Source organism: Panthera leo, chromosome B2 (assembly GCF_018350215.1).
Source record: "Panthera leo isolate Ple1 chromosome B2, P.leo_Ple1_pat1.1, whole genome shotgun sequence".
NCBI classification, from domain to species: domain Eukaryota; kingdom Metazoa; phylum Chordata; class Mammalia; order Carnivora; family Felidae; genus Panthera; species Panthera leo.
The window spans coordinates 9,016,243-9,304,600 of NC_056683.1; the positions used below are offsets into that span (position 1 = coordinate 9,016,243).

The window sequence follows — 288,358 nt, forward strand, 5'->3', positions numbered from 1 at the left end:
AAGAACCAGTCCCAGAAGATTATATGCTATAAGATTTCATTTATTCGAGATACTGAAAAAAGCAAAGCTATAGAACAGAAACAGGTTGCCAGAGATTGGGTTGGGGAGAGGGTCTGCCCAAAGGGAGAACATGAGGGATTTTTTTAGGTATTGGAATGTTCTGTATCCTGTTTGTGGAGGTGGTTACAAGAATCTGTGCATGTGTTAAAACTCAGAATTGTACACCAATGTGAGTTCCATTGTACGCAGTTTTTAAAAAGACAAACCACACGGGCGCCTGGGCGGTTCAGTCAGTTAAGCATCTGACTTCACCTCAGGTCCTGATCTCACTTGTGAGTTGGAGCCCTGCATCCGGCTCTGTGCTGATAGCTCGATGCCTTCTTCAGATTCTGTCTCCTTCTCTCTGCCCCTGACCCTCTCTCTCTTTCTCTCCCTCTCAAAAATAAATAACATTAAAACATTAAAAAAAAAAAAAAAGACAAACTACAGACTAGGAGAAAATATTTGCAAAACATGTATTTGTTAGAAGACTTGTATCCAGAGTGACAATGATTTCTCGAAAGTAACAAGAAAACAAAGCAATTAAAAACAGAACAAAAGATTCGAATAGACATTTCACCAAATATACAGATGGCAAGCAAGCACATTGTCATTGGGGAAATGCAAATTAAAACCACTGTGAAATATACCTGTTAGACTTGATAAAATAATGATAAATAAAAAAACTGACAATACCAAGTGCTGATGAGAGTCTGGAACACCTAGAACCGTCCTGGAGTGCTAGTGGGAATGAAAAATGGTTACAGCCACTTTGGAAAACGGTTTGGTGTTTCTTTAAAAAGTAAGTGTACCCCACGCCGACGGTTTCGCTTCTGTGTATTTATCCAAGAAAAAAATGAACACAAATGTTCACACAAAAACCTGTACAATTACATCAACTTTATTCATAATTGCCCCAAGCTGGAAACGATCTAAATGTTCTTCAGCTGGTAAATGGATAAACAACCTGTGGTCCATCCATACCATGGAAAAAGGAACAAATTATTGATAGATGCAACGACATAACAACATACGACATAACAACATGGTGAATTTCAAATTACATGGTGAATTTCAAATTACATTATTCTAAGTGAAAGAAGCTGGATGAATCCATTTATGTGACATGCAGAAAAGGAGAGAAGTATAGGAACAAGAGAGAAACAGATCAATAATTTCCGGGGGCAGAGGGAAGGGTTGAACACAAAGGTGCAAGGGAATGTTTTAGAGTGCTCTCTAACCATTCTAGATCTTGACTGCAATGGTAGTTACACAACCACATGCATCTGTCAAAACTCAGAGAATTATACGCGTTAAGGAGTAAGTCTTTCTGTATGTAGATTATACCTCAAGGAACCTGATTAAAACACACACACACACACAGACACACACACACACACACACACACACACACACACACACATACTCGCACACACACGATATGGCCCTCAGAACTGAAAGAATTTGGCACTATGTAAACTTCGCTTTTTTTTTTTAATTAAAAAAAATTTTTTTTAACATTTTATTTATTTTTGAGACAGAGAGAGACAGAGCATGAACGGGGGAGGGGCAGAGAGAGATGGAGGCACAGAACCGGAAGCAGGCTCCAGGCTCTGAGCCATCAGCCCAGAGCCCGACGCGGGGCTCGAACTCGCGGACCACAAGATCGTGACCTGAGCCGAAGTCGGACGCTCAACCGACTGAGCCACCCAGGCGCCGCTAAACTTCGCTTTTTTATCTTTTCTTTCAATTTTCCCTTTCTTTTCAATAAATTCAGTAATGTGTCACTCGCCATGCTAAGCATTTCTTGGACTACAATAGAAGTTTAAAACTAAGTTTCTGATGTCAAGTTGTTTATAATTAGGAGGACAGGCATTGCAATTTAGACTTTATCTGGTAAGTAATAAATGGTCATTATGAGTCCTTAAGTATAGAGATGACTAATGAATGTAACATCTTAGGTCAATCAGAAAGTTTTGCTGTATAGATTATAGCTGGCAGATACTGAAGGGGGAGACTAGTTAAGAAGCTGAACTAACCTAGAAGTAAGGTGGGTGGTAAGCATTCAGACAGGTGCAAGGCAGTTGTGGATATGGCCAGGCAGCTTAAACACGTGCTGAGGGACAGAGCAGGGACCCCTAAAATCGAGAACCCCACCCCCCAGCTTCGTAACATTTCACAGACCTTTGCAACTTACAAAGAAGGGCACCATACATTTTTTAGTCTTAGGGCCAAGCTGTAACCTTTCTCTGTGTTAGGACAGCAAGAGATGGAAAGAAAAGGGTAAATCTAAAGACACCAAAATAAATAAATTAAAAAAAAAATAATAGCACGTAAGGAATGTAGGGGAGAAGGAATAAAAAAATGACTTCCAAGTTATGATCTTGGACGAATGGAAGAGTCTGAGTTTTGCTTTGGAACTCGTGTAGTTTGATGCGAGGAAAGGCCATTTGGGGTGCGGATGTTCCTCCTGCTCCAGCTAGCCCCGGGCTCCTTTGCTGTTCTGGAATACGCCAGGCGCGTATTTCTGCGGCAGAACCTTTGAACTGGCTGTTTCATTTGCCTGAACTCCTCCGCCCTGCCGCCCCTCCCCATCCCGCCCCCATAGTTCCAGGGTATCTGCCACACCCCCTCCAATTCTTTACTTAAGCCGCACCTCTAAATGAGGCCTACCTTGACCACCCTGTTTAAAACGGTAACTGGTTTTCTGCTTACTTCTTTTCTTTTTCTTAGCACGTATTAGCTCTTGCCTTCTAGCATCCGTTGTTTACTTGGGATGTCTGTTGTTTGCTGTCTGCCTTTCCTTGCTAGAATGCAAGCCCACAGCGGAAGGGATTATTTCCCGTTTTGCTCACGGATGCATCCCGAGCTTCTAGAATGGTACCTGGTACACCGTAGGTGTTCAGTAAATATCTGTGAATAAATAAAGTATAATAATGAACATGTACAGAGCACATGCTGGGACTAAGCGCTTTACCACCTGGTTTACGTTATTTATTTCACTGAAGACTTAACCCTCTGGGGTAGGTCCTATTATCATTCCCGTTTTACAGATAAGGAAACAGAGGCTCAGGCAGATTCCAAGACTAGCCCAAGGTTCCATACAGCCAGTAAGAGGTGGAGCCAGTGTCCAAACACCGAACTGCCTGCCCCCAAAGCCTGCATCTGGCCCATGAACACTCACACCGCCTCCTCACTGGTGAGTACCTGGCCGTGTTGCAGGTTCTTGGTAGACAGATCAGATCTGCGGGGCGGAGTTGACAGTTGAAGCCGTTTGAAGGAATGAGATATCTGAGCGACACCCTTTACCAGTGATACGGAGAGACCGGCTGAGACAGCTGCCGTGCATACTTTCGAAAGATAATAAAGCTGGAATTTGAACTCAAGGTTTTCACTCTTCCGTGGTTTATAAGCGATACAAGGTTTAAATCCTATACATTCCTTCCTTCCTTCCTTCCTTCCTTCCTTCCTTCCTTCCTTCCTTCCTTCCTTCCTTTATAAAGGGGAAGTGCAGGCTGAATCCTCTTTACCCGCCAGTTTTTGGCCAAGTCCGCCAAAAATGAGATTCACTTACTGCTGACACTTACTGGAACTGTTCTATGGGAACAATTCATTTGGTTTCTGTTTTACCATACAGACAGGCGCATTTACCATTCTTTATATAGAATTCATTATGGAAATGCAATTGACAACACAATGGTAGTATTGGAGGAAACTCCTAATTTGGATCCTTGCTTTATCAACTCTGGCAGCAGGCCCCGGTTATAAAAATATTCCTAACCCCTTTGGACAGGGATTTACTCTTCCGGTGCGGATTTAGGGCAGGATGACCTTTCACTCCCTTTGGACGCGCGCCCTCTTGCGGTGGACGGTGAGTTTGCACGTCTCCGTCCGTTCATGTGAGCCACGAACAGAGTTTTGTCGTGATCATTCTGTGATCTCTATCCCTGGTAATTGTCGGTTGGTCTCTGGTGTTCTTTAAACATAAGGGCAAACACGCCATTTTTATTTCTAGCCTTTATTTTTCACTGTGTGTTTGTATGCCAACTGCTGCTACTGTGACCGATTTTAGTTATAATTAGTTTCTCCATTTTATGGAGGGGAATTGGTGAATGAGAGTAGAAAAACATGTGAAATCGGTTTAAAAAGTCTCTACATTTTAAATTATTAGTTCGTCCTTTACCCAAACAATTCGCATTTTTGTGTTAAAAGCATGATATGAGTGTCATGCTGAGAAATTTCAGGATGTCTTGGGATCGCGAGTTCTGGTTTCAAAGATGTCCTAAGGTCAGGGAGAAAAGGGCAAGATTTGGGGAGAAGCAGGAGGATGAAGATTGTGCAAATCCTTGTGTCTCTCACGCATGGATGCTTGAGAATATGCCTCCTGGATAATGGTAACAGATAGTATGTAGAGTCCCTTGTCCCGATTTTAATTCTCCTATGTCATGGCTGCCGTTTTAACGCCAATAAATGAAGGGACAATGCCTCGTGCTTATTTCATGATACACTGAAAAGGTCCTGGGTCTTTGGAGTCCAGCAGAACTAAGTTTGACTCCAAACTCTGGTACTTAGCAATATGGCTTTGGGCAAATTCTTCCATCTCCCTTGTTGCCACAGGGAGACATCAAGCCCCATGTTGTAGGGTCAAAGGAGGTCATGAGCATACAGGGCCTCACTTAGCGCCTTTCAACGCAGAAGTCATTCCTCCATGAAAACACCCACTCAGTCCTGATTTATTGCAATCCGGTTGGGACAAGATACACACTAAAATACTGGATAGACAGGGTATAATAAATTGAGAATTATTTGAGGCGTACAACAAATCGCCCTTATTGTACCGCCCATTTGTCTTTATGTTTGGAGGCTGTCTCAACAAGTGTATATATATATAGGATTGTTATATCTTCCTGGTACACTGAAGCTTTAAAAAAGATCCTTGTTTGGTTACCCTAATAATGTTGTTTGCCCCTGGAACCTGTTTTGTTCAACATTGCCACAGGTATGATAGTTCTTCGGGCTAAAATTTGCTTGGTTTAAATCTGTAATTACGTATCTGCCGTTCTGAAAACCAAAGAGCTCCGAAAACAAGTTTTTCTTGTGATTCCTTTGACAGCAAAATCTGTTCTATGCTGATGTGAAGCTATTTATCGTCTTATTCTCTTAGTGTGAGCATTTATGTTTCCTTCGGAATACTACTGTGTGATTAAGAGGCGATACCTCAAACCCCAATGAGAGTGTAATGTAAAATATAAGCTATGACCTATATGGATTTCTTTTTTTTTTTTTCCCATGGGGTTTTATTTATTTATTTATTTATTTATTTTTCATGAAATTTATTGTCAAATTGGTTTCCATACAACACCGAGTGCTCACCCCAAAAGGTGCCCTCCTCAATACCCATCACCCACCCTCCTCTCCCTCCCACCCCCCATCAACCCTCAGTTTGTTCTCAGTTTTTAACAGTCTCTTATGCTTTGGCTCTCTCCCACTCTAACCTCTTTTTTTTTTTTTTTCCTTCCCCTCCCCCATGGGTTTCTGTTAAGTTTCTCAGGATCCACATAAGAGTGAAACCATATGGTATCTGTCTTTCTCTGTATGGCTTATTTCACTATATGGATTTCTGAAATTAAAACTAACCTGAATTTGGAAACACATTTGGTTTTAGGATTTTGAGGGTTTGGGTTAAAGGTGTGTGCATTTATATACATTTTTTTTTCTATATATACATCTTTAAGATGTGTATCTTTAAGTAGAGTTTAGCTGGGTTTGTTTCCAAACTGCTGTAATAATGTCTTTTAAATGGAAGATTTTGTCAGGGTGCCTGGGTGGCTCAGTCGGTTGTGTCCGACTTCAGCTCAGGTCATGATCTCGTGGCTCTTGAGTTCGTGCCCCGTGTCAGGCTCTGTGCTGACAGCTCAGAGCCTGGAGCCTCCTTCCGATTCTGTGTCTCCCTCTCTCTCTGCCCCTCCCCTGCTCATGCTCTATCTCTCTTTGTCTCAAAAATAAATAAACATTAAAAAATAGCTAAATGGAAGATTTAATCTATTTACATCTATTTCTGATGTATTTGGATTTTTTTTTCCTGTCGACTCATTTATTTTGCTTTCTAATTGTCGCGCATTCTATGTACTCGCCTCCTTTCCAGAATTCTACTGGATTAATTGACCATCCCTTTCTCTTTTTTCCCAAGTTTTTGCTCAATTAGCTAGGAGTTATACCCTCTTTATCTCTTAATTGTTCCTTTTGAAATAGTTTCATGCATATTTAATTTACAAAGTCCAAAATTAATGTCTTCAGCCTATGCCTGAAAAATTCCAGAACGTTTCATTGCTCTCTGAACACACTCTCAGCTTACATGTTTTTTTTACTCTATGTTTTGTCTTGTTTATTTGTTTTTTATAGAAGTGTAGTTAACGTATGTGTTATATTAGTTTCAAGGGTACGATATAATGAGTCAGCAATTCTGTGCCTTACTCTGGGCTCACCACAATAAGTGTACTCTTAATCCCCTTCCCGATTTCACCCACTGCCCCATGCCCTCTGGCGACTAACAGTCTATTCCAATCATTAAGAGTCTGATGTTTTGTTTGTCTCTTTTCTTCTTTGTTCTTCCATTTGTTTTGTTTCTTAAGTTCCACATGTGAGTGAAATCGTATGGTATTTGTCTTTCTCTGCCTTATTTCACTTAGCATTATACCTTCCAGCTCCATCCATGTCGTTGCAAATGGCAAGAGCCCATTCTTTTTTTTTTTTTTTTTGGCCGAGTAATGATATTCCATTGTATTTATACCCCACATTTTCTTTATCCAGCCGTCTATCGATGGACACGCGGGTCACTTAATTTGTTACATAACTTGGCTATTTTAAGTAATGCTGCAATAAATGTAGGAGTGCATAGATCGTTTTGCATTAGGGTTTTTGTATTCTTTGAGTAAACACCTGATGGTGGAATTACTGAATCATATGACAATTCTATTTTAAATTTTTTAAGGCATCTCCTGTTCTCCTCAGCAGCTGTACCAGTTTGTGTTCCCACCGATAGTACATGAGGTTCCTTTTTCTCTGTATCCTTGCCAGCACTTGTTGTGTCTTGCGTTTTTGATTTTAGCCATTCTGACGGGTATGAGGTGATATGTTGTTGTGGTTTTGACTTGCATCTCCCGGATGATGAGTGATGTTGAGCATCTTTCCATGTGTCTGTTGGCCATGTGTATGTCTTCTTTGGAGAAATGTCTCTTCATGTCTTCTGCCCCATTTTTAAATTGGATTGTTTGGTTTTTGGGTGTCGAGTTGTATCTGTTCCTTATATTTTTTGAATATTAACCCTTTATCAGAGATGTCATTTGCAAATATCTTTTCTCATTCAGTAGGTTGCCTTTTTGTTCTGTTGGTGATTTCCTTCACTGCACAGAAGCTTTTCATTTTTGTGTATTCCCAATAGTTTAATTGTGCTTTTGTTTCCCTTACCTGAGAAGACAGATCTAGAAAAATGTTTCTATAGCTGATGTAAAAGACATTACTACCTGTGCTTCCTTCCAGGAGTTTTATGGTTTCAGGCCTCACATGTAGGTCTTTAATTCATTTTGAGTTTATTTTTATGCGTGGTGTAAGAAAGTTGTCCAGTTTCATTCTTTCGCATGTTGCTGCCCTGTTTTCCCAGAGTCATTTATTGAAGAAACTGTCTTTCCCTTGTATGTTTTTGGCTCCTTTGCTATAGGTTAATTGACCATATATGCATGGGTTTATTTTGGGGCTCTCTATTCTGTTCTGTTGACCCGTGTGTCTGTATTTGTGCCGGTACCATACTGTTTTGATTACTACAGTTTGTAGTGTATTTTGAAATCTGCGGTTATGATACCTCCAGCTTTGTTTCTTCTCAAGATTGCCTTGGCTATTCAGGGTCTTTTGTGGTTCCACGCAAATCTTCAGGACTGTTTGTTCTAGCTCTGTGTAAAATGTTGGTGGTATTTTGATAGGGGTTGCATTAAATCTATAGATTGCTTTGGGTAGTATGGACATTTTAACTATATTTGTTCTTTCAATCCATGTGCATGGACTATATTTCCATTTGTTTGTGTCATTTTCAATTTCTTTCATCAATATTTAATAGTGTTTGGAGAACAGATCTTTCACCTCCTTGGTTAAGTTTCTTCCTAGGTATTTTCTTTTCTTTTTGGTGCAATTATAAATGAGATTGTTTTCTTAATTTCTCTTTCTGCTCCTTCATTATTGATGTATGGAAATGCAGCAGATTTCTGTACATTGACTTTGTATCCTGCAACTTTACTGAATTCGTTTATCAGTTCTAGCATTTTTTTTTGGTGGAATCTTTAGGGTTTTCTATATAAAACATCATGTCATCTGCAAGTTTTACTTCTTCCTCATGGATTTGGATGCCTTTTATTGCTTTTTTGTTGTCTGATTGCTGTGATAGGACTTTCAGTACCCTGTTAAATACAGGTGGTGAGAGTGGACGTCCTTGCTGATGATCTTCAAGGAAAAGCTCTGTTTTTCACCGTTGAGCATGATATTAGCTGTGGTTTTTTTCACGTGTGGCCTCTATCATGTTGAGATTCATTCCCTCCACACCTAGTTTGTTGAGAGTCTTTATCATGAATGGATGTTGTACTTTGTCAAGTACTTTTTCTGTATCTATTGATATGACAGTATGGTTTTTATCCTTTCTCTTGTTAATGTGATGTATCATGTTGATTGATTTGAGACTATTAAGCCATGCTTGCATCCTGGAAATAAATCCCACTTGATTGTGGTGGATGATTTTTTTAATGTATTGTTGAATTCAGTTTGCTCATGTTTTGTTGAGGATTTTTGCATCTGTATTCATCAGAGATATTGCTCTGTAGTGTCTTTATCTGGTGTTAGTGTGACAGTAATGCTGGCTTCAATGAATTTGGAAGCTTTCCTTCCTCTTCTATTTTTTGGAATAGTTTGAGAAGAATAGGTATTAACTCTTCTTTAAATGTTTGGTAGGATTCATTTGGTAGAATTCACTTGTGAAGCCATCTGGTCCTAGGCTTTTGTTGGTTGGGAGGTTGGTTTTTTTTTTTTTGTTACTGATTCAATTTCATTGCTGGTAATCGGTTTGTTCAAAATTTCAGTTTCTTCTTGGTTCATTTTTAGAAGATTATATATTTCTAGGAATTTATTCATTTTTTTCTAGGCTGTCCAATTTTTTGGCTTGTAATTTTTCATAATATTTTCTTAAGGGGAATCTGGGTGTCTCAGTCGGTTAAATGTCTGACTCTTGTTTTTGGCTCAGGTCATGATGTCCTGGTTCGTGGGATTGAGCTCCACATCAGGCTCTGCACTGACAGTGTGGATTCTACTTGGGATTGTTTCTGTCCCTATCTCTTTGCCCCTCTTCTGCTCATGCTGTCTCTCTAAATAAATGAATAAACATTTAAAAATATATTCTCTTAAAATTTTTTGTATTTCTGTGATGTTGGTAGTTATTTCTCCTTTTTCATTTCTGATTTTATTTGAGTCCTCTCTCTTTTTTTTCTTAGTGAGTCTGGCTAAAGGTTTATCAATTTTGTTGATCTTTTCAAAGAACAAGCTCCCGGTTTCATTGATCTGTCTTACTGTTTTTTCAGTTTCTATTTCATGTATTTCTGCTCTAATGTTTATCATTTTCTTCCTTCTACTATCTTTGGGTTTTGTTTTTTCTGCTTTTTCTAACTCCGTTAGGTGTATGGTTAGGTTGTTTATTTGAGATTTTCTTGCTTTTTGAGGTAGGCCTATATTGCTATAAACTTCCCTCTTAGAACTGCTTTTGCTGCATCCTGAAGATTTTGAACCATTGTGTTTTCTTTTCTTTATTTATTTACCTTTTTTTTTTTTTTTGAGAGAGAGAGAGAGAGAGAGAGTGCATGTGTGTACAAGTTGGGTGGGACAAAGGGAGAGGGAGAGAGAGAATCTCAAGCAGGTTCCACACCCAGCATCATGCCCAACCCGGGGCTCAATCTCACAACCATGAGATCATGATCTGAGCCTAACTCAAGAGTTGGATGCCTAGCCAACTGAGCCACCCAGGTGCCCCAGGTCCATTGTGTTTTCATTTTCATTTGTCTCCATGTATCTTTTTTTATTTCCTCTTTGATTTCTTGGTTGACTCATTCATTATTTATCAGAATGTTATTTGGCCTCCATGTATTTGTGATCTTTCCAGAATTTTTCCTGTGATTGATGTCTAGTTTCATACCATTGTGGTCAGAAAAGATGCGTGACCTGATTTCAGTCTTTTTGAATTCACAGAGGCTTGTTTTTTAGCCTAACATGTGATCTATTCTGGAGAATGTTCCATGTGCACTTGAAAAGAATGTGTATTCTGCTGTTTTTGGATGCAGTGTTCTGTATATATCTGTTAGGTCCATCTGGTCTAATGTGTCATTCAAACCTGTTCCCTTTCAATTTTCTGTCTGGATGATCCATCCATTGATGTAAGTGGGATGCCAAGTCCCCTACTATTATTGTATTACAATCAATTTCTTTCTTTTCATCTGTTAATAGTTGCTTTATATATTTAGGTGCTTCCATGCTGGGTGCATAAATACTTAACATTTGTTATATTCTCTTGTTGGATTGTTCCCTTTATCATTATGTAGAGTTCTACTTTGTTTCTTGTTATAGTCTTTGTTTTAAAGTCTATTTTCTCCAATATAAGTATTGCTACCCCAGCTTTATTTTTGCTTCCATTTGCATGGTAAATGCTTTTCCATTCCTTCACTTTCAATCTGCATGTGACTTTAGGTCTGGATTGTAGGTCTGGATTGTGTGGATTTAGGTTCCTCTTGTAGGAAGTATATAGATGGGTCTTGCTTTTTTTTTATCCATTTGGCCACCCTGTGTCTTTTGATTGGAGCATTTAGTTCATTTGCATTTAAAGCAATTATTGATAGGTATATACTTATTGCCATTTTGTTACAATAGTAAAAACTATTGTTTTTGTAATTTTTCTCTATTTCTTTCTCCTCTTGCTCATTTCCCTTGTGGTTTGATGGCTTTCTTTAGTGTTGTGACTAGATTCCTTTCTCTCTTTCTCTTTATTTTTTTAATCCATTATAGGTTTTTGATTTGTGGTTACCATTAGGTTCATATATAATGTCTTATGTGCATAGCAGTCTATATGAAGTTGATGGTTAAGTTTGAACCCATTGTAAAAGCACTGAATTTTTACTTCCTTCCTCACATTTTATGTACAGGATGTTGTACTTTATATCCCTTTATCTTGGAAATCTCTTGACTAAGGGAGATTTGTGTGTGTGTGTGTGTGTGTGTGTGTGTGTGTGTGAATGTAATTGATTTTCTTGCTTGTTTAAAACCTCCATACTGGTTTTATAGGTGCTTAATCAACTACTTTTATTATATGTTTGCATTTGCCTATGAATTTTTTTCCTTCATAATTTTCTTATTCCTGATTATGGCCTTTTCTTTCCACTCTAAGAATACCCTTTAACATTTCTTGAAAGGCTGAATTAGTGGTGATAAACTCCTTTAATTTTTGTTTGAGAAACTCTTTATCTCTCCTAGTCTGAATGATAACCTTGGTTGCAGGTTTTTCCCTTTCAGCACTTTGAATATATCATATCACTTCCTTCTGGCCTGCAAAGTGACTGCTGAAAAAGCAGCAGCCTTATGGGATTTCCCTTGCATATAACTGTTTTCTTTTCTCTTGCTACTTAAAAAATTCTCATAACTTTTTGCCATTTTAGTAATTATATGTCTTCGTGTGGGTCTCCTTGGGTTAATTTTGTTGGGGGAATCTATGTGCCTGCTAGATCAGGATGTCTGTTTCCTTCCCCAGATTAGGGAACTTTTCAGCTATTATTTCTTCAGATACATTTTCTGCTCTCTTCCTCTCTCTTCTCCTTTTGGGATCCTTATAATGCAAATGTTATTATGCTTGATTGTGTCCCTGAGTTCTCTTAACCTGTCCTTCATTTTTGTTGGTCTTTTTTTCTTTTTGTTCTTCAGCTTGATTGCTTTCCATTGTCCCATCTTCCAGATTGCAGACCTGTTCTTCTGTATCCTCTAATTTGCTGTGACTCCCTCTATTGTGTTGTTTATTTCAGTTTTTGAGTTCTTCATCTCTGACTGGTCCTTTTTTTTATATTTTATATCTTTGTTGAACATCTCACTGAGGACCTCTTCTCTTTTCAAGTCCAGTGAGCATCTTTATGATAATTACTTTGAATTCTTTACCAAGCATATTGCTTATCTCCATTTCAGTTAGCTCTGTTGCTGTGGTTTTGCCCTGTCCTTTCTTTTGGGACATAGTCCTCTGTCTCCTCATTTTGTCAAATTCTCTGTGTTTGTTTCTGTGTACTAGGAAAGTGAGCTACATCTCCTATTTATTAGGAAAGTCAGCTACATCTCAAGTAGTGGCCTTATGAAGAAGAGGTCTTGTGTTGCCTTATAGCACAATGATCCCTGTTCACCAGAACCCGGTGCTTCAGGGGTATCTCCTATGTGTGTTGTATGCGCCCTACTGTTGAGACTGTGTTTGCCTTTAGTTCACTCAGCTGTAATGGCTCACTTTGCCTGTTGTAGGAGCACTGGGTAGGGTTTGGTCCCTGTGCTGTTTAGGGACCTATCTGGGGCCATGGGCTTGTAGTTAGGTGGTGTTAACAGTCAGACCAGATGCCTGCTCTCAGCCCATCTGCCAGGACTGCAGTCACACGGGCCTGCCTTGTCCACCCAGAGGCTTTCACTGGTGAGCATGCCTGGCAGTCAGATCAGATGCCTGCCCCCAGTCTGTCTACCAGGGCTGCAGTCACACTGATCGGTAAGGCACCTTCTCTGTACTGGCATCTATAAGGTTAGCTGCTGGGACTGTGGGCACAGTGGGATGTGTGGCTATCTTCCCCTCTTGCCGGGGCAGGAGTCACATTGCAGTGGCACTGGTCCCTAGTGACATTGCTTAAAGCGTATGCTGCGCAGGAGTCGCTTTGGAGGGATACCTGCAGAGCGGGGTGGCTTGGATGGGGTGGATCCACGGGCGAGCACAGCAGTGGGGCATGTGAGGTTAGCAAGATAGGTGGAGAGTGTTTGTTCTGGTTCCTGCAAGTGTCTGGCTATCGAGGCTGGGGGTGGGGTTGGGGGAGAAATGGTACCTATGAGCTCTTTTGTTATGGGAGAAGTCTCCTAAAGATCCCTGTTCCTCCAGCACATGTTCTGAGATTAGTAAATAAATCCCCATCTTGTATACCCCAGGTGTTCTGCAAACTGCTGCTTCTATGCTGTATTAAAATTTTTTTTTAATGTTTATTTATTTTTGAGAGAGAGAGAGACAGAATGTGAGCGGGGGAGGGGCGGAGGGAAAGGGAGACACAGAATCTGAAGCAGGCTCCAGGCTCTGAGCTGTTAGCATAGAGCCCGACATGGGGCTCGAGTTCATGATCCATGAGATCATGACCTGAGCTGAAGTTAGATGCTTAACTGACTGAGCCACCCAGATGCCCCTCTATGCTGTATTTTTAAGGGCAGGGATTTAGTTTCCTACTGCCTTCAGCTCTCCTGAATGTAAGCCCACTGATTTTTAAAGTAGCTGGAGTTAAGCCCCACTGATTATAAAAATTTGTGAAGTTAAGGAGTGAAGCCCTGAAGGTTTTTAAAGTTGAAACGTGGGGACTCATCTTCCCACTACAGGTCCTCTGTTCCTGGGGTTCCTGATATGGGGTGTGATACTCTTACTTCTCTGTGCTTGTGGTGTTCCTCCCATTTGTGGTTAGTCTTGCCAGGGATTTGGTTCCTAACCACATCTCTGCCCCCTTTTCAATGTGGCCTCTCTGATTAACTGTAGAAAGTCTCTTCCACCAGTCTTTAGGTATTTCCAAAGTTAGTTGCCCTGATGTGGCTGTTATCTCATTGTGTCCACGAGAGGAGATGAGCTCAGGATCCTCCTACTCTGCCATCTTCCCAGAACTGGTGATTTGTTTTAATTATAAAAATTTGATGTTATTATTTAATGAAAATGTTTATTTTAATTTATGCCCCTGTTTACTAATTTGTTCGACAACCATTTATCTAACACATATTTTTAGCTCTAGGGAATATAGGGTCTACCATAAGTCTAGGGACTAAGGCAGTGAAGAAAATAAAGTCCTTGATCTTCAGGGACTTAACTTCCAGCTCAAGTTAACTGTCCCTTCTTACATCTCAGATCTTCCTTCTGGGATCACTTTCCTTTTTTCTGCACATCTTTTAGAAGTTTCTTTACTGAGGGGTGCCTGGGTAGATCAGTTGGTTGGGCATCCAACTTTGGCTCAGGTCATGATCTCACAGCTTGTGGGTTCAAGTCCTACGTTGGGCTCTGTGCTGACAGCTCAGAGCCTGGAGCCTACTTCAGATTCTGTGTCTCCCTCTCTCTCTGCCCCTCTCCCTCTCACGCTCTGTCTCTTTCTCTCAAAAATAAATAAACATTAACATTAAAAAAAAAGAAGTTCCTTTACTGAAAGTTTGGTGAATCAATTCTTTTTGCTTTTTAGATATACATTTTTTTGAGATATAATTCATGGGCCATATAGTTCTCCCATTTAAAGTATATAATTAAGTAGTTTTTGATATACTTACAAATATGTGCAGCCAACACTACGGTCAATTTTAGTGCATTTTCAAAAAGCAAACTTGTACCTGTTAGCAGTCACTCCCTATCATGGGTTGAATGGTGTTCCTTAAAATTCATGTCTACCTGGAACCTGAGCATGCAACCGTATTTGGAGATAAAATCTTTGCACATATAATTCGTTCAGATGAGGTCATACTGAGTTAGCATGGATCCTAGATCCAATACTAGTGACCTTCTAAGAAGAGGAGAAGGCACATAGGGATGAACACAGAGAAGAAAGCCATGTGGAGGTGGTGGCACCTTACAGGATGCAGCTACAAGCCAAGGAATGCCCCTGATTGCCTGCAGCCACCAGAAGCTAGAAACAGGCAAGGAGGGATCCTTCCCTAGAGTCTTTAGAGGGAGTATGGCTCCTTAGATTTCTGACTTCTAGCCTCTAGAACTGTGAGAGAATACATTTATGTGGCTTTTCAGCCAGCCAATTGGTGGTAATTTGTTATGAAATGGATACAATTCCCATTTTTCTTTTCTCTCAGCCCTTGGCAACCACTAATCTATTTTCCATCTCTGTGGATTTGCCTATTCTGGACACTTCATCTAAATAGAATCACACAATATGTGGCATCTTGTATTTGGCTTCTTTAACTTAACGTTTTCAAGGGTCATCCATATTATAGCATATATCGGCACATCATTCCACTTTATGACCAAACGATATTCCATTCTAAAGGTATACTGTATTCTGCTTATCCACTCATCAGTTGATTGACATTTGGGTTCTCTCTAATTTTGGGCCATTATGAATAATGCTGCTATGAACATTTGTGTACAAGTTTTCATGTGGCATGTTCTCATTTCTCTTGGGTATATACTTTGGAGTGGAATCGCTGGGTCACATGATACCTCTACATTTAAATACTTGAGAAATTGGCAGACTGTTTCCCAAAATAACTACACACTACTAGTAGTGAAAGAGGGTTCTAATTTCTTTACAACCTCACCAACATGTGTTACTGACTTTTTGATTCTAGTCCTCCTAGTGGTTGTGAGTGGTATCTCATTGTCATTTTGATTTGCATTTCCTTGATGAGTAATGATGTTGAGTGTCTCATCATGAACTTACTGGCCACGTGTATATCTTTGTTGGAGAAATGTCTATTTAGGTCCTTCACCCAATTTTTAAATTGGCTTGTTAACTATTCTTGATATATTATAGGTAAACAATCCTTGTCAGATATATGATTTTCAAATATTTTTTCTCATCTGTGGATTGTTTTGTCAGTTCCTTGATAGTGTCCTTCAAAACACAAATGTTTTTTACTTTTTTTGAACTCCAATTTACCCTATTATTTTCTTTGTTGCTCACGTTTTTTGTGTCCTATATAAGAATCCTTTGCCAAATCCAAGGTTATGAAGACTTACTCCTATATTTTCTTCTAAGAGTTTTACAGTCATAGCTCTTACATTTAGGTCTTTGATTCATTCTGAGTTAATCTTTATGTATATTGTGAGATAAAGGTCCAACTTCATTCCTTTGCATGTGGCTATCCAGTAGTCCCAGCATCATTTGCTAACAAGAATATTCTTTCCCCATTGAATGGTCTTGGTGCCCTTGTTGAAAATCATTTGGCAATAGTTGCATGGTTTCATTTCTGAATTCTCAGTTCTATTCTATCAATTTCTATGTCTATTCTTATGCTGTAAAAATGGTATCAATTATCATTGCTTTGATTAAGTTATGAAATCAGTAAGTGTGAGGCTTTGAACTTTATGGTTCGTTTTCAAGATTGTTTTGGCCATTCTGGGTGATGTATAGTCCCATACAAATTTTAGAATCAACTTATGAATTCAAATTTGGTGGAATTCTATTAGAAATTGCATTGACTCTATAGATCAACTTGGGGAGGGTTGCTGTCTTAGCAATATTATGTCTTCGGATCCATGAACATCAGGTGTTCTTCCGTTTATTTAGATCCTTAAAAATTTTTTTCAACAATGTTTTGTACTTTTCAGAATATAGTATTACACTTCTTCTATTAAATTTATTCCTAAGTATTTTATTCTTTTTGATGCCATTGTAAGTGGAATTGTTTCCTTAATTAAGTTTTCCAATTATTTATTGCAATGACATACAAATACAGTTGACTTTTTATATTAATCATGTATTATGCACGTTGCTGAACTCATTTATTAGTTCCAATATGGTTTCAGTGCAGTCATTAGAATTTTATATACAATATCATATCATCTTCCAAAAGAGATCATTTTACGTCTTCTTTTCAAATCTGGATGCCTTTTCTTTTTCTTACCTGGAACTAGGTAGACCTTCTAGCTAAAATTTCCAGTACAGGATACCTGGGTGGCTCAGTTGGCTAAGTGTCTGACTCTTGATTTTGGCTCAGGTCATGATTTCAGGGTCATGGGATTGAGCCCTGTGTCATGGGATTTCAGGGTCATGGGATTCTCTCCCTCCCTCTCTCTTTGCCTCTCCCCAACTCTCTCTCTCTCTCTCAAAAAATAAAAAAGTAAATAAAAGAATTTTTTTAAATGATGAATTTGGAGCGCTTGGGTGGCTCAGTTGGTTAAGCGTCTGACTCTTGATTTCGGCTCAGGTTATGATCTCATGATTTGTGAGATCAAGCCCTGCTTTGGGCTCTCGTGCTGACAGTGTGGAGCCTACTTGGGATTCTCTCTCTCCTTCCCTCCCTGCCCCTCTCCCCCGCTTCAAAATAGATAATAATACAGAACTTCCAGTACTATATTGAGTAGAGTGGTGAGGACAGACATCCTGGTCCTGTTCTTGATCTTAGAAGGAAAGCCTAGTTTTTCATTATTAAGTGTAATTTTAGCTGAATTTTTCATAGATGCCCTTTATTAGGTATAGAAAGTTCTCTTGTTTTCCTAATTTATTGAGTTTTTTCCCCTAATTCTGATATTGTGTTGAATTTTGTCATATGCTTTTTTTGCATCTATTAAGATGATCTTGTGTTTCTTTTTTTTTTCAATTGATATGATGTATCACATCAACTGATTTTTAGATGTTAAACCAACTTTACATTCTTAGGATAAATCCTACTTGACCATGGTGAATCACTCATTCTGTATATTGTTGGATCTGGTTTGCTAGTATTTTGTTGAGGATTTTTAAATTCAAAATCATGGCATCACAGTGGTCTTTAGTTTTCTTTCCTTTTGATATTTTGCCTCGTTTTGGTATCAGGTTAATAATGGATTCATACAATGAGTTGGGAAATCTTCCCTTCTTTTCTATTTTTTTTTTTTTGGAAAACAGTGAAGAATTGATATTAATTATTTAAATGTTTGATAGATTTCATTGGTGAAACCAGTTGGACATGGGTTTTTTTGTGTATGTTGGTAGTGTTTTGATTCAATATTTTATACGTTATGAAATGATCCCCACAATAAGTCTTGTTACCATCCTTGACCATACAAAGTTATTATGATATTATTGACTATATTTGCTATGTTATACTTTTCATCCCTATGACTTACTTATTTTATAACTGAAAGTATATACCTCTTAACCCCGTTAACCTATTTTGCCCATCCCTCAACACCTTCCCAGTCTGGTAACCAAAGGTTTGTTTCCTGTATCTATGAGTCTATTTCTGTTTTGTTTAGTTTTTTGATTTTGTTGTTTAGATTCCATATATACTATCTGTCTTTCTCTGCCTGACTTATGTCACTTAGCATAATACCTTCTAGGTCTATCCATGTTATTGCAAATGGCAAGATTTCATTCTATTTTAAGGCTGAGTAGTATTCCACAGTATGTATGTATGTATGTGTGTGTGTGTGTGTGTGTGTATCTTTTTACCTATTGATCATTTTTTTTAAGTTTATTTATTTATTTTGAGAAAGAGTAAGAGTAAGCAGAAGAGGGGCAGAGAGAGAGAAGAAGAGAGAGAGAAGCCTAAGCAGGCTCCACACTGTCAGCATGAAGCCCAGTGTGGGGCTTGAACCCACAAACTGAGAGATCATGACCCAAGCCGAAATCAAGAGTCAGACGCTCAACCGACTGAGCCACCTGGTGCCCCACTTAATGTCTTTCTGATAGCTCATTATTGGTGTATAGAAACACAGTCAATTTCTGTATATTAATTTTGTGTCCTGTAACTTTACTTAATTCATTTGTTAGTTCTAATAGTTTTGGTGAAGGAGCATAAGGCAGGCTGAGGACAAAGTACAAGCTAGCACAGCCCCTACCCCATGGGATATGTGTGATATTCCTCAGGCACTGCTGGCTGCCCAGAAACAAAGGAAAGGAAAGGAAACAAATGGTTAACTGATAGAGATCACAGTCATACAGGACAGGAGTCTCTATCAGTTTGCAAATATCTTAGTAAATTACAAGAAAAAGGTAATCTTATCGATAGCCTAATCTCCAGAAACCTGTAGACTCAGTTTCCTGGAACCCCAACATCACCCCTCCAGAGTGATATGGGGAACAAAAGCAAAAAGGAAATGGCAGGTAAAATTAAATTTCCTTATAACCTGCAGCCCCTGGACGGATACCTGAGGCAGGCAGAGCAAAATGTTTCTCTAGGAAGTCCCTACTGTCTTAATGTTAATGCCTTGCTAGAGGGAGAGACAACCTTAGGGTGACAACAGCAAGGCCTCAGGTATCTTTGGAGTCCTCTTTAGCAGATCAAAGTCCTTCTGGAGGCCTCCCATTTGACTTTACCTCCCCCACCTCCATAGTATATAACCAGTCACTCTGCACAACCCCAGTGCAGCCCTTTCTGCCCACGGGTCCTGTCCCTGTGCTTTAATAAAACCATCTTTTTGCAAAAAGGTGTCTTCAAGAATTCTTTCTTGGTCGTTGGCTCCAGACCACCCCCACCGTCACCCCCCGCAGTACCTTTAGGAAGAGATTAAGAGCTATCTGTTTTATGGCCTGCTTCTCTGCAAATCTCTGAGGCTGGCTCTGGATAAAAGGGTTGGCGGCAATGGCTTGCCTCTCTCGGAGTGACACTCCCATTTTGAGAACTGACTTCTTGGGGGGACGGTAGCCCCAAGTGTCGTTAGCTTGTCCTGGCATGGAATTGCTGCCGTAAGAGCTGAGTCAAAGGCAACCGGGGTCCCAGTATTCTCAGCAGCGCTACGCCCAGCGTGGGACCTCCACCCCGCAAACAGGTAGGGTAGGTTTGGATAGAAGAAGAGAGCCTCACTTCTCAGTCATTTTTGTCTAGAACTTTGCTTCAGTTACACATAGCTGGGGACAGCATGAGACACGCTGACATCCTGTTCCCCTGGGAGGGTAGCCCTCTGGCTGGGGGCTGGGGCAAGAGTGAGCTCCATGTGCTTGGTGGCACAGGTGTGGAGGGGAGTTCCCATCTTGCTGAGCTGGGATAGGTTAAGGAGGCTGTGTTCAAATACCATAGAATCTCACGGTTCTTTCTGAATTCTAGTAGCTTTTCTTGAGTATATGGGTTTGTTTTTTTTTTTTGTTTTTATTTGTTTGTTTGTTTGTTGCTGTACCTCTTTGGGTCCATTTCTAGAGATTTTAAATGGTTAGTTTAAAAAAAAACAACAACGAATTTTGCTGGCTGTTGGGGGGGGGGAGTCGGTCTGCAGAGTTGCTCACATGTATCTCTCAATTCCTTCTAGTACTTTTTATTTTTATTTATTTATTTTTATTTTATTTTAACATTTTATTATATTATTTTTAATTTTTAAACTTTATTTAAACCCAAGTTAGTTAACATAGAATGTAATAATGACTTCAGGAGTAGAATTTAGTAATTCAAAACTTACACATAACACCCAGTGCGCATCCCCACAAGTGCCCTCCTAAATGCCCATCACCCATCTAGCCCATCCCCCACCCACCTCTCCTCCAGCAACCCTCGCTTTGTTCTCTATATTTAAGAATCTCCCGGGGCGCCTGGGTGGCGCAGTCGGTTAAGCGTCCGACTTCAGCCAGGTCACGATCTCGCGGTCTGTGAGTTCGAGCCCCGCGTCAGGCTCTGGGCTGATGGCTCGGAGCCTGGAGCCTGTTTCCGATTCTGTGTCTCCCTCTCTCTCTGCCCCTCCCCCGTTCATGCTCTGTCTCTCTCTGTCCCAAAAATAAATAAAAAATGTTGAAAAAAAAAAAATTTAAAAAAAAAAAAAAAAAAAAAGAATCTCCCTCTGTCTTTTGTGCAGGGAATGTGTCATTTTTATCTTATTTTTCCTTCCCTCCTTCATGTTCATCTGTTTTGCTTCTTAAATTCCACATATGAATGAAATCATATGATATTTATCTTTCTCTGACTTCTTTCGTTTAGTATAATGCTCTCTAATTCCATCCACATTGTTGCAAATGGCAACATTTCATTCTTTTTGATCACTGAGTAATATCCTATTGTATATATATATATAACAAATCATGTGGTACTTTTTAAATCTGAAAATTATTTTACCTTCAGTTGTGAAACATTTTTTTAGGGGGTAATACATAATTCTAGCTGACAGTTATTTTCTCTCAGCATTTTTTTCCCCACAGTCTTCTGGATTTTCCTGTTGTTAAGAAGTCTGCCATCAGTATAATTTTAATTCCTTTACAATGATCTGTCTTTTATCTCTGGATGTTTTCTCCACCTTCTATAAACATTAAAAACAACACATACACAAAAGTCAGGTATAATATAATATAATATAATATAATATAATATAATATAATATATAAATGCAGTAAAACCCTTTTTATATTTAAAGATCTATGAATTTAGGTGGGGTGCCTGGGTGGCTCAGTTAAGTGCCTGACTCTTGATTTCAGCTCAGGTCATGATCTCACAGTCCATGGGTTCGAGCCCCGTGTCGGGCTTTGTGCTGACAGCTCAGAGCCTGGAACCCGCTTCGGATTCTGTGTCTCCCTCTCTCTCTGCTCCTCCCCTGCTCACACTCTGTCTCTCTCTGTTTCTCAAAAATAAATAAACATTAAAAAGAATTTTAAAAAATGAAGTTCTATGGGTTTTGGCAAATATGCATAATTCATCAGCCATCCACAATCTAGGTATAGAATGTTTTCATCATCCCCAAGAATTCCTTAGTCCTGTTTGTAATTAAATTTCTTCCCTTCATTCACATTGCCTGCAAACACTGATGTGTCCTTCTACTTTCGCTCTTTCCCGGATATTATATAAACGGAATCAAACTGTATGTAGTCCTTCAGTCTGGTTTATTTCATTTAGCACATTGTTTTACGATATATCCATGTTGTTGTTTATATTTTTTTTAATGTTTATTTACTTTTGAGAGAGAGACAGAATGTGAGCAGGGGAGGGGCTGAGAGAGAGGGAGACACAGAATCCAAAGCAGGTTCCAGGCTCTGAGCCATCAGCACAAAGCCCTACTTGGGGCTTGAACCCATGAACCGTGAGATCATGACCTGAGCCGAAGTTGGACGTTTAACCGACTGAGCCACCCAGGCGCCTTGATGTTGTTGTATTTTTAAATTGTTCCTTTTTATTGTTAAGTACTATTTCTGGTGGATGTACCACAAATTGTTTATCTCTTCACTTGTTGAAGGACATTTTGGACCATTTCCAGATTGGGTGGTTTTTACAAAGCGGCTCTACATATTTATATATAGGGCCTTTATAGATATGTATCTTAATTTCTTGAATAAATAGCTGGGAATGGGGTCGCTGGTCTTATGGTGAGTGTGTGTTGAACTCTGTAAGAGGATGCCAAACTGTTTGCTAAAGTAGTTGTACCAGTTTGCATTCCCTCTGGCAATGAGTGCTTTTTTGATGTTTCCTATCTTTGATTTTCTAAAGTCTTACTACACTGTGTCCAAGGGTCATTCCCCGCCCCCCCAAATTTAAGAATGTATACCTGTTATCATTAAAGGAAATTCTTAGCAATTACGTCTTCAAGACAAGACTATCATTTCTACTCTTTTCTGCAGAACTCTTGTTGCATGTATCGTAGGCTCTCTTACTCTAAAAGACATGTCTCTTAACCTTTCTTTCCCATTTCTCAACTGCTTTTTACTCTTTTTACTCTGAACTAAATCATGGGCAGTTGCTTCGGCTCTATTTACCAGTTAATCGTCTCTTTTGACTATACTTTATCTGCTATTTAAGTATCCACTGAGTTTCCCTTTTCAGTGATTAATCTTTTCTAGAATCTCTGTTAGGTTCTTTTTAAAATCTTCCTGGGCATGTTTAATTCTATTAGGTCACAGTGTTAAGTAGAGTTTCTATTCCAGTGTATAACTTAATATGTTAGCAAGATCTAGGCACAAATTCTATCATGGTTCTTCTGTGTGCTGTAAACCTCCTCCATAGTAATTATTATCTCACCAAAATAATGCATGCATGGTTCTCTCCTCCATTAGCCCATCCCATGGGCTCTACCTTCAAAATGTAACCAAAATCTGACTACTTCTCAAGATCTTCAGCATGATCTCCATCTTGTGCCTGGATTAGGTAGTGACCTCCCCCTGATCTCCTGGCTCCTGTCTTTGGGCGCTTCTGTCTCTCCTCAACACCACAGACCAGGTGATTCTGCTAAAGTGGATGTCACCTCCTGTCACTCTTCTGCTCAGAATCCTCAGGCAACTACCATCTCAAACAAAGAGAGCTGAAACTCTCCCTCCCTGCCATCAGGATCTGACCTGCACCTCCTCTCCCATCTCTCCCCCCGACCCGTGGGACCACAGCCACACTGATTCCCTGCTGTTTCCACAATATTCCAAGCACTCTCCTGCCTTACAGTCTTTGCTTCTGTGATTTCCTCTGGCCAAGACTTCCTACCCCAGGACCCCGTATCTACATGGCTTGCCCTCTCACTTCTGTTGTATCTCTGCCCAAATATCCCATTTTCAGTAGGACCTCCTTTAACCAAAAATGAAATTTAAGAATATAAATAATAAATAAGTCAAAATAAAGTTAAAAATAGCACACACAGACTTACCCGCTGTCGCTCTTAACCTAGTTATATTTCTCCACAGCACTAGTCAACATTTGATCTGTTATGTATTTGTCTTCCCATCTACCACCACTAGGATATAAGCTCCCTGAAGGCCAGGATCTAAGCTCCGTAAGGGTCAGGAACTGACCTATATTCACTGCTATATCATCACTGCCTAGAACAGCACCTAGTTCGTAGTGGGTACCCAAGATATGTGCTTATTGAGTGAATAAATATGAACATGTAGGAATGAATGAATGGCACGTCTAGGGGTGCCATAACTGGTGATATTAGAATAAAATAGGTGGAGTGGAGAAGAGACCATAAGGAAAAGAAGAGGGTAGATAAATCTCTCTCATTGTGCAATTTTACTTAAAGCTTTTCATGCAGCTAACCCTCATGACATTGGCCTCCTCTGTTGCCATTGGCATTAGTTTCCTTCCTGAAGGTCCTGAAGGTGGCTCTCACTAAAGACTTCTTGACTTAGAGCTTAACTAAGTTATTAGAAGAGGTTTTCTCCTGGATCACCCAGAAAATGGAATCACTTTCCAGACTGATGGGCAGGCTTGTCCTCAGAGCCCCCAGGAGAGGGAAGGACTGGGAGCTTGCTGTGTTCCTGTGGAGAACCCTGGACCTTGAGCTAAAGACACGGTCTCCATTACGAGAAGGCCACTGTGTTCAAAGCCATACAAGAAAGAGTCAAAACCGAATGAGATGGAACTTGGCTGACATCTAAGATTTAGCTCTTAGTTCAAAACTACAGTGAGAAATAATACTGGTAAGTTAAGCCTCAACTTTTCTTGGTTGTTGTCTTTGACTCACTAATTTATACTTTCGAGACCTTGATTTTTGGGTATATATTGAGAGATAGTGTTGTCTACTAGCACATAAACTGAGGGTAAGAAGACCTGCTTATATGCTAATCAACCGTGTGTTGTAGGTGAAATATTTATTCACACTGTGGCTCCCAAGTGGTGGAGACAGAAGAGTTAAAAAACAAAACTCTGAAGAAGGTAGCCAGTTTTTAACCCCAGCTATGACAATCAGAGACTATCAATCAGAGAGGGACACACTGCCAGGGAAACATTTTCCGTGCTGCCTTTTACTTGTAAGGTACTCATTTCCTGCTTAAAGACAAGGACTAAAGCTTTTCATCATTGGAAAGAAAAAGCACCCAAGTTTTGGAGCATGTCCTGCCCTTCCCCATTTCCTTGGCCTTGTGCGGTGGCAATTCAAATGGGGATATCTAGAGATAGGGCCATATGAATACAAAACATGTGTGCTGGAAAGGCCAAACTTTGAGAACAGCAGGTACAAGTGAGTGGAATCTCCTCTCCGATACAGGGATCAGAATGCAGATAGTGTGGTGTAGACAGATGAGAATCAGCACAGGATGTGGATTGGCATAGCCTGTGGTCTGTGTGGGGTTCAGAAGCACCTCAGTGGTTGACCAAGAACCCGGACGGAGGTGGATGGAGTTGGATAATGAGGACTGAGTGTTCAGGTAGGACACCTTCAGCAACAAGTGACAGAAAACAAACCCAAATAAGGTTGAACAGAGTGACCTATCTGAATAACCCAGTGCATTCTTCCTCTCTCTCTCTCTGTCTCTCTCTGATCTTCTCCACTTAAGCTTCCTTCTCTGCTGATGACAATGGACATTCTCTATTTAGTAGGAACAGTGGCCTTCAGCAGGTGCCAGAGTCACATCCTGAAAGATTGGTAACCAGAGATGTCTTTCATCACTGGATTTCAGTTGGAAAGATCCTAGGAAAGAGCTCAGACTGTCCAGATTGGATTCTGACTCCTACCTCCTAGACTGTCACTGTAGTTGGGAGGTGGGCTCTCTGTTGACCCAGCTTGGATCATGTTCTCTTGTTTGGGTGAGAGTGAATAGTTTCTGTACCAGATAGTGGCTTAGCACAGACGTGACCACTGATCTGTTTCCATTAGACAGCGCTTACGTCGAGTCTCTGACAGTCACACAACCTTTCAGGAGGGATGGTCATTTACCATGAGAACCCCACCCTGGAGTGTGTGAGTGTGCACGTGTAGTCAGACGACTAGGTTCAAATGGCTACTCCACGATTTACTGGCCAAACCATCTTTCTATGCATGAGGTTCCTTGTTTATAAAATGAAAAAAATAATAGGACCAACTCCATAGGTTTGTTGACAGGATTACATGACTGATATGTAAAACCCTTAACATAAGCCTGGAATGTGAATGCTTAGTTGTCACTATTACTAACATAATAAAACCATAAAGACAACTCACTAAACAAGGGCACCTTTCATAATATCTTCCATGCCCTTTATAGACCACAAGGTCTGTGAAGTCGTTTTCTGTTCATTATCTTGCTCACTAGTAGATGCTCAGTGGGGCTCTGAGGCTTCCCTGGGTCTTTCCAGGCTTCCAAATCTGAGTGTTTTCCTCACTTCCTTCTTTTATGATCCAATACCTCTTATCTCAAATAAATAAACTTACTTTAGAGTCCTTTATCAGAGATAAAGCTTCACTTGAAAGCCCACAGTGGGCAAAGCTGTATGACCTTTGCTTAGCTTACTTGACCTGGTTGGGTCCATAATTCTGAACAGCCTCCCTCCATGTTGAAACAATGGCTCTTCTTGCCCTTGGTGGCTTGGCTTCATGTTAATCAATTTGTCATCACTTTTTTACCCATCACAGAGTTCTCATTCCTAACAATACATTTCTAAAGCCTAATAGTGTGTTCACTTTTCCTTAACCTTTTCTTTCTTTCTTTCTTTCTTTCTTTCTTTCTTTCTTTCTTTCTTTTCTTTCCCTTTCTTTTTCTCTCTTTCTTCTTTCTTAATAAATGTTTTTCTTCATTTCATCACACAAATCTTTATGTCCAACAAATCTTGGTCCAACTCAGCAAACACTGTTTGCTGTTCTTCTCTATACCAGGTATTATGCTCGGTGTCACTCATTTTATTTCCTTTTTCTTTTCTCTGCCTTTAATTCTCTCTTTGTAAGCTTCCTTGATAGAGGGAATAATTTTTTTTTAAGATTTTTTTTTTTTTAAGTAATCTCTACACCTAGTGTGGTGCTCAAACTCACAACCCCGAGATCAAGAGTCACATGCTCCACTGATTGAGCCAGCTGGGCGCCCTAGGAATCACAACTTTTAATACACATTTTAACACTGGAGATAAAATTATCTTAGTTGTTGGAAATGTGTTCATAAATAAATAAATCTCCATGCATTAAAACTTTGTGTGGGAGCAAATTACAATTGGGAAGGGATTATATGTATTTGACTCTATCTATCTATCTATCTATCATCTATCTATCTATCTATCTATCTATATGTCTATAGTTAATAAATTCCATGGTATGGCTTCATTATTCTCAACTAATCTTTTTGTTGCATTTATAGTCACGAGTTTTGAAGTAATTCTTCATATACTTTTAAATGAGAGATATGAATCAGATAAACCTCTCAGCATTTAGGGTCTGTAATTAGTTGCTGAAGGCAGTTAAATCAGTCAAGAACAGAGTAATCCCTAAAGAGGGCCTATTGTTATGTGATGCTATGAAGGAAGACTTTTTTTAGTTTGCTGTAGTCCCACTTGTTTTTTTTTTTTTTGTTTGTTTGTTTGTTTGTTTTGTTTTTGCTTTTGTTGACTTTGCTTTTGGTGTCAAATCCAAAACAATCATCACCAAAACCTATGTCAGGGAGCTTATTGCCTATGCTTTTTTCTAAGAGTTTTGATTTCACCTCTTGTGGTTAAATCTTTATTCTGAGTTAATTTTTGTGTATGGTTTAAGTGGTCCGGTTTCATTCTTTCGCATGTAGCTGCCCAGTTTTCCCAACACCATTTGTGGGAGAGACTGTCCTTTCACCATTGAATATTCCTGTCTCCTTTGTCATAGATTAATTGACCATATGTATGTAGATTTTTTTTTCCTGGGCTCCTGATTCTATTCTATTGATTTATGTGTCTATTTTATGCCAATACCACACTGGTTTTTTTTTTGAAATCTCATAGAAATGTATTGTTATTCCTTTTTTCTCTAAAAAATTTTTAAAAATGTATATTTATTTTTGAGGGGGGAAGGCAAGCGTGAGCAGGGGAGGGGGGAGAGAGAAAGGGAGACAGAGAACCCTAAGCAGGCTCTGCACTGTCATCCCAACATGGGGCTCGAACCCACCAACCATGAGGTCATGACCTGAGCCGAAGTCAGATGCTCAATCAGCTGAGCCACCCAGGTGTCTCTGTTAATCCTTTTATTTCTGTTTTATTTTCTAATTTTTTTGGCTCACAATGTTATCAGTTTCCCATGTACAGCATATAAACATGCAGCAAATTTATACATCATGCTTTGCTCCCCACACGTGTAGCTACCATGTATCGACATACGGCTATTACAACATCACTGACTAGATTCCCTCTGCTGTGCCTTTTCATTCTAGTGATTATTCATTCCATTTCCGGAAGCCTGTATCTCCCCCTCCCCTTCACCCATTTTGCCCATACCCCTGCTCCCTTTCCTTCTGGCTACCATCAATTTTCTTTATATTCACAGGTCTGATTCTGCTTTTTGTTTGTTCATTCATTTTTTAGATTCTACACATGAGTGAAGTCATATAATGCCATACTACTGTGATTATTATAGTTTTATAATATAGTTTGAAGTCAGGAAGGATGATGTCTCCAGCTTTGCTTGTCTTCCTCAAGGTTGCTTTGGCTATTCAGGGCCTTTTGTGGCTCCATGCAAACTTTAACAGTGTTTTCTCTATTTCTGTGAAAAATGCCATTGGAATTTTGATAGGGATTGCATCAAGTCTGTCCATCGCTTTGTGTAGCATGCACATTTTAACACTATTCGTCCTTCTAGTCCATTAGCATGGAATATCTTTCCGTTTATTTGCCTCTTTAATTTCTTTCATCAATGTCTTAGAGTTTTCAGTGTACAGATCTTTCACCTCTTTGACTAAATATATTCCTAAGTATTTTATTCTTTTTGATGCAATTGTAAATGGGTTTTTTTCCTTAACTTCTCTTTCTGATAGTTCATTGTTAGCGTATAGAAATGCAACTGATTTTTGTATGTTGATTTTGTTTCCTGCGACTTTACTGAATTCATTTATTAGTCCTAATAGTTTTTTGACAGAGTCTTCAGGGTTTTCTATATAAAATATTTTGTCATCTACAAATAGAGACAGTTTTACTTCCTTCTTTCCAATTCTGACGCCTTTTATTTCTTTTCTTGACTAACTGCTGCTAAAGAACAAAATTCAAACAAGTAAATTTGAAGATCTAATTGGCTTTATTAAACGATTCATGAATCAAGTGGCACCCCATCTAGCAAGTAGAGAGGGACCCCAAGGTGTTGTACACAATGGAAGGTTCTTATAGACAGGGGGTGGGGACAAGAAAAGGATTGTTCCAGAGAAAGCTAATTGCTAGGGGAAAAGCAAGGTGTCTTATCATGCAGATGACTTCATCTTTCTTTGGGGGATGGAGAGGACCCAGGTGACAGACTCATGGGTGCTGATGGAAAGACAAGTTTCCTGCCTGACCAGTTAAGGACACATTTCTTGGGGGGGAGTGGGGGCGGTTGATACTGTAGTTACATTGAGTGTTAAGTCCACGTTTGGGACTCAGTCTAAGTGACACCAATTTGGTCCACAGCTTTCTTTTCTTTCTTTCTTTCTTTCTTTCTTTCTTTCTTTCTTTCTTTCTTTCTTAACAATTCCCTCCTTTTGATCAGACTCTCACCTTAACTGAGAGATGTGATCAAATTTTAAAGCATTAAGACCACTCTCAGATACCACTCTAGTTCAGGTTTGTTGCTCCTTTCTGTGGTATCTATAGGTTTTTACTTAGCTTCTGTGATATTCATAAGTCATGGCTTCTGGCTCACATTCTTTAAGTTGGCTATTATTATTATTATCATTATTATTTTTTCATTATTTTGATGTTCCAGTCTTAGGGAGATCACTTGCTTGGGGGTCAGTGACTGCAAAACTGCATTTAAAGCTTTTGAGAGAATACAATGCACCAGGGAGATTATTATGATTACTTTAAGCAGGATAACTTCAAATATTTCGAGCCATGGTCTCCAAGACTTAAACTTTTCAAAATCAGATAAGTCAAAGAAATGCCCCCGGAAGGAGTCACTTTTTAAAACCAAGCGGCTTGTTCTTATGTAATTGAATTTTAACTTCCCCAGAAGCATTAATCTAGGCATAGCACGTGGTGTCAGGCACAGAACAGACACCTCCTTGCTCAGTTAAAAGATAATCATGGGGCGCCCGGGTGGCTCAGTTGGTTAAGTGTCTGACTTCGGCTCAGGTCATGATCTCGTGGTTTGTGGGTGTGAGCCTTGCATTGGGCTCTGTGCTGATGGCTCAGAGCCTGGACCCTGCTTTGGATTCTGTCTCTCCCTCTCTCCCTGCCCCTCTCCTACTCGCACTCTGTCTCTCTCTCAAAAATAAATAAGCATTAAAACATTAAAAAAACAGATAATCAAGAGATATTCTATTACCAAGAACAACTTTGGCCAGAGAGTCTAAGGACTTTCATTGGGCTGCCATTGCTTTAGTTTGTAATGATTTTAAGAATTAACTGATCAGAGCTTCATTTATATTTATCCCTAACCAGGGAAACAGGGACCTGCCCAAAGAAGTGTCCCTTTTAACTCCACAATGGGAATTTAGGGGAGGGACCAATGAGATGTATTATTTTGCTTGTGAGAAGTTAAGAGACACAATTAGAATTTTTCCTAGCCTGAAATAAAAGAGGTTACCTCTGCTTAGCAGTGGCCGAGGAGATGAGGAAGCCATCCTTCTAGGCAAATGTCAGAGTAAAGAAAAGGAAAAGAAGGAGAAAGGATTTTATGGTGAGTTAAAGGATAAAGTCTTGATCTGGCATCTTGACAGAAGCAGGCTACCTCCATGTCAGTCACTTCTCTCCCTTGTCAGTTAAATTTGGAAGCTTCCAGCATCTTTTAGTTCTGCAGCCAGTGTCAGTGGTCAGGAGCATATGGTAAGCTCCCTTTTAATGCCATCTCTGATGATATTTTAGAATACCAGTCACCAGGCTCTAGACTGTGACCGACAGATTCCTTTGAATTAGGATCCGGGAAGGCTTCTTAACCTGTTGGTGACAACCTTGAGCATAAAACCTTAGAGACCTATAGTAGCTCATCATGCTAGCAGGGGACAATAACGGATCAGCAGAAGGTTGTATACCGGTAGAATTACAAGAGTTTTGCAAGGTTTTTGTTAAGACTCACATGATTTATCCAGTGGAGTGGGTGTGCTGCCTTGATCACTGGAGATGGTAGAAAGTACACCCCAACTGGGAAACAATATTTTCTAACTTTCTTTTCTTTTCTTTTTTCTTTTCTTTCTTTCTTTCTTTCTTTCTTTCTTTCTTTCTTTCTTTCTTTCTTTCTCTTTTTTTTTTTTTTCTATGAGGACATCAACCTACCTAATGACAAGGAAAGGCTTTAACCCATCCAGAAAATGCATGTACAATAACAGGAACATATTAACAACTCATACTAAATGGCAGTTTAATTAAGTTCAGATGCAGGTGTTAAAATTTCGTAGACGTCTCTACACCAATGTCTATTCGTAATTGGAGTCGTCTTAAGTGTACTCTGGTGAGGGAAGGAATGCAAAAACCAATAAATGAGGTTTGTCAGGGAGCCAAGAAGAACCAAGTGATGATCTTGGGCTTCTCACGGCTCTGTTTATTGAATTTACAACCAATATTTGTCTATATTATTTTTTTCCCCGAAACGGACTGTTGCCATGTCACAGTGGTTTTAGGATAACAAAAGTCTGCTAATGAGAAGCCAGTTTTTTGTAGAAGTGGAATAGACTTTATGTATATGTACCACGATTTTACAAATATAATCTGAAAAAGGTTTAATAGAAGGGCGCCTAGGTGGCTCAGTCAGTTAAGTGTCTGACTCTTGATTTCGGCTCAGGTCACGATCTCACAGCAGGCTCCCCCACTGATAGTCTAGAGTCTGCTTGGGATTCTCTCTCTCCCTCTCTCTCTGCTCCTCCCCTGCTCATGTGTATGCTCTCTCTCTTTCTCAAAATAAATAAACATTTTTAAAAATTAAAGAAAAACATTTAAAAGGCTTAATATTATTTCTTTGATAATATTTTCAATGTAATTTACACATCAAATAAGCCTAACTAGTTTAACAAATCTTTTGGAATATTCCAGATTCAAAAGACATTTTGTTGTTGTTGTTGTTGTTGTTAGGATTTGATTTTGGGAAGTTTGTCGAAAATATCAGAAAAGGTTTTAAATCACTTATCTAAATAGGATCATAGATCATTATAAAAATTAATATTTAAAAGGTAAAGAAACTTACATAACCTTAGTAAAAGCAGACCAAATGCCCAAGAAAACTTTGTCTTTTTAACAAAGAGAAGACCAAATTTGAATTTTGTCGATTGAACTCAAGGAATTGGCTGCTTAGGGTGCTTTAAATTGAACACAACCCAAGGAAATGTTGGAAGCAAAGAACTTTTTATTACTTATTACAAGTAAGAAGACGGGAGATGGCTCTCAAAGCACTGTCGTCCCACAAAGTTAGCCCTCGCAGCTTTTATTTGGTGTATCAGGGGTGGGGGCTCGCATCTATATTTAGGAAGTGACACGTATTCTATTACTTGGGCACTTCAGCTCAATTGGACATGCCTACGTGTCAACATGCCAGTGCGTACATCACCTGTTCAAACAATGGCAGAAAGCCCAGCCCAAAGGAGCAGAACTTAGTATTATACCGAGCTAAAGTAACTTCAGGACGACTCAGGGGGGTTTCTGCACGGGTCCTCAGCTCCAAACTGAGTCACACGGGCTCACCTAAGGGGCTGCCAGGCAAGACACACCTAGCGAGGCACTATCCGATGAACCAGCCTCACTGGGCATCTCCTTGATGGGAAATGCTGGTTTTGCCAAAGAAAGCACATTCTTTCCCTGCCTCTGTCTCTTCCTCCTCCTCCCTTCTGCTCATAATTTTCAGCCCTCTGATTTGAGTACACCCTAGCTAACATTTGCACCAGCTTCATCTGGATATTAAAACTTACTTTAATTTTAGCCAGCTTGACCAAACATTAAAATTTAAAGTATTTTTTATAAATCTCAATTTTTTTTTCTATATTCTGATTTTGTCCTCTGTTTTCACTTTTTTTTTTTTTTAAGAGAGGGCATGAACAAGTGAGAAGGGCAGAGGGAGAGATAGAGATAGAGAGAGAGAGAGAGAGAGAGAGAGAGAGAGAATCTCAAGCAGGCTCCATGCTGTCAGCACAAAGCCCGATGCGGGGCTTCATCCCATGAACTGTGAGATCATGACCTGAGCCAAAGTCAGACGCTTAACTGACTGAGCCATCCAGGTTCCCCTAGCTAGCATCATACTTAATGGTGAGAAACCAGGTGACCTCGGGCTCATGACCTTGGGCTCATGACCCACACTGAAATCAAGAGTTGGACGCTCAACTGACTGAACCACCCAGGTGCCCTGTTTTCACTTTAAGCCAGCTTTATTTGAAGGCAAAGTTGTTATTACTATTATTCTGCATCTATCATTTCTCATTTTCTTGGCATATGGAGATATTTCTCTTACTACTTTTAGTAGTTTTGATTACATATTAATTGGAATTTTTAACCCTTAGTAATCTTGATTTCTAGGGAAAACTAAGCAATTAGGAACAGTCTGTTATATCAACATGTTTTAAAATTGCAAATTTAAGAATGCATTTAAAAATATTTAGAAGCATATGTCTTTTTAATTTATTTTAATGTAACATTAGCATATCCCAATAGTTTTGGTTTCTCTGTAATAAGAAGCCAAAAGTAGATCAACCTATATTTAGTAATTAGTCTTCTAGTATTCTGTCTTATTTGGAAATGATTTCGATATTTAATGAATTTAACTCAACTCATTATTTAACTTAGCAAAACTAATAAGATTTTAAGTTACCAAAAAGATTTGGGAAAACTAGTGTTGGGGAGGAAGAAATTGTACCTTCCGTTTAAGGTCCTTCTAGCTGTACTCAGAATCAAATTGACATGAGACAGATTTACAGGAGACAATCAAATTTAGTTTCCTGCATGTGGAGACTCTACATAGATATGAAACATTAAAGTCAGGCAACATGAGGCTAATAGGACATCTTGGGCCAGAGAGAGGAGTAGGAGTCTGAGGATACACAGGGAAGGACCATGAGGAGGAAGGTGAAAAGAATTTGGAAAACAAACGTTGCGCTGCTATGCAGGTAAGTTTCTTAAAGAAGAGTCTCTGTTAATAGCTCTTTTTCTGGTACAGGCAGGCGGTTGATGGTGGAGATAAAGAACTCTTCCTGAATCTGCTGGGTTTTGACTGCTTTTAACTCAAAGTATTGTTCATGCCAAAGTGGCCCATCTTGAAGTGGTCTACCCTTGGCCTCTACACAATTTGGAAAATTTACCTAAAACTTTGTTTTTTAATGTACTTGTTTTTGACAGCTATTGGTAGGTTACTTAGGAAAACTTTATTAAACATGAAACAGAGTCATCATGCTAAGCTATTATTTTTTGTTGATAAATCTTATAAGAGATAACAGAAACTTATTTGGCTAGTAAACTCACGTAGAATGAAAGCTTTATATTTAGTGTCCATAACTCTAAAGGCATATTTATTTGTGTAGGGGCCAAGGGCAGGCAGCCCCAAGATGGACCACTTTGGCATAAAGAACACTTTGAGTTAGAAGCAGTCAAAACCTGTAAGTTCAGAAGGAGTTCTTACCTCTTCTTCAACTACCTGCTTTCCTAGGTAGAGAGCTATTAACAAAGATTCTTCTTTACCTAAGAAACTTATCTGTATAATATGGCACCTTTGTTTTCCAAACACCTCCTTTCACCTTCTTGCTAGTGGTCTTTCTCCCCTTTGTAGCCTCGGACCCCCTAATCCTCTCTTTATCTCGTATAAGCCTTGTTGCCTGTCTTCAGAATATCCATGTCTGTGTGGATTTCCTGGACATACACTATTAATTTTTATTTTCTCCTGTAGATCTGTCTCATGTCAATGTGATTTTAAGTTCAGCTAGAAGAGTCTTGAAGAACAGATGAGATTCTCCCCCCACCAACATTTTGATTAAACCGTCAATCTCAAGCTAGCTTTTGTATCAAATATTTTTCCAGATCACATGAATTTGACAAGCATTTGGGTTAGTTTGTATCTTTTTGAGTTTTAGAATGCCCAATCCTTACAAGCATTTGCCATGAAACCAACTAAATAGAATGCTTTTATAAATTAATTTTAGCAATACCATCCAGAGGTGAAAACACATTTACACACATAGACACACATACAGATAGGTGCAGAATTTATAGCTTCTATTTTATGTTTGTCTACTAAAAGATTTTATTTTTAAAGTAGTCTCTGTGCCCAACGTGGGACTTGAACTTACAACAACGAGATCAAGAGTTGCGTGCTTTACCAACTGCACCAGCCAGGTGTCCCTTATTTTAAAAATACTTCTATTTTACTTCTGTGCTTCTATTTTAAAATTACTGCCATGAAATAGGTACAGAATTTACTAGTTATGAATGCCAAATCTGAGTTTGTTTTTCTGGTAGATGGAATAAGTTAAGGTTATTGATCTAGATGGCTAATGCTTTTAAAAAAATGTGCAGAAAACACTTAAGATTTGTATTTTTTCTTGGCAGGTCAAGTTTTAAAAAGCCTTTCCCCCCTTTTTTTACTTGATAAGATTTATCTCCCGGGAATTTGAATTTTAAAAAGATGGGCTAGATAAAGAATTCCTGTAGATGACCAAACGCTGGCAAAACACTGTATGTATATTTACATTATAAAGGCATGGGGGGGGGAGGGGGGAGGAAAAGCAAGCACTTTCTAAAAAAATTTTTTTTTTAACGTTTATTTATTTTTGAGACAGAGAGAGACAGAGCATGAACAGGGGAGGGTCAGAGAGAGGGAGACACAGAATCTGAAACAGGCTCCAGGCTCTGAGCTGTCAGCACGGAGCCCGACGCGGGGCTCGAACTCACGGACCGTGAGATCATGACCTGAGCCGAAGTCAGACACTCAACCAACTGAGCCACCCAGGCACCCCAAGCAAGCACTTTCTAGAAGGACTTTTGTTCTCTTGACAGAATTTTTACAATGTTTATAAGCTTTTTGAGATAAGTAAGGGAGGTTTTGGAATTGGTAAAGAGGATTGGTCTTTGACTTATGTTTGTAACTACACCTCTGGTCCTGTAAAGACTAGATTTGTAAAACATGGATGGCTGTTTTTAGTTTCTCAAAAAATTGGGCCATTGCCTGAAACATATCAAATGACTCATATATCCATCTTCCAATGAGAAAGTCTTCTTTTTTTCTGGGTACACTTAGTTTGGGGGAAGAGGCCTAAATTTTTTTTATCAGGCTCTGAATGTCAGCTTTTAATTTGGCCAGATTTTTGATTACGGAGTTTTGAAATCTTTTAAAAATATCTTGTTAGGTTTTAGCTGGGACAAACAGTAAAGATTTCTGGCAGTATATAACAACCTCATGGACCCAAGAGGCATCCTCAAAGAGGGTGTAAAAGATACTATTTTTATAAGATCTAGAACCACTCCCAAAGAGAGCCAAAGAAAGAACCGAGGCAGGCACAAAGCCAAGCCATGTTCTCAGAATGTAAAACAAGATGAGCAATGAAGAAACAGCTATTCCCAAGAGAAAAAGATCAATAACCAATGGGTCTTGATTTGGAAAGGAAGGAATAATGTGAATTTTTTTAAAGTTTATTCTGAGAGAGTGAGTGAGTGGGGGAGGGGCAGAGAGCAAGGGAGAGAGAGAATCCCAAGCAGGCTCCAGGCTGACAGTGCAGAGCCTTATACTGGGCTTGATCCCATGAACCCTGAGATCATGACTTGAGCTGAATCAAGAGCCAGACGCTTAACCAACTGAGCCACCCAGATGCCCCAGCAATAACGTGAATTTTTATTTATCTTTCTCATTTGGGCTCAGGTAGTAATCTATCTTTAAAGAAACTTTTGAGGATTCTCCTTAGGTTAAAGGAATTAACTATGGCCCTTAGTTAGTTTTTGACTAGGGAGGGAAAGATATCTGAGGAGGGTCACCTGTAACCTCAAGTGATTTTATTTTAAAAGGTCAGTTGTCTCTTCCAAGTGGAAAGGCATTTCAGACAGAAAGTACGCCGAGTACTCAGGCAAGAAGGATGGAGGGGAGTTGGGACCCAGCAGTCTTAGAGCCTTTTGTCCTAGGTACCTCTTATGTTTTAATTCTTTCATTAGCCTTTTGTTATGAATCTTTCGATGAGACTATTTTGGAATCTGGAAGCTTTTTGGGAGTTTCTGCATACCAATGAAAGTAGGCATCTCATTCTGTTTATTTAAGAGCCTTCGCTTTCAAATGCACTTCTTAAATGAACAATCTTGTCTAATTGGAACATTCCCTATAATGGCCACTGTAATTCTAGGTTGTTTTTAATAATTTCTTTTCTATCGCTAAAGATATTTAACTTCAGGGATTTTGGTTCTTAGACATAAAATAAGTAGGTGTGCTGGAAAGCCGTGTGCTGACTGTTTAGAACTTAAAGATCCCATTAGCTAAGGCTTTGGGTTTCTCCAAGCTCAACGAATAACCTAAAAGGGCTATGCCTCGTGCTTGGGGATGTGCACATATTACAGTGTACCCTGTAAAGACGTTTTCTTGAGTTTGGCAGGTGAAGGAGTATCAATCTAACCTGGTATGTGACCAATTTACCCTATCACAGGAATCTTCTTGAGGTGGGGAGCACCATAACAGCCTTTAAATGCTTGATCTGTGCCTACAGATTTTGTGCTTTTTGGCTTCCGAGATCCTGCTAGCAATAGCCTGTTATTTACACAAAACAAGACACACAGGGTCGCCTGGGTGGCTCAGTCGGTTGGATGTCCAACTCTTGATCTCAGCTCAGGTCTTGATCTCAGGGTCGTGAGTTCAAGCCCCGCATTGGGCTCTGCACTGGGCGTGAAGCCTACCTTAAAAACACAAAGAAACGATGGGGCGCCTGGGTGGCTCTGTCGGTTAAGCGTCCGACTTCAGCTCAGGTCATGATTTCATGGCTCATGGGTTTGAGCCCCAATCCAGTTCTGTGCTGACAGCACAGAGCCTGGAGCCTGCTTCGGATTCTGTGTCTCCCTCTCTCTCTCTGTCTCTCCCCCGCTCATGCTCGGTCTCTCTCTGTCTCGAAAATAAATGCTACAAAAATTTTAAAAAACAAAGAAACAAAAACAAGACAAACAGTTATGCACCTTAATATATTAGCAGCACTGCATCCTGACCCAAGTAGGCCCTACATGCACCACCACCAATTCCCATGGGACTTTACTGAGGCTTAAGCTGACCCACTCTGTAAAGGAAAGCCAATGAGATTGGGAGCTCAAATGCCAAAAAGGAGAATTCAGACCGAGAGGAGCTTAAGCCTAGTCCCCAGAAAGTGTGAGAAAGACAGGGCACTCAGAGAGTGTGCAGGTACCATTTTCGTGTTTCTCATTGTCCCCAGTGCTGCTTGGAAGTTTGCTTCCAATGCTGTCACTGCCACTAAATCAGTTAAATAACAAAATTCAAACAAGTAAGTTTGATGATCTAACGGGCTTTATTAAATGATTCCTGAATCGGGCAGCACCCCATCTAGCAAGTAGAGAGGGACCCCAAGGAGTTGTACACAATGGAAGGTTCTTACAGACAGGCCACAGGCGCAAGAAGGTTATCAGTACAAGAAAAGGATTGTTCCAGAGAAGGCTGTTTGCTAGGCCAAAAGCAAGGTGTCTTATCATGCAGATGACCTCATCTTTCTTTGGGGGATGGAGAGGACCCAGGTGACAGACTCATTGGAGCTGGTGGCAAGAAACATTTCCTGACTGGCCAGCTAAGGTCATAATGCTGGCCTTGTAAAATGAATTCTGAAGTGTTCTGTCTTCCTCAGTTTTTGGAAAGAGTTTGAGAAGAGTTGGTTTTCATCCTCCTTAAATGTTTGGTAGAATTTACCAGTGGTCCTAGACTTTTGTTTGTTGGGCGTCTTTTGGATTACTGATTCAGTGTCCTTACTAGTTATTGCCTCTTCAGATTTTCTATTTTTTCATCGTTCAGTCTTGAAAGATTGTATATTTCTAAGAATTTATCCATTTCTTTTAGGTCATGCAATTTTTTGGTGTATAATTGTTTTATGGTAGTCTCTTATCCTTTGTGTTTCTGTGGTATCAGTTGTAATGTCCTCTTGTTCATTTCTCATTTTATTTATTTGCATTCTCTCTCTTTTTTTTCTTGGTGTGTCTGGCTAAAGGTTGGTCAATTTTGTTCATCTTTTAAAAAAGAAAAAAATTGTTTATCTTTAATGTCTCTTTCGTATTTTATTTACTTAAAAATATTTTTTTAGGGGCGCCTGGGTGGCGCAGTCGGTTAAGCCTCCGACTCCAGCCAGGTCACGATCTCGCGGTCCGTGAGTTCGAGCCCCGCGTCAGGCTCTGGGCCGATGGCTCGGAGCCTGGAGCCTGTTTCCGATTCTGTGTCTCCCTCTCTCTCTGCCCCTCCCCCGTTCATGCTCTGTCTCTCTCTGTCCCAAAAATAAATAAAAAACGTTGAAAAAAAAAATTTAAAAAAAAAAAAATATTTTTTTAATGCTTATTTATTATTGAGAGACAGAGACAGAGCGTGAGCAGGGGAGGAGCAGAAAGAGAGGGAGACACAGAATCTGAAGCAGGCTCCAGGTTCCGAGCTGTCAGCACAGAGCCCAACGTGGGGCTCGAACCCATGAACCGTGAGATCATGACCTGAGCCGAAGTCGAACATTTAACTGACTGAGCCACCCAGGCTCCCCTCTTTTCTATTTTAAATCATTTGTCTTCATTCATCAGTAACCATATGCTACTATAAACAAGTTATTCTTGTCATTGATAAAAATATATTCCCTTCCCAGTGATAGGATTTTTTTAATTAATTAATCTAATTATTCAACACACATGTGTTCAGTCTACCATGTACCAGAGGCACTGAGGAAACAGAAGTATACAAGGAGGATATGTTCTCTGTCCTCTTTGGCGTCTATAGTACAATGGGCAGCTTAATCCAATCTGCGATCCTCTAAACTGAGCTTAATCTACTTGTCCTTCATGGTCCAGTTTCAGACATGTCCTTAGCCCCACCTTCCACCATCCCCCAACCTGCCCATTTCTCTAGCCATATTTGCAGTTCTGAAGACATATCCAAGCATCTGTACCTCCGTGCCTTTGCATGTACAGGGGCCTCTCCCCAGAATGCCCTTGCTCTCTCCTTCCTCCCTCACTTTCTCCATATCATACTTGGCCTTCAAGATTCAGTTTAAGCATGAATCTTGGAAGTATTCCCTTTTTTAATATTGTTTTAATGTTTATTCATTTTCGAGAGAGAGAGAGAGACTGAGCAGGCACGAATAGGGGAGGGGCAGAGGGAGAGAGGGAGACACAGAATCCGAAGCAGGCTCCAGGCTCTGAGCCGTCAGCACAGAGCCCGATGCGGGGCTCGAACCCACGGACCGCGAGATCATGACCCGAGCCGAAGTCGGATGCTTAACCGACTGAGCCACCCAGGTGCCCCCCCTTTAAAAAAAATTTGTTTTTTATGTTGGAAGTATTTCCTGACACCACCTCCCCATCTGATTGGATGTCTTTTTTTGTGCTGCGACTATTCCTCTCTACCCAAATGTAGCTCTGTCAGAACATTTGCCAGATAAACTTGCTGTACTTGCCGGCTTCCTTGAGCCTTTCCCCCACATTGAACTATTAGCCACTGGAGACCAGGGTGCATGTCTTCTTACGATCTGTGTGATTTTATATTCTTACCACCTAGCATCAGGCCAGCCATATACTCTGGAAGTATTGGTTGAACTACAACCTGAGGGTCCCTGTCTTTCCATCTATCTCAGTAGAATCTCATCCATTTTCTCTGGCTTCATCACAATGCTGAATTATATCGAAATGAATTGTCAGTGAGGAAATATCATTAGTTTCCTTCTTGTGAACTATAGTACATCAAGTTGAATCGCAAAAGAAAAACTTGAAGTACCCTCTTACGAAATCTTTTAAATGGTGCAACTTGTTGGCTTCTAAGCCCCGTAGGCAAGGCTGAGCCTGAGGTTGTTAGGAGGGGGCAGCCTGACCCACAAAGGCTCTTTGTCAAAGAGGCTAATTTATAAACAGTCATGATGATTTGGCCAACGGCAGTTGTGGCCCCAAACAAGGACCTGTCTATATCTCCTTAGAGTGGCGGGATGGCTGGGCTTGCCTTGGTGGGTAGAGTCGTATCTTATGCCCAGATAAGAATTTTTCTGAGTAGTATTACCTATTAGCGCCAAATGTCGGAAGGAAAGTTAGAATTATCCTCTGTTAGAGGATAGTAAAGTTATAGCATAGTTAATTATGTCTTCATTGGAATAAGAGTTAAGAACGAGCGTGGAAGCATACTTCTCCTGTGTCTTGTTCTTCTCTACCATTTCCGTAGTAACCCTGTCTCTCCTGGTTCTGTTTTTACCGGCCAACCAAATCAGATGAGAAGATGCAGTGGGGCCGTAGTTTAAAGGCTGCAACCCTTACAATGGGAAGGCTGGCTTCCCCAGCAGGGAGGGTGTGCCTGTCCCTTGGGAATCCAAACAGAACATGCTTTCCTCTCCCCTCCTAGTCACACCCTGAGAGTAGCTGTTTTAAAATCTCAGGCACGAAGACTGAAATACAACCCAGCCCTCCCAGAACAAGCTGCATATGCCCTGGCAGGCTGAGCCTGAAGACCCGGGTGATAAGAGGTTTTCTTTGATCGTAACTTGCGGCGGTTGGGCTGGGAAGATGGCGGAAGCCTGGGGAAGACGGTCAGTAGGCAGGCACCGTAGTGTTGAAAGGTACCTGCACAGTTTTTGCTTTAAGCCTTTCAGGTTCGGTTTGGTTTAAGGAACATTTATAGGGTATGTATGATGTGGCAGGAACAGGTGCTAGAAACATAATAGTTGGCAAGAGAGAGATGATCCCCACCCTCATGGGTGGGCAAGTCCCTTGCCCTTGTGGACAAGAAATAAGGAGATACGGACAAGTCTCATGGTAAGGGACTTGAAGATGCTAAAAAAAATACCAACCCATATTGAAGGAGAGGATAATATGTAGCTTGCCGATCAGAGAAAGTGAATGGACGCGTCCAGCCCATCTGTGTAGAAGGGTAGATAGATAGCTGCCTTGACTCCTTCTGCTCCAGAGGAAGAGTCATGTCAAGGATCTGCACCGGGCAACAGGGAGTCTACAGCCCAGATATTCCTGCTTTTCCCAGCTTCTCCACATAACTAATATGGTGAGAGAACAAACAGAGGCAGTGGTGGTGGAATCAGTGATGGCCGGCAGGGTCAGGGTGAGAAATGTCATTGTCAGGGGAGCGTCTATTGTGCCAGCTGTGACAGTTGTGACTGTGTTCCATCAGTCAGGAAGTAAGCGCCAGCTCGCCATGACACTGGTGAGGCAAGGCAATTAGCAGCCAAGGGAGACTGCAGAGAGAATAAAAGCAACGTGGCACCTGAGGTCAAGGAAGAACAGCCTGAATGGAACGATTTACCGAGGGTACATGCACTCCTCTGGAAGGGGACAAGCGAGCGGGGATCTGTCCCCTCCGTCCGAAGACTTTGGATTGGGCTGTGGATGTTTGTTACTGGAAAGGAATTGTCCTTCAAGGATCTCCTCTGGGTAGTGAGTGAACTTGTGTTCTTTTTAGGATGTTCTTTTACCATCATACTTGGTATGACCAAACCAATAAGATGATGGAATTTAATATGTGTTTCAAATCATTAATGGAATGCACAAAGCCCAAATAATATGATGATGCAGCTAAGAAAAGTCAAATATATTCTACCCCCTTTTTACAAAGACTTTTGAAACATCTGTATTCATGGTTGCTGGCGTTTGACAAGGATGCCTTTGCCCAAGATTGCTGTTAGGATGGGAGCACAGGCAGGATCCTGTGATAACAAGGTTTCCTGGCAACTAAGCACCTTAAACAGTGTTAGAAACAGACTATAAACCAGAATTCTGTACTGTGTCAGGATGCATTTGACAAGACTTCAGCGTCTATTTGGTATTTTTATGATTCTCAAGGCAGCAAGGCAAGTGAGCCTGACAGCCCAACGTAGATCTACTAAACATTTTTTTAAATTAAAGATGTTTAAATATTTTGATAGGGCTCTCTCTAAAATAAATCAAAATACAGAAACTTAATTAATTTGCTAGACACTCAGATTTCATGAGTTCCTTTTATAAAGACTCTTAGGAAAAAAATGTTTAGAGATTTAAATAAAATGAGCAGCCGTCACTGGAGTAACTTCTTGAAACCATAATCCAACCTGACACCTTAATGTTCCTTTGCACTAAAAACTATAGCCCCAAATTCTGGTGTTGTCAAGATTTATTGACATGAGGCTAAAAATTACTCTAGGATATAGAACACAGCAATCTCTTTGACAGACTGAAAAATTGATATGTATCAAAAAAAAACCACACACACACACCAAAAAAACAACCCTCCACCAGTGACCAAAGTCATACTACTCTTGTTATCATAAAAGCAATAAGTAATCTACCTTGGATTGAAATACATGTTGTACTCACCCCACTTCCAACATTTGCAGGGCCCAGAAAAGAATACAAATAGAGGCCCACATGCCATAGGGCTGGAAGTGATAAGCCAGGCTAACAACTTGCTAAACAAAGTATGTTCTATCCTTCTATATCGACAAGTGTACTTTCATGATCAGAAGGCAAGGTCAAGTGTAGAATTCTTGGACCACTTAGTATTGTATGCCCACAACTCCCGGGCCAGGCCCTCTCCCAGGCCACCCCTCTTCTCTTCCCACCAGCAGCTCCATCCCGGACAGCAGGGCTTTGTGGAACATGGCACATGTGGACACCCTCGCCTTGCACTTACAAGCTCTGTCCACCCTCCGCCACCTCCCCAGTAGCTGCCATGGCCACCTGCAGGGCTAGGAGTGGGGTTTCCAGCTCTGCTATCCACCCTTGGGCCAGACCCAGAGAAGAGGCCAGTACAGGCCCTGGAAGGGGGCTCAGGGTCCTAAGGGAATTCCAGGATCTTGGGTACCTGGAGTGTTATCTAGATGAGAGGTCATGGGTGCCCGTTTGGTATATCCCTTTGGCTGTGAAGGGAGGGCATGTCTAGAGAAGAGCAAGAGTGGACGCTCTAAAGTATGGGATCCAGGATAGGAGCCTATCTGGCCCACATCATAGGGTGAGTACTAGGCTACTTCTTTGCACTTGACGAAGGCTGAGACCACCCCACTCCTATTTAACAGTGTTCTCTCCCAGAGTGTCTTGTCTACCTCCCTAGAATAATTGTATTTATAGGCTTCTGGACAAACAGGGGCTATGCCATCATCCACAGGAAAATAGCCAAAGTAGCTGCCAGATGTTACTGGAAGTTTGGGCTGCAGAGAGGATATTGGAAGCAGGGAACTGAAACCATCCTCTTACCTTTCAGGATATTTCTTCAACTTGGCAAACTTTCTGCAACAAGCAAACCCATCGACTCCTTATGTCAGGCCTCCCTCCTCGATATCGCCCATACATTGTGCTCCTCCTTGTGAAGGATGCCAGCAGGCCTGCTCGCCCCGTATCACCTTGACCTTCATCCGATGGTTCTCTTAGCTGTTGCCCTTGGTATCACCCTGTCTGACATCAGTGTTTCTTTGTGGGTCAAGACGTGGTCTGGATCTCCCCGAATCCTGGTATGTGCCTTTTTGCCCACAGAATGTCAACTCATCCCCCTTGGGCTTATCTCCTGTTGAATGACTCATCTGAGGGTGGAGTGGGGAGGCCAGCCATGCCTAAAAAAATGTGCCCCGTGGATCCTGGGGATTTAGTTACTCTGGACTTCGCATCCGATTTTACTGTTTCTACTAATGTAATCAGAGAGATGAGAATAAAGCTACTTGCTGGCATTTTCTCATTTGATCTTGGGAACTAGCAAGTGATAAGAAGAACTATCTTCTTTTCTTTTTTTTCTGGAGGGGGACATCTCCCTTCCATTTGTACTGTGCTCCTTACTTAGATCATTTCCTGCTGGGGCAATTTCAGGTTCAACCTGTTTTTTCAAGGTATGAATCATGTAAGTGACTCAAATCCAATTTGGGGAGAAAAAAAAAAGGCTAAGCTGGCTGTCTATAGCGCATCAAACCTAGTAGTGAATATGTATTATTATTCATGGAACTTTTGGCAAACACCCACTAAGGCATTACTCATCCATTCATTTTGAAGCAAAACTATGCTTAATGGATGGTGGTGTCGTATATAAAGACAATTAAGCACTGTTTTCTGAATGCGTAAGTTTGTTTTTGTTAAGTCAGATCCTTATTTTTCTCATGGGGAAACAAAACTTAGAAGTTGTAGTTACTATAAACTTGTCAACGATGCTGCTATTTTTCTTAAAAAAGGGAATTATGGAGTTCCTTAACTCAGATATAGCATGATAATGAGTTCATATGTCAAATATGTATTTTCTAAGTCTCAGAGCCGGGAGAGACCTCACAGATTATACATACAACTTTTCGATTTGACTAATGAGAAAAGGGAATCTCAGAGAGGGTGAATGACGTACTCAGCCCGTGGAGGAATCAGACCTGGAGTCTCAATCTCCCGTCTTTCCACGGGCAAGCGCCCTCCCCAGGAACAATCATGGTGGTTATTACTGATTGATTACGAGAGCAAGGCACTTTCCCTTATGCTATGCCGCTTGATACTCACACATCTTTGTGAGGTAGGTATTGTTATCTTTAGAGAAAGAGAGAACAAGGCTAAGAGAAAATGCCACTTAGCCAATGATTTCCTGACTAGGGTTTGGAAAAGCCAGACTCTGATCCCGAAGGTCACATTTGTCCCATGCTCCCGCCATACTTTCCACCACCCCTCTGTACCCCGTGCTGCCAGGGAGCATTTTCTTACGGTTGCCGTCTTTGCTTGTATAACCAAGACCCGAGGGGGATGAATGACAATCTGGCCCCAAGTTGATATGTTTGCCTCCGTGGTCATTTGTTTCTTCATTCATTCTTCTCTGTGTAAAAACACGAAGTGAGTGCTGTGAAAGATAAATGGGTGACAATCAGACCTGCCCCGTAAGATAGCCAGAGCCTAAAAGGGGGTATAGGACTTGCTCACAAGTAACTGTAGTAGAAGATAGAATGTAATAAGAAATGACCAGGAGTACAAAGTGTTACAGGCATTCCTGTATTGGAAGAAAGTAAGAGAATTTAGTACAGTTCAAGAGGTCTAAGAGTTCTGGGGAGAAAAAATATCTTGCAAAGATCATGAGTTGTTTCACTTTTTGGCCTGTAGGTGGGGGGAAAGAGCACATGCTCCTGGAGGTTTTCTTCTTTGAGAATGGGGGTAATGCTTTATCAAAGACTAATTTGAATTAATGAGCAGGAAAGATGAGGAAAATTGGATTTTCCGAATGGGCCCTTGGAAAATAACAAAAAAACTTTTGAATTTCTGGTCCAGGCTTCTCACCTGTACAAATTTTTATAAGCTAACTAAAATGTAATTAATAACTAAAAATATATAGTTATTACATTTGCTGAGCTTGCACCCTGAGTTATGTAAATCTGAATGAATTGGTACATAAGTAAACATTCAAATTTTTATGGAAATGAATAAAAAGTTAGTTGAATAGGAAGACATTCAATTGAGCAAGGGCCACCCTGTTTTTTTAAAAAAAATTTTTAATGTTTATTTATTTTTGAGAGAGAGAGAGAGCGCGCGAGCAGGGGAGGGGCAGAGTGAGAGAGGGAGACACAAAATCTGAAGCAGGGTCCAGGCTCTGAACTGTCAGCACAGAGCCCGATGCAGGGCTCGAACTCACCAACCATGAGATTGTGACCTGAGCCGAAGTCGCACGCTCAACTAACTGACTGAGCCACCCAGGTGCCCCAGGGCCACACTGTTTTTGCCGGGATATTTACAGCTCTAAATGGCTGTCCTATGGGAACATAAAATATAGAATCAAATATCTGGTGAAATTATACAAGATCTTCATGACGTCTTTGTGCGTTTTAAACGTAAATTACTTAGACTGAAGGCAGGTCAGAATTTCAAAGCAATTTTAGATCTTTTTTTGTTGTTGTTGTTCACAACCTAATACCCTGGAGAATTCTAATTCTGGTTTTGAGTTTCTTGAAACGATGAAAAAGAAATGCACTATGAGTGAGAAGGGAAATAGGCTCTAAGACCAACTAGGTTAAAGCCGGTAGCAACATGAGAAGAAAATTGTTACTTTTGAATGCCGTCTTCCGATGTATTACCACTGTGCTCACAGCCTAGTGTCTAAGTTAAAAGAATAATCATAATAACCACAGCTTCAAGAAAAGGCATACAGAGGACTTCAACTGCATCTGCGATATTATATTGCTTCCGAAACATCCGAAGTAAACGTGGGGGAGGTGAGAACAATCAGGATCGTGGTGACTAAGAGCCCGGTATTTTGCTCTCCCTCTTTTATTGTCTGTTGGGAACGTCTCCGGATAAAACCCCTGCCCACGGGCTTTAGGAAGACGTGATCATTTTTATAAGTCATCAGATCGTTCCGCACACCCACTCTGATAGGGGCGTTTTGATTCACCGCTGGGGGTACCACACCACAGAAGTGACACTGGAGAGTGACTAGAACTTCCCACCACTTAGTGGAGGTAGGGAAAGCGGCCAGGGCGAGTGGCAAATTTGGAGAGGCAGGAAGGCCTCTGCTGCTGGTGGCAGTGCTGTGGGCAGGCATGTGGCGGGGGCGGGGCAGAGAAAGATGGGGGTGCTCCCCGGCCCTCAGAGTGGGTTTCCTCACTGCTGGGAGTTGCTGGGCCCCTTCTGAGGGAACCAAAGAATGCCTTTCCAAGGGTCTCGGAAAGGTGTCCCACCCGCCAGACCTCGCAATTACTGTGTGAAATTTCACGTCGAGTTTAGATTTTCAGAGATACAGGGAAGGATGCCCTGTAGGATCCTAAACTAGGATCCCTGACCCTCTTTCGCTTATAACTGCCTTCTTCTGTCTCATAGTGTGGTTTAGGTGTGAGGGCAGGAGACTGAGCTGAAGACGGTCTTACCTAAAAACATGGTGGTGGAGGGAAAGCACTTCAGAAAGTGTCCAAATCTTCCAGGGTGTTCTCAGCCCAACACTAGTATTCTGTGAGTTGATTCTGCTGAATACGATTTATTGTGGGCCAGGCTTGGGTGTCCTCATAGCTGTCAGGTATAGTTTCAGGGAAATTTGTAATCTAGGTGAGGAGTGTTCTTGATATCCGAACACTGGGTGCTTCTAATGAGATAGTTACTGTGCTAAGCATTTCCTTCCTTGTGTGCATTATTTTATTTAACTCACACCACTCTTTAAGATACCAAGTTTCTTCCGTGTTTTGATTATGAGGAAATAGGCGAAGAGGTTCAAGTAACCTGACAACAGTCACTTGGTCCACAGTAGAGACAGGATTTGAACCCCGATCTGTCTGCTGTCACAGGTTATGATCTCTTAAAATAGCCCAGACTGCCTCCCCTTTTTTCATGCTCATCTTTGGAGACTTTAATCTTACTTTATGTACTTTCTTAAAATTTTTTTTAATGTTTATTTATTTTTGAGAGAGAGAGAGAGAGAGAGAGAGAGAATAGAGTACAAGCAGGGGAGGGACAGGGAGAGAGGGAGACACAAAATCTGAAGCAGGCTCTAGGCTCTGAGCTGTCAGCACAGAGCCTGACATGGGGCTCGAACTCATGAACTATGAGCCGAAGTCAGATGCTTAACCGACTGAGCCACCCAGGTGCCCTAAGGACTTTCTTTAGAGATGGGAGTGGGGTATATGGAAACGTAGCAGAAGACCATAGTGGCAGCTTTAGGGCTGGAGTAAGATGTCCCTCCTCTTCTCCAAGTTGGTCCCTCTGGATCCTATGTCCTCATATCTCCTTGGGGACATTTGGGGACACTGTGCATCATTGTGTAGAACCCACTCTCCATCCACATCAGGTGTACAAGCATCGCCTCAGGTGTGCAGGTCTCCCTTATCTTTTGAGAAGCCCCCCTTTACCTGCCACCCGATACGGCATCTACTAGCTGGTGTGAACTTGGCATAAGGTCAGTGTAATGGAGGAAGTGTATTTGTCGTCTTTTTTTTTTTTTTTTTGAGTTTTATTTATTTAAGTAATCCCTACACCCAATGTACAGGCTCAAACTCATGATCCTGAGATCAAGAATCTCATGTTCTTCTGACTGAGCCAGCCAGAATGAAATTTTTTTAATTTTTAAATCTTATTTATTTTTGAGAGAGAGAGAGAGAGAATGAGAGAGAGAGAGAGAGAGAGAGAGAGAGAGAGAGAATCTGAAGCAGGCTCCAGGCTCTGAGCTGTCAGCACAAAGCCCAATGTGGGACTCAAACCCACAAACGGTGAGATCATGACCTGAGCCAAAGTCGGATGCTTAACTGACTAAGCCACTCAGGCGACCTAAGCCAGAATGAATTTTAATTAAGTTTCATTTTAACGTAAAAAACTGAAGCAGTATAAACTATTTTCCTATTAAATGCAAGCCTAGCATTTTTGGCAGATCTATATTTCACTTTAAACATTGCATTACGTAGGTTACCGTTGTGTTGTTGTGCATGCATTGTGTGAGTATGTATCATCTAATATTAACATAAGTACATCACCTATCTAATTGGTCAGTGGATGGATTCAAGCTGAATTCCTTTTTACCTGTACAGTGTAACACTGCAATGTGTTTATTTGAATATTTTATGCAGAAAGCCCAAGTTACAGTGATGCTTAAGTGAATCATAATTGGTCAGTACCTTCAAATATTATTATTTTAATTACAATATCTTTAAATCATTTTTTCTCGCAGTCTATGTTATAGTTACTTGTGTATAAATCTTATACCCTCTATTAAACATTGAGAATCTTAAGAAGCAGATCTTTAAGTATGGAGAACTTTTAAGTGTAAAATGAAGGCATTGGGGCACCTGGGTGGCTCAGTCCGTTAAGCGTCTGACTCTGATTTTTGGCTCAGGTCATGATCTCAGGGTTGTGGGATCGAACCTGGCCTGGGGCTCCATGTTGCTAGAGAAGAGAATCTGCTTAAGATTCTCTCCCTCTCCCCCTCCCCCTCCCCCCCCAAATAAATGAATAAACTTAAAAAAATAAAATGAAATAAAATGAAGACATACTACTGATGCAAAATGGAGTAGAGCCATAGGAGCTAGTGTTAAAACTGGAACAGGGCTGAAAAGCATATTGCAAAGAGGTAGATCACAAATTTCACAGCGAACGGTCATTGCAGTTTGCTGAGGCAGAGAAAAATGAAAAAGCGGTTACGTGAAACAAAATGCACGTGTGTTGTCTCCATCGTATGACTATTGAGAAGTACTTCCAAAAATGAGTTCCAGAGAATATGAATCAGGTGTTTGTAAAAGAAAAAAAAAGCGTTTGTGGTCCAGTAAGTTTTGGAAGTGATGAGTATTTTATCTCTTTATTGGAGATTCACAATGTAACTTAGCATATTGAAAGCATTTCAGGGGCACCCAGGTGGCTCAGTTGGTTAAGCATCTGATTCTTGATTTCTGCCTGGGTCATCATCTCACGGTCCATGAGTTCGAGCCCCATGTCAGGCCCTGTGCTGACAGCGTGGAGCCTGCTTGGGGTTCTCTCTCTGCCCCTCCCCTGCTTGCATGCGCTCACTCCCTCTCTCAAAATAAATAAACTTAAAAAAATTAAAAAAATAAAAGCATTGCAATATGTGGTAAGAAAAAATTTTTTTTTTTAATTTTTATTTATTTTGAGAGAGAGAGAGAGACAGAGTGCAAGTTGGGGAGGGGCAGAGAGAGAGGGAGTCACAGAATCCAAAGCAGGCTCCAGGCTCTGAGCCATCAGCACAGGGCCTGATGCAGGGCTTGAACCCACGAGCTATGAGATCATGACCTCAGCCAAATTCAGAGGTCTAACTGACTGAGCCATCCAGGCTCCCTGAAAAAAAATTTTTTTTTAACTTGATTTAACCCAGTGTCTCCTGAACCTACATTACCATTTAAAATTATGTTCTATTTTGTTTTATCTATTCGGATCACCTGCTGAAGAACGATACTGTTATTGCAGCCAAGTTTGGTGACTCTTATTCTCATGCAGTAAAGCTCTGGGCCAGGGGTTCTTGGCTGGTGCACTGGCAGAAACTGGGCTTGCCCCCTTCTAAATAATGCAGGCAGATTGTCTGGCCTTTGATGTGATGTGAACCGAAGAATGAATACAATTCAAACTAAACAAATAAGGCTCCAGGAAGTTGAGACTATGTGGGTTGCTTTTGGCTGAGTCACTTGGAGGTGACAGTGATTCTGGAGGATAACCAACAATTTAAAAACGTGCCCTCAGATGCTGTAAGCCTGGGGATTTTCTTTTTGAGGTGTGCAAACTCCTTCTGGAATCATCTTCCTGGTTTGGGTGGTGCTTGGTATGAAACAATGGAATTTCTATGTTCGGCTCTGATAAGGAGAGAGGTGCCAGCATGCATTAGGGCTGGTAAGTTACCTTCTTAAATTGAAGAAGTGCTTAGACACAGCTTAAGAGCTGTAGAATGATCTGGAACGTTTTACACAGAACGTCAATAAAAGTAACTGCAAAATGTGCACATCACGTGTTTTTAAAGACACTTCTCTGCTGCTCACATTCCCTTACATGTTATTCCCAGGCGTGTTCGGCCCAGACCCCAGCTGGGATCTCTGAGGAGGGCGGCACAGACAATTTGGGACCAGAGGCAGAGGAGAAGAAAGCAGCCTTCCAGGTAAAGGTCAGCCCTCGCTTGAAAGAGCAGTGTTGGGCGTGTAGGCTCAGGGGAAGTCTGCAGAGGGCAGCTGAGTGCTGGAAGGAGGTCGGGTTAAGTCTGGCCCGGCATTCTGCATTTAGACACGACTCTGTGGTGCATTTCAGCTCGGCTTCTGAATCAGTTGTCTTTTCCAGCGTGACTGTCAGCCTCTCAGTGAGCTCAGCCCTAGTCTCTGCCAATTTGGATTTAATCTATCTTGTCCTCGTGTTTGCCTTCTCCTGAGAGGGCTGTTTTCTAGCATGCGTGGACACCTCAGGCTGTGGTCCATTCGTCTGACCTGCTTGTCCGTCTCTCAGTGAGGGTACTTCGTCACCCCAAGCCACCACCATACAAATCCCCTCCCCTGCTTCTGAATGCCTCTCTGATGGGCTTCGTGTCTGTGGTTAGATCTCTCAGAGCTCTGTTTCCTTCTCTTTATTCTCAAGCCCCAGTTTGTAATAACCTTCAGACCTCCCTGTCTCCTCCAAAGCTTTCTGAGCCTCATCCGGTTTTTGCAAGGTGGTGGCTGGGCACTTGTGAGCTTTCAAGATAGGGTTTTCAGACTACGCGTGCGTGGTGTGTAATAAATGCATCCCTGTTTTAATTTTGTGACACTTTACCCTGAGGGTCTACACCGATATTCCAGGGACGCTTCCCCTTGTTCAAACTGTTTGGGATTCTCCTTTTGAGTCTCCGGCATATTCTTTGGAAATCTTTCCATGGTAAAAGACCACTGTTTGTGGGCAGGCGTAATTTTTAGAGTAAAAATTACTTTGAGCCCAGAACGGTAACTAAGGTTGGTAATCATATGGGTCACGCGCACAATTGGGATAAAAACAATAAAGTGAGATTTATATTATGCGATGAGTACCATACTGCCCTTAGTCCCGGGTAAGGGAGTGTCCCGATATGGGCCCATGACTTAGAGGGCCCTGCATAGATGACACACGCATTAAAAAAGAAAAGAGCAGGTGGACCGTCGATCACTTGGGGTCTAGACCAAGCACAGTGCAGTACAACTCACATCCTTAAAGCATCTGCCCTCACGAGTTATTCTGTTCTGGCCCCAGGGAAGTACTTCTGGACAATTTCTGTGCAATACCCTTGATGTCTTTGAAACCAAAGGCAAACGCCAATGCTGTGGGTTTATACTGCTGCCTGCACTGCTCTGGAGACAGCGGGTTTGGAGCAGTGGATGTGCTCAATACAAGAAAACAGATCAATAAGCGAGTCCAATGCTTTGTCTTGGAGAGCTGAATGCAATGGTTTCTTACTCCAGGAAGTATCATCTCCCAGTTAGCGTCTGTCTATTTCACCCATGTCTTCATGTTACTACTTGTGATCGAGGAGGCAGTTCATGGTGCCTGAGAATGATTTTGCAATATTAAGTATTTAGCGATTCATGTTACTTTTATTTTTTTATTTTTCTTTCTTTGTTTTTATAGAGAGAGTGCATGCACGCAAGCAGGGCAGGGGTAGAGGGAGAGAGAGAATCGTAAGCAGGCTCCACACCTGGTGCAGAGCCCAGTGTGGGGCTTGATCCCGCAACCCTGAGATTATGACTTGAGCCAAAATCGAGAGTCGGATGCTTGACCGACTGTGCCACCCAGGTGCCCCGTGTTACTTTTAAATATATGTGTAGGTCTCGATGTAACGTGTGTGAAGTATGATTCTAATGTTTTATAGTAGCTACAAATGGACATTGAAGACTCACACTGTGAGTAGCTGTATTTTTAGAAATATTTAATAACGTTTAATGAAAATCTCAAAAAAAATTGCAACTTCAAATATTTGCTTTAAATTTTAGTATTCGCTAATTATAATTTATAATCTGCCGTTTATATCAAAAGATGATTTTAAAAGTTTGGGGAAAAAATGACTTCTTTGGAAAGTATATATATAAATAACTTTAGTTTTTAAATTTGTTACTTTACATTTTTATGAAAATGCATTTAAATTACATATACCTCGATTACAAATTCACTTCGTTTTTTAATCTTTTAAGTTGTTACCATCAATACAACATGAATGATGTGCAAATCTTGATTAGTACAACATAACCAGTGATTTTTACTGATAGGAAGACAAAGAAATGTTCTGAAATAAATAATTTATAAATTATATGTTTTAATGGTTTTACCCATCCAAGTTTGCCAACCCATCAGCAAAATATCCAAGCTTATGAAATAATAATTAAACTCAGTTGCCTTTGATATTTTGCTGACTTCCAGCCATACAAAATCCAAAACTTTCACATAGTGTTCCCCCCCCCCCCGCCTTTTATTATGAAGGTATATTTGTCAAGTGAGAAGGATGGGACATACTTTATTCAACCGTAAGTTTGATTTATAAGTTTTAATTATTTAGCCATACGATATGTGCGTCTCAACTTAAACTCTTGCCCCAGGCTCTGCAAATGGTAGGCATGGTCTGGGGCTTTAGAGCAAACGGATTCTAATCCTGTTTGGAGTACTGCCATCATAATGGTGATGCTTCCAAAGATGACCACTAAGGACAACACTCACTTGCAGAGACATACCTATTTAAAACTACTCATTTGTCTTTATGGCAGTATTTCCTTATCGCCGGTCACATGTTCAGCCTGAACAATAGATAGATGTGTTTCTAAAAGGTAATGTGCAAATTGGACTTCCTGAGTGATTTACAGGACTCACGGTTGGTCAGTTTTGTTTTTTACTTTATTTGTATCTTTTATTTTTTTAATTGATTAAAAAATTTTTATTTTAGAGAGAGAGATGGGAGAGAGAGAGCACGAGAAAGGGAGGGTCATAAAGAGAAGGAGAGGGAGACGGAGTCTTAAGCAGCCTCCACACTCAGCACAGAGCTGAGACATGGGGCTCGATCCCATGACCTGAGCTGAAATCATGAGTTGGACGCTCAACTGACTGAGCCACCCAGGTGTCCCCAGTTTTGTATTTTAGAGCAAATATTCTTAATAAAGCAAGTTATCACCTTCTAATTTACATATTTTTTGAAATCTGTGCTTGCTTTAAGTGATGGTTCAGCCCTGAACACCCATTAGAATCATCTGGAGTGGGTTTAAAAATTTTGATGTACTGTCCCACCCCAGGAGATTTTTTATCTAATTGGTCTGGGACAGGGCCCAGGCATCAGTATTTTATTAGTGTGCTTTTATGTATTTTTTGCTTCCAAGCTTCACTTTGAAATAATTATGAAGTCACAAGAAATTGCAAAACAAAAATAAAAGAAAAAAGTACAGGGAAGCCCCAGGCGCCCTTCACCCGGTGTCCCCCAGTGATTATCTTGCATCACCATAGAACAATACCAATTCCGAGAAAATGTCACTCTGCAGAGTATATTCAGATTTCAGGTTTACACACGCTCGTGTGTGTGTGTGTGTGTGTGTGTGTGTATTTATGCAGTTTACCACAGGTGTAGATTCATGTGACCACCGCCACAATCAACATACAGAACTGCGCTGTCCCTACAAGCCTCACTCCCCGCCCCCCCCCCCCACAACATCTGGCAACCACTGATCTGTTTCTCTATTCCTATAATTTGGTATTTCAAGAATGTTATGTAAATGGGATCATACAGTACGTAACATCTTGAGATTAGCATAATTCCCTTGAGAATCATATAAACTGTTGCACGTATCAACATTTGTTCCCTAGCGGTCCATGGAATGGATGTACCCCAGTTTATTTAACCGCTCACCCATGGAGGGTGTATTTGGGTAGTTTCCAGTTTGGGCCTGTTACGAATAAAGCTGCTGTAAACATTCATGTAACAGGTTTTTGTGTGGAGCTTGATTTTCATTTCTCTGGCACAAATGACCAAATGTGGCGTTGCTGGGTCATTTGACAAGTGTGTGTTTAGTTTTATAAGAAGCTGCCAACGCTCTTCCAGAGTGGCTGTACATTTCCACCAGCAATGTGTGAGTAATCCAGATTCTCCCCATCCTTGCCAGCATTTGGTGGTGTCGCTATTTTTTTTTTTTTTTTTTTTTAGCCATTCTGATAGGTGTGTAGCACAATTTTATGGTTTTAAGTTGCAGTTCCCTAATCGCTACTGATACTGAACATCCTTTCATGTGCTTATTCACTACCTTTATATCTTCCTGGGTGAAATGTCCCTTCATGGCTTTTGCCCACTTTTTAATGTGGATTGTTAAATTCAAATTTAAATTTTATCATGAATTTTTGAGAGTTCTTTGTACCTTCTAGAAACAACTCCTTTGTCAGATCTATGGTTTGCAAGTATTTTCCCTCACTCTGTAGCTTGTCTTTTTATTCTCCTATGTGTGTCTTTCACAGAGTAAAAGTTTTAGATTTCAATGAGACCCAATTTTTCCTTTATGGTTCATGCTTTTGGCATCAACTCTAAGAATTCTTCACTGAGACCTAGGTCCTAAAGAGATTCTGGTCTTTTTTTTTTTTTTTTTTGCTAAAAGTTTTATAGTTTTGTATTTTATATATACATCTGTGATGAATCTCAAGTTAGTTTGTGTATTAGGTATGAGATGTAGCCTGAGATTTGTTTTCTGCCTATGCACGTCCAGCTGCTACAACACCGTTTCTTGAAAAGGCTGTCCTTTCTCAACTGAATGGTTCTAACATCTTTGTCAAAAACCAGTTGGGCATGTTTATGTGGGCCTATTTTCTAGGTTTTCTTTTCTGTTCCCCATCCCTGCATCAGGACCACACTGATTGATTACTGTAGCTATGGAAGCGTTAATATCAGGTAGAGTGAGTCCTACCATTTTATTCTTCTTTTACAAAATTGTCTTATTCTAGGGCCTTTGCCTTTCCCGTGTAAATTTTATTTTTAAGGTTCATTTTTATTTATTTTTTGAGAGAGAGATAGAGAGTGAGCAGGGGAGGTACAGAGAGAGAGAGAGAGAGGGAGACAGAGTCCCAAGCAGGCTCTGCACTGTCAGGGCAGAGCCAGATGTGGAGCTCGAACTCACAAACCAACCATGAGCTGACATCACGAGTTGGATGATAAAGCTGCTGAGCCACCCAGGCACCCCTCCATATAAATTTTAGAATAAGCTTGTTTATGTCTTCCTAGAGATCACCTCAGGAAATTTTGATTCACTTCGTCTTTAATAGAGCCCTGGCCTCAGTAATTTATAAAAGCAACACCCACGCCACACCCCCCCCCCCCCCCCCCCCGGCACTGGCCAGGTGATTCTGAAGCATAGCCAAGATTGTGAACTTTGGTTTAAAGCTAGACACATCTAAACAAAAATTATTCTTGGACAGTGTGTAACTCAAGCAAGCATTGGCTTAAAAGTTTGAAGAATAGGTGGGATCTTCGAAGGAAATGGATCATGAAATGAAATGTACAGCAGTGAAATGAGAAATAGGAATCACTTAGTGGCCTGGTACAGTAGTCTCTATTAAATGCCCATCCTTGGGGCGCCTGGGTGGCTCAGTCGGTTAAGCATCTGACTCTGATTTTTGGCTCAGGTCATGATCTCGTGGTCGTGGGATGGAGCCCCGTGTCAGACTAGCGTCAGCCTCTGCCTTGAATGTGGAGCCTGCTCAAGATTCTCTCTCTCTCTCTCTCTCTCTCTCTCTCTCTCTCTCCCTCTGCCCCTCCTCCACTCAGGCTCTCTTTCTCTCTCTCTGTCTCAAAATAAATAAATAAATTATATGAATAAACACTCATCCAAGGAGGTGGAAGCCTTGGTTTGAAAAAGTATCTCAACTAATCTTGATGAAGCTCCAAAGAATGGAAAGAATTGCTCTCCGGCCACAGCATTCTCACTTGGTTTCAACACACACACACACACACACACACACACACACACACACACAAGACTTCAGTGCTGCTGTGGCTATACCTGCTTGAGGCAAATACTCGAGACAGGCGTGGTGCAGTGTAAGAATGTGAAAGTATTCCTTCCATGCGGGTGGTGATGAGAAGACGTGTTGAAGGTTTAAAGGTTTTTATTTATTTATTTTAACGTTTATTCAGTTTTTGAGAGACAGAGCATGAGTGGGGGAAGGGCAGAGAGAGGGAGACAGAGAATCTGAGCAGGCTTCAGGCTCTGAGCTGTCAGCACAGAGCCCGATGTGGGGCCTGAACCCACAAACCGTGAGATCATGACCTGAGCCAAAGTTGGCCACTTAACCAACTGAGCCACCCAGGCGCCCTGAAAGTATAAAGGATCTTAAAAGGTGGGTCAACTCAATGAGACAGTTTGAATCCTGAGCTGCATTCAGAAGCTTATCTGAAATAAAATCAATAATGGCAGATGTGGTAAAAGATTTGTTGTTGTTTTCTTTTCTTCATTTGTTTTTAAGTTTTACTTATTTTGAGAGAGAGAGAGGGGGAACAGGGGAGGGGCAGAGGGAGAGAGAGAAGGAGAGAGAAAATCCCAAGCAGGCTCTGTGCTGTCAGCATAGAGCCCGACGCAGGGCTCAAACTCACGATCCGTGAGATCATGACCTGAGCTGAAATCAAGAGTGGGAGGCTTAACCGACTGAGCCACCGTGTTTTTGTTATTTTAACCGAAAAACGTTTTAGCTGTGTCCAGTGAGCATCACCGTTATTACATTTCTTACAATCTCCCTATTATAATTTAGAGCAGCCACTGGTGACTAGTGAATATATGCTTGAGGGGATAGCTGCTGTCTTTAATGAGAGCACCCCTACAATGAATACATATTCGTACCGATAGAAATGACAGAAATATTAAAATAATACCATTTCAGAGCACATTACAGTCCTTTGTCTACCTCCAACAGCTTACCGTGTAGCTGGCACCACCAGAGTTTGGGTCTGAAAACAGTTGGGGAAAGTTGATGTTTGTGACAACACATCCATTTCTCAAGGCTGCTTTCTGCAGTGGCCCCAGGAGGGGAAACAGAAGTCTTTTTCTTCACGGTTCCTTCCTCTTGCCCCAGTTCATTACCTTCCCCTGCTGGTGAATCTCTCTCGCGGCGAAGCAAACGAGGCCACCTGCCAGCACAGGCCTCACTTTCACGCCCGCAGAGAACCTTGTTCAAGACCAAGATGCCTGGTCCCCAATTCCAGCCTTTCTGACACAAAGACCTCAAGTCCGCGTTGTTGCTCTTTTTTTTTTTTTTTAAAGAAATGTAATAATTTATCAGGTAGCTGGTAGTGTAGGCCCAAATGTTTACCTGGAAAACAAAACTTCTTTGAAGTTTTATTTAAAAGTGCTTCTGCAGTTTATATCATCTTAAGTCACAACATATTCGTATTGGTTCGGTTCACAGCACCTTTCTCCCGAATCTTCCATTGAAGTAGCCCCGGTCTGATCACGTGTCCTGCACGTCCTGTGGCTTTGAGACCTCTACCATATGTCACCACATGTCCTTTAACGGAAGACAGTGGTGAGAGTCTCTCCTGGCTGCCCATTCTCTCTCCAGCTGCTTGTCCTATGGAAACTTCTCTGTTCTCTCAGCTGCCCTAACAATCCTCCTTTCTCACTTCTCCCGACTTCACTGAGAGTGTGATGGACCGCTTCGGTGCCCATGGATGTGCCCCCTCTTCTGGACTTGCCACCCTCAGAACGAATGAGACGGAAGCCGGCTTCTCGTCTGAAATGTCACGAGAGGGGCTCCAGGTTCTGGCCGGCCCAGGAGGCGTCCCCACTAAGAGATGGTTCTTCCCCCGACACATGTGTTGTTCTGCCTCTTCTGCTCCTCCTCTTCTGCCGCCCCCTCCACCTGCCTCTGTGGCTCCCCCCTGCCACTTCCTCAGCAGTGATGGGGCATCCCTTTCTCTGTGCTGCCCAGCCCCAGGATCAGTTCCATGCCCTCGCCATTTGCCTTCGAGACGTTTAGAGAGTTGTTTTTATGAGCACAGCCGTGACAGGACTAAACAGCAGCACAGGGACTTCCACGGCCGGAGATTTGGGAAACTGAGTTACAGCTGTGGGCTTTGTCACTCACGGGCCCAAACTGGCTGTTGCACTTTATGCAAGTTGGTCTTGTCCCAACTTCACCGGAAGCTCCTGAAGAGCAGGGACTGTGTCTTCTATTTTTTTTTTTTTTTACCCTATTTTCCATAAGCTTCGTTGAGATTTGAGAAGGATGGGGGCGCCTGGCTGGCTGAGTCCGTGGAGCACACGACTCTTGATCTCGGGATGGTGAGTTTGAGCCCCACGTTGGGGGTAGAGTTGATTTAAAAAAGAGAGAATGGAGAAGGATGTTACAGATAACAGCAAGAAGAGGTGTAATGTAAAGAAAAGAGCATGGGCTTGGGAGTCTGTACAGATAGAATAATGGCCTCCCCAAAGAGGTGCACATCCTAACTCCCAGAACCTGTGAATTAAGATTGCAGCTGGAATTAAGGTTATTAATCGGGTGTGCTGAAACGTAGGTATGTTATCCGGGTGGGCTTGATATACTCACAAGGATCCCTCGACACACAGAGGCAAAAGCGTCAGTGTCAGAGCGACCAGATGTCAAAAAGACCTGACCGGCCATTGCTTACTTTGAAGACAGAGGGGACCCACGGATCATGGCCAATGTGAGAAGCTTCTAGAAGATGCAAAAGGCAAGCAGGTAGATGTTCTAGGGTCTCCAGAAAGGAGGGCCGCCCTGCTGACATTCTCATTTTAGCTGGGTGAAACTCACTTTGGACTTCTGAACTCCAGAATTGTGAGATAAAAATATCTGTTGCTCAAAGCCACAAAGCTTAGGGTAATTTGTTACAGCCGCGATAGAAAACTAATAGAAGCTGACAGTTTCTTTATCGCCACTTAGGAGTTTTATGGGAATTTCGGCAAGCTACATGACCTCCTCATCTTCAAAACAGGCATAATGACACAAACTTTGAAGGACTCTCATCAGGAGTTAGCGAGACAACAGTATGTGTACTTGGGGCACAGTAGCCACACATAGCTGATGCTTAGTGAACGTTAATTCTCTTTCCTATAGAAATGCTCGTTCCTAGCTTGTACTTGATCTAAGGATTTCTGGTAGATCATTCATGGTGAGTCAGCCTTTTCCTGAATACCCTGAGTGACAGAGAGCTCACTCCACTCATGTCGTTTTCCAAATGATTGTCGTTACAGTCGTCTTCCCCGGTTTCTATGTACTAGTTTTAGTCTGTCTTTGGAGTTAATTGGAGTAAATAGCCACACGAACCCTGCTAGCCTAAAAAGTGCTTTTGTGCAAATGGGAAAAACGACTACGTCTTTTCAAGGTTTGTACTTGACTTTCCTCGGTTGGAAAATCGTCACGACAATGTGCCAGTTTGGTAGCACTAGGCACTTTGTTGCCACGGTTCACAAAATTGTTCACCATGTCTGAAGGATCCGGGATGTCTCCCAAGTGAAGGGCGCCCCCTTCAATGCAGCCGTAGGTGGAGTTCACCACTTGCACATCTAATCATGGCAGCCTTGAGTGACCACTGGTTTATACAATGTTTTACAAGTGGGGAAACAGATTCAAATGCTTAACAAATGCCACAGATCACATAGCAAGGTAGTGAGAAACCTTTCTGGCCTCCGACTTTCATCCAGTTCCTATTCTTTTCATTTCACGTCCTTTGTGATATCAAGTGAACGTCTCCGTGAATTCAGACAAGCGATTGGTAAAACTGTTCTTAAGGTCAGGCCTGTTGGACAAAGAAGGGAAATCTACTGAGAGATTCTTGGTGCCAGCAGCTTTATTTGATATAATCCCATTCTCTTGAGAAAAAGATCATTATATCCATTTTACAGATAAGGAAATAGATAGGTCAGCAAGTTGCTCAAATGCCCGAAACCAGCAAATAGTAAGTACAAAGCTGGTCTTTGCCTCCAGTTCTGTCTGAATCCAAGGGCCCATGTTTTCCTTCTCTGCCCCACGCCATGTCTCACAGGGCAGGCCTCAAATGATTCTGGATTTTGGACTTCCTGTTACCTCTTATAGGTCAATGTCAGATTTTGTTTGTGTTTGGTTGCTTCCTTCATTCACCTTTCCTGAATATCGTTTTAAAAATTCGAGTTAAATAGAGCCTGCAATTGAAACCATTTCTTTAGACCAACCCCCCCCCCCCCCCCCCCCACCGCACCCGCCACCTCCCATCTCTACCTATTTTGGCAATCATTTGCAATTATGAAATCAGAATTCCTCTCTTGAATGTATCCCAAGAGCCTTTTTGCATTCAGAGGAGTACTTGCTGATTAATTGATAGTAGACAGTTGATGAAGATTTTTGGAATTTAATTTAGGGATTCCTAGGGAGCCAGCATATTTGACAAACCGTATAGCCGCAGGAATTTTAATTTTATCATTGCTTTCATTTGACAATATATTTTATTTATTAAAAAAAATTTTTTAATGTTTATTTACTTTTGGGGGGAAGGGGCAGAGAGAGAGGGAGACACAGAATCCAAAGCAGGCTCCAGGCTCTGAGCTGTCAGCACAGAGCCCGACGCCGGGCTCGAACTCACAAACCACGAGATCATGACCTGAGCTGATCCTGGACACTTAATCCACTGAGCCACCCAGACATCCTGACAGTACATTTTATTTTATTTATTTATTTTTTAAAATGTCTTTAATGTTTATTTATTTTTGAGAGAGAGAAAGACAGAGACAGAGAGAGACAGAGCACGAGCGGGGAGGGGTAGAGAGAGAGGGAGACACAGAATCCGAAGCAGGCTCCAGGCTCCGAGCTGTCAGCACAGAGCCCGATGTGGGGCTCAAACTCATGAACTGCAAGATCATGACCCGAGTCAAAGTTGGACGCTCAACCGGCTGAGTCACCCAGGTGCCCCCTCTCCCCACAATACATTTTAAAGTGTTATTTTCCTCCAGTCCCTTAACATAGGTCTCAGGAAATGAGGGAATTAGCTTTAGTGATTTTTGTCACTTCCTCCTCTCCCTCATTTTACAATTAACAAATTAACTCAAAGGGGTTGAGTAATTAAACCAAACCTGGGCAGCTAGTTGGTGAAGAGACATGAATATGAGAATGAAAAAGATGACTTCAACTTAACAGGGATAAATACATCTGAAATTTAGAGCTAAAGTGGGCATTTGTTTTTATTAAGAGTCTGATATCCATTGTCCCTTCTTTTGGTAAGAGAACCCTAATTTTTTTTCTCGGAAAATTACTCTCCCCACTTTTTTTTTCTCCACCCACCCCCTAACCTCCACTTTCAGTCTGTGTTGAGTGGAGTGAATGCGGTCTCAACGCCACGGATGTGCACGTGGTACAGGCCTGGCCAATCAGAGTGGTGCATTCCTTGCTGGGCGCAGGGGAGACCAAGTGACTCTTCCGGAGCCGGTGAGACTCAGTCCTGGGATTACTGTTAAGAGGACAGAATCACTCGGGTTACCGAGAGGATGTCCATCTTGCCATCTTAAGGGAACTTTGCACAGCAATTGGAGCCGTCCTAGAGAAAAGCAAAGCTTAGACAATGCAGAAGACCAGTCCTGAAAACACGGAGACCCTAGATCTAGATGTGTCTGCCGGGCGACTACTGTTAGATTTTTCTCAGTTATCTGACTAATTAGTTATGTGAGACAATAAATCTCTGACCTGTTTTTTGTTTGTGTGTTTTCATTGAGAAAGGATACTTGAAATGAGATTTCTGGCCTTTGCAACTAAAAGAAACAAATGAAAATATGATTTAAAAAAGCCAGTTGATCGGTATAGGATTGGGACACAGGGCCTACAGCTATTTTCATGGAAAAGGATCTTAGTGGACATTCTTACTCATATTTAGTTGAGATCTGGTTTCCTGAAATACATAATATTAAGTCTTAGTTCTACACTGAGGAACCAAATGAAATCATGTAAATTTACTTCTATACGGCAGGGATATTATTAACCCCTAGAAAAAGCTGATGATAGGTCCCATCTACACTGCACTGGCCATGTCTCACTTGGAAGATTATTTTCAGTTTTGTGAAATGGGTTTTAAATAACATAGGGACAAAGAACACGGTCTCAGGAGGAAGGGGGCTAGGATAGGTTGAGATCTTAAAATCACAACATTATTGAAGGAATGGAAGTTTAGTCAAGGAAGTAAAGGCTTAGAGGAGAGGGGGAGGGGGCAGAGGGGAACTTTACACAGACCTTAACTGAGGTCAGTTGGAAGAAAATATATTTTATCATTTTCTTTCCTTTGGCAGAACTAGGAAGAGTGGTTAAGAGTTTCAGAAAGGCAGGTTTTAACTCAACATGAGCAACATTTTTAGACAATGTGTTTTTTCCACTTTGTCTATTGTGGGCTACGTGTGAACCCCATATGTTGGTTATTTTCTTAGAAGAATCAGTTGACACAGTGGTTTTGCTGGTTTTTTTTTTAAGTTCATTTATTTATTTTGAGAGAGAGAGCACGTGCACATGTGAGTGGGGGTGGGGCAGAGATAGAGAGAGGGAGAAAGAGAAGCCCAAGCAGGTTCCTTGCTGTCAGCGCAGAGCCCAACACAGGGCTTGATCCTTGGAACCTTGCGATCACGACCTGAGCCAAAACCAAGAATCGGATGCTCAACCGACTGAGCCACCCAGGCGTGCCCCATGTTTTCACTGTTTAAGCACAGTTCCTCTCCCTCCTCCAGTTGATGACTGAGAGTAGACTGTGTTGATCTGTGCTTCATTATATCTGCATGATCTGAGACAATGTTGGGTAAGAGTGTTATGATATACATTGAATAAATGTATGAGTAAAATGGTTGTTGGTTTTTTTAAAGCTCTCACATCAAAAACAATGTTCTACCTGCCTTAAGACTTTGTGAATTTATATAATTGACTTAAGTCAGCAGAATATAATTTACACTTTTCTTCTGCAATGGTATGCGCTTAGCAGGACCTAGACTCTGTCTACTAAGAAGGAATTAAATGTGGCCTCGTGTAGTTTCCGTATACTTTATACGAACTATCCCATCATATGTCATATGTCCTGTCCTACTGTGTCATCTTGATGTGTTAACTACCCCCCAAAGGCACTTCATGGAGGACTTTGTCTTATCAAACCCCATATGCAGGTACCGGGATGTTCTAGCCTGCTCAATAGGATAATAAAAAATAGAAATAGCACACTAAGAAAGGAGGAAATACACTGTAACTTTTTTAGGAAGATGATGTGATTATCTATATAGAAAACTCAAAAGAATCTTCATACAAATAAATCAAATTAATAATAAAAATTTAAAAGGTTGCCATTTGTCAGATGATGAATCAATTCCAAGAGTAAATTGCAGCAAACAGGGCAGGTAATGTAAAAAAGGAAAATTTGCAGGGCACCTGGGTGGCTCAGTGGGTTAAGCATCCGACTCTTGATCTCAGCTCAGGTCTTGATCTCAGGGTCGTGAGTGCAAGCCCTGCATTGGGCTCTGTGCTGAGTGAGGAGCCTACTTAAAAGAGAGAAGGAAGGAAGGAAGGAAGGAAGGAAGATTTACAAGTGCAGCAGAAAACATATAGAATTGTGGAATCACCTGTTTTACCCCTGGAACTAAGTGTGTGTCAACTATACTCAAATTAAAAAATAATAATCATAAAGCTATAGGGGCGCCTGGATGGCTCAGTCGGTTGAGCGTCCAACTTCTGCTCAGGTCATGATCTCGCAGTCTGTGAGTTCAGGCCCTGCATCAGGCTCTGGGCTGACAGCTCAGAGCCTGGAACCTGCTTCGGATTCTGTGTCCCCCTCTCTCTCTGCCCCTTCCCTGCTTGTGCTCTGTCTCTCTCTCTCTCAAAAATAAACTTAAAAATTTTTTTTTTAAAAAGATAAAGCTATAAAACTAAAATAAAATTCAAATAATTGTTACCTTTGTGAGGTGGTGATGCACTGAGAAGGGGGCACATGGGGCTTCTTAAGGCATTGGCTTTCAAATATTTTGTTCACTTTTTTCCTAAAAGAATTTTGAAAAACCATGCATTTACTCCTACATTTTAAAGTGAACATCAAAAATTTTCCATTGTAAGTTGAGAGAGTTGCAAAGAGCATGTGGTAAACATTGACATTTTAAAATAAAACTGCTATATCTTGCTTTTAAAAGTACTCAGTGGAACATAAAATGGTAATAATTGGATATTGTCACCAACCAACGGTTTCAAACACAAGTGAACAAGCTCTTAACATTAAAAAAAAGGTGTAAATCTTCCTTTTTGTCTCTTTGAATCCTATTTCTCCTCTATTTCTTTCACAAACATTTGTCCTGATACATTTGTATGCTTGAAAGTCCTCTACTGATCGATTACCTTTCAGATTTTCCCAAACAAAACGCATATAAAGGTAATTCTTGACATTCATCTAATTTCCTGACATTATAAGGCTCTAAGATAAAAAATTCTTCTAGATGGAGTTATGTTTTACAATTGTTACTATACACTTGATCAAACTTAAGTGCGTTATAAATATTGATAATCATTTAATATAAAAAGCAAAATTTACTAGAAATACATCTGTTTATAAGAATCATGATCTTATTTCTATGCTTTTAGTGAAGACAAGGGTTTATACTGGTAAGAGCTGGTAGGACTACCAGTTCATTTATTTAAAAATTTTTATTAATTGGGGCGTCTGAGTGGCTCAGTCGGTTAAACGTCCGACTTCGGCTCAGGTCATGATCTCGCAGTCTGTGAGTTCGAGCCCCGCGTCAGGCTCTGTGCTGACAGCTCAGAGCCTGGAGCCTGCTTCGGATTCTGGGTCTCCCTCTCTCTCTGCTCCTCCCCTGCTCACACTCTGTCTCTCTCTCAAAAATAAATAAATATTTTAAAAAATTTAAAAAATTTTTATGAATAGAAGTTAGAGGAACACCTGCCGGGCTCAGTCAGTGGATTACGTGACCCTTGATCTCAGGGTGGTGAGTTTGAGCCCTATGTTGGCTGTAAAGGTTGCTACAAAAAAAAAAAAAACAGGAGATAAACAATTATAGGCATTTTATGGGATGAAATAAGAGGAGGAAATTCATAATATAATCATGAAAATAGATTTTAATTACTACATTCAGTACCACATACCAAAATGGAACAACATTATATAAAAGTTTTATCTTTGGATCTTTCCCAGAGTTATCCTGAAAATTTTGGCAGTCCTAGAAAACATTCCAGTTACATTGAGAAGAATCAGAATCATTCTACTTCTTCAGCTGATCAACATGTTTTTATTTCCAACAAATGACACAGCCTAGGAGAGAATATTGAGAATAGCTGAAAATAAATGCTTATTTTTTAAATATGAAAAAAAAAGCCCAAGGTTTTAGTGTTGAATGTTTCTCGTCCACGTTCTCTTTGTTTTGGCCTCCTGGGACCTTTCCCCATTCTTTGAAAATGGGTCGGGGAAGAAAGAGGTAAAAATCACCATTGTTTCTTCCCCTTCCTTATTACCGTCATAGATCTGGTTTCAGCACATCTCCACAGGAGCTAAAATACTCATTTCTAAAATGTATGCTTTACTCTTAACAGAAATACGTACAAAATGGGAAACAACACAAGCTCTGTGGGTTTACAGTACCTTGCTTAATCCTTCAGGAGACCTGGCTATCTGGAATGAGAGGGTTCACACCCCTGGACGGTGGTCCACTGTGAGATTTGCCACGGCTGCTCTGGTCACGTGGAAGGATTGTTATGAACTCAAGAGTTCTCAGGCAAATTGGCTTTAGGAGGAGTATATATGGGATTTGGGTATCGAGAAATAGACTTCCTGAAACTGGTAGGTGCTTAAGTACCCCCAGAAACTCCTTATGTACCTGAGTGGGGGTGGAGGGGTAAGGCGAAGGGTGGGGGGGGGCGCGTCTCCATTTGAAGAGCAGTGTTGATGGTATTCCTGATGTTCTGTTTCTTAAAATGGGTTGAGGGAACGTGCATACCTGCTTTACTTGACTATTTTTATTTAAATTATATATATATATATATATATATATATATATATATAATTACATTTAAATTATATATATATATATATATATATATAATTACATTTACACATTTGATATATGTTTCTATAAATGTAGTTTTGGAAATCTGCCATGTTTGCAGGCAGTTTTATTTCTCTCCTCCCCCCTCCTCCCCCCGCCCCCCCAAACACAGGGAAACTGCAGCCCAGGAAGATTGGGTTCGTAGTGACACAAGGAAGCTGAAGGACTCCATAAAAATCTGCTTTTGGCTCCTTTTTCTGCTTCCATTTTTGCTAGGACCTGCACCCCTACCCCACTTTAAATATGCCTCATAATGCAAATAGTGTATGTCCTCCTTATAAGGGGCAAGGAGTTAATGATTTCTTCAAAACAGATAACATCTAAAGAAGGATCAGGTGAGAATGACTGGATGAAGCCATCATATGCATATTCTAGACCACTGACACTGGACATCTTCACTCCAAGGTACCCTGGCTCCAAGGACAAAGGCCCCCTGGGCCTCTGGTTCCTGGATGCCTGAGGTGATACAGACACCAGATCACTGTCCTCAGGAAAAACACCTAGACCCCAAAGATGAGACTCCCTTCTTTCTTTTATGAGTCTCCCACTCTGTTTGTACCTGTATTCTCTCTATTCCTTCAACAAACTCTTTTGCCTCCTTCTGGCTCGTGCTTGATTTCCATCCTGTGCGAAGCCAAGGACCCTCTTGGTTGGTCCTATGGGACCCCCCCGCCCCCGGGTCCTCAGACTTGGCCTGCCTGCCATCAATAGGCGTGTGTTCCCTGAAAGGGAGATATGTGCAAAACGACCTCCAAAGGAGCTGGAAGACTGAAGGACAAAGCCAATAAGTCCAGCTTTATGAGAAATGGTTTTTTTTAAGGGGACTTGTGGACAGAAGTATGTCTTGGGCTGTGCAACAGGAGTAGATCTTCGCAAGACCACCCCCTGCTAGACCTACTTTTATAGCCCTAGAGGCTGGAAATACATGCGGGGAGCATCCAGGAGGAGAATGTTTGAGAACAGGTGCATGCCATAGTGTATCTCCGAGGTGGATGAAGAACATTTTGCCCCTAGGGAGCGCTTAAGGATGTGGTTAAACAAAAGGGAAGAATGTGGGGTGAGGGGGGCTGCGCTCAAGAAGTTCTCAGGTCACAGAAAGGCCATCATGGTAGATTTGTCCAAGATGATGGTAGTGTGGTTCACACAGTGTGACAGTGGGAAAGAACATAAAATTTTCATAGCTGGCAGGAGAATTCATCTCAGAGAGAGAACTATCTTTATGTAGGAAAATAATTAAGCCCCTTTATGGTCTAGATTTTAAAGAACTTGGTAAGCAAAGAGAAAATTCAGTATTTTACATTCAAAATAAAGGGATTTGGATAAACCCTTGCATATATGATCAAATGATCTTCCACATGGGTGTCAAGACCACTCAGTGGGGAAATGGCAGGAAGGGGTTAATATCCAGAGTTGATAAAGAACACCTATAATTCAACAATGAGAAAAGCAAATAACCTGACTTAAAAATGGGCAGAGGACTTGAACAGCCATTTCTGTAAAGATGATACACAGATGGCCAACAACCACATGAAAAGATGCTCAACATCACTCATCATCAGAGAAATGCAAATCAAGGCCACAATGAGCTATCATCTTATACCCATTAGGATGACTACTATTAAAAAAAAAACAACTACAGGGGTGCCTGGGTGGCTCAGTCGGTTGGGCGGCCGACCTCGGCTCAGGTCATGATCTCGCGGTCCGTGGGTTCGGGCCCCGCGTCGGGCTCTGTGCTGACAGCTCAGAGCCTGGAGCCTGTCGGATTCTGTGTCTCCCTCTCTCTGGCCCTCCCCCGTTCATGCTCTGTCTCTCTCTGTCTCAAAAATAAATAAACGTTAAAAAAAAAAACAACAACAACTACAGGGGCACCTGGGTGGCTCAGTCGGTTAAGCATCTGACTTCAGCCTTAGGTTATGATCTCGTGGTTCATGAATTCAAGCCCCACATCAGGCTCACCGTTGTTGGCACAGAGCCTGGTTCAGATCCTCTGTCCACACCCCCCCCCCCCCCCCCGTGCCCTTCCCGAACTTGCATTCTCTCAAAAGTAAATAAAAACATTAAAAAAAAAAACCCTACAGAAAGTAACAAGTGTTGGCGAGGACGTGTAGAAACTGGAAGCCTTGTGCATTGTTGGTGGGAATGTAAGATGGCCCAACTACTATGGAATACAGTATGATGGTTCCTCAAAAAATTAAGCATAGAATTATTACATGATCCAGCAACTCTACTTCTGGGTATATACACTAAAGAATTGAAAGTAGGATCTCAAAGAGTATTTGCATGCCCACTTCCACGGCAGCGCTATTCACGATAGCAAAGGAAACAAATGTCCACTGATGGATGAAAAGAAAAATGTGGTCTTTACATACAATAGAATATTGTTCAGCCTTAAGAAGGAAGGAAATCTTGTCACACGCTATTACATGCATGAGTGTGAAATAAGCCAGTAACCAAAAGACAAACATGGTGTGATTGCACTCGTATGAGATACCTAAAGCAGTCAAATTCACAGAAATAGAAAGTAGGGTGGTTACCAAGGGCTAGAGGGAGGGGGAAAAGGGAATGGTTATTTAAATTTTTTTTTTTTAAATGAGTAGGGTTCACTTATTTTTTGAGAGACAGAGAGCGAACTGGGGAGCAGCAGAGAGAGAGAGGGAGGGAGACACAGAATCCAAAACAGGCTCCAGGCTCTGAGCTGTCAGCACAGGGCCCGACGCGGGGCTCCCACTCACGAATCGTGAGATCATGACCTGAGACAAAGTTGGATGCTCAATTGACTGAGCCACCCAGGCACCCCAGGAATAGTTATTTAAAGAGTATAGACACTCCTCTGCTCAAATCCCTGCAATGGCTCCCCATTGCAACAAAGAAACAGCAGAAGTTGTGATAATGGCCTCCAAGGTCCCCATAGCCTGTTCCCCACACTGTGCTGGCCCATCTCCTTTCTCTCTCTCCTTTCACTCACTCTGCTCCAGAGTTCCTGGCCAGCCTGATGTTTCTCCACCCTGCAAGGCCTATTCATATCTTAGTGTCTTTGCTCTAGACAGTTCCTCTTTCTGGAATGTTCTGTGCCCAGAAATCCTTAGATTCCTTCAAATCTTTGTTCAAATGTGACTTTCTCAACGTGGCCTACCTTGACCACCCCATTAAATACGTCAATGTGTAGACTCTGTTTACCCTGCTGTACTCTTATTCTATGTACTCATCATCTTCTGGCATATTCATATTATTTTTTAAATATGTTTTATGTCTTCCCCTGCTAGAATGTAAGCTCTATTGGGGAGAGTGATTTTTGTCTGTGTGTAGTTGATGTATATTCCAAGCACCTAGAATAGTGCTTTATAAATAATGGCTCCTTAATAAATAGTTGCTGAATGTTGAATCAGTCTTCACAAGAGAAAACACTGTTTCCCACGTGAACCTGGGAGTACTAATATGGAAGGTTGCATCTTGTACACAAAAGATATCCTGTGGTCAACTAAGCTTGGTGTCCCTTTCTTGGAGACTGACAATTGACTTGATGGCCTACTGGTATATTTTTGCGAAAATCTAAGCTTGTTTTACAGGCTATTCTGTGAGAAGTGACCATAATGATGGGAAAATGTTTAGAAATAAATAAAGTTGCAGAAATGGCACATTAGGAGTACAGGAATAGAACTAGGGGGATAGGGGCAAATACCTACTTTGGTTCTATAAATAACAGACTTCACTGTACTGTCAGCATTTAGGGCTGGCCAGCCTAATGTGCTGACCGAAGGCTTCAGAGGCTCCAAACAACAAGCTGGGTCATGAGGACTTCAACTGGAAGAAAAGAGATAGTCATGAGTCCCGCTGGCTGCATTGACTGCCAGGGAACCATCTATCCACTCATTCCAAAATATGGTTACGCTTGGCACTATCATTGGGTCAGGCACAGAACAGAAAGGGGAAGAGGAAGGTGAAAAATTCAAGAGTTGAGAGAGATTCCAAATGGTCTCCAAGATGAACACAAGGGTTCATGGTTAACACATGGGTTAATGCTGTGGAGTTCGCTGAGGCCTGAGATGGCAGTAGCCTTAGCAGTGACACCCACAGTGAGGCTGAGGTGGAGGATGGAGAGAGTGGGAGCCAAGCATCTCAGCACACCCAAGGGCTCCAGCCATTGGGCTAGGTCCTACCTGGCATTTATTTATTTATTTATTTATTCATTCATTCATTTATGTATTTATGTATGTATGTATGTATTTATTTATTTATTACTGCAGCCGACCAGAGAATCCTGACAGCATTACCATAACCAGATAGCCTCAAGTATTGTCTTCAATCACACTTTATTATTCTTAGAACACTTCTTTGGCAGGAGTATTTGGAACATAGCCAAAGAAGCAGGAAATAAGGGGAGGGGGAAGACTTTGAATATCTAAGATAGACAGTATGGGTTTACTTAAAATTGAAATACTTCACTTCTTCAAGAACTCCTTTGGCACTCAGCCAAAGCCTCGTGAAGGCAATCTATGGAGTTCACAAGATCACAGGAGAATCAAAATGGCAGGTGAGGCAGCGACAACCGGAATATGAGAGCAGAAGAGAAGACTGAAAAACTAGAAAGTAGACACAATAATTGAGAAAGTTTACTTCTTTGGGTATAATGTAGGACAAGGACAAACTCTTGATGTATCAGTGGACTCAGAGACATTGCTGCATTGTGGAATGGGTTCTCATTCACCGTAATGCCCGACTCACCAATAAAAATTCAGTTGTGATCACTAAGTCCACTTAAGTATGCAGGGATGCATTTGAGGAAGCTCTCATTCCCAAAAGACTAAAGTTAAAAATAAAATGTCAGCTCGTAAAAGGGAAGCTTCAGCTAAGAAGAGTTAATTAGTTTGTTAATTAATCTGTGCCTCCTCTAGGTTTTAGGCTCCAGTCCTGACATTTAGAAGTTGTACAAAATCATGTTTATAAATATCGTTCTGAGTATTTTTAGCTGATGGAGTTTTGTCAGCAGGCTTTATTTCTGCATTCAGTTATCAGTGACTAATTTCTTTTTTTTTAAGTTTTATTTATTTATTTTGAGGGAGAGAGAGAGAGAGAGAGCAGGGGGAGGGGCAGAGAGAGAGAGGGAGAGAGAGAATCCCAAGCAGGCTCTGTGCTGTCAGTGCAGAGCCTGATGTGGAGCTTGAACTCATGAACCATGAGATCATGACCCTAGCTGAAATCAAGAGTGGATGCTTAACCGACTGAGCCACCCAGGTGCCCCATGAGGACTGTTTGAATTCAGTTTTGTTGTTTGAGAAGCATTGGTTGGTTCTGGCCGCTCATGTGACTGGTCTTGAGTTTCTATCAGTCCATAGTATCATGCTGCCTTCCTGAAACATGCCAGAAAAATTTCCAGGTCTTTTTGTCTGGCCTTCACAATTTGAGCATGGCTCTGTATGGGAGATTAAACAAGTGATCTCGACATCAAGACTCATTCTTCTGCAGACAGAAAACAGGCAAGGCTGACTGCCTGTAGCACCACCCCTGCCATCAGGAATGACAGGCCCATGTCACATGTGTGGGCAGGCCTCTTTTTTTTTTTTTTTAATTTTTTTTAACGTTTATTTATTTTTGAGACAGAGAGAGACAGAGCATGAACGGGGGAGGGTCAGAGAGAGGGAGACACAGAATCTGAAACAAGCTCCAGGCTCTGAGCCATCAGCCCAGAGCCCGACGCTGGGCTCGAACTCACGGACCGCGAGATCGTGACCTGAGCTGAAGTCGGACGCTTAACTTGAGCTGAAGTCGGACGCTTAACCAACTGAGCCACTCAGGCGCCCCTGGGCAGGCCTCTTGATAGAGAAATGCTTTGTTTTAGAGAAGGCAATGTGGATAATGACTGAAAGCCCAGGTTCTGGATCAGATAGACATTTTTTTTTTTTTTTTTTTGGCTTAACCTCCCTTAACACAACTATGATGCTTAACTTTCTAAACTCCAGTTTTCTCGGGGCACCTGGGTGGCTCTGTCAGTTAAGCGTCTGACGCTGACTCAGGTCATGATCTCGCAGCCCATGAATTCAAGCCCCACATTGGGCTCTGTGCTGACAGCTCGGAGCCTGGAGCCTGCTTTGGATTCTGGGTCTCCCTCTCTCTCTCTGCCCCTCCCCTGCTCAGACTCTCTCTCTCTCTCTCCCAAAAAATAAATAGTAAAGAAAAATAAACTCCAGTTTTCTCCTCTGTAAAATATTGATTATAGTAACTGCCACATGGGCTATTGTCACTGATAAATGAAACAACTTTTGTAAAGTTGTAGCTAATATATCAAATAATAATTATTACAAATCTACAGTTGACAGAGGATGTGAACAGAGATAAATGGGAAGGAAAGGGGAGTGATGTGTCTATGGTGAATCTCTCATATGTCTTAGAATTATAGTCCATTCTTTAGTAGCCTGTTTGATTAATCAATCATGGAGCTATTCCATTCTCTTGATATTGTGCCTGATAGTTCTTTTAGCATTAATTGTACTACAATATCACTAGAATAGAACTGTTAAGATTTAAGTCCTGTAACATTTTGTTTTCAAGATCTGAGCATAGTTACTGCATTTTTAAGGGAAAATTTTAGACTAGATTATAACCTGTGTTTTGCTGAGCAGAAGAAAATCTGTAGATGGCTACTCTTGTCATTTTAGTTTAATTTTTTATTAAAATTTTTAAATTTTATTTATTTTTGAGAGAGACAGAGTATGAGCGGGGGAGGGGCAGAGAGAGGGAGACACAGAATCTGAAGCAGGCTCCAGGCTCTGAGCTGTCAGCACAGAGCCCAACGTGGGGCTCGAACTCACGGAGTGTGAGATCATGACCTGAGCCAAAGTCGGCTGCTTAACCGACTGAGCCACCCCGGTGCCCCTACTCTTTTCTTTTTAAATCTATGCCAATGCAAAGACCCATTTTCTGAACTTGAGGAGCATGGATTTGTTTGTAGAAGATTATGAGTGGTCTGAGTACTTGCTTCATAAATACCACCCAAACTGGCCTCCTCTTCCTTCCTGGGAGTTCGCATCTAAGTATTGATTTTATTGATTTTACTTTATTTTTATTTTTATTTTTTAAACAGGCTTCCACGCCCCTTCTGCCCTCAACCACCTCCCTTAGGCTGTCATGCTGCTCAGGGTAAGAGGAACACAGCTTCAGTTCTGGTCAGTTTCCAGAACCGTGTGATATCTGTTGAACCTGTCTAGCCTCGTGCCTCTGTGAGTGTGAATGTGGGTGTGGTGTGAATAAAGCAGAGATTGTCATCTGCTGTTAGTGACCTCCTATAACATCTCCGTCGGGCAGGGGAGTGGAGGTAGAGACTTTTTTTTTTTTTTTTTTTCCCACCCCTGGATGGAGGATCATAGGTTGAGAAACTCTGGCCTGAAATTACAAAGTTTGGGGCGGCTCTTTGGTGATTAAACCCCTGGAGAACGCAAGCATGAGGGCTGAGCTGGGGAGAAGTTGTTACCAGTGTCTGTCAGGCAGGCCTGCGGGTGGATTTGAAGATGGAGGCCACGTTGACAACAATATTACGTCTGCCTGAACGTCCCTGCCCGCCCGTTTGGATTCTCCTTGGCTCAGTAACAACTCCCAGGTAAACTGCTGATGCAAAAGTTTGGGCTTGGTTTCCCCGTGTATCCTGGGAGTCCGCATCAGCTCCCTTTTCCCTGGATTTATTGTGCCCATCAGCTCAGAGCGCTGCTTTCCTGTAAAGCTTGCTTCATCAGCTGGCATACAGCAGTTCAAGGCTTTCCGGACTCTCCAAACCGATTAATCAACTGAAACCATTCTCTGAGTGCCCGTGATACGTTTGGCTCCCTCTGGGGACAGAGACGAAGTGTCTCCCTTTTGAGAACACGTGCGTGAAAACGTGTTATCAGAATGCACTAACGTAACAGAAGCACCGCTTCTTACAGAGGTAAAAGAATTCCCAAGCCAAAGGGATGGGGGGAAAGGATCCCTCCATTTGCTGATGTGACACAGCTCAGGGTCTCGCGCAGGGGAACGCGAAGAGAGGGAGCCTGGGTTCCGGGGCGCTGGTTTGCAGCCCGGTGGGGGGGGGGGCGGGGGTGGTGTCTCCTTGGGCCTCCAGCCCCTAGCAGATTAACCCTTGGCAGCAAGGACTGCGAGCGAGAAGGCTCCAAAGGAAAGCGCAGGAAATGTTAGCCAGCGCGCGGACTGGGAGGGGGGCGGGGAGGAAGCCGAGACTGCAGCGAGACCAAAACAGGGTGGGGCGCGGGGTGCTCCCCGGGGAGAGGCGCCCGCCCGGGTGGCCGGGATGGAGACCTCTGCGGGGCGCGGGGAGGCAGGCCGGCGAGCTCGGGAGAAGGAAGCGGACGGGCGCCTCCCGCCCCCGGGGCTGCCCGCCAGCGGCCGCAGGGCAGGGCGGCGGCGCCCGCCGGCGTCGCTCTCCCTCGCCCGGGTCGGCCCGGGCTCTGGCCCGGTGGGCGGGCCGGGCGGCGCTCGGGGCCGGGCTCCGCTTCCCCACTTTCCCTCCGTCCCTCCCTCCTCCCGGGGCCGTCCCGGGCGGCCGGGCCAATGAGCGCCGAGAGGAGGGCAGCGGGAAGCGGAGCGCGCCCGGCGCGGCCCTCCCACCGCGCCCCGGGGCCGCCGCGCCAACGCCGAGGTTGCGCCCCGGGAGTTCGCGCGGCCCCCGGCCTGGTGGCTCGGTCCCCGCGGGCGAGGCGGCCGTGCGCGCGCGCGCGCCTGGGGCAGCGGCCCGCGAGCGCTCGGGCTGCGGGACGGGGAGCGGGGTGGCGCGGGCTGGGGCCGGGGCAGCCGCCTCCCGAAGATGCAGGATGGCAGCGGAGCCGCCGTCCAGCCTCTCGTACCGCACCACGGGCTCCACCTGCCTGCACCCGCTCAGCGAGCTCCTGGGCATCCCGCTGGACCAGGTAACGGGCGGCCGGGGCGTGGGCGCAGCGAGGGACCCTCCTCCCGGGCCACCGCGGGGGGTGCGGGCTGCGGGCACGCGTTAGCCACCGACGGTCCTCTCCCCCACCCCCCAGCCCCTATAGCAGATTTCACAGCCACAGACTCGACAGGTGGGCTTTTTTACTGACAACGTTTTTGTCCTCGAAGTGTGAAAAAAATCGGTATACCCTGAAAGACGGGTTCAAATGATACATATATTTTTTCTTCTTGAGGTTTTGGGTTGCCTCGTTTCCTGTCACGAAGTTCTAAGGTATTCTGACAAATGAATCAGGTGTTTGTTTTGTTTTGTTTTGTTTTGTTTTTTCCATCCGTGTAGTCGAGTCTTGATTATTTTTAATTTAGATTTCTGTCCTTAAAAGATAAGCCGGCTTGGTCTGTTTCTGCAGCCCGTTGCTTGAACAGACACCTGGGTTTTAGACTTGGGTGGTGAGACTTGCCTGATCAGAGGGACAGTTATTTTGTGCCAGGTGTGATGTCCATCGGAAAGGGAGGAGTTACACAAGATTGCCATGGTTTCCCAAGGGGCTCCAGTTTATCCAGTGGGTTCATTCTTGAGGTTCTAGGCTCCCGAGTGAGTTAGGATAGTGGGAGAAGAGAGGCTCAGAGAAGTTACTTGGACTGTCCAGGAACTGTCTGCTACCGTTAAAACTGAAAATGGCTATAAAAAACAGTATAATTCCTGGTAGGAAATCTGCCTGAGGGTTGAGGCTGCCTTACTCATTTTCTTGTGTCTGCAGGTGCTGCAGGCTACATCTGCCATGTCTTTCGTGGAGAGTCAGTAAATATATGTTGATTTAAGTGGAATGAAGTGTGTTGGGGGACCGCCCATTCACCTCGGTTTAGTTTCATACCCAGGTTTGCCCCAGGTTTCTTCCTCTGCTTTTCACTACTGATCTTTTTTTTTTTTCCCTTCTTCTTTTTTTTTTTTTTCTTCTTCAAACGGGAGTATACCTGCTGCCCTCTCCACTCACATTCCTTCTGCAATGAGGAAGTGAGACCTGGACATTTGCCTTATTCACATACTGTTTACTGAGCCACCCTTCTACCTGGCTGCCTCCAAAGATCTGACTCAGAGCTCCACCTCCTGTGGCCATTTGCCTTCGCATCAGTTGCAAAATCCAGAAAGTTAACAAATGGGGGGAGGTATTAGATGCTAACTTGTGCTTTTGTAAATCAGTCTTCGATTTGTAATGAAGATGGGAGAGTCCCAGGGACTTAGGCAAAGGCAGAGATACTAACAGATTCTTTTGCCCTGAAACTGCTATATAACTCATAGCTGACTTTCCTTAAGCGGAATGTGTTTTGTACTTACCCTTCAGCCCCAGCCCCAACCCCCATCAGAATTTATTTTAGTTGCATTTTCTGTTTTAAGTTATTTGGCATTGCTAGAGAGAGGAATCTGGGGAGCATTTTCGTATGGAAAGGGATAGTTAAGGAACCCTGACAAGTTACAACTGAGAGGTGCTGGTACGATATTATCAGGTGCTTTTTAACTCATCTACCCCCATCCCCAGTCTCCTGGGTTTGTCAGAGGAACCCTGTTTTTAATTTATAAACAAGAATAAAAGAGGCTTAAGGATGTTTAAGGCTGGGAGAAGGGATTTCTGGGATAAACTGAAAAAGAAAAGTGGGCCATGGGCAAGGAAGGACCCCTCCCCTCCTTCCCACCCCCCCCCCCCCCCCCCCACCGCCCCATGATGTCTTTGATCTTTGGATGACCCCACCACCTTCCAGCAGGGTCACATCTGAGTGATTCTTGCTGGAAGAAGTACATATAGGGCAATGCCCCAGCTCACTTATTTAAGGCCTGATGAAAGTCGCAAACCATAAATAATGTGGTTTGAGGCTAAGTTGTGGCTTGAGAATTTGGAAGCTTCGTGTGTTTTTCTCCCTCACACTTTCTAATGTTTATTTTTTATTTATTTTTAAGAGAGAGCGCACGAGAGAGAGGGAGTGGGGGAGGGGCAGAGAGTGAGACACACACACAGAACCCGAAGCAGGCTCCAGGCCCTGAGCTGTCAGCACTGAGCCCGATGCGGGGCTCGAACTCACGGACTGTGAGATCATGACCTGAGCTGAAGTCCGGGCCTTAACCGACTGAGCCACCCGGGCACCCCTCTCCCTCACCCTTTCAAGGCCTTTTTAAGGTCTTAGATGTCAGACTTGACCTACTCTGCCAGCAGACTTCTTTTGTGAGTGCTTCTGTGACCGCTGGCTGGCATTCAGCCTCCTAGAGCTCCAAATGCCCCCATGGGTAAAAGGGGAAATGGCAATATGTTCTGCATTCTGGGGGCACCCGGGGGGGCTCAGTCAGTTGACTGTGTGGCTCTTGAGATCAGCTCAGGTCATGTCAGGCCCGTGGGATTGAGCCCCACGTGTTGGGCTCTCTGCTGAGAATGGAGCCTGTTTAGGATTCTCTCTCTTTCTTTCTCTCTCTCTCTGCCCTTCTCTCCTGCTTGTGCTCTCTCTCTCTCTTTAAAAAAAAAAAATCTGCATTTTAGAGTGGAGAAAGTTTATGCAGATAAAAAATGCTCTACATCAGGAAGGTCCTTCATTCACACAGGGTCCTGGCAGGAAACTCAACTCAGTGGGTTGCAGTGGAGACACTTTAATGAACTACATGGAGGGATGTGGGCAGCATTAAGGGACCCACCGGAGGAGGTTCAGGTACTAAGACCTGGATGCAGAAGGGGAAGGGGAAGGGGAGGATGTGTTGTTACTGTTGCCCAGTGAGAGCTGTATCCACCCCTGCAGGCGGAAGCAGAGAGAGAGAGAGCCTCAGCCTTCCTTCCCTCCACCCACAGTCCTTCCGTCTCTTGCCCATCTCCGCAGTAGTCAGATCACATCTAAGGGTGACGGCCTGGGGTGCCTGGGTGATGCGGTCTTCAGGGGCTCCACTCTGGGCCCAGAACTTGGAAGAGAGAGGTAGAGCCAGAGGTGGAGGACAATCCAGGAATAAGAGAATAGTCCTCAATAAATGTTTGCTTCTGTCCCACCGAAGAGTGGCTTTTTATTGGCCTGCAATATGCTAGAGGTGACAAAACATGTCCCTTGTGTTACTTAAATAGCTCCTTATAGGCCACCTGAAGACGTTGACTCTTCCCCCCTCCCCATGTTCGCATTTCATAGCATTTCATGCTTGTATTTGTAATTTCTGCATTGAACGTACATCTGAGAATGTCTTTGGCTTCTGGGTGTCCCTGTGTCAAGTATTTTATTACTTGCAAAAAACCTAAAATATCTGTTGAGCATTCTACTGTGCGAGTGAAGAACTCATTTTTCATTTGATTCTTTCATTTATCTGTTCTGTTAACTCCCCAGGGAAGCTTGCGGGCGATCGATCGTGAGGAAACGTCTATTATTTTAATTTCCAGGGACTTTACTAGTCTGACATCTTCCTAGAGATGTTAAATGTAAAATCATCTTACTTGATTAGAAACAAGTAGAGTACAGAAGAATTCAGATGCAGAGGGTAGGAAATGGATGATGATGTAGGACCCTCCACAGGTGTGTCACAGGTGAGTGTGTGAAAATTGGATTTCTAAAACAGTGGGTCGCTGTGTATAGCAAGTATGGAGTGCCGACAACTAGTAGGGTTATTTAGATATAAAGCTTCACTTGCCTGGGATAAATTAGGTAAGAACTTTTCTTTCTCATTTAGAGTGAATCAGGGAACAAAGGATGAGTATTTGTCTTATTTTTTAAGTCATCTGCTCGTTTCCTTTTCACTTGGTTTTGGTTGTGGAATGTGACCTGATCTGCCTTTAAACTAAGGATGGCTTTCCTTCCTTCCTTCCTTCCTTCCTTCCTTCCTTCCTTCCTTCCTTCCTTCCTTTCTTTCTTTCTCCTTTTCTTTTGTTTTTAAATATTTAATGTTTATTTATTTTTGAGAGAGAGAGAGAGAGAGAGAGACAGAACGTAAGCAGGGGAGCGGCAGAGAGAGAGGGAGACAAAGAATCCGAAGCAGGTTCCAGGCTCTGAGCTGTCAGCACAGAGCCCGATGCGGGGCTCAAACTCACAAACTGCAAGATCATGACCTGAGCCAAAGTCGGACACTTAACCAACTGAACCATTCAGGCGCCCCTCTCTCTTTCTTTCTTTCTTTCTTTCTTTCTTTCTTTCTTTCTTTCTTTCTTTCTTTCTTTCTTTCTTTCTGCTTATTTATTTATTTTTGAGAGAGAGAAAGAGAGAGAGAGAGAAGATTCCAAGCAGGCTCAATGCTGTCACTGTAACCTCCCCCCTCCCCCTGATGTGGGGCTTGAACTCAAGAACCAGAGATCATGACCTGAGCCAAAATCAAGAGTCGGATGCTTAACCAACTGAGACACCCAGGTACCCCTAAACTAAACATAACTGTCACAGTTTGTAAGACTGATTTAACCACCATGATGGATGGATATCAATGTTGTTAATTGCGTGATGCATTGGATATCAATGTTGTTAATTGTTAAAACGCCTGTTTTGAAAGGAGTTTTGAAAGCTGAGCAAGAAATGGTTTCCTGACTATGAGGAATTTCCATTCTGGTGGTGGGGAGCTCTGGGGGCCAAGGCTGTTTTTATCGATTGTCCTACCAGACTTTGTATACTTTTGCATAAAGTAGCAATTCTTTGTTGAATTAGAAGTCCTTGCCTGGGTTTCATTCCCCTCCCAAACCCCAACCTAATCAGAAAAAGGGTCAAGGGAAAAATAGACCAGGACATAAGAATCCAGGAAATGATTTTGAGATTAAAGCGGCAAAGGTTTAGGACAATTAACATAAGCTTGTGTTGTAGTTTAAAAGGCTGGGTGAATGAAGACCAGCTCTAAAGACCTGACATTCTTGATGAATGGTGAGTCCAGTAGTGAGTTTCGATTATTCCACCGAGGCCTCTGACCACGAGGTTTCTTTACTTGCCTGGAGCTTTTAGTCACCGGTTGTTTCCCTTGTCCAATCTTGGAAAGCCCAACCTGCAAGTCTCTTCTTATCTAGATCTTGCCCTTGGTTAAAAGCTCAGCTCACATTCCATAGTCATTATTAAATCAATTAAATATTTATTTAATGCTGTTAGTGCCTGGTACCTGGCCAGGTGGTACAAATACAAGGCTAAAAAGCATCAAGGCCCCTGTCCTGGAAGGGCTTGCACACCAGTAGAGGAGACAAAGGACCCATGTAAGTATACAAGTACTGTGTACTCACTGACTTGTGCAGGTGCTGACAGAAGTTTGTAGATGGTGCCCTGGTGGAACAGAGAAGGCAAAGCCATAGCACATGTTGGATTCCTGTAGAAGTTACTATTTACCTTTAACATGGTTTACAACCAAGTGGACAGCAGATCAGCCTTTGTTGGGAGAAGGGTCCTTTGCTTGGCCCACCCCCTCCACACCCCCCACTGATGCCGCCTCAAGGCTGTACCCTTGGGTTTCTGACTTGAACAATCTGCTCTTCACCTTGGGACTTTCCAGTTCATCCCAGCTCAGGATGGGTGTGGGCATATGGCAGGCCAGAGAACATCAGCCCTGCAGAGCGCTACTTTAGTTTTCTTTTTTGGCCTCAGTAGTTCCTGCAAAGTCAGATCTGCAATCCCCTTGATGCCCCCTTCTTCTGATGTCGAAAATGATTGGCAAACAGGAGGAAAATAATTTGGTTAGACTGCAGACAACAAGTTTTGAGTTTCTCCCGTGTTCCCCAAGAATTCCTTGGGGTTTGTTGGGCTGCGATGATTCAAACAGCAATAAAATAGGGTCCATCCTCAAAAATCTTGTTGGGTGAGGCAGGGACACGTACGTCAACTGGTGTTGCTCATGTGCAGTGACCTGGACCAACGGTATCAGCCTGGAAACTGGTGAGAAATGTACATTCTCAGGAGCGCCTGGGTGGCTCAGTCCATTGAGCGTCCGACTTTGGCTCGGGTCGTGATCTCCCGGTTCGTGAGTTGGAGCCCCAGGCTTGCTGCTGTCAGTGCAGAGCCTGCTTCGGACCCTCTGTCCGCCTCTCTCTCTCTCTGCCCTTCCCCCACTCATGCTGTCTCTGTCTCAAAAATAAACGAGAAAATAAAAAGTAATGTCCATTCTCTGCCTAGTGTCCCCATCTGCTGCTCGGGGGACAGGCACAGCCCTGGGTGGTTTAATGAGCCCCCTGGGGCGCTGAGGCACCCCGAAGTCTGAGAACCACTGCTCCGCACGGCACCCTGGGATCCCAATTAATCAAGCAGAGTGGAGGGAAAGATCTATTCTTTGCGAGGGGACAAGGCATGGTTGTCAGAGAGCCTCTGGCAGGTGAGGAGTAGCACGTGTTGGGTCTTGCAGGATGAGGAGGAGTTTAGCAGGCAAAGTGGGTAGAAAGAACACACGCATAGGTGTGGACGACTGAAACCGCTCAGTTCTGGGAGCTGAGAACACGCTGAAGTGGGTTGTGGGCTGCAGTGAGTGGACTGCGGGGTCCAGGCTGGGGAAGAGAGCAGGGGTCACGTCACGAGGCAGCCGATGGGCTCTGGCGTGTCTGTACCTCATCCTACAGACTGGAGCTCTGCGGACGTTTTCTATAAAGGGCCACACGGTCAGTATCTTCGGCCTCAGGCCCTGCAGCCCATCACATCTACTCAGCTCTGCCATTGCATGAGAGTAGAATAAATAACATAATACATAGTGAATCCATAATTGGGTGTGGCTGCATTCTCAGGAAACTTCACTCACGGATACTTGTAAACTGGAGTTTCGAGGGCACCTGGGTGGCTCAGTCGGTTAAGTGTCCAACTTCGGCTCAGGTCACGATGTCCTAGCTCATGAGCCTGAGCCCCATGTCGGGCTCCGTGCTGACAAGTCAGAGCCTGGAGCCTGCTTTGGATTCATTCTCCCTCTTGCTGTCTCTCTCTCTCCCCCCTGCTCTGTCCCTGTCTCTCAAAAATTAATAAACTTTAAAAAAAAAAAAAATTAATAAACTTTAAAAAAAGTTTTAAATTGGAGTTTTGTATAATTTTTCATGTGTCAGGAAATTTTCTTCTTTTGATTATTTTCAATCCTTAAAAAAGAGAAAAAACATTTTTTTTTTTGCCGGCAGGCCACACAGGAAACGGGCAGTGGGCTGGGATTGGCCAAGGATTGGATTTTGTAGACCCTTGCTAGAGACGAGTTTTCCATAAAATTTGATGCATGGACATTCTTCAGAATCTACTGACATGTGTGTTTCAGGAATCCGGCCCCAACTGGTGAATCAAATGTTGGGGTGGAGGGGCTCCCCAGGTGATTTCTCTGGCCAGCGGAAGCTGGGCACCAGTGCTACCATCAAAGGGAAGACAGTGACGGACATAAGGTGTGGGAAGATTTTAATTTTGTGGAGCAGGGCAGGAGTCATACGGCTGCAGGTTGCAGGGACAGGAGGAGGGCGGGCGTTTGAGGATGGGAGAAGGCGTAGCGTTGTCTTTCTGGGATGTGGAGAAGGGGGTGTGCACGGTCCATTTAACGGGCTGCTGAGTGTAATCGACGGGCTGAAAACCACAAATTTTGCAAGGCATGAGTTTGTGCCAATATGCGATTTTTCTCTTTGAGCAGCTCCTTCTAGGAGCAAAAGCAAAACCGTTGGGCGTTTGCAGAGAGGGTTGCTAGGCAGTTAAGAAGGGGTGTTGAAAGATGCCGACAAGTACTTGGAAGTGATGGGAGAGAGAAGGGACACATCCAGAGTTTTGGAGGGACTGAGGAGTAGGTGCAGAGGAAAGGAGGCGGGTGGGGGCTGGCCTAGTGAGTGGAAGATTCCTAGTGAAGCTGTTCGGGGCAGTGATGACAGTCCGGGTGTTGTATGGTAGGGGTGACAGTTGGGTTTAGCCAGCCACCCCCGTGGACTGGGGGGGGGATCTGGCAGACTTCCTCCCAAAGTTTGAAGCAGGTGGACTTGGGACGTGAGCCGGAGGCAGAGGAAAAGGCTGGGCGGTAACTGAGCTCTCTAGGTTGGTAGGTTCTGAGAGCATATGGCTGGACCGGAGAGGGTAGACCCACCCTCCTGTCAGGCACTAAGTCAGCTGCTCTGCGTGCATAACCTCCCTTCATTTTTTTGTTTGTTTATTTTGAGAGAGAGAGAGAGAGAGCATGCACGCATGTGCGAGCAGGGGAGGGGCAGACAGAGGAGAGAGGATCCCAAGCAGGCTCTGTGCTGCCAGTGCAGAGCCTGACATGGGGCTCAATCCCACCAACGTGAGATCGTGACCTGAGTCGAAATCAGGAGTCAGACACTTAACCGACTGAGCCTCCCTCCTCCCCATCCCACCCCCCCCCCCGCCCGCCCCCGCACCATCTCACTTCATAAAAGGAGGAGTTTGGGCTGAGTCTGGAGGGAGCACAGATTTTCTAGAAGGATGGTGGAAGAGAGGTGGGCTGAGGCAGCAAAGGGGAGGGGAATTTGGAAAAGCAGTGACGCTCCTGTCTCTGCTCATCTGTTGGCACATAGTTCTCCACCAAGGCTGGGAGGGAAGGGAGAGAGCTGGGACGGCAGTGCGGGGTTTTGGGTAGAGCAGAGGGAGGGCTTTGAGGAGGTCGGCAGAGGGAAGGAGGTCTGCATGGGACGATGAGTCACGGAGGAGGAGGAAGTCCGAGAGGCACATGGCTGCAAGTTGACAAAGGGGAGCTTGGTGGCTGGGCATGGGAATCAGAATGAATGGCAGGGTTCTGGGCAGTGGGTGCGGGCCCCTGGGGCCCCGGAGTCCTGATAAGCCTGTGGCCAGTGACCGACCTTGAACATGGAGTGCAGTGTTTCCTGGGGCTGCACAGAAACGTGGTGGAAAGTTCCTTTGTGGTTCCGAAGAGATTGCTCAACTTGCAGAAACAGTGTGCGAATACCAAGCGATAAGATGTGTTGAGGGCAAGGCTGTGAATTCCATAGAGTCGAGAGGGCAGGGCTGGTGGAGTTGGGGACTGCCGCATGGCGTGGCCCTGCGGGAGCCTGTGCACACAGAGCAGGAGAATGAGCCGTCTCCATCTGGGGGGACTCTGGGTGAGTCCAGGAGGTAGGCTGGCCCGTCTGGAAAATGCTGACTGGTGTCGCAATCTGCTGGCTTAACTTGACAATAATTGAAGAGAGGACAGAGAATTTGCAGGCGTGACCACATACTTCCTGCCATTTTAAGCAGAGGCCCAGTGGGTTCTGGAGCTTTAACCTTCCTGTCATGGAACAAGAGTGGATTCTTCCCAGCTTGGCCTCGGTTTACCTTTCTGGCTTAATGACACCGGCGGCTCTCTATATTGAATGCATGTGCTCTCAGGCCTTCAGTCAGCTGCTCTGCGTACATTATCTCATTTAACGGGTGTGACAACATTGAAATTTATGCCGCAAATTTCAATGTAAGCAGTGGGCCTACGGGGCTTTAGTGCCTTGCCGGCAGCCCAGAGGCTGGAAAGGGGCAGAGGCAGGACTTCAGCCCAGGACTGTCTGATTGTTGTGCTTCCAGGAAGTATGGCAGCCACGACTTGCTTCCCTGTGCACCGTGCTGTCATCCCAGGGGACTGTTTATTTCCTATGCCTCAAATGCCGTGTGCCTTTCGCACCTGCCAGCTTCCGCCTACACTCTTCCTTCTCTCTCTGAGCCTCGTCCTCTTCTCAGTTCTCATTTCCTGTTTCATCTCCGCTGTCTCTCTGTAACCTTGGCCTTGCTGTCTCCCTCCGCTCCAGGGGCAAACAGGTCCCTTCATTTTTTCTGTTTCTCCCTGGGACTTTGCATACCATATTGCAGGGCTTACCTTACGTCTTAGATATTAATTGGTCTTTCTGCCTTGCCTGACTCTGGGAGGCCAAATAACTGGGTTGGAATGGGGCTGCGGAGATTGGTTAGGGTGTACCTTAATCAAGCGACAAACCCATACACGCTTGTTCAACCACTGTATTGCATGTGAACCCTTGTAATACAACATGCTGCATGCTTCAGGGAGTGCCTGCACGTGCCACTGCCCGGGGGCCACCAGGCCTCTGCAGCCGCCCTGCGAACTGCCACCTTAGGACGAGAAGGGGAATGTGCTGGGGCCAGATGGGCCCTGCAGAATCTTCCAGGAAGAGGAAGCTGTTTGAGCAAAGCTACTGAGACTCGATTGGAGAAAAGACCAGCATTCTTCGTGGGCAGTGACTGAGGGTGAACCTTCGTCATCTCGGTGTGCTGAGTACAATGCAGGAACTTCATAAATGTTTGTTGAACAGGAATTTTATTTACGTTCTTGCATTAGAACGAATGAGTAAATTCAGTGAGACTTGGGAGCCAGCTCTTTTTACCAACTGGTTAGGTCTGTTTGTTATTTGGAACCTGCATTTCAGATTCGTAGGCCTGATATCTGATTGGAAAGTTAATGAAGGACCCGGTTGCTGATAGTTTGAAATTAGCCTTGGCTTGTTTAAATTCTCCATTCCCAGTTGTATTATGTGGGGTTGAGGTATGCATTCCTTGGGATTATTAATATCAGTTTTGGGCCTGTTTTCTCAGATTTGTGTGGGCAAAATGTGGACGTTTCCCGCAGCAGCCTACAATCAGGTGTCGTGTGTAAAAGATGCCCTATACCCAAGTGTTTTGCAGCATGGCCTCCGAATTACATTTATAAAGAAAGGTTTCTGAAAAAGATTCTAAGGAGAGACAATCTGGAATTATGTTTTGTAGTAGCAACTTGTAAAAGGAATTCTGTATGTGTAATTTAATAACAGAACTTGGTTGTGTGCCTTCCAGAAGCTTTCTATTTTAAGTAAGTCAACCCTTTCAGTAAACAAGATAAAGGAGAAACTTGCTGTGGCCGTATTAATGGCTATTTCTAGCAATTTCGCCAAGGATCAGTGTAATACTCGGTGGGAAAAGTTAACTTCAGGTAGTTTGTACAGCTGAAAAATGTGCTTTATGAAAAGACCTCTGTCCCTTTGGGCTTAAGAAATGTGACCATCTCCCCCGCGATGAACTCTTTAACCTCTTTGTAATGTGCTTTCTGGTTCTCCCGAAGACGTGCCCTTGGTGAATCAGATATCCAGTTCCTTGTAACAGTGGGGCTGTGGTTACAACTTCCTCAAGTTGTCAGCGGTTCATCTTTTATGCGTTAGTAATCAATCGGGCTCCAAATTGGTTTTCAAAGCCCATAACAGCACGAAAGCGGTTTTAAGTGTTGAAATCAGATTTCTGGGCTGATAGTGCTGGGGGTTTCCCAACCATCTTATTATTACAAAGAGTCCATTCGCAGGCTTGTTTACCAAACACCAGCACAGAACTCAGGTCCTCGTCTAACGTGAGAAAGATCGAGGGAGGGGGTAACCTTTGAACAGTTTTTGTCCCCGTGGTTCTAAATTCTGAGGTCAAACAAGTAATTAAAATCACAAAGACTGTAGTTCATCTCCTCCCAGCCCCTGATTTGTCGCATTCATCATTCTGTAGCTTTAATTTGTCAGCAAAGGTAGACACCAGAAGGTTGCTAAGGCCTAGAGGAACTAGGTCTAGAGGAACTTTGGCTAAATTCAGAAGTCCTTCTGTGAAATTTCATGAAGTGGTTTCATTATGAATGTCATAGAGTTAAAACTTCTTTTTTTTTTGTTTTTTTCTGGCATTATATTTTACCCTGTCTTTGTTTTTATTTAGTTTTATTTATTTGTTTAAATTTTAAAAGTTAATTTGAAATTAATTTTGTGGCTTTTATGTTACTTCATTTTTAAATCTTTTTAAATGTTGATTTTTAGAGACAGAGGGAGACAGAGCATGAGCGGGGGAGGGGCAGAGGGAGACCCAGAATCCGAAGCAGGCTCCAGGCTCTGAGCTGTCAGCAACAGAACGCGACGATCATGACCTGAGCCGAAGTCGGACGCTTAACCAGTTGAGCCACCTAGGCGCCCCTGTGGTTTTTACATTGTAAAAGTACAGTAAAAAAAAATTCGTTTTCTGCCTAGGTAGCTTATATGCTTAGTATCAAAAGCACAAGGCAGAAAAGAGGATATAATGAAGGGTCCCTTCCCACACTCCCCCTGCCCCTTACTTTGCAGCTGCCCAGATCGCCTCCCCACTGGCAGCCAGTGACGTCCTTTCCGAGATGGGCTGTGCATACGTGTGTGCAGAATCTCTTTGCCTGTTTTTCTGAGAGTAGACAGTTCTTCCACTCCTTGCCTTTTTTTTTTTTTTTTTTTAGACTTAGTGTCTCCTAGGAGTGATTTGTATCTGTATATACAGAGCTCCTGTGACATTTGACTTGCTTTCCGCCTTTTCTGAGAGTTCTGTTTCTGTTTCCAGGAACTGCCTTGCCCCTTAGCAAGAGCATGGAGTGCCAGTCATGGTGGGAGAGGAGGTCGGGGACGGGGCTTCCCACGCTGGCGCCCCCTCCTATGTTCTCATTCCCGAGGACTGTGGTATTAAACAGCACACATTCAACTGGGTAAACTTAAAGATCAAATTGGCTTTATGCAGCCTTTCATGAGTTGGGCAGCACCCCATTTAAGCGATTGGAAGGAGCTCCGACAAGCCGTAGAAAAGGAGAAAAATTTTAAATGTTTACGTATTTATTTTGAGAGAGAGAGAGGAGAGGGAGAGGGAGGGAGAGAAAGAATCCCAAGCAGGCTGTGCACCTGCTTGGGATTGACAGGGGGCTTGACACCGTGAACGGTGAGATTATGACCTGAGCTGATATCAAGAGTCACGCAACTGGCTACCCAGGGGAAGACTTTTAAATGCAAAAAGGGTGCGGAAAAAGGAAATTATTAGCAAAGAATGCATTGTTCCAGGCAAGGTCCCCTTCCTAAGGGGACTTGAACGGTCTCTCTGGTGGGATTATTGCATTGGTGCTGACCAGGTAATTCTGAGCTGATTAGTTAAAGCTTATATCCTGGGGGCGGGGGGGCGGGGCACTTGGGTGGCTCAGTCGGCTAAGTACCTGACTGAATTTCAGCTCAGGTCACGATCTCATGGTTCATGAGTTCAAGCCCCATGAGTTCGAGCCTCGCGTTGGGGTCTGTGCTGATAGTGCAGAACCTGCTTGGGATTCTCCCTCTCCCTCTCTCTCTGCTCCTCCCCTGCTTGCTCGCTTTCTCTCTTTCTTGAAGTAAATAAATAAATAATTTTTTTACATTCCTGGGTAATCAAAACTACAGCTAGGCTAGGTATTAAGTCTTTGCCGATTGGGGCTTAGCATAAGTGACTCCCAATTTGGGTCTGCTCTCTCCTGCTTAACAATGGGGAGCACCAAGGTCGCCTTCCAGTAGCACACATGGTGGGGAGAGAAATTGGGGTTTGTTTCCAGTTTCTCCTCACATGGAGAGAAGTCCACTCTGGACTGAGGTATAAGAATATTAAAGACCCCTGCAATCCTCAAGTCCCAGGGATGAAAATGGCTCTGTCTCTAACTGGTGTCGGCTGTACCTCGTCAGAACTCTTGGTATGCCCATCTGCTGAAAACCTGTTCAGCCCTAAAATTCTGTTCTTCCAGAATCTTCAATAATAGCAAGGAAGGCTTGTTTTTGGTTTTTTAAAATTTTTTATTAAAAAAAATTTTTTTAAATGTTTATTTATTTTTGAAAGAGAGACAGACAGAGTGCAAATGGGGGAGGGGTAGGGAGAGAGAGCGACACGGAATCTGAAGCCGGCCCCAGGCTCTGAGCTGTCGGTACAGGGCCCGACACGGGGCTCGAACTCATGAACGGTGATGAGATCGTGACCTGAGCCGAAGTCAGACACTCAGCTGAGTGAGCCACCCAGGTGCCCTGTAAAGAAACACTTTTTTGAAGGTAAAGCCCGCAAACCAAGACTCTTTATTTTCCACTTTTTGGTGGCTGTAGGTAATAGGATTCTACATGTATATTTTACTTTTTTTTTTCTGCAAATGTAATGTGTGCCTTTTGGTGAATGTTGGCTGAATTGAGTTAGCCTTTGGGGTTCTGGAATCATCTCTCTTCTTTCATCTGTTGAGGTGGAGGAAATTTTCTATGACTTTCAGAGTCCTTCTAGCTGGACTAAGAATGAAATTTACATGAGACAGATTAACGGGAGAAAATCAAATCTAATAGCATATGTATGAGGAATCTGCACAGACATGAAAATTCCGAAGACACTCAGGCCACATAAAGCTTATTTTGTGACCTCCTGAGCTAAGGAGAGGGGTAAGGTCTGGAGATACAAAGGGGAGGATGACCATTAGCAGGAAGGTGAGGAGATGTTGAGAAAACAAAGGTTGTCCTGCTATGCAAATAAATTTCTTCAGTAAAGAGGAATCTCTGTTCATAGCTCTCTTTCTGGTACTAGCTGTCTTTTCCAATGTAAATTTACACAGTGGAGGGGGAGGGAAGGAGATTTTTCTGCATCTGCAGTTTGGATTGCTTTTAAGTCAAAACAATCTTTATGCCAAAGTGGCCCCATCTCGGGGTGGCCTGACCCTGACCACTGCACCCCTTTTTTAGTGTAAAATCAGAATTTAGGAATTGGGGTGCTTTACTCTAGAAAAAAGATCATGTAAAGCAGCGTGGCTGTTTCTTGTCTGCTAGGGCTTGTTGAGCTGTTTTTCTTCCCTTCTCCATTCTTCTCCAAACAATACATGTTCATTTGCCTGCAGATTATTTAACGGAAGGGGAGAAAACCAGCATTTCTATGAAATTATATTCCGAGAGTCAGTTTATGTGGAGGAAAGGACAAAATGATTTTTAATTTTTTGTTTTTCATGTAATGGTGGAGTTTACAAAAGAGTATAGTGGTAGACTATTTTACATTTATTTTTGTAATCTCAGCCTCATTGAGCTAACATTTACCTCAGTTTTATAGTTAGCTTTACTAAGCTGCAAAACTGAAGTTGACTTACGTGGTGTTTATCTTTCTACTGAAGCATTTAGAGCATCTTTAGACATATCTTTATCTGATTGCCAGTTCTGCTATCTTAGGTTAAAGGAAGGGCAGAATGTGGCTGTAAACTAAAAATCATTTCCTCAGGATTTAGGTTGGGGCTCAATTTCTTCATACCAACGAATGAGGAATTATGAGTGTGCCCCTTTGAGAGCTGAAACCGGGGAGAGAATTTTAAGGCAGGTAGTAGGCTATGAAACTGTTTCAAAACTGACCACTTATAAGTTTGTATGAGAGCTGGAAAGCCAGATCTTGTGTACTTGGCAGCCTTGAAACTTTTATTAGACTAATGCGTGTCTAGCTTTGGTCCTCTGTTGCAGTTTCCAGAAGAATTGGAGAAGGTAGAAAAGAGCAGCGAAAATGGTTCTAAGAACAATTGAACTTGACAGTTACGTGAAGTTTGCTACACAGAAGGAAATAACCTCAGGTGAAAAAGTGACTAAGGATAGCCAAAGCCACAGATCATGGAGAGCCATCAGTGAAGACCTTAAAATGCAGGGTAGGTGACCATAAGTGGGGTGTACCACTAACGCACCTCGTTTCCCCACAAAGGCCTTGAATGTGGTGGCCTTTGTTGTATTATTTTGTAATCAGCCCTCATAAACTCAAGTGAAAGGTACCAAGGTCTTAGCAGTATTTTAAGAAAAGACTTGCACATCTTTTAAAGATGGCCCTTTGCTTCGTAATAGATGGGTCACATTCTTTGGTAATTAAAAAAAAAAACTTACCATTTTGGAATAATTTTAGATTTATAGAAAAGTTGTAACGATAGCACAGGGAGTTTTTATGTATGCCTCACCCAGTTTTCCCCAGCGTCAACATCGTACGTGGTACATCTGTCAAAATGACAAAAAGCCAACGCGAATATATAACTATTAAATAAATTCCAGAGTTTTTGAATTTCACCAAATTTTCCATTCATGCGCTCTTTTTATTCCAGGGTCCTGTACCTTACAGTTCACTCATTTAAAGTATACGGTTCAAGGGGCGCCTGGGTGGCGCAGTCGGTTAAGCGTCCGACTTCAGCCAGGTCACGATCTCGCAGTCCGTGAGTTCGAGCCCCGCGTCAGGCTCTGGGCTGATGGCTCGGAGCCTGGAGCCTGTTTCCGATTCTGTGTCTCCCTCTCTCTCTGCCCCTCCCCCATTCATGCTCTGTCTCTCTCTGTCCCAAAGATAAATAAAAAAAAAAAAAAAAAGTTGAAAAAAAAAATAAAGTATACGGTTCAAAATGTTTTTTAGTATAGTCACAGAGTTGTGTAACCATTGTCACAAGCTAATTTTGGAACATTTCTGTCCCCCACCCCAGAGAAAGGCCCATGTCATTAGCAGTTCCTGTTTCTTCCTAAATCCTGCCTCTCCGTGTCTGCCCCTCCCAGTCCCTGGCAACCCCTAACCTACATTCTCTCTCTATAGATTGACCTATCCTGGCTGTTTCCTGTAAGTGCAGTCATATAATATGTGTCTTTGTGATTGGCTTCTTCACTTTTCAAGGGTCTTTGGTGATTTTTGATTGGGTGCTCATGCGTCGTTGCTCTGTTGTACTTCAACTGTGGGGATGTTTTGAGACCTGGCTTTAAAGCGCAGCCCTTTTAAAAAACATTTGGGTTCCCCTTCTGCCGGGACACCTGGGAGTATTCCCAATCCAGGCTCACTTAAATTGTACTTTCTGCTTTGGACTTTTTTTTTTTTTTTTTTGGGCCATACAGGGCATGTAAATTTAGGCCTCCAAACTCTCATTCTCAGAGGAGTCTTTGCACGTTTCGGCTGTCCACCGAGAGTCGCGCCCCTGTGAACACACATCCCACTGTCTTGGCTGTGGGGAGGGCGGTTTTCCCTAGTTAGCCGTTGCCTTTCAGGACTTACGGAGCAGTCCTGACTTCAAGACGCGTCTTCACTTTTTGCCGAGTCTCCAGTTCTTGCTCCCGTCTGTCCGTTCTCAGCCTGCCTGCCTGGTCTCTGGTGCCCAAGCTCTGGACTGTCTGGAGCACATGGCAGATATCCTACACGTCTGATTTCTGCTTTCTTGCATTTCTGGCTTCTGAGGAATTTTCCCACCAGTTCAGCTGTGCATGAAAATGATCAAGCGTGGCAATATGAGCTCATGTTTAGCTTAACAAATATAGATGGCAGCACGTAGGAGTATTTATAGATGTGTGTATGTTCCAGAGTTAGTGTGTACACATAGTTCCTTGCGCTTTCAGCTGAAAGGGTCTGCAGGCAGTGACACTCCGTTAGTGGTGAGGACGCCTGTCCCCACATGTTGGTTTCTGATACTTTTCTCCAAAACCAGAACAAAAGCTCATGGTGAGAAGGTCCGAATGACTAGAGGTAGAAAGATTTGAGCAACAAAGTAAAGAAGGCTTAAATTGTAGGAGTATCAAGAAGTAGAAATTATAGGTCTATCATCTACCGATGATAAGCCAAAGTATAGAATGAACATCACTGAGTTCCTACTGGTATAAAATAATTGAATAAGTGAATACATGGGGCAAAATAGACAAATCTCCTTGCAGAAGAATTCTTCCTTGCGGAAGAATTCCAAATGATACTGGTGGTGTAACTTTCCACTCTGCAAGTGTGGGCTGTGCGTTGTGACTTCCTTCCAAAAGGATGGTGTAGAAAGGGAAGGTGGGGCAGAGTGAATGTACAGTGCAGGAACCTAACAAACATGACCTCAGCCATGTGACAAAGGTCAGTAGTAGCCACAGTGATAATTATACTGGTAGTATGTTCCCCTTAATACGGTGTGGGGAAAGCGACACTTTATTTCTGCGATCGTCCTTTCCAAAACCCATAACCCTCTTCTAATTATGAGAAAAACCTCAGACAAACATGAGTTGAGGGAGTTCACAAAATACCAGACTAGTACTCCTCAAAGTGTCAAGGTCATCAAAAACAAGGAAAGTTTGAGAAACTGTCATAACCAAGAGGAGCCTAAGGAGACGTGACAATGAAATGTCGTGTGGTTTCCTGGATGGGATCCTGGGACAGAAAACGAGCATTACGTAAAAACTAAAGGAATCTGAATGAAGTATGTATTTTAGTTAATACTAGTGTATCAACATTGATTCGTTAACTGTGGCAAATTGCCATACGATGTAAGATGTAAGGGGAAACTGCAGGGTGTGTGGAATTTCTCTGCAATGTCTTTGTAATTTTGTGTAAATCTAAAACTGTTCTAAAAAAATAAGGTCTATTTAAAAACTGATGCTTTTTTTCGGGGTGCCTGGGTAGCTCAGTCAGTCGGGCATCCAGCTTCAGCTCAGGTCACGATTTCGTGATTTGTGGGTTCAAGCCCCGCGTTGGGCTCACTACTATCAGCCTTGAAGCTGTCAGCGTAGAGCCCGCTTCAGATCCTCTGTCCCCCGCTCTCTGTGCCCCTCCCCTGCTTGCTCACGCTCTCTATCAAAAATAAATAAATAAACATAAAAAAAATCAGGTTTTTTTAAAGTTTTTATTTATTTTGAGAGTTAGGAAGAAACAGAGAGGGAGGGAGGGAGAGAGGGAGAAGGAGGGAGAGAGGGAGAGAGAGAGAGAGAGAGAGAGAGAGAGAGAAAGTGTGGGGGAGGGGCAGAGAGAGAAGGAAAGAGAGAATCTGCTGTCAGCACAGAGCCCTATTCGGGACTCCATCCCATGAACTGTGAGATCATGACCTGAGCTGAAATCAAGAGTTGGGGGCTTAACCAACTGAGCCACCCGGGTACCCCAGCTTTTCATTTTTTTTACTTACTAATATACAGTGTTGTATTCGTTTCAGGTGTGCAGTATAGTGATTCACCAGTTCTGTACATTTCTCAGTGCTCATCACAAGTGTACCCTTAATCCCCTTCACCTTTTTTTACCCATCCCCCCACCCGGATGCTTTTTGTATTTAAAGTAGGATTGTTAGTTGTGCTGTCACTGTGAACGTTGAACTCCTCATATTGTCAGAAATGGAAGTTGGGACCTGTATGTTTTTAGAAAATTTCCTAGTCAGAAACATGGAAAGAAAATGTGCAGTTCTGCTGGTCCATGTTCGTGCTTTAGAATTACTTTTTACTGTAAGGTTCGATTTATGAAAATCTTTGCATGTGTCTAAGTTACTTTCAGTAAAGGTGGGAGGGATTTTTGGTTCATCCTGACTCCTCAGGCTCCAAATCAGGTGACTTTAGCGAATGAATGGTTGTTTCATAAGGTAAATATTTCTCTTGTAACATCAGACAACAGAACCACCCCAAACCAAGCTCTCCATGCACTCACCATCGCTCACTGAGATAGTTCCTCCTTGGAAATGCTCTTCTGCTACTCACTTCTCCATGCAAACAGCACATATTGATGAAGCCACAAGAATCCATGCAAAAATCTTATAAGGAACAATGGAATACTAGCTGTATAAAAGGAGACTAGAGTTTAGACACACGCTGCGCAATTGATGTTTGGGGTTCCCTCTGAGATCTGTCCTGTGAACTCACCTGGCTCTAGGGGAGTAGGAAGAAAGGTGGAATAGCATGTGGGGGAGCTGGGTTCTAAGCTGAGAGCCAGTATTTATTAGATACGTATTGGACAAGCTATTTAGACGTTCTGAGCTTGATTCCTGATTTGTAAAACAAGCCAATAATATCTACAGTGAGGGGTTGTTGTGAATATCAGGTGAGGTAGGTGATCCCCTGGGAACGGGTGTGCAGACCAGTCAGGAAACAGGTCGGTGTCATTTGCTGTCATTTCCCCATCGCCAGCTCCATCACACTTCTGAATCTAATAGGGATGCCAGTGTCACAGCACAGAACTTCAGCGAGATGGGTGTGGGTGGTGTTCGGCTAATATCCGGTGAATGGAAGAAAAGACCTGCCGTTGCAGGCGCTGGGGAGGAAGGAATTTAGGGTACTTCAAGGCAGAAAAGATGGGGCAGAGGGAGGAGTGAGTAAAGATATGGTGACAGGTGGAAGGAAAGCTTTTTTTTTTTTTTTTTTTGACCGTGAGATCTAAGCTGATATGTGAGTAGGTTTCGTGTACCTAGGAAGTGTGAAAGAACTTCTTATCAGGTAAACATTACTTATCATCTGAAAATGCTGGGGTTGTTAGTTGGGGTGTGTTCACAGCCACCAGCATGGCTTTGCATGTGGGAATATTAAGAAAATCAGCTGTCTTCTAAAGCAGATGGTGAGACACAGTTTTTTTTTGCTTATTTATCAGACAGTTGGGTATATAAAAGATACAAGTTCTCTTCGGATAGAAAGTTAAATGCAGCTTGATTCCCGAGGGAGTATGGGCCATAGGTATACTTATTCCACCTTATGGCATTATTTCTCCTTTCAGCTTCTGGTCGTCATGCTTATCTAGCTATAAATAAAACTTTTTACAGTGAGTGCTTCCTATATGCTGTGCTAAACACTCGGCACGGATGATCTCGTGTAAGCCACACCACAACCCTATGTGGTAAATAATATTTTCCCGGAAAAAAACAGAAGGGTATGTGACTTGTGTAAGATCCCATGGATTTTGACCCAGGAATTTAGGGTTCCAACCCTGGACTCTTATCCACTCTTGTATTTTATGTCTAAGGGTATGGAGCACAGCCTCAAAACAGGAATCATTAGGGGAATATTTGGTAAATCTGGGAATGAACTAGATAGAATACAAAGCAATTTTGCAGCTGCCCCATTTGGCTTGTGCAGTGGGGTACAGTGACCCAGGAGACATGTCTTGCTCTCCTGTGCAAGAGCAGGTGGTCACAGCAGATCACGCTGTGTGGTGTAGTCACAGCTCCCCAAAGCTGTTAGCTTTTAAGAAGGACACTGGAAAACTGAGGCATGGCTGACGGAAGGTGAGCAGGAAGCTAATTCATATGAGGATTGTTGAGGAAGAAGGGGTGTTTAAGTTAAAAGCCTTAGGAATGATAGGATAGCAGTTTTCAGATATTTGAAGAATATAGTTATTCTGTGTCCTTAGCAGAGTTAAACTCATTGGACAGAAGCTTTAGGGAGGTAGGTCATAAAATTCGTCATAAAATTCCTTATTGCTGTGCGTTGCATAGATAAAAGAATTGATGACCAGTGGAGTTCACGAGTCCCCATCCCCGGCAGGATTCAAGCAGAGACTGTATGATGATGGTGCCTGTCTTCAGGAACTACACCCTTCCTTTCCTGACGTCCCTACACGCATGTCCTGGGTTCTGTTTCGTGTCCAGCTGCCACTCCATGTGATTCTTGTTTTAGTATTAATTGCCAAATAAGTCAGTGGTTTGAGGAGCAAAGTTTCTCAGTAGGCACTTAAAGATCATGAGAGCCCAGGATGTCTGGGGCTCAGTTGGTTGAGCATCTGGACCTTGATTTTGGCTCAAGGTCATGATCACAGGGTCGTGGGTAGAGCTCCGTGTCAGGCTCTGTGCTGAGTGTGGAGCCTGCCCGAGACTCTCTTTCTCTCTCTCTCTTCCTTTCTCCAGCTCTTACCCTCTCTCCCACTTGTGTTCTCTCTCTTTTTAAAATAAAATAAAAAAAAAAAAAGATCGTAAGATCTCTAAATGTTAAGCAGTAGAGGAACAGATTAAATTATGCTATTTAATGGAACATATACAAATATTAGAAGGAAGGCAGATTGAAAGATATCTATCACACTGAGTAAAAGCAAGTTGCTGAACAGCATGTATATTATGATCCCATCTCCCATTTAAATTAAAAAAAAAAATCAATATGCTCTTTCTTTCTCTCTCTCTCTTTAGTTCTGGAATGATAGTTACCAAAATGTAGCTAGTGGTCTCATCCCAGTGGCCTTGACCCTCGCAATAATCATCCAGATTATTGGGAAGGGTGAAGGAAACTTTAAAATTTTACATCTGTGTGTGTGTGTTTAACAGCCATAGTATTTTGGCATTTAAAATCTATAAAAAGAAAGAGCTTCAAGACCCAAAGGGATGACGTAGTTGTGCAAGATGACGGGTGATGTGGCGGTTACTTTGTGGCTCACCCAGTTGTGAACCCAATAGGGTTGCAGAGGAAGATGTCAGAAGAGGAAGAAGACGGGGCTGTTATGCACTTGGGGTTTTGAGTATCTAGGCAAATGGGACTACTTTTGACAGGAATGAGGAAACTGGAAATAGAGGTTGATTTACAAAGTGACTTCTGCTTGGGCCACGTTGAGATGAGAGCAGGATTTCAAAATGGACATGTCCCGAAGGGAAAGCGAGCTGTGAGCCATCAGAGCTGAGAAGTTGGAGGTTTGGAGATCACTGGCATCTGGGGGCAGATGAAGCCAGAAAAGGTGTGAAGTTGGGGGAGGGCAGAGGGGGTGACCTGAGACCACAGAGACTCAGTTTGCCCTGGCGACTGATCCTGCTGAGCACCGTGCACACTGGGGAGCCAGGAAAAGGTAATTGAGCCGAGTAGCTTGGAGATGGGGGAGGGGCGGGGGAGGGTGTTACAGGGGCCCGAGGTGGGAGGAAATGGATGTCTGTGTAGACCACTCAAGAGAGAAATCTGGGGACTTTGAAGAAGAGAGACAAGAAACAATGGCGGGAAGGATCAAGGGGAGTTTGGTTTTGTTTTTTAAGACAGAGGGGAGTTGTCCTTGTTTGAAGACAGCAGTGAAGTCGAAACCTGGGGAGAAGAAGCTGACCGACGTGGTGGTGCAGAGTGGACTGAATGTCAGGAGGGATGAGGTCAAACCCCTGGTCAGCTGAGGACCCCGAGAGAAGGTCCGCTCTCCACCCAGGAGGTAGGGATGGACTTGACTCGCTTCAGCGTGGAGATGGGAAGAAGGTGGGGTGCTCCTGCTGAACAGCCTTGGCTTTGGATTTTGGGTGAAAATGTGGAAACTAATTTATCGGTGTTTATTGTTCGGAAAGAGTGAAGTGGATGGGAGCTTCAAAAGGTTGGGATTGGGCTCAGTGTGTCCGAAAGGCACATCCAACGGGCCTAAGGCATCCGCGGTGGTTCAGAGTGTCCGTGGTCTACGGCACTCGTTCCTAACCAGCAGTCACCATCAGAACCGTCTGGGTGGCTTTGGAAACCCAGGGATGCCCGGGTCCCACCCTTGATCTTTCAGAGTCAGAATTTCCTACGAAGTCCTCGTCTGGGACTCTTAGGAATTTAAAGATTCCATGTACCGTTCAGGAGCTGCTGGGGATATGCTGGCTGCCTTGAGGAGGAAGCGTGACTTTCCAGAGCATAAATAGCCTTGAGTACTGTGTGAAGGCTCGTGTGAGCATTGGCTCCTTGAGGGACTTGTGAAGTTTTGCGCACTTGGGAATTCCAGTCTCCGCTGGTGATCGGGCAACTTACTATTTCTCAGGCAGAGCCAGCCTTCGTATGTGCGGGTATGCGTGTGTTTACTGTTCTTAGCCTGCCGTGTCTCCTTCCAACTCAACTCCAAGGCGTGTGTGAATACCCCCCGAGTCCTTTTTCTCTGGGTGTTCTTCAGGTTCTCAGGGTGGCCTCTTATGCTCCATATGGTGTTCCCATTTCACTTTTAAATGTAGGAAGAAAACCAGTGTTCTGTTAAGTTTCTTCCTTTCTTGCCCTGACCGACGGGAATGATTCTGTTTCTGCTTACTGCTTTGTATGAATTAATCCAGGAGTCTCCCTCTTAGTGATGTGACTCTCTTTTCTCTCTTCTCGTCTGTGTTGGAGATGGAGGTTGCTGAATCTCTTCTGGTTTTGGACGTTATTTTAAATTCGTAAAAATAGGAATCTGGAACTGTTTTCACAGGAGAAGTGAGAAGGAGCGGGGTGCTCTGCAGGACCCCAGCGCAGAGACTCAACCCGGAGAACAGTCCCCATGAAGTGTGCGTGGAGGAGCCATTTGGCCGTGTGCAAAAAATATGTCACATAGAATTTTGTCATGGGATTTTCAGAAGTATCCTAATGACAGTCTCATGCCCGTCCTCATTTGGTAGACAAGAGCTAGGCTCATTGAGATTACATCACTCGCCCAAGGACACCCAGCTGGCTAGTGGCAGAACTGGCTGTCTCATCCCAATGTCTGTGCGCTTTCCCCTGTGGCTGCTCACTACCTCGTTCGTGTCTTCAGAATCAATAAGATGTGCCCACGATAAGAAGGCTAGGCCTTTGAATTAAATGGTTATTGCAAATGGAGTTGCTGGTGTTGAAACATTCCAGACGCCCCAGGAATCCTGTCTTATGTCCTGGGGAGGACTTTATGGTTGATATCTGAAATGAGCAAATCGTGATGGCCAGAGATGTTTCAGAGGAATAAACATAGGTTATTTTTATCCCCAAGATGTTTAAGTTTGAAGTCAGTGTTTCCAAACAACTTGGTAAATAGTTTTATAACCATGTTTACACGTCGCAAGGTTTTGCTTAAAGCTGAATGGCTTCTCCTTTTCTTGCCACATTTCCACAGGTGGAACTCGTTCATTAACTAGAAATCGATCATTGGGAATGACTCTAGTCTCTGTGGTTTTCTTCTCAATTTCTGGTTAGTTTATTTACTTTCAGAAGTCAGTGACTTTTTTCTCATGTGGTTTTCTTAAGTCCCAGACCCGGTTAGAGCTTAAACCCGTTTACATTGTCTGAGATGTGCCTTTGATAGAATATTCTTGTTTGTGCTCCTTCTTCAAGGGCTGCCCCAGGGCCCTGCCTCAAAGCCATGGGAGTTTAGGCTGGTGTCTATGAGTCCTGATTCAGGCCAGTGGCCAGCCGGGGAAGAGCTTGTGCAGTCAACTTATTCCAAACATCAAGCTCTTATGTTTCCACATAGTCCCACTACAGCCTGCCTCCCTCCCTCTCTGTCTTCCCTCCTCCTTTACTTCCCCCTCCCCTCCCCTCCCCTTCCCTCCCCTTCCCTCCCCTTCCCTCCCCTTCCCTCCTCTCCCCTCCTCTTCCCTCCTCTTCCCTCCTCTCCCCTCCCCTTCCCTCCTCTCCCCTCCCCTTCCCTCCTCTCCCCTCCCCTCCCCTCCTTAGCCTCTCTTTCTGTTTCTCATTCCCTCACCCTGGGTTTTAGGAATGGTGACGAAAATCAGGGCACATGGGTTTTTAAGTGCTTGGGACTGGAGAGTGAGGACAGTCGGAATGGTAGACCGGAAGCACCACTGAAAATGGACTTCCTGCTTGTGCAGCCACTATGGAAAGCAGTATGGAGATGTCTCAGAATCCTAAAAATAGAACTACTCTGTGATCCAGCAATCCCTTTTCCAAGTATATACACAGAGGAAATCAAATCACTATCTGGAAGAGATAACTGCACCCCCATGTTCATTGTGGCATTATTCATAATAGCCAAGACATGGAAACAACCGAGGTGTCCATTGATGGATGAATGGATAATGATTATGTATATACACACATATATATATATATATATATATATATATATATATATATATATATTCCACTGTAAAGATACATACAGTGGAATATTATCCCCCCAAAAGAGAAGGAAATCCTGCCATTTGTGACAACATGGATGAATGTTGAGGACACTCTGCTAGGGGAGATGAGTCGGACAAAGACGAATACTGTATGGTCTCACTTATATGCAAATCAAGAAAAGCTGATTTTGTCTTCAATCACATGGAAAAGCTTTTGACTCTTGTTCTGGGGGCAGGGAGGGGTGTGGTGAAGATAGAGTACCTGTGGGTGCCGAAGCTTCCAGCAAATTCCAGCCCTCTCACCCCCATTTCCTTCCTCCCAATCACTTACTGATGTGAAGCAGCAGGTGAAGGCAGGGAGCCAGGACTGAGCTGGGATGAACTGCCTGGGACGCCTTGGGCAGGTTACCGATCTTTCTCTGTTGGGCACTGTCCTAGGTGCTAGGCTTACAAAGATGAGTAAAACTTCCTCTTTGCCTGTAGAGAACTCAAACTTAGCCAGAATATGGGCCCACAAACAAATAATTACAGACACGTGGGGGCTGCTTACCATCTAGCGATTGAGGCCCGGCCATCAGCCTTGGCTAAGTGACGAGGGTCCTGCTTTCCAGGGGGGCGTTGCCTTGTCTGCCTTTCTGCCAGGATGGGCTTCTAACCCTGGGTTGCTGCTAGCTAGTCTCTGTCCACTTCTTGTGGATGGCTTCACTGCAGACAGTGTCCCATCCTCCTCCTGTCCCTGCAAGATGACCGTCTGCAGGATGACCGGGGATGCTGTGATCATCAGACCCGGCTTTTGCCGGCCAGGCTGGACTTCCTGTCAGTGCCAGCACCTGAACAGCCCCCTAGCATGCCCTCACCGGTGGCCCTCTTCCTGCACATCTTGCTGTGAGGTACTGGCTGGAGACCCCCGGCGTTCCTAAAGTACCTTTCAATTTTAGGGCAAGTAATGGCAAAGGTTTTGGAGCCGGGTGGCAACCCTTTCGGGGAACAGCAATAACTTGGTGGAGTCACAGCTCTTCAGGGTCCTGTTCTTAACTTTGCTAGTTAGTCTAGAGTCTTGATTTTTGTTGGGGTACTTAGACTTGATGGGACTCAGGGATGGACACCAACCAAACAGAATACCTTTTTATCCGTTCACTGTGGCTAATACAATTGACATGCAGGGCAGAAATCCTGATGTTGGGTAGTCATTCCATTCACATCCCATGTAGGAAACTTTTCCTACAAATTGCAAGTATAATCAGAAGTAAAGGGAGTCAGTTGGGTGGGCATCGTGGTCATGGTGATCGAGCCATGTTAGTCAGATGGACCCCGTTGCATCACATTTGGTACCTGGGCCACCTAGTTGTGGTACCTGTTCACCCATAGCGTATTCACGTACTCAAAATTTTTTTTCTTTTTCTTTTGTTGTTTAATAGAATCCTTGCAGACCTCCCCTTTCTGTAAACACATTATCTTTTCCGGGTAGGTCATAGTACCGTGGATTAAATTATCGTTTATTTTAGTTACATTCCAGCCTCAAGGACAGGGCTGCCTGCCAGATACCTTGAGTGAGAGAGTAATGAAGGGGAGCAGAGGACAGGGAATTCTCTTTGGCTGTAGTCATAGCCTCACCTCTCTGGAGAGGAGCGAATGATAAGGCCAGGGGACTTTCAACGACTGAAGAGTGCTGTATGTCAACTTGTTTTGGTAAATATCACACCAGTCCTTTCCATTGTGTTTTCCGAGGTTTTCCTCCATCAATGATAACTTATTCATTATGTTCCAGGGTTACAATAACGGTTGGGATGTGAGGGTTCGTTCCATTTTCACCCCTTCCTATGGGCTGTGAATCAATTGAGAAATACTCATAGGTCTCAGGCTGCTGGATATCAGCTTTGATACTGGGAAAGCTAAACTGGAGATGTCAGTATGGCTCTGGGGCTAACGAGAAGCTCCCACAAACCTGGATTGAGCTGATCTATCCCAGTGGCAGGTTGAGCAGCTGCCTGGGGGGCTTGCCCCTTGGTGGGAAGAGGAGTGGAAGACTGAGCAGCCTTCGGGAAGGCATCTCAGGAGAGAGTCCAGACTCTGAAGGCACTGCTCCCTCCCTTCTAGGAAGCAAGGGTCCCCCTAGTGTCAATCATACCCTCCCTTGGGCAGACTGAGTGAGGGGAGGAGAAAATGGAGAGGGTTTCTGCCCAGTGTTCTAGCAAGGAAAAGTCTTTGATTATGTGTGGGCCCAGGGGGAAAGCTTACTGGCCTGGAAAGGTTTGAATAACCTTTGGTTTGAGTAAATACTCAAATTCTTGTAGCAACCCTAAAAGTAGGTCGATACTACCGTCTTATGACTGAGGAATTGGAGTAATTTGTTCAGGGTCACCCAGGGCTGTGGAAGAGAGCAGGGACTTAAATCCACGTCCCCCTGACTTAAAATCTAGGCTATATCCTATCACACCAACTTGTTTATGAGAAGTTGTGTGTGCTGCTATCCCTTCCTTAAATTCACTGTGGCTGTAAAATAATCTCCTAGTAATCCAAGGCACGAGATGGTAAATATATGTACCTGTGCCCTTTAATTGTGCTCTACATGCACAGTGTCCTCTTAGCATGACTGCTTCTTTAACTTCTCATTCCCATGCAGATATGAGCTCTCTCTGATGCTCGTAAGGTTTGTGTCTCCCATGTGTGAGGATCAGCGATGCCTCTTGCTTGAGTTGTCTGTTGGCCTCGCTTCACCCCTTTCTCAAGAAGGCGGGGGCCAAGGCACTTGCTGTTTTCCTACCAAGTGTAGCATGTAGCACAATGCCTGGACCCACACAAGCTCTGTGGGATTGTTTGTTCAATTGAATAAATGTCTGGATCCACTTTAGCGTGCAAGAGAGGAGGACTAGATGGAGAGAGAAGGCCAGAAAGAGAAAGTAGAATTAAGTGGGGCGGGAAGAAGGAGAGGACAGAAGGGAGGCGATAAGAAATACATTTTATTTAGTTATTTATTATTGGTTTTTTTTTAGAGAGAGAGAACACAAGCAGGGGAGAGGGGTGGAGAGAGGAGAGAGAGAGGAGGAGGAGGAGGAGGAGGAGGAGGAGGAGGAGGAGAGAGAGAGAGAGAGAGAGAGAGAGAGAGAGAGAGAATCTCAAGCAGGTTCCATACTCAGCACAGAGCCAGATGTGGGGCTTGATCCCATGACCCTGGGATTATGATCTGAGCCAAAATCAAGAGTTGGATGCCCAACCGACTGAGCCAGCCGGGTGCCCCAGGAAAATACAGTTTAAAAAGAAGAGGAAAGGAGAGGTTGCATGGTGGGCATTTGACATGGGCCAGGATATTATGCCTCCTCTAGCTGAGACCTCTAGTCCTCTCCCTTTTTGGAGGCTCTGACAACACTTGTCTTTGGCGGAACTTGAGGAAGGCGTCACCACAGCAGTGGCCAGGGAGGCCTTGTCGCCAGAGTGTCACTCATAATTCATCTGAAGCAGCCACCCAGGTGGGAAATGCCCTCAACAGGCAAGTACTTTGGCAGCTGACAAGTAGGTAAGAGGCAAGGTTAATAAATCCACCTGGTTTCTATTTTTAGCATGCTGTTAGCACTGCCTAAAGCTGATTGGCCCAAGGTAATCATTTGCTACTTTATTCTCTTTTAATTATAGGTCTTATTAAACTCAGTTTTGACTACATTAAACTTTAATTCTTAAATTTTAAGTTCCAGATATTTTATCGTTTTTGGTGTACCTGTAAGTGGGATTGTTTTCGTAATTTCTCTTTCTGCTGTTTCATTATTAGCGTGTAGGAGTGTGACAGATTTCTGTACATTGATTTCATATCTTGTGATCTTACTAAGTTCATTTATCAATTCTAATAGTTTTTTGGTGGAGTCTTTAGGGTTTTCTATATATAATAGTATGTCTTTTGCAAATAGTGACCGTTTTACATCTTCCTTACCAGTCTAGATGCCTTTTATTTCTTTCTGTTGTCTGATTGCTATGGTTAGGACTTCCAACACCATGTTGAGTAAAAGTGGTGAGAGTAGACATCCTTGTCTTGTTCCTGATGTCAGAGGAAAGACTCGGTTTTTCACCATTGAGTAGGATGTTTGCTGTGGGTTTTTCATGTATGGCTTTTATTATGTTGAGATAAGTTCTCTCTAAACCTACTTTGCTCAGGAGCTTTGTCAAATGCTGTTTCTGAATCTATTGGAGTGATTGATAAATGGCTTTTATCCCTTCTCTTATTGATGTGATGTATCACGTTGATTGTTTTGCAAATATTAAACCATCCTTGTATCCCAGGAACAAATTCCACTTGATTGTGGTGTATGGTTTTTTAAAATGCATTGTTGGATTTGGTTTCCTGATATCTTATTGAGGATTTTTGTATCTATATTTATGAGAGATACTGTCCTGTAGTTCTCTTTTTTTGTGTGGCGTCTTTGTCTAGTTTTGGTATTAGGGTAATGTTGGCCTCATAAAATCAATTTGGGAGTTTTCTTTCCTCTTTTATTTTTTGGAACAGTTTGAGAAGAATAAGTATTTACTCTTTAAATGTTTAGTAAAATTTACCTGTGAAGCCATTTGGTCCTGGACTTTTGTATTTTGGGAGTTTTTTGATAACTGACTCAATTTCATTACTGGCAATTGGTATGTTAGAATTTTCTATTCTTCCTGCTTTAGTTTTGGTAGGTTATATGTTTCTAGGAATTTATCCATTTCTTCTAAGTTGTCCAATTTGTTGGTATATAGGTTTTCATAGTATTCTGTTACATTTGTTTGTATTTCTGTGGTGTTGGTTGTTATTTCTTCTCTTTCATTAGCAGTTTTGTTTATTTGGGTCCTCTGTTGTGCGCAGTCTCTCTCTCTCTCTTTTGATGAGTCTGGATAGAGATTTATCAATTTTGTTGATCTTTTCCAAGAACCATCTCCTGGTTTCATCGATCTACTCTGTTATTTTTTTAGTTTCTGTATCATTTCTTTCTGTTCTGATCTTTACTTTTTCCTTCCTTTTGCCGGGCTTGGTTTTGTTTATTCTTTTTGTAGCTCCTTTAGATGTAAGGTTGTTTATTTGAGATTTTTCTTGCTTCTTGAGGTAGGCCTGTATTGCTATAAACTTCCCTCTTAGAACCACTTTTGCTGCATCCCAAAGATTTTGGACTGGTGTGTTTTGATTTTCATTTGTGTCCATGTAATTTTTTATTTCTTCTGTGATTTCTTGGTTGACCCATCCATTGTTTAGTAACATATTATTTAACCTCCGTGTATTTGTGCTCTTTCCAGAATTTTTCTTGGGGTTGATTTCTAGTTTTATAGCATTATGGTCAGAAAAGATACATAGGAATAAGCCAAAGAGGTGAAAGATGTCTACTCTGAAAACTATAAAACACTGATGTAAAAAATTCAAGATGATGCAAAGAAATGGAAAGACATTCCATGCTCATGGGTTGGAAGAACAAATATTGTTAAAATGTCTATACTACTCAAAGCAGCCTACACATTTAATGGAATCCCTATCAAAATACCAACAGCATTCTTCACAGAACTAGAACAAGCAATCTGAAACTTTGTGTGGAATTAAAAAAGACCTTGAAAGACCTTCAAGCAATCTTGAAAAAGAAAAATACAACTGGAGGTATCACAATTCCAGATTTCAAGTTGTATTACAAAATGGTAGTAATTAAAACAGTGTGGTACTGTCATAAAAATGGACACATAAATTAATGGAATAATTAATTTATGTGCCTGGGTGGCTCAGTCAGTTGAGCATCTGACTCTTGATTTCAGCTCAGGTCATGATCCCAGGGTCGTGGGATGGTGCGCTGGGCTCCGCACTAAGTGTGTAGCCTGCTTCAGATTCTCTCTCTCCCTCTGCCCTTCTTCTCTGCTTGCTGTCTCTAAAAAAACAAAAAAACAAAAAACAAGTGACATATATATAATGGAATGTTACGTAGCCATAAAAAAGAATGAAATCTTGCCATTTGCAACAACATGTATGGAGCTAGAGAGTATTCTGCTCAGTGAAATAAGTCAGTCAGAGAAAGACAAATACCCTATGATTTCACTCTTAGGTAGAATTTAAGAAACAAAACAAATGAGCAAAGGAAAAAAAAAAGAGACAAACCAAGAAACAGACTCTTAACTCTAGAGAACAAACTGATGGTTACCAGAGGGGAGGTGGGTAGGGGGATGGATGAAATAGGGGATGGGGAGTAAAGAGTACACTTATCATGATGAGAGACAACAACCACCACAACCACAAAAAAACAAAACCAAAAAAAAAAAAAAAAAAACCCTCACTTGCAAGCCACCAGGGATTCTGGGACTTTTGAGCATTAGCTCCCCATTCTCCTGGGTGGTGCCATACCAATAAATTACCTTTCTTCACTGCAAAAAAAAAAAAAAAAAAAAAGTTCTAATGAAGCCTTTCTATACCTCTAATTTGAAAACCTTTTACAAGTTTACATAAGAGATGCCATTTATTAAGTGAAGTTTTCATTAAATTCACTTGTCCATGGATATACTCTATGTTTTGAAATGGAAAAAAAAAACAACCCAAATAATTGGTATTTGTTAAATGGTAGGAGGGAGAGTGGGTGCCATATTTACAGGCCAGAAATTCACACCGTGTTTAAGGCAATTCAGGGTGGAATTTTGTTGGCAGATACACCAAGTACAGACAACTCTTGAGTTTAGTTAGCAAAAAAAACTGGAGAAGCCGATTCTGTGACGGTGGGAGAGTGGGGTGTACACAATCCACAGCCAGTGGTGTTCATTGGAGCAGGAAGAGGTTAGGGAGCCGCCCCTGAGGGTGTGTCTGAGAGTGTGTGCTGGGGTGTCTCAGAGAGATGGTGGGAGTGAACAAAGATGGAATATTGCAGGGCCGTGTGGGGAATGATGGACAGGTCATCTGGGGAGACCAAAGGTAGTGGGATGTGGTTGGGAGAGGACTATGGGGGAAAACTGAAGTGGGTTGGAGGACATCAGTTTACCTTGGAGGTTTGTTGAAACAGCCCAAGGAGTGTGTTTTCTGGGCAACGCAGAGGTCAACTGGGTAAGGCTCCTTTGTTCAAGGAGGACACAGTCTACTAGCAGAGATGACCTGTCCACAGATACTTTGGCCACAACACACGCCGTGGTGGGTGCAGTTGGCCAGCATGAGCCGATTGCCGTGGGTGCCAGAGGGAGGGTGAGATCCTATATCTATCTATGTCTATATCTGTATCTCTATCTGTATCTCTATCTGTATCTATATCTATATATCTATAATAATTTTTTTTTAATCCAACTCTTGGCAGGTGCCTTTTACCAACTGGACACCCAGTGTATGTTTGGTGAGCTGAACTTGGAGGAAGAGTGGCTGGTGGGATAACCTTGCACCACCCAGTACCATTTGTGAATTTCCCATGCTGTCTTGTGTGGTTACCAGTGAGTTCACATGAAGTAAATCAGTTAATCATTAGCTGGCAGGTGCCAATCTGCCTGCTCTCTTTGGCTAAGTCATTTGGTCACAGCCAAGGCATTATTAATGTTTATAAGAATTTCTGAGTTAGATCCTAAAAAAAAAAAAAAAAGAATTTCTGAGTTAGAAGGGAACTCATGGATCATTGATATGACTTCCCGATGGCACCAGTTAGAAACCTTATTAGGTCCTCAGTGATGACAGGAGTTGCCTGATGTTCCACAGGTACCAGATGTTGCTGTATCCCACGTTGAACCTGTCACAGAGCTAGGCAGCGTTCAGCCCAGGGTTGGGGAATGGACAGCCTGACTCTGATGCCAGGTGCACTTCGAAGGGCCATCACATCTAAAATGACTATTAAGTTTTAAATACTTACTTCCCAGAATTCTGTGATGCTTTTCTAACCCTGGCGTGTTTTTGTGGCATTAGCTACTTGCTAAAGATTGCACCGATGGACTCTTCATAGTAGTAGGTAGCCAGAGCAAGACCAGCTTTTTCTCTAGAGGCAGATGGTGTCATTTGCGGTGGCCTAGAAGTCGATTCATCGAATAAGCAAGTCATGACTGTGTGCACGTTATGTACAGATTTTAGGAACTTCCCTGTTTCATTATGCGTGGGTACCCTTCAGCCTCCTCTTCCCCATAGAATTTATACCCTCGAGAACTGGTGGCAACAGGCAGTAACTTCTGCCTTGTAGTGTGGAATGGTGCAATTCACATGGGAAACAGAACAGAAAAACCACAACAGGTGAAAGGAAGTGGCATCTTGGCTTAATGGGGTTGCAAAGTGAGTAGATTGCCTTTTGAAAGTTTACACCATTGCAAAAACTAAAGTATATACTCTATAGGACTGGGAGGCTATACATAAAACCCAAAGGACATTTCCCTCCATATTGACATAGAATCCCTTTAATCCTTAACTGTGCGCTCGCAGGACATGAGTCTCCTGAGTGGCACTCCATGCCAGCTAATCTGCCCAGCTGTCATTCCTGCCATCAGGGACTTAGAGAATCTGGTATCAGAGGGAAGGGAAGGAGGGAAGTGAGGTGGCATGGTAGAGGTGGGGGGAGGTCAGTTGCACTTGGAGGGAACAAAACAAAAATAAGAAAGTGTGAAGTTTTAGCGATAGCAGGCATTTTAGGGTAATTAGAAACATTTGCCAAGTTTTGTGAAAAACCATTGTGGTTCCTTTATTGTCCATATCTACATAGCGTGGTGGATTTTTTTAAATAGATGTATTTGGGAGCTTCTGGGTGGCTCAGTCTCTTAAGCATCCGACTTCAGCTCAGGTCATGGTTGGTGAGTTCAAGCCCTGCGTCTGGCTCTGTGCTGACAGCTCGGAGCCTGGAGCCTGCTTGGGATTCTGTGTCTCCCTCTCTCTCTTCCCCTCCCCCGCTCATGCTCTGTCTCTTTCTCCTCAAAATAAACAAACATTAACAAATTCAAATAGATGTATTGGTTATTAGAGTATCCCAAGGCAGGGATACTTTTTGCCACTTAAAATAATGAAGCAGGGGGTGCGCCTGGGTGGCTCAGTCGGTTGAGCGGCCGACTTCGGCTCAGGTCATGATCTCACAGTCCGTGAGTTCGAGCCCCGCGTCGGGCTCTGTACTGACAGCTCGGAGCCTGGAGCCTATTTCAGATTCTGTGTCTCCCTCTCTCTGACCCTCCCCCGTTCATGCTCTGTCTCTCTCTGTCTCAAAAATAAAAAATACACGTTAAAAAAAAAAATAATGAAGCAGGAGAAAATATTTACGTTCCTGAAGTTCAGAGGCCAGCCGCCCTGGAGAAAGGTGACTTTTTAATTGTTGAAACACCAGCTGTTAGGGTCTTTATTAGTGTTTTCATCTGGATGGTGACTGTGGGCAGGTAATTCTTGATGGCAGGTTAGACGGTTAAAAACCGTCTTTTTTAGTGTTTCTAATATGTATGAAATAACTTGGTTAAACTGTCCAGTTCAGCCCGTCTTTAAAATTAGTAATTATGAGGCCAGGCCTCCTTATCATCTTTGAAATGGAGTAAAAGCTCTCATGTCCTTCGGGTTGTATTTTCTGTTTAAATCCTCACCTTTGAAAAAATTACCTGTTTCTAAAAAAATAAATAAACAAAGCTATTTCTGAAGTAAAAATAATTAATAATAAGCCCTTAGTCCTTAGATAGCTTTTGTCAGAGCTATTCTAAATATTGATTTTTACATATATTAATTCATTAAAACCTCACAATTACCCTAAGTGGTAGGGTTATGTCTATTACGTAGATGAATATGGTGTGTGAGTCCAAAATTTGGATCTGAACAGACCCTTGGCTGTGCTTTCTACCACAGTACTGCAGCGTATTTTTGAAAAAAATTTTTACTTAACAGCAATTTTTTTAATGTTTATTTATACTTGAGAGAGAGAGAGAGAGAGCGCGAGTGTGATTGGGGGAGGGTCAGAGAGAGGGAGACACAGAATCTAAAGCAGGCTCCAGGCCCCGAGGAGTCAGCACAGAGCCCGAGGCGGGGCTTGAGCCCATGAACCGTGAGATGATGACCTGAGCCGAAGGTGGACGTTGAACCAGCTGAGCCACCCAGGTGCCCCAACACTGCAGCGTATTAATCCTAAAACAAAACCAAAAACTCACATGCCCTCACAACCCAGTTCCAAAGAACTCTTTGCAGACAACCCTTACAGGGCTGTAGGGCTGCTTAAAATGTGTTGCAAGTGAATATGTATTTTCCAGCAGGTAGTATTTTTTTCTAGACTTTCTTTTGTAAAGGAAAATAAAAATTTCATGGAAGAGCCTAAACTTAAAATTCTCCACTTAAGAGGAACCAAACAGTGTCTTGTGCTAAAGATAGTTTCTCGCCTTGGGCCTTTCTCACTGTATTACTTTCATTAATTAAGGAAAAGTGTTTTGGGGCCTCTTAAAGGGGACCGGCTGTTAGGGGAGGGGACGGTGTTTTGATACTCTGTTTCCCCTGCTTGCCTATGGAAGTCTTCATTCTGTGTTTCAGAACTTAAGGACAGTGGTTTTGCTATAGCTCTCTCGACTGTCTTAGTAAATAATCTATCCAGGGTGAATTAATTTGCCTCTCTTGGATGTTACCACCTCTTTTCTGCCATGCACCCATCATGTCAGACAGGAAAATGGAAATTCAAGGACTTTTATTTTATTTTAATTTTTTAAAGTGTATTTATTTGGAGAGAGAGAGTACGTGCAAGCAGGGGGAGGGACAGAGAGACAGGGAGAGACAGGATCCCAAGCAGGCTCTACACTGTCAGCAAGGAGCCTGACGCGGGGCTTGATCCCACCAACTGTGAGATCGTGACCTGAGCCGAGATCAAGAGTCAGATGTTTAACTGACTGAGCCACCCCGGCGCCCTCGATCTTATTTTTATTCTGTGTGGGTCCTGTGAGTGGAACTGTTTGCAGGTACCCGTGATTTCTTGAAGCTACTCACGAGAAAGAGCTCTTCCTTTCCTGAGCCCGATTCACCCGGCTGCCCACAGCAGTGTAGCTGTGCTGTGCGTGAGTCCAGCCACAGCAGTGGCTGTCTGGAGTGTCTATAGATCGGTGGCCTGGGCACCGGGCGCCTGATACTTTATTTTCCCCACTTCCCCCTCTGGTGTCTTCGTTTGTCTCCACGCATACCCACCAGCTTTGCACTGTGTCCTGAAGGTCACCTTTTATCTGCGACAAGAGCAAGTGTAACCCCACCACCTGGAGGACGTGGTCCCCTGACATCCAGGTGTGCTGCACATACGTATACGTATTCCTTGGACCACGATGGATCTGGAATGTACCGTAAGAGTTGCAGTTAGTGCCATCACAGATTTGTTCAGTTAGTGTGCTAGCATTTTTAAAAATGTATCTTTTTAACATTTATTGTTGAGAGAGAGAGAGAGAGAGAGACAGAGCTCAAGTGGGAGAGGGGCAGAGAGAGAGGGAGACACAGAATCCGAAGCGGGCTCCAGGCTCTGAGCTGTCAGCACAGAGCTTGACGCAGGGCTCGAACCCATGAACCACGAGATCATGACCTGAGCCGAAGTCGGACGCTTAACTGACTGAGCCACCCACACGCCCCAGTGTGTTATCATTTTTAAAGGTTCCTTCAAACCCCGTATTTTATGTAAAACATATAAACCTTTACAGAAAACCCAACAGTTACTATTAGTCGTGCTTTTCATCAGAGTTCATAGAGGCCCCGGTAATGCCTGGCTCAAGGTCATCGGGGTCAGCCAGGCAGCCTCTGGAGCTTGGCCCACGGGATGAGGAAGGCAGCGGCTTCACCTCTGTCTTGTCCACACTGTGTTTGCGGAGGGCTGTCCCTTGGGCATTGAGAAGAGGTGGGTGGAATGGTAAGAGCACCAGCGTAGAATTGTCTTGGCTTTTCAACTCTAGAGAAAAAAAAAAAAAAAAAGAAATCAAACAGTCTTCCAGTCAGTAAAGCCTGGATATAATTTTGCCGTTACCCAAATAGCACATGACCTACCGTAAAGCAACAGGAACTAGCTGGGATCGTTCTTTGGAGCCCCCAGTTGTGGGTGCCACTGAGCGATGCCTGTTGCAGCTGAGCAGTCCCCCTTTCTCCCTTAGATTTATTTCAGTTTTCTTCTTTATGTATTTTTCCATTCACGTATTCTACAGAGATTAAATACTTACGTGCCAGGCACTGTACTGGGTGCCAGGATCCAAGGGGTAACAAGGCAGTAGATTTCTGTCCACGAGACCCTCACATTCTATTGGAAGAACAATTAGAGATTTTGGTCAAGAGTCTCAATTGTTCCGTCGATTCTGATATCTCATCTGAGTTCTGTAGTGGCATCGTAAGAAGCGACTGTTACGGTATCCCTTGTGTCTTTTCCCTTCTTATTTATTTCCCTTCCCCAACATTTTTGTCTTTATCATTTCTCTGTATTTTAAACCCAGGATTTCCAAAATATTTACTGGCACTGCCTAGCTCTGTGCAGAGTACTCAGACTTCAACAGTTGTCTGATCTCTGGTCTGTCTCTTTCTAAGTCAAGCAGAGTTTTAAATCTCCTTCGTGTCCTCCTGTTTGTGAACAGCCAAATGTATTTTGACTCTATTTCAGATATTTTCCAAAATCAGTCATTAATCATTTCAGGTGACATGTTTCCATTAAGTCGTAGTATGTTGTAAAAACCTGTTTCGATCTCTGTGATTATTTTATGGAATTTTAAGATTTAAATTTTAGATTAACTTTCAGAAGTATTTTGCTTCTGTGGGAGCCGAGGTCTAGAAAATACTAGCTTTCTAAACTCAGAGACTCTAAAGTTCCAATTCTGTGTGACATGGGGAGGAACGTGCCTTTTCTTCAGAGTCCCTCTGAGGAAGCTAAACCGTGTTCATATATTCCTGCCCTTTTTGCCTGCCCCCTCCTATGTTTTTATGTATCTTTTTATGTTGAAATGTTTGTTTAATACACTACTGATGATCTGTATGCATATATCAAGGTCATATATGCATATGTGTATTTTACACTTAGGTGTTTACAGGACTTTTTGTTGTCATTTGCCTTTGACTTTTTTTGGAACTGAAACTTAGGCGCAGAGGGCACTTGCTAACTAAGATTTAGAAAGGTGAAAAGGCTGACTTCACCTTCGGTTTGGTAGTAAGAGCAAAAGTTGAGAAGGCAAGGCCATAGACATTTCTTCGATTTTCGTAGGTAGAACAGCCATCTTTAGGAATCAGTTTTTCGTAGTAGTTGAGACCACAGCATATTTATTATCTTCTCTTTTGTTTTTCTTGTGTTAAAGAATGTAAAAGAGTTTCCTGCTGTCAGTGATGCTGCTGGGTTTGGATTAAGAGGTTTAACTGCATTGTTTCCCATTGCAGTTGGGGGTGAAGGTTAGATTTGGGAGAGACCATCGGGTGTGGATTGTATCAATCACATCTAAATCGTTGTACATGAAATAACTTCGATTATTTAAAGAAGTAACACTTGGAACTCTTGAAGGCTCCAAAACAGTCTGTTCTTGCATCTGAAAATGTCTTTCAGTAAACATTTTCTGAATGCCTAGCAGAGGTCTGAAACTATGTTCCTTAAAAGAGTAAACATAGTCTCCAGAGCCTTCTCTTACCTCTTCTCTGCCCTGTGTTTCTTTATCCACCTTTTCTTATTCTCCTGACATGCTGACCACTTAACTCCTTGCCCTTAGCATGCCATTCATTCGTTCATTCATTGCACTATAGAGAACCTAATATATAGCAGGCGCTGTGTGTACATTGATCAAAAGGATAGATGTGGCCTTCTCGAAGCTATTTGTCCAGTAATAACAGAGCACGAGGAGTGATGTGATTGCAGAAGCTGAAGGTGCCGTGGGAGCAGCAGAAGGGAAGGCTTTCTGGAGGAGGTGACCTCTAAGCTGAGATCCGAAGGACTGAGGAGGAGGGGAGGGAGAGTTGGGCAAGGTCAGAGGCAGGGAGATTAGTAAATGGCTGTTGAAGTTGTCCAGGTGAAATGAATGGTAGTCTGAATTAAGGTGGATGTGGAGAGGGGAACGAATGGATTAAAGATAGATTTAGGAGGTAGAATTAATAGAGTGAGGAGATTGATTCTATTTGGAGGGTATGTAAGAGAGAGGTAGAGTTCTCTGGTTTCTGGCCTGAACAGTTGGGTGGTTGAAGGGTCCCACCCTTAGATCGGAGACCTAGCAAGAGGAATTGATGGAGGGGGCAGGTGATGAACTCTGTTGGGAGCTTATGGAAATTTAGGTGTTTGTGGCTTATCTAAGCGTTGATTCCAGTAGGCGTGGGGTGTCTGTGATTTCAGGGGGGCACATCTGGGCTGGAGGAAAAGATTTGGAAGTCATCAGCTGGTGTTGGAGGCACAGGAATGAGAGCGGCCCCTTGGCATATAATGTGGCGTGAGAAGAAAAGCTGGCCTGGGATGGCCCCCCGAAGGGCACCATTTTAGCAGGAATGGGCAACAGGGGAGCAGCTCTCAGGAAGGAGGTAAGGAGTGATCAGAAAGGTACAGACAACCAAGAGAATGTGGTGGTAGGGAGTCAAAAAGAAAGAGCATAGAGGGGCGTGTGGGTGGCTCAGTTCAGCTCAGGTCATGACTTCAGCTCAGGTCATAATCTTGTGGTTTGTGGGTTCGAGCCCCATGTCATGCTCTGTGCTGACAGCTCAGAGCCTGGAGCCTACTGCAGATTCTGTGTCTCCCTCTCTCTCTGCCCCTCCCCAGCTTGCACTCTGTCTCTCCGTCTCTCAAAAATAAATAAACATTGAAAAAAATCAAAAATAAATAAAAAAAGAAGAAAGGCCATAAAGTACAAGTGCCAAATGTACTCCAGGTAGACAAAGACTGGATGTGGTTCCTTGGCTTTGACAAACAAGGACATGGTGGTGACTTGGGCAAGCAGTTGTGGAGTGTTAGGGATATGGCATGGTTTATGGCATGATGGGGAGGTTACAATTGGAGGGTGATTTTAGGGATTCTTTGGAGTTTAATTTTTAAAATAAATTCCCTTTCCTCTCCTTTACTTCTATGAATGTATAGGTGGAAGAATTAATAGGCACCAAAGAAAAGCTTGCTGACTAGTTGAAAAACATTTTTTAACCTACAGCTGGCGATTTGTTTCCTGCCTTTGAAAACTGTGTATAGTTTGCTGTTGAGTAGGCTAAGGTATTACTGTTGTTTTTTAAATAGGATGCATGGTTTCTTTGACTCTCAGTCCACATTGGAGTTTCCCTTTTGTTACAAACACATATTCTAGAGAAGATGATTACATAATAGGAGCTGAAAATAGCTTCATTCCTAGGGGCCAGGCAAAATCACAGATTTTCCTCTTATCATGGTCCCCCGTTATACAAGGGCCAGCAGCCCTTGCGGCTCTCCACTCTTGGAATTGTGATATCTGTGTTGTATCCCCTGTGGCCCCACAAGGTCTCTGTTTTGTAAAAGGCAAATGGTGATGTCTTCTATTTTCGGTGTAAACTAAATGAAAAAAATTAATTCTGTCGTGTGACTTTGGAGAATTGCATAACACGCTCAGATAATTGGTCACACCCTAGGGTATTGCATAAGAAAATACATACAGTCCTGGTTCTGCATTTTCCATTGTCCCCATAGATCTCGCTCAGAGTAGCATCTTAAATAGCCAGTAGTATTATGGGTGACAGCAAAGTGTCCATGTCTATGGAGGGTATCGTCTTTAGAGTGGTAAAGTTGTTACTTAAAGTCCACCAGGAAAGAAGTTGTTCAAGTCAGATTTTTTTGTGTGTGTGTAGGAGGCAACATAGGTTGTTGGGGGAGAGGCAAGTTGGGAATCTGTTTCCTTCTCTCGCGTTAAATAACCTTATTTAACCTCCCCACTTTGCCCACTGGGAAAACACTGATGCTATTTGTACTTACTGCCTCCTTAGTGACGTGAAACAACCAAATGCAACATGTGCGTGTACGCGTGCATGCGTGTGGGTACAGTTACTGGTTTCTAAGAGAGGTGACACGATGGTATCCTATGATTGACTCATGCTCCATGCTGATTGGGCTTATGTCTCTTAATTCTATTTTAAATGTATGCCTAAGAATTTTAAAATAAATAATGAGATTTGAAAAAAATGTAAATTTGATTCTTTATTTTTGAGAGAGAGAGAGATTGAGAGAGAGAGAGAGAGAGAGAGAGAGAGACAGAGCATGAGCAGGGGTGGGGCAGAGAGAGAGGGAGACACAGAATCTGAAGCAGGCTCCAGGCTCCAAGCTGTCAGCACAGGGCCCGATGCGGGGCTGCAACCCACGAACTGTGAGATAGTGACCTGAGCCCAAGTTGGATGTTTAACTGACTGAACCACCCAGGTGCCCCAAAAGAATGGGCTAATTGTGTTTTTCATCTGGGAAAGGTCTTTGACTATATAGGAGCATATTATGTATTTCATAGGCCATCAGTGATTTTTTGGTTAGGGGTGTTTTATCATTTATATGCTTTCTACTAAAGGATGTGTAGAGAAATTGGTCAGCTATAATTAGTACATTTGAGCTTTTCTCCTTGCTACTGTGTTTGGAAACAGCTTGATGGGAAAAAAAAGAGATGATTAGTACGCACTGAGCATTTCATGCTGGACAGGCATTGTGCTAAATCACTTTACATGTATTAACTCACTTAATTGTATGAGGGTATCTGTATTATAATCCTCAGTTTTTGGAAGAATTTAAGACACAGGTTAAGTAACTTGGCTAAGGTGGTCCAGGTAGAGGTTAGAGTTAGGGTGGGATCTGTCTCCAGCAGTCTGACTTCCCAGCTTGTGCTCTTTATAACTCTGTTCTGGGTCTCGTCACTATTGATTAAATCTGTGTGCTTAATTCATCTGTATAACTCTCCCTTTTTATAGCAAATAACTTAAAAATGTTAATCTGTTGGCCAATAAAGTCATTGGCCAAAGATCAATAATAAATGAAAAGGTGCTGAACTAGTAGTCAGGAAAGTGTAAATTGAATTACTACGATACCAGTGTTTTTCCATCTGATTGAAAAAATTAAACAGATTGACAGCATTCAGTGCTGGCTGGCAAGGGTGAGGGGTGAAGGACACATACACATATATATATGATGGTGGGAGTAAAACATGGCTTCAACTTTTAGAGAAAATCTCTGGTCATATTTGTTAAAATTTTACATAAATATGCCACTTGACTGAACTCCTGGGAATTTATCTTACAAACATAAAATACCCAGTACATAAAGTATATGTACAAGGACTTTTTTTTTATGGTGCTATTTGCAGTGCCTCCCTCCCCCCGCCCCCCAAAAAACCCAAAAAAAACCCCTGGAAACCACTTGGAAGTTGGAAAATGCTTGAGGAAATTATGTCACGTACATAATATTGAAGTTTTGGAAAGCTTAAGACCCTTTGCTTCCCTCCTGGATGTGGACCAACTTGGAAAGAAAACCCAAGAGACAGCCAGAGGGAGATCCAAATATTAATCTTTATTAATGATAAAGCTGATTAACCACAACAGATTCCCTATCTCTTTACCCTTGACTGACTTACCCCCCCAATCACTGGGAGCGGGGCAACCGTACAAGACCCCCGGGGAAGGACAAGGCAGGGAGCATAGAGCAGGAAAGGCTCTTTCTAAATGCGGACCTGCCCCCACAGAGAGATCCCAGAAGGCCTGACTAGCCATGCTCAGTGTCTCTTCTCAAATTCAGCAGGTGGCTAAGTCATTCCTTCTTCCCAGGGGAGGAGGGACTGAGCCGGTCAGGGTGGAGACCTTTCATATTTTCCCTCTGAGGAAATGGAGTGGAAATTATCTTACTTCTGTGGAAATCATTCCGTGGAAATCATCTTATTTCTATGGAAATCATTCTATGGAAAATAGAAAACATTCTCACCCCGACTCATGTTATAGAATATCATGCAGCTTTGAAAAGTACATACTAGCTCAACGTGAATGGACTTGGAAAGATGTTGATGGTATTTTGTGAAATGAAACATTGAGTTACAGGGTAATTTTTATGCCACGATTGTATTAAACAAAAGGAGAAACCAATGTGTATGAGTATGTTTTATAAATATAGAAAAAAGTGTTAAAAAATGGAGAATGGTGGGTGTTGTGTGTAGAAGCTTGGGGACGGGGGGACCATGAACTTTTCTCACTGTATATTTCTGTATCTTTCAGTTGTTAAAGTGAGCATTTGTTAATTTTTATAGGAATATAAAATTGGATGAAAAAGAACCACCATGACTTCTTTCAGTTGACTTCATTCAGGTGTAGTTTTGCTGGATGCCTGGAAGAAGGATCTAAAGCTCTTTTGATGTGTTTCATTGAGTCTTCACAACGGAGGATAGTAGTTTGATTCGTTTGGATGCCTTTTATTCCTTTTGTATGAACCAGTTGGTTTTTCTGTTCATTTTTAAACCTTCCGAGAAGAGTGAGGTATACAGTGCGCTGGACCTTTTGAGTAGTTCTTTTGCCAGTTGAGAAAGCTCTTCTGTGATGGGGTGGTGAGTGCCAGGAGCCAAAACATAGCCAGAGTTAGCCAGCCAGCGCATATGTCAATGACGTATCAATAAGGATGTCATAAGTCGCACAGGGCATGGGGTTCTGAATCCATTTATAAGGTGGAAGGAGATCTGCCTATAGAGTTAGGAACCTCCAGCCATAGTCCCCCCGTTTCTTCCCCCCATGAGCCAGTTTCCTTATCTACAAAATGAGAGGCTTGCACCAGATAATTGTTAATAGCCTAAAATTTTCTTGTCTATTTTATGCCTGATTTAAAATCTTTGGTTACTCTAAAATACACTTATTTTTATTTAAAAAAACTTTTGAAAATGTTTATTTATTTTTGAGAGAGACAGAGTGCGAGCTGGGGAGGGGTAGAGAGAGAGAGGGAGACACAGAATCTGAAGCGGGCTTCAGGCTGCACCGACCTGTCAGCACAGAGCCAGACGCGAGGCTCCAACTCACGAGCTGTGAGATCATGACCTGAGCTGAAGTCAGATGCTTAACGGACAGAGTCAGCCAGGTGCCCCTAAAGTACACTTATTAAACTGCTTGTTCCCTCCCTGTGAGCAATATGATAAGTTGAAGCTGTGATTCATTCTCAGACCTGGGCGACACATTAGAATCAGCCAGGAACCTTAAAAAAACTAAAATGACTGGCCTTCCCCCACACCTGTCGCCCCAGAGTCAGAGCGGGGCCTTAGCATCAGTCCTTTTTATTTTTTGTTTTTTAAAAAATCGCTCCCTGGTTGATTCCAGTGTTTGGTGTTGAGAGTCACTGACTGAAGAGGGGTCTTGTGCGGTAGTTGAGTCGTGGGCGGCACAGCAGCAAGTGGTCTGTGTGGCAGTTCGTTAGCTGGCTGGACAGTTTGTAGCTCACCTAATACACAAGGTTCTTTCCCCTCTTATTTAGTGCCCGTTACAATCTTGTGAAGCAGATGTTGTTACTGTGTCCTGTAACCTTGTAGGTGGTGGGAGACTCTTAGTGGAGGTTGCTTTTCACTCTGGAACCCAGTTGAGAGAAGGCAGCTGCAGACCCAGCTGGGTGGATTGGGGTCACGTGAAGAATTACACACACACACACACACACACACACACACACACACACACGTGCACATATAAACACATTTACGTAGATTATATATTGAATGTATGTTATACATGTACACCCCCCCACCCCAATACCTGCTTCTGGTGGTGATCTCTGTCTATACCCAGGCCCTGGTCGAGATTATAAAGCCATAACCAAAATCAGTAACCAAAAACCTTCCCACAAATAAAAGTCCCGGACCAGATGGTTTCACTGGTGAATTCTACTGAACATTGAAAAGGAGAATTAATAACAGTTTTTCTTAAGTTCTTCCAAAAAAAAAAGAAAGGAGAGAACACTTCCAAACTCATGTCATGAGGCCGGCGTTACCCTGAAACCAAAACCAGACAAGGACACCACAAGAAAAGAAAATTATAGGCCAGTATTCTTGGTGAACAGAGATGCAAACGTCTTCAACAAATATTAGCAAACCCAATTCAACAATATGACAAAAATCAGACACCGTGATCATGTAAGATTCATCCCAGGGATGCAGGGACGGTTCACCATCTGCAAACCAATCAACATGTTAACGAAATGAAGGATAAAAATCATATGGTCATCTTGATCGATGCAGAAGAAGCATTTGACAAAATTCAATATCCATTTATGATAAAATTGACAAAGTAGGTATAGAGAGAACATTCCTCAGAATAATAAAGGCTATATATAATAACACCACAGTTAATATCATATTCAATGACAAAGAGGTAAAAGCTTTTCCTCTTAAGTCCGGAAAAAGCAAGGGGTACCCACTCTCACTACTTTTATTCGACATAGTACTGGAAGTCCTAGCTAAAGCAATTAGGCAAGAAAAAGATACAAAGGCATTAGAATTGGAAAGAACAAAGTAATACTGTCTCTGTTTGCAGATGACATGGTATATATAGGAAACCCTAAAGACTGAACCAAAAAACTTAGAACTAGTACACAAATTCAGTAAGTTGCAAGATATGAAATCAATGTACAAAAATCTGTTATATTACTGTACACTAAAAATGAGCTAGCAGAAAGATATATTAAAATAATTCATTTACAATTCCATAATTATATAGTTTACAATACTTAGGAATAAATTTAACCAAAGAAGTTAAAGACCTGTACATTGAAAACTGTAAGACACTGATGAGAAAGACTGAAGAGGACATAAGTAAATGGAAAGATATTCTATGTTCATGGATTAGAAAAATGAATATTGTGAAAATGCCCATACTACCCAAAGCAGCCTGCAAATTTAGTACCATCCCTATCAAAATGTCAATGGCATTTTCCACAGAAATCGAACAGTCTTAAAATTTGTACGGAGCGGCAAAAGACCCTGAATAGTGAAAGCAATCTTGAGTAAGAAAAACAAAGCTTGAGGCATCATGCTTCCTGATTTCAAAGCATATTACAAAGCTGTAGTAATCAGAAATACTGTTGTATTGGCATAAAACAAAATAATGGGACAGACTACAGAGCCCAGAAATAAACACTTGCGTATATGGTCAATTAACGTATAACAAAGGAGTCAAAAGTATGTAATGGGTAAGGACAGTGTTTTCAATAGATGGTGGGGGAAAACTGGACAGCCACATGCAAAAGAATGAAACTTGACCACTATCTTTCACCATACACAAAAATTAACTCAAAATGGATTAAAGACTTGACTATAAGACCTGAAACCATAGAACTCCTGGAAGAAAACATAGGCAGTTAGCTCCTTGACATAGGTCTGGCAATGATCTTTTGGATTTGAGACCCAAAGCAAAGGCAACAAAAGCAAAAATAAATAAGTAGGACTATAACAAACTAAAAAGCTGCACAACAAAATGAAAGGCAGCCTGTGGAATAGAAGATATTTACAAATCGCAAATCTCATGAGGGGTTAGTATCCCAAATATATAAAGAACACATACAACCCAATAGCAAAAAACAGTCTGATTAAAATTTGGGCAGAGGAGCTGAAATAAACATTTTTCCAAAGAAGACCTACAGGTGGCCAACAGACACATGAAAAGGTGTTTGACATCATTGATTATCAGGGAAATGCAAATCAGAAGCACAATGAGATACTACCTCACACCTGTCATAATGGCTAGAATCAAAAGGACAAGTGTTGGCGAGGCTGTGGAGACAAGGGAACCCTTGTGCCTTACTGGTGGGAATGTAAATTGGTGCAGACACTGGGGAAAACAGTATGCACCTTCCTCAAAAAATTAGAAATAGAACTAACAATTCCACTTCTGGGTATTTATCCAAAAGAAATGAAAACTCTTAACTTGAAAAGATACGTGCCCCCCTATATTCGTTGTAGCAGCATTTTCTGTAGCCAGTACGTAGAAGGAGCCTCAATGTCCACTGGTGGTTGAATAGATAAAGTGTGTGTGGGGGCGCCTGGGTGGCTCAGTTGGTTAAGCATTTGACTCTTGGTTTTGGCTCAGGTCATGATTTCATGGTTTGTGATTTCAAGCCCTGCACTGGGCTCTGTGCTGACAGTGTGGAGTCTGCTTGGGATTCTCTCTCTTCTTCTCTCTCTGCTCTCTGTGTGGAGTCTGCTTGTGCTCTCTCTTAAAAATAAATAAATAAACTAAAAAAAATGTGTGTGTGTGTGTGTGTGTGTGTGTGTGTGCGTGTGTGTGCACGCAGTGGAATATTATTCAGCCATAAAAAAGGAAAATAGGGGCACCTGGGTGGCTTATTCAGTTGGGCATCGGACTTTGGTTCAGGTCACGATCTCACATTTCATGGGGTTGAGCCCCATGCTGGGCTCTGTGCTGACATTGTGGAGCCTGCTTGGGATTCTTTCTCTCACCCTCTCTCTCTGCCCCTCTCTCCCTCACGCTTTCTCTCTCTCTCAAAATAAATCAGTAAACTTCAGAAAAAAAAGGAAACTTGCCATTTGTGACAATATGAATGGACTTTGAGGGTTTTATGCTAAATGAAATAAGATGAAGGACAAGTACCATGTGATGTCACTTATACGCAGAATCTAAAAAAACCCCAGAACTCATAGAAACAGAGAACAGATTGGTGGTTGCCAGAAGTGGGGGCTGGGGCTTGGGCATAATGGGTGTAGGGTGTTAAAAGGTACATACTTCCAGTTATAAAATAAGTAAGTCATGGGAATGTAATACCCAGCGTGGTGACTGTAGTTAACAGTACTGTATTGTGTATTTGAAAGTTGCTAAGAGGTAGATCTTAAAAGCTCTTATCGCCAAAAGTGGTGCCTGGGTGGCTCGGTCGGTTCAGTGCTCACTCTTGATTTCGGTTTGGGTCATGATCTCACAGTTCGTGAGTTCAAGCTCCACGTTAGGCTCTGTGTTGCCATGCAGTGCCTGCTTGAGATTCTCTCTCCCTCTCTCTCTGCCCCTCCCCTGCTCTCTCTCTCTCTCTCTCTCAAAACAAACTTAGAAAAAAGTTATCACCAAAAAAAAGTGTGTAATTATGTGTGGTGATAGGTATTAACTGGACTTATTGTAATCATTTCATAACATATACAGATGTCATTCTTTTGTACACATATGTTACATGTCAATTATATCTTAATAAGAAGAAAACCAAAGGTGATAAAGTCGCCCCAAACCTTGCACTTCCTTGTGTGGTGGTGCTTTCTCCTGCCGTGTGTGTCCCTTCCTCCCGCTGGCTGTCTGGGACTCCTCCCTCAGACCTCACCCTGGCATGGTCCTCTCTGACCTGCATCCTGTCTTACTTCCATCCCGCATCCATGGCTGGTAAAGGATTGCAGGCAGGTATACTGGACCAGGGTCAGGACACCTTAGTTCTCGTCCCAGCTCTGACATTCCGTGGCTGTGTGACCCAAGCCAAGTCACTGACAATCTCTGGTCTCCACCTTTCCTTGCCTGGAGAATGAGATGTTGGAATTACAGGTGAAGATTTAGATGAATCATGCATGGTTGGCTAAGCAGATGGGCTCTGGAAGCAGGATCCGGGAGGTATGTGACGTTTGGGAAAATTTCTTAACCTCTCTGTGACTTAATTTCCTCTTTTCTAAAATGAATGCCTCGAAGAGCCTCAGAGAGTTGTGAATGTTGAAGAAGTTACTCAGAAGGACCTAGAGCAGTGCCTGTGATGTGGTACACGTCCTGCTGTTAGTTATTATTATCGTGTTATTATTGTCACTTTCTTTTATTTTAATAAATACTTATTTTTGAGAGAGAGAGAGAGCGAGCAAGCAGGGGAAGAAGGGCAGAGAGAGAGGGGACGCAGAGGATTTGAAGTGGGTTCTGTGCTGACAGCAGAGAGCCCAATGTGGGGCTTGAACCCATAAAACGCAAGACCCTGACCTGAGCCAAAGTTGGACGCTTTGTGGCGAGCCACCCGGGAACCCCTTTGCTGTCACTTTCAAGTGGCTAACGACGGAGGTGGTTTTCGTGGGGAGATCACATCTCCAGAGGACATGGGTGGGTGTTTGTGGACAGTGTTTTCAGCACTCCTCAAATGGTCCCAGATTCTATTCAGTCTTCCCTGCCTCCTTGGCCGAGGATTAGAAGGAAATGATTTGTGGGCTGGGAGGCAAGCTGGAGGCAGATCCTTATAAAACATGTCACCCACATATTTTAAGGTTTCAGTCTGCCATGGCTAAACAGCATAAACATTTTTTTGCCCTTGTATCTTCTGGAATTCATTTCTAAAGCGTTTTCATTCTAAATCATAACTAATACATGACATGATATTTACAGCATAGGGTAGCCACAAGTCTAAACTAACCAAAATACAGGATTTTTTCCCCTGAGAATTAATAGAGGGATTATCTCACTCCAGAGGAACTGGATGACATACTCTGAACTGAGGGAAGGAAGCTTCTGATGTGAGTATACAAACTCCAGAGAAAAGGTCTGGGTGAGCCTCAGAGAAGAGTTGTTGGACAGGATGTTGAGCCTGGCAGCCTGATTCAGGTCCGCCCCTACCCCCAGCCCCGCCACCCTACAAGAAAGATCGAGATCTTGAGAGACAATCGTAGGCAATGGCTGAGCATCTCTAAATATTTTTTTTAATGTTTTATTCATTTTTGAGAGAGAGAGAGAGAGTGAGTGAGAGAGAGAGAGACAGAGCGTGAGCGGGGGAGGGGCAGAGAGAGAGGGAGACCCAGAATCCGAAGCAGGTTCCAGGCTCTGAGCTGTCAGCACAGAGCCCGACGCGGGGCTCTAACTCACACACGCAAGATCATGACCTGAGCCGAAGCTGGATGCTTAATGGACTGAGCCATGTAGGCGCTCCCGGCTGAGTGTCTCTAAACCAGTGTCAAACCAGCGGTTGACGGCTCTGGGGCCCTTCGCCTTGTGTCTGAAGTTCCTCAGTGGGACAGTGAGGCTCTTTGAGAAGACTAAATGCGGTAATGGATGTGAAGCATGTAGAGTAACAGCCAAGGTTTTGTTGAGCTCAGTAAATATACATGCACAATACATCCCTATTGTTATTACTTAAAACCTGTATGTTATGGGGCGCCTGGGTGGCTCAGTCAGTTAAGCGTCCCACTTGGACTCAGGTCATGGTCTCTTGGTCTGTGGGTTCGAGCCCCGCGTCGGGCTCTGTGCTGACAGCTCAGAGCCTGGATGGAGCCTGCTTCCGATTCTGTGTCTCCCTCTCTCTCTGCCCCTCTCCTGCTCACGCTCTGTCTCTCTCTCTCAAAAATAAATAAACATTAAAAAACAAGTAAGAAAAAAAAAAAGCATTTCTTGTTGACATTCCAAGGAGGTTGGAACAGAAGTGTAACAAGGCTCTCTTTGAAAGCGCAAAGTAGCTGAAGACTGTGGCACAAACACTTTTTGTTCCGTGGTGCAGAAGGGAATAGCATTTCTTATAGTCTCCCCCAGCCACATTTATTCGTAGGAGGCAATGCAAAAGAGCACTGTTTGTGGAGGAGGGAATGGCTTGCCTTTAAATAAGGAATTGTTTAATTAGATCGGTTTTGTCTGGGAACATATAAGGCACTGTTGCTGAGAGAAACATTCCAGGCCTGGACAGTCGCCTGCACCTCATTGCTGAGCCACTGTCATGGAGGAAATAATTTTGGACCGTTAATATTTGCTGTTTGTTAAAAATAGACTGCTTGCATCTCTTCATTAGGAGGAAGGCAGTGCTTTCTCGCCCTCGGCAGAGTTCGTTTCTCGTTGCAAGAATATGAAGGCCGAGGCACAGAAATCCCCAAATAAACCCCCTCTCCAGCAGCGCGTTACAGCAGAAAGATTGAAGACGTGCGCTTGAACATTGCAGTAGGGTTTCACTGTGCTTGGGTGAAATAGGGAATCACGGCCTCGGGCATGTGTTTTATTTGCTTGTCGTGACTTTGAAATCTTGCAAGAGCCGTGGAAACCGAGCTCTTGTTAACGTGAGGTACGCCAGGCTTGCGTTTTGAGAGTCTGATCAAAACCGCTGTGCTCTGCTGTTTCCTTAGGCATAGGACCCACACAATACTCTAATTGTGCACAGCATATTGTTGTGTATCACAGATGAAAGCACAGCTTTCTTTTCTGCTCGGGAGGGGGTACGCCAGCCCCAAAGTCAAGACATCTGCACATGTTCCTTCTAAATGTGAAGGGTTTATTCAAGAGCATCATGGGACATATTTCTATTCTCTTTGGCTCTCCACACTGTTACCCTTGACATTTTACCGCCTGTAAAACATGTTTTTCTTTAAGAGGAAACTTTTTACAGGTTAATTTTTTTTTTTATTTATGCCTAACTCCTTCCTAAAAGTTAGCTGTGGTAGGTGCTAATAAATGCAGCCTTGAGGCTAGCATAAGTAGAATTAAATACAGATTTTTTAGAGTTTCTTAGATTGCCTTGATTGTGTGTGCTCACGCGCGCACGTGTGTGTGTGTGTGTGTGTGTGTGTGTGTGTGTGGTGTGTGTGAGAAATTCCACATGGAATTTACAACTATAAATTGTAAAAGAATTTTTGCAAAAAATTTGCTCAGATTCCCGTCACCCTGACAAAACCTCCGAATTCCATCTCACGTGTTACGTTTGCCTTTTTCCTAATGCCACTGTTTTTTTTTTTTTTTTTAACACAGGTGTAGGCATACATCCACTTTTATTTATTTTTTATTTTATTATTATTTTTTAAATGTTTATTTCTTTTTGAGAGAAAGAGAGAGAGAGAGAGAGAGAGAGGGATTGAGTGTGCACATGAACCGGGGAGGGGCAGAGAGAGAGGGAGACACAGAATCCGAAGCAGGCTCCAGGCTCTGAGCCATCAGTACAGGCCCTGATGTAAGTCTTAACCTCATGACCTGCGAGATCATGCCTTGAGCCTAAGTCATGATGTGGCTTAACCGACCGGGGCACCCCTGGAATACTGTTCTGTTGCATAGGTTTACCATTAATTACTATCCTCTTGTCCTAGGATTAGGTAAATCTTATGTCATTCTGTCTTGTAAATAATGCCTTAATATTTTTTTTTTAGCATTCTGCTTTTTTGTCATCCAACGAATAGATTTCCATTCGGTTGGAAGTGTGGCTTACGGCAAATAGTACCACGGTCGTTTCAAAAAGGATTATAATTCAGGGTGCGTCCTTGAGTTGTTCATGTGTTAACCAATGTCTTTACTAATTTTGTTGAACTTTTAGGTCCCTTCTTGCTTCGAGAAGTTAACACGGAGTTAAATATTTTTTGTGGAGATTTTTTGTGCACATCTCTAATCGTGGTGATAATGACGGGCTGAAAATTTTCAGCCAGAGATAGATGTGCAAAAACTGTAACTTTTAAGTTTGTTCCTACTAAACTTAATTTAGCTTTCGCGCTACATTGCCAGTTATAAGCGGCTTCCTTCTGTTTGGGGCCGGTTGTGGTAGAGGTTTGTCTCCCTCTGTGGCTGGGAATCAGGTAAGCCCCGAGGGGTCTACAGACCTCTGTAGCCTGGGTGAGGGTCTCGGGTCCCTGTGCCGTTGGGGTCTTGCTGGCTTCTGCTTGAGTGGAGCCCCTCCCTGTGGTCTTGGGCATTAGGCTCTTGCTGCTGGTTTCTCTGCTGTTCGCTGCAGCATCTTCCGTGGCTCCTGGTGGCAGGTTCACACTCAACATTCTCCTGAATCCAACCACAAGACCTTCTCGGGCCTCTCCGCTGTTCTAGAGCCTGGGAGAGGGGCCTGAGAGATGCCCTGGGCCCATGTATTTCATCACCCTCTTGGCCTTCTGGAAGCAATGCTGGCCCATCTCCCAGGGCTGCATCCTGGGAAGCCAGACAGCCAATCTCCAACAGTGATAACCTGTGTCGTTCCTCCGGACTTCTCCAGGATCCCATCAAGTTTTGAGGTCCCACCGCCTCTGCTGTCACCCCCCCCCCCCCCCGCCCCGCCATCTCCCACCCCATGTCAAGTTGCTAGTCCTACTCCACTGAATCCCTCCTTCAACGCACTGGCCAAACTCTATCTCCTTTTTTTGGGCAGAAAAATAACCCTTTCATCATTAAGAACTTTTCTTCCCTCCACGATTGTAGTAGAAACTTCGTGCTTTAAATTCCTCCATTTTGCTCTTGATCTATATAAAGACAATTTTTAGAATTTTAAAAAGAAAAAAAAAACCTATCTTTTCAACATTGGTAGACTGCTTTGATTTATTCAGATTGATCTCTGCTTTTAGTTTATAAAACCCCACTTGGGAGCTGGAAAACCCAGAGATTGGCTCTTTGTCAGAAGCTGCATTGCCTCTCCCTGTGGAAGAAAGGACACGTGGAAAATTCTGGCGGCTGCCTGAACGTTGGGTGGGAAAGGGAATCGGTACAAAGGCAGCAGGGAGGAGACTGGGGAGGCCGGCTCTTAATAGCTCAACAGTAGTGACGGTGTATGGAGTTATTCTACCCACAATCTGCTTGTTAACTTAGTAGATGTAGAATGATATTAATAGTAAGTGCTTATCAGTGCCAGGCACTGTTTCAAATAGTCTTATATATTCTTTTGTCCCAACAATCCTGTCAAATGGTACCACTGTTCGTACCCCCGTCACATGAGCTAAGAGCCAAAATGCAGCAAGCTGGTGTAACTCTTCAACCAGTAGGTGGTGGATCCTGGTCGTGCAGCAGGGTATTCTGGCTCTGTGTTGACTCTTGGAACCACAAAGTCTATTCTTGGTTGTGGGATGGGGTCAAATACTTCATTTGATTATTATTATTGAAGGTAGGTCTTTTGTTCTCTTGTAATTGTAATTTGATTCTCTTCTTAACGGGGGTTCGATCATTTCCAAAAGGCTTTATTCCCCCCCCCCCCCATTTAGGAAGATGCGATCCCTTTATTGTTTTAGTTTGTTTCTGTACTTATGTATATTACTTTATTAGTGTTTCTCCAGTTTGGATAAAGAGGCCTTCTCAGTTTCAGCTGCTTGTAGTCACCAAAGTTTAATATCTGTATCATCCCAGGCCAGTGATTTGCTTTCCAGAGTTGTATAATTTTTAAAACCGGTTTATTATGGAAAAGTTCAAACATACACACAAGTGGAGAGGTTAGTAGGATGACCTCTGTCATGTGCCCAGCACTCAGTTTTCAACTCATGGCCAATCTTGTTTCGTCTATACCATGATTTGTTCATAGCGGCTCTACCGACATTTTGGGCCGGGAAATTCTTTGTTGTGGGAGGCTGTCCTCTGCCTTTTAGGATGTTTTGCGGTATTCCTGGCCTCTACCCACTAGATAGCAGGAGCATTCCCCCACCACCATTTCTGGTTATAACAACCAAAAATGTCTCCCGGGAGGGGGGCAAGTCGTCCCCAGTTGAGAACCACTCATTTATACTCACTCCACTCTAGCCATCCCTTCAAGGTTATTTGGAAGCAGATCCTATACATCAAATACAATCCACTTTGGGATGCATTTCTGAAGAACAATGCCTCCAATTTTGTTGGCCCTATAGAGGGGAAAGGAGCCAAGATCTCATTCTGTTCCTGTAAGAACTGTTGTCACGGCAGCCTGTCACCGTTGGCCGCAGAAGTAGCAAATGCAAAGAAATTGGTGTCATGCTTCAGCCTATACTTAAAAAAAAATTGTGATACAATACACAAAATATGAAAATTTCCATTTTAACCATTAAAAACATTTCTTTTTACGTGTATTTATTTTTGAGAGACAGAGTGAGACAAAGTGAGAGTTGGGGAGGGGCAGAGAGAGAGGGAGACACAACCATTTTAACCATTTTTAAGCATGTAGGATAGTTCAGTGGCATTAAGAACGTTCACGGTGTTGTTCAACCATGCCACCACCCGTCTCCAGAACTCTTTTCATCTTGCAAAACTGAAACTCTGTATCCACTAAATAATAAGCCGGTTCCCTCTACCCCTCAGTCTCTGGAAATCACTGTCCTACTTTCAGTCTCTATGAATTTAACTGCTGTATTCTAGGTACCTCATTTAAGTGGAATCAGAATAGTTGTCCTTTTGTGACTGACTTATTCACTTAGCATAATGCCCTTGAAGTTCATCCATGTTGTAGCATATGTCAGAATTTCCCCCATTTTAAGGCTGAATAATATTCCACTGTATTAACTGTGGTTCAGCTTGTGCCTTTTAAGATGTACATCTGGCGGTTGAAAAGCAATCCTGCTAGGAGCCTCCTGCGAGAACTGAGCGGTGTTGCTGTGTGTGTGTGTGTGTGTGTGTGTGTGTGTGTGTGTGTGTTTCCACTTTTGCCTTGGAACAGTTTGCCAGGGAACATTCATCCAGCCATCCATGACTCACTCCCGGGAAGAGGATGGGGGTGTGGGTTGTGTCTGTGTGTAGGAGGAAGCTTTTAGTCCCAAGGGTCTTGCGTTTAGGCATTAACCACTACCAGTTAAGGGAAAGGATTTGAGTTAGATTAGAATCAGAGACCGTTACAGACTAGGTCTCCCAAAGCACATGTTTTGGAAACCCCCTCTGCCCCCCGAAAAAAGCAATTGAAACCCAGAGCATGTAAGTCTTCTTTTCTTGACTTGCTGGTAGTGAGAGTATCTTGCCTGCTGTACCCAGTATCTGGCATGTAGCATCAGCCAGTCAGTGTTTGTAGAATTAATCAATGAATTACCAAAGCTCACCCAGCTGACATCCGAGAGTCAGAACTAGGATATTCAGTTGGTTACACATGAGATCATGGTGGCTGAAAAATGGCAGATTGCTTCAGTGGCCCAGTGAGTCTTTGTTTCCTCCTTATCGATCACGAGGGTGACAAGATCAGAGGTAGTTTCCCCACAGTGAGCCTTATTCTTCCTTGGAGGTGGGTTAGAAGGACCCACCTTCCTTAAGACGAGCCAAGCTGATGAGACTGTCAGGAGGCTGAGGATGCCTGGGCCGGCTGAGTGACGACCATTGAGCTTAAATCTGTTCTGTCTCATCCCTGCCGCACGATGTTCACCAATCTCCTTCTCCTTTATTTGTGCTTTTCTTCTTTATGAGAAAGTCTAGTTCCTCCTGGATGCCTCTGAGGGTCCCTCTTATTATACTTCTAAACCAGGTGCTTTCCATCTTGCCTGAATATCAGAACCACCTGAACGCCTTGGAAAGTCCTGATGTCAGGCCAGTTATGTCAGAATGGTTGGGGATAGGGTCCAGGCAGCAGTATTTTTTTTTTAACGTTTTTTAATTTATTTTGAGAGAAAGAGAGGAAGGAGAGAGAGAATCCTAAGCAGGCTCCACACTGTCAGTACAGAGCCCGACGCGGGGCTCAATCAGACTCACGAACCGCGAGATCATGACCTGAGCCGAAGTCTGACACTTAACTGAGCCACCCAGGTGCCCCAGGCAGCAGTATTTTTCATGTCCTTAACTGCTCCCGCGCCTCAGTTTTTACCTATTTCAACAGTTTTTTTCCTAGTTGTCAGCCTGAGTCTGTCTCATCCCTCCTTAACCGTGAAACTTCTCATTATTTACTTCGGATCTAAAGGGGGTGTAATGTAAGAGAATAATAATCATGTACTAACTTCGAGCCATGTTAATGTTACTTTACAATTACTTGTGGGTTCTTGTGTTCCTTTCTCAGAGTATAAGGTCTGCTAGGCAGGCAGCGTGCCTCCTTTCTCCTGTATCCCAGGGCTTCTCAAAGTGACTGTGCACCCCCATTTCTTGGGGGGCTGTTAAAGCACAGATTGCTGGACCCACCTTGGGAAGGTCTAATTTAGTTAAGTCTCAGGTGGGGCACGAGAGTTTGCATTTCTTTTCTAAAAAATGTTTCCGAGATCATGACCTAAGCGTCAAGTTGGACGCTTAATCGGCTGAGCCACCCAGGTGCCCCGAGAATTTGCATTTCTGATGGTTTTCCAGCTGCGGCTGCCGGTCCCGGGACTGCACGTGAGAACACGATCTACCCTTTGGATCATTCCTCACGTGCAGGGGTGCTCAGTAATTACCTGTAAACCTCAAGGAATGGAACCAATTTCCCCTGAGCTGCTCTGCTGCCTGGGGGACCGTATTCTGCTGTGGCTAAGAGAATGAAAGAACGTGTGATTGATCACCTACAGATGATCATAACTTTGACTTTCCAGTTGCCAATTCTTTTCCATTTGGACCCTCACTAAGATGATTATTTTTCTCTCCATTGTGTGTGTGTGAGAGAGAGAGGGTTGGCGGTGGCATGTTTAGCCTACACGGAATGATAGGACCGCATCATGCAGACCAGAATCATGGTTCACGTCCTCTCTGTCTTCCAGGGTAGAAAGCCAGGGCAGGCAGTAGCGGGGATCAGTGTTTGGAAAGGTCCGCGAAGAGTGGTCTCCAAACAGAGGGGAAACTCAGCACAGTTTTCAAAAACGAAACAGAAGATTCTCTGGAAAGCCTTCCTGTGAATTACCAGGGGCCCCAAGTCGTCTTGGTTTTTATCGGGAAAACAAAGTGAGCTCAGGAGGATCTAATGTTGCTGCCTCCGCCCCCGCCGGGAGACAGCCCTAGTGAATTTCACCAGCAGCTACAGTTTTTTGTCGTGTGAGAAACTGTGGAGGCTGAATTTGAGGCTCTATTCAGGTATTTATATCCTCGATCCCTTTTCCGTTAAGTGTCTTCTGGAAGCTGAGTTTTCCCTCCGAACACTCTGAAAAGTTTGAACCGCTCTTCCTGTTGTAATTAATGGTTACATCACTTGATGCATTTGGGTTTTGTGTTACATCAGCCGGTCTTTCCCCGGGGTATCAGGGAGTTATTTTATATTTTCTTGTACGTACAATATTTTTGAGAGATAGATGAATGAGACTTTCCTAAGGAAATTTGTTGCCTATTTTAAATAATTGGATAGGGTGGCGTTGGAAGTGTAAGGTGGGGGTGTTTCTTTTTTGTGTGTGGCTTTTCAGTGCCACTCCTTGAACTTGAGCTGTCCTCTTGTTCATTTGGTGTACATGTGTTTCTATTTTATTTTTTTCATCTGGTGTTAAGTTAAAATGAGAAAAATTAGAGTCAAACAGTTGATGATGACTTTGGAGAGAAGCCTCTAGTTTCTCAGGTATTTCATGAGGGACGCGTCACGGATTTGGTTCAGTTGTGCCTCTTACAGAACACGTGCTTTATCTTAGGATAGCGCTGGGGATGCGGTGGAAAGAGACCCAGCAAAATGACCTCACAGTCACTGAGGCCCTCTACATTGAAAAGCCCTCTGTGTTGTGGGTGAGAGAGCAACCTTGGCTAGTCTTGAAAAATTAGACGTGAAATCTACCCCCAGAATCAAGAGCCTACTGTATACACTATATGGTGGCTAACTTGACAAATTATATGTATCTAAAAAATGAAAAAAAATTTGAGAACGAAACTCAGGTTCCTCACTTCTCACATCAGATGAGGGCCTGGCTACCCGGTCAGTCTCCTGAACCTTTTCCAAACAAACACTCTGCTGAGGAAAAAGTCCAAGTCGCCGATGCACCCAGATGCGGAAATCCGAAAAGACCGGAGAGAATTCGCACACAGGCAGAAGGATAAATAAAGGTTTTGAGTCTCTCTCTCTCTCTCTCTCTCTTCCCCCCCAACAGGTGAATTTTGTAGCATGTCAGCTCTTTGCCTTGTTCGCTGCTTTCTGGTTCCGCATCTACTTAAGTCCTGGTAAAACCAGTCCCGATGTCCGGCACGCGTTTGCCACCATTTTTGGCATCTATTTTGTCATCTTTTGTTTTGGCTGGTGAGTATGAGCCTCAGAAACTCTAGTATTTATCATTTGGGTGTGTTGGGGCAACATTCTTGGCATTTCCCAGGCAGGAAGTGAAATATATACTCCTATTGTAAAAAATATATATATACTCCTATTGTTTTATATATACATATATACACACACATATATATGTACACATACACATATATATATACACATATATATACACATACATATATATATACACACACACATATATATATGTGTATATATATATATATATATGTATATATATATATATACACACACATACACACTCCTATTGTATGTTCTAGGAATATCATTTATTGTAAGAACCTAGAACCAATAAACTGACTATCCACTAGAAGTCAATTCAGTGAATTTTTCTAGAAATTGTGCTTCCATTGATGTTACTCTGGGTCAAGTAAGTGGAATGCTATAAGGTTTCATTTTCCAGATGAGGAACCTTTCTTACCTGTTGTAGATATTGGTGTTTTTCTTGCATGACAATAATAATTGATGTTAGTCCTGTGCATAATGTAGAAGAGTTTTAGTGCTGGTCTTAGGAAGTGTGAGTCATTCCTCAACAGCGAGAGCCTGCGGATGACTCTTTTCTCTACCAGATAAGCTGGCCAAATACCCTGGGAGTGGCACTTCTCGGGGAAAGAGTTTTAGGAACCAACATTTCTAGAAATACAACTTAAGGATTTTTGTGAATTCATTCAGGATACTATAATACTGCTGTTCTTCCTTCAGTAAAAATTTGAGAAAAGATGATGAGTATGTTGAATCAACTACCAGGTAAATGTCTTGGTATCTGGTGAAGATCAGTTTTGGTCCTGGTGCTTTAAAATTAAAAAAAAAAAAAAAGGTTCTAAAGAAAGAAAGAACTCTTCTGGACTCTCAGTTGTATGTGTGCCAAAGTGCAAGCCTTCCATTTATGGATCCTGCCGTTATTGGCACCACAGGTGACAGACTGTGTCATGACTTCCTCCTGCTGCTTCAAGATCTAGTCTAGTACCTTAATTACACAGAGCAAAACTCTTCGATGTATTTTCTGTTGCATAAACATGACTTAGCAGATCATGTGCTTTCTGGTGGGGGCATAGGCGGAGCACAGTGTGCGTCCCCAGTAGGCATGTTCATTTGGAATATACTCAACACTCCTCCTTCTCTCTCCCTGATGTCTTAAAGGTACTCTGTGCATCTTTTTGTGCTGGTGTTAATGTGCTACGGGATCATGGTCACAGCAAGCGTATCCAGTATTCACAGGTAAGATTCTGGGAGTGAGCCGTGCAAGGTGAGGTTTTCTTCCATGACCGGTGAAATGTGTTTCTAGGGTCAAGGGGCACTTTCCCCACGTGCCCGTCACAAGTGGCGTATCCTAAGTTCTCTGGGATATCAGAAGGAGACATGGGGGCCCTAAGTGCTGGGAGCAGTCAGAGGAAGCTTTGTGAAAAGGGTGGCAAGCCCCTCGTGTCGGAAGAGAAGCAGCTGTATGGTAGCCACAAATTGGAAACCGCCCAGATGGTCACCGCAGTGGAATACTACTCAGCAGGAAAAGGGAACGAAGGATGAATAGCACACAATGATATGGATGAATCTTCAAAGTAAATGTGCTGAAGGAAGGAAGCCACACACATTTCTATTCTTGAAAATGCAGACTAATCTGAAGTGACAGAGAACAGATCAGAGGCTCCCTGGGGTGGGGCGGCACAGGGAGATGTGACAGGGATCGGAGAGGCAGGAAGACACTTGGGGGGGTGACGGATATGTCTGTTATCTTGAATTTGGCTGTGGCTTTCCAGGCATGGACCTGTGTCAAAACTTTGTGTACTTCAAATATGTATACTAAAACGGTCAAAAGAGGAAGAAATATTCTTACTGTGATATTTTGATTTGAAAGTAGAGGGGCGCCTGGGTGGCTCAGTCGGTTAAGCGTCCGACTTCGGCTCAGGTCATGATCTCACGGTCCGTGAGTTCGAGCCCCGCGTTGGGCTCTGTGCTGACAGCTCAGAGCCTGGAGCCCGTTTCAGATTCTGTGCCTCCCTCTCTCTCTGACCCTCCCCCATTCATGCTCTGTCTCTCTCTGTCTCAAAAATAAATAAACGTTAAAAAAATTAAAAAAAAAAAAAAAAAAAAAAAAGAAAGTAGAGAAGTAACTTAATTCTGCCTTGAAGGCAACGTGCTTGGATAATCGATTCAGACACCTGGGTATCTGTTTAGCATTGTCTGTGTTTCCTGTGGTCTTTGTGAAACCCCAGCATTCGTTCTGTCTTTCTGTAACACTGAAACGTGAAAACACCGTCCACTCTTGTCTCCACAGAGCCTAGAACAGTATCTGTCACAAGTAAAGTCTCAATAAATATTTATGGAATGAATGAATACCTTTGAAAAGACATTTGTCCTGTTGTAAGTTCTTTTCTGATGGCTTCCCTGAAAAAGCAGATGCCTTATTTTAGTTTCAGAAAGCTCTTTGATTTTTTTTTTTTTAGAGAGAGAGAGAGAGAGAGAGAGAGAGTTCATGTGCAAGTGGGAGTGGGACAGAGGGAGAGGGAGAGAGAATCTTAAGCAAGTTCCATGCCCAGCATAGATCCCAGTGTAGAGCCCAACACAGGGCTCGATCTCATGAGTCTGATATTGTGATCTGAGCTGAAATCAAGAGTCTCTGAGCCCTAGAGGCACAACCAAGTGAGCCACCCAGGCTCCCTGAAAACTCTGATTAATAAGACTATTAGCACAATAGTTTTCCTTCTGCAAATCATTGAAATTTCACTTTTTAATGTATAATCTTGTAAATTACTTACAGTAAATTTCCTGTTTCCAAGGGAAAAAATTTTTAAGGGAAAATATTTTTGTATGCTTTAAAATTTTATTTTCACCCAACTTAGTGTCTGGATGAGTTCTGAAAAATTGAATTGCCATCCTCTTCCTTCTGAATGCCCTCCTTGAAAGGGATAGTGTCACTCCTTCAGAAGGGAAATAGGAAATCTATATTTCTGATTTGGTAAGAATGGGCTTTGGGAATGCTCCATATTATGACAAAATGCCGTTGTTAGTGGGAGGTGAAAATGTCTGGCTTTCCCCAAACTTGAGTTTGGAAGCCATTCAACAGTTAGTAAAAATTGGGTATATCTCTGTAGCATATTTTTAACTACCTTACAAGTTGTGATTTGTCAGCTCTCTCCACACTCGTGTGATCCCGATCGGTGTGGACCATTTTTCAGAGTCAAGAACCTGCACGCACATGCTTGTTCCGTGCGGGGCCCAGTGTCAGCCTCTGGCCAGGAATGGAACACTCCAGCCTTGGCTGAGCCGAGCAGTTTACGGACAGGCTGTGTCTGTCCCACCACAGTAATATTGTGGTAGCAGAGGCCCAGGTCATAAGACCAAAAAGGACTCCAGCGCAAGCTCTTTCTTTGCCAGGACTGCGGAAGTAGGGAGTGGTTCATGGTTCCTGACGGAGGGAAATTGCTTCCTATTGATGCAGGGAAAGAACATGAGACTGGAAATCTGGCTCTCTCTGGCAGTGTGAGTTCAGAAGGGTCATGCAGCCTCTCTGTACAGCAGATTTCCCACCTATAAAATGTGGCGTGTGTGATAGTTTGAACTTAAGGTTTCTTCAGGATCAGGATTTCGTGATTCTTTGGGAATCGTTTTCTTCCCCTTGCCGAGCCAGTTACAAGAGTTCCGTCACATGGCTGGGGAGAGTCGGGGAAGGTCAGGCTTTGCCGCTATGGGGAGTTAACTGATTTCTAGACATACTGTTTTCTCTTTGTCTATAGATTTCTTGGGGTGCCAACTGTTTCCTTCCTAAGCCACTATGTTGGGCAGAAATCACAGGTGTTAATTGATCATATCCAGACCGACTGGAGCAGAATATAGTTTATATCTCCTAGGATAGACCGCCTCTGTGAGAACATGATGATAAGTTGCCAATTTTGGGGTACCTGCTTTGTGCCAAGTGCTAAGCCATGCTCTTTTAAAAAGATATGTTTCAGAGTGTCTGGGTGGCTCAGTCGGTTGAGCGTCCGACTTTGGCTCAGGTCATGATCTCACAGTTTGTGAGTTCGAGCCCCGCGTCGGGTTCCCTGCTATCAGTGCACAGCCTGCTTCTGATCCTCTGTCCGTGCTCCCCCCTTTGCCCCTCCCCTGCTCATGCGCTCAATCACTCTCTCTGTCTCTCTCTCGTAAATAAGAACAAAAACATTACAAAAAATAGTTCTGTTTCATTATTTTGAATCTATAAACTCTTACTTAGTATATCATGTAATATATTTAATACTTTACGTCATAATTACAAATATATTCTCTCTAGGACAATTAATTGGGATACAGATTCCCCCCCCCTCCCCACAGGTTGAAGAAATGAATGCTCAGAGAGGTAAATAGGTATACAGATAGGGAATTTTCGTAAATGAATACATCCATGTTACCACCACCCAGGTCAGCAGGGGAATGTTACCATCACTCATGCCCCAGTCTCTGCCACATCCTTCCTTCATAAAATAGCTAGTATTTAAACTTCCCACATTAGCTTTGCCATTGCTGGGCTTTGAAGTCCTGTTGGTCTGTCTCCAGAACATAATGCGTAGTCTCTCTACCACTCCTGGATTCCTTAGATTTTTCAGGTGCGTCCAGAGCATGAATGCATTGTGCTGTTGTCTCGGGACACAGTGCTTGTTATAACTACTGAGTTGAAGTCTCTTTCTTTGCTCGGCTGGGGGGCAGGGGAAGGTATGGGTCTAGCTCTTGTGAAGGAGAAAGAGGAAGCAGGTATGGTTGCATTCAAGAGGGCCGTGGGAGAATTTGTCTTTTGTATCTGCCTCGTGCTTTTGCCTTGACCTTCACGAACTGGCTGGAGAGAGAAAACAGAGGCTGGAGGCAGAAGGGCCTAACTAGCACCATTCTGCTTCTGCTCAGCCCTTCAGGGAGTTGTTTTCTCTCAGTCCTGCTTTGTTCACCGTCTTTCTGTTTGGGAAAGGGTTAAGGATGAACCCAAGGCAGGGAAAGTGTTATTTTGTGTCAGGACGTCTTTGTTTGCAAAGAGAACGTAAAGTTATGTAGTGCTTTAGAGTTTACAGAACTGCTTCACGCCCACTAGCTGGTTCTCCCTTGCTACCAAGTGCATTTTTATTATTCTTACCTCACCATTTGGTCTCCATGAGTTATTTTAACATGAACTCGTGAATTTCAATATAATTTGAGAATATGCTTCATCTCTGTTTTATGACCCATGTTTCAGTGTTACACCTTCTAAATTTATGCCTGTTTCTGATGGGCTCTTGCACCATTTAAAATGTTGAATGTGCTCCTTTCAGTGCCTTTCAGCTAACCATACACGAACCCCCTCTATGGCCAAGGGTTGGGGTGCTCAAGGTCATGGTGAGTTGGTGTAACAGACACATGCATATAATTTCAGCATCATAATGATGAGGTTGGCATGGAGCACTGGAGATATACCAGGAGCGGAACAGTGAATTGTGCTGGGGGTAGGAGGGAAGGGGTGGAGCAAGCCGGTGCGGGGGGGACTGACCCGGAGCCCGGCCTTACCTGGTAATTAGACAGTTCCTAGGTAGGCTGGAGGACGGAGGAGGGAGTTGCAGGCAGAGGAAGGGGTGTGCGGAAGACATCTGGCCTGGAAATGCAAGCTGTAATTGTGGAGAGAGAGCGGCCGGTGTCGTCTGAGCATAAGTGGACGTGGGGTGTGAGCAGAGAGGAGTCCACGAGGGAAAGGTAGAGCTCCGTGCAGGAGCACGTCGCCTGCTGCGTTTAGGAGTTTTGATGTGACTGGACAGTGGGAGCCATTGGAGACTTTTAAGACAAGTAACATTTATTTGGTTTTTGTTCACTTAGCACCCAGGAGGCCACTCTTGTGAGTGAAACACACAAGACGTTCTTGCCTTCATGGTCCAGTAAGGGAGACAACAGTTAATTTGATGATCATTATGAAAAAGAAGACCACAGACCCAAAATGGAGTCACGTAGGCCAACTCACCAAACTAGGGCTTAGGGCAGTTTCAAACTCCCCCAGAAATGTAAGTCTTAACTGGTCAGCCAGGAATTTTCTGGTCAGCACTAATGGCCTCTGGAGTCTATCCCATGGGCCCTCTCCATCCCCCAAAGGGAACATGAGGTCATCTGAGTGAGGAGACCCTTCCTCCTAAGGGAAAGTGGCCTTGCCTGAAACAATCCCTTCATTTCCTAGTCACTTCCCTGTGCCACCCTCCTTCCTGTAAAAACCTTCCATTTTGTGCAACTCCTCAGAGCTCCCCTCTATTTGCTAAGTGGGGTACAGCCAGGTCAACAAATCGCTAAATAAAGATAATTCGATCTTCAAAGTTTACTCAGTTGAATTTTTGTTCTTTAATGTCACATATGTGTGATTACAAATTGATGAATGTTCTGAATGATGTACATGAGTGTGTGTGTGTGTGTGTGTGTGTGTGTGTGTGTGTGTGTCTGTCTTTGTGTTGCTGGTTCGTACCCCGGTGGTCATGGCAGGTGTTGGAAGGAAGCCAGGACGTGATCTTGGTGTGTGGTAACTGAAGCCTCAGGTTTGGGCAGGGGTGTGCCCAGCAGGGCACTGGGAATGCTCACACCTAAGGAGTAAGTGGAGGAAGATAAGCTGAGCAAGAACCTGGGAAGCATTAACCAGAGAGGCGGGAGGCAATCACGGAGAAGAGAAGCCAAGAGAACAAAGTATGTCAGGAAGGGAGAGGTCGGCGGCATAATGCTGGTTTGGTTTGTATTTTACAAAGATCGTTGTGTAGACACGATGGTTTCTGAGGAGGAGAATCTGAGCGCAAGATCTTGCAGGTTCTTGCTTCGCAGCTCTGGCTGCACGATGAAATTACACCTGCTGGGTGTATCCTGTACCAGTTAAGCCAGAATAGCAGGGGTGAGGCCCAGGCATCGGCACCGGGGTGAATCCATTGTGCTGTGTGCAGGTGAGAAAAGATGAAGGGTCCCAGGCAGTGAATGCAAAAGTGAGCGGAGGGGATCAGCTGGGTTACAGACCAAGCAGAGAGGACTTTGTGACTGACTATATGTGGGGAGGGAGGGAGAGGAAGAGGAGAAAGTCGATCGTGTTACTGCCACGCATAATCATCCGATCTTCTCTCTTCTGCTTTCAGATACTCCTTCTTTGTAGCAATGGGATACCTTACAATATGCCACATCAGCCGGATATACATCTTCCACTATGGAATTCTCACTACAGATTTTTCTGGGTGAGTGTATTAATTTGGGGGGGAGGGCCCGACTGCAGACTTGCACTCCGTCTCTCGGGGTCTGTAAAGATCAAGGCTGCACAGGAGACTCCTTGGTGGCTGGTTCAATCGGTTGGTAAGACTGTGCTAATGAGGTTGGGGCTGAAGGTTTGATTGCCCTGCAGGACTGTTGGCCCTGCTGTGTTGTAAGGTTGGGGTGGCAGCCGATGGCCCGTGGGCCATGTCTGTCCTGCCGCTTGTTTCTGTAGAGTTCCAATGGAACACAACTGGGCACCGGGTCATTACGTGTTGTCTCTGGCCTCTCTTGCACTACAGCGGTGGAGTTGCATAGTCATGACAAAACCATGTCGCCTGCAAAGCCTACAGTATTTACTGTCTTCCTCTTTAAAGGAAACGTTTCCAGTCCTCTGTTACAATGCTCTTAACATGGACCTGGTGTTTATCTCCTACTAATTAATAATACAGAAATTTTTCGCTCCCAGCTGATAAATGGTTCCCGTCCTGACCCTTCCCCCAGATTCCCTAGGCTTCTAGTGACTTGAAGGTAATACCCAGCACAGCAAGGGTCTCCATGCTGGGCTGCAAAAGTTTTTTCTTGGCCCTAACCTGCTGGGCCACCCCTCTCCTGATGGTCACCTGGTGATGACTGTGGGCAGATAAGTGAACATTCTATACTCTGTCGCTGTTTGTTTAGGAACAGCTGTTTATGAATCTTGAGGAATGGACACTGAAGCAGGGTGATTCCTCCTAACACATTGTATATTCACCGTGTTCCTTCCTGGGGAATTTGGGTCTGTTCTCTGCAGCAGCGCGAGGTCAGGCAGAGCCTGAGGTCTCCTTCCCGGTTGAATTGCACTTCCTTTCATGAGTTATTGGAGGGGAGGTAGTGAAATAAAGGTGTTGCAACTCACAGCTCAGTTCTGCGAACTTTGCAAATTTTGCGACTTAACTGTCCCACCTTGAAGAGGCTTGGGAAGCCAGAAGTGTTGGTTTTGGCCACAAAGACTGATGTCCTGAAGTTTCTGTGACTGTGGTTTGGTCTTTCATGCATTGGTTCTTCTTATCCTTGGGTTCCTGGGATTTTACGTTTCTCTCTGACTCGTCTCCTTTCTGCATTTCCCTCCCTGTATGTTGTGGAGCACGGTTGTTGTTGAGTTTTTCTGAAACAAGTTCACAACTTTTTACTTTTTAATGACACGTTAGCAACATGTGGAAAATATGGGAGCAACAAAGATAACAATACAGCCAGGAAGTTACAGCATTAAATGTAATTTTTAATTTATTTTAATGTTTATTTATTTTTGAGAGAGAGGGAGAGATCGAGAGAGAGCACATGAGCGGGGAACGGGCAGAGAGAGGGAGACACAGAAGCCGAAGCAGGCTCCGGGCTCCGAGCTGTCAGCACAGAGCCCGATGCGGGGCCTGAACTCACGAACGATGAGATCATGACCTGAGCCGAAGTCGGATGCTCAGCCGACTGAGCCGCCCCGGCCTGCCTGTACTGCTATATAAACTGATTGTATATGGACATGAAAGGGGAGAGAGTGATCCTTTGGAAAGAGACGAAGGCAAGTTCATCATGCCACAAGTAATGGCTGTTGAATGAGAAGAGGGTAGGGAGTTTGGAAGGGGACGGGGAGGACTGGAGTCCTGCAGCAGTCGGCTGTCAGGTCGCTCGGCAGGCTGGGCATCTTGACTTGCTTCTACTGCCTCAGTCCCCGTTAGAGGAATGACTGTGGAGGTGGCAGATGGGGCTTATGGAAGAGCAATGCCATCACTCTGCAGATCCCCACTCCGAGGAAGGGCTTTGGTGCTGAATCAGAAGGCTCATTCATTCCTCACTCAGCAGGCACTGGCTGAGAACCCCGAACATGCCAGGCCCGGTTACAGGAGACAGGGGTGAGCAAAGACTGGCATGTACATAGGGTTACTGACTTCAGGTTGGTTTGGGAAGTTCTCTTGAGAGCATATTTATCGTCGTGTACTGGGTTGATTAATGTTCCTCCAACCTCAATCTCTGAATGTATTCTTATTTGGAAATGGGGTCTTTGTAGGTGTAATTAGTTTCTGGTTTTAAGCCACCTAATTTGTGATACTCGGTTACGGCCATTCTCAGACAGCAGCACACGGTGTTCTGTGATAGTGTGCCTTTTGATGGGCCAACAGCTGTCCCTCGCCCCCGATCATGCAGGTGAGAACACCTGCAGCGTCCCCACTTCTCCCCACTCTTGTCACACCTCCTTCCTTATCGGTTCTGTCCGTAAAACCGGGGACTTTGACAGAAGGGGACAATGGAAATCAGTCACTGTCAGCTTGACTTCCAGCAGCATGGTCGTGACATCTTTCCTCAAGTGATGTTGGTGCTTGGAAATTTTTTTTTAAATGTTTATTTATTTATTTAGAGAGAGAACATGGCGGGGGGGGGGGGTGTGCAGACACAGAAGGGGAGAGAAAATCCAGGCAGGTTCCGCGCTGTCAGTGCTTAATCGACTGAGCCACTCAGGGGCCCCTCGGGCATTTTTTAGATCTCCTTGTATTAAGAAGTTACACACTAGATTACACATTAGATCATAGAATGTTTGACCTATAAAGAACACTGTGGATTGAGGAAGGATACAGAGAAGATGTGTCTGTTCCCTGTAGTTGTGTGAGACTTCCTTCTCTAACTGCTGGATGGCCGTGCTATTCGGTTCTTCAGCATATGTCTTTTTTTAAATTATAGGACATTATTGGGGCACTTGGGTGGCTCAGTCGGTTTAGCGTCCGACTTTGGCTCAGGTCATGATCTCATAGTTCGTGGGTTTGAGCCCCGCATCGGGCTCTGTGCTGACCACTCAGAGCCTGGAACCTGCTTCGGATTCTGTGTCTCCCTCTCTGTGCCCCTCCCCTGCTCATGCTTTCCCTCTGTCCCTGTCTCTGTCTCTGTCTCTCTGTCAAAGAATAAATAAAACATTAAAAAAATTAAATTATAGAACATTATTAAGCAGCATTATTTTTTCCCTGCCACCAGAAATGCACTGTGCCTCACTGACACATAAATCTGCCTTCTTGGATAAACAGAGAGGCACCTACCAACCTGAAATTGACAAGAGGTTTTAAATCCCAGATTGTCAGTTACAGAGATTCTTTAATGATGTCTGTTTTGATGATGAACATGCAGAAAACCCCAGTTCCCCTTCAGAATGGACTTTGTCTGACACTTCCATTTGTTTCAGCTTAAAATTTTTGTTTTGTGGAGGAATAAAGTAGAGTTTTTAAAAATTTTTTAAATTTATTTGTGACAGAGAGAGAGAGACAGAGCATGAGCAGTGGAGGGGCAGAGAGAGAGGGAGACACAGAATCTGAAGCAGGCTCCAGGCTCCGAGCTGTCAGCACAGAGCCCAATGCGGGGCTCGAACCCATGAACCGTGAGATCATGACCTGAGCTGAAGTCGGATGCTCAACTGACTGAGCCACCCAGGTGCTCCTAAAGTTCTGTCTTGAAGTTGAACCTGGTGTTTTAAAACAGCCTAACGAGATAGCTGTTCCCTTTGTAGCATGCTTCCAAACTGAAGAGCTTAACATACTTTATTACGTCTTTATTTGTTTATTTAATTTTTTTTTTTTTTTTTTTTGGGAGAGAGAGAGAGTGAGTGTAAGTGCATGGCCATGAGTAGGAGAGGGGCAGAGAGAGAGGAAGACAGAGAATCCCAAACAGGCTCCACACCATCAGAGCCCGACCCGGGGCTTGAACCCAGGGACTGTGAGATCCTGACCTGAGCTGACACTTTAACTGAGCCACTCAGGCACCCCTATAAACGTCTTTAGGATAAGAGCACAGACAGGAATTGAGTGGGATTAGAGGAGATCAGCATTTGTGCCAAACAACATATATATGTTTTTAATTTGAGAGTAACGGCTAAACTCATACTTTAAATTATTCTGGGGCTTGGCATTTTATTTGTCTTTCTGAAAGTAATCAGGTTTTTATGGGCTGGACTGTTGTTAATGGCGAGGATACCACAGACGACACACTTTTATTAGTGGCGAATATCCTTTGTGTTTTCTCTGTGAATGTGGGCTGTTAAAAATACCAGAACATTTACTGTTCCCCTGCAGGACGCTCAACAGTTGCTGGTAATAAAGCGGGTACTTGATTCCTTTGAAGTGTGTGGAAGTGAGCTCATTCTTCTCTCTTGCTCCCAGAAGGGTACAAATTGATATTTCTGAGGGAAGCAGAAAGAAGAACCCTCATTTCCTCTTTGCAGGCTCGGCCGATTCAGGCAGCTAATTGCTCTCCCATCATGTTGGCAATTTGAGTTGCCCGTGTGTTTTTGAGAACAGTCTGAAACAAGAACACTTACACACTGATAGTGGGAGTACAAATTGGTACCGTCCCCTTCTGGAAGGCAACTTAGCCATAAAATTTCAAACAGGAATTTTTTTTTTTAAGCTCATATTCTATGATAGGAGAAATTCCTAGGAATTGAATTACCTTAAGGAAATCAAATGTATTCATAAGGGTGTTCAGCTGTTGTCAATAGTGAAAAGCTGTTAGCATCCTAAATGGTCCAAAAGAGGTAAATGATTAAATCATGGTACTAATACGTGTCCACTGAAAATGTTGTCTTCAAAGAATGTTTAAGGACACTGGAAAATGCTTACAATACAATGGAAAATCAAATCCACAAAACTAATACATGACTTAAGACTCCCACTTTTAGGAGCGCTCAGTCCCTGACTGGGTGGCTCAGTCAGTTAAGCATCTGACTCTTGGTTTTGGCTCAGGTCATGGTCTCACAGTTCATGGGATCAAGCCCCACCTCGGGTTCTGTGCTAACAGCATGGAGCCTGCTTGGGATTCTGTCTCCCCCTCTCTGCCCCTCCCCTGCTGGTGCTCTTTCTCAAAATAAAAATAAACATTCAAAAATAAAAGAAAAAAAAAATTCCCATTTTTATGAACGTGGACATGCGTAGTAAGCCCTGGAAGGAAATAATCAAAATGCTGAGACAGTAGTTCTGTTGGGAGGTCTTTATTGGTGATTTTAATAATTGTTTTATTCTTTTATATTATTATAATGAGAAATCATTATTATATTTGCAAGTGTGCATATTATGAATGCATATGCATGCATATTATGGTGAAATGGTCTAGAGGAGTAGAACAATAGCCTTTGTGTTCCCTTTTACCTTACTAGGGCATAATAGAAATATCACTTGTCTGCACCCCTTGCTGCTAGAGATGATCATTTGTCTGGGAAATGTTTTCTTCTCTTGGTTTATGACATCCTGGCCCCTCCACCTGACCAACTCAGTATGTGCAAATAATTGGGTTTTATAATATGGGCAAAGAAGTGATGTCTGCAGGGAGATTTGCTTATTTCGTGCTTCTTCAGGCTTCTGTCAGCTCTTTGATAACTAGTATAGTCACTTGGAATTTAATTCCCAGACATGAGTATAAGTTCTACCAAGTAAGTATATTTGGTGGGTGCCTATTAGAATGGAGAACTGATGATTCTGTTATTGTTGAGTGCGAGAGTGTGGAGATTACAACTTTGGAAAGATTAATGTGAAGGGTAAGCCTATTTTACTCTGATTGACCACTGGATGGTTCCCAACAGATACTCGGTGAACTTTGAACTAAGTGGAGAAGAGTTCCCGCTACCCTTAGTTGTAGTCCTGGGGAGCTCATGGAACCATCTGTTTTGTTTGCTGTGACTTCTGGAGCCCTCCATATTCTTCCTGATGCTGGAAGAGTTGATAGGAGTTTGGTAACATTCTACTGAAGTTGTCATACCATCACCTCCTTCTTTGGTAATCCAGGGAGTGGGGGTTACCAGTGGGGCAGAAGCAACAGAGATGAGGGAGTACTGTCCAAGCCTCCTGTGCTCCTCAGCTGCTGAGTTAAGGCTACTAGTTGCACAGTTCACGTTGCATTTGGAGCCCCTGGTTGTGCAAGATGGCAGTCCCAGCCTAGGTTGCCGTTGATTGAAAGTTTGTCATATTCCTATTCTCCCACCCTAACTTAGGCTTGCCTGACTCTTTGCTTTCCTAATATATTAGTATTACAAGAGGACTTTTATTATAAAGAAAAGAGTAATGAAAATGCAAAATATACTCTTTTGGATCTTGAATGTCAGATCTGGCGTGATGCTGGCCAGCCAACTTTATATCATTGCCCCATCTCAGTTTTACCGGGACAGAGAACTTAACCACGCTAGCTCCAAAGAGTAAGGTAAACTAGGTAGGTTTTATTGGAATGTTGTTCAAAATTGAGTTTCTGTTTAATGTTTTAAAAGACAGGTTATTTTTTGGTGGGAGTTGATACGGAAAATAGACATGGACGAATGGGTACCACTTCTGGTAAATTGCCCGGAGTTTGTAGGAAGGCACTGATTTTCTGTGTGTGTGTGTGTGTGTGTGTGTGTGTGTGTTGGAGGGAGTGGCATTGTTCTTTCTACCCTAATCACATCTCCATCTGCCTGTTTTCCCTTATTCATTTTTCCCTATATGTCTTTATCCAAATTGGAAGCATAATCTTAGGTTCAGAAAAAAAAAGTGATTTTCTTTCCTTATATATGTATAAATTTTTCCTTCTGTTGACTTTTAAAATTTCAGTATAATTAACATAGAGTGTCATATTAGTTTCAGGTGTACAGTATACTGAATCAATAATTTTATACATTACTCTGGGCTCATCATGATTAGTATAGTCTTAATTTCCTTCACCTATTTTACCCATCCCCACACCCACCTCCCTCTGATAACCATCAGCTTGTTCTTTGTACTAAAGAGTCTGTTTTTTGTTTGTCTCTTTTTACGTTTTTGTTCATTTGTTTTCTTTCTTAAAGTCCAAATAGGAGTGAGGTCATACGGTATTTGTCTTTTTCTGACTGACTTATTTCACTTAGCATTATACTCCCTAGATCCGTCCATGTTGTTACAAATGGCAAGATTTCATTCGTTCTTCTAGCTGAGCAATATTCCATTGCATGTATATGTACATACTACATCTTCTTTATTCATTCATCTATTGATGGACGCTGGGCTGCTTTAATAGTTTGGCCATGGTAAATAATTCTGAAATAAATAGGGGTGCATATATTGTTTTGAATTAGTGTTTTTATATTCCTTGGTTAAATACCTAGTAGTTGAATTCCTGGATCATATGGTAATTTTACTTTTAACTTTTTGAGGAACCTCCATAGGATTTTCCACAGTGGCTGCACCAGTTTGCATTCCCACCGATAGTGCACTAGGGTTCCTTTTTTTTTCACGTCCTCGGGAGCACTTGTTATTTCTTGTGTTTTGGATTTTAGCCGTGTTCATAAGTGTGAAGTGATATTTCATTGTGGTTTTGATTTGCATTTCCCTGATGATGAGTGATTTTGAGCATCGTTTTATGTGTCTGTTGGCCATCTGCACGTCTTCTGTGGAGAAATGTCTGTTCGTGTCTTTTGCCCATTTTTAATTGGGTTATTTGTTTTTTGGGTGTGGCGTTGTATCCGTTCTTTTTACGTTTTGGATATTAACCCTTTATTGGATATGTCATTTGAAAATATTCTCTGCCATTCTGTAGGTTGTCTTTTAGTTTTGGTGATTGTTTCCTTCGCTGTGAAGAAGCTTTTTATTTTGATATAGTCCCACTAGCTTATTTTTGCTTTTGTTTCCCTTGCCTCAGGAGACCTATCTAGAAAAATGTCACAGCCAATGTCAGAGAAATTACTGCCTGTACTCTCTTCTAGGATTTTGATGGTTTTGGGTCTCATATTTAGGTCTTTAATCCATTTTGAGTTTATTTTTGTGTATGATGTGAGAAAATGGTCCAGTGTCATTCTTCTGGATGTAGCTTTCCAGTTTTCCCAACACCAGTTGCTGAAGAGACTTTTTCCCATTGCATATTCTTTCTTCTTTTGTCAAAGATTAATTGAACATAAAGTTGCGGGTTTCTTCTGGGCTCCTTTGTGTTCTATTGAAATATGTGTCTATTTTTGTGGCAGTACCATACTATTTTGATTACTACAGCTTAGTAATATAACTTGAAGTCTAGAATAGTGATACCTCCAGCTTTTTCTTTTTTCAAGATTTCTTTTTGAAATTTAGGTCCTTTGTGGTTCCATACAAATTTTAGGATTCTTTATTCTAGTTTTGTGAAAAATGTTGGTATTTTGATAGGGAGTACAGTAAATCTCTGGATTGCTTTGGATAGTATAGACATTTTACCAATATTTGTTCTTCCAGTCTGTGAGCATGGAATATTTTTCCATGTGTTTCTGTTGTCTTCAATTTCTTCCATTCATATTTTATAGTTTACAGAGTACAGGTCTTTCACCTCCTTGGTTAATTTCTTCCTAGGTATTCTGTTATTTTTGGTGCAGTTGTAAATGGGATTGTATTTTTAAATTTTCTTTCTGCTGCTTCATTATTAGTGTATAGAAATGCAACGGATTTCTGTACATTGATTTTGGATCCTGCGATCTTCCTGAATTTCCTTATCAGTTCAGATAGTTTTTTGGTAGACTCTTTCAAGTTTTCTATATATGGTATCATGTCATATGCAAATAGTGGAAGTTTTACATCTTCATTACTGGTTTATATGCCTTTTATTCCTTTTTTTTTTTTTTTTTTTGTCTGATTGCTGTGGCTGGGACCTTCTGTATTATGTTGAATAAAAGTGGTAGGACACTTTTGTGGACATCCATGTCTTGTTCCTGATCTTAGGGGGAAAACTTGATGTTAGTTATGGGTTTTTTATATATGGCCTTTATTATGTTGAGGTACGTTCCCTCCTAGCCTACTTTGTTTAAGAGTTTTTATCATGAATGGATATAGTACTTTGTGAAATGTTTTTTCTGCATCTTGAAATGATCACATGATTTTTATCCTCTTATTGATCTGATGGATTTGTGAGTATTGAACTATCCTTGCATTCTGGGAATAAATGTCACTTGATTGTGGTAAATGATTTTTTTAACATGTTGTTGGATGTAGTTTGCTAATATTTTGTTGAGGCTTTTTGCATCTATGTTTATCAGAGATATTGGCCTGTAGTTCTCTTTTTTTTTGTAGTGTCTTTTTTTTTTTTCTTTGTTTGTAGTGACTTTATCTGATTTTGCTATCAAGGTAGTGCAGGCCTCATAGAAGAAATTTGGAAGTTTTCTTTCCTCTTGTATTTTTTTGGATTATTTGAGGATAATAGGTATTAACTCTTCTTTAAATCTTTGGTGGAATTAACCTATGAAGGTGTCTGGTCCTGGACTTGAGATTCAATTTTATTGTTGATAATTGGTCTGTTCAAAATTCCTATTTCTTCCTGATTCATTTTTGGGAGGTTATATGTTTCTAGTAATTTATCCATTTCTTCTAAGTTGTCCATTTTGTTGACATATGATTTTTCATAATAATCTCTTATAGTCCTTTGTATTTCTGTGGTGTTGGTTGTTATTCTCTTTCAATTCTGATTTTGTTTATTTGAATTCTCTTTCTTTTTTGATGAGTCTGGCTAATGGTTTATCAATTTTATTGATGTTATCTGTGGAATTATTTATCTCTCCTTCTATTATGAATGATAACCTTGCTGGATGGAGTATTTTTAACCGCAGATTTTTTCCTTGCAGCATTTGAATATATTGTACTACTCCCTTCTGGCCTGCAAAGTTTCTGCTGAAAAATCTGTTGATAGACTTGTGGGGTTTCTGTGTATGTAATAATTTTCTTTTGCTGTTGTAAAATGTTTCTCTTTACCACTATGTTTTGCCATTTTAATTTTTAATGTCTTGGTGTGGACCTCCTTGGGTTGATTTTTGGGTGGTGCTCTCTGGCCTCCTGGATTTGGAGTTCTGTTTCCTTTCCCAGATTAGGAAAGTTTTCACCTAGTATTTCTTGACATAAATTTTCTTCCCCCTCTTATCTTTCTTCTCCTTCCAGGACCCCTATAATGTGAGTGTTTTTATGTTTTATGGTGTCACTGAGTTCCCTTAGTCTATTCTTATTTTTTATTATTCTTTTTTCTCTCTCCTGTTCAGCTTGATTGCTTCCATTACTCTGTCCTCCAGTTCACTGACCCATTCTTCTGCTTTCTCTAGTCTAGTCTACTATTTATTCCTTCCTGTATAAATTTTAGTTACTGAGTTCTTTATCTCTGATTGGCTCATTTTTATGGTTTCTCTTTGTTGAACATATCACTGAGATCCTCCACTCTTTTCTCCAGTCCCATGAGTATCTTTATGAACATTACTTTAAGTTCTCTCTCAGGCATATCACTTACCTCTGTTTCATTTGGCTCTCTTGCTGTGATTTTTGTCCTGTTCTTTCATTTGGAACATAGTCCTCTGTCTCATTTTGTCTAACTCTCTGTGTCTGTTTCTCTGTGTTAGGAAAGTCAGCAGTGTCTCCTGCTGTTGAAAGCAGTGGCATTATGAAGAAGGGGTCCCTTAGTGCCCTACAGTGCAATGTCCCATGTTCACCAGAACCTGGTGCTTTATGGTTTTGCTTCCTCTGTGTGTTGAGCACACCCTATTGTTGTGACTGAGCTGCATTTGCCTTCAGACCAGTTGTCTGCAATGGCTCTCTTTGCCCGTTGTGGGCAGGATTTGGTCCCTATGTGTCTAATGGGCCAGTTGGGCTACCTCAGGCTTGAGTCAGGTCAGACCAAGAATTTTTCAGAGCTGTGGTCACACTGAACTGCAGGGTGCTCTTCCTGTTTTGTCCCCTGACAGGCTCTAGTTGGTGTGTGGGGTCTGCAGTCAGACCCGATATCTGCCCCAGCCCACTGCTGGGGCCAGAGTCTAACTGGTGTGTGTGGTTATCTTCTACCTGCCTCCCCAAGGCAGGAGTCACTTAGAGTGGCGCTGGCCCCTGTGGCAGTTGCTTGCACAATGCCAGCTTGTGGTGCTGCTTTGGATGGACTCCTGCCAAGGGCAGATTAGATGGGGCAGGAGAGTGGGGGTTGTGCGGTATTATCAAGCTAATTGGAGAGTATTTGAGCCGGTTCCCACAGGTGTCCTATTTAGGCAGGGATGTAGGGGAGAGAAATGGCGCCCACCAGCTGTTTTGTGTCTGGAGAAGACTCCTAAAGATCCCTGTCTCTCAAGCACACGCTCTGAGATTAGTAAATCTCCTTCCTGTATACCACAGTATACCCCAGGTATTTTTCAAATTGCTGCTTCTGTGCTGTATCTCAGCAGGCCTGTTTGTCATGCTGTCTCTTTAGGGTCCAGGACTCCATTTCCTATCAAGCTCCAGCTGTCCCAGAGCTGAGCCTGCCGGTTTTTAAGGTTCTAGGTGTTATGTGCCGCTGGTTTTAAGGACTGGTGGCGTTAAGCCTCTGTGGTTTTCAAAGCAAACTGTGAGGGGGATTTATTTTCCCGGTGTCTGGTGTGGGGTCTGCTCTTCTCCATGCTTGCAGTGACCCTCCTTCCCACAGACAGTCCCATGGGTCAGTTTGGTTCCCAGCCGTGTTTGCACACTTCCTAGTCTTTTCGGTGGGCCCTCTTCTCTCGTTTAGCTGTGGTGACCCTGTTCTGTCAGTCTTCAGGTCCTTGTTTGGGTCCTCTACACCGATGTGGCTGTTGTCTGGCTGTATCCATGGGATGAGGCAAGCTTAGGATCCTCCTATTTTACCATCTTCCCCAGAAGTTGGCCTGTTTATCTTTTTTATTTCTTAATCATGAAGAATGTTATCGGACAAAAGAGAAATGGCCCTACCTCCACCACGCTGGACTCAAACCTTGATTTCAGATTGACCGGATGGTTCCCATGGATGCAAGTGCAGCGCCTGCTACTGGTGAGTGCGTGCAAACCCCAGCACAAGGCGCACTTCTCAGCGGTGGAAAATCCGAGTACAACTCAACTTTTAAGGCCTCGTTGTTCTGCGGAAGTTCGTTGGCTGCATCAAGGAGCCTTTTTGCGTCCTTCCTGTACTTGTGGTTGCTCGTGTGTGCCGCGTTTTGCATTTTTGCAAAAAGTCAGCATGAGTTCCAATCATCATCGACATGTCTTGGACTATTTTAGGTTTTGACTGAAATATACAACATGGATGGTATTTGAGTTTCATCTTTTAAGTCAGTAACTTTACGGATTTGACTCTCAAATCTCATAACTTGGGCATTCTGAATTTGGCATCTCATCTACTCGTAAGTTTAAATAAATGGATCAATGAAAAATGTTGAGACAGGAAGGCTTCTGAGCAAGAGCATATGGCACTCCTCTTTACATGCATAGAAGAGTGAGTATGAGGGAGGATTCTAACTCCACTTCCTCTTGGTGAGATCTAATTCACATATCCTACAGTTCGCTCATTTCAAGAGTACGATTCAGGGATGCCTGCCTGGCTCGGTCAGTTAAGCGTCCGACTCTTGATTTCAGCTCAGGTCATGATCTCACCATTTGGGCCTGAGCCCAGCGCTGACGGTGTGGAGCCTGCTTGGGATTCTCTCTTTCTGCCTCTCTCTCTCTCTCTGCCCCTCCCATGCACACCTTCTCCAAAATAAATAAATAAACTTTAGAAAATTAAAGATTAAAAAAAAATAAAACATTTGAAGAATACAATTGAGTGGTTTTGAATGTATTCACAGAGTGGATGTACAGAGTGCAACCATTACCATAATTAATTATATGACATTTTCTTTTTTTTTTTTTTTTAATTTTTTTTTTCTCACGTTTATTTGTTTTTGAGACAGAGAGAGACAGAGCATGAACGGGGGAGGGTCAGAGAGAGGGAGACACAGAATCCGAAATAGGCTCCAGGCTCTGAGCTGTCAGCACAGAGCCCGACGCGGGGCTCGAACTCACGGACCGCGAGATCGTGACCTGAGCCAAAGTCAGAAGCTTAGCCGACTGAGCCACCCAGGCGCCCCAATTATATGACATTTTCATCACCCTCCCAGAGAAACCGGTATGCATTAGCCCTCAGTCCTCATTTCCTCCCAACTGCCCCAGCCTTGGGCAACACTTCCTTTCTCTATGGGTTTGCCTGTCCTAGGTATTTCATGTCAGTGGAACCGTGCAATATATGACTTTTGTGTTTGGCTTCTTTCATTTAGCATAATGTTTTTAAGGACCATTTGTATTATAGCATGTGTCACGACTTCATTGTTTTTATTGCTGAATAATACTCTATTGTGTAGACATACCACATTTCACTTACTCATTCATCAGTTGGTAGACATTTAGGTTATTTCCCTTTGGGCTATTACGAATAATGTCGCTCTGAACACGTGTGCCCAAGTTTTTGTGTAAGTGTATTTTTATTTTTCATGGGTATGTTCCTAGGAGTGGGATTGCTTGGTTATACGGTGATTCTATGTTTAACCTTTTGAGAAACTGCCAGACTCTCTCAAGTAGCTTATACCAGGGCGCCTGGGTGGCTCAGTCAGTTAAGCGTCCAACCTTGGTTCAGGCCATGATCTCATGGTTTGTGAGTTCGAGCCCCGCATCAGGCTCTGTGCTGACAGCTCAGAGCCTGGAGCCTGCTTCAGAGTCTGTCTCCCTTTCACTCGGCCCCTCCCCTGCTCACACTCTGTCTCTGTCTCAAAAATAAATAAACATTAAAAAATAAAAAGTAAAATAGCAGGTACCATTTAATATTCCCACTGGCAGTGTTTGAGGGTTCTCCAACTCCTGGCCAATACTTGTTATCTGTCTTGTTGATTCTAGTCATCCTGGTGGTTGAGAAGGGGTACGTGATTTGATTTGCATTTCTTGGATGGCTGATCATTGTTGAGCATCTTTTCATCTGCTTATACCTCGGCCAGAGCAACTTCTTACCATTTGTATATCCTTTCTAGAGAAATGTCCATGCAGATCCTCTGGCCATTTTTAAATGATATTACTGTCTTATTCTTATTGAGTTGTAAGAGTTCTTTATATATTCTAGTGCCAAGTCCCTTACCAGATGTGTGATTTACACATGTATTCAGCACATTCTGTGAACTATCTTCTCACTTTCTTGATGCTGTGTGTCATTTGAAGCACAGAATTTTAAGTTTTAATGATATCCATTTAATCTATAATTTTCTTTTGTTACCTGTGAAGTTACAGGTTATAGGCGTTGCATTTAAGAAACCATCACCAAGGGGCACCTGGGTGGCCCAGTCGGTTAAGCATCTGACTTCGGCTCAGGTCATGATTTCCTGGTTCATGAGTTTGAGCCTCATGCCAGGCTCTGTGCTGACAGCTGGAGCCTGGCAACTGTTTTGGATTCTGTCCCCCTCTCTCTCTGCCCGTCCCCTGCTCACGCTCTGTCTCTCTCTCTCTCTCTCTCTCTCTGTCTCAAAAAATTATTAAAAAAAAGAAACCGTCACCCAATCTAAGGTCATAAAGATTTATGCCTGTGTTTTCTTCTAAGAGATTTATAGTTTTAGCCTGCATTTAGGTATTCGATGCAGTTTTAATTACTTTTGTATCTTTTTTTATGTGACTATCTAGTTGTGCCATCACTATTTAAGAAAATTGTTCTTGCCTCTGTTGAATTATCTTGGCATCCTTGTTGACACGATGCCACTTCTTAGGCAAGTTTTTATTTGAGGTCTTTTTTCAGATTAGGATTGGTGTTATTTTTGGTCACTAAACGGTTTATGGACAGGTGGCTGCGTTTTACAAATGAATCTTTTACTACGGAAAAAGTACGTGCAAGAATTGCCTTTACTAGAACAACACATGGTAGAAGATACTAGAATGAAGAAGCCAGAATATGTACCTCATCCAGGCGGAAGCAGGGCACTGGATTTAGGTATCCCCCAAACTGATGCTGCTCATATGTTACTGTGCATCTGAGTTCCCTGGAGATCTTGGTAAGATGCAGGTTTCCATTCTCTGGTTCCGGAACGAAGTGTACGAGTCTGCGTTTTTAACGAGTTCCAGACAATGTAGTCGGTGCCGGTACTGAAACTCAAGGCTTTGAGTAACAGTGCAAGAGAGGCTTTCTGGTGTGATCTCGTTCCGTGTTGTTGTATCTACTTACTTAAAGTGATTTGGAAAGGAAATAAAAATGTGTTTTTCAAATCCAGTGTGTTCGTATTTTATTGAATAACCTTCGGGATAAAACACCACCATTCAGGGAAATAGAATGAAAGTTTCTTCTCGTGGCCCTTCTGCCAATGGATTATCTTCTGTCTTCCTTTTAGGCCTCTGATGATTGTCACACAGAAGATCACAACCTTGGCATTCCAAGTTCATGATGGTGAGAAGAACTCTCCTTTTGGTTCTGAGAGTGAGCCTGACAGAGACCTTCGTTTAGACTATATCCACAGTCCAGATCTTATTATAACTTGTCAGAAATTTGCAAGCTTCTTTAATCAAAGCTTTTTACTTTCTCAGCTATTATTTACCACTTTTCCTGCTGAATCTGCCGTCTACATTTGCTGACGTCTTTATACTGAGAAGGGTTTTTTTTGTTTGTTTATACCACATTTTAAATGTATGGTGCGCTCTGCCCTTCATTTCTAAATCTGTTGATTTTTTCTTTGGTTTAATCTGAGATGCTCATAAGGTAATAAAAAATAGTATTGGCTGATTAATCTTTTTTTTTTTAAATGTTTATTTACTTTTTGAGAGAGAGAGAGAGAGAGCGAGAGTGAGTGGGGGGGGGGGGGGCGGGCAGAGAGAGGGGGAGACACAGAACCCGAAACAGGCTCCAGGTTCCGAGCTGTCAGCACAGAGCCTGATGCAGAGCTCGAACTCAAAAACCCGTAAGATCATGAGCTGAACCAAAGTCGGACGCTCAACCAACTGAGCCACCCAGGTGCCCTTGGCTAATCGTTTTTCATGCTGGATTTGTTTTGTTAGCTTAGTGTTTTTGTTTTTGCTTGGCTTGGAAAATTATCTAATGAGATTAGCGTGACCCTTGTCCTAGAAGAAGGAAGAACCTTCTGTTTGTATAAAACAACATTTTCTTTGCTCATGCCCTTCCTGCAAATGGCCAAGAAAGTGTGATTTACATGATTAAAACCTGGTTCCAGGGGATGAGCGCTTTCAGCTGGGTGGAAGATTTTAATATGGGCTTAAGAGGTGTCGGGTACAATTAGTAAAAGTATATTCTACGGATTTGTACTGCTCTGGCGAACGCTTTCAGACGGTTGAAGCTTCTTTATGTGCCAACAGGTTGAGTAGATTTACAGTCTCTGTCAGCTAGTCTTATTTTTCGTTAAAGCTTGGGAACCGATTTAATTTCATTTTGACCCTGGGTATTCCGAGTTCATACTTGGCAATTTAATCACTGTGTAGAGAACTGGGTAATTTCATACCAAGGATGGGGTCTTTCTAGGGAGACCATCTGTCCTGGTTTGCCCAGGACTGAGTCTTTCCCAGGACATGAGACTTTTAGGACCCAAACTGGGTAAGTCCTGGGCAAACGGGGGTGAGTTGCTGAATGTTTTTATACCTAAAAGTCTACTTGGTAGTGGTTATAGACTAATATTAGCACCATAAACCAATAACTAAAATCAATTTAATTTCTAGGATTGCCAGAGATGTATGTTGAGATCTTAGAAGAAAGTGTGATTTTTTTTTTTTTAAATACTGCCTTTTTTTTTTTTTTTAATAGGCCTTTTGCCTATATTTACTACTTAAAGCATTCTCAGTATACCCGATTTTCTGGAACAACCCTTATATGCAGCAAGATGTTTGTTTGCCGTTTCTTTTTTTCTTGTGCATGGGAGGAACAAGTAAAATTCAGAAACACTCTGCCTGCCTTTAGACATGTTTCTGAATTGCCTCTGTGATCGGTGATCATAATCAGTCTTAGCTGAATATACAGTTTTAAAGTCAACTTATGACACTTCAGTTTGAGTATAAGTTAACATCTAAATTTTATGAGAAGCACTAAGGTGATTTTCTGGCATGGATGAATTTTATTTTATTAAAAATTCTTCTTAATGTTTATTTTTGAGAGAGAGACAGAACACGAGCAGGGGAAGGGCAAAGAGAGAGGGAGGCACAGAATCTAAAGCAGCCTCCAGGCTCTGAGCTGTCAGCGCAGAGCCCGACGTGGGGCTCGAACCCATGAACCGTGAGACCGTGACCTGAGCCGCGAAGTTGGATGCTTAACCGACTTGACTCACCCAGGCGCCCCTGGATGAGTTTTAAAAGAATAATCACCTGATAATTCTTCTGTGTTTTCCCCGCATTCAGGCTTCCATTTCCTGTTTTTTGGAAGAGGAAAGTCCCCTGTTCCTTTCCCCATTCCACACCTATGTTCTCAGCCAATACTGGGTGTTTGCACCCAGTGCACTCAGGGAGGTACTTAAGCTGGTGCAGGCAGCAAAGGCCGGCTTCTCTCTCTCATGGAGCAGTGAAACCAGAGGCACTTGGGCAAGGAGTGGAGGAGATGTGGGGGCTTCTCTGGGATCCATGACAGACTGCAGATTCAATAGTAGTCCCTGAATCCTCCCCTCTTCACAAGAACATATAGAGACTTTCCTCCTCACACACATATTTGTGGGTAGCTCTTAAATCCAGGACATTAAAAAAAAAAAAAAAAAAGGAAAAGGAGGACACTTTTATGATTTCTGAAGCAAAGTTAATGAAATATGAGATAAATCACTTTCTTCAAATGAATTTTGTAAGCCTCTTTTAGAATGAGTTATCTGCTTCACACATCTCCTTTCTAACTTTTTTCTTTTTTATAGGATTAGGTCGAAGAGCTGAAGACCTCTCTGCTGAGCAACATCGACTTGCTGTGAAGTAAGTTTTCACAGTATGTTCTCTAGGCGTTGGTGTATCAGTGTCCAGAAATCCCCCTCTTTTCAGTATCTGCATATTCACTGCATTATATGGAGGTAATATTGTCTGTTTAATGAATCTGCTGTTGATGGATACTTGGGGTTGTCTGTCAGTCTGTGGTTTTACAAGTCAGTGATGCATGACCCTGTTCCTTGGTCATTTTAAACAAGTTTGGGTATAATGGTGGGACAGACTCCCGGAAGCGGGGTTGCTGGGCCAGAGAGTAAATGGATCTGTAGTTTTGTTTGTTTTGCAAGATTCTCCTTCACTGAGGTTGTTATGTCCGTTATTACCGAGTTATTTTTATGGGGCCTGTGTCAGAGGGTCCTCAAGAAAGAGTTGTCAGTGCCTGTCAGTAGGATTAAATGCTGGTACGAAACGGACTCAAAGGGCTGGACAGAGGACTGGGGGCCGGGGGATGGGAGGCAGGTGGCAGGAAGCAGGCTGAAGACAGATTGTGGCTGGTGTGGGTGTTGGAGAGGAAGGGAGACTAACAGAGGAGAGTAGCATTGATGGGGAGTGGAAAGAGCCCGTGGGTAGCACATCGGGGAAGGTGGTGCAGCCATGGCGGTGGAGGGTTCCTGCCAGAGACTTGTAGGAGGCAGGGTAAGGAAGAGAGGGTCCTGAGTGGTCGGGAGACGGAGTGCCCCATTTCCACACGAAGGGATCGGGACTTGGAAGAAATGGAGACCCATTGCAAGAGACTAATGAATCCAACTCTTTGGTCAGTATTATGAGGGCATAAGTGCTGTAGGGTATATTCCAGTGACGGGTTACCAGTGGCATTTTAGGGAGCCTTGTCCCCACGATACCATCCTGCCCTTTTTTTTTTTATTTTTTTTTAACGTTTTTTTATCTATTTTTTTGAGACAGAGAGAGACAGAGCATGAATGGGGGAGGGGCAGAGAGAGAGGGAGACACAGAATCGGAAGCAGGCTCCAGGCTCTGAGCCATCAGCCCAGAGCCCAACGCGGGGCTCGAACTCACGGACCGCGAGATCGTGACCTGAGCTGAAGTCGGACGCTTAACCGACTGAGCCACCCAGGCGCCCCTCATCCTGCCCTTTTAAATGCCATTAAAACACTACCCAGAACTGGTCTCTACAGAATTGTTTCCTGCCGCTACTTCTGTCTGTTGTTCAGGACCTCGTGCCTGGATGCCAGAGCAGACAAGAGGCTGCACAGGGGTGGTTTTGTGTGTCCTCTTCTAGTGGAAACTGGTTCCACCCATCATTTGTTTTGTATTTATTTTGGCAGTCGGGAGGGAGTTTTCCCATTTCAGTGCATCTCGAGCAGCTAACATTAGGTCAGGTTCCCACCCTGCCTTATGTTTACTACCTTCCTTTTTCTCTTGTTAGGCGACCAACGGTGATGAGAAAGCGCATTTCCCAGCCTCAGAGCCTCCTTTACCCTGCACCTCACCCTCCATGTCCATAGCTGCAGCCGGCCAGCAGAGGGCGCCACGGAGCGCTGCGCCTTCCCCGGGCCACTCCCCGATTTAACCTGCCCTTTCAAACCAGGTTTCTAGCTTGGGTGGATTTTTAGAGAAACGGAACCCAGAAAGACCAGCTCACGTCTGGTAATCTACAAAGACAACCCCTGTGTTTAGGATTGGCCTACTTGCGGATCTAAAAGAAAAATCCAAAGACTGAAGACTTCAACTTGTTGTTTATTTTCACAGGGTAAAGCCCTCCTTTTTGCAATACTTAAGCTATCTTCTCAACTTCATGAGTGTCATAGCTGGCCCTTGCAACAATTTCAAGGATTACGTAGCCTTTATTGAGGGGAGACATACGCACATGAAGTTGCTGGAAGTGAACTGGAAGCAGAGAGGTTTCCAGAGCCTGCCAGAGCCTTCTCCCACTGTAAGTTTTTAGTGCCGAGAGTGTTTACGCAGAGCTCCAGAAAAATAGAGCTCTGCTTCCAGGGCTGACTCTCACTGGTAATTGTTCTAATTAAAAAGCCAAACAGTTCACCAAAAAGCGTGGCCAATAACCCCCACCACCACCCCTATGCACTGAAAATACTGGTATTGGTATTTATTTACAGCAGTTTTCCATGTTGGAACACCACATGTTTATTTCACAGAGGAGCTCATTGGCTGGAAATATTAAGGCGATTCGTCCATTAGTCAGTCAGCCAATATTTAATGCTTACAGTGTGCTCGGCCCTATGCTAGTTAACACGTTCGGATTTATGAGTGTTTTGTCTTTAGGGATAGAAATTCATATCCAGCCCAAAGATAATATCGGGAAAGGGGGGATGGGAAGGGGTGGGAACCAGAATAAATGCGATTTTTATTTCAGAGCCCACTTCTTATGTGGGAAACCAGTTTTACGTGGGCACGCTTAAAGCTTGGTTTTATTGACTTCGAGAGTTTAAGATGGCTTTTTAAAAAATACTTTCATTTTAATTTGCATTTTGCTCATTTCAAAGTGGTCAGCAATAGGATCGCTTCTTGAACTTTACAAAAACGCTGCATTTATTCAGATCACATGGCCTGTATTTACAGGACGTTTGTAATTAGCTGAAAGAATAGGGGACATTGGAAAGAGGAGAAAACCGGGAGATTGGAGTTAAATATTTTGTAAATGCTACAACCCAGGCAAAGTTAATTATTTGAAAATTTAAGTGACTTCTGGAGCATGCGTTTTCAGAGAGTTTCGGTGCTGTCGGGTCTTTGACAGTTTATGGTCCATCCACTGTCTCCGCTCTCGCTGCGGCATCGAAACAACATAGCAGTGAGGTCACCGTGGCCACGAGACATGAGGGTGCCCGCGGGTGTTTCTTGGCAGGGTCTGGCACAGTAGTGCTCTTATGTTGCACGCGCTCGTAGAGAATATTCTCAGAGAGTCTTAACATCACTCTCCAGGGAGCCTCTTGCCTGTTTGTGCACGGAGAGCATGAAGCAGGGAGGTGGTACTTTGGCTGAAGACACATCGGTGGGAGAGGGTGGCCCTCACGAGCTGGTGCTTCCCCAGTGTGTTGGCATCATCGTGGCTAAGCGTGGCGTGCACTCGACTGGGAGCCAGGCGCCGTTGGATGCCTTGCAGACACTCACTCACCTAACCCTCAAGCTGAGGGAGGTGCTGTTGCCGTCCTGCTGTCCCGTATTACAAAGAGAAAGTGGCCCCCTTTTGTTTTTTTTTTAAAGTCGGGAACCAGAATCCTGTTGATGTTCATTGACATTGCCTGGAATGTCAGGGAAACTGAGCAGAAATCACTTGGTCCAGAGGCATTTAAAACACTAGCACATCATGGGGCGCCTGGATGGCTCAGTCGGTTAAGCGACCGACTTCGTCTCAGGTCATGATCTCACGGTTTTTGAGTTTGAGCCCCGCATCGGGCTCTGGGCTGACAGCCCAGAGCCTGGAACCCGCTTCGGATTCTGGGTCTCCCTCTCTCTCTGCCCCTCCCCCCGCTCATGCTCTCCGTCTCTCAAAAATAAATAAACGTCAAAAAAGCCAAAAAACCACTAGCACATCTCAAGGCCAGAGCAGACCACATGTAAACCATCCTGGAAGGCTTCCTAAAGCTTTCCATTACCTGCTCACGTCCTGGCTCAGGCCCTTGAAAACTGGCACAGAATCCTTCCTGACTAAGCCTCTGTCCTTGTGGTGACTGAAACCCATTTCCTCGGCTCTGCGGGTGACAGAAGTGGAAGACAAGCGAAATGGTTCTTTCTGATGGAAGATTGCCACCCTATAATGTTATTTCCCTTATGTTTTGGGTAATAAGACGCCTACCTTTTATTGGTAGAATGTGCTGGTAATCATTGTCTTCCGTTTTAGATACATTCAATCCTCAAGGGTCAGAGGTATGTTCTTTCTTCACTTGTAGCCCATATGCCCAGCATCCAATTTGTGTCCTAGGCGTGCCTCTCCTTCTAGGGCCTATTGCCAAAGCGGCTCTTGGAACAGCTTTGTTCTTAATGTGCCCTTGCTCAAATTGTTTTTCTTCATACTGGAATCTTGAATGGTTACACCGATTCTTTTCCACATTTTCAGGGAGCAGTGATCCGCAAGTTGTACATGACCTTGGTGTCTCTCCTTCTGTTTTTGACACTCACGAAGACCTTCCCTGTCACCTGCCTGGTTGATGACTGGTTTGTTCATAAAGCGAACTTTCTGACTCGACTGTGCTACTTGTATATCGTCATGCAAGCCTCGAAGCCCAAGTATTACTTTGCCTGGACGTTAGGTACGTTCGATGGAATGGCCCTGCATGACAGAACCGCATTTGGGATCGCCTAATCAAAACAGAGTTCAATACGTAATGGGGGTGGCTGAGCCAGTATCGTTTTGTATTTTATCGCACAGCACTTCTGTCTCCTGCCATCCGTAAAGTCAATCACCCATGATAAGAGAAAAGCAATCCTGCCTCTCGTTTAAACTCAATGCTATTAACAGATGTCCAAATCTGGAAGCTTCCTCCACCAGTCAGAACTGGCCTTCAGTACAGCGGAAAGTTAGGGAAAAATTCCAGAATGAGCTGGTCATCGGGCCATTTTTCTGGGTTGTACATAATGCAGGATACATGCTTGAATAATTTACCAATGCACGTGCTGATTGAGGTTATGCTGCTTCAATTGTTGGTTAAGATTTTTTCAAGTGATTTTTTTTTTTTTTAAGGTAGAAAATTCGACTCACTTTGATTTTTCTCTCTTTCCTTTCAAACAATTTTAGACTGGAAAAGTTTAAAGCTTTGCTGGAGTGAGCCGTGAGTCCTTCTATTTACTTACCAGGCGTGGTAAGGGATTTTGATAAGGCACGGCAGCTGTGTCTAGTTCACATTTGGAACCCTTTCAGGAATGGAAATTTGACTTCTTGGCTGAGGGTGACCTGGGGCTTGATGTCAGGGAGCGGTGATTTGGTTTATTAAGCGAAACAGATGATTAAACTCAGTGCCTGGTGCTTCGCCCATATTCCGTGAGTGAAGGCATAGCACTTAATTGAGTTCCTTTTTTCTCATTTCATGCTCCCAAGTTTTTATCTCCAAATTAAAGCTGGTAGCTACTGAATTTTTATTTTTTGTGGTAAAATAGACATAACGTAGAATTTATCATTTTAACCATCTCTATGCGTACAACAGACGGGCATTAAGTAAATACACGGTGTTGGGCGACCATCACCACCATCCGTCTCCAGGACGTTTTCCGTCACCCCAAACAGGAATGCTGTACCCGTTAGAAAAAGTAATATTCTCCTCATTCCTCCCTCTCCCCGGCCCCTGGTCTACATGATTTTCATAGGTCGAGATGTTCAGGGATAAGTTCAGTCCGGTGCGGTATTGATGTAATGCTTGGCCAGAAAGATCTGACTTAAGGCTCTTAAACAAGTTTGCAGCATGGGAAATTGTGTCTGTCCTATTTGGTTACTGCAGGGAGTTTTTGTCGAGGACCGGGTGCTGTGCTCGGGGGAACGCAAAGGGGGAACAAGAGCTCTGGTCTGTGGTCAAGATGGTTATGTTGTGTGGGCACAGAATTGTGCACCCCATCCAGGCAGGACACAGAGAGAGCTGTCCCCAGGCGAGGAGTACAGAGGGGACGAGGAATATGGGCTGGGGCTTCAAAAGTCCTATTCCTCTTTCTGTAGTTGTTTGCTTACTTGAGAAGGAGAATTTCTTGTAGGCAGGCGTGACACATACTATGGTGAACCCTGCTCGGAGTACCAGGCTTAGTTTTCTACGTGAATTACTTAATGTCTTCACTCTGCTCTAACCTGCGGGTGCGTCTGTGTGTGTGTGCACGTGGGCGTGTAAGAGAATGAGCGAGAGAGGAAGAGCTAATACTCTTTCACGCCCTCTTCTGCCTTCTGCTTGTTCACTTACTTTCCTTTTCTCTCTCCTCTCCCTACTTTTCCCTCTCCCGTATTCTGTATCCTAGGGCTTACGGGCTGGCTTCTGGACTAAATGAGCTCCTGCTTTAGGAGGAAAGAAAGGCCAGTCCGTGGCCTCATAGGGAAAGTCTAACACGAGGTGGGTTGTGCTGGTGGGGCTGTGGGTGGGGAGGGGGTTCTAGGGAACGGGGTGTCTGGTGTCATTCTGCCCTTTCGGGAGTGCCCCAGATACTGGGAGTATAGAAGTACTCTTTCCCGTGGGTAGCTTTTTTGGACTTGGCTCTTTTCTATACCCTCTTCCCTTTATCTGGTTTTGATAGCTTCAGTAGAAACACTTCATTAATTTGTATGGCCTCAATTTGAACCTTGTTAGTTTAGATTGCTTGGGCTGGTCTGAAATTAACCTTTGTGTTACGAATAAAGAAGCAATGAAGAGTGTAACAGGGAATGCTTAAACTGCTTTACCAAATAATTGTTTTATCCAGCTCCTTAAAACATCATTTACATATAATTGATGCACTAATTATACGTGATTATAAATTTAATCCTTAAAGCTGGCCTCTTGATGGATCTCAGCTGAGCTGCACCGTGTTAGCCTCGTTTTCTCGTTACTGTTTACAGTGAAATAATTAAAGCTGTTTTCTTTGGACTTCATGTACGATCCTGGTTGTTTTTCCCTTGCTAATTAGTACTAATTAGCGAGACTCAACTTCAGCCCAGGCTGTGTTCCAAGGAACACGACCTCCAAAATATGGGTATCCAACTTATCTGCGATCATACAGTAGGCAATACAAGTAAAGCCAGTTTGGGGCTGGTGAATGTAGCACCCACCTCCGCTTGGAGACAAAAACAAGTCTTCGGTTAAGAGGAGGCGGAATGCACTAGGGGGACCCGGTAGGTCCCCCCATCCTCTATAGAGACGTAGCATCCGAGAGTCGCTATTTCTGGTCCTTCATTTATCTTGGCGGGGTGGCTCGTAGCCGCTCAGGCTGTGGGATCAGAATTCCTTCTAGCATTCGGAGTCTGGCATTGTTGACCACCTGCGTGATGAGAATGTTAGCATCACTAAGCCTGGGCAAGACGGACACTGTGATAACAGCTAACATTTCTTGAGCGCCCACAGGCAAGGCACCGTGCTTTGTGCTCACTCATATCTCGTTTAAGTCTTTCCACATGGCTTTAAATTCGATACCATTCTTCTGTCCAATTTCCTCTCAAGGGAATGGGTGTCTAGATGTCAGACAACTCTCCCGAGGCCATACGCTCAGGGTGTTGCTCGATGGGGGGCAGGAAGCCAGGGGCTCTGCCTCCGGAGCTCACCCTTGCCACTGTCTTCGCACCGCTGGGAACACTGACTGAGAACACCTGTAGAGAGAGAGCTTTCTACAATCCTGGAAAGGTAGCAAGAACCAGAAAGAGAAGAAGTTGTTAATCTGCGTTTTAGATGAGGCCGGAGGGGGCGGAAGGAACTGAGTGAGGGGCTGCCTTGCGGGTCCCGGCCCTTGTTTCAGTCTCCAACACCGACCCCAACTGCCCCTCTTCTCTTTGTCTTGTTGTTCAGTGTCTTCCCGCACGTTTAAACTGGCACACCCAGTCGTTTCTTAACTGGCACACCCTTGCTTTGTTGTTCTTCTCCTTGTCCGCTGAGTATCCATCCAGTCAGCTTGGGAGAATGACCTATCAGCCCTCAGTACTTCTCTTCCCTCCTTCTAAAAGAAGCCAGATCGTTTCCCAGTGAAGCCAAACACAGTCACCCGGCTAGAGGACCAACCTGGAGGTGGTAAAGCAGTCATCAGCCCTGCCAAAAGGAAAGGAGACGAACATAGAACGGGCTGTGTTTCTTTAGAGTAACCCTTCAGAAGTCATTCTGGAGCTGGCCCTGAACTCCTATAGAAAAGAATGAGTAGAGCTACAAGAAAGATTTTTCTAAGATCTCCCCAGATCTTAAGACGGCGCTGTGATTTATTTTTTATTTTAACTTCAGTAAACATACAGCGTTGTGTTTGGTTTCAGGTGTGTGATACAGTGATTCCACACTTCCATACATCAGCAAGTGCCCTCCTTAATCTCCAGACCCTTTTTCACCCATCCCCCTATGCACCTCCCTTCTGGTAACCATCAGTTTGTCCTCTAGAGTTAAGTAAGAGTACGTTTCTTGGTTTGTGTTTTTCCCCCCTTTGCTCATTTGTTTTGTTTTTTAAACACATATGAGCGAAGTCATATGGTACTTGTCTTTCTCTGACTTATTTCACTTAGCACGATACTCTCTAGTTCTATCCATATTGTTACAAATGGCAAGGTTTCATTTTTATGGATAAATCATATTCCATTGTGTGTATGTGTGTATACATATACACACACATATCACATCTTTATCCATTCATCAATGATGAATACTGGGACTGTGTCCATAGTTTGGCTATGGTAAATAATGCTGTATCTCTTTGAAGCAGTATTCTTGTATTTTTTGGGTAAATACTCAGTAGTGAAATTACTGGATCATAGGGTAGGCCTTTTTTTAAACTTTTTAAGGAACCTTCATACTGTTTTCCACAGTGGCTGCACCAGTTTGCATTCCCACCAGGAGTCTATGAGGATTCCTTTTTCTCCACATCCTTGCCAACTCTTGGTGTTTGTTGTATTTTTTAACCGCTCTGACAAGTAATAAGGTGATAGATATCTCATTATAGTGTTGATTTGCATTTCCCTGATGAGTGATGTTGAGCATCTTTCCGTGTGTCTGTTGGCCATCTAGATGTTGTCTTTGGAGAAATGTCTGTGTCTTCTGCCCATTTTTTATCTGGACTATTATTTTGGGGGGGCGGGGTGTTGAAGTTTCTTTTTTTAAAGAAAATAGTCTGACAGAATTGAAGTGAAAAGAGAAAATCAGCCTCTTGGTCGGCATCTACGTCGATTTCATCAGGTCTCTATCTGATTACAAAATCGCATAATTAAGGAGTCAGAAATGTTGCACTCACCGCAGGGGGACATCTTCTTACACTTCAGTGAAGTGAAATAAAGATGGAAACGGGCGTTTTCTCAGACTGACTTTGTGGGTAGGATGCTTTGGTAATGGGGTCCACGTGTGGTCTCCGTGGCTGCTGGCCCCAGATTCATGTCTCTCTGTCTCAGCTCTTTGTCTTGTGTTCTGAGCTTTTCTAACTGTATCTCAGCAGCTCTGGCTGAAACCTACTGGCATGTCACCCTGAATGTGTCCAGAATGAGCTCCGGTTTCTCTTTCAGAACTAACGCTATCAGTTCACGTTGTGCCATCTTGAATGACAACTCTCGGGCCTGAGTCCCCTGGGTCCTCGGTTTCTTCTGGCCTCTGCTTCTGAGCTTAGATGTGTGTTTACCTTCTTCCCTGTCTCCCCTTCTATCAAGTTGGTCACTAAATCCTTGCTGCTTTGTTCTGATTCATTTCTCTTTTACTTCCATTTTGTGTTCTGTGAGCGTCTAGTGCCTTATTATTCGCAGGTGTTCACTAAATGCTAGCGAATGAATAAAAATGAGTCCGTGAACGTTAAGGCCACCAAAGAACCACTGATGTTTCTGTGATTTATGATGGTACCAGGTCCTTAAAATTGTGTTGGTTTCTTTCCCAAAGGAGAGACCACTGCCTCTCTCTCAATCTTAAAGTTAGACAGACATTTAATATCTTATAAAGCAGCAACGTGACTTTTGTTCCATATCCTAATGTGTTGTTTTAAAAACCATAGCTGATGCAGTGAATAATGCAGCGGGCTTTGGGTTCAGCGGAGTGGATAAGAATGGAAATTTCTGTTGGGATCTGCTTTCTAACCTAAACATCTGGAAAATTGAGGTGAGTCTATTATGCTTTTGCATCAAGCTTCCGTCGCAAATAGAGCAAATGATTTGCTTTGAGTGTGGTGTCCCTGGAAGTTCTTCCTCAGAGTGTCCGAGGGATCAGGGAATTCTAAGTCGAGCAGCCCCTTGGACTTTTTTTTTTTTAAGATAACCTACTTTCTTGACAGTTTGCATGGCTCAAGGAATGACGTGTAGAAATCTGAAAAGGAACCAGGAAAATCGTTTTGTTGTTTACAGTCCTGTTCTTTCTACCAGAAAGTACAGATGTCATCTTCTCTCATTTCACATTCTGCTTTCTTCAGTCAAGAATACAGACTGGAAGTTCCTGCGTTTAGGTTGTTGTATGGCAGGCATTCTCTGTGGTTCCTTCTGAAACATTTCTAATCCATTTGCTTTTAAGAAGCGTTGTCATGGCACATGGCTTTTAGGCCACTCGAATCAGCGTGGGTTTTTTGTTGTTGTTTGTTTGTTTGTTTTTGGTCTTTCCCTGGCTCTGTTCTTGGATCACGGTTCGGTTCTCGACATGTCCTTATCTTCAGAGGTGGTCTTGTTGGGGCCATGAGATTCCCAGTTTTCCTGGCATTGTGTGAGCGGTCAGAGCAGCCTTTCCTTCTGGCTGCTGAGTGGGAGTAAGGACTCGGTTCTCGACCTACAGAAGGGTTGGTCCTCTAGCCGGGTGACTCATATTTGCTGTCGGTTCTGGTTTCCCACCCACCACAGGGCAGGCAGGGTGCCACGGGAGAGTCTGAGCAGAAGAGGATGTGCGTGTAGAGCAAGAAACCAGGGATGTGGAGACTGACCGCCTGCTCCCTGTTAGGTGGACACCAGGCCAAAAGGGGACATGGCCGATGTTCTCCACCTTCTTAATGCCCGAGGCTTCTCTTCTTCTTAATGGACAAGCAGCAGCCTCCAGTACGACCTTTGTCATGCTTGGAAAAGCAGTGTAGATCACTTACAAGCTTCCCATTTCTATACAGATGACGTCCGAGAGAGTCGCATTGGGACTTCATTCGCTTTTCCCACTCAAGTTCTTGGCTTCCTCAAAAATCTCGGATCACTGCTGGTTGCCTTGGGGTGCTACGGGTACACGTCCTTTACAGCATCGCCCTTTGGCCTGCTCACCAGTCTCCTCAGCTGTGTGCCCAAAACACAGCCCTCCTGTTGTGGGTGTGTGGTCAGGGTGAAGCGCTAAGCTGTTAAGTCACATCTTTATTAGAAGAGAAAACCAGAAAGCAGAAGTTTGCATTCTCAGTAGAGTTGATCTAGAGCAAAGAGCTGAAGAAACCCAAGGAAGTCTGATTTAGTTAAGGTACTTCGAAGCTGTACATATAGCGTTGTATTAGCCAAAGACAACATAAATAAAACCCCTTAGGGCTTTGAATTAAAAAGTTATAATATCTACTTATGTATTTAATTTTCTGTCTGATCTATCTACCTACCTACCATCTCTCACCTTCCCTCCAAACATACTACATTAGGCCAATGTATGGCCCAAGATGTCCTTAGGGCTGGCATAGAAAAAAGTGCCACTTATACTCTGCCTTTGTTAGGAATTCTGGTTTTTTGTTTTGTTTTAAAGTAGGCATCATGATGTGGGGCTTGAACTCACAACTCTGAGATCAAGACCTAAACTGAGATCAAGAGACACTTACCCAACTGAGCTACCCAGGCACCCCAAGAGTTCTGGTTCTTGAAAGTTTGCTTCATGCTTTCTACTGCCAGCCTTTGATATGACTTTTGTCTTTCTTTCTTTTTTTTTTTAATGAGAAAACCCAATTGATGGATTATTTTGGAATCTCTCTCCTTGGCACCTGTGTCATTGCCAGTTGGGTGATGTTTGTTTTCTTTTTTTGTATGGAGACTCCTTCATGCGTGAAATCTCTCCCTATTCTAAATCCAACTGGAAGCCCTTGAACCTGTGCAGCTCTTGGCCGAATCACTTCACAAGACTGACCTAGTGTATAGATGGCCACATAGGGAAAGATGACAGTTAAATTTAGGTTGTCTCCAGAAAAGCCTAAATCGACATGATGAAACTTTTCCTATGGCAAATCCCCCTTTAGAGTGTTTAGTTTTTAAACTCAGACGACTTAAAAAAAATTTTTTTTAACCAGAGTGGGAGAAAAACCTGTAAGACATTCCTTCAATTTTCCTATAATTTGAAAATAAGTTTTGAGGGAAATGAAGACTTTGCAAGCCAAGTTTTAGTGCAAAGCGAACTGTCTAAACACCGGGAAATTGTACTGTGTAGGATGGAACCACTGATCTTCTCTGGATGGAGTCGTCTCTATGCACATCTAATCTGCCGCCAGGGAAATTCTGGGGAGGACTTTCCATTACTTGGGGAATTTTTGAAGCTAATGATAGGTGTTATTTTCTTCTTTCTAGACTGCCACAAGTTTCAAAATGTACTTAGAAAACTGGAATATTCAGACAGCTACTTGGCTAAAGCGGTAAGAAAAATAAAAAAAATGACCTCATTGCTCGTGGCACTGGGATATGTTTAGATGGGCGTCGCTAGATGAGCAGTAGTCTGCCAGGAGTAACGTGTCATCTGACACTTTTGTTTTGTATTAACATCTCTGCCCTATAATGGAAAAGTAGAAATAATGTGAGAGGGTCGCAGCATAGCATAGTTATTTTAGTGTATCAAACACCTAATAGTGCCCTTCTTGTCTAGCAGCCACTCGTGCAGTTCTCAGGTCAGTTCCATAGGAGATGGTGGTTATCCCCATTTTACAGATGTGGAAAGTGAGACAGAGAGGTTATGACACTTGCTTAAAGTCACACAGCTAATGAGTACTTGATAAGAGCCCAAAGAGACTCTCTCCAGAGCCAGGCTCTTAGTTTACTCTGTGTTTTGCTGCCTCTTACCTATAGGAGATTAGGTCAAGGAAGGTCATTGTCAGCATCAAATCACTGAAGATCTCCATTTATCCCTAGCATTAACAGCTTGATGGCACCTTGAAGATTTAGGTTTTTTTTAACCTCACATTTTTGTTCGTATTTCTCTGTCGTTTATTTCCCTACACGTTCCAAGACTGGAAACGTTACTTAATATGGAATTAATAATGTGCTATCCTTGAAGCAAAAAACTCTAGCTAGCGAATACTCCGATCATATGAGTGCAAGAAGAGTGTGAAACTATCAAGCTGTAGATTCTGTTTCTGATACGTAGCATTTTTCATAGGTCCCAACATCGGGGTAAGAGACAATATACGGTAACACTCCAAAGTAAACTCAAGCAGCGCCATCTGAGAATTGACCTGAACATGCAAATTTTGGGAAGTTGTAGTTACTGGTGCTATTAATTTTACCAGAAAATTTAGCATAAACCTCTATTTCTTTTTTTGTTTGTTTGTTTTAATGTTTATTTATTTTGAGAGAGAGAGTACGAGTTGGGGAGGGGGAGAGTACGAGTTGGGGAGGGGGAGAGTACGAGTTGGGGAGGGACAGAGAGAGAGGGAAAGAGAGTCCCAAGCAGGCTCCACACTGTCAGCACAGAACGTGACACAGGGCTTGATCCCATGAACCGTGAGATCATGACCTGAGCCGAAATCAAGAGTCGGATGCTCAACCAACTGAGCCACCCAGGTGCCCCTAAACCTCTATTTCTGTATGTCAGGTAATCCCAATATCTCCATTGGGAATTTATGTTCTAAGATGACTGAACATAAAAAATGTAACAAATATTAAAAAATCATTTTGGAAAACAAAGCATCTTATTCATACAAAAAGATACAGAGGGTAAGAAACAAATACCTGTGAAGACTAGCCCATTTCAAAGAAACATTCCAAGTGGCATCCAGGTTCTGTGTCTCTTTCCCCAAATGCATTCTCTTTCTTTGTGTGACAAGGAAGCCATAGTCCTTAGTTTGGGTTCACTTCCATTGCGTTTGACAATCCATACAGAGCTGGATTGGTGTTAACTGTTTGAATTTCTATTTTATTTTATTTTTGGGGGTTCGATTGTTTAGTAAAGCACGTCGTGGTTTCCTTATGCTGCCACTGGCGATTTATAGATCGGATTTGGGAGAAAGTCCCCATCACTTCGTTTTAATCAACCAAGAAGTCAGAGATCTCCAGGGTATTTGCTGACAGTTTCTAGGTCCTCACAGTGTCACTCTTTAAAGCGAATTCGTGGATTGAAATCCAAAGGGACACCGGAAGCGCTGAAAAGTCATGTAACCGACACCGTGATTTTGTGCTGGAGTCCTTGCCAAGAGAGATGAAACGGTTTGCAGCGTTGGCTGGGTAGATGGCACGGAGGCCAGGTTGGGATTCATTTTGACCGAAGGAAGATACCCACTTCGAAAGACGCTATCCTGATCTGAAAAGTTCTAGTGCCAGTGGCCCTGATCCATAAGTGTTCCCGGTAGATCAGGGCACTGGAGGAGTGCGCTTCTATGAGGCAGGAGCTCTTGCTGGGTGGAGTGACCGCTTGGACTTTTATTAGATCTCGTATGACGGGGCCCAGATCATTTAGTTCCATGCAGTTTAAAACTTCCTATTCTACTCCCCAGACGATTGGACTACGAATTCCCTGTCTGGTAGCATTCAGGAAACGGAGCTCAGGCAGCTGGCATTGCATTGAAAAGCCCTGGTAGGGGTAGGCTTGTTCGCCATCCATAATGGGTCAGATGATTTCTGTGTGGTCTGAAGGCACAAGTGTAGTTAAGACGTTTCTGCTCCTCGGACTGATGGCTTGTTGTACCTTCCTCTCTTCATAGAGTGTGCTATGAGCGGGTTCCCTGGTACCCCACGGTGCTAACCTTTGTCCTGTCTGCCTTGTGGCATGGTGTCTACCCTGGATACTATTTTACCTTCTTAACTGGAACCCTTGTCACAGTAGCAGCCAGAACGGTAAGCTTCCTTTGGTTGTAAGATCTTTTCCCTAATAATCTGATGCCTGTATGTGTGTTACCTTCTGGTCTCAGAAGTAGGTGGTGGAGATGGGAGTGATACTTTGAAAAATCACCACACAACAGAAGTCTTCCTCTTAGAGAAATACTTCAATATATAGGAATTTTTGGCCACCAAGTGATTAACTGCTTTTCTGTTATTTACAGATGGTATTTGCAAAACAAGGAATTTTAGGAGTAACGAATGTTTCGTACCTTAAGAGATGAAACCATTTTTAATCATTAAGCGGTCTACCAATTACGATGCCTTTGTAATTGAGGCTCCACAGGCTTCATTCTGCTTGTACCCAACTCATTTTCTCATTTCATTATCATAAGCTGAGAAACAATCCACCACGTCTGTGCAGCCAGTAAAATTGTGTTGTTAGAGATCACTCTAACTTGTCACATGCTCATGCCTGATCCGATTAAGTTAGTTTGTGTGAAATTCTTTGTGAATTTGTTTGGGTAGCCTCCAGTTCGTCCTGGACTGTTCCTACTCTGTGCTGGTTGTAGAGTAGGATGCTAAAGAAACACAAACCCTGCCTGCCCTTAAAGAACGAAATGAACATGTATGTGAGTAATTGTAAATCAGGGTATGCTGATTGTGCAGTAGAGTTTTGTATTTGATTTAATCACAACCTTTGATAATGATTGTGGCCTTCCATATTTAGGTGCCAGGGATTAAAAAGAAAATTTTTTTAATGTTTATTTATTCTTGAGACGGAGACAGAGCATGAACAGGGGAGGGGCAGAGAGAGAGGGAGACACAGAATCCGAAGCAGGCTCCAGGCACCGAGCTGTTGGCACAGAGCCTGACGTGGGGCTCGAACCCATGAACCGTGAGATCGTGACCTGAGCTGAAGTCAGATGCTCAACCGACTGAGCCACCCAGGTGCCCCTGGTGCCATGGATTTGCCATGTTAAACTGTATTTTGGATGTGAATTCAGGAGCCCCAGCAGAGCTATTCACGCTTTAATTCATGTATCCTGTGAGTGTTTCAGGCACTGGAATCCCACAGCAAGAGTCCCTTCCCTGCAGAATACCTGTTTTAGTTCGATGAATGTGGGTTGGAATATACGTGTGAACAAGAATAATTGATTATTTTAAAAGTGCACTAATCAGCATGAGTAGTAACGTCTATATTCCACATATCTGTAAGTGGAAAACAAGGAACGCCGTGTCTTTTCTCCCATTCACATACCCCTTACATTATAAAAGCACAGAACAGATGGCCAGGACAAGCTAAAACAAAGACCGGAATTGTGCTCGTTTATATATCCGAAGTATTATTCCTGAAAATGCCTTTAGCTCTGTGATTTCAACTGGTATCAAAGCATTGATTTATGGAAAGCCTTTCTTTTGGGTGGCCCGGACATATTTTTCACAAATGAGTTAGATAGGGGGTAGAGAGGGTTGGTAGAACAGTATTCCCAGGAGAATGAACTCAGGAGTTTGCTGATACTGCTTACGCTCCCCAGGGGGTGGAGCTCTGACTGTCTTGAACTCGCCAAGAAGGAGTCTTTAGCTTACCCAGAGGCCCCCAGGAAGCCTCTCCTGCGTTGGGGCTAAGCTACCTGTAAGCCAGTCACTGTCCCAGCTGCGCCTTTGGTTCTTGGATCTGGGAATTACATGTCTTTCTGGAGGCAAATCTAGTCCCATTTATTAAAAGACCTACAAATAATTATGGAAAAGTTAGCTTTTCCATATTATATCACAGATTAATATTTTCGGCATGAAATATGGTTTCCGATAGAATACTAAAAAAAAAAAGCCTAGAAAATAAATCTGTGCCATCAGTGAAAATATAAATGTGGATGTGTATGCATAGCGAGAGGCTTGGGAGGATATGTGCCAAGGTTATAAACAGTGCTTTTCGCTGGCAGATATCAAAAGATAAAATTCTTTTTTGCTTAGTTCTTTGAACACTTGTCAACAGTGGACATAAATATATGTTTTTACGATAATAAAAATCATAATGGCATTTTTGATCACCTGTGTTCCCAAGGTATACTGCCCCCATGCATGGAATAAAAACTGTTTTTATTTTTTTATCCCTGGCTCTGCCTTCCTTGGCTTGCAGATGAGGAACAACTACAGACATTACTTCCTTTCCTCAAAAGCCCTCAAGGTTGCGTATGACGTGGTCACCTGGGCGGTCACTCAGCTGGCCGTGTCCTACACCGTTGCTCCCTTCGTTATGTTAGCAGTTGAACCAACCATCAGCTTATACAAGTAAGTTTCCGTCGTTCTCCATTGCTGTTTCATAAACTTGTCTTCTCTGCGTTTGGCTTGGAAGTTGGCAAATTGAATCCATCAGTATTAAGAATTTCTAAATATGGCTTCCACGTATCTTAAGTGGAGGAAACTGCCAAAATGTGAAATATGTGTCAACTTACAGCAGGAATGTTTGCGTTCAGCTCAAAACCATTTAATACCTTCTGGTTGCTGGGCACTGTCCTAGAAGTTAGGGATAAAATGGTGAGAAAAATAAAAGAAATCCTTCCTGGTCCCATGGAGGGGATAGCTTGATAGAGGCATTAAGTACATTAAGAGTACATTAAGATTGTACTCAGAGTGAATGATGCTGATGAGGTTTTGGAGTGGTGGGGGTTGGTATCTGATGGCCAAGAAAGAATTGTTGAAGATGTCTTTGCTGCAAGATGTGATTTTATCAAAGCACATGGACAGGACCGGTGGGCAGGAACAGCTCTACTGGGGTTGTGAAGAGTGACTAGTTATATACCCCGGAGTTGGGGGAGGTAGAGTCAAAAGGAGGCCTCCAGAAGGCCTTTGGTCTGCTAAAGAGGACTCCTAGGATACCTGAGGCCTTGCTATTGTGAAGCTAAGGTTGTTTTTCCTCTAGTAAGGCATTTACGCTAGGATGGTGGGGGGGTTCCTGGAGGAAATGTTCTACTCCGAATTTGCCTGAAGTACTTATCAATGGGCTGCAGGTTGTAAAGAAATTTAATTTTACCTGCTCTTTCTTTCTTGCCTTTGTTCCCCATATCCCTATGGAGAGGAAGGTGATACCAGGGGCTCCAGGAAACGGAGTCTAGAGATAACTGGAGAGGAGTCTGTTGATAATAAATTACCAAAAAAAGGCCATCATAAGATATTTGTGAACTGAGGGAGACTCCCGTCCCGCATGACTTTGATCTCTATTAACTGCTTGTTTCCTTTCCTTGGTCCTTGGGCGGCCAGGAGTGTCTGAGGAATATGGCACATATCCCACCTGGGGGCGGGGCGGGGGCGGGGGTGCTGGCTTGCACTTTGCCCTCAGCTTGCCTTAATGCTCCCTCATCGGTATTGAGACTTAGGAGGGCACGTAACAGGAATCGGACTCAGACCGGACATCAAGGGTAGCTTTTGGGTGACAACGGCATTCGAGCTAAGACCTGGAGGCTGCATGGGGGGGGGGGGGGGGGGGGAGCGAAACATAGTGTGTGTGGGGATGTGAGGGTGATGGTCCAGGTGGAGCACCCTAGGGACTGTGCTCCAGACACAGGGAACAGCACTGAAAAGGCCCCCTGTGCTAGGAGGAGGTTCTGGGCACTGAAGCCCCAAGTGACCTGAGTGTTGGCAGAACCGAGAATCCATGGTAGATAGCGGTGAGCTGAGGGGAGAGAGTAGCTCTCAGTATCCCTGTTTGTCGTAAGAGGAAGTGGAAGCTCAGAGAGGGTGATTGAACAAAACTCACACACCTCGACCTGAGTTTCAGACCTGGAGTTCCTTTATAGCAAGAACAGTAATGCAGTCACGAAAAATGTCTTTACAAGCTATTTGGGCAGAATGTTACTGGTTGGAGATCATGCTAAATAGCGATTTGTTGGAGATAACGTGCGTTTAACCGACTGAAGTATGCGGATTCCTACACTCAGGGGCTCTAGAGGAAGAGAAGCAAATAGCTACCAAGCCAGATCACCCAAGTAGATTTCCATGTATTTACAAAAACAATAATTCCCTGCCCAGATCAGCTCTGTCCAGAAGTTTCTACAGTCTAGAAATGCTATCCGGTGTGTTAGTCATCGGCACGTGTGGCCGTTGAGCGTCTGCAATGTGGCTGCGGCGACTGAGGAACTGAATGGTCAATTTTATCTAATTTTAATTAATTTGAATTGTAACAGCCACGTGTTGCCAACGGCTATCATAGATTGCATCTCACAAAGTGTTTTCAGCATCTCTTAAGAGAATCACTGAATCTGATGAAAGAAATGAAAATTGAATGTGCGTTTTTTTTTTTTTTTTAGCGGAGGTGGGTCTGGTTGCATTCCAGATCTGTTCCTCACTTGGGGCTAATTTCGGTGACTGGCAATGAATGGCAGTTGTATGCAAATCACTTCTCCGCACATCCATCACTGCTTAACATTTAAATTTCAGATGTGCTTTATTTTTAGGTCTAGTCGGTTTTCAATCTATGGTGACTTCCCATCTCAGCTTTAAATTCCTGTCTAATCTTTAAGTTGTGAATCCCAAGTAAACACTTAAATGTATTATGAAAGAACCTGTCTGAGCTCAGGATACTATGACTAAATATAGCCCGAGTGAGTTCTGCCACAAACATTTCCCTCGTTGCGGAGGCCGGGAAGTCCCAAGATCAAGGTGCTGGCAGATTGGGTTTCTGGGGAGTGCTGTCTTCCTAGTTTACGGAAGCTGCCTTCTCTCCGTGTCCTCACAGGGTGGCAGAGCCACACAGGGAGAGGCAGCTCACACTCTGGTTTCACTTTATCTTCCTATAAAGGTACTAATCCCATCACGGGGCCCACCCCCAACCAGATTACCTCCCAAAGTTCCGCTTCTCCAATACCATCCCTTGGGAAGTTAGGGCTTCAATACATGAATTGGAAGGTTGGGGCACCTTTGGGGTCCATGGCTGGACCTTTTTGGGAACTCATTTTGAAAGGCAAATCCTTATCCACGAACTTGTCTTTAAGTAGAAGACCCTTAAAAAATATTTTTTAACATTTACTTATTGAGAGAGAGACACAGAGCAAGCAGTGGAGGGGCAGAGAAGGAGACACAGAATCTGAAGCAGGCTCCAAGCTGTCAGCACAGGGGCTCGAACCCATGAACTGCAAGATCATGACCTGAGCCGAAGTCTGACGCTTGACTGACTGAGCTGCCCCGGTGCCCTAGTAGTGACACTTTCTTAAATTCAGTGTGTAAGGATGCCAGGTAGAGACATCTTTTGCAGATAGCATCTCCTTGAGAGTGAGGACTATGCCTCATTCATCGGTGTATCTGGGGTACCTGGTTCAGAACTAGGGTGCTCAACAAATGTTGAGTTTTTCCATAATAAAGAGATGAAGTGTTTCTTAAAATTTTAGAAAAATATGGAATGGCAGAATAGGTTACTAAACTTTGGGAGGGGATTGAAATATTTTCCTTCTGACTTCCAAAATAATTGGCTTTAATCTAACATAACTGTTCCAGTGTAGATGAAAGATTAAGGAAAATGCAAGAACAAAGCGTGGCTGGAGTGCCTGTTGAGCCAGTGTGTCTATCTATAGAACTCTTTTTCACTCTCAGTGTCCTGGTTTAGACAATAAATTAATTGTTTACTTGCCTGGGGCTGGTTAAATTATAGGAGCCTCCTTATCCCCGGTTTTGCTTTACATGGTTTCAGTTACCCGCAATTACTCTCTGGGAGCAAATGATCCGCCTCCTGATGTGTGATCAAAAGGTCAGTAGTAGCCTAATGTTACTAATTTTATCACCTCCCATCATCACAAGGGTGAGTACAGTACTATTGTACTGTATTTTGAGAGAGGAGAGACCATATTCTTATAACTTTTATTAAAGTACATGGTTGTAGTTCTATTAATTTCTTACTTTGCCTAATTTATGAATTAAACTGTATCATAGGTCTGTAGAGGGAGAAACAGTATATATAGGTTTCAGTACTGTCCACAGTTTCAGACCTCTACTTGGGGCTCTTGGACCGTGTCCTCCAGCTAAGGTGGGAGGGAGGTATCTGTGGTACCCTCACTCCTATATTCCTGTTGTTCCCCATTCCCCTGAAGGAAGGAAGGGCTTTGCCTTTTTTTTAGGTCCTGGTTTAATGCTTTGTACATCCTAAGCAGTAAATGCTTATTGAAAGAATAAGTGAAGATGTATTTGCTTCTGTTAGAACTCTTCACTATTCTGTAGATGCTTTCAGGGAAATTTATTTAGGGGATATGTGAATTAACCTGATTCCAATGTGTCTGAGAAGGACACATGAATCTGTTCTGGGTTTCTTGACATTATTTTCCTTTGATCTTCCAGAAGCATTGGAGAACGTTTAAGTTCAGCCTTTCCAAAAGGCTATAGAACAGTTGTACAAATGTGAGCTGTTTCTAATTACTTGCATTTACAGATATTTATTGTCTACATTGTGCTCAGTGTGCTGAATGCCACGTTTACACAATAGAAATGCACAGACTGAAAAAGCAGCACTTGTTTCTTATTAGTTTGGGTGAAAGCGATATTCAGAGTCATAGAGCAGGTTTTGAAAATCTGGATTCTTCTGGCTCCTCACACACACAAGAACAACTCTTCACACTTGAGCATATCAGTTAAAGTGTAAGGTGCGTTTGTGTCTAGGGAACAGAGTATAGGGTTTGAATTGGGTCCTGTGTGTTCTTAGATTTCAAATCATTAGGGGTTTCTGGCTGTTATGGGATTCATGCTCTTGGTCTGATCAGGGCAGGGGGACAGTACTGTGTATCTATCTGTAGATGGGCTGATGGGTTTGCTGTGTTCAGTTCTATGCTTTTGGTCCATCCCTGGCCTGCTCACCTACCGAAGGAGCCCCCCGCCTTGGGGTGGATCAAGGCAAACTGGAATACAGACGGGTTGGCTACTGCCCAAAATTGTGCCTTCACTTGCTGGCCTGCTGATGATGTAATCACACCCATGTGACTTTTCCCATTTGCATCCTTGTGCGAAATACAATTTTTGTGTTTTATTTTAGGTCCATGTACTTTTATTTACACATCATAAGTCTTCTGATAATACTATTTCTGCCGGTCAAACCCCATGCTCATATTCAGAGGCAGCCTCAGACTCTGAACTCCATTAATAAGAAGAAAAAAGATTGATACCTCCAAGAAAAAGCTGAGCGTGTAAAACTGCAAAACATCGGAAAGTTGAGACCAAAAGGCTCAAGGGTTCTCCAGTGACTTAGAAGCAATGTTTACGTGCATTTTTTTTTAAGTGCAGGGAGAATTTTTATCAAGCCTTTTTAAGTCAGCCATGTCCGGTTGGCTTAATATTTCCTAGGACACTTGAGTGGTGTGGAGGTATGTGCAGAATGTGCCAGAGACCGTGCAGTCTGGGCTGCTGGGTCTTTGCTTCTCTGGCACCATTTCCAGCCACGGGAGCCCATACATCTGCTCCGGAAGGCAGAAGGTGTGGTCGCTGACAGAGCTGATCTTCCAGAATATACCCAGATATGGTTGTTCCTTGGGAAGCCCCAGACCCTTTGACCACAGTGACGACACTCAGAAGACCACGGAGGAGAAGGAGCCGGCACGAAAGAACCAGGAGGACTTGCCGTGAACACTTGCGTGGATGGAAAATCAGGCATGCCCGAAAGTAGACTGCATTTTTTTCCCCAAGAGATAGAACTCTTCCCTTTTTTCCTTCTGAACTGAGCCAAGATTGGAAATCAGTCTCCTGTACTCCAGGAGTCTAGGAAGGGCTACTGTTTTCCATTTCACACACGCCATCTCTTTGCCCAGGGATGGCCCTGAGAAAACACCCAAATGTTTGTACCATCAAAGGCAGAATAAATAAGCCTTCTAAATAAGTAATTTGTTTTAAAAAAGTAAAGTTCCATAGAAGCTTGTTAAGAAGCAGCATTTTTCTCTTTGCTCACCTCATTTCGTGGAGGTGTTCATGATCTTGGTTATGATACACACACCAGCTGATTTTCACTTTTCTGGTTTTGCAGTTGATTAAATTTGACTATTTTAGTTGAATCATTGTATCGGAGAGCAGAAATGGAGGACCGTTTTCTATCCTTGTTATGAATGTGCTGTGGTTCCTTTCGGGGACTTCTATTGGATAATATTCTATGTGGGAGAAAGAAACATGGTATTAAATGTGCAAAATGATGAAACTGATAATAATAAATTATATGTTACAACAGTGTACCCTAAAGTAATGGTGAGAGAATTTGTTCCAATCAGATGGCTCCCGATTGGTTTTTTACCAAATGAATGCTGTGTTTCTATATAAAGGAAGCATTCCTGAATGGAATGATTGCTTTTTGTTTCTGTGAGGGGTGACTCAGCATTCTGAAGCACGTGCCTTATATTTGTGTGTTTCTCCAAGTTTTAACAAATGCACATAGTTCAGGTTTTTCTCTTAAGTTTTAACAAATGCACAAAGTTCCAGTTTTTACTTGTTTAAAATTTGACCTTTTATGACCTGTTCAATTTGTCCTCTATGTCAGGTACTTGGAAGGTTTTGGTTTTTTTGGTTTAATTTCCTATCTTCATTCCCAACTTTGCAGGTAGGATTAACCCCTCAGTGCCCCCACAGTCACAGAGACTGTGCCCCTACAGTCACAGAGTTAGTGAAGGAGCAGAGATTTAAATCCAAATTCCAAAGCTATGGACAGTTTGTAATTTCCAGGAGGTACCCTGTTGCTGCTTAGGGCGATGAAATATGAAGTGATGTGCTTGTCCCTTGAAGAGTTTGTATGGTGTTCATGGAGAATACTAGAACCTAAACTCTAGGCCTTATATGTAAGATAATGGAAGTTAAGAAATAGCACATTTTGGCCGGTGTTTGAGGCTCACCCCAATTTAACCAGGTAACCTTGGGGCAATACCACCTTGCTGGTCCACGAGGAATGTTAGGGGAGAGGGGATATGGGTACTTACCATCTATCAGGGGCTTTTTCCAACAGGAACACGTAGAGGTGCAAGACCAAGAAAAATGCACACCAGTAAAAATGATATAGATCACCGTGGGCCCAAAGTCTTTGGAGTAATCCATATTACAGTAAAGTCTTTGAACTTGGCAATATGATTTATATTCAGGCTTCACTGTATCTAAATAACTTCATTTCTGAGAGAAAAATTTTGGTAACAAGAGGAGGGGTGATCACCAGGGTGACCATCCTGTTGTACCAGTGACTTTACTGACCCCTCAGTCGTGGGGAAACTTGGACCATTTGGTCCCTCCCGTGTTTGCCGAGAATCAAGTATTACAGAATGGAGTCAAAGTCAGGCCTTTGGAATCTGGGCTCATAGAGGCCTTATGTCAGACAGCGCTGGGCTCTTAGGCACATTTTTCTTATTGTGGGACTTTATTCAGTGCAGGCACTTTATTGTGCTTTGCAGATACTGCGTTTTTTGTTGTTGTTTTTACGATTTGAAGATTAATGGCAACTCTGTGTTGAGCAAGTCTGTTGGCAACATTTCTCCAACACCATTTGCTTACTTCGTGTCTGTCTCAGCTTGGTGATTCTCACAATATTCCAAACATCTTTGTTATTTTATATTTCTTATGGTGATCTTTGATGTTACTATTGTGACTGTTTTAGGGTGCCATGAAGCACACCCATAGAAGATAACAAACTTAATTGAGAACTGTGTGTGTTCGGACCTCTCCACCAACCAGTTGTTCCCCCAACTCCCCCTCTCCTCAGCCTCCCTATTCCTGAGACACAATATTGAAACTAGGCCCATTAATCACCCCACAATGGCCTCTGAGTGTTCAAGTGGGAGCAGTAATCACACATCTATCACTTTAAATCAAAAACTAGAAACGATTAGACATGGTGAGAAAGGCATGTTGAAAACAGGCTAAAAGCTAGGCCCCTTGCGTCAAACAGCCAAGCTGTGTTTCAAAGAAAAAAGTTCTTGCAGGAAATTCAAAGCGTTACTCCAGTGAAACAGGAATGATAAGAAAGCAAAAGAGCCCGGTTGCCAGTTTGGAGACAGTTTTAGTGGTCTGGATAAACCAAACCAGCCACAGCATCCCTTACGTCAAAGCTGCATCCAGAGCAAGGCCCTAACTCTCTTCAGTTCTATGAAGGCTGAAAGAGGTGAGGAGCTACAGAAGGAAAGTTTGAAGCTAGGAGAGGTTGGTTCGTGAGGTTTAAGGGAAGAAACCGTCTCCATGACATCAAAGTTCACAGTGAAGCAGCAGGTGCTGATGTAGAAGCTTCGGCAAGTTCTCCAGAAGTTCTAGCTGAGGTAGTTAATGAAGGTGGCTATGCTAAACAGTCTTTTACTGGAAGAAGATGCCATGTAAGGCTTTCAGAGCTGGAGAGAAGTCAATGCATGGCTTCAAAGCACGTCTGGCTCTTGTTAGGGGCTAATGCAGTGGGTGACTTCAAGCTGAAGCCAATGCTAGGTCCCTTAAGAATGACGCTAGGTCTACTCTGCCTGCCCTCTATAAATGGAAGAACAGAGTCTGAATGACAGCACAGAACAGAGTCTGAATGACAGATGCCATGTAAGGCTTTCAGAGCTGGAGAGAAGTCAATGCATGGCTTCAAAGCACGGCTGGCTCTTGTTAGGGGCTAATGCAGTGGGTGACTTCAAGCTGAAGCCAATGCTAGGTCCCTTAAGACTGACGCTAGATCTACTCTGCCTGCCCTCTATAAATGGAAGAACAGAGTCTGAATGACAGAGTCTGAATTACAACATGGTTTCCTGAATCTTTTAGGCCCACAGTTGAGACCTAGTGCTTGGGGAAAAAAACGATCCCTTTAAATATATTACTGCTCATTGATAGTGTCCCTGGTCACCCAAGAGTTCTGATAGAGATGGACAGAGATGAATGGTGTTTTCATGCCTGCTGATGCAATATCCACTCTGTAGCCCATGGATTAAAGGGTAATTTTGATTTTTACGTCTTATTAATACATCTCCTAAGGTATAGCTGCTATAGATAATGATTCTTCTGAAGGATCCAGGCAAAGTAAACTGAAAACTTTCTGGGGTTCTCGTCCAAGATGGTGACCTAGGAAGACCCCCTTTCTCCCCTCCTCCATGGATACAGCAAATCTACACCTATTTACAGAGTAGTTCCTCCTGAAGAAGAACTGGGGGCTAAGCAGGTTTTGCACAGGTAAAGATAAGCCATGTAGAGAACAGCAAGAGAGATGGGAGACATGGCAATGAAGGGAACCCCCCATCCCCAATGCTGCAGACGGCAGTGGGGAGGAATAGTATTGAGGGATCGTGAGCAGATTCATCTGATGTGATGTGGGGCACAGAAAAAAAAGCCATGGTTTACAAGGGCAACTAGAATAAGAATATAAAGGAACTGCTCTAGAACCCTGCAAATGGCTGGTGAATTTCTGGAACTTTCTCTGGGTTGCAGGGGCTGACGAGTACCATGGTTTATGTTCACCTTCCTTTTTTTCTTTTTTTAAAGTTTTTTTAATAAGTTTGTTTATTTTTGAGAGCAAGTGAGCAAACAAGCATGAGCAAGAGAGAGGCAGAGAGAGAGAATCCCAAACAAGCTCTGCACTGCCAATGAGGGGCCCGACGCGGGGCTCAAACTCATGAACCGTGAGATCAGGACCTGAGCCAAAATCGAGAGTCAGATGCTTAACTGAGAGAGCCACCCAGCACTACTGTTTTCCTTCCTTCTTGACAGTGAAGATGACAACAGGGTTCTGGTACCATAGCTGGCCCGCCGACTCAAAGCCTTGGGACCCTAGCCCACACCAGCCAAAGATGCTCTGGGGCACAGAAAAAAAGTGGTTTCAAAGAGCAACTAGAATGGAAGAGATCCAGCCCTAGACCTCTTCCAAATAGCAGATCTTCTGGAACTCTATCCAGGTTAGAGGGGCTGGGGAGCACCATGGTTTATGTTTACCATGTACCATGATAGTGTAGATGGAGGGAAGGTTCTGGGTACCACAACTGGCCAGCCACCTCAGTGAGCCCTGGGTGCCTAGTTCATACCAGCCACAGATACCCCTGGGCACAGAAAAAAAGCCATGGCTTAACCTTGGTTAACTTTCCTTCTCCACCCTGATAGCATGGGTAGGAGCAGCGTTCAGGTCCACCCTAGCCAGCCTACTACCTCAGTGAGCCCCAGGCACCAGCCCCAGCCATCCCACCAAGGTGGCCCCAGCATGGTACATACCAGGACGCCCCTAGTAAACACAAACTACAGCTTTAGCCATCTCACCAAGGTAACACAGTCACAAAGCATCCCAGAACAATCCAAGCCTATCTGAAAGGGAAAAAAAAAAACAACCCTACCTACAACCAAGAATACTCTACCTGGCAAAGTTATTCAGAATTGAAGGAGAGGTAGAGTTTCTGAGACAGCAATTTTAAATGTTCATCACCACTCAATTGGCCTTAGGAGAAATGTTAAAGGTACTTCTTTAAATGGAAAATAAAAGGACATAATTAGGAGAAAATTATAAATTAAAAGATGTAAAATGGAACAACATATACATAAAATGTAGAGTGGGGAGTGAAAAAGGGACTATCAACTTAATATAGATTGCTGTGTACTTAGGATGTTACATGTGAACCACATGGTACCCTAGAATATATGTACAAAAAATACAGAGAAAGTAGTAAAAGCATAACACCTACAGAAAGTCACCAGTCATAAGGAGAGAGCAAGAAACTTAAAAAAACTACAAAAAAATGAAAGAGCGAACAAAATGTAGCAAGTACATATCTATCAATAATTACTTTAAATGTAAATGGCCTAAATGGTCCACTTAAAAGACATTACTTTAAATGTAAATGGCCTAAATGGTCCACTTAAAAGACACAGGGTGACTAAATGGATAGAAAAACAAGACATTCTATATGTTGCCTAGAAGAGACTCACTTCAGTTTTAAAGACACAAAGTAAAAAACCAATGTAGCAATATTTATATCAGAAAAAATGGACTTTAAAACAAAGTCTGTAATGAGGCACCATGAAGGACATTACGTAATGATAAAGGGATCAGTCCAACAAGAGGATATAACAATTGTGAATATCTGTGTACAAAACATTGGAACACCTAAATACATAAAGCAAATATTAATAGACGAAAAGGGAGAAACTGACAGGGACTTTAACACCTCACTTAAATCAGTGGATAGATCATCCAGGCAGAAAATAAAAAAAAAAACAATAGTATCTTTGAATGAAACAGACCACATGGACTTAACACATCTGTATGAATGTTCCATCCCCAAAATACCAACAGAATACACGTTCTTTTCAAGTGCACATGCAACATTCTCCAGGACAGATCACATGTTATGCCACAAAACAAGCCTTAATAAATTTTGAAAGATTGACATCATATTCATCTTTTCTGACCACAATGGGATTGGACTAGAAATCAATCATGGGGAAAAAACTGGAAAAAATACAAACGTAGAGTCTAAACAACATGCTACTGAACCAATGGGTCAATGAAAACACAATGGCCAAAATCTGAGACACAGCAAACGCCATTTTAAAAAGGAAATTTATAGTGATACAGGCCTACCTCAAGGAACAAGAAAAGGGGTGCCTGGGCTTCTCAGTTGGTTAAGTGTCTTGATTTGAGCTCAGGTCATGCTTTTACGGGTTCATGAGTTTGAGCCCCATGTTGGGCTCTGTGCTGACAGTGCACAGCCTGCTTGTAATTCTCTGTCTCCTCTCTGTGCCCCTCTCCTGCTTGTGCTCTCTCTCTCTCAAAAATAAATAAGCTTAAAATAGATAAACCTTTAGCCAGATTCATCAAGAAAAAAAAAGAGAGAGGACCCAAATAAATTCAGATACAAAAGAAATGACAGCTGACACTACAGAAATACAAAGGATTTTAAGAAACTGGTAAGGAAAATGATATGCCAACAAATTGAACAATGTAGAAGAAACAGATAAATTTCTAGAAATATACAATCTTCCAAAACTGAATCAGGAAGAAATGGAAAATTGGAACAGACCAGTTAGTCATAACCATATTAAATCAGTAACCTGAAAACTCCCAACAAACAAATGTCCAGGACCAGATGGCATCACAGGTGAGTTCTACCAAGTATTTAAAGAAGATTTAGGGGCCCCTGGATGGCTCAGTCGGTTGAGCGTCCGACTTCAGCTCAGGTCATGATCTCATGGTCTGTGAGTTCAAGCCCTGCATTGGGCTCTGTGCTGACAGCTCAGAGCCTGGAGCCTGCTTTGGATTCTGTGTCTCCCTCACTCTCTTCCCCTCCCCCGCTCATGCTCTGTCTCTCTGTCAAACATAAATAAAACATTAAAAAAAATTTTTTTAATAAAGAAGATGTAATACTTATTCTCCTCAAACTATTCCAAAAAAATAGAAGATGGAAGAAAGTTTCCAAATACATTCTGTGAGGCCAGCATTACCCCAATATCAAAACTAGACAAAGACACAACCAAAAAAAAGAACTATAGACCAATATCCCTTATGAACATAGATGCAAAAATTCTCAACAGAATATTAGCAAGCCACATTCAATGGATTATTCACCTCTTATCAAGTGGGATTTATTCTTGTGATGCAAGCGTGATTAAATATTTGCAAAACAACATGATACACAATATTAACAAAATGAAGGATAAAAATATAATCATCTCAATGAAAAAGCATTTAACTAAATACAACAACCATTCATGTTAGAAACTCTCACTAAAGTGGGTTTAGAGGGAACATACCTCAACATAATAAAGGCCATATATAAAAACCCACAGCTAACATCGTAGTGGTGAAAAACTGAGAGTCTTTCACCGAAGATCAGAAACAATGGAAAAAGGTCTACTTTCACTATTTTTATTCAACACAGTACTGGAAGTTACATTCACAGCAATCAGAGATGAAAAGGAAATGTAAGTCATACCAGTTAGTAAGAAAAATGTTACTAATGGTCACTATTTGCAGATGACATGATACTACACTTAGAAAACCCCAAAGACTCCATCTGAAGACTATTGGAATAAATGAATTCAGTAAAGTTGCAGGATATAAAATTAACATAAAGAAATCTGTTGCATCTCATTACACTAATAATGAAGTAGGAGAAAGGGAAATTAAGAAAACAATTCCATTTGTAATTGCACCAAAAAGAATAAAATATCTAGGAAGAAACTTAATGAAGGAGGTGAAAGACCTATACTCTAAAAACTATAAAACACTGATTAAGTAAATGAAAGTTGATACAAGCAAATAAAAGTATATACCATGTTCATGGATTAGAAGAACTAGTATTGTTAAAATGTCTATACTGCCCAAAGCAATCTATGGAGTCACTATAATCCCTATCAAAATATCAACAGCATTTCTCATAGAACTAGGAAAAACAATACTAAAACTTGTATGGAACCACAAAAGACTCCAAATAGTCAAAGCAATCTTGAGAAAGAAGAAAAAAAGCTGGAAGCATCATAGTCCAGATTTTACTGGCAAAAAAACAAATATACAGATCTATGAAACAGAATAGACAGCCAGAAATAAATTCATGCTTATATTATCAATAACAAAGGAGGCAAAAATATACAATAGGGAAAGGACAGTCTCTTCAGTAAATTGTGGTGGGAAAAATGAACAGCTACCTGCAAAAGAATGAAAACTGGACCACTTTTTTTTTTCTTTTTTTAACGTTTTATTTATTTTTGAGACAGGGAGAGACAGAGCATGAACAGGGGAGGGTCAGAGAGAGGGAGACACAGAATCCGAAACCGGCTCCAGGCTCTGAGCTGTCAGCACAGAGCCCGATGCGGGGCTCGAACTCACGGACCGCGAGATCATGACCTGAGCCGAAGTCGGCCGCCCAACCGACTGAACCACCCAGGCGCCCCTGGACCACTTTCTTATACACAAAAATGAACTCAAAATGATTAAAGACCTAGTGTGAAACCTGAAAACCTAAAACTCTTAGAAGAAAACATAGGCAGTAATTTCTTTGATTTCAGCCTTAGCACCATTTTTCTAGCTATGTCTTCTCAGGAAAGCAAAACAAAAACAAAAATAAACTATTGGAACTACATGAAAACAAAAAGCTTTTGCACAGCAAAGGAACCATCAAAAACCCAAAAAGACAACCAACGGAATGGGAGAAGATATTTGCAAATGATATATTTGATGAGGTTAATATCCAAATTATATTAAAACATTATACAAATCAATACCCCAAACCCCAAATAATCTGATTTAAAAATGGGCAGAGGACCCAAGTAGACTTTTCTCCAAAGAATTTTTATAGCTGGCCTGCAGACATATGAAAAGATGCTCAACATCACTAGTCACCAGGGAAATGCAAATCAAAACAACAATGAGATAGCATCTTACACCAGTTAGAATGACTAGAATAAAAAAAAAGCAAGAAATAACAAGTGTTGGCAAGAATGAGGAGAGAAAAGAACCCTTGTACACTGTTGGTAGGAATGTAAATTGCTGAAGCCATCGGGATTCCTCAAAAAATTAAAAATAAAAATACCATATGATCTAGTAATTCCACTTTTGGGTATTTACCCAAGGAAAATGAAAACACTAACGTAAAAAAAAGGATGTACACCCCTATTATTTACAAAAGCCAAGATATGGGAGCAACCCAAATGCCCATCAATAGATGAATGGATAAAATATGGCTATATACACTGAATGGATGATATATACAATGGAATCTGACTTGGTCATAAAAATGAGTGAACTCTTGCCATTTACAACAACATGGATGGCTATGTATACAGGGTATATGTTGTGTGAAATAAGTCAGAAAAAAACAAATGCTATATGATTTTACTTATGTGGGAATCTAAAAAGCAAAACAAAATCAGAAAAGAACCCATAAGTACAGAGAATAAACTTAAGGTTTTAGGAATGGAACAGGTGGGGGGATAAGCAAAATGAGTGATGGTAAGTGGGAGACACAGGTTTCCAGTTATGGAATGAATAAATCATGGAGATAAGAAAGACACAGCACAGGGAATATAGTCAATGGTATTGTAATAACATTGTATGGTGACAGAGGGTAGCTACACTGGTGGTGAGCATTGTATACTGTATACACTTGTTGAATCACTATGTTACATTTGTGAAAACTAATGTAACATTTTATGTCACCTATACTTCAACAAAAAATTAATCAGTTAAAAAAAAAAAAAAACCCACCTGGAAAGGACTCACCATGAAGAACCCTTGTGATTCATGAGATGTGATCAAAACAATCAGTATGAACAGGAGTTCAGAAGCAGTTGATCCCAACCCTCATGGATGACCTTGAGGGGTTTGAGACTTCTGTAGAGGAGGTAACTGCAGATGTGGTGGAAACATGAAGAGAACTAGAGTTAGAAGCGGAGCCTGAAGATGTGGTAAACTTGCTGCGATCTCATGATAAAACTTGAATGAACAGAGAGTTGGCTTCTTGGGATGGAGCGACGAATTTGATTTCTTGAAATGAAATCTACGCCTGGTGAAGATGCTGTGAAGATTGTTGAAATGACACCAAAGGCTTTTGAATATTATATAAACTTGGTTGATTAAGTAACAGCAGGTTCTGAGAGGATTGACCCTGATTTTGAAAGAAGTTCTACTGTGGGTGAGATGCCATGAGGCAGCATCTCAAGCTACAGAGAAATTGTTCATGAAAAAGCAATCTATGTAGCAGTCTTAACTGATGACTAATTTTAAGAAATTGCCACAGCCACTCCTACCTCAGCAACCACCTTGATCGGTCCAGAGCCAAAGGTGCCACAACCACCTACCTCAGATCACCACCTTGATCGGTCCAGAGCCAAAGACATTGAGGCAAGACCCTCCACCAGCAAAAAGATTAAGACTTGCTGAAATGTCAGATGATGGTTAGCATTTTTAAGCAATAAAATATTTTTAATTAAGGGGTATGCATTCCTTTTTTTGACATAATGATATTGCACACTTAATAGATGACAGCATAATGTAGATGTAACTTTTATATGCACTGGGAAACCAAAAAAATTCATTTGACTCACTTTATTGCAATATTTGCAATAGATACTAGAGTATTTATTGCAGTGGTCTAGAACTAAATCTGAAATATCTCTGAGGTGTTCTTGTACTAAAAAGACAACTCCTAGAAGGGTGAATAGCAGCATTTTCTCCATGAGAATGATTCATACATAGAAAAAGTTTCAATTTAGGACCAAAGTTTAGATGGAAAGTTGGAACTATTTCTATTGCCTTATAGATCCAAGTTGTCCTAAAAATACATTAAACAGTTTTGGATCAATGAGCTTTCAGTTTAAAAGACATACATTTTAAGTATTTTTTTAATTTTATTTTTTAAAATTTATATCCAAATTAGTTAGTATATAGTGCAACAATGATTTCAGGAGTAGATTCCTTAGTGCCCCTTATCCATTTAGCCCATCCCCCCTCCCACAACCCCTCCAGCAACCCTCAGTTTGTTCTCTATATTTATGAGTCTCTTCTGCTTTGTCCCCCTTCCTGTTTTTATATTATTTTTGTTTCCCTTCCCTTATGTTCATCTGTTTTTTCTCTTAAAGTCCTCATATGAGTGAAGTCATATGATTTTTGTCTTTTTCTGACTAATTTCACTTAGCATAATACCCTCCAGTTCCATCCACATAGTTGCAAATGGGAAGATTTCATTCTTTTTGATTGCCGAGTAATTCAGGTTTATTTTTGTATATGGTGTAAGAAAGTAGTCAGGTTTGATTCTATTTCATGTTGCTATACAGTTTCCCAGCACCATTTCTTGAAGATACTGTCTTTCTTCCCATTGCGTATTCTTGCCTCCTTTGTCAAAGATTAATTGACCGTATATTTGTGGGGTTATTTCTGGACTTTTGATTCTGTTCCATTACACATTGTGTGTCTATTTCTGTGTCAGTACCATATTGTTTTGGTTACTACAGCTTTGTAATATAACCTGAAATTTGGGATTGTGATACTTCCAGGTTTTGTGTGTGTGTGTGTGTGTGTGTGTGTGAGACCTGAAACCATAAAAATCCTAGAAGAGAACACGGGCAATGATTTCTCTGATGCTGGCTGTATCAACATCTTTCTAGCTATATCTCCTGAGGGAAGAGAAACAAAAGCAAAAACAATCTATTGGCAGGCGAGAATTCTACCACTGAACCACCAATGCAAAAACAATCTATTGGGACTACATCAAAATAAAAATCTTTTGCATAGCAAAGGGAACAATCAACAAAACTAAGAGGCAACCTACTGAATGGAAGATCTTTTCAAATGACATATCCAACAACGAGTTAATATCCAACATATATAAAAAACTGATACAACTCAACACCCAAAAAGCAAATAATCCAATTTAAAATGGGAAGAACACATGAACGGACATTTCTCCAAAGAAGACCTCCAGATAGCTAACAGACATACAAAAATATGCTCAACATCGTTCATCAGGGAAAAGCAAATCAAAGCCACAATAAAATATCACTTCACGCCTATCAGAATGGCTAAAATCTGACAGATTTTAGTCCTGATGAAACACAGGAAATAAGAGTTGATGAGGATATGGAGATAAAGGAACCCTCATGAACTGTTGGTGGGAATGCAAACTGGTACAGCTACTGTGGAAAACAGTATGGCGGTTCTTCAAAAAATTAAAAATAGAACTACCTTAAAATCCAGCAATGGCATTACTGGGTATTTACTCAAAGAATACAGGGACACTAATTCAAAGGGATACATGCTCCCCTATGTTTATAGCAGCATTATTTACAATAACCAAATTATGGAAGCAGCCCAAGTGTACATCAATTGATGAATGGATAAAGAAGATGTAGTATGTTTATACAATGGAATATTATCCAGCTATAAAAATAGTAAAATCTTGCCATTTGCAATACCATGGACGGATCTAGAGTGTATAATGCTAAGTGAAATAGGTCAGAGAAAGACAAATACTGTATGATTTCATTCGTATGTGGAATTTAAGAAACAAATGAACAAAGGAAAGAGATAACCCAGGGAACAGACTCTTCACTAGAGAGAATAAACTGATGGTTGCCAGACGGGAGGTGAGTGGAGAGATGGGTGAAATAGGTGAAGGGAATTAAAAAAGACACTGATCATGATGAGCACTAAGTAATGTATGGAATTGTTGAATCACTATACTATACACCTGAAACTGATATAACACTGTATGTTAACTACACTGGAATTAAAATTAAAAAAAAAAATCCATTTCATAGTTTGTTTTTCAAAAAGCCAAGTCTAAAATGTTTTTTTTTTGGGGGGGGGGGTTCTTTTTCTCTTTAAGGTAACCATTATTCAATAGTTGCAAAAAGCAATAAATAATTCAGTGAGATTTTTACAGTTTAAGGGAGAAAAAGATGGAAATTGGGAAGACTGGGAAATGGAGAGGAGAAAGAGGGGTTGGCAGGTAGTCTGAGAACTGGTGTGGGTGCCCCCTCCATTATTGTGCAGGCTCTGGGAAGACAGCCATCCCAGGCAACATTTGTCCACCCTGGCTGCAGAGTAGAACCACATAGGAAGTAAAAAAAAAAAAATTGACCAGTGCTCAGCCCCTTCAAGGTACCACATTTTATTTCTCTTTTTGCCTTCAGCACTTGGCATAATGCCTGCTATGTAAGGATTTAGTAAGTTTGTTGAATGAATGAAGTATCGAATGAATTAGTTTAATGCATCATTGCACTTGACAGTTCTGATGGAGTCCCTTTTACACTGGGAAACATATTTTCTGGTTTTCAGAACGAGTTTTTTTTTTTTTTTTTTTTTTTTTTTTTTGGAAAAGTCATTTATTTTTATTTATTTATTTATTTTTTTAACGTTTATTTATTTATTTTTTATTTTTTTATTTTTTAATATATGAAATTTACTGTCAAATTGGTTTCCATACAACACCCAGTGCTCATCCCAAAAGGTGCCCTCCTCAATACCCATCACCCACCCTGCCCTCCCTCCCACCCTGCCCTCCCTCCCACCCCCCATCAACCCTCAGTTTGTTCTCAGTTTTTAACAGTCTCTAATGCTTTGGCTCTCTCCCACTCTAGCCTCTTTTTTTTTTTTTTTCCTTCCCCTCCCCCATGGGTTTCTGTTACGTTTCTCAGGATCCACATAAGAGTGAAACCATATGGTATCTGTCTTTCTCTGTATGGCTTATTTCACTTAGCATCACACTCTCCAGTTCCATCCATGTTGCTACAAAAGGCCATATTTCATTTTTTCTCATTGCCACGTAGTATTCCATTGTGTATATAAACCACAATTTCTTTATCCATTCATCAGTTGATGGACATTTAGGCTCTTTCCATAATTTGGCTATTGTTGAGAGTGCCGCTATAAACATTGGGGTACAGGTGCCCCTATGCATCAGTACTCCTGTATCCCTTGGATAAATTCCTAGCAGTGCTATTGCTGGGTCATAGGGTAGGTCTATTTTTAATTTTCTGAGGAACCTCCACACTGCTTTCCAGAGCGGCTGCACCAATTTGCATTCCCACCAACAGTGCAAGAGGGTTCCTGTTTCTCCACATCCTCTCCAGCATCTATAGTCTCCTGATTTCTTCATTTTGGCCACTCTGACTGGCGTGAGGTGGTATCTGAGTGTGGTTTTGATTTGTATTTCCCTGATAAGGAGCGACATTGAACATCTTTTCATGTGCCTGTTGGCCATCCGGATGTCTTCTTTAGAGAAGTGTCTATTCATGTTTTCTGCCCATTTCTTCACTGGGTTATTTGTTTTTCGGGTGTGGAGTTTGATGAGCTCTTTATAGATTTTGGATACTAGCCCTTTGTCCGATGTGTCATTTGCAAATATCTTTTCCCATTCCGTTGGTTGCCTTTTAGTTTTGTTGGTTGTTTCCTTTGCTGTGCAGAAGCTTTTTATCTTCATAAGGTCCCAGTAATTCACTTTTGCTTTTAATTCCCTTGCCTTTGGGGATGTGCCGAGTAAGAGATTGCTACGGCTGAGGTCAGAGAGGTCTTTTCCTGCTTTCTCCTCTAAGGTTTTGATGGTTTCCTGTCTCACATTCAGGTCCTTTATCCATTTTGAGTTTATTTTTGTGAATGGTGTGAGAAAGTGGTCTAGTTTCAACCTTCTGCATGTTGCTGTCCAGTTCTCCCAGCACCATTTGTTAAAGAGACTGTCTTTTTTCCATTGGATGTTCTTTCCTGCTTTGTCAAAGATGAGTTGGCCATACGTTTGTGGGTCTAGTTCTGGGGTTTCTATTCTATTCCATTGGTCTATGTGTCTGTTTTTATGCCAATACCATGCTGACTTGATGATGACAGCTTTGTAGTAGAGGCTAAAGTCTGGGATTGTGATGCCTCCTGCTTTGGTCTTCTTCTTCAAAATTACTTTGGCTATTCGGGGCCTTTTGTGGTTCCATATGAATTTTAGGATTGCTTGTTCTAGTTTCGAGAAGAATGCTGGTGCAATTTTGATTGGGATTGCATTGAATGTGTAGATAGCTTTGGGTAGTATTGACATTTTGACAATATTTATTCTTCCAATCCATGAGCAGGGAATGTCTTTCCATTTCTTTATATCTTCTTCAATTACCTGCATAAGCTTTCTATAGTTTTCAGCATACAGATCTTTTACATCTTTGGTTAGATTTATTCCTAGGTATTTTATGCTTCTTGGTGCAATTGTGAATGGGATCAGTTTCTTCATTTGTCTTTCTGTTGCTTCATTGTTAGTGTATAAGAATGCAACTGATTTCTGCACATTGATTTTGTATCCTGCAACTTTGCTGAATTCATGTATCAGTTCTAGCAGACTTTTGGTGGAGTCTATCGGATTTTCCATGTATAATATCATGTCATCTGCAAAAAGCGAAAGCTTGACTTCATCTTTGCCAATTTTGATGCCTTTGATTTCCTTTTGTTGTCTGATTGCTGATGCTAGAACTTCCAGCACTATATTAAACAGCAGCGGTGACAGTGGGCATCCCTGTCGTGTTCCTGATCTCAGAGAAAAAGCTCTCAGTTTTTCCCCGTTGAGGATGATGTTAGCTGTGGGCTTTTCATAAATGGCCTTTATGATCTTTAAGTATGTTCCTTCTATCCCGACTTTCTCAAGGGTTTTTATTAAGAAAGCGTGCTGGATTTTGTCAAAGGCCTTTTCTGCATCGATTGACAGGATCATATGGTTCTTCTCTTTTTTTTTGTTAATGTGATGTATCACGTTGATCGATTTGCGAATGTTGAACCAGCCCTGCATCCCAGGAATGAATCCCACTTGATCATGGTGAATAATTCTTTTTATATGCTGTTGAATTCGATTTGCTAGTATCTTATTAAGAATTTTTGCATCCATATTCATCAGGGATATTGGCCTGTAGTTCTCTTTTTTTGCTGGGTCTCTGTCTGGTTTAGGAATCAAAGTAATACTGGCTTCATAGAATGAGTCTGGAAGTTTTCCTTCCCTTTCTATTTCTTGGAATAGCTTGAGAAGGATAGGTATTATCTCTGCTTTAAATGTCTGGTAGAACTCCCCTGGGAAGCCATCTGGTCCTGGACTCTTATTTGTTGGGAGATTTTTGATAACCAATTCAATTTCTTCGCTGGTTATGGGTCTGTTCAAGCTTTCTATTTCCTCCTGATTGAGTTTTGGAAGAGTGTGGGTGTTTAGAAATTTGTCCATTTCTTCCAGGTTGTCCAATTTGCTGGCATATAATTTTTCATAGTATTCCCTGATAATTGTTTGTATCTCTGAGGGATTGGTTGTAATCATTCCATTTTCATTCATGATTTTATCTATTTGGGTCATCTCCCTTTTCTTTTTGAGAAGCCTGGCTAGAGGTTTGTCAATTTTGTTTATTTTTTCAAAAAACCAACTCTTGGTTTCGTTGATCTGCTCTACAGTTTTTTTAGATTCTATATTGTTTATTTCTGCTCTGATCTTTATTATTTCTCTTCTTCTGCTGGGTTTAGGCTGCCTTTGCTGTTCTGCTTCTATTTCCTTTAGGTGTGCTGTTAGATTTTGTATTTGGGATTTTTCTTGTTTCTTGAGATAGGCCTGGATTGCAATGTATTTTCCTCTCAGGACTGCCTTCGCTGCATCCCAAAGCGTTTGGATTGTTGTATTTTCATTTTCGTTTGTTTCCATATATGTTTTAATTTCTTCTCTAATTGTCTGGTTGACCCACTCATTCGTTAGTAGGGTGTTCTTTAACCTCCATGCTTTTGGAGGTTTTCCAGACTTTTTCCTGTGGTTGATTTCAAGCTTCATAGCATTGTGGTCTGAAAGTATGCATGGTATAATTTCAATTCTTGTGTACTTATGAAGGGCTGTTTTGTGAACCAGTATATGATCTATCTTGGAGAATGTTCCATGTGCACTCGAGAAGAAAGTATATTCTGTTGCTTTGGGATGCAGAGTTCTAAATATATCTGTCAAGTCCATCTGATCCAATGTATCATTCAGGGCCCTTGTTTCTTTATTGACTGTGTGTCTAGATGATCTATCCATTTCTGTAAGTGGGGTGTTAAAGTCCCCTGCAATGACCACATTCTTATCAATAAGGTTGCTTATGTTTATGAGTAATTGTTTTATATATCTGGGGGCTCGGGTATTTGGCGCATAGACATTTATAATAGTTAGCTCTTCCTGTTGGATAGACCCTGTGATTATTATATAATGCCCTTCTTCATCTCTTGTTACAGCCTTTAATTTAAAGTCTAGTTTGTCTGATATAAGTATGGCTACTCCAGCTTTCTTTTGGCTTCCAGGAGCATGATAAATAGTTCTCCATCCCCTCACTCTCAATCTAAAGGTGTCCTCAGATCTAAAATGAGTCTCTTGTAGACAGCAAATAGATGGGTCTTGTTTTTTTATCCATTCTGATACCCTATGTCTTTTAGTTGGCGCATTTAATCCATTTACATTCAGTGTTATTATAGAAAGATATGGGTTTAGAGTCATCGTGATGTCTGTATGTTTTATGCTTGTAGTGATGTCTCTGGTACTTTGTCTCACAGGATCCCCCTTAGGATCTCTTGTAGGGCTGGTTTCGTGGTGACAAATTCCTTCAGTTTTTGTTTGTTTGGGAAGACCTTTATCTCTCCTTCTATTCTAAATGACAGACTTGCTGGATAAAGGATTCTCGGCTGCATATTTTTTCTGTTTAGCACACTGTAGATATCGTGCCAAGCCTTTCTGGCCTGCCAAGTTTCAAAGGAGAGATCAGTCACGAGTCTTATAGGTCTCCCTTTATATGTGAGGGCACGTTTATCCCTTGCTGCTTTCAGAATTTTCTCTTTATCCTTGTATTTTGCCAGTTTCACTATGATATGTCGTGCAGAAGATAGATTCAAGTTTCGTCTGAAGGGAGTTCTCTGTGCCTCTTGGATTTCAATGCCTTTTTCCTTCCCCAGTTCAGGGAAGTTCTCAGCTATAATTTGTTCAAGTACCCCTTCAGCACCCTTCCCTCTCTCTTCCTCCTCTGGGATACCAATTATGCGTATATTATTTTTTTTTAGTGTATCACTTAGTTCTCTAATTTTCCCCTCATACTCCTGGATTTTTTTATCTCTCTTTCTTTCAGCTTCCTCTTTCTCCATAACTTTATCTTCTAGTTCACCTATTCTCTCCTCTGCCTCTTCAAGCCGAGCCATCGTGGATTCCATTTTGTTTTGCAATTCGTTTAAAGCGTTTTTCAACTCCTCGTGACTGTTCCTTAGTCCCTCGATCTTTGTGGCAAGAGATTCTCTGCTGTCCTGTATACTGTTTTCAAGCCCAGCGATTAATTTTATGACTATTATTCTAAATTCACTTTCTGTTATATTATTTAAATCCTTTTTGATCAGTTCATTAGCTGTTGTTATTTCCTGGAGATTCTTCTGAGGGGAATTCTTCCGTTTGGTCATTTTGGAGAGTCCCTGGCGTGGTGAGGACCTGCAGTGCACTTCCCCTGTGCTGTGGTGTATAACTGGAGTTAGTGGGCGGGGCCGCAGTCCGACCCGATGTCTGCCCCCAGCCCACTGCTGGGGCCACAGTCAGACTGGTGTGTGCCTTCTCTTCCCCTCTCCTAGGGGCGGGATTCACTGTGGGGTGGCGTGTCCCGTCTGGGCTACTCGCACACTGCCAGGCTTGTGTTGCTGGGGATCTGGCGTATTAGCTGGGGTGGGTAGGCAAGGTGCACGGGGGCTAGAGGGGCAGGCTTAGCTCGCTTCTCCTTAGGTGATCCACTTCCGGAGGAGCCCTGTGGCAGCGGGAGGGAGTCAGATCCGCTGCCGGAGGTTTGGCTCCGCAGAAGCACAGAGTTGGGTGTTTGCGCGGAGCGAGCAAGTTCTCTGGCAGGAACTGGTTCCCTTTGGGATTTTGGCTGGGGGATGGGCGGGGGAGATGGCGCTGGCGCCTTTGTTCCCCGCCAAGCTGAGCTCTGCCGTCCGGGGGCTCAGCAGCTCTCCCTCCCTTTGTCCTCCAGCCTTCCCGCTTTCCGAGCAGAGCTGTTAACTTATGACCTCCCAGACGCTAAGTCGCGCTTGCTGTCGGAACACAGTCCGTCCGGCCCCTCCGCTTTTGCCAGCCAGACTCGGGGGCTCTGCTTGGCCGGCGAGCCGCCCCTCCGCCCCGGCTCCCTCCCGCCAGTCCGTGGAGCGCGCACCGCCTCGCCGCCCTTCCTACCCTCTTCCGTGGGCCTCTAGTCTGCGCTTGACTCCGGAGACTCCCTTCTGCTAATCCTCTGGCGGTTTTCTGGGTTCTTTAGGCATGTGTAGGTGGAATCTAAGTGATCGGCAGGACGCACTGTGAGCCCCGCGTCCTCCTACGCCGCCATCTTCCGGAACCCCCCCCAGAACGAGTTTTTGAAATAAAGGTTTGTGTTTTCAGGGGATTCAGAAAGTCTGTTATGTGAAATAACCACTCAGGCAGTTTCCATAGCCTAAAACTCCCTCATCCATCCATCTATCTGATCCATTAATGAACACATTCACTTCTTTCCTTTTTCTTTTTTTTTTTTTTACGAGGGAGTGAGAGAGAGTGTGAGCAGGGGAGAGGGGCTGAGGGAGAGAGAGAAAGAGAGAGAATCTTAAGTAGGCTCCATCCTGAGCATGGAACCCGACATGGGTTTCGATCCCATGATTCTGGGATCATGACCTGAGCCAAAATCAAGAGTCAGAAGTTCAATAAACTGAGCCACCCAGGTGTCCTAGCATTCACTTAATTTCTTAACTATTATTATGTCTGCTATGGGCTTGGTACTCTGTTAGGTATGGCAGATAAAAAAGACTGCAGGTAAGAGTGTCCAGGAAAACCCCAGCATCCACAATTATTCAGTGATTGGTTGCCTTCCACCCTTGTTTTCCTGTAAGTTTGGAGCACATCATTTCATGGTGCCTGATGGCCTCCCAGCACAGCAACATTGCTGTTTTCCAGCCTCATGTCCAGGAGTCCTGTCCTGTCTGTCGTAATCGAGCTTGCCCTTGTCCTGAAATTAGATGTTGACCTTGCAGCATATCAGTACTTGTTAATGCAGTGACCACCCAGGGCAGCAGGCTGTACTTTCACAGTTGTCCAGAGCAGTAGTGCGGTATCTAGTCCCCGTCTGGAAGGGTATTTGGTAAAGGTCCCACACTCAGTAAATGACCTCATGAGGTCGGGGAGAAGATGTATTGACAAAGAGAAAGCTCATCCCACCTAAGCTTTTGTCTAAATCCTAAATTTCTGCAAGTTTGCCTACCAGATGCTAGGAAGATGAAAGCTAGCAGTACTGTGGGTTCCCGTCCCATCTAATGTCACCTCCTACAGTTCCATGAACTTGGTATTCTCATTCTCTTTTCTGCAAATGTGGAAGCCAAAGCTCAGAGACTTGAAGTAACTTGCCCAAGATCGCCCAGCTAGTTAGTGGATCACCCAAATCCATCTCACAAGTGCAGAAGCACTTCTGTTTTCAGAGAGACCAGGAATTTTAAAGTTGAAGATAACTGTATCATTCACCTGGTCCAGTGGTTTCCAAATACAGAATGGCTGTATTGGACACTTAGGGAGTTAGTAAACATGCAAGGAGTGGGGAGATAGACTGATTTGCTGTTGAAGAGAAAGTGCCATCTGCCACTATTCCCATCTTCTAAGGGAAGCAGCAGAATTAATATCCATGGAAGGTAATGGTTACCTTGCCATTACTCTCTGCTGCTTAGGGGAAGGAACAAACCCATGAGGTGAGAGTCAAAGTAAATCATTTGATTCTGTTCAAGAGAAGGTGTTTTGAAACTTCTGTCAGTGCTCGTGCTCCTCAAAGACCTTTTGTTTAACGCAATCTTTAGTGCATTTTGAAATAAGCAAAGGTTGGCCGAGATTTTCAGCATTTGATGCAGGTTGTGTGGGGCAAACTGCCTCATGGGGGAAATGGACAGGACTTGGGGGGAATTAGGTACACACTGCTCAGGAGAAGAGTGACAAGAGACAACTTTGGGACCTGAGGGGAAAGGGAAATCCCCATGGGTGGACTGGTCAGCTGAAGTGTTATGGACTTTTTGTCTCTTACCACCATGGCTGGAGACACTCTTAATCTTAATGACGGTGGGCTCAGTTCAAGTTTGACTGGCATTGGAAAAGAGAAAGGAACAGACCCAGCGAGATAGAGAATACAGTAAGTGCTAGAGATTGGAGCAGGTATGTCCAGGAGTCACCTACGCCTCCTGTGAGAACTGCCTGGAATTCTGGCCAAAATATTGGCCATAGGGTTAGGGGTGGTGCTATGCTTCCTATAATTTGAATTTGTAAGTACAAGGATATCTTATAAAGTGAGGGACCTTGGGGATAGGCAGGTAACAGACGCCTTAACAAATATTTGGTCATGAACAGTCTCCAGAGTTCCCCTCCCCACATACCTTGATTCCATTGGTCTAGAGTTATGCCTCGGAATCATTAGTCTTAACTGACTCCCCTTGTAATTCCGATGTGCGGCCATGTTTGGTAACAATTGGCTTCATCTCCTATTTTCACATCTGAGGAAACGGAGGCCCCACGTATCACAGAGCTCTTCTGTAGGAGAGTTGAGGGTAGAAACAAATTCTTTGACCCACCAGAGTGCACCTCATGGACACACGGGTCTATGATGTGCCTCCTAAATCTTAATGACACCTTCTCAGATGAGCATGCCCTTCTAAGGCCTGAGAATGGGAGCACAGGTGAGTGGTTGGGTGTTCCAGTGGACTGGACACCTGCGTTACCTGGGTACCAGCTGGTTTCTACATGCTGCAGCATCATGTCAACCTCTCAGTTTTTTCAGAACTGCTGACCCAACCAGTGGAGGCAGATGGGGAACACTTTTCTGGATAGCACAGCACTTTTCTCTATGCCTTTCTGGATCCACATAGCCCCGAGGATCAAATGGCCCTTTTGTTCTCAAAGAAAATTCATACGGAATAAGCACTTTTGACATTAAAATATACACGGTCTAAGCAATTGCCAGCGACACTCATCCATTCATTCTGGGCCCTCTGTCTATTGTCTTGTGTTTCACGGGCAAAATAACCTTTCAGCGATTCCAGCTGCAGTCCTGAGTCACAACTATCTCTGTGTGCACCAGCCTGAAAAAGCCCCAGATGCCGGGACAGGTTTTCTGCCTGGCCACCAGTCCCTTCTCCCTCCAGTCCTTCCGCAAACTACTGCCAGAGAATCTTCCTGGACAGCCCATCAGGCCAGGCTTCTTCAGAAAAAATTTGTCTAACGCCTACTATCTATAGCTTAAAACCCACCTCCTTCTCCTCTTACCCTGACCAGCCTGGTTCCTATGCCGCATGCCAGGCAATGCGGCTGCCCCGCTTAGAGCCCTGCCCCAGCCAGCCTGGAGCATTTGTGACTTTTTGTCCTTGTACTTTTTGCTGCTGCCTTCAAGGCCTGTCTTTTTTGAACAGACACTTCCCAAAGCAAAAAAGACAGGCCTTTCCGGCAGAGAAAATACAATGTGCAAGATGCTGTTTTCACTGTGACATCTTCACTCACCTCTGGGCTCTGCTCATAGGTCCCCAGTAATACCTTGTGTAGTGACTTGACTTCATTTGTCTCTCCCCAGCCAGCTACCTGACAACTATAAACTGTGTTTATCTTTATATTTTCATACCTAGCAAGGCACTGGGCTCAAAGGGGTACTTGAGTCAGTGCTGGTGGGACAAATGACCGAAAGAATAAATTCCATTCACCCTGGCAGGATTATTCCTCTGGAATGAGCTAGAGGGGGCATACTGGAGACGCAGGCTGGCTTTGGGGTTCTGTCCTCTGTCTTTAGAGATCAGCCTTATAAATCTCCTTTGTAATGACCAAAGGCACCATGTTGCCTTTTCCTCTACCATCTAGGCTTTCCTTTGGGTATGATGCTAGATCAAACTCTCCTGGCCACTGGAGTTCAGGTAGGATAAGATCAACATGCTTCAACTAAATTCCTGGGGGTTGTCTACTCACAGGACTCCATATTGCCGGGACCCTCATCTTTTACCACTTTTGGTGGTTAGTGGGACTATTGTCTGCATAACCAAGGCTTTATTTATCCATTTTCTACTGATGGACTTTGCATTCATCTGCTCAGGCTGCCACAGAAAAGCACCGCAGACTGGGGGGCCTCAACAACAGAAAGTTATCGTCTCACAGTTCTGGAAGCTCGAAGTCTGAGATCAGGCGTTGGCAGGGTTGATTTCTTCTGACGCCCCTCTTATTGGCTTGTCAATGGCCATCTCTTTCCATCTTCACACGGTCTCCTTTCTGTACGTGCCTGTGTCCTAATCTCTTCTTCTTGTAAGGATACCATATTGGATTAGAGCTCACCCCAATGACTTAATTTTAATTACCTCTTTAAAGACCCTATTTCCAAATATAGTCACATTCTGAAGTACTGGGATTTAGGACATCAACATAACAATTTTGGGGGCACATGATTTAGTCCACAACAGACCTTTAGGTTGTTGTCACTGTTTCCATGGTATTAAGCCAGGCAGCAAGAACACCCTTTGTATTTCTCTGCACACAGGGGGTGATAAGCTACATAGGGGGAAGTGGAACTGCAGGATCTCAATAAAGGAATGGATTTTTCAGCTTGCCTGGCTGTGATTGCTCTCCAAATGCATATAGGAATTTCCCCTTTGCCCAGCAATGTGTAACAGTTCTTTCTCCACATTGTCATCAGTACTTGGTGTTACCAGACTTTTGTTTTTGCCAGTCTGATCAGTGTTAAAAGATATGCAGAGAAAAGTAATTCTGCCTCCTAGGTCTGTCTTCTGCAATCTTGTTTCATTCCCTGGAGGCAGTCACTATTATCTTGTGTGCAGTCTTTCAGAGAAATTCTGTACCCTGCATCTGGACCTTCAGAAATGTTATAAGCATTTCCCATGTTATTAAATAAACTTCCTAAAAGTTTTATCTATTTTTGAAATTTGTTGTCAAATTGGTTTCCATACAACACCCAGTGCTCATCCCAAAAGGTGCCCTCCTCAATACCCATCACCCACCCTCCTCTCCCTCCCACCCCCCATCAACCCTCAGTTTGTTCTCAGTTTTTAAGAGTCTCTTATGCTTTGGCTTCCTCCCTCTCTAACCTCTTTTTTTTTTTTTTCCTTCCCCTCCCCCATGTGTTTCTGTTAAGTTTCTCAGGATCCACATAAGAGTGAAACCATATGGTATCTGTCTCTCTCTGTATGGCTTATTTCACTTAGCATCACACTCTCCAGTTCCATCCATGTTGCTACAAAGGGCCATATTTCATTCTTTCTCATTGCCACGTAGTACTCCATTGTGTATATAAACCACAATTTCTTTATCCATTCATCAGTTGATGGACATTTAGGCTCTTTCCATAATTTGGCTATTGTTGAGAGTGCTGCTATAAACATTGGGGTACAAGTGCCCCTATGCATCAGTACTCCTGTATCCCTTGGGTAAATTCCTAGCAGTGCTACTGCTGGGTCATAGGGTAGGTCTATTTTTAATTTTCTGAGGAACCTCCACACTGTTTTCCACAGTGGCTGCACCAGTTTGCATTCCCAACAGTGCAAGAGGGTTCCCATTTCTCCACATCCTCTCCAGCATCTATAGTCTCCTGATTTGTTCATTTTGGCCACTCTGACTGGCGTGAGGTGATATCTGAGTGTGGTTTTGATTTGTATTTCTCTGATGAGGAGCGACATTGAACATCTTTTCATGTGCCTGCTGGCTATCTGGATGTGTTCTTTAGAGAAGTGTCTATTCATGTTTTCTGCCCATTTCTTCACTGGATTATTTCTTTTTTGGGTGTGGAGTTTGGTGAGCTCTTTATAGATTTTGGATACTAGCCTTTTGTCCGGTATGTCATTTGCAAATATCTTTTCCCATTCCGTCGGTTGCCTTTTAGTTTTGTTGGTTGTTTCCTTTGCTGTGCAGAAGCTTTTTATCTTCATGAGGTCTCAGTAGTTCATTTTTGCTTTTAATTCCCTTGCCTTTGGGGATGTGTCAAGTAAGAAATTGCTACGACTGAGGTCAGAGAGGTCTTTTCCTGCTTTCTCCTCAAGGGTTTTGATGGTTTCCTGTTTCACACTCAGGTCCTTTATCCATTTGGAGTTTATTTTTGTGAATGGTGTGAGAAAGTGGTCTAGTTTCAACCTTTTGCATGTTGCTGTCCAGTTCTCCCAGCACCATTTGTTAAAGAGGCTGTCTTTTTTCCATTGGATGTTCTTTCCTGCTTTGTTAAAGATGAGTTGGCCATATGTTTGTGGGTCTAGTTCTGGGGTTTCTATTCTATTCCATTGGTCTATGTGTCTGTTTTTGTGCCAATACCATGCTGTCTTGATGATTACAGCTTTGTAGTAGAGGCTAAAGTCTGGGATTGTGATGCCTCCTGCTTTGGTTTTCTTCTTCAAAATTACTTTGGCTATTCGGGGCCTTTTGTAGTTTCATATGAATTTTAGGATTGTTTGTTCTAGCTTCGAGAAGAATGCTGGTACAATTTTGATTGGGATTGCATTGAATGTGTAGATAGCTTTGGGTAGTATTGACATTTTGACAATATTTATTCTTCCAATCCATGAGCATGGAATGTTTTTCCATTTCTTTATATCCTCTTCAATTTCCTTCATAAGCTTTCTATAGTTTTCAGCATACAGATCTTTTACATCTTTGGCTAGGTTTATCGCTAGGTATTTTATGCTTCTTAGTGCAATTGTGAATGGGATCAGTTTCTTTGTCTTTCTGTTGCTTCATTATTAGTGTATAAGAATGCAACTGATTTCTGTACATTGATTTTGTATCCTGCAACTTTGCTAAATTCATGTGTCAGTTCTAGCAGACTTTTCGTGGAGTCTATCGGGTTTCCATGTATAATATCATGTCATCTGCAAAAAGTGAAAGCTTAACTTCATCTTTGCCAATTTTGATGCCTTTGATTTCCTTTTGTTGTCTGATTGCTGATGCTAGAACTTCCAACACTATGTTAAACAACAGCGGTGAGAGTGAACATCCCTGTCGTGTTCCTGATCTCAGGGAAAAAGCTCTCAGTTTTTCCCCATTGAGGATGATGTTAGCTGTGGGCTTTTCATAAATGGCTTTTATGATGTTTAAGTATGTTCCTTCTATCCCAACTTTCTCGCGGGTTTTTATTAAGAAACGTTGCTGAATTTTGTCAAATGCCTTTTCTGCATCGATTGACAGGATCATATGGTTCTCATTTTTTCTTTTATTAATGTGATGTATCACGTTGATTGATTTGCAAATGTTGAATCAGCCCTGCATCCCAGGAATGAATCCCACTTGATCATGGTGAATAATTCTTTTTATATGCTGTTGAATTTGATTTGCTAGTATCTTATTGAGAATTTTTGCATCCATATTCATCAGGGATATTGGCCTGTAGTTCTCTTTTTTTACTGGGTCTCTGTCTGGTTTGGGAATCAAAGTAATACTGGCTTCATAGAATGAGTCTGGAAGTTTTCCTTCCCTTTCTATTTTTTGGAATAGCTTGAGAAGGATAGGTATTATCTCTGCTTTAAACGTCTGGTAGAACTCCCCTGGGAAGCCATCTGGTCCTGGACTCTTATTTGTTGGGAGATTTTTGATAACTGATTGAATTTCTTTGCTGGTTATGGGTCTGTTCAAGTTTTCTATTTCCTCCTGGTTGAGTTTTGGAAGCATGTGGGTGTTTAGGAATTTGTCCATTTCTTCCAGGTTGTCCAGTTTGTTGGCATATAATTTTTCATAGTATTCCCTGATAATGGCTTGTATCTCTGAGGGATTGGTTGTAATAATTCCATTTTCATTCATGATTTTATCTATTTGGGTCATCTCCCTTTTCTTTTTGAGAAGCCTGGCTAGAGGTTTATCAATTTTGTTTATTTTTTCAAAAAACCAACTCTTGGTTTCATTGATCTGCTCTATAGTTTTTTTTAGATTCTATATTTTTTATTTCTGCTCTGATCTTTATTATTTCTCTTCTTCCGCTGGGTTTAGGCTGTCTTTGCTGCTCTGCTTCTATTTTCTTTAGGTGTGCCGTTAGATTTTGTATTTGGGATTTTTCTTGTTTCTTGGGATAGGCCTGGATTGCAATGTATTTTCCTCTCAGGACTGCCTTCGCTGCATCCCAAAGCATTTGGATTGTTGTATTTTCATTTTTGTCTGTTTCCATATATTTTTTAACTTTCTTCTCTAATTGCCTGGTTGACCCATTCATTCATTCTTTAGTAGGGTGTTCTTTAACCTCCATGCTTTTGGAGTTTTTCCAGACTTTTTCCTGTGGTTGATTTCAAGCTTCATAGCATTGTGGTCTGAAAGTATGCATGGTATGATCTCAATTCACGTATACTTATGAAGGGCTGTTTTGTGACCCAGTATGTGATCTATCTTGGAGAATGTTCCATGTGCACTCGAGAAGAAACTATATTCTGTTGCTCTGGGATGCAGAGTACTAAATATATCTGTCAAGTCCATCTGATCCAATGTATCATTCAGGGCCCTTGTTTCTTTATTGACCGTGTGTCTAGATGATCTATCCATTTCTGTAAGTGAAGTATTAAAGCCCCCTGCAATTACCACATTCTTATCAATAAGGTTGCTTATGTTTGCGATTGTTTTATATATTTGGGGGCTCCTGTATTCGGCACATAGACATTTATAATTGTTAGCTCTTCCTGATGGATAGACCCTGTAATTATTATATAATGCTCTTCTTCATCTCCTGTTACAGCCTTTAATTTAAAGTCTAGTTTGTCTGATATAAGTATGGCTACTCCAGCTTTCTTTTGGCTTCCAGTAGCATGATAAATAGTTCTCCATCCCCTCACTCTCAATCTAAAGGTGTCCTCAGATCTAAAATGAGTCTCTTGTAGACAGCAAATAGATGGGTCTTGTTTTTTTATCCATTCTGATACCCTATGTCTTTTGGTTGGCGCGTTTAATCCATTTACATTCAGTGTTATTATAGAAAGATATGGGTTTAGAGTCATTGTGATGTCTGTATGTTTTATGCTTGTAGTGATGTCTCTGGTACTTTGTCTCACAGGATCCCCCTTAGGATTTCTTGTAGGGCTGGTTTAGTGGTGACAAATTCCTTCAGTTTTTGTTTGTTTGGGAAGAACTTTATCTCTCCTTCTATTCTAAATGACAGACTTGCCAGATAAAGGATTCTCGGCTGCATATTTTTTCTGTTTAGCACACTGAAGATATCGTGCCAAGCCTTTCTGGCCTGCCAAGTTTCAAAAGAGAGATCAGTCACGAGTCTTATAGGTCTCCCTTTATATGTGAGGGCACGTTTATCCCTTGCTGCTTTCAGAATTTTCTCTTTATCCTTGTATTTTGCCAGTTTCACTATGATATGTCGTGCAGAAGATCGATTCAAGTTACGTCTGAAGGGAGTTCTCTGTGCCTCTTGGGTTTCAGTGCCTTTTTCCTTCCCCAGATCAGGGAAGTTCTCAGCTATTATTTCTTCAAGGACACCTTCAGCACCTTTCCTCTCTCTTCCTCCTCTGGAACACCAATTATGCATAGATTATTTCTCTTTAGTGCATCACTTAGTTCTCTAATTTTCCCCTCATAGTCCTGGATTTTTTTATCTCTCTTTTTCTCAGCTTCCTCTTTTTCCATAATTTTATCTTCTAGTTCCCTATTCTCTCCTCTGCCTCTTCAATCAGAGCCGTGGTCGTCTCCATTTTATTTTGCAGTTCATTGATAGCATTTTTTTTAGCTCCTCCTGACTGTTCCTTAGTCCCTTGATCGCTGTAGCAATAGATTCTCTGCTGTCCTGTATACCGTTTTCAAGCCCAGCGATTAATTTTATGACTATTATTCTAAATTCACTTTCTGTTACATTGTTTAAATCCTTTTTGATCAGTTCGTTAGCTGTTGTTATTTCCTGGAGATTCTTTTGAGGGGAATTCTTCTGTTTTGTCATTTTGGATAGAACTGCAGGGCACTTCCCCTGTGCTGTCTTGAATAACTTGCATTGGTGGGCGGGGCCTCAGACCTGATGTCTGCCCCTAGCCCACCGTGGGGCCACAGTCAGACTGGTGTGTACCTTCTCTTCCCCTCTCCTAGGGGCTTGATTCACTGTGGGGTGGCATGGCCCCTCTGGGCTACTTGCCCACTGCCAGGCTTGTGGTGCTGGGGATCTGGCGTATTAGCTGGGGTGGATTGGCCAGGTGTAGGGGGGCGGGAGGGGCAGGCTCAAGCTCTCTTATCCTTGGTGATCCGCTTCGGGAGGGGCCCTGCGGCACTGAGAGGGAGTCAGACCCCCCGCCAGCCGGAGGGATGGATCCCGCAGAAGCACAGCTTGGGTGTTTGTGCGGTGCAAGTAAGTTCCCTGGCAGGAACCGGTTCCCTTTGGGATTTTGGCTAGGGGATGGGCAAAGGAGATGGTGGTGGTGAGTGCCTTTGTTCCCCGCCAAGCTGAGCTCTGTCGTCTGGGGCTCAAGGACTCTCCCTCCCATTGTCCTCCAGCTCTCCCGTTCTCCAAGCAGAGCTGTTAGCTTATAACCTTCCAGATGTCAAGTCCTGCTTGCTGTCTGAACACTCCGTCCGGCCCCTCCACTTTTGCCAGCCAGACTCGGGGGCTCTGCTTGGCCGTTGGGCCGCCCCTCCGCCCCGGTTCCCTCCCGCCAGTTTGTGGAGCGTGCACCACCTCGCGGCCCTTCCTACCCTCTTCCGTGGGCCTCTTGTCTGCACTTAGCTCCAGAGACTCCCTTCTGCTGGTCTTCTGGCGGTTTTCTGGGTTATTTAGGGAGGTGTAGGTGGAATCTAAGTGATCAGCAGGATGCGCGGTGAGCCCAGCGTCCTCCTATGTCACCATCTTCCAAAAGTTTTTTTTAATAGCTGCATTCTATTTTGTAAATAAATGTGCCATAGTTTTGAAAAACACCCCCTTCTAATTGTTGGACGTGGATTGTCGCTTCAGTTAAAAAAAATCCTTTTAGAAAGTTTTAAGTTCATGAGGAGGATAAGGCATCCTTAATCTCAGTAACTGTTAACACTTTATTGTATTTCTAGTTTTTCTTTTGCAGTTTAAGAGATTTTCTAGTTCCTTTTATAGGCACTTATTTTTACAAAAGTCTAATACTTCCTACAGAGTTTGGATTTTTTTTTCTTATTTAACTTTACAGTGTGAGGATGCCCCAAGTGATCAAAATCTTCCATACCTTTCTCTTCTGCTCCCGTGAGTACGTTGAGGAATGAAAACCAGTGAGGCCATAATGGGGGTTGGCTTGGACATGGTATATAATTTTTTAAAATGTTTAAAAGTCTATCGTCAACTTTATCTTTTAAAATTACTATCAGTAAGAAATTACGTTGACAGGAGAGGGAGAAGATGACAGAATAGGAGGATGCTGAGCTTACCTTGTCACCTGGACACCCTGAGGCAACAGTTACATTCTCTGAAACAACTCTGAAAACAACCTGAAGACTGGCACAACAGATCTTCCATAGAGAAAAGAGCACATTAAAAAGGGTAGGAGGAGTGGAGATGCCATTGGGATCCAAACTCTCAGCACAATGAACCATAAACAGGAGGGACACCACAAGCATGGAAGAGAATCCACATTAAGTACCCCTGGCTGTGGGGATCCTCACTGGGAAAACACTGGCTTTGAAAATCAGTGGGCCTTAATTTTGGGAACTTTGGAAATCAGCAGGACTTAACTCCAGGAGAGCTGGAGGTGATATGAAACTGAGACTGCACCCTTCAAGAGGCAGCATGATAAATAACTTAGTGGGAGATACAACATAGAGCAGCAGTTTGAAAAATATGTGGCATATGTGTGAAGGAGATTTATTGACTAATCTTAAGGCATGTGCTGGAAGGGTGGGGGGGTCTGCATATTTCTCTGGGAACAAAAGTGCTAGTGGGTGTCATTTATCTTGCATCACCCCCAGCTTAGTCAGTTGCTTGCAGGAGCCAATTCTAACACCCTCCATCTAAGTTTTTGGCACTGCATGATCCACTCTGGCATTCCCCTGCAGAACTGTCCCAACCCAAGCTAGCCAGTGGGGCAGGCATCGCTCCAAAGCAATTCCTACCCCAGCTAGTCATCCTGCCAAAGCAGGTAGCCCCAACTAAAATCAGCATCACTCCAAAGCAAGTCCTATACTGAGGAGGTGATGGGATAACACCACACAGCATGACTTCAGTTCCTGCAGCAGAGCCTTAGCAGGCTGTGTAAGGAGAAAGTCCTACCCTGTGGGGTACATGCAGCTGTCACAGAGACTAAGTGCAAACAGCTAGGCTGAATGCCAGCCCACCCACCAGTGAGCTCATGGTGGCTGCATCCAGGCCTTACACTGTAACAAGGGGCAAACCATGCCAATGTGCCCATAGAATATGAGGTGGGTTAGAGCAGCCAGCTGGGCTGAAGGCCAGACCCACCCACCACCATGCCCATGGCAACTGTGTCTAAGCCACAACAGTAGTGGGCACAGAGCCCACATAGAGAACACCTTTGGATGTCTGGTCCTAGTGACCCAGGGGGATTGCTCTACAAGACACCACAGGACCCCTTTGTCAACAGACCACTACTTTGAAGACCAGGAGACTTTGATAACCTACCTAATACAAAGAGAAAAAGAGAGAGAAGTAGACAAAATGAGGAGACAGAAAATAGGTGCCAAATGAAAGAACAAGGCAAAAATCAGAGAAAAAGAGCTAAGCATAACAGATATAAAAAAATATACCTGATAAACAGTTTGAAGTAACCATTGTAAAAATACTCACTGGACTGAAGAAAAGAGTAGATAAACTCAGAATTTCAAAAAAGAGATAGATAATATAAAAAGAAACGAGTCAGAGGCAAAGAATACAGTAAGTAGAATGTAAAATACATCAAGAGAATTAAAAAAATCAGATTAGAGGATGAAAAATAACAGATTAGTGGTCTGGAAGATAAGATAATGGAAAGCAACCAAGCTGAACACCAAAAACAAAAAATAATAAAAAAAAGTGAGAATGGGTTAAGGAACCACTGTGACATCATCAAGTATAACATTCACATTATAGGGACACTTGAAGGAGAAAAGAGAAAGAAGGGAGCAGAAAATTATTTGAAGAAATAATAGCAGGAAACTTCCCTAATCTTTAGAAGAAATAAACATCCAGGTCTAGGAAGCAGAGGGCTCCCGACAATATAAATTCAAGGAGGTCCACACACCAAATCATATAATAATGAAAATCATAAAAATTAAAGACAGAGTCTTAAAAGCTGTAAGAGAAAGGGAAACAGTTACATATAAGAGAAATTCCATAAGGCTACCAGGTAATGTTTCAGCAGAAACTTTGTGGACCAGAAGGAAGTGGCATGATATATTGAAACTGCTGAAAGGAAAAACAAAAACAACCACCCACAACCAAGAATACTCAACCTAGCAAGATTATCATTCAGAATTGAAGGAGAGATAAATAGTTTCCCAGACAAAAGTTAAAGGAGTTTATCAGTATTAAGCCAGTTTACAAGAAATGTTAAAGGGAGTTAAGTGGAAAGTAAAGGCGATAACTAGAATTAAATTATGAAAGGAGAAAATTTCACTGGTAAAAACAAACATAAAGTTAAAGTAGTAGATTAATCACTTATAGAGCCAGTATGAAGGTCAAGTCACAAAAGTAGCCAAAGCAATTATATCTACCAAAGTTAGTCAAGGGATACAAATAATAAAAAGATGCAAAATATGACATCATATACCCAAAACATGGAAAGGGGTAAAAATATAGACTCTTAGATTGTATGTGCACTTAAGAGATCATCAACTTAATATAGACCACTGTACACAAAAGATGTTATATATGAACCCAGTGGTAATCACAAACAAAAACCTGCAATTGATATTCAAAAAAATAAAGAGAAAGTAATGCAAGCATTTCACTATGTAAAGACATTCAACCACAAGGGAAGAGAGCAAGAGAAGAACAAAGAAACCAAGAAGAGCTACAAAAACAACCAGAAAACATGAAAGAAAAAAGAAAAAAGCAAAAAATAAATATGGATCAGTGATTATATTAAACGTAAATGGACTAAATGCTCTAATCAAAAGATAAGGGTGACTGAATAGATGAAAAAACAAGACCCATCTATATGCTTCCTGTAAGAGATTCACTTTAACTTAAAGCACCTACAGACTGAAATTGAAGGGATGAAAAAAAAATTACATATAAATAAATGTGGGGAAAAAAGCCAGAGTAGTTATCCTTATATCAGAAAAAAATACACTTTAAAACAAAAGCACCAAAAGACAAAGGCATTATGTGAGGATAAAGGGAGCAATAAACAATAGTGCAATAGGGAGCAATCCAACAAGAGAATGTAATAATTATAAACTTCTGTGCACTCAACAGTGGAGCACCTAAATACATAAAGCAAATATTAATAGATGTAAAGGGAGATATTGACAGTGATACAATAATAGGAGACTTTAACATCCCATGTACGTCAACAAATAGATCATTTTGACAGAAAATCAACAAAGAAACAGACTTTGAGTGGCACATTAGACCTGATGGACCTAACCAATAAATACAGAATATTCCATCTCCCCCCAAATCAGAATATACATTCTTTTTCAGTGTACATGGACTATTTTCCAGGATAGATCATGGTAGGCCACAAGTCTCAATAACTTTAAGAAGAGTGAAATCGTATCAAGTATGGTTTATGACCACAATGATGTAAGACTAAAAATCAATTACAAGGAAAAAAAAAAACAAAATAGAAAACACAAACTACTAAACAACCAATGGTTTAGTGAAAAAAATCAAAGAGGAATAAAAAAATACATGAAGACAAATGAAAATAGAAACACAAAGATACAAAATCTTTGGGATGCAGCAAAAGCAGTACTAAGAAGTAAGATTTAGTGATACAGGCCCACCTCAAGAAACAAAAAAAATATCTAATAAGTAATCTAACCTCATACCTAAAGGAACTAGAAAGAAGAGCAAACAGAAAAGCCCAAAGTTAGTAGAAGGAAGTTAATACTAAAGAAGAGAACAGCAATAAACACAGTTTAAAAGAAGATCAAATGAAACCAAGAGCTGGTTCTTTGAAAAGATAAAACTGATAAACTTTTAGCCAGAGTTATCAAGTAGGAGAGAGGGGACTCAAAGTGAGACATCAAGGAGGAGAAATAACAACACACATAAGTAAAAACATTATAAAATAGTATGAAAAATTATATGCCAACAAATTGGGCAACCTGGAAGCAGTAGATAAATTCCTAGAAACATACAATCTTTCAAAACGGAATCAGGAAGAAATAGAAAATTTGATTTGACAGACTCCCAGTAATGAAATAGAATCAGTGATCAAGAAACTCCCAACAAACAAAAGTCCAGGACCAGATGACTTTACAGGTGAATTCAACCGAGCATTTAAAGAAGAATTATTACTTCTCAAACTATTCCAAAATATGCAAGAGATAGAAAAACTTCCAGATTTGTTCCACAAGGCTAGCATTACCCAAAATATCAAAACCAGACAAAAACACTACAAAAAAAAATAAAACTACAAACCAATATCCCTGATGAACATAGATGTAAAAATCCTCAACAAAATATTAACAAAGGAAATTCAACAATACATTAAAAAAATAATTCACCAAGATCAAGTGGGCTTTATTCTAAGGTTGCAGGATGACTCAACACTTGCAAATCAATTTAATAGACACTAATAAGAGAAAGGATAAACATTATACAATTTCTACAGATGCAGAAAAAATATTTGAAAAAATAGGACATCCGTTCATGTTAAAAACATTCAATAAAGTGAATTTAGAGGAACATACCTCAACATAATCAGGGCCATATATGAAAACCCACAAGAAACCTCATACTCAATGATGAAAAACTGAAAACACTTCCTGTAAGATCAGGAACAAAATACAGATCCATTCTCCATTTTTATTCAAAATAGTACTGGAAGTCCTAGCCATAGCAATTGGAGAAGACAGACAAGTACAAAGCATCCAAATTGGTAAGGAAGAAGTAAAACTGTTACTACTTGCAGATGACATAATACTATTATAGAAAATCCTAAAGATGCTACCAAAAAACTATTAGAATTGATAAATTAATTCAGTAAAGTGACAGGATACAAAATTAATACACAGAACTCTGCTGCATTTTTTTTTAATACCAACAAAGCAGAAAGATAAGTTAACAATCCCATTAAAGTTGCACCAAAAAGTAAAATACATACCTAGGAATAAATTTAACCAAAGAGAGAAAACCTGTACTCTGAAAATTATGACATTGATGAAAGACACTGAAGATAACACAAATGAAAAACATACCATGCTCAGGGATTGGAAGAATTAGTATTGTCAGAATGTCTATACTACCCAAAGCAATCAGCAGTTTCAGCATAATCCCCATCAAAATACCAACGGCATTTCTCACAGAACTAGAACAAATAATACTAAAATTTGCATGGAATGACAAAAGAGTCCAAATAGCAAAAATAATCTTGAGACAGAAGAATAAAGCTGGAGTTATACAATCCCAGATATCAAGATATACTACAAATCTGTAGTAACCAAAACAGGAATGTACTGGCACAAAAATAGACATATAAATCAATGGAAAAGGATAGAGAGCCCAGAAATGAACCCACACTTACATGATCAATTAACCTATGGCAAAGGAGGCACAAATACACAGTAAGGACAAGAATGTCTTTTCAAAGATAGCATTGGGAAAACTGAACAATTGCATGTAAAAGAATACAACCGGACCACTTTCTCACACTATACACATTTTACAATAAACTCAAAATGGATTACAGGCCTAAATGTGAGAATGGAACCCATAAAACTCTTAAAAGAAAACAGAGACAGTAATCTCTTGGACATCTGGCTTAGTAATATATTTATTTATTTATATATTATTTATTTATTCCTCCTGAAGAAAGCAAAACGAAAGCAAAAATAAACTATTGGGACTACACCAAAATAAAAAGCTTTTGTGCAAAGGAAACCATTAACACAACAAAAAAGGCAAGCCACTAAATGGGAAAGTGTATTTGCAAATAATATATCTGTAAAGGATTAGTATCCAAAATATGTAAAGAAATTGTAAAAATCAATACCAAAAAGAGCCCCCTAAATAACTGGATTAAAAATGGGCATTAAAAATGTCTAAAGACCCTTTTCCAAAGAAGAAATACAGATGGCCAACAGACACATGAAAAGATGCTCACCATCACTAATCATCATGGAATGCACATCAAAATCACCATGAGCTATCCCCTCACACCCGTCAGAATGGCTAGAATCAAAAGGACAAGAAACATCAAGAGTTGGTGAGGATTTGGACAAAAAGGAACACTCATGTACTGTTGGTGGGAAAGTTAATTGGTATAAGCACTATGGAAAATATGGAGGTTTAAAAAAAATGAAAAATAGAAATACCATATTATCAATTGCACTTCTAGCTATTTAGCCCAAGAAAATAAAAACACTAATTTGAAAAGATATATACACCCCTCTGTTTATTGTAGCATTATTTACAATAATCAAGATATGGAAGCAACTGAAGTATCCAATGATAGATAAACAGATAAAGAAGATGTGATACACACACACACACACACACACACATTTACGTAATGGAGCTTTATTCAGCCATATAAAATATGAAATTTTGTCATTTACAATAACATAGATGGACCTAGAGGGCATTGTGGTATCGTGCTAAGTTAAATAATTCAGAGACAGAAGGACAAATATCATATGATTTCACTTACATGGGAACCCCAAAAACCAAAACAAATGAACAAATGAAACAGAAACAGACTCAGAGAACAAACTGGTGGTTGCCAGAAAGAAGGTGGATTAGGGGAATGTGTGAATTAGGTAAAGGGGATTAAGAGCTACAAACATCTAGTTATAAAATAAGTAATTCACAGAGATGAAAAGCATAGCATAAGGAATACAGTCAATAATACCATAATAATGTTATGCAGTGATGGATGGTAACTATACTTATCGTGGTGAGGACTGAGTAACATACAGAATTGTCAAATTAATATGTTGGAGACCCGAAACTAATACAACATTGCATATCAATTATACTTCGATAATAACTACATTAGAAATTACTTAGTTATATCTCACAATCCATTAGAACACAAGGCTAAGGTCTGCTTCTCTGAGGCCCCATTTAACCTGCCACCTCCTAAGTGACTTGATTTGGCCTCTTGGTAAGTTGGATGTGTCTGTATAGGAAATACAGTCCTTTAAAGCAAAACTACTCTTTTGGTCTATAAAGTTGAATGATCTTCTGAAAACGTACCAAGAAACTTCTTTTTCATAACAGAGTGAGTTCACTGCCTTCTCTGCCTCACCAGATTTGAACTGCCATTAATAAAGATAATTTATCCCAATGTCCATAAAAACAGATTAGGAGAAAGAATCTCAGTAGAGAACAGTAATAAAGGATACAAAACTTCAGAATTATCTGGGGCCTTTAAAAACCTTCAATCCATAAGCATATTTTGCATTAGTAGATCTTGCATGAATACAGTATTTCAATTGGACTTAAGGTATGTCAATACTAAACATAGCTGAAGTTAAAATATTGAGCCTGGTTAACATAATTTTGGTGTTTTTGAAATGTGTAAAAACTTGCAATAATGATTTGCAAACACAATGCTTATGTTACTGGAAAAAAACCCAATAAGCATAGAACTGCTCCAAACTGGATGAACGCATACACCACACACATAAACTCACTATGGTCATTTGAACACTAGTCCTGGTGAAGGAAAGTGCGAGAAGTATTTCAAGAAGAAAGCACAATTTACAATTCCAATGTGTTGCCTTTTGGATGTTGCAGAATCACTGTTTCCCGTGAGTCGGAAGCAGGGAAGGTGGTGAAATTACAAGAAAGTGCTGAGAGAAGCTTTGCAACTGAGCAGGTTAAGGGCTTAATGCAAGGTCTCCCGCCTTTCTTTTGTTTACACTCAGTCACATGAGGACCCCACTAGGGTGATCTCTTCATGTTTCCCAGCATTAGAGCATTCAGTCTCAAACCTTAGTTAGTCTAGGTTTTACAGTATTTCTTGAGGTAGATTTAAGAGAAAACAAGGAGGCAGTCAAAAGACATTAGAAATGACAGAACCTCTTTCAATTACAAGTGATCAATTATATCTGTTCAAAGATCTAAAAGTGACTTGAATGAGGATGGTTTTTCTGAATTGGTGGAAAGTAACGACATCTTGTGGACATTTCAGGTAATTGCAGGGAGCTCATATTGCATTGCAAAGCCAAGTTTTCATTCATTTTTTTCCCTCCCACTGTTCCTTCCTTGGTAGGTTAGTTCATTCATTCACACTCTTAATACTTAATAGTTGCTACTTTAACCTATCTGGTGTTCGTTTTTTAAACAGTAAATGACAGTCTGTCGGAGTAAAGGTCAGATATTGATGACTGTGTTCCTGCAGGGTCAAATGCTACACTGTCCTCTACCTTAGAAAAAACAAACAAAAGCAAGGTATTACCACCCATTTTTAAATTAGGAACCTGATATCTGAAGAAGCCGAGCGACTTTCCCATGGCTATACAGCCAGGGAGTGATGACTTCAGCACTGGAACACTGAGTTGCCTTCTTAGACTGAAGTCTGTATCACCAAACTGTGTAAGCTAATTTTGAGAATTATATGAAACAAATCTTCTTGTGCTATTAGTTTGAATAAATTGTAATTATTTGGTTTTTTAAGGCTTGTTAATTTCTGAATGAAGAATGATCCGTTTAGAGACAAAGAAATGTCCGTAAACAGTCATGGGTGGCATCTCCCCAGAAACACACCTAAGATGGGGATTTCACTTTAAGTAGAAGAAATTTGTTTGGGAATTGATAGAGGAAGGACCTGGAATGTGGGAGACAGGGAAAGGATAGAAGATAATACAACATGCATTAATTAGTAGACTACCACTGTGGGCAAATGGGGCACGGTCTGCTGGGGATCTCTGGGAGACTATGTAGAGCACACCCCAGAGTTGTCCCATCTGAGAAAAGAAGAAGTTGGAGTATTGGTGGACCAAATCTCATTTGTCATTGAGACAACTCCCCAGCACCATGGCATGTCCTGCTTAATAGCCATACAGGGCCCTGGACATAGTTGAAGGGATTTCAGTTAGAAGCTGCTCCATGTACAAGGGAAGTGAGTGTTGAGAGGAGGTGGGTGGGCAGTTGCCATATCCTCCACACAGATACTCCTGCTCTTTCTGTATCTGTGATTCACATTTCTGGCACTATACAACATGCTGAGAGCCATGAAAATAAGTTTAAAGATATGAGATATCCAGGTATTACAATAGGCTAACTAAAATACATACATACTTGAAAAAGGTAACTTGAAAAGGTTGAAAAAAGTAACTTGAAAAAGGTAACACTAAGTTTGTTAGCAACTGTCAAAATGAGTAAGAAAGATATCAACCACTGTAAGCCCAGAGAAGGGAGACATCAGAAAGCCTCTCTGAGGAAGAACTCCAAGGAATGATGGATTTGGGCAGGGAGAATGAAGGGGTAAGGTGAGACTGAAGAAAAAGTATAGGTAAGTGCACATGAAACATTTCTCAAGGATAGATCAGCTGTTAGGCCACAAAATCAGTCGCAAAAATTTAAGCACACTGAAATTATGTCAAGCATCTTTCTTTTAATTTTTAATGTTTATTTATTTTTGAGAGAGACAGAGACAGAATGCGAGTGGGTTAGGGGCAGAGAGAGAGGGAGACACAGAATCCAAAGCAGGCTCCAGGCTCTGAGCTGTCAGCACAGAGCCTGACACGGGGCTCGAACTCACAGACTGAGAGATCATGACCTAAGCTGAAGTCAGTCGCTCAACTGATTGAGCCACCCAGGCACCCCTCAAGCATCTTTTTCAATCACAACGGTATGAAAGTAGAAATCAATCAAGAAGGAAGCTGGAAAACCACAAACACATGGAAGCTAAACAATATGCTATTAACAACAAATGAGTCAATGAAAAAATCAAAGAAGAATTTTTAAAGATCCCTGGAGACAAAAGAAAATGGAAAAACAATGGTTCCAAATCATTAGGATGCAACAAAGGCAATTCTAAGAGGGGAATTTATAGGAATGCAGAACTACTTCAAGAACCAAGAAAAATATCAAACAATCTAACCTTACACCTAAGGAAACTAGAAAAAGAAAGCCCAATGTTCGTAGAAGAAAATAATAAAGATTAGAGTGGCAATTAATAAAAGACTAAATAGAATAAAGACCGGTGAAACTAAGAGCTAGTTTTTTATAAAGATAAATAAAATTAATAAACCTGATGCCAGACTTGTCAAGAAAAAAAAAAGAGAACTCTAAGAAAATTAAAAATGAAACAGAAGGTACAACTGACCACAAAAATTTGAAGGATTATAAGACAATAGTATGAAAAATTGAACTGGGTACATTTTTGGAAACATACTATCTTCCAAGACTGAATTAAAAAGAAAGACAAAATGGGGCGCCTGGGTGGCGCAGTCGGTTAAGCGTCCGACTTCAGCCAGGCCATGATCTCGCGGTCTGTGAGTTCGAGCCCCGCGTCAGGCTCTGGGCTGATGGCTCGGAGCCTGGAGCCTGTTTCCGATTCTGTGTCTCCCTCTCTCTCTGACCCTCCCCCGTTCATGCTCTGTCTCTCTGTCCCAAAAATAAAATAAAAAACATTGAAAAAAAAAAAAAAAAAAAAAAAAAAAGAAAGACAAAATATGAACAGACGTGTTGCTAATAACAGAATTGAATCAGTGGCCAAAATCTCCCAAGAAACAAAAGTCCAGGACCAGATGGCTTCACAGATAAATCCTTTTTATTTACAAGTTTTATTTATTTACCTGAAAGCAACAGAGATAACAGGTAAATTCTGATCAAACATTTAAGAGTTAAAATAGAGCGAAGATGGTAGAGTGAAAGGATCCTGAACTCATTTCACCCAAAAGACACACCAAAACAAGTACTGCACGTATTATAACTCACTCTGAAAATGACCTGAAGGCTATTAGAACAGCTATTCCATGGAAAACTTGCAGAGAAGCCCGTATCAAAAAGAGTAGGAGTGTTGATACTTAGGAACCAAACCCCAAGACTGACTAACCACAAACTGGAGAGACATCACAAGTACAGAAGAGCAAGGGGACCTGACCCCACACGGGGCATCCCTGGCCCTAGGGACTTGCGTTGGAAAGACAAGTCCACATAATGTCCAGCTTTGAAAATCAGCAGGGCTTAACTCCAGGTGAGCTGGAGGGCTATAGGAAACCAAGTCTCTGCCCTTAGAGAGCCAGCATGCTAAGTAATTGCATAAGACACAGCCCAGAAGCACAGTTTGAAAAGTGCCTGGAGTATACATGCAAGAGATTTAGATTTACTGACTAATGTTGGGACGTGTGCCACAAGGGCAAGGAACTACAGATTTCTCTAGGAACAATAGTACTAGTGGGTGCAATTTTTCTTGCCTTCCTCAGCCTAAATAGTCAGATGCTTGTGAGAACCAGTTCTAATATTCTCCAACTACCTTGCTAGCACCATATGCCCTGCTCTGATGTTCCCCAGAAAACCCGCTCCACCAAAGGGCCCAGTAGATAAAGCCAAGGAGGTTCGTACCAAGACACATAACAATTAAAATGAAAGAACTAAAGACAAAGAGAGAATCTTAAAAGCTGTAAGAGAAAAGAAAACAGTTACAAACAAGGGAAACCCCATAAGGGTATCAGCTGATTTTTCAGCAGAAACTTCACAGGCCAGAAGGGAGTGACATGATATACTCAAAGAGCTGAAAGAAAAAATTTGCAACCCAAAATACTCTTTCCACCAAGAATATCATTCAGAATTGAAGGAGAGATAGTTTCCCAAACAAACATTACAGGAGTTCATCACCACTAAGTTGGCCTTTTAAAAATGTTAAAAGGAATTCTATAACTGGAAAGAAAAGGTTATAACTAGCATAAAATTAGGAAAAAATTCATACGTTAAAAAAAGCAAACATACAGTAAAGGTAGTAGATTAATCACTAATAAAGCTGGTATGGAGGTGAAAAAACAAAAGTAGTAAAGTTAATTATGTCTACAAAAATTAGTCAAGGGAAACAAACAATAAAAAGATTTAAAATATGACATCATTTACCAAAAACATGAAGGGAGGCACATCCTAGTGCGTTCAGAATGTGTTTGAACTTAAGTGACCATCAGCTTAATATAGACTGCTATACACGTATAAACCCCATGATAACCCAAAATGAAAACACTTTGATATACACAAAAATAAAGAGAAAGAAATCAAAACCTAACATTAAAGAAAGGCATAAAACCACAAGAGAAAAGAGCAAGAAAATAACAGAAGAATGACAAAACAAGCAAAAAATGATTAACAAAATGACAATAAGTATATACCTATCAATAATTACTTTGAATGTAAGTGAACTAAATGCTTCAACCAAAAGACATAGGGTGAGTGAACGGGTAAAAAACCAAAAACAAAACAAGATCCTTCTATAATGCTGCATACCAGACACTACAGATCTAAAGACACATTCAAATTTAAAGGGAAGGGATGAGAAAAGATATTCCATGCAACTGCAAGTGGGGAAAAAAAGCGAGGGTAGCAATATTATATCAGACAAGATAGACTTTGAGGCAAAGACTGTAGCAAGAGACAAAGAAGGTATTACATAATCATAAAGGGATCAATCCAATAAGAGGACATGACAATTATAAATAAATATGCACTCAACATAGGAGCACTTAAATATATAAAGCAAATATTAATAGATACAAAGGCAGAAATTGACAGTGATATAATAATGGTATGGGACTTTAACACCCTACTTACATCAATGGATAGATCATCCTGATAGAAAATCAACAAGGAAACAGGTTTTGAATGACACATTAGACTAGATGGACTTAATGGATATACACAGAACATTTCTTCTCCATACAGCAGAATACACATTCTTTTCAGGTGCACATAGCACATTCTCCAGGATAGATCACATGGTAAGCCACAAAACAAGTCTTAATAAATTTAAGAATACTGAAATCACATCAAACATTTTTTTCTGACCACAATGGTATAAAAATAGATATAAAAAAAAAACTAATAAGCAAGCAGAGGCTTAAAACATGATATTGAAATTGAATGGTTTAATGAAGAAATCAAAGGGGAAATAAAAAAATACCTGGAGAGAACTGAAAATGGAAACATATACTCCAAAATCTTTGGGACACACGCAAAAAAAAAAAACAGTTCTAAGAGGGAAGTTTATAACAATGCAGAAGTACTTCAGGAAACAAGAAAAATCTCAAATAAACGATTTAATCTTATACCTAAAGGACTAGTAAAGAACAAAGTCCAACGTTAGTAGAAGGAAGGCAATAATGTATATTATAGTAGAAATAAATGAAATGGACTCTTACAAAGTTACAAAAGGTCAATGAAACCAAGAGCTGATTCTTTGAAAGATAAACAAAATTGATGAAACTTTAGCCAGACTCATCAAGAAAAACAAAAGAGAGGACTCAAATAAATATAACCACAAATGAAAAAAAGAAATAACAACCCACAAAAATGCAAATAATTATAAAAGAATAGAATGAAAAATTATATGCCAACAAACTTAACAACCTGGAAACTGATAAATTCCTGGAAACATACAATATTCAAAACTTAATCATAAAGAAACAAAATTTAAACAGACCACTTACTAGTAATGAAATTGAATTGATACTAAAAAAATACCAAAAAAATATCCAGGACCAGATGGCTTCATAGATAAATTCTACCTAATATTTAAAGAGGAATTACTACCTATTCTTCTCAAATTACTCCAAAAACAGAAGAAGGAAAAAATTTCAGATTCATTCTATGAGGCCAGAATTACCCAAATACCAAAACCAGACAAAGACACTACAGAAGAAGAAGAAGAAGAAGAAGAAGAAGAAGAAGAAGAAGAAATAATAATAATAATAAAGAAAACTACAGGCCAATATATTAAAAGGATCATGTACAATGATCAAAGGGACTTATTCCAGGGATGCAAGGATGGTTCAATAATTACAAATCAATCAATGTGATACATCTGATTAACAAAAGGAAGGATGAAAACCATATGATCATCTCAACAGAGGCAGAAAAAGGGTTTTAAAATGTAACATATATTCATGGCAAAAAAAAAATGCCCAACAAAGTGGATTTGGAGGGAACATACCTCAACATAATACAGACCATATATGACAAACCCACAGCTAACATCATACTCAATGGTGAAAAACCAAAAAATTTTTGTTCTAGAATAGGAATAAGAGTAGGATGTGTACTATCCCCACTTTTATTCAACACTAGGATTTATTGGAAGCCCTACCCACAGCAATCAGACAAGAAATAAAAGACATTTAAATTGGTAACAAAGAAGTAAAACTATGACCATTTGCAGATGCCATCATACTATATACAGAAACCCCTAAAGATTCCACTAAATGCTATCAGAACTAATAGATTAATTCAGGCAAGGTCCAGGATATAAAATGAATACAAAGAATTATGTTGTATTTCCGTACACTAAAAACAAATTAGCAGAAAGAGAAATTAAGAAAAAAATCCTATTTATGATTGCATCAAAAAGAATAAAATACTTAGGAATAAATTTAACTGAGGGGAAATCACCCTGAAAACTGTGAGACATTGAAAAAAGAAATTTAAGATGACACAAATAAGTGGAAAGATATACTGTGCATCAATTGGAAGAATTAATATTGTTAAAATGACCATACTACCAAAAGCAATCTGCAGATTCAATGCAATCTTCATGAAAATACCAACAGTAGTTTTCAGAGAACTAGAAACACTAAATCATAAACTTTTTGTTGAACAACTAAGGACCCCGAATATCTAAAGCCACCTTGAGAAGGAAGCACAAAGGTAGAAGTAGCCTGCTCCCAGATTCCAAACTATACTAAAGAAAGGAATCAAGGAAAATAAAGGAAAGGAATATAGAAGTCAAACAGTAGAATATAGGCACAAAAATAGATACACAGACCAATAGAACAGAACAGAGAGCCCAGAAATAAACCCATATTTATATGGTCAATTAATCTATGACAAAGGGGGCAAGAATGCACAATGGGGAAAGATAATCTCTTCGATAGATGCTGTTGGGAAAACTGAACTGTTATAAGGAAAAGAATGAACATAAACCACTTATACCATACATGAAGACATACTCACCAAATTGAATTAAAGACCTCCACATGAAGTCATAAAATTCCTAAAAGAGAACATAGGCAGTAAACTGTCGCACATCAGTCTTAGCAATATTTTACTAGAGACATGTCCTCAAGCAAATGGAGAAAAAGAAGAACAATAGGGACTAAATAAAGCTAAATAAAACATTTTTCCACAGTTAAATAAACTATCAACAAAACTAAAAGGCAACCTACTGAATGGGAGAGGGTATTTGCAAATGATCTAGCTGATACAGGGGTTAATATCTCAGATACACAAAGTCAAGTTATGCCTCTTAAAAGAACTAATCTAATTAAAATGGGCAGAATACCTGAAAAGACAGTTTTCTAAAGAAGACACACAAATGGTCATCAGGCACATGAAAATGGGCTTAATCGCTAATAATAAGAGCAATGAAAATCAAAACCACAATGACCTTTCATTGTGTCAGAATGGTTGGTGTCAAAAAAGGAAGAAATAAGAAGTCATATCAAAAATATGGAGAAAGGCATTCCTCATGCACAGTTTGTGGAAATGTAAATTGATACAGCCACCATGGAAAACAGTATGGAGGTTACTAGAAAAAATAAATAGAAATAGGAATAGCATACAGTCTAGTAAGTCCACCAATGGGTATTTACCTGAAGAAAATGAAAATACTGATTCACAAAGACAGATGAACCCCTATGTTTACTGTGGCAGTATTTGCAATAGCCAAAATATGGAAGTAACCTAAATGTCCATCAATACATGAATGGATAAAGAATATGTGGTATGCATACACAATAGAATATTCCTCAGCCATAAAAAAGAATGTAGTATTGTCATTTAGGGCAACATGGAGAGACCTAGAGTGTATTATGCTAAGTGAAATAAATCAGAGAAGGACACAACCAATATGACTTCCCATATATATGGGATCTAAATAACGAAACATATGAACAAACAAAAGAAACATAATAAGACTGAAAATACAGATAACAGACTGGTGGTTGCCGCAGGGGAGGTAGGTGACAGGATGGGTGAAATAGTGGAAAGGGATTAAATGGTACAAACTTCCAGTTACAAAATACATAGGTCACAGGAATAAAAAGTACATCATAGGGAATAGAGTCACTAATATTATCATAACTTTGTATGGTAACTGATGGAAATTACAATTATTGTGGTGACCATTTCTTAATGTACGTAATTGTCCAGTCACTAAGGTGTGCACTTGAAACCAATATATGTCAATGATACTTCAACTTAGAAAGATAACATTTTAAAAAACAAAATTAAAAAGGTATAGGCAAGTGTGCACATTTTTCTCATATGTCCTATAGACAAGAGAAGTTGAAAGTCCCAAACTTTTAATCAAATTAACATATATATAGATAAAAAACAGTTTAGAGGTTTATGATGGGATGTAAATAAAAGTAGATGCCTATTTTTTAAATAAATCATAAAACGTAAGCCTAGACCAAGCCACAAAAGTACTACTGCTACTAATAAAATGGATTGGTGAGGTACAGTTAAAGCAATGTTTAAAATTTATACCCTTAAATTTAGGGGCGCCTGGGTGTCTCAGTCGGTTAAGCATCTGACTCTTGGTTTCAGCTCAGATCATGATCTCACTGTTCATGAGATAGAGCCCTGCGTCAGGCTCTGTGCTGTCAGCTCTGTGCTTGGGATTCTCTCTCGCCCTCTCTCTCTCTGCCCCTCTCTACCCGTGTCACTCTCTCTCTCGAAATAAAGAAATAAACATTTTAAAAAATTTGTACCCTTAAGTTTATATATCTGTAAATAACAAGATCTAAAAAAATGAACCAAACATTTATCTTAAGTTCTAGAGATGAAGTAATCAAACTCCCCCCAAAGAGTAGAAAGGAGGAAGTAATAAAGGAAAGACAAAAAAAGTAAACAGAAAATAATCAAGAAAGATGATTCGCAAGGCTAAATGTTGGTTCTTAGAAAGGACTAATAAAATTCATTAAAACCAGGAAAGATTGGTAAAAAGAAAAAACACAAATAACTAACATTAGGAACATAAAAGGAGACAACACTATAGATCTTGCTGAAAATATTTAAAAGATTTTAGGATATCATGAGCAGCTTTGAACAATTTTGGATTTGGATAAGTATGATAAAACTGACACATTCCTCAAAAATGTCAGTAGTGACTACCTTAACTGATACAAGAGGAAATAGAAAAATCAGAATCTTAAATTCATTGGACTTATAATTAACAACCTTCCCATAAAGAAAACTTTAGGCTTAAAGTCTCACTCATGAATTCTTCCAAACATTTAAGACAGAATTAATGCTGATGTTTACCACTCTTTCAGTGAATAGGAAATACATAAAAGATAATCCCTAGTGCCTAAGGAAACTTGACACCGAAATGTGACAAACACTATAAGAAAAACAATATTTCAATCACAAAAATTCTAAACAAAATAGAATTAACAAATAGAAATGACAAATATAAAAAAAACTTTATAAAAGTTAATTGAGCAATATGTAAAAAGGATAATACATCTTGCTCATAAAGAATATCAGCAAACAAAGCTGGATACAAAATAATGCATGCTTATAATATGTATATAAGATTAAAAAACAAAATTAATATATGATATCACAAGGTAGAAGCCTCATTGTTTTTCACAGGGGGGAAGGTAATAGAGGTTGGAAAGGCTCTAGAAGGAGGCTTCTGACAATACTAACTATCCATTCTTCATGTAGTGGTGACTACATGGGTATTCAGTTTGTGATCATTTGTTGAGCTCTATATTGTATTTTTTATTTGTATTACACTTGCTTTTTTACAGAAAAAGACAGAAAGAGACAGCACATGCTGATGTGTATGTATGCCTGAGTGTGCAGGCCATGGGCAGAGGGAGAAGGAGACAGAGAATCCCAATCCTAATTCCACACAGGCTGATCTCACTGTGAGATCAGGACCTGAGCCAAAATCAAGAATCTGGTGTCCAACCAACTGAACTACCCAGGCACCCCAATGCGCATTACCCTTTAACAAAATGGTTTTCTTTTTTAATTTAAATCCAAGTTAGTTAACGTATGGTGTAATAATGATTTCAGGAATAGAATTTAGTGATTCATTACTTACATATACCACCCAGTGCTCAGCCCAACAGTGCCTTAATGCCCATTGCCCATTTAGCCCACCCCCCTACCCAACACCCTTCCAGCAACACTCAGTTTGTTCTCTGTATTTAAGAGTCTCTTAAGGTTTGTCTCCCTCTCTGTTTTTCTTATTTTTGCTTCCATTCCCCTGTATTCATCTGTTTTGTTTCTTAAATACCACCTGAGTGAAATCATGTGATATTTGTCTTTCTCTGACTTATTTTGCTTAGCATAATACACTCTAGTTCCACCCATGTTGTTGGAAATGGCAAATTTCATTCTTTTTGATTGCCAAATAATATTTCATTATATATATAAGTATATATATATATATATACACACACACACACAAATATATATATACACACACACATAAATGTGTATATAATGTATATATACATATATACATACATACCACATCTTCTTTATCCATTAATCCATCAATGGACATTTGGGCTCTTTCCATACTTTGGCTATTGTTGATAGTGCTGCTCTAAACATGCGGGTGCATGTGTCCCTTCGAAACAGCACACCTGTTTCCCGTGGATAAATGCCTAGCAGTGCAATTGCAGGGTCGTAGGGTAGTTCTGTTTTTAGTTTTCTGAGGAAACTCCATACTGTTTTCCTGAGTGGCTGCACCAGTTTGCATTCCTACCAGCAGTGCAAAAGGGTTCTTCTTTCTCCACATCTTCGCAAATATCTGTTGTTGCCTGAGTTGTTAATTTTATCCATTCTGACAGATAAAAGGATGTATTTCATTGTGGCTTTGATCTGTATTTCCCTGATGATGAGTGATGTTGAGCATCTTCTCATGTGTCTGTTAGCTATCTGGATGTCTTCTTTATAAAAGTGTCTATTCATGTCTTCTGCCCATTTCTTCACTGGATTGTTTGTGGTTTATTTGGGTGTTGAGTTTGACAACTTCTTTATAGATTTTGGATACTAGCCCTTTATCTGATATGTTATTTGCAAATATCTTCTCCCATTCTATTGGTTGCCTTTTAGTTTTGTTGATTGTTTCCTTCGCTGTGCAGAAGGTTTTTATCTTGATGAGGGCCCAGCAGTTCATTTTTGCTTTTGTTTCCCTTGCGTCTGGAGACATGTCAAATAAGAAGTTGCTGTGGCCAACGTCAAAGAGTTTGTGGACTGTTTTCTCCTCTAGGATTTTGATGGCTTCCTGTCCTACTTTAGATGTTTCATCCATTTTGAGTTTATTTTTGTGTCTGGTATAAGAAAGTGGTCCAGGTTCAATCTTCTGCATGTCACTGTCCAGTTTTCCCAACACCATTTGCTGAAGAGACTGTCTTTCTTCTGTTGTATATTCTTTCCTGTGTTGTCAAAGATTGGTTGGCCATATGTTTGTGGGTCCATTGCTGGGTTTTCTATTCTGTCCCACTGATCTATGTGTCTGTTTTTGTGCCAGTACCATACTGTCTTGATGATTACAGCTTTGTAATACAGCTTGAAGTCTGGAATTGGGATGCCTCCAGTTTTGGCTTTCTTTTTCAACATTATTTTGACTATTCAGGGTCTTCTCTGTTTTGTCACCACCGAAAGGGATTCTTTGGTGTCTTCTATGCTTTTTTCAACCCCAGCTAGTATTCTTATTATCATGGCTCTAAATTCTAATTCAGACATCATATTACATCTGTGTTAAGTCCCTGGCTGTCATTTCTCCCTGTTCTTCCTTTTGGGGTGAATTCCTTCATTTTGTCATTTTGGAGGAAGAAAAAATTAAAAACAGAACAAAAATTAAATAAAGGAAGCTACATCCTAAGTGTGTTTTGGTCTGCTTTTTGAAAGAAGCTTGATAGAATAGAGAAAAAAGGGAAAGGAAAGAAAAAAAAGATAAAAAATTTAAAAATTAAAAACATTTATATAATAAAGTGAACTATAATTAAAAGTGAATAAAAATAAAGTAAAAGATAAAAATATTTTTTTCTTTCTGTATCTGAGAAAGACAAGAAAGAAAAAACAATTAAGTAAAAACAGAAGCAAAGAAAACAAAAAGAATGAATGAAACAGCAAACAGAATGAAACCCGAATGCAGTTACATCCAGTTTCCCCTAGAAGTGAAACTATGAAGCCCTCTATAGTCCATACACTAAGCAGGTGGAGGGACTTGTGGTCTTCTGGGGGATGTGCTTGGAGGGCACAGTATTGCAGGGCTTTGCATAATGGCTCTGTTCTCCACTGGGTGTCGCTGCTTAGCTTACTGGGGTGGATCAGTGTGCACGCACACATGCATATGTGTGGGAGAGGTGGAAATGGCTGCATCCAGCTCCCTAGTCTCTGGCGCAGGAACTTCATGTTCTCACCAACCTGTGATCAATCACCCTTAGTCTCAGGCCTCCATCCACTCCCTGCCTCTACCCTGAGTCCAAGCTGTCTGCCTGCCAGGCAGCACCTCCCTCCAGAATTTTATCTCAGACGTGATTGTGTTTCAAAACCCCATACTTCAGAGGCCCCTGTGGCTTGGACCCATGCCAACTCTCTGGGGGAGGGTCTCGCTGAGCAATGACTGGATGCTGGCTCGCTCCAGAAAATGTTTGTGTGGTCACACAGTGGCAGAGGTTCGGAGATTATGGAAAGTCACAACACATAGCCAGCACCAGGTTTTGCTGCAATCTGGCATCTTTGACCCAATATGTGGCTGCTCTCCAGGGTCCCCTGGGGCATTTGCCTGTGGGGAGGCTGTAAGGCCTATACCCAGGGCACTCCAAGCAGGGGAACTGTTTCTCCTGTGTGGCACATGGACCCCTCAGACCCAGCTTTCTGCTCCTGGGGATTCACCCCACTTTCTCAACAGAGCACCACCAGACACGGAGCACTGAAGCTTCAGACTCTGCTCTCCACTGTTTACAGAACCCTGGTGGTATGGAAATCCTGTGCTTTCTCCCTGTCAATGGTTTTGGGGAACAGATTTCATGTTCACTCCCCTGACAGTGTTTTCACTCTTTCTTTCCAGGTACTTTTGGAGGGTGGGGGTTGCATTTCTTGCATGACCCCAATGAGCTGCGCTCCCTCCCTTCTTTTCCTTTCTCTGTCCTCTCTCTGCAAAAATGGCTGTCTACCCTCTGTGGCTTTTATCTCCCACAGTTCACCTCTCTGCACTGCATACCTGCCGAGTTCTGTAGTTTGTTGCCTTAATCCTCAGATCAATTTCCTAGCTGTTCAAATGGTTTGGTGCTGATCTAGCTGCATTTCAAGGACAAAACAAGCTCAGGATCTCCATGCTGCTTCACTATCTTAACTCCTATCCTAAAATGATTCTGTTTAACAGATTCATAAAATGCAATTAAAAACATTCAAGGTCTACTCATTATTTTAAAAAGTGTTGGCAATCCCACACAAATACAAAGGAAGACATTACTATGAACAACTGGATGTCAATAAATTGGACAACTTAAGAGAAATGGATAAATCCCTAGAAACATACATGCTACCAAGACTAAATCATGAAGAAATAGAAAATATGGACAGAAAGAAGAATAAATTAGGTGATTTCACTGGTACATTCTACCAAACATTTAAAGAACTAGTATCAGTCCTTTTCAAGTATTTCATAAACAGAGGAGGAGGAAACACTTAAAAATGAATTTTATAAGGTCAGCATTATTATGATACCAAAACTAGACAAGGAAACTATAAGAAAATAAAATTAAAGACCAATATCCTTGATGAAAAATAGATGCAAAAATCCTCAACAAAGCATTAGAATACCAAATTCAACAGTATATTAGAAAAATTATTCATCATGATCTGGTGTGATTTATTCCAGTGATGCAAGGATAGTTCAATACCCTCAAATCAATTAGTGTGATGCATCACATTAACAAGAGAAAGTATCAAATTCATATGATCATGTCAGTAGAGGCAGAAAAAGCATTTAACAAAATACAACAAATGTTACTGGTAAAAACTCTCAACATAATGTGCTTAGAGGGAAGGTACCTCAATGTAACAAAGGCCATATATAAAAAACCTACTGCTAACATGATATTCAATTGTGAAAAACTGGAAGTTTCTCCTGAAATTTCAGGACACTACAAGTATATCCACTGTAACCACTTTTATTGAACCTAATAATGGAAGTCCTAGCTACAGAAGCCAGGCAAGGCAAAAAAAGACATCCAAATTGGTAAGGAATAAGTAATATTGTTACTATTTTCAGATGATGTGATACTATATACAGATTCTAAAGATACCACCAGAAAGTGTTAGAACAAGTGAATGAATTCAGTAGAGTTGCATGATATTAAATCAATATAAAAAAGTTACATTTCTAAACAATAATGATGAATGATCAGAGAGTGAAATTAAGAAAATTACAATTGCATCAAAAAGAATAAAATGCTAGTAATAAATGTAACCAAGGAGGCTAAAAATCTATACACTGACTGCTAGAAGACTTTAATTAAAGAAACTGAAGAAAATGCAAATAGAGGGAAAGATCCATTCTCATCAAATGCAAGAATATTGTGGAAATGTCCATATTACCCAAAGCAATGTACACATTCAATGCAATCCCTCTAAAAATTCCAATGGCATTTTAAACAGAAGTAGAACAAACAGTCCTAAAATTTGTATGGATACACAAAAGATTTCAAATAGCCAAAGCAATCTTGAGAAAGAACAAGGCTAGAGAAATCACACCTCCTGATTTCAAACTTTACTAAAAGTTATATTCTTCAAAAGAGTATGGTATCAGCATAAAAACAGACTCATAGATAAATGAAACACAATAGAGAGCCGCCCAAATAAACTCACTCATATACAGTCAATAGATTAATGACAAATGAGTTAGGAATATATAATGGAGAAATGATAGTCTCCTCAGTAAATGGTGCTGGGAAAACTGAACATCCATATACAAAAGAATGGTTGTTTTACATCATATACAAACATCAACTCAAAATTCGTTAAATGTTGAATGTAAGATGTGAAATGATAAAACTCCCAGGAGTTTTGGGGGGTAAGATCTTGACACTGGTCTTGGTAATGATTATTTGGATTTGACACCAAAAACATGAAGTCAACAGAAGCAAACATAAACATGTGGGATTACATCAAACTAGAAAGCTTCTGAACAGCAAAGCAACCATTAACAAAGTGAAAAGACAACGTACAGAATGGGGAAAAGTCTTTTGCAAACTACATATATGATAAGGGATTAATACAGAAAACCCTAACACAACTCAATAGCAAACAAACAAAACAAAACAACCCAGAAAACAATCTGAATAAAAATGGGCAGAGAAACTGAGTATTTTTCCAAAAGACATAAGAATGGGCAATAGGTACATGAAATGTTCTCACATGACTATTCACCTGAGTAATGTAAATCAAACCACAACGAGATATCACCTCATACATGTTAGAATGGCTATCATCAAAAAGACTGGAGATCAGAAGTGTTGATGAGAAGTGTTGGTGAGAATGTGGAGAAAAGGGAACACTTGTTTGCTATTGGTGGGAAGGTAAAGTGATGGAGTCACTATGTAACACAGTATGGAAGTTCCTCAAAAAAATTATAAGTAGATCTACCATTTGCTTAACTGAATAGTTTAAAGGTTAAAAACAAATGGGGTAAAAAAAAATCGTACAACAGTCTGTATTAGTTATATTGTATAAAAATGTCAATTGAAATGTTAATCTCAAATATGAGGGAGATGAGAAGTAAATTGTAAAGTCTAGGAGTTCTACTGAAGTTAATTTGTTATTAGTTTAAAATGGTTATAATTTTATATAGTTATAATTTGAAGATATTTTATGTAAGTCTCAAAGTAACCACAAGGCAATAACCACAAGGGAATAATGTGGTAAAGAAGTCAAAGTATACTGATTCCACAAGATATCAAAACACACAAAAAAAGACAACAGGACATGAAACAAGGAACGATGGATTTACAAAAGACGAAAACAATAAGATGGCAATAATGAGTCCTTACGTGTCATTAACAACTTCAGATGTAAATGGATTGAATTCTCCAGTCAGAAGACAGAATAACTGAATGGATGAAAAAACAAAATCCAATAATATGCTACCCACAGAGACTCACTTTACCCTTAAACTCAGACTAAGAGTGAAGGGATGGAAAAAAATTTTCAAGCAAATTATAACAAGAAAAAAATAACCTCCTAAAACCAGAGGTAGCTATCCTTATAGCAGACAAAGTAGACTTTCAACTAAAAATGATAAAGATGGGTTTTGTCTGATAGACAAAGGTCTTTCTATAAAGGGATTAATGCATCAGAAATTATACCAGCTGTAAATATCTATGCAACTTTTCTATAAGTTTATTTCAAAATAAAAACAAAAATATGATTGCTTAGGCTATATAAAGAGAATCCACTAGAGAAAACACAAAAGGTTATATGTGGAACCTACTTAGCAGACAGTATGGTCATCCAAAAGAGTGCTTCTTGTAACTTGGTGGTGGTGGCAGCGATGGATAAGAGTTGTTGGAATCAAGAAGCATTTAGGACATGCAGCAAATAGGAGTTAATGAGGATACAGGGCTGACAGGTGACAGTGATGCCATTCACTGAAATAAGAAACAGTAGAGAATATACAGCCTTAGAGAGAATGAGGAGTTCCATTTTGTACAACATACATGAAGTGCTTTTGAAATGTCCGTAAAGAGAGTTAGGTTAGGCAGGGAAGATTTACAATTCTAGAGCTCAAGGAAGAGCTCAGGCCAGAAGATAAAGTTTAAAACTATTTAGAACATAGGTGGTAACTGAAGTCATGACTATGGGTGAGGCTTTCTAAAAAAGCAAGTGGCATAGAGACAAGGTCTAAGGAAGCCCAACACATAGAGGTTGGGTGGAAAGGAAAACAAATACAGCTTTAGAAGCAGACAGAAGATGCAACCTGAGGGATGTGCACAGTGAAAATAATTATAAAGGGGTATCTACAACTCCAGGGGCTATTTGACAATGTAGAAGAAATGGGTAATTTTCTAGAAAAATACAAACTAGCAATTAGAAAACGTGAAATGGCCATAACAACAGAACAAATCGTTCAGGTGACTAAAGATCTATTTACCACTGAAGGAGCCATACCCAGATCTTTTAAAAATTGCCTTCTTTCTAACCTTCCAAGAACAGAAAACTTCTGTTTCTAAGGTCTTTACCTTGGAAACACAACTCACTTGGAGGCAAATAAAAAACTAGGAAGAAATGATCAAAGGATTAAGAGAAGAATATAAAAGGGCAATGGTATGATAACCAACAGAGACAGAAGTCTGACTCATGGCCTAGGTCCTGCACTGGTGTTCATAATGAACATTCCCTGCTTGATATCAGGTGATAGTAGTTTCCAGTATCTCTAACCCTGGGTCAAGTCAGAGGACATGGGGACTGGAATCTTGACACCTGTGGCTAATTACATAATATGGGACATTGCCAGGCATTCAAGAGAGAAGTTGTAGTACATAAATGCAGGACCAGTTATAATCTTATTTCCTAGAATTCTTCCATAAAAGATTTGGGTCTAAGTATCTTGAAAAAGTTGAGCTTGCATTTTGAGTTGGCTTGATTCCCCCTCTCTCTCATTTGCAAAGTCTTTCAAAGAAAAAATGGTGTTATTGTATAAAGTGACGTGATTTGACCTCTAATTGGATGGAGAACTGGGAACATTTTTGGAAGCCTTGGAAACAGACCATAGTAACAGCCAACCTGGGTGCTAGCAAAGGAGGTTGGTTGAGGAAAGACAGCCATGAGATTTGAAGGCTGTGGAGCAGCTGGGATCAGTGTGGCTGGGCAGAGACACTGAATGACTATGTGGGACCTTACACCTGGTTTGAAAATCTGTGACAGTCTCTTCTTACTGATCTCTGGTCTTTGGCACTCTGAGAGCAGAGTTCAGTTTCTGATGCTAGATCTTAGGGTGGGGGTGGGGATTGGACATACACATGGGTCCTGGAGATCTTACTTGCTACATGCTTTCCTCACTGTACCATTCTGTTCTTTCATTCTGTACCAAAACATGAAATTGGAAACTGTTTTAAGTTCACATTATTAAATTCTCCAAGGTGGTTGAGTGACATCAGCAGCATAGTGGTGGAAAACGTCCTTTCCTTTTGTCCACCATTTTGAACAATGAATAAGACATCCATCCATAAGCAAAAGGGCCTTGTGGGTGTTGCAGGATCCAGAATCATATGCCAAAGGAATCTAATTAACCTATATATTTGATTATATGCAGACAGTCCTTGGTATTGGCTGTGGAATAAGCAAACACATATGTCCTAACCCTTCTTGCCATGGTGAGTAAAAAACCTGAATAATGGTGACCTAGGCAGATACCTACAAACAGGAAAGAATTTTTCAAACAGGAAACAGCTTTTCCAATTGGACATCCAGAATGCCACTGGAGCAAAAAAGAAAAAAAAATTGTATATATATTGTAATCTATATAAATATATGCTTATATTTATAATCTATACAAATATATACATTTATAATTTAAATGTATATGTGATATATATCTATATATACATTTACATGTGAATATAAAAATATATTTTATATAAATTTATGTGAATATAAATTTTATATAATTTTAAATATAAATTTATACATATAAATATTAATCTATACAAATTTATGCATATATAATATATATATGTATACATGCACACACACACACACACATATATACACACACACACACGTTTTTAAAATTTGGTTATAGTGGAGATGGTAAGAGGAATTTTTCCAGCACTGTCACCTCCCCCAACACAATACTGCATGGGGCTGAACTATTCAATAGTGGAAAAGTAGAGAGCAATAGTGAGTGTGTGGGACATGGTTGGACAAACCTATTTCTCTCCAGCAGACCCTAGGAGGGGGGACCTCCATGATTGAGAGGTAGGGGAAGAGACTGAGAAAGTAGCAGATGGGCATATCAAAGGGCATTACATGGGTGCAGTTCTTTCTGACTGTAACCACGACTTTAGCAGGGAATGCAGTCATGATCCTTTTGGGAGTACCTCAACTAAAGATCTTCGTACTAGGTCCACAGGCACCCCAAATGCTCTGAGTTCTAAACCTGTACTTCGCCTCACTTTGTAGCCAACTCCTAGTCTGCACTCCCCGTGCAGGGGTGGGAGCATGCCTGGTAATTGGAATGCTATCAGAAAAAGACCCTGATCGGTGGGCAAGGGGGAAACCACAAACGTGAGCTATAGCACCATCTTCTGGAAAAAGCAAGAGATGAAGAAAATCCCAGGCATAACAACATCAGTAAAAAGTATTCCCTATAAAGGCGATAGTAAAGATTGAAGTGGTGTCTGTTACCTCAGATGTGAAAATAGCAAAGCAAAGCCGCAAAGAACATGGAAAATCGAAGAAACTTGTCATTACCAAAAAATGACAATAAGTATCTAATAACCAAGCTCAGTGGCATGGAATTATATGATTAAGCTGATAAAGAAAATACTTTTGATAACACTCAATGAACTGCAAGAAAACTCAGACAATTCAATGAAATCATGGGGAAAACAACATGAACAAAATGAGATATTTGTCAAACAGATAGAGATCATTAAAAAGAACCAAACAAAAACTCTATAGCTGAAGAATTTAATGAAGAATGAAATGAAAAATGCAATAGGGAACAGCTGCAACAGAATAGAACAGATGGAAGATAGAACAAGTAAACAAAATACAGGAATTTTGAAACAACCAACTCAAAACAGAAGAAAAAAGAATAAAAAAGAGCAAAAAAATCCTATTGATCTATAAGCTCCATCTAAAGAACAACATTAGGATAATTAGGATTCCAGAAGTAGAAGAGAAGGACAAGAGGGGAGGACATTTTTTAAAAAAATAGCTGAGAACTACCCTGTGACCCAGCAATTGCTCTACTAGGCATTTATCCAAGGGATACAGGTGTGCTGTTTCGAAGGGACACATGCACCCCCATGTCTATAGCAGCACTATCAACAATAGTCAAAGTATGGAAAGAGCCCAAATGTCCATTGATGGATGAATGGATAAAGAAAATGTGGTGTGTACACACACACACACACACACACACACACACACACACACACACACACAGGAGTATTACTCGGCAATCAAAAAGAATGAAATCTTGCCATTTACAACTACGTGGATGGAAGTGGAGGGTATTATGCTAAGTGAAATTAGTCAGAGAAAGACAAAAATCATATGATTTCACTCCTATGAGGATTTTAAGAGAAAAAACAGATGAACATAAGGAATGGGAAACAAAAATAATATAAAACCAGGGAGGGGGACAAAACAGAAGAGACTCATAAATATGGAGAACAAACTGATGGTTACTGGAGTGGGTGTGGGAGGGGGGATGGGCTAAATGGGTAAGGGGCACTAAGGAATCTACTCCTGAAATCATTGTTGCACTATATGCTAACTAATTTGGATGTAGATTTTAAAAAATCAAAAATACAATTAAAAAAATAGCTAAGAACTTCCTAAACCTGGGGAAGGACTTGGACATCCAAGTTCACAAAGCTAGCAAATCACTCTTATCTAAATGCAAAAAGATCTTTCCCAAGCCGCATTATAATGTCACTGTCAAAAATCATATATGAGTTCTTTACATATTTTGGATACTAATCCTTTCTCTGTCATTTGCAAATATCTTCTCCGTCAGTTGCCTTTTAGTTTGTTGATTGTTTCCTTTGCTGTACGGAAGCTTTTTATCATGATGAGGTCACAATAGTTCATTTTTGCTTTTGTTTTCCTTGCCTCCAGAGACATGTCTAGAAAGAAGTTGCTGCTGCCAAGGCCTAAGAGGCTGCCTGTGTTGTCCTGTAGGATTTTGATGGTTTCCTGTCTCACATTTATGTCTTTCATCAGTTTTGAACTTATTTTTGTGTATGGTGTAAGGAAGTGGTCCAGGTTCATTCTTCTGCACGTTGCTGTCCAGTTTTCCTAACACCATTTACTGAAGTGACTGTCTTTTTTCCATTGGATACTCTTTCCTGCTTTGTCAAAGATTAGTTGGCCTTACCTTTGTGGGTCCATTTCTGGGTTCTCTGTTCTGTTCCACTGATCTATGTGTGTGTTTTTGTGCCAATACCATACTGCCTTGATGATTACAGCTTTGTAATATAGCTTGAGGTCTGGAATTGGGATGCCTCCAGCTTCGGTTTTCCTTTTCAACATTACTTTGGCTATTCAGGGTCTTTTCTGGTCCCATACAAATGGTAGGATAGTTTATTCTAGTTTTGTGATTAACGCTAGTGTTATTTCGATAGGCATTGCATTGAATGTGTAGAGTTCTTTGGATATTATACTCATTTTAACAATATTCTTCCAATCCATGAGCATAGAATGTTTTTCCATTTCTTTGTATCTTCTTCAATTTCTTTCATAAGCTTTCTATAGTTTTCAATGTACAGATTTTTTTCCTCTTTGGTTAGGTTTATTTCTAGGTATTTTATGGTTTTTGGTGCAATTGTAAATGGGACTGATTCCGTGATTTCTCTTTCTGCTGCTTCATTATTGGTGTATAGAAATGTAAATGATTTCTGTACATTGATTTTATATCCTGTGACTGCTGAATTAATATATCTGATCTAGCAGGTTTTTGGTGGAGTCTTTTGGGTTTTCCACATAGAATACATATCATATTGTCTGTGAAAAGTGAAAGTTTGACTTCTTCTTTGCCAATCTGGTTGCTTTTATTTCCTTTTGTTGTCTTATGGCTGAGCCTAGGACTTCCAGTACTATGTTGAACAACAATGGTGAGAGTGGACATCCCTGTTCCTGACATTAGGGGGAATGCTGTCAGTTTTTCTCCATTGAGGATATTAGCCGTGGGTCTTTCATATATCAAACTCAACACCCAATAAACAAACAATACAGTGAAGAAATGGCCAGAAAACATAAACACTTTTCCAAAGACCATATCTAGTTGGCCAACAGACACATGAAAAGATGCTCAACATCACTCATCATCAAGGAAATACAATCAAAACCATGATGAGATACCACCTCACACCTGTCAGAATGGCTAAAATCAACAATATAATAAAGAATAGGCATTGGTGAGGATATGGAGAAAGGGGAACCCTCTTGCACTGCTGGTGGGAATGAAAACTGGTGCAGCCACTCTGGAAAGCAGTACGGGGTTCTTCAAAAAACTAAAAAAATAGAACTACCCTCTTACCCAGCAATTGCACTTGTAGGTATTTATCCAAAGGATACCAAAATGCTGATTTGAAGGGGTACACACACCCCAATGTTTATAGCAGCATTATCAACAATAGCCAAACTACAGAGAGAGCCCAAATATTTTTCAACTGATGAAAGGATAAAGAAGACGTAGTAGATGTAGAGAAGGAATGTTCCTTAGCACAAGCAAGCTCATACATGATAAGCTCAAAGCTAACATCACGCTCAGTGGTGAAAAGTTTAAATCCTTTCCTTTAAGATCAGGAGCAAGACAAGATTGCCTATTCTATTAAACCATTAAACCATTTCTATTAAACATAGTACTGGAAGCCCTAGCCAAAACAATTATGTAAGAAAAAGAAATGAAAGGCGTTCATATCAAAAAGGAAGAAGTAAGGGACACATGGATGGCTCAGTCAGGTAAGTGTCTGTTGATTTTGGCTCGCGTCATGATCTCATGGTTGGTGAGATTGAGCCCCACATAGGGCTCTACAGTGACAGCATGGAGCCTGCTTGGGATTATCTTTCTCCCTCTCTGCTCCTCCCCTGCTCACACACACTCTCTCTCCCTCTCAAAATAAATAAACATTAAACAAAACAACTTAAAAAAAAAGGAAGTAAAATTACCTCTACTTGCAGAGGGCACAATTTTATAGATAGAAAACTATAACGGCTCCACTCAAACCAGTAGAACTAATGAACGACTTAACTTGCAGGTCACAAAAATTAGCATACAGAAATCAGTTGTATTTCCAAACACTAATAATGAAGGCTGTGAAAAAGAAATTATGAAAGCAATCTTTTAACCTACAAGGGTAGACTCATAAGGTTAGTAGCAGACCTGTCCACTGAATCTTGGCAGGCCAGAAGGGAGTGGCAGGAAATATTCAATGTGCTGAACAGGAAAAATTAGCAGCCAAGCATCCCTTATCCAGCAAGGCTGTTACTCAGAATAGAAGGAGAGATAAAGACTTTACCAGACAAATGAAAACTAAAGGAGTTTGTGACCACTAAACCAACCTGAAAGAAATTTTAAGGGGATCCTTGAGTGGTGAAAAAATAAAAAGAAGACCAAAGCAACAAAGACTAGAAAGGACCAGAGAACATCACCAGAAACACCAACTCTACGGGTAACACAATGGCACTAAATTTGTATCTTTCAATAATCACTCTGAATGTAAACTGACTAAATGCTCCAACCAAAATGAATAGGGTATCATAATGGATAAAAAACCAAGATCCATCTATATGCTGCTTATAAGAGACTCATTTTAGACCTAAAATCACCTGCAGATTGAAAGTGAGGGATGGAGAACCATCTATCATGCTAAATGGAGGTCAAAAGAAGACCAGAGTAGCCATACTTAGATCAAACTAGATCTTAAACCACAGACTGTAACAAGCGATGAAGAAGGGCATTATATAATAACTAAGAGATCTATCCATCAAGAAGTTCTAACAATTATACATATTTGTACCTCCAACTTGGAATAACCCAAATAAATAAATCAATTAAACACAAAAATAAAAAAACACATTGATAATAATACCATAATAGTAGGGGACTTCAATACCCCACTTACAGAAATGGACAGATCATCTAAGCAGAAAACCAACAAGGAAACAATGGCTGAATGACATACTGGACCAGATGGACTGAACAGATATATTCAGAACATTTCATCCTAAAGCAGAATATACATTCTTCTCAAGTGCACATGGGACATTCTCCAGAATAGATCACATACTGGGTCACAAATCAGCTCTCAACAAGTACAGAAAGATCACGGTCACACCGTGCATATTTTCAGATCACAACACTATGAAACTCAAAATCAACCACAAGAAAAAATTTGGAAAGCCCTCAAATACATGGAGGTTAAAGAACATCCTACTGAAGAATGAATTGGTTACCCAGGAAATTAAATAAGAAGTTAAAAAAATATTGGAAACAAATGAGAATGAAAACATTATGGTCCAAACCCTTTGGAATGCAGCAAAGGCGGCCCCAAAAGGAAAGTACCTTGCAATTTAGGCCTATCTCAAGAAGGAAGAAAGGTCTTAAATACATAACTTAACCTTACACCTAAAGGAGCTAGAAAAGGGAAAGCAAATAAAGCCCAGAGCCAACAGAAGGGAAATAGTAAGTATTAGAGCAGAAACAAACAATATTACAACAAAAACAGTAGAACAGATCAATGAAGCTAAAAGTTGGTTTTTAAAAAAAAATTTATTTAAATCCAAGTTAGTTAGCATATAGTATAATACTGGTTTCAGGAGCAGGATTTAACGATTCATCTCTGACATAGAACATCCGGTGCTCATCCCAACAAGTGCCCTCTTTAAAGCCCATTACCCACTTAGCCCATCCCCCCCCTCCCCCCCACTCAAAACCCCTCCAGCAACCCTCAGTTTGTTCTCTGGATTTGAGAGTCTCTTATGGTTTGCCTCCCTCTCCGTTTTTATCTTATTTTTTCTTCCGGGCCCCTGTGTTCATCTGCTGTGTTTCTTACATTCCACATGAGTGAAATCATATGGTATTTGTCTTTCTCTAATTGATTTATTTCACTTAGCAGAATACATTCTAATTCCATCCACACTGTTTCAAATGACAAGATATTCTTTTGGTTGCCAAGTAGTATTCCATTATATATATTCACTACATCTTTATCCGTTCATCACTCGATGGACATTTGGGCTCTTTCCATAATTTGGCTATTGATAGTGCTACTATAAAAGCTGTACATCTGAAAAGCTGGTTTTTTGAAAGAGTAAACAAAATGAAAGTGGACCCAAATGGATAAAATCACGAATGAAACAGATCACAACCAACATCACAGAGATATAAACTATTATAAGAGAATACTATGGAAAATTATATGCCAAAAATTGGGCAATCTGGAAGAAATGGAAAACTTACATACTACCAAAACTCAATCAGGAAGAAACAGAAAATCTGAACAGGCTCATAACTAGCAAAGAAATTGAATTAGTTGTCTAAAACTAACAACTCAGGAAACAACATGAGCATGTAGAGAAAGGGGAACCCTTTTGCCCTGTTGGTGGGACTGCAAACTGGTGCAGCCACTCTGAAAAATAGTGTGGAGGTTCCACAGAAAATTAAAAATAGAATTATCCAGGGCACCTGAGTGGCTCATTTGGTTAAGCCCCTGACTTTGGCTCAGGTCATCATCTCGTGGTTTGTGAGTATGAGCCCCGTGTCAGGTTCTGTACTGACAGCTCTGAGCCTGGAGCCTGTTTCAGATTCTGTGTCTCCCTCTCTTTCTGCTCCTCCCCCACTCACACTCTGTCTCTCTCTCAAAAATAAACAAACATAAAAAATATTTAAAAATAGAATTACTCTATGACCCAGCAATTGCGCTACTAGGTATTTATCCAAAGGATACAAAAATGCTGATTTGAAGGGGCACATACACCCCAATGTTTACAGCAGCCTTAATCCCACAAACCAGGAGATCATGACTTGAGCTGAAATCAAGAGTTGGACACTTAAACAACTGAGCCACCCAGGCGCCCCTATAACCCTTGTCATAAATTAGTTGACTATATATATGGGGGTTTGCGTCTGGACTCCCTATTCTATTTCACCGATCTATGTGTCTGTTTTTATGTCAGTACCATAATGCCTGAATATTATAGCTTCAAAACATAGCTTAAAATCAGGTATTGTGATTCTTTCAGTTTTATTCTTTCTTAGGATTGAATTGGCTATTTGGGGAGCACCTGGGTGGCTCAGTCGATTAAGCGTCCAACTTCAGGTCAGGTCATGATCTCACAGTTTGTGAGTTTGAGCCCTGCATCAGTCTCTGTGCTGACAGCTTGGAGCCTGGAGCCTGCTTCGGATTCTGTGTCTCCCTCTCTCTCTGCCCCTCCCCACTTGTCCCCCCTCTCTCTTTCTCAGAAATAAACATTAAAAAATGAATTGGCCATTTGGGTTCTTTTGTGGTTTCATGCAAAAATTAGGGATTATTTATTGTTTTTTTTTGTGAAAATTACCCCTGGAATTTTGATGAGGAGTGCATGCACCCCAATGTTTATACCAGCACCATCAACAATTGCCAAATTGTGGAAAGAGCCCAAATGACCGTCGACTGAAGAATGAATAAGATATGACATAGACACACAATGGAATATTACTCGATCAAAAAGAATGAAATGTTGCCATTTGCAACAATGTGTATGGAATTAGAACATGTTAAGTGAAATAAGTCAGTCAGGGACAGAAAAATATTGTATGATTTCACTCAGATGTGGAATGTAAGAAACACAACAGATGAACATGGGAGAAAAGAAGGCAAAATAAGATAAAAACAGAGAGGGAGGCAAACCATAAGAGACTCTTAAATCTAGAGAACAAACTGAGGGTTGCTGGAGGGGAGGTGGGTAGGAGGATAGGCTAAATGGGTGATGAGCATTAAGGAGGGCACTTGTGATGAACCCTGGGTGTTATATGTAAGTGATGAATCACTGGGTTCTAGTCCTGAAACCAATACTACCCTCTGTTAACTAACCTGAATTTAAATAAATAAGTAAATAAGCAATCTTATTTAAGATAGTATTGAAAACAGTAAAATACTTAGCAATAAATTTAACCAATGTGATGAAAAACCTGTACACTGAAAACTATAAGCAATTTATGAAAGAAATGGAAAGATAGCCCATATTTTTGGATTGGAAAATTAACATGAATATGTCCATACTACTCAAAGTAATCTACAGATTCAATGTACTCCTCTTTCTCTCTCTCAAAATAAATATTTAATTTATGACAAGGTTTCCAAGGACACACAATGAGAAAAAGATAATCTTCAATATATAGTGTTGGGAAGATAGTCATGTGCAAAATAATAAAACTGTGCCTCTATCTTATATCACTCAAAAAATTAAGTCAAATTGGGTCAAAGATTTAGATACAAGACCTAAAACCATAAACCTCCTAGAAGAAAACATGGAAAAAGATTCTTGACATTGGTGTAGGTGATGGCTTTTTGGGTAATTCTCCCAAAGAACAGGCAATAACAAGTAAGTTAATAAGTGGGATTACATTAAGTTCAAGAGCTTCTGCATAGCAAGGGAAACAGAAAATAAATCATTAGGTTGAAAAGGCAACCTACAGAATGAGAGAAATTATTCACAAATTTTATATTGAGTAAAGGACTAATGTTCAAAATATATATAGAGCTCATACAAGTCAACAGCAAAAAACAAAAAAATCTGATTGAAAAATGGAAAGATGACCTGAAGAGCATTTTTCTAAATAAAACTTCAAATGGCCAACAGGTACATTAAAGAATACTCAACATTACTAATCATCAGGGAAATGCAAATCAAAACCACAATGAGATATCAACTCATACCTGTTAAAAGGGCTTTTAGAAAAAAAAAAAAAACAGAAAACAAATGTTCCAAGGAGAAAGGAAACTCTTATACACTGTTGGTAAAAATGTAGATTGGTACTGCCATTATGGAAGCAGTATGTTGGTTCCTAAAAAAATAAAAATTGAACTACCATATGATCGAACCATCCCTTATACTCCTTAGTATAAATTGAAGTATCTCAAGAAATATTGTCACAATCCTGTTTATTGTTATTATTCATAATATGAAGATATGGAAAAAACCTAAATGTCTGTCAATGGATAATGGGTAAAGTGTGTGTGTGTGTGTGTGTGTGTGTGTGTGCGTGCACACACACAATTGTTCAACCAGGAGAAGGAAGGAAAACCTACCATATATGACAACATGGATAGATCTTGATGGCATTATGCTAAGATAAGTCAAAGGAAGATAAATAACATACGGTATCACTTATGTGTGAGGTCTAACAATCTAAACTTGTAAAAACAGAAGAGAATGGTACTTACTAGGGGTTAGGTGGTGGGAGAATTGTGGAGAGGTTGACTTTGGGTACAAACATTCAACTAATAGATAGATAAATTCTGGACATTTAATGCAGGGCATAGTGATTATAGACAACAATACTGAATTATCAACTTCCTTATTTTTATTTTTTAAAAATTTATTTATTTTGAGAGAGAGAGAGAGAGAGAGAGAGAGAGAGAGAGAGTGTGTGTGTGTGTGTGTGTGTGTGTGTGTGTGTGTGAGCAGGGGAGGGGCAGAGAGAGGGAGAGACAGAATCCTAAGCAGGCTCTGTGCTGTCAGTGCAGAGTTTGATGTGGAGCTTGAAATCACAAACTAGGAGATCATTACCTAAGCCCAGATCAAGAGTTGGAGGCTTAGCCTAACTGAGCCACCCAGGTGCCCCCTGAATTATTAACTTTAAATTTTCTAAGATACTAGATTTAAATTGTAATCAACACCAAGAAATAAGTGATAATTATATGATGTGGTAAAGGAGTTAGCTAATGCTACTGTAGCAATCATATATGAATATATAGATTTATCAAAATAACAGGTTGTATACCTTAAACTTACATAATGTATATGCAAATATTATCTCAGTAAAAAAAGGAAGGAAAACAGCCAGTTTACAAAGATAGGCAGAAAGAGAGGAAAAAAGAAACAGTGGTGATATAAGACATCAGAACTCTTAATAAGATAGCATTATAGGTTCTTGCACATAATGTTAAATGTAGATGGATCGAATTCACCAATCAAAAGGCACAGAGAAGCTGGACAGAAGAGAAGATCCAAATATATGCTGACTACAAGAGATTCACTATAGCTTTAAACACTTGGGCTCAAAGTAAAGGGATGGAAAAGGTATTCAATGCGAGTGGAAACCATAAAGAAAGCAGGGATAAAACTTATCAGACAAAAGAGATTTTCTACCAAAAATGGTAATGAGAAAAATAAGATTATTATGCAATAGTGCAGGTATCGAACAAGAATATGTAACCATTATAAACATATATGCACACAACATCAGAGCACTTAAATATATTCAGCAAATACTAACAGATATGAAGGGTGAAATGGACAAAACTGCAATAATACTAAGGGATTTCAAGCCCAACTTTCAGCAACAAATAATTCAACAAGGAAATTGTGGACTTGAACAACAGAAAAATTAGAAAAAGAACATAACAGACATTCTAAAACATTCCATTCAACAGCAGGAATTCTTCTCAAGAATACCCAGAATATTCCCCATGGTAAATCATATAATAGGATACAAACAAGTCTCAGCAAATTTAAGGAGATTGAAATAATAACAAATATTTTTTCCAACTACAGTGGAATGAAACTAGAAATCAACAGCAAGAGGAAAGCTGGAAAACTACAAAAATATGGAAATTAAATAACACAGTCCTGAACAAGCAATGGGTCACAAATGTAGAAGGGAAATACACACACGTGTGGGTGCACGCGCACACACGCAAACACACAAAAATGGAAACATAATATGCCAAAACTGATGGAATTCTGCAAAAGCAGTTCTGAAAAGGGAATTTATAGAACAACTCATATATTAAGAAAAGAAAAAATCTTAAAAAATATCCTAACTTTACATACCAAGAACTAGAAAAAGCAAAACAAAACAAAGCCAGTAGAAAGAAGGAAATAATGAAGATTAGAGAATCAATAAATGGACTAAAAATCCATAAAACCAATCAATGAAACCAGGAGCTAGTTTTTGAAAAGACCAAAAACATTGATAAAACTTATCAAAAACTCATCAAAAGGGGAGGGGGTAGGGAAATAAGAAATGAAAGAGGAGAAATAAAAATCCAGAAATAATACCACAGAAATACAAAGAATTATGAGATAATATGAAAAATTATATGCCAAAATTGGGTCACCTAGAGGAAATGGATACATTTCTAGAAACCTATAATCTCCTAAAACTAAATTCAGAAGCATTAGAAGATTTGAACGGGCTGATTACTAGCACTAATCAAAAACTCCTAAAAAACAAAAGCCCAGGACCAGATGGCTTCCACACTTGAATTATACCAAACATAAAGAGCTAATACCTACTCAAACTATTCCAAAAAGCAGGAGAGGAAGGAAATAATTCAAATTCATTCCACAAGGCCAGCATTACCCTGATACCAAAACCAGATAGACACTACAAAAAAAGAGAAATACAGGCCAATATCTCTGAAGAATATAGATGCAAAAATCTTCAGCAAGGTATTAGCAAACCAAAGCCAAAAATACACTTAAAAAATTATTCACCATGATCAAGAGGGGTTTAATCCAATGTGGTTCATTGGATACAAATGTGGTTCAATATTCAAAAATCAATCGATATAATACATCGCATTAACAAAAGAGAGAATAAAGACTATATGATTGTCTCAAAAGAAGCAGAAAAAGCATTTGACAAAGTACAATATCCATTCATGATAAAAATTCTCAACAGAGTAGGTTTAGAGGGAATATACTTCAACGTAATAAAGGTTATATATGAAAAACCCACAGCTAACATACTCAATGGTGAAAAACTAAGATCTTTCCTTTAAAAATAGGACCAATAAGGATGTTCACTCTCACTTATTTTATTCAACATAGTATTGAAGGTTCTACTCACAGCAATAAGCCCACAAAAACAACAAAAATAAAAGACATCCAAATTTTTAAGGAAAAAAGAGAACTTTCACTATTTTTAGATGACATGATTCTATATACACAAAACTGGAAAGACTCTACCAAGAAACTACTAGAACTGATCAATAAATTCAATGAAGCTGTAGGCTACAAAATTGATGTACAGAAATCTGTTGAATTTCTATACATTAATAATAAAGTAGCAGAAAGAGAAATTAAGAAAACAATTCCACTTAAAATTGCATGAAAATGAAATAAAAACTTAGGAAATAAATACTTTCACCCAAGTAGGTGAAAGATATATACTCCAATAACTAAAAAAGGTTGATGAAAGGAATTAAGAATGACACAAATAGAAAGATATTCCATGCTCATAGGCTGAGAGAACAAATACGTTAAAATATCCATACTACCCAAAGCAATCTATAGGTTTAATGTAATACCTATCGAAATACTAACAGCATTCTTCACAGAACTAGAACAATTCTATAATTGTATCTAACCACAAAAGACCCTGGAATGGCCAAAGCAATCTTGAAAAAGAAAACATGGAGTTATCACAACTTGAGATTTCAAGATTACTACAAAGCTGTAGTAATCAAAATAGTAGAGTACTGGTACAAAAATAGATGCATAGATCAAAAGAACAGAATAGAGAGACCAGAAATAAACCCACTCTTATATGGTCAATTAATCTCCAACAAAGGAGACAAGGACATATGATGAGGACTTCATAGTAACTTCAGTAAATGGTTCTGGGAAAATTGGAGAGCTACATACAAAAGAATTAAACTGGACCATTTTCTCATACCATACACAAAAATAAACTCAAAATTGATTAAAGATCTAAATGTGAGACCTGAAAAGATGAAACTTCTAGAAAAAAAACACAGGCAGTCATCTCTTTGACATCAGCCTTGGCAACATTTTTCTAGATATATCTCCTCAGGGAAGGGAAACAAAGACAAAATTAAACTATTGGGCTACAACAAAATAAAAATCTTTTGCACATTGAAAACAACCATCAACAAAACAAAAAAGACAACCTAATGAATGGGAGAAGATATTTGTAAGTGATATATCTAATAAGGGGTTAGTATCCAAAATACATAAAGAATTTATACAACTCAACACCAAAACCAGAATCTGATAAAGAAATGGGCAGAAAACATGAATAGACACTTTTCTAAAGAAGACATCCAGATGGCCAACAGGCACATGAAAAGATGCTTAACGTCGCTCCTCATCAGGGAAATTAACATCAAAACCACACTGAGATACCACCTCACGCCAGTCAGAGTGGCTAAGATGAACAAATCAGGAGACTATAGATGCTGGAGAGGATGTGGAGAAACAGGAACCCTCTTGCACTGTTGGTGGGAATGCAAATTGGTGCAGTCACTCTGGAAAACAGTGTGGAGGTTCCTCAGAAAATTAAAAATAGACCTACCCTATGACCCAGCAGTAGCACTGCTAGGAATTTACCCAAGGGATACAGGAGTACTGATGCATAGGGGCACTTGTACCCCAATGTTTATAGCAGCACTCTCAACAATAGCCAAATTATGGAAAGAGCCTAAATGTCCATCAACTGATGAATGGATAAAGAAATTGTGGTTTATATACACAATGGAGTACTACGTGGCAATGAGAAAGAATGAAATATGGCCCTTTGTAGCAACATGGATGGAACTGGAGAGTGTGATGCTAAGTGAAATAAGCCATACAGAGAAAGACAGATACCATATGGTTTCACTCTTATGTGGATCCTGAGAAACTTAACAGAAACCCATGGAGGAAGGGAAGGGAAAAAAAAAGAGGTTAGAGTGGAAGAGAGCCAAAGCATAAGAGACTCTTAAAAACTGAGAACAAACTGAGGGTTGATGGGAGGTGGGAGGGAGGAGAGGATGGGTGATGGGTATTGAGGAGGGCACCTTTTGGGATGAGCACTGGGTGTTGTATGGAAACCAATTTGACAATAAACTTCATATATTGAAAAAAAAAAAAAGAAACATAATCTTCCAAAACTGGGGTGTCTGGGTAGCTCAGTTGGTGGAATGTCCAACTCTTGATTTCAGCTCAGGTCATGATTCCAGGGTCATGGGATCGAGCCCCATGATATGCTCCATACTAAGCATGGAGCCTGCTTGAAATCTTCTTTTTCCCTCTGTTCCTCTTATCTGCTCATGCTCTAAAATTAAAAGTTAAAAAAATAAGAATCATCCAAAACTGAATCAGGAAGAAATATAAAATTAAAAAAAATTGTTTCAATGTTTATATTTTTGAGAGAGAGAGAGAGAGAGAGAGAGAGAGACAGACAGACAGAGCATGAGTGGGGGAGGGGCAGAGAGAGAGGGAGACACAGAATTGGAAGCAGGGTCTGGGCTCTGGGCTGTCAGCACAGAGTCTTATGTGGGTCTCAGACCTATGAACCATAAGATAAAGACCTGAGCCAAAGTCGGACACTTAACTGACTGAGCCCCCCAGGTGCCCAAGAAATAGAAAATTTTAACAGACTAGTTACTAGTAATGAAATTGAATGGGTAACCAAAAAACTCCAATCAAACAAAAGCCCAGGATCAGATAGCTTCACAGATGAATTCCACAAACATTTAAAGAAGAATATGTATTCTTCTCAAACTATTCCAAAATATAGAAGAAGGAAAAATTCAAATCTCATTCTATAAGGTCAGCATTATCCTGATACAAAAGTAGACAAAGATACACACAAAAAAGAAAACTATAGGAAAATATTTCTGATAAATAAAGATGTAAAATTTCTCAACAAAATATTAGCAAACCAATACCAACAATACATTAGAACATCATTTACCACTACCAAGTAGGATTTATTCCAGGGATGCAAGTGTGGTTCAATGTTTGCAAATTGATCAATGTGATACATCACATTAACAAGAGAAAGGATCAAAACCACAGGATCATCTCAACAGATGCAGAAAAACATTTGACAAAATAATACATCCAGTCATGATAAAAACTCTCAATAAAGTGGGTTTAGAGAGAACATACCTCAACAAAATAAAGGCTTTATATTAAAAACCTACAGCTAACATCATACTCAATGGTGAAAAACTGAGACCTTTTCCACTAAGATCAGGGACAAGACAAAGATGTCCACTCACAACTTTTATTAACATAATACTGGAAGTCCTAAGGCAAGAGAAACAAATAACAGGCATCCAAATTGGTAAGAAAGAAGTAAAGCTTTCATTATTTGGAAAGGACCTAATACTATATATAGAAACCCTCACCCCCCCACCCCCCCCAAAAAAAAACTCCACCAAAAAACTATTAAAACTGATAAATTCAGTAAAGTTGCAGAATAGAAAATTAATGTACAGAAATCTGTTGCATTTCTATACACTAATAACAAATTAGCAGAAAGAGAAATTAAGATAATTCCTTTTACCATCACACCAAAAAGAATAAAACGCCTAGGAAAAAAACTTAACCAAAGTGATGAAAGACTTGTACTCTAATAGCTAAACACTCATAAAAGAAATTGATAGTGGCACACAAAAAGGAAAGATATTCCATGTTCACGGATTGGAAGAAATTGTATTGCTAAAATATCCATACTACCCAAAGAAATTTTCAGATTCGATGCAATACCTATCAAAATACCAACAGAATTTCCCACAGAACTAGAACAAATAATCCTGAAAGTTGTATGGAATCACAAAGACACAGAAAGCCCAAGCAATCTTGAGAAAGAAGAACAAAGCTGAAGGTATCATAATCCCAGAATTCAAGATATACCACAAAACTGCAGTAATCAAAATGTATGGTACAGACATAAACACAGACATAGATCAATGGAACAGAATACAGTGTCCAAAAAGAAACACTTGTTTACATGGTCAATTAATCTATAACAAAGGAGGCAAGAATATACAAGGGGAAATAGATGGTCTCGTCAATAAAGGGTTCTGGGAAAACTGGATGGCTACATGCAAAAGAATTAAACAGGACCATTTTCTCACACTACCTACATAAATGAACTCAAAATTGATTAAAGACCTAAATGTGAGACATGAAACCATGTAACTCCCAGAAGAAACGAAGTTTGTTTGCTTTCAACATTCTATTTGGTAATGTTTAGAAGAAAAATGTTTTTGACATCAGCCTTGGTGACATTTTTTAGATATGTCTCCTCAGGCAAGGGAAATAAAGCAATATTAAACTATTGGACTACACCAAAACAAAAAATTTTTGTACAACAAAGAAAACCATCAACAAAAGGAAAGGCACTCCACTGAATGGGAGGATATTTACAAATGATATATCCAATAAGGACAATTGGACATATTCAATTAATATCCAAAATATATTAAAAAATGTTTAAGACTCGACATCAAAAAACTCCAAGTAATCTTTTTCTAAACCCCAAATAACATGATTAAAAATGGGCAGAGGACCCGAATCGACATTTTTTTTTTCAAAGAACACACACAGATGGCAAACAGATGCATGGAAAAATGCTCAACATCACCAACCATCAGGGAAATACAAATCAAAACCACAACAAGGTATTATCTCATACCTGTCATAATGGCTGGAATCAAAAAGACAAAAAAGTAACAAGTGTTGGTGAGGATGTACAGAAAAAGCAATGCTCATGCACTGTTGGTGGGAATACGAACTGGTACAGCCACTGTGAAAACAGTGTGGAATTTCCTCAAAAAGTCAGAAACAGAAATACCATATGATCAAATATCTCCACTACAGGGTAGTTACCTAGAGAAAATGAACACACTAATTTGGAAAGATGTAGGTACCTCTATGTTTATTGCAGCACTATTTACAATATGGAAGGAACACAAGTGCCTGTTGATAGATGAATGGAAAAAGAGGTTGTGGTATATATTTACAATGGAATTTCATTAACAGCCATCAAAAGAAATAGATCTTGCCATTTGGGACAACATGAAGGGAACCAGATGATATTATGCTAAGTGACATAACTCATGCATAGAAAGACAGATACCAAATGAATTTACTTATGTAGGTGTGCTGACAATAGTGACTCCATCTTTGGCCCGCTTATCTTTTTCATGTCAGCTCAATGGCCTCTGTTGAGGTTATGTGATCCAGGCCAGTTGGAGATCAATGTACATACCTTAGACATGCCTGCCAAGGCTGGAATGTGGGAGGCTTGCTTTGACCTTCCATATGTTTGTTAAAGATAACACAGCATCTCTTCTTCCTGATGCACAAATGGCACCACCACAAGATCGAATTCAAGGTTAGCTGTCAATTAAATGCATGCAAACCGGGGGCGCCTGGGTGGCTCAGTTGGTTGAGCGCCGACTTCGGCTCAGGTCACGATCTCGCGGTCCGTGAGTTCGAGCCCCGCATCGGGCCCCTGTGCTGACAGCTCAGAGCCCGGAGCCTGTTTCAGATTCTGTGTCTCCCTCTCTCTGACCCTCCCCCATTCATGCTCTGTCTCTGTCTCAAAAATAAATAAACGTTAAAAAAAAAAAAATGCATGCAAACCTTTTGCTCGCACCACAATGCCCTCGTGTGCATTTCCTTGCTCTATAAAATCTGTAGACTAAGGTCAGGACTTTGCAGGGAACAGCAGCACAGTTATGGATCATCGTCCATCTGATCCTCCTTGCCAGTAATTTACCCTGAATAAAACTCTGTATAAACTGTACACAATTGTTGGCTTCATATTTTGGTCTCAAAGTACCTTCTCAGTTTAAAGGATAATTAACAACCTCTTTTCCATTTTCTAACAATTGGCAAGCTAAGCCAGGGGACCCAGAGTGAAACTAGCATGGGTAAAGGAGCCATGCTGGGGGAAAGTCTGTTGTCCATGGGGAAATTCCATTGTTCATGGGGGAAATCTTATGGCTCTGGGGAGACCTGGCCAAGTTTTTGAGCATTTGGGACCAGTGCATGCATATGGGGACAACTCAAATATTCCCAATGGATTGTTAGATATTCCATACAAAATGGTGGAGAAAAGGAAATGGAAAAGAGAACGTGAATAAAACTATTGCGATGGTAACTCGGCCATTGCTCTGTGCATTATGAGATGCCACAAAAAAGGAATTTCAAGAGACAGCGCTTTGAGGGCTACTGCTCTGTCTCCTTGCTTGTAACAAGTAGTAAATAGTCCTTTGCTTTCAACATTCTATTTGGTACTGTTCAATTTAAACTACCCCAAGCAGTAATCTCCTTGAGTTGTTATAAATTTTGGTGACCCACACGGGACGTGTCTGTGGTTTGTGTGCCTACTTAATCTGAGAGCTGGAATGAAGCAGTTGGCAACGGCAGATTGAGGTAGCTCCAGGCACTGCATCTGAGGTTCAAGACTAGGAACATTCTGCTTGGCGCCTTGGTGTCTGCTGATCCCAGAGGTGAAGCGGCCACCCTGAACACTCTTTGTTCAGCATCTCAGGAGAGATGGCAGATAAGTGAGTTGCGGCTCTGCCACCACAGTTAGTGCTGTCTTGCTAATTGTAAAGACTAAAGGGGAGGGGCGCCTGGGTAGCTCAGTCAGTTAAGCGTCTGACTCTTGAATTTGGTTCAGGTCATGATCAGGTTCATGGGCTGGAGCCCCGTATCAGGCTTTGTGCTGACCTTATGGAGCCTGCGTGGGATTCTCTCTCTCCCCCTCTCTCCCTACCCCTTCCTTGCTCTTTCTCTCTCTTAAAATAAACACACACTAAAAGAAAGAAAGAAAGAAAGAAAGAAAGAAAGAAAGAAAGAAAGAAAGAAAGAAAGACTAAAAGAGAGCTCAGTGGAAGTGTCTTAAGAGAAAGGTCCCTTTGATAAATCCCCTGGGGGATTAAATTCTTGTTCAAGTGGAGCTTAGAAGTCCCCAGGTAATGGAGGTCAAAAATGTTTTAAGAAGATTATACTGAAAATTATTTTAACACTCAACTGGCTTAAATGAGGATCCTTTAAAATACTTAATTATTGTATTTGCACGCCCAACTTGAGAAAGCTGGCTACTAAACAATTTGAGTAGGATGCCTGCTTTGATTGGTATTTGGAGTCTTCTAAAAACATTGACAGTATACTATCCATAAAAAAATAAGAAGATGCGCCCTGAGGGGAAGAAGCAGATTAAGAAGATGTAATCAGATGGGTAGATCAACCTGTATCATTGTGCTACCACCCAGTTCTTTGGGAATTGAAAGCATCCTTCTTTATCTTATAAAACTTTACACAACTAGAAATGCAGCTCTAGAGGAATTTCAGTTTACATATTCCTTTACTGTTCCCAAGTCTTCCCCTATTTATCTTAAATGTCTTCTAAATTATTGACTTTAGGAAACCAAAGCCTTTCTTGGAAAAGTTTGTATTCTTTCTTTGAAATGTGACCACAGCCCACGATCACCTGAAGCTGAAGGGAAAAATGTGGAAGCAGGCAGAGGAGGGGAAGAATTTATTTATTTATTTATTTAGTTAGTTAGTTAGTTAGTTAGTTAGTTTAGTTTAGTTTAGTTTAGTTTAGTTTAGTTTATTGTCAAGTTAGCTAACACACAGTGTATGCAGTGTGCTCTTGGTTTTGGGGATAGATTCCCGTGATTCATCACTTACATACAACACCCAGTGTTCATCCCATCACCCATTTTCCCCTCCTCCCAACCCTCAGTTTGTTCTCTGTATTCAAGAGTCTCTAAGGTTTGCCTCCTCTCTGTAACTATTTTCCCCCTCCCTTTCCCCATGGTCTTCTGTTAAGTTTCTCAAGTTCCACATATGAGTGAAAACATATGATACCTGTCTTTCTCTGACTGACTTATTTCACTTAGCATAATACCCTCCCATTCCATCCACGTTGTTGCAAATGGCAGGATTTCATTCTTTCTCACTGTCAAGTAGTATTCTGTTGTATATATATAGCACATCTTCTTTATCCATTCATCAGTTGATGGACATTTAGGCTCTTTCCATGATTTGGCTATTGCTGAAAGTGCTACTATAAACATTGGGGTACAAGTGCCCTTATGCTTCAGCACTCCTGTATCCTTTGGATAAATTCCTAGTAGTGCAATTGCTAGGTCATAGGGTAGGTCTATTTTTAATTTTTTGAAGAACCTCCACACTGTTTTCCAGAGCAGCTGCACTGATTTGCATTCCCACCAACAGTGCAAGAGGGTTCCCATTTCTCCACATCCTTGCCAACATCTGTTGTTTCTTGAGTTAATTTTAGCCACTCTGACTTGTGAGAAGTGGTGTCTCAATGTGGTTTTGGTTTGTATTTCCCTGACGAGTGATGTTGAACATATTTTCATATATATGTTGGCCATCTGGATGTCTTCTTTGGAAAAGTGTCTAATTCATGTCCTCTGCCCATTTCTTCACTGGATTATTTGTTTTTTGGGTGTTGAGTTTGGTAAGTTCTTTATAGATTTTGGATACTAACCCTGTGATATGTCATTTGCAAATATATTCTCCCATTCTGTGGTTTGCCTTTTAGTTTTGTTGATTGTTTCCTTTGCAGTGCAGAAGATTTTTATTTTGACAAGGTCCCAATAGTTCATTTTTGCTTTTATTTCCCTTGCCTTCAGAGATGTGTCAAGCTGAGGTCAAACAGGTTGTTTTCTGTTTTCTCCTCTAGGGTTTTGACGGTTTTCTATCTCACATGTAGGTATTTCATCCATTTTGAGTTTATTTTTGTGTACAATGTAGGAAAATAGCACAAATTCATTCTTCTGGAATGTTGCTGTCTAGTTCTCCCAACACCATTTGCTAAAGAGACTTTTTTCCATTGGATACTCTTTCCTGCTTTGTCAAAGATTAGTTGGCCATGCATTTGTGGGTCCAATTCTGGGTTCTCTATTCTATTCCATTGCTCTATGTGTCTGTTTTTTTGTGCCAATACCATACTGTCTTGATTACAGCTTGGTTACAGCTTTGTAGTAAGGGCTAAAGTCTGGGATTGTGATGCTTCTGCTTTAGTTTTGTTTTTCAACATTTCTTTGGCTATTTGGGGTCTTTTGTGGTTCCATATAAATTTTAGGATCGTTTGTTCTAGCTCTAAGAAGAATGCCAGTGCAATTTTGATTGGGATTTCATTGAATGTGTAGATTGCTTTTAATACTGACATTTTAACAATATTTATTCTTCCAATCCATGAATATGGGATGTTTTTCCATCTCTTCAGGTCTTCTTCAATGTCTTTCATAAGTTTTCTATAGTTTTCAGCATATAGATCTTTTACATCTTTGGTTAGGTTTATTCCTAGGTACTTTACAGTCTTCAGTGAAAGTGTAAATGGGACTGATCTCTTGAGTTCTCTTGCTGTTGCTTCATTATTGGTGTATAGAAACACAACTGATTCTGTACAGATTTTGTATCCTGCGACTGCTGAATTCATGTATCAGTTCTAGCAGCCTTTTGGTGGAGTCTTTCAGGTTTTTCATGTACAGTATCATGTCTTCTGTGAAAAGTGAAAGTTTGACTTCTTTTTTGCCAATTTGGATGCCTTTTATTTCATTTTGTTGTCTGATTGCTGAGGCTAAGACTTCCAACACAATGTTAAACAACAATGGTGACAGAGGACATCCCTGTCGTGTTCCTGATCTCAGGGTGAAAGCTCTTCATTTTCCCCATTGAGGATGATATTAGCTTAGTGGGGTTTCTGTCTGGTTTGGGAATCAAGGTAATGCTGACTTTATAGAATGAGTCCAGAAGCTTTCCTTATGTTTCTATTTTTTGGAACACCTTGAGAAGGATAGGTATTAACTCTGCTTTATTATTTTTAAATTTTTTTAATGTTTATTTATTACTGAGAGACAGAGAGAGAGAGACAGAGCATGAGTAGGGGAGGAGCAGAGAGAGAAGGAGACACAGAATCTGAAGGAGGCCCCAGGCTCCGAGCTGTCAGCACAGAGCCCGATGCGGGGCTTGAACTCACAGACTGCAAGATCATGACCTGAGATGAAGTTGGGCGCTCAACTGACTGAGCCACCCAGCTGCCCCTTACCTCTGCTTTAAATATCTGGTAGAATTCCCCTGGTAAGCCATCTGGCCCAGGAGTCTTATTTTTTGGGAGATTTTTGATAACTGATTCAATTTCTTTGCTGGTTATGGGTCTGTTAAAATGTTCTATTTCTTCCCATTTGAGTTTTGGTAGTGTGTGGGTGTCTAGGAATTTGTCCATTTCTTCCAGGTTGTCCAGTTTGTTGGCATATATTTTTTCATAGTATTCTCTAATAATTGCATTTCTGTGGTGTTGGTTGTGATCTCTCCTCTTTCATTCGTGATTTTATTTATTTGGGTTCTCTCTTCTTTTTGAGAAGTCTGGCTAGGGGTTTATCAATTTTGTTTAATTAAAAAAAACAGCTCTTAGATTCGCTGATCTGTTTTTTTGATTATATCTTGTTTATTTCTGCTCTAATCTTTATTATTTCTCTCAAGAAACCTCTTTAAACCTTTTTTAATGTTTTATTTATTTTTGAGAGAAAGAGACCATGAGCAGGGGAAGGGCAGAGAGAGAGAGAGAGAGACAGACAGACAGACAGACATAATCTGAAGCAGGCTCCAGGCTCTGAGCTGTCAATATAGACCCTGACACGGGACTCGAACTCACAAACTGTGAGATCATGACCTGAGCTGAAGTCAGATGCTTAACAGACTGAGCCACCCAGGTGCCCCAAGAAACCTCTTTAAAATGCAGACTGCTAAGAGAGCTGTTGTGCCCAAAGTCTAGTAATATCTCAAGATTAATTCCAGGGACAGATAAAAATCTTGAAAACCTCTACAAATATTATCAACTATAAGATATTTACGTCTGTCTCTGTGTGTATCCATATATGAATGTTGCAAATTTGAGATAATTTTCTTTCTTTCTTTCTTTTTTAATGTTTATTTATTTTTGACAGAGAGAGAGAGAGAGACAGAGCATGAGCGGGGGAGGGGCAGAGAGAAAGGGAGACACAGAATCTGAAGCAGGCTCCAGGCTCTGAGCTGTGAGCACAGAGCCCGGCGTGGGGCTCGAACTCACAGACTACGAGATCATGACCTGAGCCTAAGTCAGACGCTCAACCAACTGAGCCACCCAGGTGCCATGAGTAACTTTCTACCTGTGACTGGTATTGCTAAAATTAATTTGTGAAAGAGCTCTATTTAGTTGGTTTGAAGGCAACTACTTGTAAGGATTGGGCATTCTAAAACTCAGAAAGATAGAAACTACCCCAAATTTTTGTTCAGGCTCATGTGTTCTGGGATAATCTCTGCTAAATTAAAGTTTGTTGTTTAATAAGTAGGTTGAATAGATGAAGAAGGTTTGTAGGTCAACTTTTAAATAATTTCCAAAATCTTTCAAATTTTGCTAAATGATAAATTATGTAGAATTCACTGGATATTTAAGTCTCTTCCAAGATTACTAAAATAGGTTTATATACTTTTATTAAAGAGCAACTACAGATAAATTTGGGTCTGCTAATAAACATGTTATTCTTTATTGAAAGACTTACTATGGAAAAATATTTTTTTAGCAATTATAGATTTTTTTCATAAATTTTCCAATCTAGAAAATTCTGTTGTAATAGTTCACAGTTCCTTACTGATGAGGGAGCATAAGACAAGCTGAGGGCAAAGTGCAAGATGGCACCTCCCCCCACCCCCAGGTGGGATATGTGTGATATTCCTTAGACACTCCGGCTGCCCAAGAACAAAGGAAAGGGAAGAAAACAAATGGTTAACTAATAGAGATCACAGTCATAAAGGACATGAGTCTCCATCAATTTAAAATTTCTTAGTCAATTACAAGAAAAAGTCAATCTTACCAATAGCCTAATGTCCAGAAACCTACAGACTCCTGGAGCCCTAATATCACCCTCCCCTCCATAGTGCTGTGGGGGAATGAAGGCAAGAAGGAAATAAAATTAAATTTCCTTATAACCTGTAACCCATTGACAAATACTTGAGGCAAATACAGAGTAAATCATTTCTCTAAGAACCCCCTACCATCCCGATGTTAATGTCTTGCTAGAGGAAAAAGAATCTTAGCTTGACAATAGCAAGGCTTCAGGTGTCTTAGGAGTCCTCTTTAGCATACCAAAGTCCTTCTGGAGGCTTCCCTTTTGACTCTACCTCCCCCAACTCCATAGTATATAACGAGTCACTCTGCACAACCCCAGTGCAGCCCTTTCTGCTCATGGGTCCTGTCCCTGTAATGAGGGAGCATAATGTAAGCTGAGGGCAAAGCACAAGCTAGCACACTCCTCCCCCTAACCCCCAGGTGAGTATGTGTGATATTTCTCAGATACTCCTGGCTACCCAAGAACAAAGGAAAGGGGTTTAAGTGCTTGCCATGGTGATGTGAGAAACTAAGGCAAATGAAAAATTAAATTTCCTTACTGCCTACAGCCCATCTACAAGTCCTTGAAACAAGCAGAGTGACGTCTCTCTACGAGCTCAGCTGCCTCCATGATGACATTTTGCTAGGGGAAAAAGAGAATCTTGGCTTAACATTATCCTGACTCCCCAGGATCCTGTAAGTCTACTTTATATACAAATTTCTTCAGGAACTTCCTTTATCTCAACTCCCCCAAGGCATATGCTGGCAATCATACATCAAGCTTATGGCCTTTGATATACATCTGAAGGGTCTCATGACTGAGGTTTTACTCAACAGTAATATATGGCATTTTCCTAATAACAGCTGGCCCCTCAAGTCCTGGAAAGGTCCTTGCTTCCAAAGTACGTTAGAGACTTACTCTATCCCTGACCCCCTCCCACCTGAAGGTACATAATCAGTTACCTGTCACAACCCCAGTGCAGCTCTTTCTGACCATGGACCCTGTCCCTGTGCTTTAATAAAATCACCTTTTTGCACCAAAGACATCTTTAAGAATTCTTTCTTGGCCATTGGCTCTGAACCCCTCTGCTCCCACCCATCACCCCAAAACCCCATCACCTGTGCTTTAATAAAATCACCTTTTCTACCAAAGATATCTCAAGAATTCTTTCTTGGTTTCCAGCTCCGAACCCCCACCATTCCAAAACCCATCAGTTATTAGTTTTCACTAAAATTTAAGTCTTCTAAGCATTAAAAGTTCTGATAAATATAATTCAACTACTAGAAAAATACGAAAACTGTCTCTGTATGCAAAGAGAATAAGATGTATGTTTTTGGTAAGAAAGTTAGGAGGAATGGGAATACATTATGTTGAGGGAAAAGAATGTAATTTTGTCCTAAAATAAGACTGGTTGTTTACAGAAGGAAAACTCAGGAGAAAATCTAAATGAAAAAGTTATAGAAAGTTTGTGACAAAATAATCTTTAGAAAATAGTTTTATGAATGGTCAGAACTAAGATTGGAATTGTCAACAGCTACACCCCAAGGTCTGACATTTACTGCCTACCTGCTTGGACTCACTAACTTTTCTCTTAGATTTTTCCTTAAGCTCTTCTTCCCAGTTTACCTTTTAATTTAGGCAATGAAACCTGAAACCACCTATTAGGTGATGGCTACTGCCCTGACAAGACTTCCCACCAGCCCCGACCACCCAGAACTTTTGAGCTAAACCCCCCAACTTGTGTCTGTGGAGATGGACCAGGGAGTGACCCCTGAAACAACTGGAAATTGCCTTTACCTCATTATAATACTAAAATCTCCATCCAAGGAAGAGCCTCCGCCTCATTTACATAATACACAACATATGTATAGGCATGTTTCCTTAAGGCACATATGTGACTTAGGCACATGCCTGCCTCTATATACGATGACAAGGCTTCCCCACCTAAAAATTCCTCCTAGTCCTAAACAAAATGTACCTTGGGGAGTCATGGCTTTGGACATTATTCCTGTGATCGCCTTGTTTGCTGCAAATAAAGTTTTCTTTGTGCAACAACTCACCTGCTACAGTTTCTGTGACACAACTAGGAAGAAACTCACATTGGTCCAGTTACATATTGAATGAATTTTAATATCAAAAATCTGATAGTATAAGATTAGAATTTGGTTTTTCTCTGTTAAGATGACAGTCTTTTTTGTTTTTTGATTTGTTGGTTTGCTCTTGATAGAACATTGTAATTACATGTTTTTATTTGCCTATAAAAACAGTTTCTAATGATTTGCCTTCCTCAGGTCCTCAATAACTGAGGTCAAATTTTCTCACTATTAGAAGAGCTAAGATTTGCTAACAACTATGTAACCTTTTATATTTGCCTTTAGAATCTCTTATTTATATCTTGGTTAAAAAGATTGTTTTGCAATGATCTGTGATCCTATTTAGGTCTGTGCTTTAAAACCCTCTGAAATATTTTTTTAAAATGCTTATTTTTGAGAGAGAGAGAGAGAAAGAGAGCAAACAGGGGAAGGACAGAGAGAGAGGGAGACAAAGAATCTGAAGTCGGCTCTAGGCTCTAAGCTGTCAGCACAGAGCCCAACACGGGGCTCAAACCCATGAACCGTGAGATCATAACCTGAGCCCAAGTTGGATGCTCAACCAACTGAGGCACCCAGGTGCCCCAAAACCTTCTGGTATTTTTTAACAAACTTCCCAAATTTAATTAAATAAAGTCTTTTTGATGAATTAGGGCTTATTTGTTTGGCATGTCAAGTTACAGGGGAAGCATTGTCAAATTAGTGATAAAACTTCTTAGATTATATTGTATAGATAAATGCTATAATTGTTCTAGAAACTATATAAAACTCCTATGATTTTGATATTGGCCTAGAATAACATCATCACTTGTGATTCTAATTATTGAAATGTTGTGTCACAGAAATAACCAAATTTTTCTTGTCAACTGCATTAAAATGAACACTCATCCGATCTTTAACTCTGACTATTTTTGAGTCTTTTCTCTTTACAGTTATTTGTCGTAGACTCTGGGTCTGGAGTTCTCTCTTGTCCAGCAAGACAGTGAACACAGGATTAAAATGTGAGAGAGGCTAATGTCTGGGAGGAGACAAGAGCCCTGAGTAAAGGTCCTTGCTCCGTTTTTATTAGGATCAGAAGGCTTACAAACGTGGCGATGGGCGCACACAAAGAGACAATGAAACCATGATCATTAACTCATGTGTGTGAGGGAAAGGTGGTTTCCAAGATAATGTGGTGTTAGGTGTTTGGGTCAATACAAAACAAAGTCCTGGTGCTCTGGAAGATGGTTGTTTAAGGCAGGCATGAGGCACTGTGTCTGTTAACCTTCGCTTGCCTGGGGGTAGGACAAAGCATGCTATCTTGGGTTCAACAAGGCACCTTTCTTTTGCTAATTAGCTCTGCTCCAGGCAACTTTACCCTGCTGCGGTCTCTAGCCCTATTTACCTGTTTACCTATTTTGGTCCTTCCTTCCTGTGAAAGCAGTTTTCTGCTATTGTACTAAATTGGGGGGCGCTTCTGTCCTGAATACCTAATCTTGATGACCTAATCTTGGATGATTTCACCCTGAGGCTTCCTATTCCTATCTGCCTGTTAATCCGTGGGTGCAAGCTCAGGGAACTCCTAAGATCATTTCCCTCAATTCTTGTTCCAATGCTCTTGCAAATGGCTTCAAGGAGATTCGTGGAGAGGACTTTTGATGGATATAGGCTTTTGATACCATGTACAATCATACAATTAAGCTGAGTAAGAATTTCTGGAACTAATGGAAAAAGTGTATTCAAACAGAACAGGAATTAGTAACATGAAACTAAATGAGTTGAAGAAGAGTATTATCGCTTTTAGGACTCTTGTTTGAAACACTGCTGGTTCTTTAACATTTGCTCTTTCAGATTTAAGAAAACATTTATCTTTTTCTCCCTGCCTTATCCCTGCAGAAATCAGAAACTCTCAGGGAGTATTCTTTCTTTCATGGAAATTGTAATTATGTACACAAGTTTAATAAGAATCTGGTCTTTTTGTAACAGAACACCATTGGAAACATGGGTCTTATTACCAAGGTTTTGACGAGAATGCCATAATTGAGATAGATATATATAGGCTCAGCTATGAACAGACAGCTTTAAGGGACTCAAGCTGACTGTATGGGGCCATTAAATCTCCTTGAAAAAAAATCAGCCTGGTACCTTGCTTGTAGGGTTCCCAGAAAACTTAGGTGAGTAAGGACGGTCACTTCCTGGCAGGCTCAGGAATCTCAGGATATTTGGGGACTTTGAGAAGAGAGGAAGTAACCCAAATCTTAGATATTGAAGGTGAGTCTGATGGCAAGTGCTTGGCTTGGCTTCTTATAGCCTTAAGAGGCTGCTAAAAGCTCAATCTGACATTCCTTCTAAAAAGTTCTAGCAAAGCACATTTAAAAGAGTCTGTATGATCAGACACTATCCTTGCTGCATTTTTGTAAATAATTAGCCAAGTTTGTTAAAAGTGAGCTTGTTTTACAAATAAACTAGTCTTAATTTGGCTATCTTTGATGGAAATGGAGTTTAGAGAAAGTTATTTTTAAGTACACACATTTATGGGCATTCATTTCTAATTGTTCTTGAATGTTTGTTGTTTACCTGTAAAACTGGGATGGATCCTGAATCTTTGTGGATTCCTTGCATATCTGGCTAATTTTCTGCCCAACTCCTTACACACTATGGGCTTGCCTTTGCAAGCCAACCTATAGAATTGCCTCCTAAAATGAGACAACTGATTAACTGAACTGACCTAATTTACCTTGTTACGAAATGTGACATAAAGTGCTAAGACTATACATAATAGTTCCAAAATAATGACCCTCTAAGGCTCACCTTAGTACTGTGGAATATCTACGATTGGATGCAAGACTGTTTCATTTCTCAAATCCTGACCTACATCCTTTTTCTTTAATTTTTATTTAAATTCTAGTTAGTTAACATATAATGTAATATTGGTTTCAGGAGTAGAATTCAGTGATTCATCCCTTACATATAACACCCAGTGCTTATCCTAACAAGTGCCCTCCTTAACACTTATCACCCATTTGGGGCACCTGGGTGGCTCATTGGTTAAGCATCTGACTCTTGATTTCAGCTCAGGTCATGATCTCGTAGTTTGTGAATTTGAGCCCCATGTTAGGGCTCTGCGCTGGCAGTGAGAAGCCTGCTTGGGATTCTCTCTCTCTCTCTCTCTCTCTCTCTCTCTCTCGCTCTCTTTCTGCCCTTTCCCCCACCCCTCTCTCTCTCAAAATAAACTTAAAAAAATATTCATCACCCATTTAGCCCATCCCCCACCCCTCCATCACCCCTCAGTTTGTTCTTTATTGTTGAGTCTCCTATAGTTTTATTCCCTCTTTTTCCCTTCTAATAGGTTCATATATTTTGTTTCTTAAATTTCACATATGGTATTTGTCCTTCTCTGCCTGACTTATTTCACTCAGCATAATACATTCTGACTCCATCCATGTCATTGCAAATGGCAAGATTTCATGTTTTTTAATTTCATTTTTTATTTTTAAAAATTTACATCCAAATTAGTTAGCATATAGTGCAACAATGATTTCAGGATTAGATTCCTTAGTGCCCCTTACCCATTTAGCCCATCCCCCCTCCCACAACCCCTCCAGTAACCCTCTGTTCTCCATATTTATGAGTCTCTTCTGTTTCATCCTTCTCCCTGTTTTTATATTATTTTTGTTTCCCTTCTCTTATGTTCATCTGTTTTGTCTCTTAAAGTCCTCATATGAGTGAAATCATATGATTTTTGTCTTTCTCTAATTTCACTTAGCATAATACCCTCCAGTTCCATCCACGTAGTTGCAAATGGCAAGATTTCATTCTTTTGACTGCCAAGTAACACTCCATTGTATATATATACCATATCTTTTTTTTTTCAATATATGAAGTTTATTGTCAAATTGGTTTCCATACAACACCCAGTGCTCATCCCAAAAGGTGCCCTCCTCAATACCCATCACCGACCCTCCCCTCCCTCCCACCCCCCATCAACCCTCAGTTTGTTCTCAGTTTTTAACAGTCTCTTATGCTTTGGCTCTCTTCCATTCTAACCTTTTTTTTTTCCCTTCCCCTCCCCCATGGGTTTCTGTTAAGTTTCTCAGGATCCACATAAGAGTAAAAACATGTGGTATCTGTCTTTCTCTGTATGGCTTATTTCACTTAGCATCACACTCTCCAGTTCCATCCATTTTGCTACAAAGGGCCATATTTCATTCTTTCTCATTGCCACGTAGTACTCCATTGTGTGTATAAACCACAATTTCTTTATCCATTCATCAGTTGATGGACATTTTGGCTCTTTCCATAATTTGGCTATTGTTGAGAGTGCTGCTATAAACATTGGGGTGCAAGTGCCCCTATGCATCAGTACTCCTGTATCCCTTGGGTAAATTCCTAGCAGTGCTACTGCTGGGTCATAGGGTAGGTCTATTTTTAATTTTCTGAGGAAACTGCACACTGTTTTCCAGAGTGGCTGCACCAATTTGCATTCCCACCAACAGTGCAAGATGGTTCCTCTTTCTCCACATCCTCGCCAGCATCTATAGTTTCCTGATTTGTTCATTTTAGCCACTCTGACTGGCGTGAGGTGATATCTGAGTGTACCACATCTTCTTTACCCATTCATCCATCGATGGACATTCTCATTCTTTTTGATGGTTGAGTTGTGTGTGTACATACACACACACACACACACACACACATATATATATATATATATATATATATATATATATATATATATATATATATGCGCCACAACATCTTTATCAATTCACTTGATGGACAACTGGGCTCTTTCCATAGTTTGGCTATTGTTGATAATGCTGCTATAAACATCAGGTTGCATGTACCCTTTTGAATCTGTATTTTTGTATCATTTCGGTAAATACTAATAGTACAATTGTTAGGTCATAAGATAGTTCTATTTTTTAACTTTTTGAGGAAACTCCCTACTGGTTTCTAGAGTGGCTGCACAACTTTGTATACTCACCAACAGTGTAAGAGGGTTTCTCTTTCTCTGCAATCTTGCCAACCTGTTTTTTCCTGTGTTATTAGTTCTAGCCATTCTGACAGGTTGTGAGAGGTGATATTTCATCATGATTTTGGTTTGTTTTCCTGATGAAGAGTAATGTTGAGCATCATTCCATGTGTCTGTTAGCCATCTGGATGTCTTCTTTGGAAAAGTGTCTATTCATGTCTTCTGCCTGTTTCTTCACTGGATTTCTTTTTTGGGTGTTGTGTTTGATAAGTTCTTTATAGATTTTGGATACTAACCCTTTATCCTATATGTCATTTGCAAGTGTCTTCTCCCATTTCATCGACTGTCTTTTAGTTTTGTTGACTGTTTCCTTCACTGTGCAGAAGCTTTTTATTTTGATCAAGTCCCTATTGCTCATTTTTGCTTTTGTTTCCTTTGCCTCTGGAGACGTGTCTAGTAAGAAGTTGCTGTGGCTGAGGTCAAAGAGGTTGCTGCCTGTGTTCTCCTCCCGGATTTTGATGGTTTCCTGTCTCACATTTAGGTCTTTTATCCATTTTGAATTTATTTTTGTGGATGGTGTAAGAAAGTGGTCCAGTTTCATTCTTCTGGAAATTGCTGTCCAGTTTTCTCAACACCATTTGTTGAAGACACTCTTATTTTTCCCATTGGATATTCTTTCCTACTTTGTTGAAGATTAGTTAGGCATATAGTTATGGGTCCATTTCTAGGTATTCTGTTCCACTGATGTACGTGTCTGATTTTGTGCCAGTACCATACTGTCTTGATGACTACAGCTTTGTAATACAGCTTGAAGTCTGGAATGGATGCTTTCCGTTTTTCTTTTCTTTTTCAGGATTGCTTTAGCTATTCAGGGTCTTTTGTGATTCCATAAAATTTTCAGATTGTTTGTTCTAGGTCTGTGAAAAATGCTGGTGGTATTTTGATAGCAATTGCATTAAATGTGTAGATTTCCTTGGTTAGTATAGTTATTTTCACAATATTTGTTCTTCCAATCCATAAACATGTAGTTTTTTTTTCCATTTCTTTGTGCTCCCTTCAATTTCTTTCATAAGTTACATCCCTTTTCAGCAGGAAATAGCTAGAGTCATCCTATTCCTCAAGAATAAGCAATGCTGGGTCTACAGAATGCTGAACTTAAACCATAACATATACAAAAGGTTATTGATTATATAGAGATCTTTTTTGCTGATGCCATCACTAGATGGTGCACCTCTTTACCAAATCATTGGGAGAACTACTGTTCTAAGTATTTTTTGTCTTATATTAATCTTATGTTGCTATATATGGGTAACAAGTCACCTCCCGATATCTGGCCCTAGGACATTGTGGAAGAATGGCATATAAAAGATTGTATGGGCCACAGATTACAAAGAGGAAACTTGTAGTTACCAGAAGGGAGGTGGGTGAGAGGACGAGTGTGAGAGGCGAAGGGGATTAAGAGATATAAATATCCAGTTATAAGATAAATAAGCCAGAGGAATGAAAAGTACAGCCAAGGGAGTATTGTCTCTAATATTGTAGTAACTTTGTATGGTGAATGATGGTAACTAAACTTATCATGGTGAGCATTTTGTAATGTATATATCTGTCAAATCACTATGTTATGTGCCTGAAACCAATGTTATATGTCAACTATACTTTAATTAAAAAATAATAATATTCAAAAAAACTAAAGTACAGGCAACACTGTGTGTAAACTACAAAAAATGTATAGGTAAATGTCTTCATCCTTCTCATCTGTCTTCTAGATAATGAGAAACTGAAAGTCCCCTCTTTATCAAATTAATATATACATATAACTTAGGATAAAAATATTATTTAGAGGCTTACAATGGGATGTAAACAAAAGTAGACGTAGGGGCACCTGGGTGGCTCAGTTGGTTAAGTGTCAGACTCATGATTTTGGCTCAGGTCATGATCTCACTGTGGTGAGATTGAGTGCTGCATCAGGCTCTGTGCTGACAGCATGGACCCTACCTGGGCTCTGTCCCTCCCCTGATCTCCCTCTCTCTTAAAATAAATAAAATAAACTTAAAAGGTAAAAGTAGATTTAATATTACTTTAAAGTGATAAGTGGTAAAATATAGCCATATGTATTCAAAAATACAAAAGTACTACTGCTACTAATAAAACAAGTCAGGGAGGATCAATTAAAGCCATGCTTAGGGTAAAGTTTATAGCCTTAAATTTATATGTTTCTCAAGAGTATCTGAAAATAAACGAGCTAAGGATTCCTTAAGTTAGAATTAGATAAAGGAATGAAACTCCCCCAAAAAGTACAAAGAAGGAAGGAATAAGATAAGAGAAAAAATTTAACAAAATAATCAAGAAAGATGATCAGTAAAATTAAATCTTGGTTCTTAGGACTAGTAAAATTTATTAAATCTAGGATATATGGATTAAGAGAAAACAGGTAGAAAACACAAATAACCAACATTAGGATTACAAAAGGCAACAATACTGTAGATCTTGCTGCAAACATTTAAAAGAGTTTAAGTATATTACAAATAGTCAAACTATTTTTGAGGAACATGCCAATATTATCTAACTTAAACTGACATGTTCCTCAAAAATGTCAGTGATGACTGATCTTAACACAAGAAATAGAAAAAAAAATCAGAATATTAAAAACATTGGATATATAATTAACAAACTTCTTGTAAAGTTTTATGCTCAGAAATCTCACTCATTAATTCCTGCAAACATTTTATAGAATTTAAGCTAAACTTTAAGAAATTTAAAAATCTAATCCCCAGTGCCTAAGGAATTTTGACACCAAAAATATGACAAATAGTTAAAAAGAAAACTCAATAATTAAATCCCCAAAATCCTAAATAAGATATTACCAAAGTGAATTGGGCAATATGTGAAAAGGATAGTAAATCTTTCTTTTATTGGTTTATTTTGGGAATGCCAGCTTGGTCTAGTATTCAGAAACTAAACAATGTGATTAACATGCTTACTGAATAAAGAAGGAAAATTATAATGATCATTATAACAGATGCATAAAATGTAATTTAAAGCATTTAATATCTACTCATGACTTTAAAAAGCCTTGGCAATGCCATATGAATACAAAGGATTATAAGACACTATAACAAATCATTACAGGCCAACAAATTGGACAACCTAAAAAATGGATAAATTCCTAGAAGCATACAACCTACTAAGATTGAATCATGAAGAAATAGAAAATCTAAACAGACCAATTACTACTAAGGAAAATGAATTATTAATAAAAATCTCTGCACAAACAATCGTCTAGGAACAGATGGTTCCACTGGTGAATTCTACCAAATATTTAAAGAATACCAAGCCTTTTCAAGCTTTTCCAAATAACAGAGGAAAGGTAAACACTTCCAAATGCATTTTATGAGGTCAGCATCTCCCTGATAATTACCAGAGAAGGAAACTACAAGAAAATCGCAGGCCAATATTCCTGATGAAAGATAGATGCAAATGTCTTCCGCAAAATATTAGCAAACCGATTTTAACAATACATTAGAAAAATTATTCACCATGATCCAGTGTAACTTATTTCAGTGATGCAAGGATGCTTTAGCAACCTCAAATCAATCAGTGTGATACATCACCTTAATGAAAGTAAGAATTAAAACCATATGATCATCTCAATAGGTGCAGAAAAAGCATTTGACAACATACAGCACTATTCATGATAAAAACTCAATGGAGGGGATTTAGAGGGAGCATCCCTTAACACAATAAAAGAAATACATGAAAAACCTACAGCTAACAGCATACTCAATGGTGAAAAATTAAAAATAAAATTTTTTTAATGTTTATTTTTGAGACAGACAGAGTGTAAGCCAGGGGAAGGGTAGAGAGAAAGGGAGACACAGAATCTGAAGCAGGCTCCAGGCTCTGGGCTGTCAGCACAAGAGCACAACGTAGGGCTTGAGCTCACGAACTGTGAGATCATATCTGAGTCAAAGTTGAATGCTTAACTGACTGAGCCACCCAGGGTCCCCTAAATGGTGAAAAATTAAAAGCATTTCTATAAGATCAAGAAGACAAGGATGTGCACTCTATCACTTGTCCAACACAGTAATGGGAATACTAGCTGCAGAAAGAAGAAATAAAATACATCCAAATTGGTGAACAAGTAAAACTGTCACAATTTTCAGATGACATGACATTGTACACAGACACTAAAGAAACCCCAAAAACTTTTAGAACTTATAAATGAATTCAATAGAGTTGCAGGATATAAAATCAATATACAAACAGTTGCACTTCTATAGAATAGTAATGAACAATTAGAGAAATTAAGAAAATGGCCATTTATAATTGAATCAAAATAAAATACTAATAAATTTAACCAAGCACAAAAACCTCTATGCTGAGTAATAAAAGACATTAATGGAAGAAATTAAAGACTACACAAATAAATGGAAAGATATTCCATGCTCATTAAATGGAACAATTAATATGAAAATGTCAACACTATCAAGATAGGACATTTGAAATTATCTAGTCAGAGAAGAAAAAGAAGTGAAAAGCAAAAAGAAAGAATGAAAGGTACTTATGGGACAGAATGTAAAGAACAACCTTGGCAATATGAGAATTCCATAAAAAATGACAAAGAAAAGGGAAAGTATATTTAAATCAATAATTATGGCTGAAAATTTATAGTTCTCAGGAGAGAAATAGACATCCGGACACAGATGCCCAAAGAACTCCAAATAAGGTGAATAGGGCTACAAAGAGACAAAGTAATATCAAGTTATCAAACATCAATGACAAAGAGCTGTGAAAGCAGCAAAAGGAGAGAGAAGTTACATAAAACCCCCATAAGGCTCTAGGCAGATTTCTCGCAGAAACCTTTCAGACCAGAGGAGAATAGGATGACATACGCAAAATATTGAGGAAAAAAATCATTAATCAAGAATGCTATATCCAGGGAAGCTGTTCTTCATAAGTGGAAGAAAGATGAAGGCTTCCCTAAATAAACAAAAGTTGAGGGAATTCATCACCACTAGACATGCTTTACAATTAAATGCTAAAAGAAGTTATTTCAGTGGAAATAAAAGCATGCTAATTAACATCATAAAAACATAAGATAGCAGTGTAAAACTCCCTGGTAATGGTAAATATATAGTCAACATTAGATTCTGTAATACGGTAATTGTGGCACATAATTCACTTACGACTCTAGCTAGAAGTTTTAAAAAAAAAAGGAAGTAAAAATAACTATAAGTACAATAATCTGTATTAATTATACAATATAAAATTATGTAAATTATAACATCACTAACCTAAAATATGAGAGGGAAGGTAAGTACATTTTAAAGTGTAGGAATTCTATTGAGGTTATTAGTTTAAAATAGGGTATTATAGTTTTAAGACATTTTATATAAGCTTTATGGTAGCCCAAAAGGGAAAATGTATAGTAATTACACAAAAGACTAAGATAAAAAGTAAACACCTACTGATACCAAAGACATCAAAACACAAAAGAGATGGGAGGAGAGGAAACAAGAAACAATGGATTTGCAAAACTCCAAAAACAATTTAAGAAATGGCAATAGGGAATCTTTAGATATCAATAATTACTTTTAAATGCAAATGGACTAGGGGCACTGGAATGGCTCAGTTGGTTAAGCCTCTGACTTCAGCGCAGGTCATGATCTCATGGTTCATGAGTTTGAGCCCTGCAACAGGCACTGTGCTGATAGCTCAGACCCTGGAGCCTGCTTCAGAGTCTGTGTCTACCTCTCCCTCTGCCCCTCCCCCACTCATGCTCTTTCTCAAAAATAAGTAACAAACATTAAAAAATTTTTAAAAATGCAAACGGACTAAATACTTCAATCAAAGACATAGAATGGCTGAATAGATGTGAAAAAAAAAATCCTGTGATCTCTTGACTACAAGAGGCTCACTTTATCCTGGAAGACTAACATAGACTGTGTGAAAGGACCAAAAAATATTTAGGCAAAAGAGATTTTAAATTAAAAATGATAAAAGTATTGGGGCACCTGGGTGGCTTAGTCGGTTAAGTGTTCGACTTCAGCTCAGGTCATGATCTTGTGGTTCATGGGTTTGAGCCCTGCATCAGGCTCTGTGCTGACAGCTCAGAGCCTGGAGCCTGATTCGGATTCTGTGCCTCCCTCTCTCTCTGTCCCTCCCCTGCTCAAGCTGTCTCTCTCAAAAATAAAATAAACATTTAGAAAAATGATAAAAGTATCAAATAATTGATAATGCTAAATGGGTCAGTATAGCAAGGAGATCAAACAATTGTAGATATCTAAGCAACTATTCTGAGAGTCTGAATTTATTTCAAAATTAAAATAAAAAGAGATTGCTTAGGCTATATAAAGAGAATCTATTAAAGAGAAGGCAAGAAAACATGTGGAGCCCATATAGCAGGTAGTATAGTCATCTGAGAGAGCAGTTCTGGTAACTTGGTAGCAGTGGTGATGGAGAGGAATTGAAGGAAACAATAGGTATTTAGGACATGCAACAGACAGGATTTAATGAGGATATAGGGCTGACAGGTGATGGTGATGCCATTCACTGAAATAAATGGAGAATCTCCAGGAAATGACTTTCACTTTGTACAAGAAATATGAGATGGCTTTGGAATGTCCATGAGGAGAGTCAGGTTATGCTGTGAAAATTTGCAGTTCTAGAGCTCAGGTAAGAGGTCAGGACTGAAGACCACAGTTTGAGACTATTTATCACATGGATAGTAACTAAAGCCATGAGTATGGGTGAGGTTCTCTAAGAAAGCAAGTGGAACAGAGAGGAGGGCTGAGGAAGTTCAACATATAAACGTTGGGTGGAAAGGAAAACAAACATATCTGCATGAAAAATGAAAATGGAGAAGCAACCAGAGGGATGCATAGAATAAAATTATTTTTGTATTTATAATTGTTACAAAAGGATATCATACACAATATCAAATGTAGAGAAAAGAGATAATTTTCGAGCAACATACAAATTACCAATTATAAAACTTGGACTGATCGTAACAAAAGAACAAATTGTAAAGGTTACTAAGGGTCTACTTGCCACTGAAAATGGAACAATACCCAAATATTTTTCATAAAGTTCTTTCTAACCTTACAATACAAGAAAACTTCTGTTTCTAAGGTCTTAACCTTAGAAATACACCTAATTTGGGGACAGATGAAAAACTAGGAAGAAATGATCAGAGATAAGAGAACATAAAAAGTCAATGGTATAATAACCAACACAGACAGGGGAGGACTGACTCATGGCCTAGTTCCTGCACTAGTATTCATAGTAAACATTCCCTGCTTGCTACCCAATGATAGTATTTCCAGTATCTCTAACTCTTGGTAAAATCACAACTTGAGAATTGGGACCTTGACACCTGTGGCTAATTATATAATGTAGAACATTTGCCAGGGATTAAAGAGACATATTGTAGTACGTAAATCCAAGACTAGTTATTGTCTTGTTTTCTAAGAATCTTCCGTAGAAGATTTGGATCCAAGTATCTTCAAAATGTTGAGCTTGTGCTTGGAGTTTGGTTGATTCTTCTCTCTCTCTCTCTCTCTCTCTCTCTCTCTCTCTCTCTCATTTACAATGCCCTATGAGAATAAAATAGTGTCATTTTATAAGGTGGTCTAGTCTGAACTCTTACTGGATGGAGTCCTGGGATCCCTGGAAACCACAGTAACAGCTAACCAGCGTGCTGGTAAAGTCAGTTGCTTGAGTAAAAGGAGTTCATAAGATTTTCAGGCTGTGGAGCAGCTGGGATCAGTGTGACTGGGCAGAGGTCCTGGGTGACTGTGTGGGACTTAGACCTGATTTAAGACTTGTGAATGTCTTTCCCTGTTGGTCTTTGGTCTTGGGCACTCAGAGCACAGTTCAGTTTTTGGTGCTAGATCTTAGGAACGTAGGTGTAGGCTGACACACACATGGGTCCTGGAGATCTCCTTGCTTGGCACATGCTTTCTTCACCGTATTATTTTGGACCAGGACATGAACTTGAAAAATATTTTTTTACATTACCAAGCTCCTAAAGCTGTGAAGTAAAATGGTGGTTGAGAATGACATCAGTATCATAGTCGTGTGAGACAATCTTTCTTTTTGTCTACCATTTTAAACAATGAATGAGACATCCATCCATGAACAAAAGTGCCTTTGCAGATGCTGTCCCATATGCCTAGGGACCTGAGAATAGTCTTATCCACTTGTACATCTGGTGAAAGGCAGACAGATTTTGGTACCAGTTTTGGATCAAGCAGAGCAAGCTAACTTGCTCTAGCCCCTCTTAGCATATTTGAAAACACAACACAACACAACACAACAAAACAAAACTGGAACGTGATGACCAAGGCAAATACCTATAGACAGGAAAGAATTTGCAGAAGTGTAGCCTTCCCAAGTGGAGATTCAACATTTTTTTTTTTTAATTTTTTAAATGTTTATTCATTTTTTAGAGACAGGAAGAGACAGAGTGCAAGTGGGGGAGGGTCAGGAGAGAGGGAGACACAGAATCTGAAGCAGGCTCCAGGCTCTGATCTGTCAGCACAGAGCCTGACGCGGGGCTTGAACTCACGGACCGTGAGATCATGACCTGAGCCGAAGTCGGACGCTTAACCGACTGAGCCACCCAGGTGCCCCGGAGATTCAACATTCTATGGATGGATGGATGGATGGATGGATGGATGGATGGATGGATGGATGGATGGATGGATATATGTATATGCTAAGAGACATTTTCCCTGCCCTGCACCCTCCCCTAAGTCAACTTTGAATGGGGCTGACCTATCCAGTGGTGGTCACCTCTCCCACTAGGGAAAAGGAGAGCACTGAATGAGTGTCCCGCTATCTAGTTGTATGGGATTTGGAGAAACCCATTTTTATCCAGCAACACGCAGAGCACTGAAATGGGACCTCCATAACTGAAGGGCTGGGAAGATTAGAAAGAGGCAGATTAGAATAACAAAGGGCATTAAAGGGGTTCAGTTCCTGCTGATGGCATGTAGAACTTTAGCAGGCAGTGCACTCATAAGTCTCTGAGAGTGCCATATCCACACATCTCCTCACTGGGTCCATAGGAACTCCCAATGCCCTTGTGCTAAACTCATACCTCTCCACACTCTGTGACCAACTCTTTGGGTGCACCACCCAGTGCATGGTGGGAGTAAGTCTGGTAATTGGAATGCTATAAGAAAAACAGACCAGGATCTGTGGGTCAAAAGAGAAACCACAAACTTGAGCTGTAGCTAACTTCTAGAAAATCTATAAAGGGGAGAAAACCCTAGACATATCAGCATCAGTGAAAACTATATCTCATCGAAGGCATCTAGTATAGATGTAAGGAGTGTCTGCTACTTCAAATGTGAAAGCAGTGCACAAAAATGCAAAAAGATAAAAATCATGGGAAAAAAGATGATAATTCTACAATATTCATACTCAGAATGGAATTGATAAATAAAAAATACCTTCGTGAAAACTCAATGAAATAAAAAGGAAAACTCAAAGAGATAATTCAGTGAAATTATGAAAAAACACATTAACAAAATGAGATATTTGTCAAAGAGATAGATACTACTAAAAAGAAGCAAACGAAACTTCTGGATCAGAATAATTCAATGAATGAAATGAAAAATGCAGAAGCAGGGGGTGCCTGGGTAGCTCAGTTGGTTAAGCAATGTGATTTCAGGTCATGATCTCATGGTTCATGAGAAAGAGCCCTGTGTTGGGCTCTGTGCTGACAGTGTGGAGTCTGCTTGGGATTCTCCCTTTCCCTTTATTCCACTCCTCCACTCATGCTCTCTCTCCCCAAAATAAATATACTTAAAAAAATTAAAAAAAACCCACTATGTTCCTGGCATAAAAGTAGACACATAGACCAATAGAACAGAGTAGAGAACCCAGATGTAAGCCCACATATACACAATCAACTAACATTTGACAAAGTTTCCAAGAACACTTAACAGAGAAAGGATTGTCTGTTCAACAAATGATGTTTGTAAAACTGGAGAACACATGCAGAAAAATGAAACTGGACCCACAATTTACACCTCTCACACAAAGTAAGTTGAATGGATTGAAGACTGAAACATAAGTCCTTCTACTGTAAAATTCCTAGAAAAACACATAAGGAAGAAGTTTCTTGACATTGCTCTAGGCAATGATATTTTCAATCTGACACCAAAAGCACAAACAACAAAAGAAAAACATCAATAAATCAGACCATAATAAACTAAAAAGTGACTTCGCAGTAAATTCACCAACATTACATCATAGGTCATTCCTAAGATGAACATTGAAAAACTATTAATGGACAGGACCCCGAGAAAATTTTAGAATATGGGATGAGGTCAAAGCACTCTCTTAAATCATAGTGACCAAGACAGTGTGTATTAGAATAAGAGGAGCGATTACATGACAACATTTCTCCACCCCAGGTTGGCCTATGCCACTGCACTGCACATAGACTGCATAGCCACCCAAGTCTGTGGTTTCTACAAAAGAGGGCCCATGGTGGATGTACATCTTCCCGGCACAGTTGGTCACTTCTTGGAGTCCCCAATGGGTTTGTGTGGGAATTTCTAGAAGTTGACCACAGGAAAGGTTATTCTGATGCAGAAAAATGCGAAAAGCTTGCAACTACCAACACTTGGATCTTGGCTGACCAACTTCCTACCTTTGGTGCCCAAGTAATAGTCCCAACCAGCATCTTTGCTCATCTGCAGAACAAAAATAGTGGTGCAGTCTGACCAGAAAACTCAGTGGGTACTGGTATGCCTAATTCTGGTTTTCAAATGAGGAAATTTTGTGGCCTTGGAATGTGGTCTCCCCCCCGCCCAGGCAGGGTTGCTGAATCAAATAGCATCTCATTGATGAATATAGTTTCTGATTGAATCTGACCAGAAAGGCTGTTCTGAACATCTAAAAATTTGGATAGCTCAGCAACACTAGACAGTAAGGCAGGCAAAGGTGCACATATGTAGAGTAATGCCAGTAGCACCATTTGGAAAGGAAACTTGGGGAGTTAATCAGCTTAAGTAAAGACCACAAAGAACTCCTGAGGCTTGGAGTGATTCCCTCACTCCATGCATGCAGGGAAGGAATTCAGAGTCCCATTCACTGGTGAATATAGCTTTTCGGCCCTCCCAAATGGGAAGGTTGGTGGAATGCTGCTTGGAGCTGGACCTCCCAATTTGCAGGCAGGGGAGCTAATTCAGAATGCCCTGACAAGAATGCCTGGCTAGAACACCTGAAAGCTACATAGTCCAGTAAAACTTGAACAGAGACGATGTCAAGCAGAACTGATCATCTTCAGAGCAAAACCCCTGGCAACGTTTGGCCAGGGAACTTGGGCAACAGATTGGTTTGAGTCAAGACCATGAAAAAGATCTCTTGCAGTTGGGTTTGTTCCCTAGCTCTGCTCATGAAGGAGAGCGAATTCATAACCCCACTCACTGTCTTGACCAGAAAGCCTGGCCAGAACACCTGGAATGGCACAGCCCAACTACAATTAATGACTAGGGGAAAAAAAAAGCCAAAATGTAGAGAAAGGAAGAAATGCTAAGGATTAGAACAGAAATAAGTGAAATACATACAAAAAACCCACAACAGAATCAATGAAACCAGTAGGAGTTTCACTGAAAAGATAAACAAATTTATAAGCCTAGAGCTAGACCAACTAAGAAAGAGTGTGAAAGCTCAAATAAGAAAATCAAAAAGTGAAATAACTGACACAACAGAAATACAAAAGATTATAAGAGATTATGAAAGATTATATCCCAACAAATTGAAAATCTAGAAGAAACAGATAAATTCCTAGACACACATAATCTTCCAAATTTGAATGAGGAAAAAATAGAAAATTTGAATTGACCAATTAATGTAATGAAATAAATCAGAAATTTAAAAAACTCTTAACAAATATACAATATCAGATATATTCACAGGTTAATTCTACCAAACATTTAAAAAAGATTTAATAACTACTATTCTCAAACTATTGCAAAAAATTGAAGAGAAAAAAATTCCAAATTTATTCCATGTGACTGGCATTATACTGATACCAAAACCACACAAACACACAACAAAAACAGAAAAATGTAAGCCAATATCTCTGCTGAACAAAGACACAAAAATCCTTAACTAAATATTAGCAAACTGAATTCAACAACACATTAAAAAGTCATTGGCCATAGTCAAGTAGTGCGTATTCCAGGAATACAAGGGTGGTCAACATTTGCAAATTAATCAATGTGATACCTCACATTAATTAAAGGAAGGATAAAAATGTTATGATCATTTTAATAGATGCAGTGGAAGCATTTGACAGAGTACAAGATTCATTTATGATAAAAATTATCAACAGTGGGTTCAATGGAAACATACCTCAGTGTAATAAAGAACATATACGAAAAATCCATGGTTAACATCATAATTATGTAAATCTGAAAGTTTTTCCTCTAAGATCAGGAACAAGATAAAGATGTACACTCTCACCACTTTCATTCAACATAGTGTTGGCAATCTTAGCCACAGCAATCAGACAAGAAATAAAAGGCACTCAAATTAGAAAAGAAGTATCATTATTTGCAGATGACATGATACTCTATATAGAAAATCCTAAAGACTCCACCAAAAACGATTAGAACTGATAGATTCACTAACGTTGCAGGATAAAAAGTTAATATACAGGATCTGTTGTCTTTTTACACATTAATAATGAAGTAACAGAAAGATCAAGTAAAAAAACAATCTCTACAATTGCATCAAAAAGAATAAAACACCAATAAACTTAGCCAAGGTAAAATACTTGTACTCTGAAAACTATAAAACACTGATGAAAATAATTGATGATGGCTCCAACAAGTGGAAAGATATTCCATGTTCATAGATTGGAGGAATAGGTATTGTTAAAATGTCCAGGCTAACCAAAACAATCTAAGATTGAAAGCAATATTTATCAAAATACCAATAGACTTTTGCACAGAACTAGATCAAATAATACTAAAATTTGTGTGGAATTATAAACGACCCGAATAGCCAAAACAATGTTGAGGAAGAACAAAATAGGAGGTATCACAATCCCAGATTTTAAAATATACTACTAAACTACAGCAATCAAAACATTACAGCATTGGCATAAAATAGATATATACAAATGCTTATATGGTCAATTAATCTATGACAATGTGACAAGAACATACAATAAGGAAAAGAAAATCTCTTCAATAAATGGTGGCAAACTGGATGGGAAAACTGGACAGTTACATGCAAAAGAATGGATCTGGACCATTTTCTCACCCCATACACAAAAATGAGCCCAAAATAGATTAAAGTCTTAAATGTGTGACTTGAAACCATAAAACCCCTAAAAGGAAACACAGGCAGTAATATCTTTGACATTGGTTTGGCAACATATTTCTAGATAGGACTTCTCATGCAAGAGAAACAAAATAAAAAGTAAAGTATTGTGACCATACCAAAACAAAAAGCTTTTGCACAGTGAAGGAAACCATCAGCAAAACAAGAAGGCAACCTACTGAATGGGGGAATATACTTGCAAAAGATATACCAGATAAGGAGCTAATAACCAAAAAATATAAAGAACTATATAACTCAACACCCAGACAATCTAATTAAAAAATCATCAGAGGATCTGACTAGACATTTTCCCACAGAAGACACATACATGACAAGAGACGTGTGAAAAATATGCTCAATATCATTAGTCATCAGAGAAATACAAATTGAAACCACAACGACATATACCTGTCAGAGTGGCTAGAATAAAAAAGACAAGAAATAACAAGTGTTGGTGAAGACTAAGAAAAAGGAAGTCTCATGCACTGGTGGTGGGGATGTAAACTGGCATAGATACTATGGAAAACAGTAGAGTTTCCTTTAAAACGTATAGAAATACCATACGATCCAGTAATTATACTACTACCCAAATAAAATGAAATCACTAATAAAAAATATGTAGTATTATTTACAATAGCCAAGATATTGAATCAACCCAAGCGTCCATCAAGAGATAAATGGATAAAAAAAAGAGTGCATATAGTCAGTGCATATAGTGCACTGTGCATATATGCATATAGTCACAGTGCATATAGTCAATGATATTGTAATAACACTGGTAAGATGGCAGAACAAGAGAATCCCAAGTTCACCTCATCCTATGGATACACCTAGATAACACCCACCTCAGTGCCACAGATAATCATAGAGAAGAGGCCATACTAAAAGTAGTAGAAAGGGCAAGACACAGTGTGGAAACAAACTAACCTGCAAGACTAACACAAAAGGGAGGGACGCCACAAGCATGGAGAAAGGAGTGGAGTAGACTCCACCACAGGCACCTCAAGCACACAAAGGACCTGCAGCATTGGGAAGATGAGTCCCATTTGGCTTTGAAAACCAGAGGGGCTTAACACCAGCAACTTTAAAAACCAGTGGGCTTGGCTCTGGAAGAGTCTGCGGGTGACCGGAAATAGTTCCTATTCTTAAGGAGACAGCATAGGGGCACCTGAGTGGCTCAGTTGGTTAAGCATCTGACTTTGGCTCAGGTCACGATCTCGTGGTTCGTAAGTTCCAGCCCTGTGTTGGGCTCTGTGCTGACAGCTCAGAACCTGGAGCCTGCTTTGAATTCTGTGTCTCCCTCTCTCATTGCCCCTCCCTCATTCACGCTCTCTCTCTCTCAAAAACAAACATTAAAAATATATAAAAAAATACAGTATGACAATCACAGAGATATAGCATAAAAACAGTGCTTTGAAATTGCCTGAGGTATACGAGATTTACTTAGTAATCTCACAATGTGCAAGGGAGGGCAGGGATCTTTAGGAGACCTTGCCAAGGACAAAAGAGCTGATGGACGCCAACTCACTCAGTCACCAACCCCCTACCCCCAGATACAATGACATCTGTGGGAATGACAGCAAACGCTCTCCTTCTAGTTTGCAAACGGTATGCCCTGCTCCCACATTCTTCTACAGATCCACCCGATCCAACTGGCTCACTTGGCTGGAGTTCCTCCAAATTGGCTCCAGACCTCTTGCCATAAGCAGACCATGGATGTCTTGCTAACACCATGCATACCGACACTGTATTCTCCTGCAGATGCTTCATCGAAAACACCCACCTCAGTAGGAGTCCATCCAAAGTGACGTCACAAGCGTGGCATTGTACAAGCAGCTCCAATAGTGGCCAGCACCACTCCAAAGTGAGCCCACCCTGGGGAGAGGGGAAGATAATGGCACACACAAGTTGGACTGTAGCCCCAGGGGTGGGCTTAGGGCAGACATCTGATCTGCCAGCCCTGCCCACCAATATAAACCAGCACAAGAGACAGCATAGTACTACAGGGTCACAGCAACCCCAACAAAAAGAGTGGCAGATGACAGATATCTGGTCTGACCAAAGGCCTTGCTTCCCAAGAAAAACCTCACAAGGGACAACACAAGGAGTGTGCCTATAATTTGATGCAACCACAGTTCTAGCAAACAAACTGAGGGCAGGCATCTGGTTGGACCAAACTGAAGCTCAAGGTGGCCCCCAGACTGGACCCTTAAGAGCATGGGACAAAACCCTGCCCATGACAGTCAAAGAGAGCCATTGCATATTACTTGATTGGGGGCAATTATTACTCAACCACAACAGTAGGGCACCCTTGCACTATAGGGCACCACAAGACCTCTTCTTAATTAGCCCCTACTTCCAAGAACTAGAAACATAGCTGACTTTCCTAACACATAGAAACAGACACACAGAGTTTTGGATTTGTGTGTCTAGCTGAGGGTGGAAAGAAGCAAAAATAAACAATTAAAACTGCTTCAAACCAATAAGTTTTTGCACCATCTTTTAAAAGAACCATCAGCAAAATGAAAATACTACCTAATGAATGAGTTTATTTACAAATAACCTATCTGATAAGGTATTAATATCAAAAATATGTAAAGAAGTCAAGTCCTACAGGTCAACACCAAAAAGGGAAATAACCTAAAAATAGGCAGAGGACCTGAGTAAACATTTTTATAAAGAATATATATACAGATGGTCAACAGACACATGAAAAGATACTCAGTGTTACTAATCATCAGGAAAATGCAAATCAAAATCACAACGATATATCACTCCACACCAATCAGAATGGTTAGTCTGGAAAAAAGAAAAAAAAAGTGTTTCCAAGGATGTGCACTGTTCGTGGGAATGTAAATTTGTGCACTGGAAAACTGTATGGACTTTCTTCAAAAAATTAATCTAATATACCCAATGCTGGGTATTTACCCGAAGATAATGAATATACTAATTTGAAAAGACAGATGCACCCCTATGTTTATTACAGCTTTATTTAACAATGGCTAAGATATAAAAGCAACCTAAGTATCCACTGATACATGAATGGGTAAAGATGTGGTAAACACACACAATGGAATATTACTCAGACATAAAAAAGGATGAAATCTTACCACTTGGAACAACATGGATGGACCTAGAAAGTATACTAAGTGAAACAAGTCAAAGACAAATCCCATATGATTTCACTTCTATGGAATCTAAATAAAATAACTGAACAAAAAATAAATGAAACAGACTCAAAGTACAGAGAAGAAACTTGTGGTTGTCATAGAGGAGGTTGGTGGGAGGATGGCAAAAACAGGTCAAGGGTATTAAGAAGTACAAACTTCCAATTACAAAGCAAATAAGCCACAGTAATCAAAGTACAGCATAGGGAATATAGTCAATAATATTATAATAACTTTGTATAGTGGCTGATGTTAACTGCAATTATTATGGTGAGCATCTTATACTATATACTGATCCATATAATTGTCAAATCACTATGTTTTACACCTGAAACAAATAAAATTGAAAACAAAAAGGTGTAAGAGTGTACATCTTTTTGATCTGTTCACTTTAATGGAAGTTGAAAGCACTCCACCCACCATTTTTATCAACATAAACTTATATCTTAAAATGGTTTAAAGGCTTATGATGCAAGGCAAAGTAGATGTAATATTATTTTTTAAATAGGTGATAAAGTACAGACCTATGCATACAAGGATGCAAAAGTAATATTGCTACTAATCAAACAGATCAATGAGATGGAGTGAAAGCCATGCTTAAGTGTTATATCTTTAAACTAATATATTAGTAAAAAATAAGATCTGAAAATAAGCCTTCATCTCAAGAAATTAGAATGAGATAAATTAAGTCCCCGTCCCAAATACAAATATTAAGGTAAGAGAAAAAAACTAATGAAACAAAAAGCAATCAAGAAAGAAAATCATTAAAGCTAAGAGTTTGGCCTTAGAAAGGAATAATAAGTCAATTAAATCCAGAATAGATTAAAAGAGAATAGGTAGAAACCACAAAGAACTAATACCAGGATTACAAAAGGAGACAACACTATAGATCCTGCTGCAAACACTTAAAAGATTTTTAGTATATTATAATCTTTAAACAGTGTTTACTAAGTTAGAAAAAAGGACATTTCACAAAAATGTTAGTGGTGACTTTAACGGACACAAGAAGAAATAGGAAAGTCAGAATTATATTAAATAAATTGGATTTATAATCAACAACCCTCTTATAAGGAAACTTTAGGCTCAGAAGTATCACTGAGTAAACCTTCCAGATATTTTACAGAATACTAAATTTTATAACTTCAATTATAATGATTATTTTAACAGATGCATAAAATGCAATTAAAAACATTCAATATCTAGTCATGGTTTTAAAAAGCCTTGACAATGACACACAAATATGAAGGATTATAAGACTCTCCAAGCAATCATATGCCAACTTATTCGACAATGTAAAAATATGGATAAATTCCTAGAAACATTTAACCTTATAGTACTGAATCATGAAGAAATAGGAAATCAGAAGAGACTAATTACTACTAAGGAGAATGAATCAGTAATAAAAACCTCCCTGCAAACAATAGTCCAGGAACAGATGGTTTCGCAGATCTTTGTGAAAACAGATGTTTGGTGAATACTACCAAATATTTAAAGAAAAATTAATGCCAATCTTTTTCAAACTTTTCCAAAAAAGAAAAGAGGAGGAAATACTTCCAAACTCATTTTATGAGGACAGAATTACTGTGACACCAAACACAAACAAGGGAACTACAAGAAAATTGCAGGCCAATGTCTTTGATGAAATATAGAAGTGAATATCCTCAACAAAATATTAGCAAACCAATTTCAACAATACCTTAGAAAAATTATTCATTATGATCCAGTGTGATTCATGCCAGTGATGCAAGGATGGTTCAATACACTCAAATCAATCAGTGTGACACATCACATTAACACAAGGAAGAATAAAAGCCACGTGATCATCTTAATAGGTGCAGAAAAAGCATTGAACAAAATACAGTATCTGCTCATGATAAAAACTCTCAACAAAATGTGTTTGGAGAAAACATCCCTCAACATAATAAAGACTATATATAAAAAACCAGGGTTTATGGTTAAAAAAAAAACCCTGAAACTTTTGTCTAAGATCAGGAACAAGATGAGGATTGCAATCACCACCTTTATCCAACATAGTACTGGAAGTGTTAGCTGCAGCAATAATAAATAAAAGACATCCAATTTTGTAAGGAAGAAGTAAAATTGTCACAATTTGTAGATGATATGATGTTATATACAGATCACAAAAAACAGGACTTATAACTGAATTCAGTAACGTTGCATGATATAAAATCAATATACAAAAAATTGGATTTCTATACAATAATAATAGAGAAATTAAGAAAACATTCCCATTTACAATTGC

The 288,358-nt window shown here is 41.2% G+C and overlaps 1 protein-coding gene across 5 annotated transcripts; it reads left to right on the forward strand.

Moving 5' to 3' along the window:
• Positions 1-75,915: 75,915 nt before the first annotated feature.
• MBOAT1 (membrane bound O-acyltransferase domain containing 1) lies at positions 75,916-182,482 on the forward strand. 5 transcript variants are annotated; one of them, XM_042937788.1, is made up of 14 exons: positions 75,920-76,192; positions 108,597-108,632; positions 134,710-134,855; positions 136,041-136,118; positions 141,983-142,078; positions 157,183-157,238; positions 159,685-159,739; positions 161,459-161,642; positions 163,785-163,977; positions 169,334-169,437; positions 171,831-171,895; positions 174,173-174,305; positions 176,428-176,579; positions 181,300-182,482. In XM_042937788.1, exons 1-14 carry the CDS (start codon positions 76,097-76,099, stop codon positions 181,424-181,426), a joined length of 1,521 nt encoding a protein of 506 aa, XP_042793722.1. In that variant the 5' UTR covers positions 75,920-76,096; the 3' UTR covers positions 181,427-182,482. The 5 variants fall into 5 exon arrangements, with proteins under 5 accessions (XP_042793727.1, XP_042793726.1, XP_042793722.1 ...); XM_042937790.1 differs by lacking the exon at positions 75,920-76,192 and adding an exon at positions 84,515-85,192; XM_042937792.1 differs by lacking the exon at positions 141,983-142,078 and having other exon boundaries at positions 75,919-76,192.
• Positions 182,483-288,358: the final 105,876 nt, after the last annotated feature.

Bases quoted from the DNA above. Each gene is read 5' to 3' on its own strand.
- MBOAT1 (XM_042937788.1), top strand. From the start codon at position 76,097: ATGGCAGCGGAGCCGCCGTCCAGCCTCTCGTACCGCACCACGGGCTCC. The intron at 108,633-134,709 runs GTGAGCTGAACT...CCCCCCCAACAG, and splicing joins GGACACCCAGTGTATGTTTG to GTGAATTTTGTAGCATGTCA. The intron at 169,438-171,830 runs GTGAGTCTATTA...TCTTCTTTCTAG, and splicing joins TAAACATCTGGAAAATTGAG to ACTGCCACAAGTTTCAAAAT.